Source organism: Myxocyprinus asiaticus, chromosome 42 (assembly GCF_019703515.2).
Source record: "Myxocyprinus asiaticus isolate MX2 ecotype Aquarium Trade chromosome 42, UBuf_Myxa_2, whole genome shotgun sequence".
Taxonomy (NCBI): Eukaryota; Metazoa; Chordata; class Actinopteri; order Cypriniformes; family Catostomidae; genus Myxocyprinus; species Myxocyprinus asiaticus.
Window position 1 is genome coordinate 32,102,501 of NC_059385.1, and position 240,033 is coordinate 32,342,533.

A 240,033-nucleotide genomic window follows, 5' to 3' on the forward strand; every position below is an offset into this window, starting at 1 on the left:
ACCATTCACTGGGTGTTTTATGGGGGTGAGACAGGCCAAATACAGGACTGAGAAAACATGCAAGTGCAGTAAAGGAGAGAAAGACAGAGACAAACTGGAAGAGTTTTTCGGATGTGAGGAACTCTTAAACAGAAAGAGGAAATAAATAAATAAAAGGATGTTACAGGAGTAACAGAAAAAGCCCTTACAGAACAATTATAGAAAAGAAAAATTAATAATGAGATCTCTAATATCTCAATTGTTTCTTCTAGACAGCAGTAAGTTTAAAGACCCAATGAAAAGGCTTGAGCAGTTTTCTTTCCTGTATTGGCTAGTTTCCTATTGAAACAGGAAGTTGGAGTGGGACATATTGCAGGGTTCTTGCAGTATTTTTACAATATTTGCAAATGGCAATAGGCAAGAGACAAGATTATGAATGCTGAACAAAATTATTCTGAATGTGTTACGACAGGCTATAAATGCCTCTCTATCTCAGAGCACTCACTGAAAGTACAGCTGTGTTTTAAAGCTCAAATGTTGTCAGTAACGTCACTGCATATCACAGCCATTTGCTAAAAAGTCCCATCAGTTTGAGAGCATGTCCAATTGTCATGGAGAAGCCTGAATTTTAGGTAGGCATGTGCCGGTATCAAATTTTCATATCATGCTAGTGGCTGAAGCGGTACAGTATACAGTGTTGTATACTGTACAGTATATGCCGTATTATGATGTTATTGTATTACATTACAAAACACTCTTGTTGTTCTTAATGACAAGTTTAATTACTTTAACCACAAATTAGTCTTGATCAAAAGAAAGTAACTTCTAAAGGACCTTGATTTTTAAGAAATGTCATGAATATTAATAGAAATAATACAAAAAAAAAAACTATTTTGAAAATATGAAATTCAGAATATTATATAATATTTATAAACTGTAGATTACAATTTACCATGCATACAGATTTCTTACCTGCCATGAAAATATTTTGCATTATTTGTATTAATTAAATTATGACAGCACAGGTGCGTCACTTTATCATCACTGTGTCGACTGAGATGAGTCAGTCTCCAACTCTCAGTGAAACGCACCTGACACAAAAACGTGAAGACACATATTTTTGTTGTGGCGGCTTAATGTGAGGAATATTCCACGTTTCGGCACATGGAGTTCTGGAGAAAAACAAAACTTTAGGCACCCTAGATAAACTATTGATGATACATTTTCCACTTAGGTAAATTGTTGAAAGACGTGCGAGCACGACAGATGTTGTCTTTAGAAGGTAGACAGGATGTCTTTCATTTGAAATGCTTGTGCCACTTACATCAGAGAGGGATATCAGTCTTACAATTCGACTTAAACCATCTACTTTGTTGCATTTCCTTAAATACCTTATGTTACAGGTCACTGGCAAGTAGAGTTTTATTTACTTGCCATAGCAAATAATTACTCATTTGGTGCTTGGCGATTGTTAATTTTGTTCCTTGACTCGTGGGTGGAAGCTACAGTGCATTCAGAAAAATCGTAATAATTTGGCTAATTAGTTTTCTAGATTTTTTTCATAGTATTTTTATGTATAATTGTGCATGTTAATTATCACACGTCTGCTTCCTGGCTCAATGTCCACTAAACACTCCAATGCAGATTCGACATTCAAGCAGCACCTAAAATGATGTATTTAGAGCGTCTTGTCCAATGAACATGGATCTTTGCTCCAGTGGTACAATTATCTGCAGTAGACTCACAGTGAAGCACTCGAGTCAGTGGAGCTCAACGAGCCGTGCAGCCACGCAATCAGCATCCTATATATTCATGTACATTAAAGATGTTTACGCATATACCTTTCAAAAGTTTGTGTTAACTTTTAGGAGTAACATATAAATTACCTCAAATCTAACGGTCATGGACTTGAAGCCAAAAACCATTTTGATTTCAGGGGATCTTGAAATGGAGAGCAAATAAAAGACTTTTGCTCAAGTCTCCGACTTCATATCAGTATGAACTAAAAATAATTTTCATCAAATTATTCCAAGAACAAAATATCTGAGCTCTGCCATCTACATTTCATAGCTCTATACTCTGAATGTCAACAATGGTCTCGGAGTCTATTTTTATTTGTCCTAGGAATTTTTTAGAAGAAACATCTTTGACAAAATGTATACAGAGATAAAACATAATTGAAAACTCTTGATCTATGAAAGAGCAACCTTGGAATAATAAAGCGTTCCTTTGGAAAGGCTCTTTCCAAATGCGGAGCAATCTGAATAGTTAATCATCAAAGACTAATATGCAAGGGGTTTAGGCCATAACAACTCCATGAGGCTTTCAGAGATTAAGAAAGGACATCTCAGCAAGGAGGAGAGCTTCCTGCTGAGCGTGCTGGGGAATGCAAGGTATTTCTCATCTTCAAGAATATGCAGGAATGCAAAGGAGCTGGCAACCCAAAGATAACATCAACCTTATATCTTCTTCATGGAGATGTGCGATTATAACCCTGTCAGTCTTGTAATCATCAAGCCAACACTCTTGAGTCCTTATTGGGTTGATGGATAGTAGTGACCTGTCTCTGGTTTTAGAACAACACGGAAAATAATTCGTATTCCAGACACACAGTGGCAAAAAATGAGAGGGAATGGAAAGAAAAGTCACCAAGAGTACTCTGTATGGATTGCAAAAGCAGTTGGAAGTGAGCCCCCTCCTCCATTGGTTCATCCCCCTTTCACACATGTCCCATAGTTATATATGTAGTACTGTATATATATATTCCGAAATCTGAACGTGATGTCTCCCAATGTGCACAGGCGATCTCTGATGGTGAGAGACGTCGTAGCAGGGGTGCCGCACTACTGGGGCTGTTGATCTATCTCTCTTGCCACAGAAAATGTATAATTTGTGTAGAGCAGAGCATAGTCTCCCATTTTAGTGGATATGCATGACTGGAAAACCAGGTATCCAGCTGTGTAAGTTTCTGCAGGTCTTTCAGGCAAGTATTTACCTGATGAACTATGGACGTAAATAACCAACCTCTGGTTTGCTCTTGAATGCAAGCTCAACGGGCCACCCAGGACTCTCTTTCCTCCATCCCACATTATTAGAGCTTTCACTGAACAGGTCTCCTAGTCAATATCCCTGGCTCTTCTCCAAACATCCAATAACATGTTCTACCCATCAAGTTTCCCTTGTCTCTGTTATTTACAGTTGTGCTCAAAAGTTTGCATACCCTTGGAGAATTGGTAATATGTACCATTTTTAAAGAAAACATGAGTGAGCAGGCAAAACACATTTATTTTATTTCTTACAGGATTCATATTCAACTGTAGGTTATAATCAGAATGGCACAATCATAAAACAAAACATGGCAACAAAGAAAAAAATGAAATGACCCCTGTTCAAAAGTCTGCATACCCTTAGTTCTTAATACTGTGTATTGCCCCCTTTAGCATCAATGACAGCGTGCAGTCTTTAGTAATAGTTGTCTATGAGGCCACAAATTCTTGCAGGTGGTATAGCTGCCCATTCATCTTGGCAAAATTCCTCCAGATCATGCAAAGTCTTTGGTCGTCTTGCATGAACCGCATATTTGAGATCTCCCGAGAGTGGCTCGATGATATTACGGTCAGGAGACTGTGATGGCCACTCCAGAACCTTCACTTTTTTCTGCTGTAACCACTGGAGGGTCAACTTGGCCTTGTGCTTAGGGTCACTGTCGTGCTGGAAAGTCCAAGAGCGTCCCATGCACAGCTTTCGTGCAGAAGAATGCGAATTGTCTGCCAGTATTTTCTGATAACATGCTGCATTCATCTTGCCATCAATTTTCACAAGATTCCCCGTGCCTTTAGAGCTCACACACCACCAAAACATCAGTGAGCCACCACCATGCTTCACAGTGGGGATGGTATTCCTTTCACTATATGCCTTGTTGACCCCTCTCCAAACAAAGCTCTATTTTGGACTCGTCATTCCAAATTACAGTGTGCCAGAAGCTGTGAAGCGTGTCAAGGTGTTGTCGGGCATATTGTAACCGGGCTTTTTTGTGGCATTGGCACAGTAAAGGCTTCTTTCCATGCAGCTCATTTTTGTTCAAGTATCGTCGTATTGTGCTCCTTGAAACAACCACACCATCTTTTTCTAGAGCAGCCTGTATTTCTACTGAGGTTACCTGTGGGTTTTTCTTTGTATCCCGAACAATTCTTCTGGCAGTTGTGGCTGAAATCTTTATTGGTCTACCTGACCTTGGTATCAAGAGATCCCCGAATTTTCCACTTCTTAAGTGATTGAACAGTACTGACTGGCATTTTCAAGGCTTTGGATTTCTTTTTATATCCTTTTCCTTCTTTATGAAGTTCCATTAACTTGTTACGCAGGTCTTTTGACAGTTCTTTTCTGCTCCCCATGGCTCAGTATCTAGCCTGCTCAGTGCATTCACGTGAGAGCTAACAAACTCTATGTATATGACTATTTATGCACAGACACTAATTGCAATTTAAAAAGCCACAGGTGTGGGAAATTAACCTTTAATTGCCATTTAAACCTGTGTGTGTCACCTTGTGTGTCTGTAACAGGGCCAAACATTCAAGGGTATGTAAACTTTTGATCAGGGCCATTTGGGTGATTTCTGTTATCATTATGATTTAAAAAGGAGCCAAAAAACTATGTGATAATAAATGGCTTCATATGATCACTATCCTTAAATAAGACACGATCAGTCATTGTGGCAGCGGGGGCGTGGTCAAGCATCTCTCCGGAGAGAGAGAAAGCGGTAAGGGCGCTTACACCTGAGCTAAATTATGTCTAACACCTGTCTCTAATTTCAGTGAGCACAGGGAGAGCAGCATAAATAGAGTCACACCACAAATAGAGGGGAGAGAGAGCTTGGGCACGACAGACCCGAACTAGAAGCAAAGAGTTTCTCATAAATAATGAGAGTTTATTTTGTGAAGTGGTGTGTGATAGTGGTTTAACTTAGTGCATAACACAAGACTGTAAGACTGTAATTGTGCTGCAGTCAGAGAAAATAAATCCTTACCTGAACCAGGAAAGCTGCTTCTCGTTTCCTCCTTACAGTCATATTTTCAAAATCAATGCCAAAATGTCACAATTTCTGCCAGGGTATGCAAACTTTTGAGCACAACTGTATGTATCAAATATGTAACTGAGCTATACTTCCACCAACATAATAGCCTTCATAACAGTAAAGAGGAGAAATACACCTGTTCTAAGACTTTGATAAGTGACCAAACTAAGTGAAACAACATAAACTTCACAAACTTTTCAAAGTCTTTACAGTGACAGACATATGAGAGCAGATTTGGAGCAATGCCTTACTTTTCGTTACAGTGGTTTTCAATAGTGCAGTCTCAACCTCAAATGTCTGATGTATACTGTATTGTGTACACAAATGGCAAAAGATGGGTGAAATCACAAGTTCCAATACGAAAGAGAGAGAGCGCATGAGGGCAATATATATACACAGGGATTAACAAGGCTAACAAGACACACCTGGGATAAATCAAGGGGAGAACAGAGACAAGACCAGGATCTAAAACAATTTCAAAAAAAGAGTCCATACAAAACTAAAGTCCAGAATGTATGTTGCAGCATGATTTGGGATCAGTTTAGCTAATTAAAAAGCACATATAATTGTCCGTGTAAGACATTGCTCATCGTTTATTTAAAAAAATTCAACCAAATCTGCCAAGCGTCTTGTAGCACATAAAGGTGAACGTAGTCATGTAACTATTGTCACGCAGTATTATTATTATTAGGGGGCTAAGCACTATACAAATAAAAAACACTTGACTTACAGAACCTCCTGACAAATCAAAAAGAACTATCAAAAGAATTTCGATATGTCGAATCATTCTGAAGATATTAACGATACAATTCCTTTGGTTTAACACGATTTGAGTAAATGATCAATATCTACTCAACGCAAACTCCAAACGTAACCAAACTCGGTATACATAGTCAACAGGACGTTTAGAAGATGTCAGGTCAATCATTTTGATTTGTATAGCGCTTTTCACAACACACATCGTTTCAAAGCAGCTTTACAGGAAATCATGCATTAACAAAAACAAAAAATGAAACTGTAATATCTATAAAGTCTTAGAGTGATCATTGTGTAGTTTGATTAAATATAATTGTAAACTGTGTATAGAAATTAAATAATTAAATAATAATTGTATTTAGAACCCCTGTGAGCAAGCTGTAGACGACTGTGGCAAGGAACACAAAACTCCATAAGATGTTGGTTAATGGAGAAAAATAACCTTGGGAGAAACCCGGCTCAATGTGGTGGCCAGTTCCCCCTCATAAATGATGGTATATGTATTCCATTTCAAGAGTGTAGTCCATCAGTAGACAAAGTTGATGCAGTCAGATATTAATGAGGTACATCGCAGTTCAACCTTCAGGTCATTTCGGCGAGGTTCGGTGGGATCCATCCCAAGTCCAAGGTTCAGGCAGTGGCATATGAAGTATCCTATGTCTTACAGTTGGAGTTGGCATCATTTAATCCTCTGAAGTCAAAAGACTGAAGTGATGTCTGGCTGGCACCGGCTGTAGTTTGTCGTCATCTCTCAGTGACACGTAGCAGTGGAGTCTGACACCAAGCAGGAACGGAGCTGGATGTGGCTGGCTCTGGTAACCTCGGGATATGTTGAGACATGGAAACAAATAGAATAATATTAGCGCAAATGCCATTCAATTTTATGCAGAGTTATAGATCACGATGGATGTTTCTTGTTCTGGCAGACCTAACTAAAGCAGCCTTATTGTGAGTTGAAGGATAAATTAGGTGTATGCCAGGCTAAATAGATGAGTATTTAGTCTAGACTTAAACTGAGTGACTGTGTCTGCGTCCCGAACAGTGTTAGGGAAACCATAGTTTAGGAGCCAAGTATGAAAATGTTCTACCTCCTTTGGTGGATTTTGATATTCTTGGAATTATTAACAAGCCAGAATTTTGCGAAGTACTGTGGAGCTAAACCATTCAAAGCTTTGTATGTAGTTAACTGAATTTTAAAATTAATATGAAATTTAACAGGTAGACAATGTAACGACGATAAAATTGGGCTAATATAATCATATTTCTTGGTTCTAGTAAGCACTCTGGCAGCTGCATTTTGAACCAATTGAAGTTTATTTATTGAACTTGCTGGACATCCTCCCAGTAATGCATTACAATAATCTAGTCTTGAGGTTATGAACGCATGAATTAGATTTTCGGCATCAGCAATATTTTAGCAATATTTCTCAGGTGGAAGAATGCTGTTCTACAAACATTGTAAATTTGATTTTCAAAGGACAGATTGGTGTCAAATATAACACCTACGTTTTTTGCCGTAGAAGACGATGTAACAGTACATCCACCGAGAGTCAAATTATATTTTAGCGGCTTTGTGGCATATGAAGTATCCTATGTCTTACAGTTGGAGTTGGCATCATTTCATCCTCTGAAGTCAAAAGACTGAAGTGATGTCTGGCTGGCATCGGCTGTAGTTTGTCGTCATCTGTTTTGTCGGAATTGAGTAGAAGGAAATTTATGGCCATCCAATCTTTGATTTTATTGATATACTCTGCTAATTTGGAGAATAGTGAATTTTCGTTGGGTTTTGAAGAAATATAAAGTTGGGTATCCTCGGCATAACAGTGGAAACTTATTCCATGAGTCCTGATGTCTCCCAGGGGAAGCATGTATAAATGTTTTAGGTCCTAAAACAGATCCCTGTGGCACTCTATACTTAACTTTTGTTTGATTTGACAGTTCCTCGTTTACACATACAAATGGTAGCGGTCTGCTAAATAGGACCTAAACCATGCTAATGCAAGTCCGCTTATGCCAACATAATTCTCCAGCCTATTCAGGAGAATGTCGTAATCTATTGTGCCGAAGGCAGCACAAAGATCTAAAAGCACTAGAAGAGAAATGCAGCAGCGATCAGATGATAAGAGCAAGTCATTTGTAACTCTGATTAGTGCAGTCTCTGTACTGTGATGGGGCCTACAGTAAATCCTGAATTAAATTCTTCATATATTCCATTTCTCTGTAGAAATGAACATAGTTGGGAGGACACTACCTTTTCTAGTACATTTGACATAAATGGTAGATTTTAAATTGGTCTGTAATTAGCCAATTCTCTAGGATCAAGCTGTGGCTTCTTAATAAGCCGTTTGATAACTGCCATTTTTAAAGTTTCTTGGGACCTGTCCTAAGGATAGCGAGGAGTTAATAATACTAAGAAGATGTTCTGAGATTACTGGGAATACCTCTTTTAAGAGCTTATTTGGTATTGGATCTAACGTGCATGTTGTGGCTTTTGATTTTTTTGATAAGTTTTGTTAGCTCTTCATGACCTATGATAGCAAAGGATTGAAGTTGCTCGTGAGCAAAATTATGAGACACTGTTTTCTGAGGTGCTGTGACAGTTGATTGCATAGTTCCAATTTTATTCCTGATTATTTCAATTTTATCAGTAAAGAAATTCATGAAGTCATTACTATTGTGCTGCGATGGAATATCTGGTTCAGTCGATGATTTATCCCTAACAAATTTAGCCACAGTACTGAATAAACACCAAGGATTTTTGAGGTTATTTTCTATGAGTTTGCTAAAATATGCTGACCTGGCAGCTTTTAGTGCCAGTCTGTAGCTTTTAGTGCTAGTCTGTAGACACTATCCTTCCATGCAACACAAAATACCTCTTATTTTGTATTCTTACACTTGCACTCAGTTTTCCAAGCTGCTCACTTGAGAGCATGAGTGTGATCATTGTACCATGGTTCGAGGCTTTTTTCTTTAATTTTCTTTAACCGAAGGGGGCGCTACTATCAAGAGTGCTAGAGAAGACTGTATTTATACTTTCTGTTATTACATCAAGTTCTTCTAGACTTTTTGGCTTACTGAGTATGTGAGACAATTCTTGAAGATTATTAGTGAAGCTACAGGTATCTTTAGTGGTCGAAATTATAATTCTACCTGTACGATAGCATGGTGTAGATTGAGTGACATTAGCTCAATCTACACCATGTGCATTAGACATCAAGTGCTAACGTATTCGTAAAAAATCGAGTCTACACATCAACAAATGTGGCCGCCAGCAGCCAATCAAATTTCAGCACCTAATAACTCATATTGGGAATAGCTGACGGTCATGAAACTTACTGTACACAAGCAGGGTGTCTACACAAAGCGGTATATAAAATGTTGTGACAATTGATCACATGGTGCCGCTATAATTAGCTAATTCATGTTTTTGTAAATATCTCCAGAATGGTATAGGCTAGAATAATAATGCTGTTCTATAGCTTTTCTGAGTCCATCAGTACCCCAAAATCATATGGTCACATCAATTTCCATTTCTGCAACAAACATTTTCTACCACTTTTGTCCGATTCACACAAAACTTGGTATATATCATCTACAGATCCTCCTGACAAAATGTTGATAAAAGTATTTTGATATGTCAAATTGTTCTGTAGATCTAAACGTGTTTTGGGGTGTGGCCTGTAATTACTAATTAGCCTGTATCTTGTGAGCAGAATTTTCAAACTTAACAAAACTTTGTACACATGGACAAGAGAACACTCTGAGTTAATATGCCAAGTTTCATTCATTTTTTATGCTAGGGAGCACTATAACTTAGGAAAATCCTATTTTTACAACTGTGCTCAAAGCAGTTGAAATGTCACACCAAAATAGCTGTGTCCACAGCATCCACAGGATCTTTTCTGTCAAATTTGATTAAATGTGCTTGACCCCCAATAATCGCCATATTATTATTATTATTATTATTTTCATTGGGCATGGGGTAGTGATGGCTAGTTCGTGAATGAATCGTTATTTTTAACCAGTTCTTTTTAGTGAACGAGTTGAACTAGTGAATCATTTGAAACAGTTCATGTCTCGAGTCAACACTGATCCACAAGTTACTCTATCTTAACCTGTTTCTCGGGTGTGCATGACACTCTGACTCGAAATGAGCCAATAAGGGGGAGTAATATGATCTTAGAACTGGTGATATCTGCTTTTCCTAACTCTTCTTTGCAATGAACCGCTTCAACTAGTTGAATTGGACTGAATGCTCTGGTCGCAACAGTTCTCGAGTCAACAGTACAATGAGTCGCTCGTAACAGTTCTCGAGTCAACAGTACAATGAGTCACTCATAACAGTTCTCAAGTAATCAGTACACTGAACTGAGAAATCTCAGGAGATCAGCAGTTACAGAAATACTCAAACCAGCCCATATGGCACCAACAATCATGCCATGGTCCAAATCACTGAGATAAAATTTTTTCCCCATTCTGATGGTTGATGTGAACATTAACTGAAGCTCCTGACCCATATCTGCGTGATTTAATGCACTGCACTGCTGCCACATGATTGGCTGATTAGATAATCGCATGGATGATTATTGGTTCCAGATGGGCTGGTTTGAGTTTTTCTGTAACTGCTGATTTCCTTGGAGTTTCATGCACAACAGTCTCTAGAATTTACTCCGAATGGTACCAAAAACAAAAAAACATCCAGTGAGTGGCAGTTCTGCAGATGGAAATGCCTTGCTGATGAGACAGGTCAACAGAGAATGTCCAGACTGGTTCGAACTGACAAAGTCTACGGTAACTCAGATAACTGCTCTGTACAATTGTGGTGCGAAGAATATCATCTCAGAATGCTATTCTAAGATGCGGGTTGGTGCTCTTTTGGAGGCACGAGGGGGACCTATACAATATTAGGCAGGTGGTTTTAATGTTGTGGTTGATTTGTGTATGTTTCTGGTTTATTTTGCTGAACAGCAGAAAGTATAACAAATAAAACATACTGGAAATATGTTTATGACTTGATTCTACCCATGTTTTTTCAATGTATGATGATAATCCAGTCGCAACAGTTCTTGAGTCAACAGTACACTGATCCGGGGACAGCAGCTCTCGCGCCAACAGTACATTGAGTCGATCACTGCAGTTCGCGAGTCACCAGAATACTTAACTGAGAATCGTCTCTTTCGGACATAATACTGAGAACTGTTGATCAGAGAGCTGCTGATGAGCATGCGTGAACCAAGGACTTGAATGAGTGGATGAAATTTTTCAATTGAGAGATGTAAATGAATTTGATATTGAGTATTGTGCATGCAGATTATATTTGAAGTTGTTATGAGCTGGATCATAGTTTCTGTAAAAAGTTAATTAAGGCTAGTTTAATCACTTTGCTTTAGACATCTAGAACATCCAAATTTGTATATCAGTGTCAGTATTGGGTGTTTTAGGTGCAAAACTTATTTAGGATGCATTGCAAGATCACTGAATGAAACACTGATGACAATAAACACCCTTATTGTTATAACTTAATGAAATAAAATGTAATAATCAGCAATATGAGCTTACATGGCTTTTTTGAATGTGTTTGAACATGTATTCTACGATGCCGGTGTATTAGCATCATGTATTAGCATTTTTTTTTCCCCACTCTTTTTTGTAAACTTTATAATGGGAATGCTTTGTGTCAAACAAACATCTGTATAACACATGTTGTGAGGTAAACAGCTTGTGATTTAACACAGAACACACCAGTTCCCAATCTAAACCTTTTAACATTCTTCTTCGGCTTGGCATTTAAGTGTACAGTATATAAAAGTTGAAGTGTTGCAGAGGCTGTTAAGTGAACCAATAAAGATTTATTGCGAACCAAGGCGTCATCTTAATGGACCTTAATTTGTAACGTTGAGGATGAGTTGTATAAAAACCAGGACAGTAAATGATTCACGTTGTTTTGATCAGACCTTGATTCCATGAGTGGACACAAAGGTATGTGTGCTTAATATCTGTTTGGAATTTGAATATATTGTGAAAGAGTTCTAAAGAGAAATTCAAAGTCAAACTGTCAAAAAGAATCCAGAACACATCAACATTTAACAAGTGAATAGTAAATGAGCTGTAGGAATAGGACAGTGTGAAAATTAAAGGGAATTATTGTTCATTAAATAATGTTTAAAATATTAGATTACGCATTTTAATCTTATGATGAGATATAATGTTCATATGTATATTTATTGTATGGGTCAATGACAGATAAGGATATCTGAATATGATGATAAGGAAACATTTCTTAAAAATCTAGTTTTAGGGGGCCGGGTAGCTCAGCAAGTATTGACGCTAACTACCACCCCTGGAGTCACGAGTTCGAATCCAGGGTGTGCTGAGTGACTCCAGCCAGGTCTCCTAAGCAACCAAATTGGCCCGGTTGCTAGGGAGGGTAGAGTCACATGCAGTAACCTCCTTGTGGTCACAATTAGTGGTTCTCGCTCTCAATAGGGTGCGTGGTAAGTTGTGCGTGGATCGCGGAGGGTAGCATGAGCCTTTCCGCGGTGTCACGCATGACAAGCCACGTGATAAGATGCGCGGATTTACGGTCTCAGAAGCGGAGGCAACTGAGACTTGTCCTCCGCCACCCGGATTGAGGTGAGTAACTGCGCCACCACGAGGACCTACTAAGTAGTGGGAATTGGGCATTCCAAATTGGGAGAAAAGGGGATAAAAAATTTATTTTAAAAAATTATATATATATATATATATATATATATATATGTATATATATTTAAATGCATGTACCAAGTTCTAAAAAATATAATATCTTTGGTTTTATAAATTATTTGTAAATAATGTTTATACCATTTAAAAAACAAACAAACCAAAAAATAAAACAAATTAATGGCTGAGTCAAATAGTTTAACCATAATTTAATACTTATTTTCCTTGAGTATTACAGTTGTAATAATTATTTTTGAAAGTTTTCAACATCATAAAAAGCTCAAAATATTATTGTCACGTCATTCTTTTGTTTTCCCCCAAGGACTCTTATTTTGAAAGTGTTTTGTAATCATTGTCATGTCTCTTTTCCTGGTTTCCCCCCTGATTCTATCCCAGGTGTTCCTCATCTTCTTGTTAGCCCATGTGTATATATACCCTCTTGTTCTTTGTTCTTGTGTCAGTTCTTGTTTGTATGTCATGCATGATTAGCCAGCATACTGCTGTAGAATTTTGTTACCTTCTTCGAATATTTTTCTTCATCGTTGTATCTTCTTTTGTTGACAATTAAAGTTCTGCATTTGGATCCTCACTCTCTCGCCTCTTCCCTTCACAAAACACTGACAGAAAATTGTTCCTGTTGGATCCAGCAGAACAGATTGAGGAACTTTTCCACGGGTCTACTCCTGTGGTGGAGTACTGCTTGATTTTATGGAAATTGGCTGCTCAATTGAACTGGCATGAGAGATCCCTCTGGACCATGTTTTGGATGGGACTTAATGACCCTGTGAGGGAGCTGGTCCCTTTAGACTGTGATCGTCTGCCTCTTAAGGATTTTATCGATAACATCATAAGGGCTGACCTTCTGCTCTCTACTCCAGTGATCCCTTCCTCGGTGGTCCCAACCACGATGGTCCCAACCTCGGTGGTCCCTACCTCTCCGTCCTCAGAGACCCCATCCTCTTCAGGTAAGCATATTACAGACCATGAACTTGTGTCTTCGTTGTCCTCATCTTTCAGGACTCTGCCCCTAGAGTTTTCCGTGGCCCGCCCTCCAAGTCTTCCATAGCTCCACCCTCTGAGTCTTCAATGGCTCCGCCCTCCGAGTCTTCCCAGGTATTCTGTGGCTCCGCCCTCCGTGGCTCTGCCCTCTGAGTCTTCCGTGGCTCCGCCCACTCTGCCTCCTGAGACTCCCGCAGCTCCACCCGCTCCGCCTCCTAAGAACCCTTACTGCAGCTCCGCCCACTTCTCCTACTGCCGCTCCGCCTACTGCAGCTCCACCCGCTCATTCTCCTGAGATGCCTGTGGCTCCGCCCGCTCCTTATCCTGAGACTCCTACTACAGCTCCACCCACTCCACCTCCTGATAATGCTGCGGTTCCATCCACTCCTCCTGAGACTCCATTCCCTGAGACTCCTGTGGCTCTGCCCACTCCTCCTCCTGAGCCTCCTGTTGCTCCACCTCTTGCAACTCCATTCCCTGAGACTCCTGTGGCTCTGCCCACTCCTCCTCCTGAGCCTCCTGTTGCTCCACCTCTTGCAACTCCATTCCCTGAGACTCCTGTGTCTCCATCTCCTGAGCCTCCTGTGGTTCTGCCTCCTGCAGCCCTGTCCCGAGCCTCCATCCCTGGCAGCTCTGACCACGGAGTCTCTATCTTCAGCGGCTCCACCCCCTGAGCCTCCGCCACCTGCGGCTCCGCCCCCTTAGCCCTTACTTCCTGAAGCTCCGTCTCTTGAGCCTCCATCCCTGGCAGCTCTGACCTCGGAGTTTCTATCTTCAGTGGCTCCTCCCCCTGAGCCTACACCTCCTGCGGCTCCACCCCCTGAGCCTTTGCCTGAGCCTTTTGAGCCCTTGCCTGAATCCTCGCCTTCTGAACCTTTGCCTCAGTGTTCATTTTCTGAGTCACTACCTGAGTCTTCACCTGCAGCGGCTTCACCCTTGAAATCTTGGCCTCTGGACTATGTCACGTCATTCTTATGTTTTCCCCCAAGGACTCTTATTTTGAAAGTGTTTTGTAGTCATTGTGATGTCTGTTTTCCTGGTTTCCCTCCCGATAGTATCCCAGGTGTTCCTTGTCTTCTTGTTAGCCATGTGTAGATATACCCTCTTGTTCTTTGTTCCTGTGTCGGTTCTTGTTTGTATGTAGTGCGTGATTAGCTATCATACTGCTGTAGAGTTTTGTTACCTTCTTCAAATTTTTTCCTTCATTGTTGTATCTTCTTTTGTTGATAATTAAAGTTCTGCATTTGGATCTAGGGCTGAAATGATTAGTCGACTGTGACGAGGAGGAGGGCATGGCTGGGCTGTGATGGAGCACGTCCGGCGCTGAATAAGCTGATCAGCGGGAGAGCGAGATAAGTGGCAGCCATAGACGCCGGTTTGAGAGAGAGAGATGCATGCAGCCGTGCTGCACGTTGTTTATATTGGTTTTAAGTTTACCATTAAACTTTATGTTTACTGTTCAGCCGATTCCTACCTCCTCCTTCCCCGTCCTTACCTTTTACAGTGGTGCCAAAACCTAGGAGGAAATAGGGAGGTGCTGTCACAGAGTCCTCGCTGCTGCCATCCACCAGGGGAGCAGCCATGGCCATCTGCCTGGGGACAGAGGGGTCGCTGCCAGTCACCAAGAGCCAGACAAACCGCGGCAGTCTGCCGAGAACGGGAGAAGTGGTTCCATCTGCCAGGAGCCGAGGACTCGCTGCCATCCGCCAGGGGAGAAGCAAGCTGGCATCCGCCAGAGGGCAGAGGAGCGGTTGAGGACCGGGCAACAGCACGTCCAGGAGCCGGCAAGCAAGTTTGTCTCTCTCTCTCTCTGTCTCCGCTCGCCCTTTCCCTCTCCCCACACCTCCTCTCGTCTCTCCCTCAGGTTCGCAGTAGGCGAGGTGGACCACTGGCTGACAGAATGGCCAGAAGGGCAGCGTCTCCCCCTCCCCAGAGATGGTTAGTCAGACCAGTGGTGTCCTGGCCTGAATCGGGCGGTGGAGGAGTGTGACGAGGAGGAGGGCATGGCCGGGCTGTGATGGAGCACGGCCGGCGCTGAATCAGCTGATCAGCAGGAGAGTGAGATAGGGGGCAGCTGGAGATGCTAGTTCGAGAGAGAGAGAGAGAGAGACGCACACAGCCGCGTTGCATGTGTTTGTTTATGTTTAAGTTCATTTATATCATTAAAGTTTATGTTGACTGTTCAGCTGGTTCCTGCCTCCTCCTTGCAAATACTTTATCTGTTACAACAACATTATCAACAGTGTCAACAATAGAACATTATTGACAAAAATCTTTGTCGAATAGTCGTTTGATCTCATTTAACATAACATGAGATCACATTAAACTCTAATGATGACGTGCGAGAGCAGCACTGCAGTTCGTGTCTGACTGAGGAGAGGAAGAATTACACACCTCACTGTCCAGATGCACTCTAAACACTGTAGCCATATCACCCTGTAGCTCAAGACTGGTTGCCCACTGAAGCTAAGCAGGGTTGAGCCTGGCCAGTACCTGGATGAAAACTAAGGTTGCTGCTGGAAGAGGTGTTAGGGAAGCCAGCAGGGGGTGCTCACCCTGCGGTCTGTGTGGGTCATAATGCCCCAGTATAGTGATGGGGACACTATACTGATAAAAAGCACCATCCTTCGGATGAGGCGTTAAACCGAGGTCCTGACACTCTGTGGTCATTAAAAATCCCAGGGCACTTCTCGTAAAGTGTAGGGGTGTAACCCCGGTGTCCTGGCCAAATTCCCCCCCATTGGCCCTTCTCAATCATGGCCTCCTAATAATCCCCATCCATTAATTGGCTCCATAACTCTACTCTCTCCTCTCTACCAATAGCTGGTGTGTGGTGAGCATACTGGAGCACTATGGCTGTCGTCGCATCATCCAGGTGGATGCTGCACACTGGTGGTGGTTGAGGAGAGTCCCCTGTTCACTGTGTAAAGCGCTTTGAGTGTAGTGTCAGAAAAAAGTGCTATATAAATGTAATATTCATAAACTTTTCAGACAGCTTCAGGTGATGTAGATCGCAAAGTATGAGGGAATTATAATGCAAAAAGAAAAAATAAGTAAATACAGAAGCACTCTCGTTGCGGAATAAGTAGAGCTGGAGCTGCCGCTCAAAATTTGCGTGTCGAGTGTCTTTAAAGGATATACCCCAGCGTTATATCTTTAATGCAGTTATATTTAATGCGTTATAGCTTTAATAAAGTGAATCAGCCGTGGCCAAGCCGTGAGGGTGCGTGGCCGGCGCTGAATCAGTTGATCAGCGGGAGAGCGAGATAAAGGGGAGCCGGAGGCACCAGTTCGAGAGAGAGAGAGACGCACGCAGACATGCTGCATGTGTGTCTGTGTTCGTTTGTGTTTTTTGTTGTTTTAAGTTCATTTATTTCATTAAAGTTTATGATGAGTGTTCAGCCGGTTCCTGCCTCCTCCTTGCCCACCTTTACCTGTTACATGCACTTATATACAAAATCTACTTATATTTATGATACATTCTTTTAAAACAAGTCTAAATATCTTATATGTTGCTTCTCAAGTAAATGTATCTTGTTTTAAGGATTTTTAGACCATTTTAAATGGAAAACAAGACAAAAACACCTGATAACAATAGGATTTTTTGCAGTGAATTTCTTTACTGAATTAAACTTAATAAAAAGTATTTTTGTCCCTTTAATTCAGTGAATGTCATTTTTTTTTTTTTTTTACATGCCCAATTCCCAATGCACTCTAGGTGGTGTAGTGACTCGCCTCAATCTGGGTGGCGGAGGACGAATCTCAGTTGCCTCCGCTTCTGAGACAGTCAATCCGTGCATTTTTTCATGTGGCTTGTTGAGCATGTTACTGCGGAGACCTAGCGCGTGTGGAGGCTCATGCTATTCTCCGCGGCATCCATGCACAACTCACCATGCACCCCACGAGAGCGAGAACCACATTATAGTGACCATGAGGAGGTTAACCCAACGTGACTCTACCCACCATAGCAACCGGGCCAATTGGTTGCTTAGGAAGCCTGACTGGAGTCACTCAGCATGCCCTGGATTCGAACTTGTGACACCAGGTGTGGTAGTCAGTGCTGAGCTACTTGCTGAGCTACCCAGGCCCCTAAAGTTATTTTTAAAATATGATTTTGTCCTCTTTATTGTTAGTAAGCACGTTTAATACAACCTTTTAAGTTGGGGCACAAGCTGAATAATCGGTTAAGAGCTAATGATTAATCATTGCAATAATTGCTGAATAGTCAAATAATTGTTCTAATAATATTTAGATTAATAGATTATCAGAATAATCATTAGCTGTAACCCTATTTGGATCCTCACTCTCTTGCCTCTTCCCTTCACAAAACCAGGACAGTCATAATAAGCTTACAATATCTGATAAAACTACCTTACTTAAGGTTGGCACAATCATGAATGGCTCTCTGAGGTACAATTTATGGTTTTACTGTTTATTTATTTATTTGTCTCATGTCAACAAAACATCTTCCTGCATGTTGGTTACACCACAAAAAATTTGATTTGGTAAAAAAAAACAAAAAAAAAAACATTTGAACTGTCAATTTAATGCGTTAATTTAGTGTGATTAATTAAAAATAATGTGTTAAAAAAAATAACGCAATAAATCATGCCCCCGATGCGTACATAAATTCCATAATAAAAGTATGGATTTTCCTACCATATGAGTACTTCAAGCTAGAAGTACATGTGTTTTTATGAGCCGTGTCAATAGGTGGTAACATGCCTCAACAAACCTCACAAGCAGCGCAGCCACAGAATAAGAACCGGTGGGGGAACACAACAGAATACAGGAATCTTTAGACGCAATTTTCAAAGTTTCCACTACTTTTAACTTGACACAGCATACTGAAAATACAGCGTTTATAAAGCTGAATACCAGTGAGACGCCCAAAACAAGTCCATCTGAGGCACGCACATGTGCATAGAGCGAAAATTAAAAATAGCCCAGACGGAACACAAGAACGCGTACTGTGAGAACTGGACACATTGACAAACTCAATGCAAAACTGATTGCTGTCAAGTGTTGGCTTGTTCAAAGTTCTTAAGCCACTTTTTGCATTGTTTAACCAACGATTTATATATAGTATAGTGCATATAGTGCTACAATAATGCAATTTATTTCAAACTGAATTTCAGTCCTTTTTATATATTTATTAAAGGCCCCTCATATTATATATATAAATATTTTAATTATTATGCTTTTTTTTTTTTATATGAATTTTCTTTATTTGGGGGCCTTTTGAATTTAAAATCAAATGTGCTCATATGTCGTAATGCGAAAATGCAGATGTTTAGGACCTGGTGGTATGTCTAAAGCCAACAAGTTCCTCTACTCTCTCTCCAGGATGGCTGAGACAGAGGTAGGTTGGGGGGGGGGGGGGTAATTGGTTCCTTATGTCAAACTACACCACAAATAAATAACAGGGATTTTTTGTTTCGAATAATGGATTTTCCATCTTTTTCCATTTGTGCCAGTAGAGGGTAAAGCAACAAACTCAGGAATGAACTGATCAGTAGTTCATGCTACTTGTCATTATTATTTTTTTTATCATTATTATTATGTATTTATTTATTTTTTGAGGTTATGTTTATTAAGGTCACTTCTACAATATACCAAGGTTTTTTTTCTTTTTTTTTACATTTTCAGAAGTGAGTGGTGCTTGCCTATGCAAAACTCCCTTCTTTGATGCTAGGGTGTTGTGGATGGGTGTCAGGGAATTGTTATATGGTTGCTAAGGTGTTGCTAAGCCATCACTAGGTGGTTGTTAGGATTTTCTGGGTGGTTATTGGACAAAGTAAAAAAAAAAAAAAAAAACTAAATTATCTATGATATCCTGGCATGTTGATATAGCTCAGGTCCCTTCTTCAATGAGAAGATTCCTTTCCATTAAGTAACTACTATATATTAACTAGTGACTAAGTAACTACTGTATAATAACAGGTTTACAATATTTTAAGTTAAGCCCCAGAGCAACCAGTAGCTCTACAAATGTTCAAAAAACAACACAAGAAATATGCTAGTTGCCAGAGTGTTGTTATGTGATTGCTAAGGTGTTCTTGGAGTTCTGAGTGGTTGCTAGGTAATTGCTAGTGTATTTTGAGTGGCTGCTAGATTGCTGCTCTCTCGCGCAAGCCAAAAGAGCCAACCCCCAAGTCTGGTCTCTAGATACGGCTCGGGTCCTTCCTTCAATATACAGTAAATGCTTCAAGTGAAATCGAAGAAAGAAAAAATCTTTTGAAATCTTGCCAAAAAGAAGGTGTTTTTGAGTTATTTGTGGTGGTTCGAAACAGCTTGCCACCGTGTACTTTCAGGAAAACTTTGTGCTGGCTGTTAAACGCGTTCTTACTAAAATTGATAATAAGTCATAAGAGAAAATTCAGTGGACATGGCCATGAAGTTGTGGTATTTTCGTGCAAGCATGCACTAAGTCTAGGCGCAAGTGGGTTTGGCAAAATTTTGTGTGCAAAGCGTTAATGGGCTGGGTAAGTGCAATTTAAATGGGAGGTTCTTCTCCGGTTATTGCAGCATCTAAATCCTTTTATATAGTCCATTCCCTCAAGCACCAGCAATATAAACAAAGACAGCACATTTATAAGAAGTTGGTAGTGTAAATGGACTATATGCAATGAATTAAAATAATAGAAATATGGACACGCTCCTTTTATACTTAAAAAATGTTATTCTTATCAGGATTTGGATGTGCGCTCCATTAAATTATAAGGAATGCAAGTATTATTAATAATTTTAATCTACTGACACACAAATCATGACTAGTATTAACAGTGTTTGTATCACCATGCACTTCACTTCTACCAGTCGAGTTTAATTTCGAAAAATAAAATTCATTTATTGAAACATGAAAAAAATTAAACTATAAAATATTTCTAAATTCAAATTACACTTCAAATGAAAAAAAAAAAAAAAAATATATATATATATATATATATATATATATATATATATATATATATATATATATATACATAATAAAGATAACAAAATGGTAAAAAAAATAATAAAAAAATCATACCAAATCCCAACATCCTCTCCAACTTGTTTCACTGGCACATTTTGCAGTGACTTAAAAATCACGCTTTGACAACAGGTTTAAAAATACCAATACAAATTATATAATAAATACAATTGTAAATCTAAACGTTATAATAACTTTTATAATTAAAAAAAAAAAAACATGACCTAAAGATAGTTTAACACAAATCTCATACATTTTGTTTCATAAGATGACTACAACTTTTATCATCAGGAACATAATTTGATGTTCCACTATATTTTCAGAGTTTGTACATGAACTTGCTGGTGGAATCTCCAAATTGCAAATACAGGAACTGAATTTAGACTTTGCGCTGAAAACAGATGTGCTTTTGAAACGACTAAGCACAATTACCTATTTCTCAGGTAAATAGCAAATTTCACTTTGCACCACTTCATTAACATACAATACACCCACAGTTTGCGCGCATACACCCACAGATAGCGCAATCACTCCCACCCACTTGCACTTTGCATTGGCATGAAAATTCACTTAGAATTAGCATTCCCAGGAAAATTGGATAAGACGTAGCGCACAGTCGTTACACATAGCATTGCGCACTCATGAAAATAGAGCCTGTAGTCTATTGTCAAGACAGCACGTGTAAATGCTCTTCTAAACACCAGCCACAGCAGCGTGGGTGATGTCCTGAATGTTCGCAAACAGCATACCATTGCTCAGCTGATTTAATCTTCTTTCTAGCTCTAAGCGAAGAAGAACTTTGCTGTATTGGTATTGGTGTCTTAAGAGATTTTAATATTATTTGAGATATAAAATACTTTATAAATTAATATACATAAGCTTGTGAATTGATTGGTTAATCACAACCATATAGATACTTGTGGTAATACTGACCAGACCTCGGATGTCTTTGAAGATCCTGTTTTATGTTCTTTCAACCAATTGTCTCTTCTTTGCCTGTTCCTCTGTGAAGAATGAGTAAGGTCATTTTGAAGAATCCCAGTTTATGCATGCCTGTATGGAAGATATTAACTCAGAAATTCCTTTGAATCTGTGAGTAAACTGACAAGTTCCAAGTTTCAGTTGGCTTCAAAAGGATTTGCCAATCCTTCCATGACCCCCAGAACACACCCATGGTGAGGTATCACTAACATACAGTGAATATATGATTACTGACCCCATAGACTCAATAACAAACATCTGTAGAGAGAGGGGCTTCATGACTCATCCAACGGCTCCGTATCACCCCTCATGTTGAGAAGATCACATCCGGACAGGAACGTTCAAGTGGAAAAAGGGGTCGCTATGTCAGACAGCTTTGAGTAACAAGCTACATTCCATCATCTGAAAAATGAGACCCAGACAAGTCAAGTCTAAGGAAACTTGCATGTTCAGATATTTTCCTGTTCAAAAGACCAACTTAGTTGGTCACCAATATATGTTGTGTTTTGGAGACCAAATCTGTTTAGTTGGCACTTTTTTGGCACTTGGCAGTTGGTCAGCATATGAGACCATTTTAAAACAGCTAAGACCAGCAAACCATTTTAGGCTGGCTTAAGATGTCTTGTTTCTTTTTTTTTTTCTATTTCTTTTTTCCAGCAGGGGTGGTCCCACCAAGCTTCTTAACTAGCTTAACAGGCAAGACTTTCCCAACCAGCATGGTTTTCTAGTGGAGCTGGTTGACCAGCTTTACCAGATAAGTTGGAATGAAAATGTTCTGGTTCACCTGCTAGACCAGCATAAATCAGCTTGGACCAGCACGGAAACTCAAACTACTCTATGCTGGTCTTTTCACAAGGGTATTCCAGAGAGAATGAAGCAATCAAGGCTTGCATCAAGACAAGAGCTGATGTGAATTTGAGAGCTGTGTTTGATAGGCTAACTATGTGTCTTAAGATGTTGTTGCTGGGTTGCTTCAATTTTTTTGTATTCTATACAATACTCATAATTCATCTTTTGAGTCAAATCTTTCAGGATCTAGTTCACAAAATCTCTGAAATGGCAGAAACAAGAACTGAAATGCAGCCTGGTTGCTACCAGTGTTGGGGAAATAGTCCAACTACAATCCAACTACAGTCAAGCTTCCCTTTTGAGAAAAGAGAGTTAGTTATACTCCAATGTACTAATAAAAAGTAGCTTACTGCATTGTAGCTGTATAAGAGGCCAATATTACATTTGTAATCAGAGCAGTATTAAAAAAATAAATAGAATAATAATGAATGTCTTGCCTAAGATGGCATTACACTTAAAGAGATCAATTTATACCAAATAATACTCATAAACTCATAGTAAATAGAGTAATAAACTAGTAAACACCCTTACAAAACATACATCCTGTCTACAGCAGACATGTCCTGTGAATAATCTGTTTCCAATTTTATTTTCAATGGATATCAGCAGGTACAGTATATACATGTACATAGTTATAATTATTATTGTAATCTTTTTGTTGCTAAAATTACATATGTGTGGTTTGTAACAGAGGTATAAAGCCTAAATGATTTGCATGTGCACAGAACTTTTTGTAAAAGTATAAATCAAGACTGATTTTACATTGTTAATCCATGGTGCTGTTCACGACACAGTCACTTGCTACCATATCTTTGATTGCAGGTTTGCAATGTTTATGCCATGTTTAGGCGCAAAAGCTAAAGAATACAGATCAAATTTACTCTGTGTTAATATGAAGTTACAGATTCACAACACATGAAATACACTTATGCAGAGCATTAAAGTATTGCTTTTTTTTTTTTTTTTTTAATGCTTGCAACTTGATTTACACTCTTACAAAATGTTCTATGTGCATGCACATTTTTTTACGCTTGCAATTTGATTTAAACTTTCACAAATCTTATCTGCACATGCAAATCTTTCTATCACACTTGTAACTTCATTTACGCTTATACAACGCTTATTCTACACATGCAAATCTTTTAGCCATTAATTTACCTTTATACAAAAGATTATTTAAATTAGTTGAGCTGAGACAAGAAACATCACGAGTTGGCTTTTGGAAGTTTTTTACATTTGTAATGAATAAAATTGGCAAAAAAAAAGATTCACATGTATGGTATTTGGTAAGCAAGATAATTTTATTTCAGACAGATAGGATAATAAAATGGCTGGAGTTGCTCTGCATAGCGTTAGCAATAGAACAGGACATCCGTTCACTGCAACATGACGCACCTCAATGGACGCTTCCAGTGTAGACAGGATAATTAATTAAAGTGGATTGATTTTTAAGCTGAAGTATATCACTTTTTCAGTGTTAATATACTTTCTTCTATCTCAGCTTAATATGCAGGAACAACTAGTAAGCCATTCATTGGTTAATTTTCTTTAAATTTTTTAAACAGTTTGAAAAAGTTTGTTTTGAAAGACCTGTCTCAAGAGAGACAATAATATTTACTCGACCAGTTGTGTGAGTTGGGGGCGGGACTATCTGTTTGTTTGATCAGCAGCAGAAGGGGGGCCTTTTCAGAAATTTGTTTTGAAAACAGTTTTTGCAATTTCATTTGGTGGTGCTAGTGGCACAGAAATTACATACTTTATTACATTGCATACCTTTAACAATGTAAAACTGCATACTTAATTACAATGCTTTAAAGAACTATTTGCTTTTTACACAATGCAATGTGCCGCTCAAGTCAAGTGTAGACAGGGCGATAGTCTTAAACATTTTGATGAATAGCAGAAGTCAACTAATTATTTTAAGGAGACATAAAGCTTTTAACTACTTCAGTGACCATCTGAACGAACTGATTCTTTGCAATCAATCAGACTTCCCAACACTACAGCCATGTCACAAATGGCGCACTTGATGTGGACTTGTGACTTGCACTGGCCATGGCGTACATGAGTCTGTGTAGTCCACGGGACCAAACGGTGTCCGATTTGTAGAAATGTCGTATTTTCTGTCAGCCATGATTTATTTATAACGCAAGTGAAAGCGTCCAATTACTATTCGTCTGGTCATATGATGACACATGGTGCTGCCAATGAATGTGTGCCCAGCAGCTTTTTCTTTAACACTAAAAGTATACTTCATTGTTACTTGTATACTAGCGTATGCGTACAGTCGAATGCTCTTGCCTTTCAAAGTAGAGTACTGACCTGTTTCATGTGACGTCACAGTCACATGAAAATGTGACCAATATTCCATATACGTTCATTGTGCTGCGCTGTGAGATGCGACAAAAACCTTCTTCAGGAGTTAAAAGCTCTTACATTCATACAGACGGGATCATCACAGACGTTTTTTTTTTTTTATTCTGTGACTAAGGGTGCTTTCACACTAGCACTTTTGATGCACACCTGAGTTTGAATGACGGTTTGGTTTCAAAGTTCGGTTTGTTTGGGTGGTGTGAACGCTGTTTTCCAAACTCACTTGAAAAGGTGTTCTGGGGTACGGTTCATGTGAACTCCGGTGCGGTTTGCTGCTAATATGAATGTAATCGTACCAAATCACGGAAGTGAACTTTTATTGATGATGTATAATTCGCGTCTTTGCAGGCTCCTGATTGCAATTATTATGGTTTAATGAATTTCTCATACCAGCTTGTGTCCAAATAAATCACCTTCAGAAAGCAGCTCACATTCTTAACTCTTGCAACACATTCGCTGGCTCACGGCAGACAAATGGTAATATTCTTCACATCATTGCACATTCAATGCATACGTGGCAGACAAACATAATTGTTGTTTTGTGCATGTAAAGTTTTGGTGGTCAGTCCAAAGAGATGAATACTTCAATAACACAGTGAAGCTAATGTCTTCTTGAGTTGTTGCCTAGTTATAGAAGTAAACAGCTGCCGCTTGTACTCACATTAATGACGTTATCGGTTTTCTAGTTCAGTTTTAATATTTGTGCTGTCTTCAGACCTGTATGAACTTTTTCTGGGACTTGGCATGGGTCAAAGAAATTTTTTATGTTTTTCTTTATATCGTTTTTCGGGTGTTTTTCCATTCACCGCCATTGTTTCCTCCCACTTATGGTCACAAATATGGTGGTTGCGGGGAAAAGTGACATCACTGAAACAGGTCAATACTCTTTTGACTGTGTGCGTAAACACAGACCAACCGTCTATGTCTGCGCACTATGACAGCTAAACAATGGTGGACTATTTCTCCTCAGGAGTTTAGACCCATACAGACGTCTTTATAGTCTTTCAGACTCGAGCTATACAAATGCAGGTAATTGCTGTCCTCCTCACAAACACACTCTTGACATGCACATCCACTGTTGTTGTTTCCTCACCCAACAGTGAGTGTTGCCACCTTGTGGACCCACTAATTAGTGCAAACATTTTCAGGCACATATGCAGATATGCGTACAGGGTATGCACTGTTAGAAAATTGGGCTGCACATGTGCAGTGCTTGCATACCCTAATGATGATGAAATTTACATCATGCACCCTCTAGTATACGCTAGCGTATGCATAAATACAAAAGTATACATGGGCTTAAGACTGATATGACTGAAGATTCATCTCATGTAAGTTTACATCACTTTAAACATGTTTTTTCAAAAATGATTCTAATTTCTTTCTGTTTAAAAGATTAGCAACTAGCTAAGTGCACCTTCCAGTTTGTAGTTGCTACTTTTAGTAAGTTACTTTCCAATTGCTTGGACAGAGAATGTTTTGAATATGAGTTGTTGTGTTTAGTTAGCAGAATGTTAGCATCACTTCTTGTAGCCTGTCAAACTCATTACAGCTTACTTAAGGGAGTCAACTCATTAGTCTTGCTTGACCCAGTTCTTTGCTAGTGTGAAATGAAAGATTGTCTTCAACTTTGTCCAATCAAAAGTTCCTCTGTGATCTGCTAGGACACCATAGCCCATCGACTCTATCTGAAGTTTTTTATACTTGCTCCGACAACAGTCCGGAAGGTCGCCAACCCCTCCACCATATGACCTCCTATTTCCTCTCACTTTCTCACCCTTATGTCCTGAACTCTTGTTCCAACTCTTCGGCCTGTACTGGCAGGAGCAAGAGACTCCAAGTCTCCTGTCAACACCCCGGGCCTCTCATCAATGCTCCAAAGACATGTCTAGAAATGTCCCTACTCTCACTAAAAATATGGAGTTATGACATGCCTTGAAAAAATGTGGTCATTATGGCTCTTGTTGATTATTCAATATTTTTGCCTTTTTTTTCCAGTAAAAAATATTAACATCCTTTAAAGACACATTTATTGTACTTAAGAATCACAATTGCATAAGACAGTAAGACTTTTTCTTACCCCACTGGCAATTTTCTTTTTCTTAAACATAATTTGGTTGGTATTGCATTGGCAAAAAAAAATTGTTAAGCATATTTTTTGTTTGTTTTAAGCATAAATCTAATAAAAAAAAAGTGAGTATCATGCTTAATAATTTACCAATAGCATAAAGTAAAAGAGATATATTCTTTGAAAAAGGTCTTAACATCTTGGCTCATTTTTGTGAGAAAAAAGGAGAGATTTGTAAATTCTTTTCACCCTGTCCTATATTGAAAGCACTCCAACACATTATTTGATGTGTGTATACACCGATCAGCCACAACATTATACCCACCTGCCTAATACTGTATAGGTTCCCCTTGTGCTGCAAAAACAGTGCCAAATCACATCTCAGAATATTCTGAGATGCTATTCTTCTCACCACAGTTGTACAGAGCATTTATCTGAGTTACTATAGACTCTGTCAGTTTGAACCAGTCTGGCCATTCTCTATTGACCTCTCTCATCAACAAGGCATTTCCATCCGCAGTACTGCCCCTTACTGGATGTTTTTTGTTTTTGGCACCATTCAGAGTAAATTCGAGAGACTGTTGTGTGTGAAAATCCCTGGAGATCAGCAGTTACAGAAATACTCAAACCAGCCCATTTGGCACCAACAAACATCCATGAGATTATCTAATCAGCCAATCATGTGGCAGCAGTGCAGTACATCAAATTATGCAGATATGGGTCAGGAGCTTTAGTTAATGTTCACATCAACCATCAGAATGGGGAAAAATGTGATCTCAATGATTTGCACCATGGCATGATTGTTGGCATAATATATATATATATATATATATATATATATATATATATATATATATATATATATATATATATCGAGGTGGTAATCGAGTGTCTACCACTATGTTACATCACCATTTATTCCAATAACACTTATTAAGCATTTGGGCACTGAAGACATAAGTTGTTAAGTTTAACAAGTGGAATTTTCCCCCATACATCCATGCAGGTCTTCAGGTGCACAATTATACAGGGCCTTCGTTGCCGTATTTTGCACTTCTTAATGCGCCACACATTCTCAATTTGATACAGGTCAGTACTGCAGGCTGGCCAATCTAGCACCCGCACTTTCTGCTTATGCAACCATGCACTTGTAATCTGGGCAGTAAGTGGTTTGGCGTTGTCCTACTGGAAAATGCAGGGACATCCCTGGAAAAGACAGCATCTGGATGGCAGTATATGTTGCTCCAAAATTTTTACATACTGTACCTTTCTGCATTACTGGTGCCCTCACAGATGTGCAAGTTACTCATGCCATGGGCACTGACACACCCTCATACCATGGCAGTCACTGGCTCTTGGACCTGATGCTGATAACAGCTTGGATGGTTCTTTTCCTCTTTGACCCAGAGAACACGATGGCTGTTTTTTTCCAAAAAGTGGACAGAAATGTGGACTCGTTGGACCACAAAACAGGATTCCACTGTTCTTTTTTCCATCTTAGATGACACCAAGCCCAGAGAAGTCAGTGGCGCATCTGGACAGTGTTGATGTATGGCTTCTACTTTGCATAGTAAAGCCTTAACTTGCACCTGTGGAAGCACCAGCGAATGGTTTAATGAAGTATTCCCGAGCCCATGTAGTGATATCATTACAGATGTGTGATGGTTTTAAAGACATTGACATCTTAGGGATCGGAGATCACATACATTCAGAAGTGGTTTTCGGCCTTGCCCTTTAAGCATTGAGATTTGAATCCTTGAATCTTAACTGTATTGTGCACTGTAGAGGGTGAAATGCCCAAAATCCTTCCAATTTTTCTTTGAGGAACATTGTTCTCAAAGCGCTGGATTATTTGCTGGTGCATCTGTTTGCAAATTGGCGAGCTTTGCCCCATCCTATCTCTTTAAGGACTAGGCTTTTTTTGGAGGCTCCTTATTTACTATAACACGATTGCCTCACCTGTTTCACATTACCTGTTTCATCACCTTGTTATTTCAACTCGTCAGTTTGTTATTAGTCCTAAATTGCCCCTCTGTCAACTTTTTTGGAATGTGTTGCAATCATCTGATTTAAAATAATAGTATATTTTTAAAGTAAAATAATAAAAAAAAAATCTTTCGTCTGTGTCTTTCTTCTGCTCTAACTTCTGTACTGCTCCAGCTCTGATTAAAATTTAGCAGAATGATACTGCGGATATTGTTGGCTTTTGTATGACAAATTGCTTATGTTGCTCATTTTGTATGTCACTTTGGATAAAAGTGTCTGCTAAATGACTAAATGTTCATGTAAAAAAATATAGGTAAAACATCAAATAATGTGTTGTTGCAGTTCTTTTAATATTGTACAGGGTGAATAGAATTTACAAATAACTCCTTTTAATTTCAACTAGCATTTTCCATACTGTCCCAACTTCTTTGAAATTGGGGTTGTATTTCTTATGTTTTAAATTATTTTTTGCAGTGATTGAACAGGTGAATTACTTATTTATCTATATAATGCTAATTATTTATGCTAGACAGCACAGGACAGATCATGCACCCCTTGACATTTCATGTTTATGATCACATGAACAGACAGTCTACGTGTTTACAGCATGAAGAAACATTGGTCCTCTTGGCTCAAAACTTGACAGTTTATGAAAAGACTGAAAGCTTGTTAAATGCAGCTGTAAGTCAGATGTTGTTTCTTGGTATGCTGTTTTGCAAACTTTAGAAGATATTTAACCTCAGCTTCAATCACACAACTGATTTCCCTGCTGAATTGATCCATTATTTCGAATAAGATTGTCATGGAATCATGTTGATACACAATTTGCTTTAATGTTTAACATAAAACATATATATATATATATATATATATATATATATATATATATATATATATATATATATATATATATATATGTATATATATATATATGTTTATTTCACTAAGAATAACAGTTGTGTGTTTTATTCAGTGTTTTAACAGTTGTCTTTTATTCATAGGTGTCATGTACAGGTGGGCTTCACGTATTCATGTCCTGACCACTTTTTGCTGTGACTGATTTTGTCCCCACTACTTTATGAAATAACTCAAGGTGAAGATATACCTAATGCAGAGGAAGTGTTTCCAGTTCTTGAGCAGGAGATTTCATTTCATTAGTGTGTTATGAGTGGCAATTGTAATAGTCAGAGTAGTCGTTGCGTTTGTTTTCAGTTGCGGAAAGCAACCACGTCCCCACTCCTGAAATATATCCACTAATGTACAGCTGCAAATTTGGTTTATTAAAATATAAAGTCATGGAAGGGTAGATTACAACCCAGGACACCTCACACTCAAAGTGAAAACCACTTATTTGAAGTAATTTCAGGTATTGTCCTCTAGTGTAATATTATAAAAATGTATCATATTTCAGGTGTTGGAGCAATTGCAGTGATGATCTTTAATAACCTTTAATTCAGTCGGACAGATTCATTTAGCAATGCGTTGTAAGGAAATACAGTTATACCCAGTAAAGAGACCTGTATGAACAATGATGACCAGGAGTCAGAGTTGAAGTTTCAATCAACAGTGAGAGAGTTAACTGAAGATAAATTTCTCCACATATCCAAAGGCAAAAGACAGAAAGAGAAAATTAGTTAAGGATCTAACCTCGAACTTAGATTACAGAAACAACAGTAATTATAGGCATAGGCAAATGAATTGACATCATGTCTTATGAGTACGGAGATCTGAAAGGTGAACAGTACAGACAATTCTAGAAATCTTACAAACATGACGTTCTGTTTAACTACATGAATGTAATCATTCAAAACATTATATTTTTAAAACAATAAGTCAAGTTGGTAAGCAGAAATGGGACAGAGGTGAGTCTTGTCTTTAGATACACTGGCGTCCAGTTCCTCTGACTTAGTCACATGATTCTCAAAACCACAAACAATCCCTCTAATGACATCATTAGACAGAACACAACATAGGTTATCTTTACTCTCAAGGCTGAGACACACTCACTGGGACTCAGGACTTATCCAGACGTATATTTGTTCTTCAGGAGCTGGGCTAAATGAGAAAGCACTGTTAACTGCATTCCTGACATGGGTCAGACCCTCAGTCACATCTCAGAGGTCAAATACACAAACTACTTATAACATTCATAATTATAATATAACCGGAATAAATTCACATGACTAAAAATGCTCTGATTTCCTTTTGATTATAACAATTGCTAGTAAATGTAATCAACTCATCAATAGGCTGAAGAAACAGAGGTAAATCCTTCAGCATTATACACCGATGCATGATAAATGGCTATAAATATTTCAATGAATAATATGAAACCGTATTTTGCATTATTTTCATTAAAAAATATGGTTTGTCCTCATGACAATAGGATTACTTAACTGTTTTAGCCTATATCTGTGATAAACTCGCATCACATGTAATGAGCCAAATATGAAACTGCACTACACATGAAGACACGTCGACCTGATATCATGTTGAACTCGTAATGGACACATTGTGATTTTATTTCGGATTTTCTGCGTCCTAGACACTTACATCATCCGCTTACTTTTTCAGCGAACATCAGAATGGCCTATCATTCTTACAATACGAATTTAACCTTTTGCTGCATTTCCCACAAAAAAAAAACCAAAAAAAAAGTTACCGGCCAAATGGCAAGTTGATCACTCAAACTACGGTATCTTTTCTCCCTTGATATAACACATTTACAGAAGCAGAATATTTGTATGAATTATCAAAGTCAGAGCTGTGTGGCTTTAAAATAGATTTGCGAGTGCATATGACACACGCGCTCTGTCACACATGCACTCTTTGAGCGAGAGCAGGGAGATTTCATAGAGCAGTGTATATTTGATAGTAAGAGTAGGCACAGCCAAATGGCCTTCAATCTAATTACTAGCATTCATTATAATGCAACCCAAATATGGTAAAAATGGTAAATGGTCTGCACTTACATAGCGCTTTTTATAACCTTAGTGGTTCCAAAGCGTTTTACACCGTGACACATTCACCTATTCACGCACACACTTACACACCAATGACAGCAGAGCTGCCATGCAAGGCGCTAGCCTGCCAGGTCTTATCTGATGGGTGTTTATTAAAAAAGGGGAAAAACAGCAGTCGATGGGGCCATATTATATATATAAAAAAAATAAAAGAATTACACCAAAAAAAATAAAAAAAATAAGGTACAACGAAATACAACAAATGAAATACAGTAGAGGCTAATGTCAAAAGAAAATACAAACAAGGCATTAGTCTACCCATATGCTTCAGCATACATCACCTTAATACATGCTTATATCATTCACAGCATTTTATGCATTTAACACATGCTTAAATAACTCAATGCATTTTATGCATTTTTACCCAAACTTTAAGTACATGTATTGCAGTTTAAAACAACAGAATTCTCATTGTATTACACTTATTCACTAAACTGGAAAACACTCTGGGCTATAAATCATTAAATAAGATATGATTAATACAAAATGTACATACCCAGTTCCTTGCATGTATGCCAAAACATGGTCAAACTCCACACATGCAATCCATGTGCATCCTTCAAAAATAACCAAAACACTCAATTTTAACATACAACTCTTCTGAACACATATTTGATGCAATTTATGAGCATTTTGTAAAATTTGATAGAACTAAAGAATTATCAAACGATGAACAAAACCGGGAGCTCTCCTGCACAACATATGCTCTCGTGTTCTAACCAGCACGCATGTGTGTAAAACAGCAGCCATGGCAAATTCCGGTCTTAAAGGGGCCAAGTCCAATTTATGACGAGTCAAACTACATGAAATTTTCCCACTTATATACACAACATATACACTACACATTGGCCCCAAAATGTATTTTGACAAATTTAATTGCATTAGATAAAACAATCTGTGAACAAACAATGCCTTTCTCGGAACAAACTTTGCTTTTCAAAGCCTTTTTTGGAATTACTCGAACCAACTGGTGTCAAGGAGATTTTAAGAGGATGTAAGAAGTCAAGTTCACACAGGTGTTGTAGCAGAGTAACCACAGTGTAGTTCATCATATTAACTATGGACATATTCCACTAACCTTTGACAAAAATATTTTTTATCTCCACCTCTTTTCAGCACTACTGTATATCTATCAGTTTAACCTCCTTCAAACTAACAAATGACTATTTTTTGTGAAATGCTTATCTTGAAAACTGGGTTTGTGCCATCTTTCTTTAATATAAATACCACTTGGTTTGATGTTTTGTTATGAAATGCAATGGCATTCATACATTTTAAGTGTGCCTTAAGTATTCCAGTACTTTTTTGTGACCACTGCATGTTTTGACAGCAAGCACCATGATTTCATACAAATACACATCTGAATACCAGACGAGTAGCTTAATGGACCCTTTCACACTTCCAGGTTTTGGAATGCAGAAGTAAAAGATTGCAGGGTAAACTTCGATAGCTTTTCCGTTTGCTCAAACATCAAAAGAAAAATGGCACTATCACATTTCCACAACTTTTCAAATGAAGAAAAAAATTTAGAGCGGTGGACTACGACAGTCAGATGAGAGAAGATAGCAAATTTATTTCACACTCTCAGCAGCTGTATTAGAAGCCTCATTGCATTTTTTTTTAACTCTTTTTACTTCGGTGTGCTGAGGTGCTGGCAGGCCTTGAAAAAAACCAAGGAGCTCTAAACTACCTGCAGGAGAGAGCTATGAGTTAGCATTCCCATTCATCTCTCTTGCGGTGCTCAGCCGGTGCAGGGTCCCCCCAACATCCCCTTAAGTAGGCGCCATTTTAGCACCAGTTGTCATGTGACTTGCTCTACAGCCGCAGAAAAATTATATCCTCACAACACAAAGTGTGTGCGTTAAAAATCAAACCATCAAAAAAATCAGACCCTGTAGAGTGGCGATTAGCAGAATTAAAAGCTGCACAAGTCAGCATGTCAGCTTTCAATGCAAAATAAAATACAGAAATCGTCCAATGCTGAGAATCACTTTCATGTTTATCCTAATTAACTTTTTCCCTTAGAGCCAACCCACTGTAATGATCATTCACAGCAGGCGTACTTTACTACAAATACTACTAATTCTATTTTCTCATCTATAGTATCTATAGATACTCAGGTGACATTTCACACCACGCTTCCTGTAGCACTTGCCATAGATGTGGCTGTCTTGTCGGGCACTTCTTACACACCTTACAGTCTAGCTGATCCACCAAAGCTCAATGGGTTTAAGATCCATAACACTCTTTTCCAATTATCTGTTGTCCAAAAGTGGCTTTTTCTTTGAAATTCTTCCCATAAGGCCTGCACCCCTGAGTCTTCTCTTTACTGTTGTGCATGAAACTGGTGTTGAGCAGGTAGAATTCAATGAAGCTGTCAGCTGAGGACATGTGAGGTGTCTATTTCTCAAACTAGGGACTCTGATGAACTTATCCTGTTGTTTAGTTGTACATCTGGTCTTCCACATCTCATTATGTCATTGTTAGAGCCAGTTGTCCTTTGTCTTTGAAGACTGTAGTGTACACCTTTGGATGAAATATTATGTTTTTTGTCAATTTTAAGCATTGTATAGCCTTCATTATTCAAACCAATGATTGACTGACGAATTTCTAGAGGAAGCAGTTTCTTTTTTGCCATTTTTGAACTAATATTGACCTTAAAACATGCCAGTCTATTGCATACTGTGGCAATTCAAAAACAAACACAAAGACAATGTTAAGCTTCATTTAACAAACCAAACAGCTTTCAGCAGTGTTTGATATAATGGCAAGTGATTTTCTAGTACCAAATTAGCAATTTAGCATGATTACTCAAGTATAAGGTGCTGGAGTGATGGCTGCTGGAAATGGGGCCTGTCTAGATTTGATCAAAAAAAAAAAAAAAAAATTCAAATAGTGATGGTGCTGTTACATCAGTAATGTCCTGACTATACATTGTGATCAGTTGAATGGCACTTTGGTGAATTAAAATACCAATTTCCTTCCAAAACAAAAAAATCTGTACATTATTCCAAACTTTTGGCCGACAGTGTGTGTGTGTGTGCGTGTGCATGTGTGTGTGTGTGTGTGTGTGTGTGTGTGTGTGTGTTTGTATATATATATTTATATATACACTACCGGTCAAATGTTTTGAAACACTTACTCTTTCTTTATTTTATTTTATTTCTTCACATTTTAGAATAATAGTAAAGTCATCAAAACTATGGAATTAACATAAATGGAACTATGGGAATTATGTTGTGATAAATATAAATCAAAACTGTGTTATATTTTAGCATCTTCAAAGTAGTCACCCTTTGCCTAGAATTTGCAGACATGTACTCTTGACATTTTCTCATCCAACTTCTTGAGGTATCACCCTGGGATGCTTTTTAAACAGTATTGAAGGAGTTCCTATCTATGTTGGGCACTTATTTGCTGCTTTACTTTATTATTTGGTCCAAGTCATCAATTTAAAAACGTTTTAATTTTTTATTATTAAATTTTAGTTTTATAATGAAATAAATTAATATGGTGGCACAATTATATTTTTGTCTACAAAACTAATTTCATACATTTAAGCATATGCCTTCAGATCAAAAGATTTTTAAGATCCTGAGAAACATTTCAGTCAAGTGTTTCAAAAGTTTTGACCGGTAGTGTATATATATTACCTCTGGGGACAGTTTTGCTCCCAAACTATTATAAACTCCACCCACCCAGCAACTACACTTTTACAAAGATGGTTCACTGGCTGTTTATAAAATTCACCTTTAATGCTGAGTGCGCTTACAATGTGTTTTCGATTATCCACACTCACCAGTGCGCCTACAGTGCCTGTGTTTGCATTTGTGCGTCTCTCTCTCTCTCTCTCTCTCTCTCTCTCTCTCTCTCTCTCTCTCTCTCTCTCTCTCTGACGTCACAACACACACACACACACACACACACACACACTTTGCTGTGTCTCGGTGCTGCAGTTCTTCAGAGTAACGGGACAGAGGTGAATTATTACAGTTCAAATGCCGTATCTGCGCGCAAATGCGAGGACATAAAATGAATATTCAACACATCCGTGGATTAAACAACGCAGAGAAAACACAACAGAGGCATCTTTGTTAGCCAAACGTTTGGGAGTTTTTGAAGCTTTTAGGAATTTGGGGAGTTACGATTCAGTTTTGGGATAAATTTGTTGGATTTCTGTGTCACAACCACAAGTAAGTACAAGGCTTTACTATATGAAAAATATAGGTGATATGTTTTTTTCACGATTATTTAAACTAGTATTTTTATTTATTTATTTATTTTTTACTTATATTCTTTTTGCTCCACCCAAAAAAACAAAACAAAACATGAAATCACATTTATACTGCCATACACTTTATGGTCATGATTAAAGTAGTGTCTACTCTATACTGATATTTAACACTATAATAAATATACATAGGCCTACCGATAGACGTAAGGCCACATTACCTGTTAATCATGCAACTTTCGTATCTCAGAGGCATTAACGCGTGGCAGTATTCGACGGAGGAGGCTGAGGAATTATATATATATATATATATATATATATATATATATATATATATATATATATATATATATATATATATATATATATAAACTCACTACTCTCAGCACCTAATTAGTTTAGCCACCCTCATATTAGATTAGAGATGCTTATATTTGAAGAAAGCCTGCAGATATGACCCTTTGAAGTTTTTTTGTAGGCTATGCATTTTGTTGCCAAAGGTGACAAAGTTCTGTGTTTGCACTAATTTACTAAAACCAACCCCACTCTTCCCACATAGACTATACACTCACAAGAAGATGATAACATGTACCTAACAACAGTGGACTTGTCCCATTCGGTTTTTATTTATTTATTTATTTTTTAAAGGCACTGTGCAACAACCAGATGTGGTCCTTTATAAATTCAGATTGTTAGCAGTCAAACATCCCTGGCCCTTCTGGCCAACTCCAAAAAACATGCCTTGGAATCTGTATGTATACCTATTCAGACATGATTCAGGTTAATTCAACACTAACCTTAATAAAGTGTTCTCTAGTTTTAAAGTCATTAAACATAATATCTTTGTTTACTGTAAGCATTATTTTTTCCATACAACAAAAGTAAATGGTTACTGGGACTGCCAAGCTGTAAAATAAATAATTAAACAAATGTATTGAATGTAGTCCTTCTGACTCATGTGCTATATTCCAAGTCTTCTGAAGTCATGTGATAGCTTTGTTTTAGCAATAGGCCCAAATTATTCAGTTATTCATTGATAATCCTGTCCTCTAAGACAACTGTCACATCCCACTTGAACTTGTCTTGAAAAATTGCACCTTTAGACTGCCAGGTTTGACCATATTTATGACAAACACCATGGGTTCTTGTGTGTCTTTGTATGGAGCCCCGCAGAGTACAGGGAGAGAATTTATTTTTTTAAATAGGTTTCTGTTCCCTCTATGGCAGCAACTAACGATTATTTTGATAATCGACTAATCTAACAATTATTAGAACGATTATTCGACTATTCAGGCGATTATTGCAACAATTAATTATTAGCTCTTAACCGACTATTCAGCTTGTGCCTCGACTTAAAAGGTTGTATTAAACGTGTGTAATGGTGGCCAGCTGATAGATAGCTGTGCAATATGTATAAACCTCACTCTCCTGACCTCAAGAGGTGCACTAGCGACTGACATTAGAGGCTGTAGCCTTTAGCCTCCTTGTTAGCGCACCCGCCTCCCATGCTGGAGACGCCGGTTCGAGTCCCATACAGAGCAGGTAGAACAGGAGCGTTACAATGGTGCCGTGACCCGGATGGGAGTGAGGTTTAGGGGAGTGAGTGTAACGGTGGCCAGTTGATAGATAGCTGTGCAATGTGTATAAACCTCACTCTCCTGACCTCAAGAGGTGCATTAGCGACTGATGCTAGAGGCTGTAGCCTTTAGCCTCCTTGTTAGCGCACCCGCCTCCCATGTAGGAGATGCCAGTCAAATCCAGTACAGAGCAGGTAGAACAGGAGCATCACGTGTGCTTACTAACAATAAAGAAGACAAAATCATCTTTTAAAAATACCTCTAAATGATATCCACTAAATTACAAGATTAAAATTTTTTTTTTGTTGTTATTAAGTGAATAAAATTCACTGCAAAAAATAAATAAAAATACTATTGTAATCAAGAGTTTTTGTCTTGTTTTCCATTTAAATTGTCTAAAAATTCTTAAAACAAGATACAGTTACTTGAGAAGCAACATATAAGATATTAAGACTTGCTTTCAGAGAATGTATCTTGAATTTAAGTGTATTTTGTATATAAGTGTAGTTTTTCACTTGTTCATACTTTTGCCAGTGCAGTAAAGAAAAAATATACTCATATACAAGATATGTTCTCTAAAAGCAAGTCTAAATATCTAATATGATGCTTCTCATGTAAATGTATCTTGTTATAACTAGGCTATTTTTAGATATTTTAAAATAATTAAATATTAAATATTGTATTCAACATTCTCCAATAAAATATTTTTTTTTTTCTGCAGTATAGCTCCTAAAGCTATGTTGTTTTAAAGGTGATTTAAATATTATTTTTGGAAAACAAGCCAAAAACGACTAATCAAAAATGCATTTCTTTGCATTGTATAATGGGCTAAGACTACACTCTCTCACCTTTATGTTCACTTCGATCCATCTTTAACTCACAAAAACAAATTCACTCTTCTAAATAGAGCTGCGTATCACCGATTTTCTTCACAATAAGATACACACCGTGACACATACAGTATATTGTGATTCAATACGTCGAAAGCCATCTCATATTATAATCTTGCTGCAGCAAACGCTCAGTGTGCATCAGCCGTGTTCAGTTTCAATCTCTCCCCCTTCACGCGACCCACAGAAGCGGCGCTGACCGCACAGAGAAATGCCATTTTCTGAGTTTGTTTATGACCCAATTCTTATTATTGAACTTTAATAAAGGATGCATTAATGATATAATGCCCGGTTGTTTGCCTTTTAGATGCTCTGACATGCATGTTTTACTTAAGCAGAATGCCAGATCTGGCTCTGCTTGATTTCACGATGACAGTGCTTCTGTATTTACTTATTTTGTATTTTTGCATTATAATTCCCTCATACTTTGCAATCTAAATAACCTGAAGCTGTTTGGAAAGTTTAGAGTGCATCTGTGCTGTGAGCTGTGTAATTCTTCCTCTCCTCTGTCAGGCTCAAGCTGCAGTGCTGCTCTCACGCTTCATCATTAAGAGTTTAATGTGATCTCATGTTAAGTTACATTAGATCAAACGACTATTCGACAACAAACATTTTTGTCAACAATTTTTTATTGTCGATGTTGTCTATAACATTGACTAAACGTTTCAGCCCTAGTTCCCTTGTAACGTTCCGCTTCATTAGCATAGCTACACAAGAATGAAGGTACTTATCTTTCCTACTGTGAATGAATGTTAAAACGTACAATGAAGAAGACCAGACATAAGCAGTATGAAAAACCCAAAGTGTTTTAAACATGTAAATACCAATAAACAAACAGTGATCACAACAATTACCAGTACCGTGCACAAAGTACGAGTGTGTGCGTGTGTGTGTGAGTGTGAAGCTTTTCAAAGTTCCAGTGCTCAATATATACAAGGTGAGATTGTTTCGGTCTCATCGTAATGACAGTTAATGTCCCGGGAGCGCGAAATCCAACCAGCGCGATGTTGAATGTTCCTCTCTGGTAAGTAATCCAATATGGTAGAAAACACCACAAAGAGACGAATAGAGTCCTCTATCCTCCAACTCGAATGCGCGAAACAGTAATCCTTAGAACGTACGTATATCCAATAACACTCATGAATGTAAAACACCACTTCCTTCTCGCCGTTTACCGGCTTCTTTTGTATCCTTGTTTACTTCCGCATACGGGGCTTAGTCCGTCACATGATTGCACATGACTGAAGTCTCACAGGAAGTAACACAGGAACCAAACACCATATTAGGGCAAACAGAAAATGACAGGAATAAAACAGCATAATTATCTTTACCACTTGTGGACACATTTATCTGTGGTTATACTGATTAATCCCCTTATGTGGCTTTGCTGCACCCTCACAAAAAGTGTTCTTTTGCAATAAGTTTTGCATTCCCTCGCAAAAGATTTGCGTTTCCCCGCAATAACTTTATACATCCTTTATGATAATTTTTAATACAATAACCATATTTTAACCATGACATTCATGGTAAAACTATACTTATAATGCAGGAAAACGGGAACTATGGTAATAAAAATCATAATCATTCTGCAAAATAGCATGATTAGTTTTAGTATAGTAACACCATGGTTAATCTGTGATACATGTACATGATTCTTACTGTACTTCAAAAAAGTAAGTAAATGGCTATATGGTTGCTGCAAGTTTACAATGATGAAATACCATGGACATGGTTAATTTTCATAAGGACATCTTTTTTTTACATTGAAACCATTGTTTACCAATCAAACTTCATACATAAAGTCATGGTAAATTGTCTGGTTATGGTCTTACTACAAATACCATAGTTGAACTACAGCTACTGTAGTAAAAACATGGTAAATGTTGTGGGTACTGTAGTTTTACTACAAATAGCATAGTTCAACGATGGTTACTATAGTAAAGCCATGGCTAATTTTTGTAAGGGATGAATAGAGGTGTTGCGAGGGAACCCAAAATTATCCAGAGGGAACACAAAATTTGTTGTTAGTGTAACCGCTCCTGCTTGACCTGCTCCGAGTGGGATTCGAACTGATGTCAACCGGCATGGTAGGCGGGCACGCTAACAAGAAGTCTAAAGGCTTCAGCCTCTACCGTCCGTCGCTAGTGTGCCTCTTGATGCCAGGGGAGTGAGGTTTACAAATACTGCACAGCTATCACGTACCAGCTGGCTCCTGTTACATAAGCAAAGGCAAAACTTTTTGTTAGGCATCACAGAACTATTTCAGAAAATAAATGATGTGGTATGTCTTGTTTAGAAACCAATATAAAGCTGTGTGGTTTACTTTTATGGTGTTTCTTTGTCATTTTTGGAGCTTGACAGCTCCAGTCTCCATTTAATTTCATTGTATGGAAAAGAGCAGCATCAACAGTCTGCTAACCTTCTTGTGTTTCATGGAAGAAAGAAAGTAATACGGGATTAAATTGCAGATAAGTGTGCATAAGCAAAAATATTTAAAATTCTGTATTTTCCTCCTTGAACTCGACTATTGTAGTTGTGTGAGATTAACTTGATGCAACACATTATGTAGAGAAAAGTGAATACATTCAACCAGCACAAGGCCACACCTTTCCACCTACTTCATTTCATTGTGCACTTTTCAAAAGTCTAGACCTAACATATTTTGTGCCAGTGGTTTAATCTGTCCAGTGATTGGTCTTCTGTGAGCTAGACAGGAAAACTTCCCCTTTACAAACAACACACATGGTTCTCCATCACCTCCGAGGTCAGGACTGGGTGCAGCTGGGTTGCAAGTATTGGTTACTGCCCTTCCTGCTCTATGTAAGAACTGCTGAAGGGAGATATCAAACTCTAAAATGTGTTCAGTGGCCTTCAATTAAGGGCAGTAGCTTTTTCTAAATAAATGGGCCCAGTGGGCATGGCTTGGAGGTCCCTTCACTTGGTGGAGTGTGCAAGGATATAACTTGCTATTTTCATATGTGTGGTTCTGTTTTTGATATGGGTTTTGGTTTGTTGCTTTGGGATGTGTGAGACATTGGGTTAGGGTAGGTTTGTAGTACTTTTTTTTTTTAAAACAATTCTTTTAGTTAAGCTATAAGATTCACTGATAAACATTGCATTATCCTCGTATGATAAGGTTTGTTGTGGAGTTGGTGTCAAACTGTTATCTTTATAGTTTTACATCCTTACTGAGTTTATGGTGCCTAATCTGGTGTACTTCAAAGTCTCAAAGTCATCTTTGTGTGATGACTTCTCTTGCTTTATTTTACTTAAAGTAGAGTGAATATCACAAAAACTCTCCCAGGCATCTCTGCCTGTCATATTTCACTCCAAAATGAAAAGATATTTTTTTTTTGTTTCAATATTAAGATATTATTTTCATAAACCTGCCTATTCTTATTAACATTTGTAATACTGTAATACATTAATTTATACAGAAAATTACTGCAATTTAGTAAATTTCCTATTCATACCAAGCCAGAATTTTCAGTATGAATGCTTCTTGCAAACAAGCTTTTAAACAGGAACAATAGATTTCTATGGCACTATTCACACCTGGGCAGACTGCGATGAAAACTGACTGATCAATGAGATAAGTGCTTTTAGTCATATGTCCCGAGCCGCTGCAGCAACAAAATCTAGCGTGTAGTGGGGTGCTAATGCAACCAATAAGTTACTGACCAAACAGACAAGAAACACCTAAAGAAGTTAAACTAGGAACCAGTGTTGAAGATGGAAATGGAGCAGCTCTTCTGTTTGGTATATGAGCACAAGGAATTATTTGATAAACACCACAGCAGCTACAAAAAAGCAGAGAGGGGGGAGTTATTATGTCAAGGAACTGCAGAAAAAATCCGAATGGTGAGTTTTTATTAAATGTATATTATTTTAAGTAATCTTGCAATTATGAAATTGTTATCAGGCTTTACCAATGTTTTCATTAATGTTTGTATGTTGTGCACCAGGTGTACTGGAATCAAATTGCATTTTCTATTGTTCGGGAGTGACTATGTACTATTCACATCTTAGGTTTGGTCCTGGTGTGAATAGACCAACCCAGTCTCATGAAAATTTTTACATATTTTAAGAGTTGGCTATTTTGTATGATTTTGTACGAGTTTGTTCATATAAATTTGTACAATTTCATCGCATGCAAATGTCCGGATGTCTAATACATAAGTAAACGTGAATTTCGCATACGAGGTGTTAAGGACCTGCTTATTAATATTATGCCCTTACCCAAACCCCTTATCTAAACCTAATCGATCAGTAGAGTGTGCAGACATGATGGAAAGCTGTTGTGTGTGACAGAAGCAAGTAATTGTCACGTATTAGATGGAAACAATGTCCAGCAAAGTCATTGGCTGTAGTGAAAGTTGTACGAATTCATACGAGTGCAGTCATAAGATATTATACGAATTAGCCAAATTAAGAAAAGTCGTATGAATCCTTACTATTTCGCCATGAGAGTGTGTAGAAATAGACCTTCAACGGCAGTTTGTCTCGCAAATTCATCTATTGTTCGTTTCGTATTTAGTGTGAATCAGTGGTGTAGTCAGGGCCATACGCACTTATATGCTGTATGCTTACTTTGTTCCCAGGGCTGTTTGCGTATAATGACTTATAAGGATCAATATTTGTGTATACCCTCAGTATACCTCTTGTTTTGCTGCTTCAGAAGTCCATAATCTACTGTCATGTTAGTTTCCCTTTAATTGTATTGGATGCTGCTTTGTGAAACTGGTGATATTTTGTTGTAATTGGTGCATTATCACTTGAATTCTGCCATTCTCCACCCCTGACATCCGTTGTCACCGCCATCATCTACTGAGGGAATTTGTGAGTGGAGAGAGAGAGAGAGAGAGAGAGAGAGAGAGAGAGAGAGAGAGAGTCACACTCACGCTGAAGCAGTATGAGGTATAATTAATTTAAAAAAATATGCCAAATGTCCTGTAAAATAAGGAATCGTCCCATAATTAAGGGGAAAAAATTGCATTCCGTAAGAAATCCATACGCAATGCCATATGTCCCATATTTTAGCATTACACACCTAAACTGCAGAGAATGTTTCACAAATCGAGAGAAATGGACCTGAAACACACACCTTTCGTGTGAGTTGTGTGAGATATCCGCTCTTGCTTTATACACTGCACTCTGGGGGAAAAGATCAGTGACAATCAGCGCACATCTTCTGTCATGTTTTCTGTCAGAAGCAAGATCATTTTGTCAAAATTATATAACAATAGAGTGCATGTTAATTGTTTCCCACCATTAGGTTTTTAAAACACCAGTAAGCGCACCTATTCATGACATGCCATTACATTTTATTGCATCTGTCAGAGCTCGTTCTGGAAGAGAGGTAGGTAAGAAAAACTGCAGCACTTTTGATACAAAATAAAAGTACAGTAGTACAGGTTTATTTAAAACACTTAACATGATTTTCTTACATTTCCCTTGTGATAAACACTATTTACTGCCAAAACAACGACACTAATCCAAGGAGAAATAAACTATTTTCATGTTATGCATTTTCTCTCCATTTCTCTCTTCTTCCTGGTCGTTGTATTAAAGCATTTTTCATTTCAAGTTTAGTAGGGAAAGTTCGCACTGAAAGTCGTTTGGATCCGTCTGCGCTGTTTTTCAATGTAAAGCAGCGTCTCGCACAGGAACGCCTGTAAATATGGGTCATTATTACAATTCTGTGACATTTAAGTCCCCATTACATGTGTGTGTGTGGTATTTATTAGGGGTGTAACGGTACATGAATTTGTCCCGAACCACCACGGTTCGGTGCATGCAGTCAGACGAAGAATACGTTTGAGTCAGTCACAGGCGAGCCACACTCCAATCCAGAAGGGGGCGTGCGTGGTAATGCAACACTGTTTGCTAACCACCACAACAGGAAAAGGAGCAGAAGAAGAAGAGACCATCTACGCACCAACCCAAAACAAGAATGGCTTCTATTAATACACAAGTTTTATTTTCATTATTCTATTTATTTTGTACTTTTATAACACAAGAGATGCTTTTCAGTTTTGTAGCTTTTTGTGACCAAATACCTTTTGTTTGTTTTTTTATCAACCCTTTAAAAACATATGGCTTATGCAAGAGTGCATTCTGTTTACTGCTTAGTGCTTAATACACTAAATGAGGCTGTACTGTACCAACTACCTCAAGGGGGACTAAATGCCGCTAGGTGGAACAAACGTCCTGGTTACTTTTGTAATCTCCGTTCCCTGATGGAGGGAACAAGACGTTGTGTTGATGTAGTGACACTAGGGGTCACTCTTGGGAGAAGATATGTGAGGTCGGTTGCCGAGCGCAGTTCCTACATCAATCCTGGGTCAGAACTACCCTCTTGCAGTTCTTTTAGCGCCTTGGCCTGGTGTACTTGCAGGAGAGCCATGGCGTACAGGGCGGCTTGTCCAGCGGCACCGCAGGCCACAGTCATCGGGGACGACGTAAACCTACAGGCCCTGGATGGGAGCTTCGAGCGCCCGTGCCAGGTGGCAGCTCTCTGCAGACACAAGTGCACCGCGAGCGCCTTATCCACCTGGGGGATCACCGGATACCCCCTGGCCGCTCCACCATCGAGGGTAGTGAGAGAGGGGTAGCTGAAAGACCGGGACTGGGCAGTAAAAGGTGCCTCCCATGATCTTGTCAGCTCCTCATGCACAATGGGGTGTGGCTGTGGGCGGCGCACTGAGCCCAGGAACCAATCGTCGAGCCGCGAGGGTTCAGGGGAGAGTGGAGGGTTCCACTCTAGCCTGACGCTCGCAGCCGCCCGGGAAAGCATGTCCATCATTTCCGCGTCGGCGTGAGACTGGGCGACCATTCCTAAAGGAGGAAGCCCAGCCGAAGCCTCTGCGTCAGACTGGACGAGCCCGCTCTCCAATGCTGCGCTCGATAACACATCGTCTTCCCAATTTCTGAACAAGAAGTCGAACTCGCACTGAGAGGAGCCAGCGGTCTCATGCGAGAGCACGATCGGGGCAAGCGAGCATGCTGGGGAATGGGAGGTTCATGGGGGTATACCTGGCGGAGGTGGTCCCATTGATGTCCCCAAATCGCCCTCAGTGCTAACCGACGCGGCCTCAAACCCATAGGTAGAAGGGCCGGTGCAGGGAGCCGCTGGGGTGGCTTGCTTTCTTACGAAGGCAAGCCGCGACCACAACGTTGCCATGGTCATGTTCTCACAATGAGGAACATGGTCATGTTCTTGCTGCTCTTTTTGTGAATGAAAATATACTCTTTTTGAATATACTCTGTTATTTTTGCTCTGCCGAAGTGCCCAGGGGTGTTTTCTGCACTCCATGGGTGCAGAGAGGGAGAAGCTGCTGAAATGCGCTGTAAATCCAGCAGTTTTGAGGTGCGTTTTTGGAGGGAGTTGAATTCAGTGCACTGAATTCAACTGCTCTGCTCCGAAGAGAAAATCTGAATGAGTGGTTGCATACCAGCTCCTTTTATACCCATATATCCGGGAAGTGGCATGCAAATTCCACTCGTCAATTCTCATTGGCCTTTTTTCAAAAAAGCAGAGATGTATGGGGCTCCCAAGAGTGACCCCTAGTGTCACTACATCGACACAACGTCGAGTGAGTGATAGATAGGGAACATAAAGATGCTCTCTTTGTTTGCAAACCAAAACTATGTTTTGTAGCTAAACATGGTTAGTTTGCTACAAGCTTAAAATATATGCAGTCCTCATTAACAGTGCCTGAGTTAAAACTTGACTGAAGAGTAGGCCTAAATTAGCAAAACTTAAACATATTCAGGCTTGAACTGTAGCATCTTCAGATACAAACATTAGAAAGTATTCTGTGTGCAAAATGCAACACCATGAACACTATACAGTATATACTGCTATGCTGTTCACCTTATTCAGCCCCACCCCTTTTCAGTGTTCCACTCTTCCAGATTTTGTCATCTAACTCACAGTTTGTATTGAAGCTACTGAGAAGAGTTTATTAAAAAGGAATACATGTAAGAGCACAGAAAGTATTTTAAAGTCAACACCACTTTATTATGTGAAAATGCTAGTGAGGTGTTTTGCTGTCAGTGTAAATGATCGTTTTTCCCAGAGAGATAAATTGGACCTGACAGATCACATTCGGACAGCTATAACACACTGCACTTCTTCATGATACAAGTGTTTCATTATTATACTGTACGTGGAATTCTGCTTAATTTGTAGGTTTCAACTTGTTAATAATTTGTGTTAAAATGTGTAGTTGACATGAAATTTCCAACAGTGTCAGCTCGTATTATTTCCCATGAAAGTTCATGACATTAAAGGATAATACTTTTGAACATTTTAATATTAAGTTGTCACCACACATTTTTAAAAGGCTTAAATGTAATTAAAATATTTGTAAACTGAATATAAATTAAAACATCCACTTTCACACACACATGTGTATGTATGTGTTGTGTGTGTGGTTTTACCCCTTCCTCTGTCCCGGTTTAACACTCAAAAAATCTGCTCACCTTCACTATAAGATGAGGCCAGAGGTGTCATTCAGTGATATTTTTAATGATTTTCTGTTTTCTCTTGGAGTTTCATAAGCTCAGAGGCATTACAGTACGTCCACAGTATAAAGGTAGGATCTTTTTGGATTTATGAATGAAGTTCTCTTGTATTAAAATCTCCCCATCTACTTCCAGTTTTTATGACATCCCCTAAACACTATAAAATACTCATGATAACTTTGGCAACTCCACAACCTGTAAATCCACTTCGCTAGCTAATAACACTTTGATACCAACACCAAAGTTTCAAGACAACATTTTAAAGATGGCTGTGCACTAGTTTCACTGGCACATAAGGTGAATATGTCAATTTTATATGCCATATTGTTAACACATATGTGTTCTCTCATTTAGAAGGATAAAACAAATTTAGATATTATATTAGAAATGGGAAAACAGGTTTATCATGGGGGATGCTTTTTTTTTTATAATCTTAACAGTTGATGTTCACATTTGGCTTTTATAGCAGATGGCTTCTCACACCCACCCCCGCTACATACTTGGCTATATTAGCATGAACTGCTGTGATATAACTTTTGGCCTACATAAGCCAGTTTAAATGGGTTAAATTGAACAGTTCCATTCATATTTCCATTTACACGTGTTCCTGTTTAATGGCTTAATTCTGATTGACGACTGATGAAGCCTCCACCAATTTGCTTATGATTCAGTTTCACTTCAGTTTGACATCAGTGTTTCTACCCTATAGTATAGCCTTGTGGCTTTTGTCCTGAAAATTGTAAAGCACTTTGGTCCAAGCAGTTATCATCACATTTTGCACTTTTTATATTTTTACAAATTCATAACGTGGTAAAATGTGTCACCAAGTGGCATGATTGCAGGATTAAAAACAGATCTGTTTTCTTAAACAGATGCTTTAATAAAATACTGTTGTCGTATTTTTATCAGGTAATCATAATTTCTAAGCCTAAATGTTTCCATTTTTAAAAAAAGGAGGCATCACTTTTGAAGGTTTCATTCAAATGTGCATTTGACTGATTTCATTTCCAGGGAAACTAAAAAAGAAAAGCATTTTGTCAAAGATTGTGAAACTAGTGACATTTTGGTATTGACACACACATGCTAATGTTTTTGATATGGTATCTTCAGTACTGTGCAAAAGTCTTAGGCACATAAGATGTCTCACAAAAGCATTTGTCTTAAGATGGTTATTTATATCTTCAGCTTTAGTATGTCAAAAGGAAATATAAATGTTAGACTTCCAAACATTTGCAAATAGAAAAGATTAGAATAGAAGAACAGGGAGCCCTGCAACAGATGTCATGGCCCCCACAAAGCCCCCAACTCAACATTGTGTCAGTCCGAGATTACATAAAGAGACAGAAGCAGTTGAAACAGCCTAAATAGATAGAAGAACTGTGGCAAATTCTCCAAGAAGCTTGAAACATCCTATCTGCCAACAACCAAGAAAAACTGTGTCCAGGTGTACCTAGGAGAATTGGCGCCGTTTTAAAGGCAAAGGTGGTCACACCGAATATTGATTTAGTACGGGACACTTGAGCATTTTGAGCACTTCAATACAGGGGTAGTCCCCCTTCGAGCATTTCACCGTCCATTTTGCCATATTGAACAATGTCTTCAATACCAGACATTTCATAATCTGACCGTGGGGTGGGGTTTGGGTCCCCCTTGAAGCTAAAATACGGGACAGTGGGCATCCCATTCGGGACATCTTCATTTCTGCTAAAATATGGGACGTCCAGGCTAATATGGGACAGTGGTCGAGCGTGAATTGAACGTTTCTTTTCTTCTTTTTTTTTTTTTTTTTACTCCACTAAGTTAGGTTTAGGGTTGGCATTTGGGGGTACAGTTAATAAATTATGCATTCCACTTTTGGTGCCCCTCTGTGGACATTTCACCTGAAAACTATAGTTCACACGTGCTCATGCATTCAACAACAATTCTCTCTTTGGCCACTGGGGACAGTGAATAGAATTTCAGAAAGCACAGATCGATGTCAGCTGAAGAACTTTCAACCTATTGTCAGCAAATTTACAGTGAAATCAGTCCCCCCCCCCGTTTCAAATCACCCCACAGCATCTCAATAGGATAAAAATCCGGGCTTTGACTTGGCCATTCCAGAACTCGCCATTTCTTTCTTTTGAGCCATTCCTTGGTGGATTTACTGGAATGTTTTGGGTCATTGTCATGTTGCATAGTCCACATCCGCTTCAGCTTCAATTTTTGGACAGATGGTCTTACATTTTCCTCAAGCACCCTCTGATACAATGAAGAATTCATAGTGGATTCTATGATAGTGAGCTGGCCAGGCCCTGCTGCAGAAAAGCAGCCACAAACCATGACATTTCCACCTCCATGCTTCACAGTTGATATGAGATTCTTGTGCTCAAATGATGTCTTTGCTTTGCGCCACACATGTCTTCTGTTACTGTGCCCAAATAATTCAACTTTGGATTCATCTGTCCAAAGCACATTTTTTCAGAAGTCCTGGTCTTTGTCTAGGTGCTCTCTGGCAAACTTTAGTCTTGCCCTGATGTTTTTTTTTTTTTGTTTTGTTTGTTTTTTTTTGACAGCAAGGGTTTCCTCCTTGCACACATCTCATGCAAATCAAATTTGTGCAGTCTCTTTCTTATGGTAGATGCATGTACTTTGACATCAGCTGTGGCAAGAGCTACCTGTAGGTCCCGAAATGACATTTTAGGATTGTTGGAGACTTCTTTAAACGTCCTGCGGTCTGCTTTTGGGCTGAACTTGCTAGGACGGCCTGACCTGGGCATGTTGGCAGTTGTTTTAAATGTTCTCCACTTGTAAATTATTTTTCGGACAGTGCAAAGGCTCCTCCACAATCCTCTCTAATGATGTTCTAATTTTTTGCACCTGATGTGGCGCACCTGATTCTAATTTTATGCATTTTAAGTAGTAAATAAATGTGGGGGTGTCCTATCTTTTCCCTCACCAAAAATTGCATTTCTATTAAGTACATTTTACAAATAATTTTAAAAAGACATTTCTTCAGTTGTTTTAATTTATTTATATTACCTCCATCTCTCAATATTGTTAAAATGAAGATCTAATGTCCATATGTTGAAAAAGACAAAGGTTTTCATAGGGTGTCCTATCTTTTTCACATGACTGTATGGCCATGCCAGAGCCTTAGGGTGCCAGAGGAAGCAAGGGAAAGTTACTATTACAGCCTCTGCAACTGGGTGCAAGTTTGGGTGGAACAACTTTTGGCAGGAGTATGCCAAACAAGTATTTAAGACACTGATTACAAGATCTGCATGAGGGGACCAAGTGAAGGACTGAAACAAATAACTGTCCCCAAACTAAGCTGTCTTTGTGGGGTCTGGATGATGTTCTTGAATAGTTGTTCTAGGATGAAGAATACTGGATGCGGGTTCCGGGAAAGTGCTTTGTTTGTCGTGAGTTCTCAGTTTCAAAAACTTTACACCAGTATTGACATTATCACTTGTAATATGTCTTTTGTAGAGCACAATTACTTTTGAAACATGAAAATCCACTGCTTTACTGGATCGTTAAGAGTTTGCAGATGTATGCCTTATTATGGGCATAAATTAGCAGCATTTTGATGTTTCCAACGCGAACATCTTATTCTTTGTAACAATTTGGTTTCATTGCTTTTTTACAGGATGAGTGCAGAACAATGCCTGCATTGTGCTCTCAGACAGGCAGGGGACCAATACTGAAATGGAGCTAGGCTGGTGCTGTTGCTCATTCCCCAACCTGATTCTCACAAAGTTTTCCTGCACAATATTTTATTATAAAGTAATGTTTGATTTTGGTGCCATTTTAAAGTAATGATTAGAAACATTAACTTTTACAGTTGTAATAAAAATGCAGGAGTCATAGATAATAGAGTCACCCTAATAGATTTAATATGAATCAGTTCTGTTATAATACCAACAAGTGTTACTACAGGAAAAAAAAAACATGATACATTTGAGTAGTCTAAGGGTGATGATGTGTAGATTGTTGTTTCCCCCTTTTCCTCGTCAGTGCTGTTTATAATGTCGAGGCTGTATAGCCGTTTAAGATATTTGACTTCCTTCAAAGAGCTGTAATGTAAAACAACCTGTGTAAAATTTCTAATGGGTTGCATAAGTTTTGTGATCTGCGGCGCAATATCGATGGAGTCTGGTTGAATCTAGCATGTGATTACCCTGAGAAGATCTGCGCAATCCTGTCCTGGAGCACGCATAATGATAAAGTGTGGATAATGGGGGAAGCCAGGTTAATGCGCACTTCAGAGATAGAACAGTGCAGAGCGGTTCACTTGCGTGAGTGGGTCTGTGATAGAGAAAATCAGGCTTCAATCCCGTCACACAAAAGATGGGCCTGCATTTCAGACAAAAATAATATTTACACCTTATAAAGCACTGAATTCAATTTAATTTGCTTCAGCAGCATGACATTCACTGAATTTTTTATGCAGGAAAAATCCTGAAAATGTCACGCTCTAAAATGGTTAGTGAAAGTGATGGAGTTAACTGCCCCTGCCGAGTTCTACCCGCATTTGGCGGATGTTATTATTAAGCCCTGTATATACTGTAAAAAAAAAAAATGGACACTTTGTGGTTGTCAAACATAAGTGGTGAAATAAAGTTCATGTGATGAACTACACTTGTGGTTACTGCTATGGCACCTGTGTGAACAGGACATTTTCTAATCATATGGGGGCCCTAAGCGAACCCCCCCCCACCGGATTCAGGCCCAACTAAGAATGACACCACAATACAGTCTTCAACAAATTTGAATATTGTAACTTAAAATTGGAATATATTAACTACACACACACACACACACACACAAAGAATTACAATAAATAAATAAAAATGAACAATAAATAATTATGTAAATGAACAAATAATTACTATTAATAACAATACAAAACTATATACAATGGGACACGACTGCAAAATGTTAGCAAACTAATTGTTGCAATATAATACATGACAATGAATAAACACCATCTTGCCATGTAGCTGGCTTACATTAATTTCTTATCAGTGGTCTGGCTGTGTTTCTCCTCCTCTTCCTTTTTCTTTATTCCACTCCTGACTTGTAGGTGCGCTTCATGATGATGAAAAACTCTTTTAGCTTGTGCACATCTAGCTATAGCTTTCTTCTTGCAGTTACATTCTCCCTTCCCTCCCGGGCCACAAGTGGGACCCCTATAACTGCCTAACTGAGCCATAACAGCTGCCTGAGTGTTTTCAGACCTGTAGGTCATTTAAATTGTTCCGAAACAGTGGCAAAATTTTTACAATGTTGCATTTTCTTCTTAGTTTGGTTCACTTTCACAAGGCAAAATTTCAAATAGATTAGAGACCACCTCATTCAGGAGGATCGATTGTTTTGGTGCAGATCCGAGTGCTATTGCTGTGTTCATATATGCTTAAATTAACCGAAACAAGGGAGAAAACGCACCAGGTTCCGAATCAAACGTTCCAAACGAGCCAGGTGTAAAAACACCCTTACTCGCGGATTTCACTTATATATATATATATATATATATATATATATATATATATATATATATAAATGACCTTGCTTTGCGGGGCCCCCTGGTGGCTCGGGGGCCACTTATATAATGCTTATAGTTAGAAACATCCCTGTGTGTGAACTTGATGGGGAACTAATGTCTTACTGTACGTAGAACAAAATAAAATATATTTATTCTATACTAGATGCTATGCTTTCAGTCAAAAGTGCAAAGTCAGTGGGCATGGCCATGAAGTTTTGGTATTTTCATGCAAGCATGCACTAAGTCTAGGCGCAAGTGGGTTTGGCGAAATTTCGCATACAAAGTGTTAATGGGCTGAGTCAAGTGCAAATTAATTCTGAGGTTCTTCTCCAGTTATTCCAGTGCCTGCGTCCTATTATATAATCAATTTCATGTCAAACCCCAGCAATATAAGCACATTCATAAGCACATTCATAAGAAGTTGGTAGTGTAAATGGTTTTATAAGCATAGAAAATGTGATTCCCTATCTGTCACTCACTCGATGTTGTGTCGATGTAGTGACACTAGGGGTCACTCTTGGGAGCCCAAGACACCTCTGGTCTTTGATAAAAGGCCAATGAAAATTGGCGAGTGGTATTTACCTGCCACTCCCCCGGACATACGGGTATAAAAGGAGCTGGAATGCAACCACTCATTCAGATTTTCTCTTCGGAGCCGAACGGTCACGCTCACTGAGCTGAATTCCCACGACTGTTCATTCACCTCTGCTGGATCTGATGGCGCATTTCAGCGGCTTCTCCCCCCTCTGCACTGGTGCACAGCAGAGAATGCCCCTGGGTGCTTTGGCAGAAATAAGAGTATATTTCTCTAAAAGAGTATATTTCTCTAAAAGAGCGGCACACATGGAACATCTTTTTAAAGACGCGTCTTTTTTTCCTGGTTGCGCTCATTATCTCTCGCCTTCTGACGGTCATGATCACAGTCTTTCGTGTCTGGGCACTGCTCACGCGGAGACAGCATTCGTGGATGGTCATGTTCTCATTGCAAGGACATGTCCATGGCAACGATGCGGTCGCGGCTCGCCTTCGTAAGAAAGCAAGCCACCCCAGAGGCTCCCCACCTCGGTCCTTTTACCCACGGGTATGAGGCCAGCGCGGCTAGCACTGGGGACGATTTGGGGACCCCAATGGGACTGCCTCCACTGGGTATCCCCCTGCGGACCTCCCATTCCCCAGCACGCTCGTCTGCCCCAATCGGGCTTCCGGATGAGTCCTTCGGCTCGTCTCACAGCGAGTTCGACCTCTTATTCGGATCCCACGAAAGTGATGAGCTCTCGAGCGCAGCATCGGAGAGTGGGCTCGTCCAGTTGGACGCGGAAGCCTCAGCTGGGCTCCTCCCTTCGGGGACGATTGCCCATTTACAGGCTGACGTGGAGATGACGACATACTTTCCCGGGCAGCCGCGAGCGTCAGCTAAAGTGGAACCCTCCGCTCTTCCCTGAACCCTTGCAGCTCGATGATTGGTTCCTGGGCTCGCGGCGCCGCTCAAAGCCATGCCCTGCCCCCGTTCCTTTCTTCCCGGAAGTGCATGAAGAGCTGACAAGGTCGTGGGTGGCACTTTTTTACTTTTCCTCACTACCCTCGATGGTGGGGCGGCCAAGGGCTATTCGGCAATCCCCCGGTGGATAAAGGTTCTCGCGGTGCACCTATGCCCGCAGAGCGCCACCACCTGGCGCGGGTGCCCAAAGCCCCCATCCAAGGCCTGTAGGTTTACATCGTCTCTGACAGCCAAGGCCTACGGTGCCGCCGGACAAGCCGCCTCCGCCCTGCACGGCATGGCTCTCCTGCAAGTCCTCCAAGGCGCTAAAGGAACTGTACGAGGGTAGTTCCGCCCTGGGATTGATGCAGGAACTGTGTTCGGTGACTGACCTCGCTCTCCGAGCGACGGAGGTCACAGCACGGTCTTTCGGGCGGACGATGTCCACATTAGTGGTCCAGGAGCACCAACTTTGGCTCAACCTGGTTGAGATGGGTGAAGCCGAGAGGACACGATTCCTTGCTGCCCCCATCTCCCAGGCTGGCCTATTCGGCGACACTGTCAAGGACTTTGCCCAGCAATTCTCGACGGTGGAGCAGCAGACGGAGGCTATCCGGCATATCCTGCCCCGGCGCGGCTCAGGATCCCGCACCCTGTCTACTTGTCGCCAAGGGCGTCCCCCTGCGGTGACTGCACCGGCTCCGCCGCAGCCCGCCCCTTTGGCCCGGCCCCCGGCGTGGAGCCCACCGCAGGAAGCAAACGGCACCCATCTCGCGGCCGCCCAGAACCCGTGAAAGGCTTCAAAGCGCCCTTGAGATGGGCGACCCAGGGACGATGAAACCCGCTGCTCTGGAGCTAGTAAGCAGACCTCTCCATCTTTTGGTTACCTTTGCATTTAATTGCGCTGCATGCCAAAGTGGCTGCAGTACTCAAGAGTTCAGCAAGAGTGGTTTCCTTGTTCCATGGGTCACGTATCCGGTGTGCATGGCCGTCATCACGACCACCGTCCACCACTCTGTTTGGCAGGTTTGGCGCTCCAGCGGTGGTCTCCCGCCCCTGCGCGCCCAGCTGTGGCACAAATCCACCCCCGATGTGAGGACAGGCCTCTTCCTCCCCCATCCCAAGCTGTTCCTGGGGTGGTCACAAGGAGCCAGGTAAGTGCTTCGATGTCCATAGATTCAGCACGGCAACGACGTGGTGTGGCACCTCGAGCTCTGCCCTGCCGCGAGGCCCCACCTGCCGGTACGTCCGACGACGTTGTCCCTTTGGCCCGTGGCTGCGTGCCCGTTGCAAACAGCACCCTAGCCCATTTTGGAGGCGTCTGTCATGACCACAACATGCCTAGAGACCTGCTCTAGGGGAACACCTGCCCATAGAAACGAGAGGTCGGTCCAAGGGCTGAAGAGACGGTGACAGACCGGTGTGATGGCCACGCGATGTGTCCCGCGGCACTATGCCCATCTCGGGACTCGAGTCTGAAGCCAGTGCTGAAGCGGTCTCATATGCATCAACCCAAGGGGGGTGGCCACCGCCGAAGATGCCATATGCCCCAGGAGCCTCTGAAAGAGTTTCAGTGGAACTGCTGTTTTCTGTTTGAACGCCTTCAAACAGGTTAGCACCGACTGTGCACGCTCGTTTGTGAGGCGCGCTCTCAATGAGACCAACTCCAAACCGATAAAAGAGATGCTCTTAACCGGGAGGAGCTTGCTCTTTTCCCAGTTGACCTGAAGCCCTAGTCAGCTGAGGTGTGAGAGCACCAAGTCCATGTGTGCACACAACATGTCCCGAGAGTGAGCTAGGATTAGCCAATTGTTGAGATAGTTGGTGAACTGAATCGCGTAGCCGAGTCGGATGGTCCAGACCAGCTATCACGATGGATTGGAAAGCGCAAGCCACGCATCAAGTTCCGCGCGAGGGGGACCAAAGGGACAATGTCATCGGACGTACCAGCAGGTGGGGCCTCGCGGCGGGGCAGAGCTCGAGGTGCCACACCATGTCGTGGCTGTGCTGAGTCTAGGGACATCGAAGCATTTCCTGGCTCCTTGTGACCACCTCTGGAACAGCCTGGGATGGGGGAGGAAGAGGCCTGTCCTCGCAACCCGTGGAGACTGTCACATTGGGGGCGGATGTGTGCCACAGCTGGGCGCGCAGGGACGGGGAGACCGCCGCTGGAGCGCCAATCCTGCAAGGGAAAAAAGATGGACGGTGGTCGTGATGACGACCGTGCACACCGGGTATGTGACCCAGGGTAGGAGGAAACTGCTCTTTTGCTGAACTGTTGGGTACTGCAGCCACTTGGGCATGTGGCGAAATCAAATGAAAAGGCAAGCGCAGTTCCTGCATCAGATCTGGGGTGGAACTACCCTCGTGCAGTTCTTTTAACGCCTTGGCTTGGTGAACCTGCAGGAGAGCCATGGCGTGCAGGGCAGAGGCGGCTTGTCTAGCAGCGCTGTAGGCCTTGGCCGTCAGGGATGACGTGAACCTACAGGGCTTGGATGGGAGCTTTGGGCATCCACGCCAGGTGGCGGCGCTCTGTGGGCATAGGTGCACCGCGAGCACCTTATCCACCAGGGTAATCACCGTATAGCCCCTGGCCGCCCCGCCATCGAGGGTAGTGAGGGCGGGGGAACTGAGAAATCGGGACCGGGCAGTAAAAGGTGCCTCCCACAATTTTGTCAGCTCCTCGTGCACTCCAGGAAGAAAGGCACTGGAGCGGGGCGCGGCTGCTTTGAGGGGCGCCACAAGCTCAGTAACCAATCATCGAGCCGCCAAGGTTCATGGGAGAGCGGAGGGTTCCACTCTAGCCCGACGCTCGCGGCCGCCCGGGAAAGCATGTCCGTCATCTCTGCATCAGCCTGTGACTGGGCAATCGTCCCCAAAGGGGGGAGCCCAGCTGAGGCTTCTGCATCGGACTGGACAAGCCCGCTCTCCGATGCTGCGCTCGAGAGCTCATCAGCTTCGCGGGCTCCGAACAAGAGGTCGAACTCGCCGTGAGACGAGCCGGCGGACTCATACGAGCGTGCTGGGGAATGGGAGTTCTGCGGGGGGGTAACCGGCGGAGGCGGTCCCATTAGGGTTCCCAAATTGCCCCCAGTGCTAGCCGCGCTTGCTTCAAACCCGTAGGTAGAAGGATTGAGGCGGGGAGCCACTGGGGTGAAAAGCAAGCCGCGACCGCAACATTGCCATGGTCATGTTCTCGCAGTGAGAACATGAGCCATCCATGAACACTGCCTCCATGTGGGTCGCGCCCAGACATGAAAGACAGCGATTGTGACCGTCTGAAGTTGAGAGGTAACGACCGCAACCAGGAATAACATACAATCGGAAAGGCATCTTTAAAAAGACTCGTCTTTAAAAAGACGTTCCGTGTGTGCCACTATTTTAGAGAAATATACTCTTTCAGGAAAATATACTTTCTTTTTTCTGCCGAAGCGCCCAGGGGCGTTCTCTGCAGTGCACCAATGCAGAGGAGGGAGAAGCCGCTGAAATGCGCTGTCAGATCCAGCAGAGGTGAATGAACAGTGAATTCAACTCAGTGAGCATGACCGTTCGGCTCCGAAGTGAAAATCTGAATGAGTGGTTGCATACCAGCTCCTTTTATACCCGTATGTCCGGGGGAGTGGCATGCCAATACCACTCGCCAATTTTCATTGGCCTTTTATCAAAGACCAGAGGTGTCTCGGGCTCCCAAGAGTGACCCCTAGTGTCACTACATCGACACAACGTCGAGTGAGTGACAGATAGGGAACCAGACTTTTAAATATTACATTTTGTAAATGCAACAACTGGAATTGTTCGGTTGAAGGGGGTACCAAACTGTGAATCCTAAACAAAACAGTTTGGTGAATACATGTTTACACTTTAGCTTCCACTGAGCTGACAACAAAGTAGCTACGTGATTAGCTAGTTAGCTATAAGCTCGTTGTCACGGAGAGCAAAAAATGGACTTTATTTACTTTCCAGCATTGTGTCTCACCAAATACGTAATAACACAACCTGAAATCAACACTCACCACACACAATCCACCACCGCACTGTTGTCTACTGAGCTGCAAAAAGATGCTCTGATGTTTACCTTTCAATCTGCTACATTACTGACTGCACTGACAAACTATACAGTAGCTGGCTAACACAGCAAACAGATGTGATAAACAGGAGTGACATGGTTGTCAGGCACAGGGTTAACATTATATTAGTTATATAAAATGATGGAGTCATTGTTTATTAACTTAACAGTATGTATTTCACAAACTAGTTAGCAGCTTACCTTGAAAACACCGCTCAACTCACTCCACCCTGTATGCAGAACCACCATCAGTTCAGAGTCAGCTCTGTAAACAATGGAGTCGGAGCGCGCTCTGCTGGACAAACTACGTAATGACACCAATTCTAAAGCATCGTTTTCTGCATTATATGTTCTGAAAAAAGTTTTCATATTGGCGCATATTGGTAAACATATACGCTGATACGATATATCGGTGAAAGGCTAATATACCGTTATATTGGTCGGGCACTAGTATGAACTATATATTCTATCCCCTAACCCTACCCCTAAACCTAACTCTCACAAAACAAAATTACATTTTCAAAAAAACATAGTTTAGTATGTTTTTTAAGAGATTTGAATTATGGGGACACTAGAAATGTCCTCATAAACCACATTTATGGCATAATACACTTGTAATTACCAGTTTGTAACCTAAAAAAAAAAAAATGTCCTCGTAAACCTCCCAAACCTGCCCACACACACATACAGGTTTGTTTCACTATATTAGTGAGGACATCTCATAGACTTCCATTGATTTCATAGCGGGCTGAAGATATATTCTATCCTCTAACCCTACCTCAAAACCTAACCCTCGCAGAAACCTGTGCATATATGTAGATTTAAAGCTAAACTTTAAGATTTATGAGCCTTTTTTACTACTGAGGACCACCTAAAATGTCTTCACTAGTGGGTTTTCAACCAGTTTCACTATATTAGTGAGGACATTATATAGTATTATATAGGACATTGTTTAGCCAAACATGTACACGCACACACACAAAGAGAGAGAGAGAGAGAGAGAGAGAGAGAGATTTTTTTTTATTTTTCAAAATTCTTTATTTAACAAAAAAATATTTATATAAAATCAATACAAAAATATTTTTAAATCCATTATATAAAAGTGCAAAGTGAAGTTCATTTTCAATAACAGAACACAAAATTCCTTTATGACACCATATTCCTTCAAAAACTGTTAGAGAGTCCATAGCTTTGTAAAAATGAAAATCAATTGAAAGTCTTGATTTAATCAAAGTTGCGAATACCTTTTCAACATTATATTCTCTGTTTTGCTCAATTTGATCTTTTCTACTAATGTGGCTACATTTTGGCTTTACCCAGAATACAATTTAACAACTGACACTCATATTTTCATTTTTGAACATATTTAAACCCCAAAATAAAAGTTTGTACAGAAAACTCTTCATTAAAACATTTAAAAAAGATTTTGCAAAACATCAAATAAAGGCTTCAGCCTTAAACAGTGCATAAAAGTGTGAAAAACAGTCTCTCATTGAAAACAAAAAGGACAGTCTTGACCAACACTTGGATTTAAAACAGAAATAAAAGCATTAACCACAATAATACCATGTAGAATTCGTCATTGTAAGTCTCCAGCTCTTTTAATTAATGGTGGCTTGTAAAGTGCTCTCCACTCTGGACTAACATTGTTACTCATCTTAAAAACATCATGCCATGGTGTATCAGCTCTTCCATTTAAACCTTTTTTGTTAAAAGATTTTACACAAGCTTTATAAAAAATGTTACCACTACTTTCATGCAAATCCATATCTGTCAACTTTTCAAATTCCAAACAAAATCCTGTGTATTCACCTAAATTTGGTGAAAGAAGCAGATTTGGAAAACTGTCTTTTTCCATTAGGGATGAACTCTCCTTTACAGTAACCTTGAAGCAATTTGTTTTCTTCTTCTGTAATACCAGACTGTAGTTTCTGTAGTACATGCGCAACAACTCGAATGGATTTAACCCTTAAAAAATCACCTACATCATTGACTTTTCCAAAACTTGGCCCAGCCAATTATATTAAACATCCAAGTGTTGTGATCTTGGATTTGATGAATGCTGTAGTCACTGTCCCACATGCGCCTAGAATGTCCAAAGGTTCAGGTAGATCAAAGGTTCTTTCAATAACCAGAATAAAGAAAGTGTAGAATCAGTCCTTTTCACTTGAAAGAGGGCCCATACTTTAAAAAGATTCCTATAAAACTCCAGCATCCTGGACGTGTTTATTTTTTGGGGATCTAAAAAGAACAATGATTTATCCAGACAAAGTCCTTCAGCAGTCTTTAAAATCATACTGGCCACTGGTCTCCAGCTTAAGTTCTCTGGCCCAATGAGAAATCACTGTATGAATTGTAGTCGAAAAGCTGCAGTCCTACTTTGCAAATGTACAAGTCCTTGCCCTCCTTCTTCTTTAGGTAAATACAGTACATTATATGGTATCTAATGCATTTTCTCCCAAAAAAATCTATTAAAAGAGACTGAACTTTTGCAAGTAACCATGCAGGTGGACCAATACAAGCCAGTCTGTGCCATAAAGAAGAGGCCACCAAATTATTAATAATCAGAGTGCGTCCTCTATATGATAAATTCTTAACAATCCATGTCCATTTCGTAAGACGACCTTTAAGTTTTTCAATTATTCCCTCCCAGTTTTTTTTTAACAATTCTGTCATCTCCTAAAAACACTCCTAAATATCTTAAACCATCTTTTTTCCAACTTAACCCATTTGGGAGTATTGGTATTGCTCTTTCCCACTTTCCTACTAACACTGCTTTGCTTTTACCCCAGTTAATTCTTGCTGAAGAAATAGTTTCAATGTCTCTCAATGTTTTTAATAATAAGTCCACATCATTTTGTTTATTAAGTATTATGATAACGTTATCAGCGTATGATGATAAACAGAAAGTGCTTGTACAGGCTTGTAAAGATACCCCTTCTAAAACTCTTCTCAATTTATTCAAAAGTGGTTCTATTGCCAATGTGTAAAGTATCCCTGACAGAGGACACCCCTGTCTTACCCCACGACATACTTTAAAAGGAGCACATAAGCCACCTTTAATTTTCAGTAAACTCTCAATGTCATTGTATAAAATTTTAATATAACCTATAAAATCAGAACTAAAACCAAATGCTTGTAAAGTTTTCCACAGACAGTCATGTTCTACACAATCAAACACTTTCTCCTGATCTAAGGAAATCAAACCTTTATCTATACCCATCATTTTAGAAACATCAAATAAATCTCTTATCAAATGGCTATTATCACAAATTTATCTTCCAGTTACACAGTAGGACTGACCAGAGTGAATTACTTCCTCCAAAACCCTTCCTAGTCTGGTATTCTCAGTCTCCAACACTTTTGAGAGCAATTTATAGTCACAGCACAATAAAGATATAGGTCACCAGTTCTTTATGTCTCTCACATCACCTTTTTGGCAAAAAGGTAAGGACCGCTCTTCTACAGCTCAGAGGCAGAAGTCCTCCGACTAGACTGTCATTGAGAATTGCCCGCAGATCCTCCCCTGTCACAGGCCAAAAGGCTTTATAGAACTCAACTGGGATTCCATCTATCCCAGGAGCCTTGCCATTCTCCATACTTCATGCAGTTCTCCCAGGCCTATGGCTTTCTTGAGTGCTGCATTAGAGTCTTCAGAGATCTTTGGCAGCTCTCCAAAAAAAAAAAAAAAACAAAAAAAAAAACTGTTCAACAACCTGATCTTCCTTGTGCTCACAACTATAAAGATTTTCATAAAACATGATTGCTCTTTTCCGAATTTCAATAGGATCTGATACAAGATAACTGGTCTCAGAAAATAAAGAATGTATAAAGCGTTTCTGACTGTTCTTTTTTTCTAGACTAAAGAAGAAATTTGACGGCACATCCATCTGGTCTATATCTTTAAACCGTGATCGAACTAGCGCCCCTTGTGCTTTCACCCTTTGTATGTCAGACAAAACAGATTTAAAAAAAAAAAAAAAGGGATTCAATATGTGTTTGATTTCCATTAGACTGTGCCACTTCTTGGAATTTGAGAATTTCATGTACTAAAACTTTTAAATATTTAATCGTATCTTTTGTGACATTGTGAGAATACCGTTGACATAATTGCTTAATTTGTGTTTTACCAAACTCCCACAATTTTTGCAAAGACTGAAACTGAGATTTTTCATTCCTAAAATTTTCTAAATTTTTTTTAGATGTATCTCTAAAATGTACGTCACCTAGTAAATTTGTATTAAAATGCCAATAAGCACTTTTTGGCTTCACAGAGTTTAAAGTTACTGTACATATGACAAGACTGTGATCTGAGAACCCAACTGGGGTTATGAAACATTTCTTAAAAAAAAAAACTAAGATGATGTTCAAAACTATAAAATCTACCTTGTCTTGCTAATGACAGTATGCTGTCATGGGCATATGCCCATGTGTACTGCCTTAAGTTCCCATTTAAACTCCTCCATACATCACATAAATCATTTGTTTCGATCAACTGAATGAGTCGTTTTCGAGAAAGCAAATGTGGTTCTACATGATTTCTGTCCATATTATTTTCAACACAATTAAAGTCTCCACCCAGAAATAAATGCTCTTCACCATTACATTTATCCAAAGTTACACACAGAGTACCTAAAACACCATTCTTTCTGCTGGTAGGGTTGGGGCATACACACAAATAAAAACAATGATATGGTTCACAAACTGGGCTCGAATCTTTAGCAGTCTACCTTTCACAACCTCTTCCATCTCACAAGAGATAGGAATAAAACTATTTGCAAATAAAATGGCAACACCTCCACCAAGTGAGGTTTTATGACTTAAAAAAGAGAGACCTTTAAATTCCAACCGAACTCCATGGATTAAAGGCTCCTCTAGTAACCAGTGAAGAGAACAATAAAAAGACTCCAAACTTTAAGGCGGTTCCGATAAAACACTGGCATACCAGAAGTGTCCAGTTTAAGAGGGTCCATCAGAAAAATTGATTTTTCTAGTCCCAGTCCTCCAAGGCTTTGTAATATGACACACTCAACAGCTCGCCAATTAAGATCAGATGTTCTAGCTAGAAGTCTCTGCACAAAACTCAAATGAAAAGATGCCGTTATGCTTTGCAGATGTATCAGACCATGGCCGCCCTCTTCTTTAGACAGATACAGAACACACTGTGGGACTCAGGGTAATTTATCCAAGAAGAAGTCTACTAAGACGGCCTGAATTTTTGTCAGCAGGTGTGGAGGAGGATCTACACAGGCAAGAATGTGCCACAGAGAAGATGCCACTAAATTATTTACAACCAGTGTGTGGCCTCTATATGTTATGTTTGGAATTAACCACTTCCATTTTTCCAGGTGCCCTTTGACTTTTTCAACAGCTCCTTCCGAATTTCTTTGTACAGTCATTTCATCACCCAAAAACACTCCTAGATACTTAAAACCTTCTTTTCCCCCTGGAGTTCGCTAGTTCGCTAGTTCGAATCCCAGGGCGTGCTGAGTGACTCCAGCCAGGTCTCCTAAGCAACCAAATTGGCCCGGTTGCTAGGGAGGGTAGAGTCACATGGGGTAACCTCCACATGGTCGCTATAATGTGGTTTGTTCTCGGTGGGGCGCATGGTGAATTGAGCGTGGTTGCCGCGGTGGATGGCATGAAGCCTCCACACGCGCTATGTCTCCGTTGCAACGCGCTCAACAAGCCACGTGATAAGATGCGTGGGTTGACTGTCTCAGACGCGGAGGCAACTGGGATTCGTCCTCCACCACCCGGACTGAGGCGAATCACTATGCGACCACGAGGACTTAGAGCGCATTGGGAATTGGGGATTCCAAATTGGGAGAAAAAGGGGAAAAATCCCCCTCCCCCCCAAAAAAAACCTTCTTTTTCCCAAAATAAACCATCAGGAAGTTTTGGTTTCCCATTTGACCACTTTTCAAGCAGCAGTGTTTCACTTTTATTCCAGTTTACCTTTGCAGAAATACAAACTAATTTTAATAAAGTCTGTACATCACTTTGCTTACTAATCATAACTACTACGTCATCAGCATAAGCTGACAAAAGAAAACTACTTTTACAATTTGGCAAACATATACCATCAAGTTTGATTCTTATTTGTTGCAATAATGGTACTATCGCCAAAGAATAAAGCATTCCAGACAAAGAACACCACTGTCTAACACCTCTTTGAGCACTAGAAGGAGCACATAAACAACCGTTCACCTTGAGTATACTCTCAACTTCACTAAAGAGGACCCTTACCTGATTTATAAAATCTAAAAGCCGCTAAAACTCTTCATAAATAAGGATGCTCAACACGGTCAAAAGCCTTTTCTTGATCTAGCGAAATTAAACTAGAATCTAAATTTAACAGCTTGGAGACATCTAAAACGTCCTGAATCAGGGAAATATTATCAAAAATGCACCTACTCACTTTCACAATTTTACTCTGATCTGAGTTCACTTTTTTTAATACATTTTCATAAAAACAAACTGCTCTCCTACAAATGTCGGGTCTGCTAGTAGCACTCTAGACACACAGTAGGTCTGATCGGGATGGATGACTTGGTCCAGCACTCCAGCCAGCCTATTAGCTAAAACCTTAGAAAGCAGTTTGTAGTTTGTAGCAAAGGACTACAGGACAAAGGGCGCCAACTCTTAATGTCTGTAAGGTCGCCTTTTTTAGGCAAGAGAGTAAGGACTGCTCTACGGAAACTCAATGGCAGCCGCCCTCCAGCCAAGCTGCCATTTAGTACCTGCAGCATATCCTCTCCTACCTCTGACCAGAATGACTTGTAAAAGTCAACTGGAAGACCATCGATTCCTGGTGCCCTTCCAGACTCCATACCTTGGAGGGCCTTGTACAATTCTCTCACACTAAAAACACCTGCGAGTTTCACATTGGCTTTCTCTGACACCTGGGGTAAATTGTCAAAGAAGTCACTTTCACCCTTTTACTCTGATCTGAGTTCACTTTTTTTAATACATTTTCATGAAAACAAACTGCTCTCCTACGAATGTCAGGTCTGCTAGTAGCACTCCAGACTCAGAGCTTAAAGCATGAATTACACTGTTCTGCCCAATGGTTTTCTCCAGATTAAATTAAAATATGGACAGTGCATCCATCTGATCCATGCTATGAAACCGTGACCAGACCAGAGCTCCCTGTGTTTTAACCCCCAATAAGTCAGCCAACTGAGTCTTTTTATTTAGAAGAGATTCCATATAACCTTGATCTCCAGTAGACTCAGCCAACTCCTGTAATTTTATAATATCAGTCTCCAAGGCTTTCATAGACTGGGTTAACTCTTTAGTGACATTTTGAGTATGTTGTTGAGAAATGTTTTATCTGAGCCTTCCCAAAATCCCACCACTGTTGTAACGATTTAAAAGATGTCTTTGTGGTTCTAAAATCATCCCAAAAAAGTTTTGAAAGTGTCTCTAAAATACTTGTCACTTAGTAAAGTGCTGTTAAAATGCCAATATGCACTCTTCGGCTTAATAGAACTTAAAAAGACAGAACACTGCACCATGCTATGACCTGAAAGGCTTGATGGGGTAATAAAACATATTCTAACAGTACTAAAATGGTGTTTAAAAACATAAAACCTATCTAGTCTTGCTAGAGAAATCACACTATCACGAACATTAACCCAAGTATATTGCTTTTGTCTCCCATTGAATTGTCTCCATACATCACTTAGCTCACGTGTCTTAATGAGTTATATGTTTGCGGGAAGGCAAATGAGGTTCAATGTGATTCCTATCCAAACTCGATTTTGTGCAATTAAAATCACCACCCAAAAATAAGTATTCTTCAGTATAGCAATTTTGCACACACAGATATAAAAAAATTCAAAAACAGCTTTTACTTTCAGAAGTCTACATTTTATGATTTCTTCAACCTGGTACGAACATGGGCTAAAACTTTTAGCAAACAGAATGGCAACTCCCCCACTAAGTGAAGTGTTGTGACTTAAAACAGAAATTCCATCCCATTCCCTTGCCCAATCAATAGCATTTAAGTTATTGTGTGTCTCTTGTAACAAAACAATGTCCAACTTTTTCTGTTGAATCACTTCAAACAACTCTGCCCTTTTTCGCAATTCTCTTGCACCATTCAAATTCAAGGATGCTATATTCACTTCACTCAAACTTGAAAATATTGATAATAATAAGCACACTCCCCAAAAAACTGCCACTCCATTAAAGTTCATGCACTTAAGCTTTCTCACTGCCATCATTGATTAATTCAGAATTAAGTTTTCTCACTATCTTCTTCAGACAATACACTTCTTTATTTGTGAAACATCCCTCCATCATCAGACACCTAGTTTTCTCAACAAACTGTTTTATACCTGGAAAATATTCACTAACACACACCGCTCTTTTATTTTTGGTTGATCTGAGAAAAAGCTTAATATCATCCACATCATAACTACAACTAGAAACGTCGCTCTGAAAGAAACTAACGCTGGAATCAGATAACTCGCTGTCACTTTCTGTTTCATCCTGATCAATAAACTCTTCCACGTCTGCCTTCTTTGCTTGTCTAACATCCTGAGTTGTAATGTTTCTTCCGTTTCAATGGAACTTTAAACACAATCTGCTCCGTCTCCATTTCAATGCCATCATCATTTCATAAAGTCCTTGAAACCATCTGTGTTTCATTTTCTGAACCATTGTCTGTTTGCTTTTCTCAGTAATGGGTTCTTGCGCACAAATTTTTGACACTTCTGCAGAAGCAGATTTGTTTTCCGTAACTGTGTTTTTAGAGTCAGTTATCTTAATCTCCACACTTTCACCTGCAATCAGATCCTCGTCGGTTTTCCCCTCTGCTGCACCTGACTCCGTCACAGCCGGACCGGCTTTAGAAAGTCCTGCTTCAGATGACTCGGCTCTATTTACATTTGTATGACTTTAGTCATTAACTTCACAACTATCAACCTGTAAGTTGTTTAGGATTTCTTTGTTTTTATCAGGAAAAATGCAGACAAAAAGCCCCGCTTTCCCACAACCAAAACACATCATTTTGTCCGTTGTTACAAAAATGACATAATCAAACTCATCAACGCGAAAATGCAAATCCAGATCTAACTTATTATCACCTTTATTGATCATATAAACAAATTGCCTAAAAGAAACATGTTTTAGTGATGGGCATTCACTGCCAATAGGTATTTTTTTTGATGGGCGAGACCAGTTTGCCATAGCAAGAAAGAGTTTTCACCAGTACTTCATCGCTTATGAACGGCGGGCCATTAGACAAAGTGACTTTCTTTGATGGCATTGAAAGTAGAAGAACAGGAGTAAAGAGATTGTCAATGACTATTCCATGCTCAACCAAATAATTTGCTTTTTCAATGGTGTTGAGAAAGATGACAGTAGCATTATTCATTCTGGAGGCAGACATGATACATGCATGCCTTACAACCTTGCCTGCAGGCAGGCAACACTCCTCCACGCTCACCACGGATGTCACCTTCACTCCATGGTGCCGCGTGAGACTACTCAAACACCACACCCCAGGGGCCGTCATGCTTCCCCAATAAAACAGGTAGCATGCGGCCCAAACAAAAATACAAACCAAGAAAAGAACTATATAACTATAATCACAGAAAAGAGAAAAAGAAAATTAATGAAAAATAATCACTCACAGAGTTTCAACTCACAATCACACTCAAAACGCTCCTCCCACTCGCTCCCAGCATGCACTCAGACAGAGAGAGAGAGAGAGAGAGAGAGAATGTTAAGCACATACTATATCACAAGGTAATTTTTATTTGGTATTTTGCTATTTTACAGGCTTTTCATATATGCGCAGTATCACTTTCCATTGTGTTGGTCTTTTGAAAAATCCATTTAAATAATAAAAGACAGTTCCCTAATGACATCATCATCCAGGAAGTGAAATCATTTTGGTGGGGAAACAAACCTACAATCATCAGTAAGTATTAACAATGAATTTTGTGATGTTATGTGGTTTTTGTGTTTTCTCACTTTAAAACACTCTAAAAATCTAAATAAACTTTAAATTGACATCGTCATATAAGCTATCTGTCAATCCCTCACTGAGCAATGGCTAAAGCTCTTTATTTGCATAGTGTTAATGTTCTTGCCATTCTGTAAATAACCATGTTATAATTAAGAAAAGAAGTGCCTGTTCTTGATCAGTGCATGTTTCTAAAAGTCTTCCTTAAATTACAACACAAGCATATTCATTTAAGTTAATTAAGTCACATTATTTAAGTTAAATATGATGGCAAATCCAAGCTGAAAACTGAATATGTTGAGAAATTAAATCATATGCTGTTTAAAAATATGAATTACCTAACAAATGCAATTTCTTTAAATAAGTAAAAAAAAAAAAAAAAAAAAAAAAAAAACAGATTTGTGGCTAATGCAGAGATACTCTTCTTAAAACTTAAAATAGTGACCCCTGTTGAACTTCACGGGGAACCATACACAAAAGGGTTAAAGTCGGCATGAAACGGAAGTTGGGACCGACTTCTGTATTGTGACGTATTTTTGAGTGAAACAGCTTATCAAACAAGAAAAAAAAAAAAATGTATGACGGGGATTTGAGTTTATCCATTGGTTGTTGATTGGCTTGTGAAAATATGGGCATTGCATAGCGGAACGGAGGAAGATGTGAATGTGAGTTTGCACTGGACACACACACCCCTGCCACCATGCCGCTCAAGTCATAGCCAGTTATCGATGAAATTGAGCAGCGCTCGCAACACATTTATGATCAAAATGACAACATAAACGCACAAGCACAAAATAAGTCTTTGCTTACAAAGAGGCTGCAGCCGTTGAAAAATGAGTGAGTAAAAGATATAGACAAATTTTAACGTTTTGAATCACAATACACTAAATATAAAGGGGAAAATAAACACTCATGCTGTGCATCCCAAGATAACTGCATTCAAAAATATAAATAAACTCCAGAGACATCCGAAGCATTGTATTCATTAGTGATTACTTCAGCAATTCAGCCGTGAAATGTCTGGAACACAACTGTGAATTTGCCATTATTCCTCATCATTCGAAGTGTAAATTCAAGCCAGCTGACCCGTAACCAAGGAAGTTTTGGTTAAGGAATGATAGTTTTGAAGGAAAACAGATGAAAATACACCTTGCCATCTTCAACAACATGCGACTGAAACTTTGTTGAACTCTACGCAAGGTTATACTCTACGATTTTTTTTACCTCGTAATCTTTAATCAAAATTAAAGATTACGAGGTAAAAAAAAAAGAATAAAATAAAACATATGCATGGATGAATCATTCACAATAAGATCAATAACATGCATTAAGAAAATAGGGAGAATTTCCATTTCATGCCGACTTTAAATTACAGAAAAACATTCAGGCTCCTGCAGGACCCAGATGTGGCATGTTTCCTGCGCTTGGTGTTTGGGGAGTGACAATTGGCCAATTAAGTGCTGCATTGCAAGTGTTTAATAGTTTGCTTTGAGAGTGTGTGTTTATGCACGCTGCAAGCATTTGCTTGATTGGTTTTCCCAGGTCTGGTTATGAGGTAAGACGCTACTAAAACAATGGAAATTTCATGCTAAAATGTCAAGGTTTTAAGCTTGTGAAGCAGCAAAGTAAAGACCTATTTCTGAGTTCAATGATATTGCTTGTTGTTGTTTATAATGCACATGTTGTTGAGGAGCCTATTAACAGTTTATAAGGAAAAATGGTTTACTGTGGATTTAAAGTGCTCTTGTTTATTGTCAGAGGGACAGAACACTTTTATTTCAGAATAAAGACTGCATCATTGTGCCTGTGGCTCTGTGTAAATCAATTGGCCTAAATGCACGAAGGTGGCAAGTCTACTGTGTATGCAACAAATGTCAAATTACATGCTATAAATTATGCAAAAACTTAAAGATATGTATGACCTTTATAATTTGTAATGCTATCAGTTGAATGTGATGACTACACTGCAAAAAAATAAAATAAATAAATAAAATGTCTTTATCAGTATTTTTGTATATTTTCCAGTAAAAAATATCTAAATTAAATATTTAAGATTCTTAACCCAATGTATTAACTAGAGAAGCAAAATTATAAGATTATATGACATTATGACTTGATTACTGAGAATATTTATTGGATGTTTATTTTTATTACCCCACTGGCAAACTGTCTTAAGCGTAAACCTCATTAAATTTAGTTGTATGCTTAAGCCATAACTATTTTCCATATATATATATATATATATATATATATATGGAAAATAGTGCATTTAGAGTGGAAATATGTCACATGGTCTTACCGAGTCTTGTCGGAAGTATGTCATGTGTATGTCATGTGGAGAAGTCCCATGGTGGGTCCTACCCGAGAGGGGAGGAACTCTACAAACATGGTGACTGGGTGACTGGAAGTCATGGGAACCTTGTGCACATAGCCCGGTCAGGGTCTCAGGATCACGTGAGAGTAGCCCAGACAGAACTCCAGGCACATTTCACTGACAGAGAATGCCTGCAGGTCCCCTACCCTCTTGATGGAAGTGAGCGCAGTCAGGAGGGCAGTCTTCAAAGAGAGTGCCTTAAGCTCAACTGACTCCAGGGGCTCGAAGTGAGCTCCCCGTAGACCCCGAAGGACTACAGAGAGGTCCCACGAGGGGATGAGGTGCGGTCTGGAGGGATTCAACCTCCTAGCGCCTCTCAGGAACCTGATGATCAAGTCGTGCTTCCCCAAATACTTACCATCTACTGCATCGTGATGTGCTGAAATGGCGGCTACATACACCTTCAAGGTGGAGGGGGACAGCCGGCCCTCCAGCCTCTCCTGCAGGAAGGAAAGCACTGATCTGACTGCGCACACCACTTAGCGAACAGACGCCACTTCAAGGCATACAGGCACCTTGTAGAGGGAGCCCTAGCCTAAGTAATCATGTCAACCACCGCAGGTCACTTAGGTCTTCTGAGTCCCGTCCAAGGGCCAGATGTGGAGATTCCAGAGGTCTGGTCAGGGGTGCCAGATGGTGCCCCATCCCTAAGAAAGAAGGTCCTTCCTCAGGGGAATGCGCCGGGAGGGGGGTGGGGGCTGTCACGAGGAGCCTGAGGTCCGAGAACCACATCTGGGTGGGCCAGTAGGGTGCTACTAGGATGACCTGCTTCTCGTCCTCCCTGAACTTGCACAGGGTCTGTGCAAGTAGGCTCACTGGGGGAAATGCATATTTGTGTAGTCCCGGGGGCCAGCTGTGTGCCAGCGCATCTATATTGAGGGGTGCCTCGGTCAGGGCATACCAAAGCTGACAGTGGGAGGATTCCCGGGAAGCAAAAAGGTCTACCTGCGCTCGACCGAATCGACTCCAAATCAGCTGGACCACCTGGGGGTGGAGTCTCCACTCTCCCCTGAGCATAACCTGTCATAACCTGTCAGTGTTGAGGTCGCCTGGGATGTGAGTGGCTCGCAGCGACTTGAGGCGCTGACTCCAGAGGGGGAGACGGTGGGCGAGTTGTGACATGCAGTGGAAGCGTAGGCTGCCTTGGCAGTTGATGTACGCTACTGTCACTGTGTTGTCCGTCTGGACCAACACATACTTGCCCTGGATCAATGGCTGGAGCCTCCGCAGGGCGAGCAGTACTGTCAACAACTCAAGGCAGTTGATGTGCCAACGCAGCCGCGGGCCAGTCCAAGAGCGGGCAGATGCGTGCTTGTTGCATACGGTGCCCCAGCCCGTCTTGGAGGCATCCATTGTAACCACGACGCACCTGGAGACCTGCTCTAGGGGAACCCCTGCCCGTAGAAATGCTAGGTCGGTCCAAGGGCTGAAGAGGCGGTGACAGATCGGCATGATGACCACGCGATGTGTCCCGCGGCACCATGCCCATCTCGGGACTTGAGTCTGAAGCTAATGCTGAAGCGGTCTCATATGCATCAACCCAAGTGGTGTGTCCACTGCTGAGGATGCCATATGCCCCAGGAGCCTCTGAAAAAGTTTTAGTAGAACCGCTGGCCTCCATCTGAATGCCTTCAGACAGTTCAGCACCGACTGTGCACACTCGTTCGTGAGGCACGCCGACACTGAGTCCAACTCCAAGCCGAGAAAAGAGATGCTCTGAACCGGGGAGAGCTTGGTCTTTTCCCAGTTGACCTGATGCCCCAGCTGGCTGAAGTGCATGAGCACCAGGTCCCTGTGTGCACACAACACATCCCGAGAGTGAGCTAGGATTAGCCAGTCATCGAGATAGTTGAGGATGCGGACACCCACTTCCCTTAGCGGGACAAGGGCTGCCTCTGCGTCCTTCGTAAAGATGCGAGGGGACAAGGACAGGCTGAAGGGGTGGACCTTGTACTGGTACGCCCGGCCCTCGAAAGCAAACCACAGGAAGGGTCTGTGTCGAGGTAAAACCGAGACGTGGAAGTACACGTCCTTCAGGTCTACCGCCGCGAACCAATCTTGATGCTTGCTAGAATGCATTTTTGTGTCAGAATCTTGAACGGGAGTCTGTGCAAAGCCCGGTTCAGTACTCGCAGGTCCAAGATTGGCTGCAACCCACTGCTTTTCTTTGGTACGATGAAGTAGGGGCTGTAAAACCCTTTCTTCATCTTTGCCAGAGGGACAGGCTTTATCACACCCTTCTGCAGAAGGGTATCGATCTCCACACGCAGGGTAGCGGCGTTCTCGCCTTTCACCAAAGTGAAGCAGATGCCGTTGAACCTGGGTGGGTGGGTGGGGCATCGCGATGGGGCGGAGCCTGAGGCACCACATCAAGGGGGCTGAGCCCTGACTTCGTGACCGTGCTGAGTCTGGGAACCAGCTCCGGCTCCGGATACCCACCATAGGGCCAGTCAGGGTGGGGGGAGGAGGAAAGTCATCCCCGCAGTCCATCAGAACCGGCCTGGCGTGGGCGTGTTTGTGCCACAGCTGGGTGCGCAGGGGCCGCCCCTGGAGCGCCATACTTGCCATAAAGGAACGGTGGCTGGTGGTCGTGATAACGACAGCCGTGAGCACCAGATATGTGACCCAGGGAATGAGCAAACTGCTCCTTTTCAAAGAACAGGCAAAGGATTCTCCTCCCGGCCCTCCACCGGGGGATGGAGTGGTCTGCTTACCATCTCTTGGGCTGCAGCAGGTCTCCACGTGCCTGGGTTGCCCGTCTCAGGGGTGCTTCGAAGCCTTCCTCGGGTTCTTGGTGGCTGGCCATGAGACGGGTGGAGTCTGCTTCCTGCGGGTGGCTCCACACCGGGGCCAGGAGGAGGACGCCCTTGGTGACGAGCAGACGAGGTGCGAGGTCTTGAAATGCGCCGATGCAGGATGTGCTGAATAGCCTCTGTCTGCTGTTTCACCGCCGAGAACTGCTGGGCGAAGTCCTCGATGGTGTCGCCAAACAGGCTGACTTGGGAGATGGGGGTGTCAAGGAACTGTACCTTGTCAGCTTCCCACATCTCGACCAAGTTGAGCCATAGGTGGCGCTCCTGGACCACCAGGGTGGACATCACCTGCCCGAGAATCCGCGCCGTGACCTTCATCGCCCAGAGAGTGAGGTTGGTCGCTGAGCACAGCTCCTGCATCAGTCCCGGGTCAGAACTACCCTTGTGCAGTTCTCTTAGCACCTTGGCTTAGTGCACTTGCAGGAGAGCCATGGCGTGCAGGGCGGAGGCGGACTGTCCAGCGGCACTGCAGGCCTTAGTTGCCAGAGACGACGTAACCCTACAGGTGCCAGGTGGCAGCGTTTTGCGGTCACAGGTGCACCGCAACTGCCTTATCCACCTGGCGAATTGCCAAGCACCCCCTGGAAGCCCCACCATCGAGGGTAGTGAGAGCGGAGGAACTCAGAGACCGGGTCTGGGCAATGAAAGGTGCCCACCACGACATCGTGAGCTCCTCATGCACCTCCGGGAAGAAAGGGACCGGGGCGGGGCATGGCCGTGAGCGGCGCTCCGGGCCCAGGGACCAATCGTCAGGCTGCAAGGGTTTGGGGGGGTGGAGGGTTTCACTCCAGCCCGACACACGCAGTCGCCCGGGCAAGCATCGCTGCCAGCTGCGCATCAGGCTGCGACTGGGCGACCGCACCCAAAGTCGAGTTGATGAGTCCTCAGCGTCAGACTGGACAGCCCGCTCTCCGATGCTGCAATCGAGAGCTCATCCACTTCGCGAGTGCCGAAACGAGATTGCAAACTTGCCCTGAGACGAGCCAGCGGTCTCATCCCAGCAGGGCAAACGAGCATACTTGGGAATGGGAGGTCTGTGGGGAGTTACCCAATGGAGTAGCTCCCATTAGGGTTCCCAGTGCTAACCGACGCGGCCTCAAACCATAGGTAGAAGGACCGAGGCGGGGAGCCGCTGGGGTGGTCTTTCCCTCTAACGAAGGAAAAACCACGACCGCAATGTTGCCCTGGTCACGCTCTCACAGTGAGAACATGACCCGTCCACAAACGCTGTCTCCGAGTGGGCAGCGCCCAAGCACGTAAGACCGCGAGGCCATCGGAAGCAGAGAGGTAATGACCGCAACCAGGAAATACACAGAAACAGAGAGGCATCTTTAAAAAGATGCTCTCCGTTAATGCCATTTTTTTAGAAGGGAAAATATACTCTTTCAGTAGGAAGAATATACTCTTATAGCTGCTGATGCACCCAGGGGCGTTCTCTACACTTCACCAGTGCAAGAGGGGGAGAAGCCACTGTAATGCGCTGTAAATCCAACAGCTTTTCGAGGTGAATGGATTGGCAGAGTAATTCAGCTCACTGAACACAACCGCTCGGCTCCGAAGAGAAAATCTGAATGAGTGGTTGCGAGCCAGCTCTTTTTATACCCGTGTGTTTTGGGGAGTGGCATGCAAATTCCACTCGCCAATTCCCAATGGCCTTTTTTCAAAATCAGAGGCTTTTGGGGCTCCCAAGAGTGACCCCTAGTGTCACTACATCGACACAATGTCGAGTGAGTGACAGATAGGGAATCAAAGACAAACTGCACCCCTAAGTGTCACTGCAATAGCATAGCGTGTACAAATTATTTGGATGTGCTTTTATCAAGTGGACATCCTGGGTTTGATTTCCCACTTTTCCCCACTCTGTTTTCTTTTCTCCACTCTTAATATTTATTTCAATACTACTTATAATACTGAATTAAACAGACAGCCCTACCTCATTAAAAAAGTTTCACTCCTAAATAAATTAAAAATTTTAAACACATGTAAAATCATGACCACTCATGAAGTCAAAATCATGAGGTAAGGACTCAAGTCATATCGGTAACCTTATAAAAGATGTTTTATTCAACACGGAGAGGGTTCCATCATGGGGGCTGCCATGTTGGAATCACATGACCAGCTGAAATCCACTTGGATTAAATTAATCATGGCTGACTGTGAATAGTGAATTTCTAAAATGGCATCTGTAACTGAAAACTATTGCGTTTGAATGATGCTGCATCCATGCCGCTAGGTGTCACTGTAAGACCATAATGACACAAACAAAAAAGTTACTGAGTGCACCTTTAATATTGAATGCAATTTTGCTTCCCTAGTAAACTGATCTTGTTTTAAGAATGGTAAGGTATTTCTACTGGATAATAACACAAAACTGGGCCCAAATCACTGCTAAAGAAATAATTTTTGTGCAGTTTAAATCTAAACTTTTATCTGACACCTTTTTTTTTTTAATCTTTTGCAGAAACATAACCTTTCAGGATGGGTGATGGACAATGCTACTACAATGAAACCATAGCCTTTTTTTACAATCGTAGTCAGAAGTATCTGGTGACAGAATGGAATACTGTAAGCAAGCTAGTGATGGGACTGGGGATTACAGTATGTATTTTTATAATGCTTGCTAACTTGCTCGTAATGGTGGCCATCTACATCAACCGCCGATTTCATTTCCCAATCTACTATCTAATGGCTAACCTAGCAGCTGCAGACTTTTTTGCGGGACTTGCCTATTTCTACTTGATGTTTAACACAGGACCCAATACAAGAAGGCTAACGGTTAGCACATGGTTGTTGCGGCAGGGCCTTATCGATACGAGCCTGACGGCCTCAGTTGCTAACTTGCTAGCTATTGCCATTGAGCGCCACATCACGGTGTTCCGCATGCAGCTCCACACACGCATGAGTAATCGGCGAGTAGTTGTGGTTATTGTCATCATTTGGACCATGTCTATTGTCATGGGAGCAATTCCTAGTGTGGGCTGGAACTGTATCTGTGCTATTGAGACCTGCTCCAATATGGCACCCCTCTACAGCAATTCTTACCTGGGCTTCTGGGCGATCTTCAACCTGGTCACCTTTGTGGTGATGGTTGTTCTTTATGCCCACATATTCATGTATGTACGACAACGAACCATGAGGATGTCCCGGCACAGCTCGGGTCAACGGCGGAACAGGGACACTATGATGAGCTTGCTGAAGACGGTCGTCATTGTATTGGGTAAGTGCTGCTTTTTGTTGTCAATTAAAAAAAAATTCACTCAAACATTTTCTCATCACTTTCTCACTCTTATGCCATCCCAGATGTGTTTTTATTTGATTTTATTTTTGAGTGAACTATTTCTTTAAACTCTACACCGTTAATGATTTGTGAGTGACATTAGCTATGTTATCATCCAAGTTGTGAAATTATTTTTTGCGAATAATATCACAAAAAACTATTTGCAAATAAAGCGGTGTTTCCATCTCATGTGTACAAGAGAATAAAATAATTGTTTCTGGGAAAATAGGTGCAAAAAATAAATAAATAATAATCATTATTAATAATAATAATAATAATAATAATAACAATAATAGAAATGGTAGCTGGAGCTACTTGGATAGCCACTGTGGCTCTTTTATTAAATGTAATATTTATTTGATTAATTTCAGTTTAGATCCCTGACAAACTGCAAGAGATGCCTTATGTCTAGGAGTGACAGTTGTTGATCATATACAGTACTTATTATCAACAACTTTAAATCAATAGTTTTATATTTTTCCATCGTTTTTAATTCAATACAAATTCATGTTTGTCTTTTCAGCAGAGATTAACCTCGCATTGTTCAGTGTGGGTCGATTCTCACACATTCAGATTAGGGATGTCCCGATACCGATACAGAAAAGTTTGGAGCAATGTCTTACATGGCCAGTTTTATGTACTTTTTAATTATGAACCTATCCAAAATCATGCGTTATTAATAGGAATGTGCATGGTATTCAAATACCAAAATCACTATTCGGTTATTATGCATGTGTTTAGAGGTCTTCAACCCGATCTGAGTCCGACGGTACCCGACAAACCTACAGGTTTTGGGCTAGGTTCTGGTCAGTTTTTCAGGTAGGCTATAGGGCGAGTTATGGGTTGTTCACACGTGTGTCGAGGCCATGTAAACGCACTCTGCATGGACATCTTTGATCGTTGTGCCACAACTCACTGTAAAGTTTAAAAGAAATGTCATATTTATAAACGCATCTCAAGACACCTGCATTCTGTTTTAAAATTGGTTGTGCTGGACCATCGCATTTTTTAGACACTAAGTTTAAAAGACCTTCAGTAACTATAAATGCATCTCAAGACACCTGTGTTCTGTTTCACCATTTGTTGCGCTGCATCAAGCTTTTTCAGCGCTGGTGTCACAAATCGACATTCTCATAAAGTTCAGTTTGCAAAGAGGACTTAATGTGACTGTTACACATGATTCTAGAGTGTTTTTCACCTGGCAAAGTTTCAGCGCTTGATAAATGGTAAGCGGGAAGCCAACTGGTATTGGTATCGGCGAGTACTGAAAAGAAAGTATCGGTACTCATACTTTTTCTTCAAAAAATGGTATTGGGACATCCCTAATTCAGATGCTATATTATGCTTTATTACAATGGTGCAGTCACAAGCAGATGGCCTAAAGCCACAGTGACTTAGTCAACAAACAAACTGTCCCAGCTAATACTTACTTTTATTTTAAGATGCTGGGAAATTTCATAAAGGTCAGTTCTCTTGACTACCATATAATTGCTGAAATCACATGGAACAATAATTAATACATCCTTTTTTGGTGCACCACAATGGTTTGCCTTAAATAACAAACGCAAATAACATCAGCATCACAGAGCCAAATTGCATATGTTCTGTGAGAATTTCTCCTTTAATGATGTCATAATGACATAAAAACTTGCTCTGGGGATACATTTATTCATTTAGATTGCTGTTCACACTCGTCGCATGTTGGCGAAATTCCATGTGTTCACTTCCTGTCAAGGGAGATCCTTCAACGATAGTACAACATTTATGCACAATAGTTCATCCACATGCTTCGGTTAAGGCACAGTTATGGTTCAGAAAGAGCAACACACCATAAACTTCTAAATAGCTTTGTACCCACACTACCAATCAAAAACATTTGACATGCTTGACTGAATTGATGTTTTATATGATCTTAAAAACCTTTTGATATAAAGACTTATGCTCTTCACTGACACTTTTGTCAACATGGTTAACAAGTACACTAACTTTTGAAAAATTTATAGAATGTATTATTGAATTGGTTTATGTTTAGGTCACTCTTTGTTTAGATTATCATAGTTTTAAACATAATAATTAGTATATTTACACTGGATTTTCATAGTTTTATATTGAAAGTCTGAAAGTCATAAAAGGCATTTAAAAAGTACCAACAATAAATGAGGAAGGCATGGTAAAAATGTTCCAATTCCATTTTAATGAGACCTTATTTCAAAAAAACATTTTACAAAAAGCAAAATATCTGTTTGTTTTATATATATATATATATATACACTGGCAGCCAAAAGTTTGGAATAATGTACAGATTTTGCTGTTTCGGAAGAAAATTGGTACTTTAATTCACAAAAGTGACATTCAACTGATCACAAAGTATAGTCAGGACATTACTGATGTAAAAAAAAAAACAGTACCATCACTATTTCAAAAAAGTAATTTTTGATCAAATCTAGACAGGCCCCATTTCCAGCAGCCATCACTCCAGCATCTTATCTTTGAGTAATCATACTAAATTGCTAATCTGGTACTAGAAAATCACTTGCCATTATATCAAACACTGCTGAAAGCTATTTGGTTCATTAAATGAAGCTTAACATTGTTTTTGTGTTTGTTATTGAGTTGCCACAGTAAGCAATAGACTGGCATGTCTTAAGGTAATATTAGGTCAAAAATGGCAACAACAACAACAACAACAAAAAAAAAAAAGTTAAGAAAAAAAGAAACAGCTTTCTCTAGAAACTCATCAGTCAATCATTGTTTTGATGAATGAAGGCTATACAATGCTTGAAATTGCCAAACAAACTGAATATTTCATACAAAGGTGTACACTACAGTTTTCAAAGACATAGGACAACTGGCTCTAACAAGGACAGAAAGAGATGTGGAAGGCCAGATGTACAACTAAACAAGAGGATAAGTACATCAGAGACTCAAGTTTGAGAAATAGAAGTCTCACATGTCCTCTACCCTTTCAACACCAGTTTCATGTACAACAGTAAAGAGAAGACTCAGGGGTGCAGGCCTTATGGGAAGAATTGCAAAGACAAAGCCACTTCTGAAACAGAAAAACAAAAAAGAAAAGGTTAGAGTGGGCAAAGAAACACAGACATTGGACAGCAAATATTTGGAAAAGAGTGTTATGGATCTTAACCCCATTGAGCTTTTATGGGATCAGCTAGACTGTAAGGTGCCTGAGAAGTCCCCGACAAGACAGCCACATCTATGGCAGGTTCTACAGGAAGCGTGGGGTGAAATGTCACCTACGTATCTGGACAAACTGACAGCTAGCATGCCAAGGATCTGCAAAGCTGTCATTGCTCCATGTGGAGGATATTTTTGATGAGAACTCTTTGAAGTAGTTTAATTTTTTTTATTATTTTTTTTATTTTTTATTGTAATAGTAATTTTTCATGTTATTAATGTCCTGTCTATGCATTGTGATCAGTTGAATGCCACTTCGGTGAATAAAAGTACCAAAGAGCAAAATCTGTACATTATTCCAAACATTTGGCCGCCAGTGTGTGTGTGTGTGTGTGTGTGTGTGTGTGTGTGTGTGTGTATATACATACACACAGGGTTGGGGAGTAATGGAATACGTGTAACGGGATTACGTATTTAAAATACAAAATATAAGTAACTGTATTCCACTACAGTTACAATTTAAATCATTGATAAGTAGAATACAGTTACATTCAAAAAGTATTTTGATTACTGATGAGATTATTTTGCATTTTATTGTCATTTGTTTCATTTAATATTTAGTCCTTTCAGATGGAAAACATTTATACATATAAATGATGTGATCCAAAGTGCATTTGAACAGCGGTGAAACACTTTCTTATGATGTGTTACATTCATACGAGCAGTTTCATTGTCTTTACTCTAAGCTAAAATGCTATTTCTATCCATTTTACATGCACGTTACCAGGCATGATCATATTTTTTTATCAAGAAAATTCACATTTGGATCATAATTTCTTTTTTCTAGTAAGACCTTTGATAATAGGGCAAAAATCGTATTCTTGATAATAATTGTTGTATTGTTTTCCTGTAAAAATATCTAAAAATCCTTAAAACAAGATCAATTAGATTTATCTTGTTTTAAAACACTGCATAAGATATTTAGGTTTTTCAGAGAATTTATTTTTAACATGTGTATTTTGTCTTACTGTACTGGCAGAGTTTTTATAGTCAAACAAGTGAAAAAATCTACCAGTGCAGAAGAAATAATCCAAAGTATTTAGAATACGATACTGACCTTGAGTAATCTAACAGAATACGTTACACATTACATTTTACAGCATGTATTCTGTAATCTGTAGTGGAATACATTTCAAAAGTAACCCTCCCAACACTGTATATAGTATATATGTATGTATATGTAAAGTTTTTTAGATATACATTTTTAAGGTTGATGGCTGGTAGGTTGTTACAAAACTTGCCACAGTTCTATGTATTTAGTTCTATGTCTTAATTTCTTCTGTCTCATCATGTAATCCCAGACTCAATGACATTGTGAGTCAGGCTCTACCATCTGAGGGCCTTGCCATCTGTCATAGAACTCTGTGTTCTATTCTATTCTATTTTCAAAAGGAATGTTTGGAAATCTAAAATGTATATTTCTTATTGACACAATAAAGCAAAGATAAAAAAAATAAGACATATGTTTTTATGTAGCATCTAATATGCCTAAGACTTTTGTATACTGTATACATGCAGTATGTCAATCATACACGTAAACTCCTTCAATACAGTTTAAAAGGATCCCAGGAAAGATAGTTTTCATTTGAATAATTTTTTTGTTCATTGCATAATTCTAATACTTCTATTTGTGTTATTTCTTACTTTGATGACTTTACTATTGTTCTAAAAGTAGAATAGTAGAAACAAAGAATCAGTACGTGTGTCCAAACTTTTGACTGGCAGTGTAAATGCTTCATAATACGTTACCCTTTACACTATTGTGCCAAGTTGATAAACAATGTAGCCCTTGGGTGTTGTACAGCTCAGTGCCGTCATAGTGGTCTTGCATTCAGTTCCAGCAGTTGCCTTGCACTGCATCAGCATCATGCCTCACCGACATCCCCAGTAAAGCCCAGCCCAGAAAAAAGGAACCCAGTCACAGTTCAGCATCCCGTTACGCTTGAGCTGTGCAGGAAACAGTACAGTTGTTGTTTGGATCGATCAGAGCTTCTATTGAAGCTCTGGGGAGGATGGAGAGCAGGGATCTGGATGAAAGTATGGTTTGTAGACATGGTTTATAGTTTGTGATCTCACCCTAGAGATAAGAAAGGTGTAAATGAAAGTATGTTATTTTCTTAAAAAATTATTTTTTAATCTTCAAAAGTAATAAAACTGAGACATGAAATAGAATTACATTTTCACACTAAACTTTCTGAAGAAAACATGATTGGTTCTTGCCCATGCAATGCTAGGGTATTCTGGGTGGTTGCCTACTGGCTCAAGTGAAAAGAACCCACCCCCAAGTCTCTTTGTTATTCTGGTCTCTAGGTATGGGGTCCCTCCTTTAGTGTAATTACTGTTTTATTGTCTAGTCATATGTGAACATATTTTTATGGCTACAAACATGTAAAACCCCACAAAGTGTCGAATATTGCACCTTTAAGATAAAAATTCTCTTTAGAAGGATGTAGTAAAAGTAGTTTTTTATTTAATTTTTTATTTATTTTTTTACTTACAACAAAACTTCAGACTGGCTGTTCAACTATGAAGGTAAATCTTTTGGAAAACTCGAGAGCATGTAGATTTGAATTTGAAACTTGTACAATATATTTTGGTATTCATAAGTTACAATTTACAATCACAGCAACAATGTGAATACTTGTAAAATAAAAATCTGAAGTTGAATGTTGCAATCTGCACTCACAGACAATAATCAAAAACCTGTGTTTTGAATTCAAAGTTGCAAATATAGTCACAAATGTATAAAATGACATTCATATAAATACAACGACAGACACAAACTTGTATTACATATTTACTTTTGTACTTTAATTCACTTGCAGTACAACCACAAATCGGCACTTACAACCTCTCATAGCTGGCACTGCAACTTTGAATCTTCACGCTGTCATGAATCCCGCCTTTGTTGTTCCTTCCGCTCACCACCAGAGGGCTCCATCACCTGGGGATTGACTTTAACTCTCTGGACTCCATTTCCCATAATCCCCGTACCTGTCACTGATTACCTGCTCAGCTGTTCCTCATTTACTTAGCTATTTAAGTCTCACTCTCACTCTCTATCATTGCAAAGTCTTGTTTTGCCCAAGCTGACATTTCTGAGCATTTTTTGAGTTTGTTGCATTTCCTGTGTATTACCCTGGACTGTTTACCTTGTTTTTGATCCGTTGCTGCCTGCCTACTATTACTGCCTTGTTTATCTGGATTTAACCTGTGATTGTCTGCTGCCTGCCCTGACCTCTTGCCTGGTTATTGAATATCCCTCTGGACTGCCTTTGATATTACTGCTGCTGGTGATTTACCTCTGCCTGTCTGTATTACTACGTTTATTGTTATTAAAAGCTGCACATTGATCTCAACTCCATTGACTCATCATTACAGAAGACTTCACCACAAACCGATCTAGCAGCTTTTTCCAACCAACTACAGAGGTCTCAGCTCCTTCATCAAACCCAGCAGCACACCCGGCCTCAGCTAGATTAATTCACCACACCATGGATCTAGCAGCATTCTTCGTTCAATTAAGCCAGGCATACTTATCAATAAGGAAGTTCTCCCATTTCTTTTCCACTGTTGCTGCCCACATTGGTTTTGATGATGCCGCTCTGAAATCTATATACAGAATCTGACATACAACACACCAGTGGAGTGAATTGCCGTAGACCGGAGATTACACTTGGGAGGAATATGTGAGGCTAGTACTCGACCCACTCGCCACAGAGGATCCTCCTCTCACAATCCCGGTTCCAGCTTCTGAGTCAATCAAACCTCAACCTGCTCCATGCCATGTCACAGCAACGCCTCAGCCTGCTCCATACCATATCACTGTCAAACCTCAGCCTGCTCCATGCCATGTCACAGCCACACCTGAATCTGCTCCATGCCATGTCACAGCCACGCCTCAGCCTGCTCATGACATGTCATAGCAACGCCTCAGCCTGCTCCATACCATGTCACAGCCAAACGTCAGCCTGCCAAATTGTTAGTGTCCTTGCCTGCCACGGCCAACGAGCTGGAAGTTTCGTCCATCCCAGAGCCTGCGTTGCCAGCCTCGTCCGTCCCAGAGCCTGCGTTGCCAGCCTCATCCACTTTAATAATCATGATTAAAGCAAGTCATTGTGATCAGGCAATTATATATCTTAAGTTCTTAATTATATTAATTATTCTTAAGGTGTCAAGGTGTACCTTCTTACTTGATTCTAAGGATTGATCAGCATGGATGGGCTGATCAGACAGTTTAAACAGACCTTTAACTAGAACAAAAAATATAATTACTGTCATGTAAAAGGCATTTAAAAATTACCCGAGTTTATTCTGAATGGATAAATAACAACGAGTCTCATTTCAAACAAGAATGCACACTGAGTACGATATTATCTTTATTTAACAAATTTCTTACGAAATTTATGAATACAAATATTTATTGTTCTCAGATTAAAATCTACAAGCTCTCGAGTTTTGCAACAGATTAACCTTCATATTCAACACATTTTGTTCTGCCATTGGTCCACGTGATTGGTGGGTGTGACCTGGTGAACACCTGCTTTGATCAATATCTTTTTCAGGTTTTTTCTTCACTCATTCGAGATTAGTCGAGTTGCTACCCTTTTAAACATTTTTCATGATCTTATGTGGATTGTTTTCACAAAATACCTCAAACTACAATAAGAGAGGGAAAGTGGTGTATATTACGACCATTTATGTTAGTATTAGCGCCACGAATGCAGGATGTAAACATGACAAATTACACATTATCTGCTGCATATTTATTGCTTAAAATCATCAAAGACTGGTTAAAACAGCTTCTGTTATGGATCTAATTTGGATTTAATTCACATTGGCTAATGTTTTACGTGTAATCAGTTGACAGAACAGTGTTTGTTTCATATTTAAATGCTCCTCTAAATGCCAGCCCCAGTGGCATGGTGTCTGAATGTTTGCAAACCAATACCAATTCCGTTGGTTGACTGTTTCGACTTTCTTTCTAGCTCTGAGCGAAGATTGAATTTAGTACAGAAAATGTAGTACATGTCCATTGTCAAGTCACTGTGTAATGCACTAAAACCATCACTGTCATGTTTTCATGCATGTCTTCCCACACTATGTTACAAATAACTTCCACAACGTAAAATATATAATTTTTGTGTTTTGTCAAAGACATAACTCATTGTTGAGGGTTCCTCAAGGGCGTTAAAAGTATGGTTGAATAACAGTTACAGGACATCAGGACTCATGCGATGTAAAATGGCTGGGTGTTCATTTTGAATACAATTTTGGCAGTCATGACTTTTTACTGGAAGTTGTTCACTAATCAGCATTATTGGATGTATCACATGATGACTAACACAGTTATGCTTACATGGTATAAAGAAAAATAGGAAAAAGCATGAATTAAAATAAATGTTTCTGTTTTGAAGGCAGTGACCTCACAGAGTGTCCAGCTCTGAAATAAAAACATAGATATGATAAGATGACCATTACATTTCCAATCTGTGGTCATCTTTCATATAAATATGTTTTGCTGACTTTACCAGCATCATGCTTGTAAATTCCAGAAACTTTCATGTCATTTCATGAGAATTATAAAGACTTCAAAGAAGCAGTTTCGAGGAAAGCAGTTCTTTCAAGAAAATGTATGAAGACTTATGGAGGTAGATTCTGCATATATTTTAATCAGCCATCTGTTAAAATGAAGCTAAATCAGATTTCTTTGTATCTATCTGACAAAAACAACATAGCGATGACAAGGACTTTAATTCAACCACATCTATGTCATAACAACTGATTTGATGATGCAGGTGATTTTGGCTTGAACACCATCTCTTTATTCACTACATTAAAGGTTGATTTAGAGTCTCTTTGAAAACCACTGTCTAACAAGACAGCACTATCTCTCTTGAATGCAACTTATATAGATGTTAGGCATTATCTATTAATAATGTAAGCAGTCTCATCATTTGTCCTTTATTGCACTCATACTCACAAAATATTAGCTACTTGTGTCATCTAATATTGATTAACTGAAAATGAAAAGTATAATGTTCCTTTAAATAGCATAATCATTTAAATTATCTTAAAAGACAAAAATCAGCAACAAAAAAGGAATATTTTTAATAAATTATTTGTTGATATTTCTGACCAAAAAGAAAGTAAAATAAAATAAAAAAGTAGCATAGTTTATTTGAAGAACTGACTCAAAAGAATGATTTACTGATGAATTGGAAATCATAACAGCCAGCTCTGCAAAAGAGCAATTTCTAGCACATGAATTATTTTAGAAAAGAGAAAAACGGAGGAAAAAAATATTTAGCTCATTGATTGACATGAGAAGGTACTTCTAATAACATTTTGTATGTACAGTATGTCATTTAATATTAAATAAATGCCTTGTCAATTAATTTTTCACAATTTCAGATTTTAAAAAAGCAAGGTCTGTAAAGCACTTCAGCAAATTTACGTTTTTATGGAAGATTTCATTAGGAGGTTTCTCACAGTCGTCTATGCCTAAATATCTTTTAGCAATCAGCTCTGGACTAAATGTGCCGAGGTCAGAGAAAGTTTGTATGAAACGCTGTCTGAACTGGGAGGGCTGAAAAAAATGACCCTCTGTTTGCCAAATTCTCCAGTTCTAAATGTGCTGTTAACAATGTGAAGCATGCACTAAGCACTTCCACAGGTGTAAGCAACTGTGTTCCCATCACCCCCTGCTAATGCTGCATATTCATCTCACCACAAACATTTGACCATGTGTGTGTTTTGCTGGTGGGCGGTTAATGTTGATAGACGCAAAATAGCATTGAATCTTAACGTTAAATACGACGTGATGTTTGTCATGTGTCAATGAATCTCATTTATTCCAGTATACTGTAATCAGAAGAATGAGATTAGCTGTAAAATTAGTAGTTACAAACAGCATTTCAGTGGTGTTTTAGTAGAACCAGGGATAATATGGTAAATGTAAGATCTATTTTATTTTCAAGTTGTCTTTTCAATATAGTTTTGTTTTTGTTCAAAGTTTAGTTTCTCAGATTGTATTTGAAAATGTTTAAAGCTGCAAAAGTTATTGTATTAACTGATAACATTTAAAGGGATAGTTCACCCAAAAATAGAAATTTTCTCTTCATTTACTCACCCTCATGTAGGGCTGGGCGGTTTTTCCGATTTTTCAGTTTTGACACAATTAGTTATTTTTTTTAAATCGAGAAATTAACCAAAAAAAAAAAAAAAAAAAAAAAAAAGCCAAACGCTATAGTTAGATACGTTGTAAATCCACCAAAGGCTAAATAAGGAAGAGAACAAGAATTCATAGTGCTTGTCTTAATGCCGCTCCCAATCTGATCAGCAGCACGTGTGTGGCATGCTCCAAATGAACGTGACAGGTTAACAAGATCTCCTTTCTTTTCTTTTTATCCATAAAAAAGCATTAGTTATGTGACAGTTATGGGCACTACATTTCAAATCATGGAGAGGCTATATATGGGAGATCAATCATCCACCGCTCCTTTTGCCATGATGATTTAGATAGATCCCTTATTATTGCTTTGTTCTGTAACGTGTTTCAAGTGTACTGCATCTATAGCCAGCATTTGGCAAGCGATCATTTTGACAAACTTTGGTAGCTGAATTGTAATGATAAATTACTTCATACTGCTGCCCTGCTTAGCGTGAACTGCTAGAGGGTTCGTCTCTATCTGCAAGGGTTTATGAATGTACACACAAGTTGTTTGATATACAATGAGTACTTTCTAGATAAACTTGATATTTAAAGATATTGATTTCTAGATAACTTTCTAGATAGACTTGGTTTAGATAAAATGAATACCTACACTGGATAAGAATTATTTTGCAGTTTTCTTATTCTATTATTTCTGAACATCAGTTTTTATTAGATTCTTACATTTACACTCTGTTCACAACTTCCCCCTGAGGTGCATTTGGTGCATTAGTACATTTTTCTTGCACACATTTGTTTCCTATAATGAAAAGAACTTTCATTATAAGGATTTCTCTAACCAGGTTGACTTGCATTCTAATAAAGAACATACAATTTAAATCATGTTGGAGTACATTTAAAAGTTGAAAAATATAGAATCGTGAATCGTCCATATTTTTTTGCCATATCACCCAGCCCTACCCTTATGCCATCCCGGATGTGTATGACTTTCTTTCTTCTGCAGAACACAAATGAATATTTTGAGAGGAATATCTCAGCTCTGTTGGTCCTCAGAATACAAGTGAAAGGTAGCCAGAACTCAGAAGGTCCAAAAAGTACATAAAGGCAGCATAAAAGTAATTCATAAGGCTCCAGTGGTTTAATCCATATCTTGATATGATAGGTGTGGGTGAGAAACAGAGCAATATTTTATATATACAGTACTGTGCAAAAGTTTTAGGCACTTGTGAAAAATGTTGCATAGTGAGGATGTCTTCAAAAATTATGAAATAAATAGTTTTCATTTATCACTTAATGTCATACAAAGTCCAGTAAACATAAAAAAGCTAAATCAATGTTTGGTGTGACCACCTTTGCCTTTAAAACAGTACCAATTCTCCTAGGTACACCTGGACACAGTTTTTCTTCACAGAAGAAAGAAAGTCATACACATCTGTGATGGCATAAAGGTGTTAATAATGAGAGAATTTTCATTTTTGGGTGAACTATCCCTTCAAATGATTAACACTGTAAAATTTTTAGGGCTGTCTTTTGTTCTTGCTGTTTAGCAGCATTTTCATGTTTAATTTTTTAAAGGTTTAAAAACCTACACTACTGTGTATCTAAAACTAAATTTAATTTGTGGTCATTTTTAAATATTGTAGTCATTTTTGGAGTTATGAATTAATTCCAGTTATTGAACCAAGAAATTATGTTCTAACAATTTTTCTAGTTTAACCACTGACTCAAACCTAAGCCTAAAGTCTAACCCCTTAACCAACCCCTAAACCTAACAATGATTTTAATAGGAAAATCACTTGCGCACCACACAAGAAAGAAAATGTGGTTTGGAATGAGACAAGGTAAACATAATACAGGTTATTAAAATACATCTGTCTGTACATATATATATATATATATGTATGTAATAAATAACCACAGTTATTCACAGGCATTTCCTTTCTTAAAATGAAGTGTCTGATAGGAGTCTAGGTAAAATTTGATGCCTGTATTGTACCGATTTAAAATTCTGTTTGTGGATTGGTAGGTTTAAAAGCCGCACCTTCATATGAGCCAAGTCGTATGATATCTTGCTATTTCTCCATCTCATACAAATTTGTATGAGTTGTCATGAGACTGTGCTGGCAGTACAGTTAGTTTTTTTAGATTGTCAGACATATTTCCAATACATGCAATATCAAAAAACACCTATTCATTTATATGTGGCATATTTCTTGCATGTGTCAAAGAAAGACGTAAATACTACCTCGAAAGACCCAACATTAACTCTTGCAGTGTTCGTCTGAACACCCCAGTCTTTGAGCCTGATGGTGTTAATAAGCCTGCATGGAAGTCATTGATTGAAATCCCGCTCTAAGATGAAGCAAAATAGCAGCTGCCAATTTAAATGCTTACTCAGCTTGAAAGAGGAGTAGAACTTTAATGTGGAGTGGAGGGTGTCTTTACAGACTTGTTTGTGCCTAACCATATCCTAATGCAGATATGCCTTGTTTTACAGAATGTAGGCTACAGTATCAGCATCACTGAATAAATGATCAATATAGTGTGTAGTCTTTGCCTTATTTCTCTTTAGCTTTCTTTGCATGTCTGAGGAATATTGAAAGGACGGATTACCCCAAACGCATAATTCACAGAGAAGAGTTGTCCAACTAATTGCTGTTATATGAGACACAAATTCAGGATATTGTTCATCCAATTCTTATATCTAGCTGTAAGCTGATATATGTGATGAGGGATCATGTCTGGATAATGCCACTTGCAGAATCCAACATTAACTCAATTTAAACAGACTTGTTTTCTTTAAATTACATCATAAACTAGATAAATTGAATTAGAAAAATATTAGTATAAAAAAACTGGTAAAAATGCTTCCGGCTCAGAACATAAAATTAGCATGCTACATAGACAGCAGGCTAGCAGATGTACAGTATCCTATTGATGTGACGCTTGCTAGTCCAAGTAAAGATTTCTTAGGGCACATCTCAAATAACTTGCAACTGTATTTGTTCTCTTCTTTCAATCTGCATTAAATATTTTAAACTTTCATTCTAGAACGGTAATGATATCTGCACTAGGTTTTTAAAATGCTGTAGTGTTCTTGTGTTGATACTCCAGTCTGAATCCTTGCACTTGAAATTTAGCCTTGGTATTTCACTTATATTTCAGCTGCCTGCTTGGGTATTTGTAACATATACAATACAGTAAATGCCACTTTCATAAATAAACCATTCAGTCATTGTACATCGTGCAGTCATTGTGACATGCAGTGCTGAACTTCTTGTCAATGTTGATGCAAAGAATTGTCAAATGATCGTAAATGTAAGGGGTTCAAATTAGGGGGTCGTGTACTGTATGGGTAAATTTTATTAGATTATGTCACCAGTAAACTTATTCTAATGTTTTTAAAATTATTTCATAATAATTTATGTTTTTGTATTTTTTATTATAGAAGTGTATTTATCAAACACTAACATGTCGTATAGCTCACCTCGTAGGGCATGATGCTATCAAAACTGCAAAAATATAACGTTTTTTTTAAATTATTATTATTATTTTCCAGTAAAAATATCTACACATCCTTAAAACAAGAAAAAAATTACTTGAGAAGCAGAATGACATAAGATAAGTAATGTTTTTCTGTCAAATTGTATTTAGTTTCTTCTCAGGAAAGAAAACAAAACAATATGTAACAATAATGTGTTATTAATATCTTCCAAAAAAAAAAAAAAAAAGAAAGATGGCACTAAAATAGGACTAATTCAGGTAACATTAAATGTTTCCCTAAGTGGGTCTAAGGTGACTAATTGAAAGAACTAGTCCATTGATTGGGTATTCATTGCAGTGCACATTAAATGTCTTAAACCCTCATCCTCCGTAACCGGCAAGCTGTAACTATCCACTTTACTACGCTACTGAACTTCACTTTTCATTGTTGAAGTTTGAACTTCACAATGAAAAGCACCTAGAGAATGGCAAACCACCCATACTACTTTGTATGGCAGAAATTGTAAGTGTAGGCTATTATGTAACAACGTCCAACGTATTTAGCACTGGCACTGTCCACATAATGATACTTCATCCAAATTGTTCTGTAATTATTGGCTGACACTTCGAAAGCTCAGCGGCAAAGGGGCGAAGTTGCAATAGTTTGAACTTTGAGTGGGGAATCTTTGATGCTTCACTCCAGCAATTTGTGTTAATGCAGCTAGTCTAATGTCAAATTTGAAAGCTTTACATGGTGTCTTGTTTTATCTTTAATCTTAATAAAATTTAGTGGGGTTTATGCTTAAAACAATGGGGTAAGGAAAAAAAAATCTGTTTAAATAAAGTTTGTTTTTAACCCACTGACAATTTATTTATTTATATATTTATTTATTTATTTTAACTTGGCAAAAGGTTTTTCTTGTTATAAGCATAAATGTTACAAAATTGTCTTTTTTCTGCAAACAAGACAAACATATCTTATGTAATTTTGCTTCTCAAGTAAATGTATTTCTTTTAAAGGGATAGTTCACCCAAAAATTCTCTCATCATTTACTCACTCTCATGCCATCCCATATGTGTATGACTTTCTTTTTCTTCAGATCACAAATAAGGATTTTTAGAAAAATATTTCAGCTCTGTAGGTCCTCACAATGTAAGTGAATGGTGACCAGACCTTTGAAGCTGCAAAAAGCACATAAAGTTAGCATAAAAGTAACTGTCACAAAGTTCGTTAGTGGGGAAAAGAGGAAGCCGGAGACGGCAAATCCAACTCAAAGGTAATTTTTATTTTCTTTCACTCAAAAGCTTCAAACTCAAACGTTTGCTGCACTGACACGCACACACACACACACACACACACACACACACACACACACACACACACACACGCGCACACACACACACACACACACACACACACACAGACACACACGTGCAGATTCGGCTCTCTCTCTCTCAATCTAGGGACTGGGCACCTTTTATTTCCCCTCGTCTCTCACTGCGAATGTAGAAACAGCAATTGCCAGCAATTCATCTTAGGTGAAAACCCTTACCGCTTCCTCTCTGCCCAGATGAACGCTCGACCACGCCCTCGTCTCCACAGCAATCCATAAGACTCCAGTGGTTAAATCCATGTCTACACAAGTCATGAGATAGGTGTGGGTGAAAACAAAACAATATTTAAGTCCCTTTTTACTATAAATTTTGAAAGTGAAAATAAAGATTTATGGTCAAAAAGGACTTAAATTTTGATCTGTTTCTCACCCACACCTATTAAATCTCTTCTGAAGACATGGATTAAACCACTGGAGTATTATGGATTACTTTTATCCTGACTTCATGTGCTTTTTGGAGCTTCAAATGTCTGATCACCATTCACTTGCATTGTATAGACCTACAGAGCTGAGATATTATTCTAAAAATCTTCATTTGTGTTTAGCAGACGAAAGAATGCCATAAACATTGGGTGAACTATTCCTTTTTTACTGGAAAACAAGAAAAAAGAAAATTATTTTGCAATGAATGCCAAGGTTATGGGTTCTGTTCCCAAGGTCAAATGTAATGCACTGTAAGTCGCTTTGGACAACAAAATGTTTGCCAAATGCATAATGTGAATGTGTGATTTTAAACAATGATCCTTTCTCAGAGTTCCTCATTATTAATTTGATATGTTCTCCACTTACAACTTTTTCTTTCCTTTTTTTATTTTTATTTTTTTTATACTAGCTTTTTGAGCTGTTTGTGTAAAAGAAGCTTTTCTGACCTTCTTCTGAATCCAAAACAAAGTGCCTAACAAAGACAGACAAATAATCTTCTCTATTTATTTATAGATGCATTGTTCTATGGTGAACAGTTAATCTACAGTGGCATCAGGTTTTAGAGTAAAACAAACTGGCTTTGGGTGCAGGGCCCTTAGTGGAGGAAATCAAATCTTTGATGCACAAAAGTATCACAATCTCTCACTTCAAATGCAGGCTTGAGCACCATCGGTCTCCAGTGAGTTTGTTCAGAGAGAGCAAAACATGTGGCAAAGTCATGCTGGAAACCGCTTGCTGGAGTTTATCAAACTCCTGAGAGTGTGCACATAACTTTCTTGTGATGTAAACCAGTCAAGAGCAGCTGTGTTTCACAAAAAGAAGAGCAGGACTCGAAAATGTATTGCTGTCTTATAAAATAACATCTGTAGCCAAAACTGTACTTTTCAGTACTTTTGTTTTTCAAAGTAATTTTGGGTAAGATTTTTATTTGTTTGTTAGTCATGTTCGGTTAGATTAAAAAATAAATAAAATAAAAAAATATGTAAAAGGAGATTTTTGGCACCAGAAAAATGTACAGGGTTGGGTAGTTACAGATTATATGTAATCTGGATTGCGTAATCAGATTACAAACTCAAATCAAGCTTTTGTAATTGGATTACATTACATTTTAAAATGTGCATAATTATACTACCTTTACTTTATAATTGATTGCATGAATACATTTTTTATTTCATTGCCAATCAGCCAATGGCGATAAGTAGTGCATAATTTACTGATTATGCATCTGAGCCAGAGACTGAAATATGTGTGATAAACTGAACCAGATAGCACTACATACTGTACATTAAAGACAGTGCGGTCCTGTTCCTCATTTGCCCACATACAGAAGAAATTTTCTTTCAAAGTGACACGGGGGGAAAAAATAACTCTGCAATGCAATCTTTGCCATTTTTATCCATTCAAAAAGACTCCACATCTTAATGCGCTTTTGCGTCTGTAAAAGTTAATTTATGGTTTTAATGTTGTACTCAAAGTACAAGTCTGTGTTTTAAACGAACCTACAGTACATCCATCTTTACATAATTACACTCATACAAAAATGTATGTATCGGTCAAATTCAAATTTGTTCTTTTGCTACATGCAACTGAATTTTGGACCATGCTTCAGGATGGCAGAAAAAAAAACACCTGTCATAGGTAAAGGCCACACCTTCTCATGAATAATTATAATGAGGTATAATTTGTGCATCTCAGCAACTGGAGACATTCTCTCATTAATGATTTTATAGCAGGGTAAAAATACAAGCATGTTCTCATTGTCCTCCATTTTGGTTAACAGTGTTAGTTTTTCTCTTTTGTTTTACCTTATCAAGTACCTTTTATTCTACTCAGTGATTGACATATAGCAAGTTGGTCTTTGATTTTATGTTTACTTATGTGCAATTAACCCTTGTGTTGTGTTCATTTGGTGCTAACACATTTTGTGTTCCCGGTCAAAAATGACTGTCAAAAATGACCGTCCCGTTAAAATTGGTTGTAAATCTCTCCTATTGCATATATTATCACAAGATATTGCATTAGGTATTTTTTATCAACTTATTTTTAGTAATGATTCTTTTTTTTTTTTTTTTTTTTTACATATTTAAAAAATTAAATATATATATATATTATTGATAGAGTGATTAATTGAACTCCCTGGGCACTCCCTGTGGAAAACAACAACAATAATACTACTACTACTACTAATAATAATAATAATAATTACGTAAGAAATTAATAACCACTTGCTTGATCTGATCTGCCATTTTAAAGCCTAGAAAATAATGCTGTTTTTAAATTTGCTGACAAATTAGTACTGTTTCTTTCTCATCATTTGCAAATTTGTTATCACTACAGTTATGTTCAGAGTTGGTAAAACTATAAAAAAAAATATGAGAGAGTGCTGTATTATATATCGTTGAAAAGGTCTCAATTCGTCAAATGCAATGAGCAAATTTGTTTCACTCAGAGACCAAACTGCAGTGAGTATTAGTATATGAAATTCCCACAGACACACATAAATATAATAAACATAAGTGTGTTTTTGTTACGTTTTCCCTTGTTACTTCCCGAAACATACATATAACATAGACAATGTCATATCGTAATTTACAGCAGACTATCCCAATTCAAACGAGCCCAAATGCAACGTAATATGATAAGAAGACCTTGAAATATTCCTCAAAGAGTGTACATGGAAAGACAATGCACAGAAGAGTGCTCAACACAAGATGTGTGTGTGCATTTGTGTTTGTGTGTGAGTGTGTGCACACATTATGTGTGCAAACACACATCCACATATGTGCTCATCTAATTGGGATGCTCCTGAACACTTTGTATTTCTGTATTTTGTATTCTAATCCATTCATTTCCAATGACCGGTCAGTTTTGACTGGGAATACAACAAGTGTAACAAAGTGAAATAAAACCAAAAAAATAAAGAAAATGTTAAAAAAAAAAATGTTGTGTGTATTTTCAGATACCATCTGTGAACAAAGTCAAGGAATTGTATTCCAATTGGATTAAGTAAAAAAAAAAAAAACATGCAATAAGTAATCCAAAATTAATCAGATTAGATTACTTAAAATATTACATTAAAGAGTAGAATTTTACTTTTACAGAGTGTAATTTTTAATAATTACTGAATTACATTTCAGAAGTATGCTACCCAACACTGAAAATGTACTATAAGGAAGGGGTACAGTAAGTCGGTTTTTATCTAAAAAAAAAACAAAAAAACTGATTAGGACCCTGACGCAAAGCACAGCTACCAACCAAATAAATAAACCAAATAATTAAATACAACAAACATTAAATATTGATTTGTGTTGAAATTGTAATTATGTGAGAAGTAATAAATCACTGAACAACTGAAATCCACCTCTGGTTTCTGATGGTGTTTATTTTGTGAAAATGACGACAGCTTATGAATCTTATTAAAAGAATACTTGCCAAATAAATAAATGTACATGAAACACTGATTTGAGTTAAAATGATCTTATTAGCTTACATGTTGAGATTGCACAGTGATCCGAGAAGCAGGAAAAATGACTTGAAATTCCCGGATGAGTGGGCTGATATGTGGATGTGCGGTTGTTACACAGAGATATCAGACCACTAGATGGTGCCACTGACCACTCAGAATCGAGTATTTCAGAGTACCGTGTAATGAGTTTTAAGCACTGGGATGCATACCTGCCCTTCTGTTAGTACAGGACAATACTTGCATCCAAAGGTCTCCAATATTCACAAACTGCCTTCATTTTTTATCATTTCTTTAGGTGCTTTCATTGTGTGCTGGACACCTGGTTTGGTGCTTCTCTTGTTGGACGTGGTCTGCGCTGAATGCAGTGTCCTGACCTACGAGAAATTCTTCCTGCTTTTAGCGGAATTTAACTCGGCCATGAACCCGATAATATACTCCTACCGGGACAAGGAGATGAGCATCACATTCAAACAGATCCTGTGCTGCCAGCGACAGGAGAATGTGAACGGTACTGCAGAGGGTTCGGACCGGTCCGCGTCCTCCATCAACCACACTGTCCTGAGTGGAGCCCACCATAACGACCATTCGGTGGTCTGAGGTTCAACAGATGGTGGATCTTCTTAGTATAAGCGATCCATGACTGTGAAAGGCATTTTCTTCAGCAAAAGACTTATTTTAGTGGTTATGAAGTTTTCTGTGCTGGTTTTTGTTTATTTTTAATGTTTTGACACAAATTTTGACTATTTAAAGGTCAATCCAAGTTTAACAAATCTTATTTGTTCTCATAATGCCTTAAAGTGCTCACACTAATTTACTCACACTCATGTTGTTCCAAACCCACATGACTTTTGTGTTTTACTATGGAACACAAAAGAAGTTTAGCGGCTGTTCTGAGCTGCTCTCTTCCATACAGTAAAAGTGAATGGGGACTGGGGCTATCAAGCTCCAAAAAAGACAAGAAAGCACCATAAAAGTTGTCCATAGAACTTGTATGTAATATTCTTATGTATGAAGCCATACAATAAATTCATGGGAAGAACAGACTGAAATTAAAGTCATTATTCTCTGAAAATCTTGTTTGACGGACATGTTCACCATTCCCTTTCACTATATGGAAGAGCAGCTTGGACATTCGGCTATGTATAACTCCTTTTGTGTTCCATGGAAGAAAGAGTGTCATACAGAACTGATGACAGAATTTTCTGTTTGGGGAGATAATTTGTCTAGTTGTAATTTTTGGCTAAATTGTTGTAAATCAAGGCATTGCATGAATTTTCAGTGTTCTACAGCAAATGCTGAAGTAAAAGAGCTAGTGAAGTATCCAGTGAAACTGTCCGATAGTTTGCACTAAAAACAAAGAGTGCACCTGAGGGACCACTGGGAAATAATTTAGGTGAACTATGCAAAATACTTGATTGTTTCTTTATTTTAATTTTATTTTGTTTTATTTTTTGCATAGTTTATTTTGCACTGCAGGTTCATCCTATAACACCATGCTTGAAAGCAAACACAATATGTGTATGTGTACAATATGTGTAGTAAAGCCTTTCTAAGATTGACTAAATGAAAGACAAAACTAGTGATAATTAAAACATGGCAGGGTGTAAAAATTCAAATCCCTATCAAAATTGTTACCCTCTTGAATACCAAGACATAGCCCTTTGTAACATATGATCAAAAAACCTGTTGTGTTATCCTATTATAGCTGATTATGTAAAAACAGTAGGCTACTTCAAAATGGAAATACATGTAGTAAGACATATTATATAAAATAAAGTCAAGGTGTTCTGATTTATTTCACCATAATGACCGGCTGACTGTACATTATCCCACTTATTACACTACTTGCCAAATAAATAAATAGATAAATAAATATTAAATATTGATTTAAGTTTAAATTATTTTATTACATGTGGAAAATAGGGAGTGTGGAGTAATTCTAAAATATTTGAGACTAGCAATCAGAATCAAGTATTCCAGAGAGCTATGTAATATAATTTATAGGGTTATTCCATGTGAAATCAACCAAATTTAAAATAAGTAAATAAATAAAAACACTTTTGTGTTGTTTTTCCAAAGTTGGAGTGCCTATAACTCCAGAGGTATTAGAAATAGCTTAAAATCCTTTTAGATTCTGGTTCAGAAAAGCTTTTTTTTTAATCTTCACTTTTAAGACCCTATAATATGGTTAAATCCCAGAGATATGGGGCTCTCAATGTGGCTCTGTTTAAATTGTTACATTTTACCAATTTTCAATGATCAAAAAACATTGAAAAAATTTGGGTCACATATTATGAAGCTAGTTTTTCTTGTCCAACAAAACAAAGGTTGTACAAATAATGTTGAAACTAAAAATGTACCTTTATTTATTCACGTAAAAACAATAATTTCATAATCTTGATTTTCAAGAGTCCAAAAGTACACCATTATTAAAAATAAGCAATACAATACAATTTGGTGCAATGCCTTTTTTCTGGTTTTTGAATTTCAGAAATGTACATATAATGCAACAAGTTGTGCTGACATCAGCTGATTTTAGCAATAGAAAATGTGTAAAATAATTATAACAATAATGATGCAGGCCACCTTTATAATAATTTTACATGTAGTTTTGGTCTAAAATTCAAGGCGAAAATTGTCTTTTTGACCTCCCTCTACAAAATAAAGGATTACTCAGTAAATATTGATCCATGGCATTTAATAATCTGGCTTTCATCATCATTTATGTTTATCTTTCACCAGAAAAAAAAAATTAAAAAAAATGAAAGAAAACAAAAAGATCAAAAACAAAACTTGGGGACCTCTGGTTGAGCTGGGGACCTCTGGTTGAGTTGACACAGAATGACCCTAGATTTAATATAGTTTGTCTGGATATAACAATTCAACATCAGTGGAGTTTTTTTGTATTATAACAAATTGGGTTTTATGATATCTCACACTGACTGCACAGAATTGTTCAAACTATGATTATGTCTAGTGAATTGCATATGGTATGCTACTGTAGCTTAGTTGGCTAATACATTAGTAAGCTAATTAAAAACATAAAGAAAGAGAAATATATAAATTAACCATTTGTAGTTTTGGTTATATCGTGATATAATAGAAAATATATTCATTGACATATTTTGATGGTTGATACTACATGCACAGACAAGCTATAGTTGAGGATTTCTTTTTTATGGAAATCTAATAGAATTCCTCAAAAATTTCTTTCAGGCAATGGAATCATTTAGTGGGTTTATAGGGGGATTAAGTGGTTACAATTTAGAAGGGGTTTGAATTTCACACAACAAGGACCCTAAATATTTGTGCCAGCTGGTTAGACCTACACTTCAGTAACTTGACTCTTGACAAACTTGACTCAACACAACTTTATCTAACACAAGACATGCTCTTAATATCATTCCCATTAATTTGCAACAGGGAACAACAACTGGGCCTTAAACATACAATGTGACATTGTTTTTAGCAACTGCCTCATTACATTAATTGGTCCCGATGTACAGTTTTATTTTTTGAATGTGTTTTCAGCCATTCTGAGTGAAGGATTCCGTTTGCATTGAAGACTACATGCCACTATGCTAAACACAGGACAATAGTACACATGAAGTCGTTAAACTGAGAGTAGACAACAGATTGTTTTTATGGATGTCCAATAAAATGTCCATTTTGTCCATTCTGGTCTCACCGAAAAGCACTACGAAATTATGTGCTTACTTCAGCTATTGCGTTTTTTTATTCATCTCACATTCGCTTTTATGACACTATCGGAAAAGTTAGATGTATGATTTAGGGAATCGATTATATATATATATATATATATATATATATATATATATATATATATATATATATATATATATATAAAGAAAAAGCTGTGGTATTTAAAGTGAATGCTCTATCCTCTCACATTTGCTTTTTAAGACACTATTGGTTTGGGCTCGGTTAAAGATTGCTGTTAGGGATGTCGGTCCTGTTCATTTAAAACTCCATAGAGCATTAACCTTAAAAACATCATAGTTTTTGGGAGAACATTTAACTTGCTTTTAGCGTCCCCCAGTGGACATTTCCCCTCGAAACTGCAGCGATACACATAATAAACCACGTAATTTCATTTTGCCAAATGTTGCCACAGTCACATAATTTTGGAAGTGACACAACATCCCTTGTGTCATGACCATAATAAGAATGTAATCATGTTGTAATATTTTAACATAGCATATGGTTAAACATGACAGAAATTAAATTATCAAGGAGACTCAGTGTGTACTTCATATACCAATGTATGTGCGTTTGTATATAATACATGTATATTTTCAAATATGTTAGTCAAAAAGGGAATGCTTATTGTGTAAAGTTAAACATTTGAACCAAAGGTATAGCTATTTTAGACCTTTTGTTTTAATACTTTTTTCTTAAAATTTTATTAAAACAAAACATTCAAAAATCTTTGTTCTGGAAGGACCAATGCCTGTAATCATAGTGTCACATGCACCAGCCCCAATAGTTTTTGAAACTTAAGGCTCACCTAAAATGAATAAATTTCATTGCATTGCATAACAAAATATCAAGCCAAGTGGCATTTATATTAAAGATAGCACAACCACACTTTTCAAGCAAAACATTAAGCTAAAAGTTTATTATATGTCAGATATTTATAAAAATATACTGTGTGATCTTAAGGGGAACTGACTTCATACATCCACAAAAAAAAAAAAAGTAAATAGTTGCAACTGGCTCAGAGAAAAGCTCTATCATCATTTGTTTGTAGATACCCCTTTTGATATACATATTTTTAACATTGGATTTGATATGTATATTTTTTTAATGTAATTCAATGAAATTCCTACATTTTAATGTGGCTATGTGTCAAAAAGCTTTTTGAGGCCACTGTAGAAATTAAGTTTGTGAGAAAAAAGAAAGAAAGAAAGAAAGAAAGAAAGAAAGAAAGAAAAGATCACAACAACCTTGAAATGCTAAAATTTTTGTGAAAGAAAGACATACTGTACATGGTCTATAGTTCATAAGAGGGAAAGATTCTCAGGAAATGATCTCATGTTTAAAATTCAGAAATTATTGACAGTATTTAAGACTTGCACTCTGAGACGATATATATATATATATATATATATATATATATATATATATATATATATATATATATATATATATATATATATATATATGTATATATCTTTTTTTTTTTTTTTTTTTTTTGGCTGAGATGCTGTTTTTTATATAGTATTACAGATTGTCATAAAACAATAAATACTAACATTTCATACATATTACAATGAAAATTTTAAGTGTCAGTCTCTTGAGGATTGTGTGTGTTCTTTGTCTTACCAAAAAAAAAAAAAAAAGAAAGAAATCTCTTTATTTTTTGTTAACTAAGCAGCAAATGTAAGTCTTATTGTGTTGTGAAAGTAAGTTTGAAGCAGTGGAGCAAATCACAGCCATCCAGAAAAGACAGCTATGCTTGACAGGTCATGGGCCTTAGGTTCATTCTAGGTTGGCAGTGTAAAAACAGCAGTGTACTTCCTGTTAATTTGAAGAAATGTGACCACATTTAAACATGTTCTCTGCTTTCAATTCTGTATTCAGAAATTTTGTATGGTAACTTTCACTTAATGTCATTTAATTAGTGATACCTCTTAAAATAAATCTGTATGACATCAGTCAAATACTCATCTGATATGCATCTTTGAAATATTATATCTAACGTGTAAAGTTGTTCATTTCAAATTATTATATAAACTTTGCAATTCGATCATGAACTTACCTCAAAAGGGTACAAATTAAGGCCTTTTGGCAACCTTGTTATCAAAATTTGGGACATCTCTAAATTCAAGTTTTAGACCCTGATTTATGTGTTTTATTTATTTATTTATTTATTATTTCTTACCAATAAACTAAAATCTAACAACTTTTTTTTGACAAAATGTATATATATATATATATATATATATATATATATATATATATATATATATATATATATATATACTTGGTAAGACTTTACAATAAGTTTCTATTTTGTTAACATTAGTTAATTCATTAGGTATCATGAACAAAGATTTTTCACAAAATTTGGTTATTGTGTAATATTAGAACTATTCTATTGATGTGTTTGCTCATGTTAGTTCATAATGCATTAATATTAACATATACAACTTTTAGTTTTAAAAATATATTAGTATATGTTGAAACAAACAGAAAATAAAATTAATAGATGCTTTAAAAGTATTGTTCATTGTTAGTTCATGTTAATTAATTTAGTTAACTGATGTTAACAAGCACAAAAAGTGTTACCACCATTTACTTTCCACCGTGATGTAGAAATGGTCTCAAATGATGTTTCTTCATATCTCAGTTTTAAAGAATGTTACATTTAACAAATAATGTTAATAATTAAAAATAAATTTTACTAAAATGAACTGAATACCAATTGAACAGATTGTCAAATTTATGAAATTAAGAGAAATCGAGAAGGTTCACCTCTGAGGTTGGACAGGCCAAAATGATGACATTCTAAAGGGGGACTGGTGGGATGTTGACATGTGATGTTTAAAATGAGATACGTTTCATGCTAGGTTAAGTTTCTACACATTTAATAGTTCTCAGGTCAACAAAAAATAAAATACAATAAAAAAAGCAACCCCACCAAAGAATGTACATGTTGACATTTGAGTTCATGTTTTCATCGTCTTTGTCCTTTTATAAAGGAAAAATCATGTGAATTATGTCATGGCAAATTTATTTTATTATTAATTTATTAATTTATTTACAAAACTTGAATAACAAATCAAGTTTTCCACATTTCCTGCAAACAAGTAGGAAATCCTTGTGTCCAGAGAAAGTTGAGTGAGAGGGATTTTACGGCATCATTGCTGATGTCACTTCTTTAAGCAGATCTACATGCCTTATATCTGTAAAACAATCGTGGAAAATGCCAGGTATGTGAAACATATGGCCAAATGGATTCCACAGGACAACTGGACAACAGTTTTGCTTTGAGATAGCCAAGACTATAAACTAGAGTACCTGGGATTGGAATTCCTCTGTGTTTACGATACTCTTTAGTAATTTGTGATATTGGACATGGAGTTTTTCAAGCAACTGTGGAGCTGTGATGGAGAACAGTGTAGGCTTTATGTTATCAGCATTATGAAGACCAAATGTTACTTCTGAGTAATGTGAGATGTTTGGATTGTAAAGCTCAATAGACTTTTGTCTCAAATGAGAAAGGTTTTAGATCTCTATACATTTGTTGGTATTAAAATAAAAGCTTTTTTGGATTTTGTATACCCTCCTTTAGCTTTTTCTATGTAATTTTTTTCAAAATCATAAAACCTTAAAGGCCCCAGACCTTTGGACTCTACTGTAATTAATTATTTCATAGTATGTGTAAGAAGGGAAAATAAAGGACACTGACAGTATTGTTGGCCAAAATATCTGAAGCTAAAGCTAAAGTTGGACAAAAGAATAGGCATGCATGCACGAGTCGACGTGGTGTCCATTTATAAATTCAATAAACTTTTAATACAAAATTCAAGTAGGTATCAGCTATACTGAGCTGTGCGCTCAAGTCCAAAATAAACTAAGCAAATTGGGAACAGTACACCTACTGTCCACTTTCCAAGCTCATAACACTCCACCCTCTCACTCAAAGACCCTGTGTCAGACCATGAGAAAACACCAAAGACCTGTTTGTGGGGATAGCTCAGACAGAAATCTAAAAGTAAAAACAATAAAACTTGGATGGAAGGGTGGGCTTAAGTAAACAAAAATATTAAAGAGCAAAATGGTCTCAATTTACCATTATATAAATAAGCAGTTTTCAGTATTTAAGTGGGGATACAATTTGACAGCATAAAGATTTTATGTGAAATTGAAAAAGTGTCATAGGGTTAATCAAGATATTCAGTTCAGTTTAACCCTCATGTTCTGTTTGGGGTCTGAGAGAGCCATTGACCCCACGTTTACTCCACATGCCTTTTAATATCTAGATAAATAAATAAATTCTTTGCTTTAAATTTTTCAAAATCGGTTCTGCATATTTTTAGGTTTAAATTTGATTGGTAACACTTAACATTAATATTCCCCTACAGGTTCAATACAAGTTAAGCTCAATCGACAGCATTTGTGGCATAATGTTGATAACCACAAAAATGTATTTTCTTAAAAAAAACCTAAAGGTTCGATGTTACAGTGAGGCACTTACAATGGAGGTGAATGCGACCAATTTTTGGAGGGTTTGAAGGCAGAAATGTGAAGCTTATAATTATATAAAGGCACTTACATACATTTTTCTATTAAAACTCATGTATTATTTGAGCTGTAAAGTTGTTTCAATAGTTTTTTTTACAGTCATTCTAGGGTTTTAGTGTTTGTTGCCTACATCGTCTTTTGGCTATAACTTTACACAGAAAAGGTTAGTACGTGATTTTATCACACTAAAATCATGATTACATGAATATTGTTTATGTCTTGTGGCTAAACTTGTGAAAAAGAGAGCATTTTAATATTCAAAAATTTGCCACCATTCACTTCCGTTGTGAGTGCCTCACTGGAACCCATATATTTGCTTTTTTTGTTGTTTTTTTTTTAAAGAAATGGAGGGGCAAGTCAAAATTATGTTTTGTGTTGATCAATATAATGCCACAAATGAAGTCTTGAACTTAGCATTGTATTGAACCCGGAATATTCCTTTAAGGGTTTGTAATAGAGTTTATTAATGACTTTTAATTAATTTACAAATGCATTATAAATCATTATGAGTTATGAATTAAAAGGGTAACTTTCCTAAAATACTTGCCAAATAGTGAGCATTGTAACTTACATGTTTTATGTAATCAAAAACTTAAAATGCCCTAATTTATGATTTATGTCACAATGCAGCAAAAACAGAAGCAAAAGTTTATAGTTAAATGACTATTTACTGTATAAATTATTACCCTACATGATTAATAGGCTACATGCAAATAGTATGTTGTTTGTTTATATTCATTGTAAGTGTAATAAGTCAATATACACTATAAGCATACATATTTGGCAACCTTACAGCTAGTTTGTGAGCCACTTCCACTTGTTGGTCAGCTGTTGATGTATTCACTGATGGCCAAGACTATATATTGTGCCTCTTTGTAATGGGGAATTGTACCCTAATGAAGGCTTTCTTAGCGAAATGTGTTGGCCATTTTAGATGTTGTAGCCCGGTTAAATAAAGGCTTTTTAAGTAAGACCACGTGAGTGCCTTGAATATTTGTTACCCCTTTTTCCAGTGAGCACCAGTGGCTATACTTTTTTGATACCTTTGTAGCACACCTAGTATTTATTTATTTTTATTTATTTTTTTGTCTCTTTTTTACTTATACAGTATAAGCAGTTTAATATTTGCTTTCCATCCTTAGTAAACAACTTGTTACCATACTAAACTGATGTATTTTAGTTGATGCAACGAATAACATACTATTTGCTTGTAGCCTATTAATGTATTAATAACACAGGACCAGTAATTGATGTATGATCAATTAACTATAAACTAATGTTTAACACATATTTTATACTGAATAGTTATTATAAAGTGTTACCCAAGGAGGGATTTTTTCATTTTGCTATACAGTCAGCTTTGTGTTTTTATTAATCACTGTAATATCTTGACTCAATTGTGTTGTCACTTTCCTTGTCACGTTGATGTCAAAAGAGTGGTCCTGTTTCAAGTGCTGTCTCAATTTACCAAATCAGTTACCTAGAGTCCTCTGCAAAACAATTAATCAGGTTTTCATGCTCATTCACAGCATGACATGACATGACTATTAAACCATACTGAACTTTATGTACAGGTTTCTAATGTTGGCATCTCCTTAATAAATGCATCATATGTATCCACTTTCCATTAAGATATGTTTTCATTGGTTACTCATTGGTTCATTGGTTATTCAACTAAAGTTGAATAAGTGCCATCCCCCCCACCCCCCTTTTTTTCTCTCCAATTTGGAATGCCCAATTCCCAATGTGCTCTAAGTCCTCATGGTTGTGTAATGACTCACCTCAATCCGGGTGGCGGAGGACGAATCTCAGTTACCTCCGCGTCTGAGACCATCAATCCGCGCATCTTATCACGTGGCTTGTTGAGCGCATTACCGCGGAGACATAGCGCATGTGGAGGCTTCACGCTATTCTCCACAGCATCCAGGCACAACTCACCACGCGCCCCACCGAGAGCGAGAACCACATTATAACAACCACGAGGAGGTTACCTCATGTAACGCTACCCGCCCTAGCAACCGGGCCAATTTTGTTGCTTAGGAGACCTGGCTGGAGTCACTCAGCACACCCTGAAATCGACTCCAGGGGTGGCAGCCAGCATCTTTACTCGCTGAGCTACCCAGGCCCCCGAATAAGTATTATTAACCATTTATAATATGAGGTAAAATGGCTCACTATTTACCAGTTATCACTATTTACCCATATTAATGATTTATAATGCATCTGTAAATGAATTATTAGTCATAAATGAACCCCTTTATAAATACTTAAATATGTACACCCAAAAATTAAAATGCTCTCATCATTTACTCACCCTCATGCCATCGCAGATGTGTATAAATTTCTTTCTTCAGCAGAACACAAATGAAGATTTTTAGAAGAATATCTCAGGTCTGTAGGTCCATACAATGCAAGCGAATGATGATCAACACTTTTAAAGCTCCAGAAAGCACAGACAGTCGTAGTAAAAGTAATGCATTCAACTCCATTTGTTAAATTAATGTCTTCTAAAGCAATACGATCGCTTAGGGTAATACACAGATCAATATTTATGTCCTTTTCACTACAATTGTTTATTTCCGGTTGCTCTCCAATGCGCGACCATGAGGGGAATCAGTTCATGCTGCCTCTCGTGTGACGCAAGTGCACTGGCATGTTCACGCAAGAACTGACACGATACAAATTAAGTGCAGTTCGATTTGTTTACAAGTGAATGCTGTTCACAAGCTTCATTGGTTTTGCTTTCATTTGAACAAGTCAGCGTGTTTACGTCACACGAGAGGTTGCATCAGAGTCTTTCTAGCAAGTCAGTCCACTGTCAGCCATCTTTGGAACACTCTCGGGAGGCTATTTCCAGTCATGCCAGTGCAGCTCCTATCTATTTGAATGGAGAAAGACCAAAATCTCAAAAACAGTTGGTCATGATTACGATCAAAGAACATATTTCAAATCAACAATAAAATCTGACAATACTGGTCTCATAAATTGTGATTTTTCTTTACCTCACATTACGATAAAAAACGCAATTTTCCTGGCTGCTAATGCGCATGCACGTTCTAAAGTTGATTGACAGGTGATGTCTGTATCTACAAGGTGTTTGGCTCTTTTAACTGTATGGCGGGACTTCCTTTCTATGTCCGTTGACCGTTGGGTGCTCAGAGCTCCTTGGTTGAGCATTCCAATTTACCCCATTAATTTTAATAGAAGTGGCTCATCTCTGCTAAATAATCTCTGGCTGCATGAACTGGATTTCCTCATTAACTCGCACTGGAGAGTGACTGGAAGTAAACAATGTATATCAAATGGATTGCTTTTACTACAAATGACACTGCTTTTGAAGCTTTAAAGTGTTGATCATCATCCACTTGCATTTTTTTGGACCTACAGAGCTGAGATATTCTTCAAAAAATCTTTGTTTTTGTCTGCTGAAGAAAGAAAGTCATACACATCTGGGATGTCATGAGGGTGAGTAAATGATGAGACAATTGTTATTTTTGGGAGACCTATTCCTTTAATAAAGGAAACATAACTGACAAGGGTTACCATTGGACATTAAATCCCAGATTTTCAATGTGGTGTCCCTACAGTACACCATTGGGCTCTCTGGAACCCCAAACATAATGTCCATTTTAACAGAACATGAGGGTTAACCAACCTTTTATTTAATAACCTTTCCACTAAAAAAAACAAAGTCTGTTACTTGGGGAGTGAAACTTTTGATGCCTAAAGACAATAATGAAAATGATTCTCTTTTACCCTTATTCAAAGTGCTGAATATGTCAGAGTAATTTTTCAATAGGAAGTTTCTTCTGTACTGTTGTTGTGAAAGGAACAGCGTGGGCTTTTTTTTTTTCTTCAAGTGTCTTGTGAGGTGATCAGGAATACAGAGTTTTGCACAAACATACTTCACAAGGGTCAGGGAGAGTGTACGGTTTGAACAGAAGTCACTGAGGCCCAAATTCACTTGCTCAGTTGTGTTATGGCCTCGCCGTCTTCCAAAAGTTCTAGCAGGAGCCATAACTTGTGAACCCAGTCAATACTTGTTTTTCCTGGCCTATCCATTGGACGTCTGTGGGTTGACTTGCTTACTCCTTGCTGTTTCTATAGCAGTAAAAAAAAAAAAAAAAAACTCTGGCAAACACAGTGTATTTCTAGGATGTTCTGATTTTGACCCAACATTCTCAAATGATAAATTAAATGTTGGAAAACAAGAATTAGTCCTCAACTGTCCCACACATGTTGAAAGTAAATCCTTCATCATCCAATTTCATTAAATGCCAGTGCGATTTAATACTGTCTAAGTAAGTTCCTGTTTTGAATGCTTAGAAAATTTGGCTCAAAAGCAAAGAAAGGTAGTCCAATAAATCACTGTTCCATGAGCTCATCTATTTTATTTCTTGTGATGTAATACTGCCCCCTGCCTGCGATGGTATAAATGTCTTGCTTTCTTAATAATCTCACCACATTATGAGATTTGATCATATTTTAATTTTCTAACAAATTTTGAAATTTGATGTCTGGATTGGGTATATTCATTTATATACAGTGGGGTTCAAAAGTCTGAGACCACTATGAAAAATTGGGATTCAAAATATCATTGAAACCTATTTATCTATCTGTTTGTAGGTTAATTAAAAAGGAAATTTGTGACATTGACCATGTCCACTCCTTTGTACAGAAGGTCAGATTTCATGTTATTTTTCAATTCAACTTTTCAATCAAATTGTTATGCTGATAATACTTTTTTCAATAAAAACAAGTAGTATTTTTAGTAGTGGTCTCAAGACTTTTGTACCCCACTTTATTTTACACATTGTTTTCAAGACAACGGCAACAGAAATATAATAAATAGTTTTATTTCAAACAAAGATTCATATGCATCACTCATTTATATAGCTAATGTTATCAGTGTTTTAACAGAGCTGATTATAAACCATGTAATAACAACACAATAACACTAAAATGTTATGCCATATACAGTGGTTGCCAAAAATATTGGCACCATTGGTAAATATGAGCAAATATGGCTGTGAAAAAAAATCTGCATTGTTTATCCTTTTTATCTTTCATTCAAAAATTTACAAAAATCTAACCTTTAATTGAAGTAAAACAATTGAAACAGGGGAAATATCTCATTATTAAATAAATATTTTTCTCCAAAACACATTGGCCACAATTATTGGCACCCCTGGAAATTCTTATGAGTAAAATATATCTGAAGTATATTCCCATTCATATTTTAAATGTTTTAGTGCACCTGGGTGACTAGGAAAATGAAATTGTTCAGCCATGACTTCCTGTTTCACAGTGGTATAAATATGAGGTAACACACAGGCCAAATTCCCTTAATCATCAATCACAGTGGGTTAGACTAAAGAATATAGTTCTGATGTGCAGCAAAAGGATGTTGAGCTTCACAAAATGGGTAATGGCTATAAAACAAAATAGCCAAAGCATTGAAAATGCCCATTTCCACCATCAGGGCAACAATTAACAAGTTCCAATCAACTGGAGATATTAAGAACCAGCCTGGAAAAGGACATGTGTCTATTGTGTCTTCACGCACAGTGAGGAGGATGGTTCAAGTGGCCAAAGAATCTCCAAGGATCACAGCTGGAAAATTGCAGAAATTAGTTGAGTCTTGGGGTCTTTTTTTTTTTTTTTTTTTACAGCCTTCTTTGCTCATATTTACCAAGGCTGCCAATATTTTTGGCCACAACTGTATATGTACAGTAAAATGTCCTAAAGCTTTTTTTTTTTTTTTTTTTAATGCCAGTTACATTTTATAATTGGCTGTTAATAGGTATTTGGGCCAAACACCTAATTAATTTATACATTTAATTCAGGTCTCTTTGTTTCTGTTTTTGACAATAATTAGAATTCATAATTTTATATTAATATACATATTAAATGTTATTATGAAATCTTTTTCTGATACATTGTTTTACTCCAAATTTACAGCAAATACAAATGAAAGAAAAAAAAATGCCCAAACTTGGAATAGCAGTTAGTGAAAAATTTATGAAACTATTCAGTTACAACATAAATAACATAAAACAATAAAGTGATAGTGTGCCAATTTGGAATATGCTATTCTACTTAAATGTTAAAAATATCAACATGGGTCCTGGGTAGCTCAGCAAGTAAAGACGCTGACTACCACACCTGGAGTTGCAAGTTTAAATCCAGGGCGTGCTGAGTGACTCCAGTCAGGCTTCCTAAGCAACCAATTGGCCCAGTTGCTAGGGTGGGTAGTCACGTTGGGTTAACCTCCTCGTGGTCGCCATAATGTGGTTCTCACTCTTGGTAGAGCATGTGGTGAGTTGTGTGTGGATGCCACGGAGAATAGCGTGAAGCCTCCACACATGCTACATCTCCGTGGTAACGTGCTCAACAAGCCACATGATAAGATGCGCGGATTGACTGTCTCAGACATGGCGGCAACTGAGATTCGTCCTCTGCCACCCGGACTGAGGCGAGTCATTTCACCACCACGGGGACCTTGAGCGCATTGGGAATTGGGCATGCCAAATTGGGGAGAAAAGGGGAGAATATATATATTATTATTATTATTATTATAATTTTTTTTTTTTTTTTTTAAATGTCAACAATATTCTGCTTTTCATGTTCGAACACTTTACATGAATTTTCCCTTTGTTAAGGGTTTCTAAACATTATTAATCATTGATATGTCGTTATAACAACATGAAAGAAAAAACAAATCATGCAATAATTGCCAAATTGTCAGCCATTAGTCAGTCACCACACATGTTGAAAATGAAAACATATTAATGAAACTTCATATGAAATGAAAACACATATGAAAATGTACCTCAGTGTAAAGTGGACAAATATGAAGAATTTAGAGTTGCCATCATTAGAAACCTGTACCTAAAAGTGCAGTATGGTTTAATAGTCAGTATGGTTTATCATATGATATATGCTGTGAATGAGCATGAAGACCTGAAAAGTGTTTTTTGCAGAGGACTTTAGGTAACTACTGTAGGACTAGGTAAGTTGTGACAGCACTCGGAGTAGCACCATTTAGTTTTTTTTTTTTTTTTTTTTTTTTTACATAAAAAAAAAAACTCCCTTTCTACTCTCCGCGGGAGTTTTCCTTGTTTTTTCTGGTGAGTGTGTATATCGCGCCAAATGCGTGTTTGGCTGATCAAATCACAGACACAGAACAACAATACCCGGACTCAGTTATTATTATTCTTGGGGATTTTAACAAAGCAAATCTCACACGTGAACCTCCCAAATACAAACAGCACATCACATGCCCCACCAGAGACAGGAACATACTGGATCACTGCTATACAACAATAAAGGATGCATATCGCTCTGTCCCTAGAGCAGCTTTGGGACTTTCTGATCACTGTCTGGTTCATCTTCTTCCAACCTACAGGCAGAAATTAAAATCAACCAAGCCAGTAGTAAGGACTGAAAATGGACCAATGAAGCAGAGCGGGAACTACAATCCTGCTTTGACTGCACTGATTGGAGTGTTTTTAAGCTCACAGATACTGTTACATCATATATCAGTTTCTGTGAGGATATGTGCATTCCTACTAGGACTTATTTAAAGTTCAACAATGACAAACCGTGGTTTACAGCAGAGCTCAGGCAGCTTCGTCAGGCCAAAGAGGATGCTTACAGGGGTGGGGATAAAGTCTTGTACAATCAGGCCAGGAACACACTGAACAAGGTAATCAGAGTGGCTAAAAGAAGATACTCTGAGAAGACTGAGAAGCTGAAAAACAAGTTTTCAGCTAATGACCCTGCATCAGTGTGGAGTGGCATGAAACAACTCACAAATTGCAGGACTCCTACCCCCAACCCTGTAGGGAACCAACATCTGGCTGACGACCTGAATGTGTTCTACTGCAGATTTGAAAGGCCCAATCTCACACCCCACACCCACTCTGACCTTCACTTCACACAAACACCAACACCTCCTGCAACCCCCCTCCTCCCCCTCCTGCTACTCAACCTGCACTTAAGAGCTGTGAAGTTGATGTGAGCCGGTCTTTCGGAAACAAAAGACGAGGAAATCTTCAGGCCCAAATGACATCTCACTAGCGTGTCTTCGATCCTGTGCTAACCAGCTGGCCCCCATCTTCACACAGATCTTCAATAGATCACTGGAGCAGTGTGAAGTCCCATGCTGCTTCAAATGCTCAATCATTATTCCTGTCCCAAAGAAACCAAAAATCACAGGACTTAATGACTACAGATCTGTCGCCCTGATGTCTGTGGTCATGAAATCATTTGAGAAACTGGTGTTGGCTCACCTGAAGAACATCACTGGACCCTTTCTAGATCCACTTAAATTTGCGTATCGAGCAAACAGGTCTGTGGATGATGCAGTCAACATGGGATTGCATTATATCCTGCAACATCTGGACAGACGAGGGACATATGCAAGGATCCTTTTTGTGGACTTCAGTTCGGCTTTCAACACCATCATCCCAGCTATACTCCAGAATAAATTACACCAACTCTCTGTTCCCATGTCTATCTGTCAGTGGATTACCAGCTTTCTGACAGACAGGCAGCAGCTTGTGAGACAGGGGAAACTCACTTCTAGCACCTGTACAATCAGCACTGGTGCTCCCAGGGATGTGTGTTCTCCCCACTACTCTTCTCCCTCTACACCAATGACTGCATCGCCAAGGACCCCTCTGTCAAGCTCCTGAAGTTTGCAGACGACACCACTGTCATCGGCCTCATCCAAGATGACGATGAGTCTGCATACAGAAGGGAGGTTGAACAGCTGGCTGTCTGGTGCAGTCAAAATAACCTTGATCTGAACGCGCTCAAAACGGTGGAGATTATTGTGGAGGAACACCCCAACACTGACCCCCCTCACCACTCTAAACAGCACTATGGCAGCAGTGGAGTCATTCAGGTTCTTGGGCACTACCATCTCACAGGACCTGAAGTGGGAGACACACATTGACTCCATTGTGAAAAAGGCCCAGCAGAGGTTGTACTTCCTTCGCTAGTTGAGGAAGTTCAACCTGCCATAGGTGCTGCTGATAGAGTTTTACTCAGCAGTCATTGAGTCTGTCTTCTGTACTTCAGTAACTGTCTGGTTTGGTTCAGCTATGAAATCAGACATCAGAAGACTACAAAGGACAGTTCGTACTGCTGAGAGGATTATTGGTTGCCCCCTGCTCCCCCTTCAAGAACTATACACTTCCAGAGTGAGGAAAAAGGCTGGAAAAATCACTCTGGACCCCACTCACCCTGCCCATTACTTTTTTGAACTGTTGCCTTCTGGCCGACGCTTCAGAGCTCTGAGCACCAGAACCGTCAGGCACAGGAACAGTTTTTTCCCTCAGGCTATCCATCTCATGAACAGTTAAACTGACCCATTGAGCAATAACTATGTGCAATACACAGTTTAGTCTTTTTTATATGTATCCAACACATCCAACCTCTTCTGCCATTTCATTCCTCTGAAAAAAAAAAAAAAAAAAAAAAAACATTTGCACTGTACATAACAGATTTGTATTTGCACTGTACATAACAGATAACAGATTGTATTAGATTTGCACTACCTATGTGTATGTGTGTATGTATGTATATGTGTATCTGTACATATGTGTATAATTATTTTTTTATTTTTTATTATTATCTATGTCTTGCTGCTGTTTTTGTATTGTTGTACACTGGAAGATCCTGTCACCAAGACAAATTCCTTGTATGTGTAAGCATACTTGGCAATAAAGCTGATTCTGATTCTGATTCAATGTGACACTGTAAAAGACTACACAAATGAGTCAAGACATTAAAGTAATGAATATAAGCACAAAGCAGACTGTATTAAAATGACATTATCCCTCCATAATCTCACCATAGTTATCTATTTTCTGCATTGTGACATAAATCATGAATTAGGAATTTTTTTTTATTTTTTATTATTAGAAGTATGAATAAGTGTATTTATTAAGCATTTATAATATGTGAGGTGTTGATCAAATGGCTCACTATTAGGCAAGTATTTGGCCCTTTTTATTTATTTTGTTACAAACGTATATCAATGATTTATAAAGCATTTGTAAATGAATTGGTCATTAAAGGTGCAGTATGTAAGATTCAGAAACCCTTGTTATTAATGACACCTGTGGCCGTTAAGTGAACTGCAGCCAGCTACCTGTTGCTCGTCCTCACGCTCGTGCACACACTCCATAGGGATGCGAGCGAGCATCGGCCAAAACAATGACATTACGTACAAAGAACCTGAACGTGATCTACCGGCATCATGCTGACAGATGAGGTAGCATAATTAAAATTACACAGTTATGATTGTTTTACTACAAACTTTGAGACTAAACTAGAACTGCTTATCAGCTAATATAGCATACTGATACACAAATACAGCTACATACTACCGAACTATACCAGACAGTTTACTGTTGCACTGCACTGTTATGTTGCACTATTGTATGTTTTGTATGTCATATGTTGTACTACGATCAAGAAACCAGCGTATTTGCTTAAATTTATCCTGTATACCTGACTTTTAGTATAAATAGAAGATCGTTGAAATTATTTGAAAGATACGAAGCTTGTGATTTGTCAGCATTAGCAGGCAAGATCAAGCTAAAATAACACAGATCAATCCTTATGGCACTATATTTCACATGCTTTGCAGTTATGTAAGCTTACCTGTCCAATAAAAAGAACGCACAATTCAGTCCCCAAAACTGAACGAAGGGCCCTCCAAGAATCAAATGCTCTGCCGATGTTCACTTTAGTTTTCGCTCGACCACGATCACGTTCCAGCTTAGCCAGATTCAGTAGATAAATGTTTTTTTTTTATTTATTTTTTTATTTTGGCTTACTCGAGTTTGTGTAGGAGTCGGTGTTGTGCTGGGAGCTGGACGTTTGCTGGATTCCATCTCTAAGATAATGTTACCTAGTGTTGCAGACTGTCTGTTGTCGCTGTTGAATAGCGGAAGAGAAGCACTGAGGCAAGGCTCTCGGGAGCACGCATAAACGTCACATCCTTTGTATTTTTCTGGCAAAACTGATCCGAAGTTTTAATGATCCCCTTTATTAGCCCTTATCAAAGTGAACACTAATGTAGAGTTACCAATGTTCTTGTATGAACACTTTTGAACTTAAAGGGATAGTTCACCCAAAAAATGAAAATGTTCTCATCATTTACTCACTCTCATGCCATCCCAGATGTGTATGACTTGCTTTCTTCTGCAAAACACAAATGAATATTTTTTAAAAAAAATATTTCAACTCTGTTGGTCCTCACAATGCAAGTGAATGGTGACCAGAACACAAATGGTCCAAAAAGGACATAAAGGCAGCATAAAAGTCATCCATATGAACCCGATTAGTATTTGAGTCAGAATGCTGAATTGAAAGTGTAGATTTACAGAAAAAAGGGGACTTAAATATTGATCTGTTTCTCACCCACACCTGTCATATCGCCTCTGAAGATGTGGATTTAACCACCGGAGTCTTATGGAATACTTTTGTGCTCCCTTTATGTGCTTTTTGGACCTTCAAAGTTCTGGTCACCATTCTCTTGCATTGTGAGAACCTACAGAGCTGAGATATTCTTCTTAATATCTTTGTTTGTGTTCTGGAAAAGAAAGTCATAAACATCTGGGATGCATGAGGGTGAGTAAATGATGAGAGAATTTTCATTTTTGGGTGAACTATCCCTTTAACACCAGGCATACATTATACTTTATATCTCTGCTTGCAGAGATTCCTGGTCTAGGTTCCTGTAAGGTTCTTGCAATGACTGCACTACGTCCACCTTAATACTAAATGAGGACCTTTTCACTGAAGATCCTGCTAATATGAAACACCTCATACCATGTCTATGCCACATTTGATGTCTACCATATGTCTACTTTATTGTAAGAAAACAATAACTGAGATCCCACGAGCAGGCATGAAGCAGTCATCTTCAAAGAGTTTGAGGCATCAGTATTCCTTAAGGTGTATGAGCATTTCAAATTGTTTTAACTTCTTTCATATTCCTAAAGATTCCTCTGCATTCTTGAGCATTTGTGGACTTTTCAAGGTTTGGTACACACTTCTTAATCTCTTCTCTGGGTTATTTGGAGCTCCCATGGATTCCTCAAAATGTTTTATCCTTCTTCAAGATCCCTCAAGGTTCTTTTGGGTTCAAATGAGTTTCTTAATGCTGGGATGCGTTAAGCTTTATCATTCTTTAAACTACATTTTTAGAGTTCCTTATGAGAGGCCACATATGAACATCTGGTCGAGCATTTTCTGCAGGATGCGGTGAATACTTGCAAAACTGGGTCGGTCAGTTGGATGGCTACTCCAGCAAAGACGCATGAGGTTATACAGCTCCTGTGGGCATGCACGCACGTAGCAGATGACCTCTTCGTGGGCCATGCCGTAGTAGGGTTGCATACCATATGAGAAAATCTCCCATAGTACCACTCCGTAAGCCCACACATCAGACTCGCTGGTGTAGCAGTTGTAAAAGATGGACTCGGGTGGCATCCATCGGATGGGGATGGCGTCATTCTCACCGGCTTTATAGTAATCAGCCATGTAGATGTTGCGTTAGAAACCAAAATTTGCAAGGTAGCTAGGTCACGGTGCACGAACTTGCGCTCAGACAGGTATGCCATGCCTGCCGCCACCTGCTTGGAAATGAAGAGCTGTTCAAGGCAGCTAAGGGGTGGGTAACGCTCTGGTTCAGACATGAAACTATTGCACGTCAGGCTACCCCGACTCAAACTGAGCTGCTGGAATGGGGAGCGCTGTCGCAGGTATTCGTTTAAGTCCCCATAGATCATGTATTCAAACATCAAACACATGGGCTTCCCCACCGCACATATTCCTACAGGGCAGGCACACAAACGACAGGCTTACTTGCACTTCCAATAGTTGATACCCAACCAAATATACACTTCTGAAGCATTACATTTGGTTCCGGAATGCCACCTAGGGGATTGAACTAGGGTTACACCCAGCGTCAGCTCTGAAATTAATGACTCATGTTATTTTAAGGCTTTTTCAATAGTAGCAACCCTGAGGAAAGGACACACATGTAATAGGAAGCAGATGTGATTAGTATAAGGAAAGTCCTCAAAGCAGATGTACAGTAAACTAAAAAAGCAAGCCTTTAAATGCAGACAGATACAGTGCATCCGGAAAGGATTCACAGCGCTTCACTTTTTCCACATTTTGTTATGTTACAGTCTTATTCCAAAATGGATTAAATTAATTATTTTCCTCAAAATTCTACAAACAATACCCCATAATGACAACGTGAAAGAAGTTTGTTTGAAATCTTTGCAAATTTATTAAAAATAAAAAAGGAAAAAAAAAATCACATGTACATAAGTATTAACAGCCTTTGCCATGACACTCAAAATTGAGCCCAGGTGCATCCTGTTTCCACTGATCATCCTTGAGATGTTTCTACAACTTGATTGGAGACCACCTGTGGTAAATTAATTTGATTGGACATGATTTGGAAAGGCACACACCTGTCTATATAAGGTCCCACAGTTAACAGTGCATGTCAGAGCACAAACCAAGCCATGAAATCCAAGGAATTGTCTGTAGACCTCCGAGACAGGATTGTATCGAGGCACAGATCTGGGGAAGGGTACAGAAACATTTCTGCAGCATTGAAGGTCCCAGTGAGCACAGTGGCCTCCATCATCCATAAATAGAAGAAGTTTGGAACCACCAGGAATCTTCCTAGAGCTGGCTGCCCAGCCAAACTGAGCAATCGGGGGAGAAGGGCCTTAGTCAGGGAGGTGACCAAGAACCCGATGGTCACTCTGACAGAGCTCCAGCATTTCTCTGTGGAGAGAGGAGAAACTTCCAGAAGAACAGTCATCTCTGCAGCACTCCACCAATCAGGCCTGTATGGTAGAGTGGCCAGATGGAAGCCACTCCTCAGTAAAAGGCACATGACAGCCTGCCTGGAGTTTGCCAAAAGGCACCTGAAGGACTCTCAGACCATGAGAAACAAAGATTGAACTCTTTGGCCTGAATGGCAAGCGTCATGTCTGGAGGAAACCAGGCACCGCTCATCACCTGGCCAATACCATCCCTACAGTGAAGCATGGTGGTGGCAGCATCATGCTGTGGGGATGTTTTCAGTGGCAGGAACTGGGAGACTAGTCAGGAACGAGGGAAAGATGAATGCAGCAATGTACAGAGCCATCCTTGATGAAAACCTGCTCCAGAGCGCTCTGGACCTCAGACTGGGGCGAAGGTTCATCTTCCAACAGGACAACGACCCTAAGCACACAGCCAAGATAACAAAGGAGTGGCTACGGGACAACTCTGTGAATGTCCTTGAGTGGCCCAGCCAGAGCCCAGACTTGAACCCGATTGAACATCTCTGGAGAGATCTGAAAATGGCTGTGCACCGACGCTCCCTATCCAACCTGATGGAGCTTGAGAGGTCCTGCAAAGAAGAATGGGAGAAACTGCCCAAAAATAGGTGTGCCAAGCTTGTAGCATCATACTCAAAAAGACTTGAGGCTGTGATTGGTGCCAAAGGTGCTTCAACAAAGTATTGAGCAAAGGCTGTGAATACTTATGTACATGTGATTTTTTTTTCTTTTCGTTTTTTATTTTTAATACATTTGCAAAGATTTCAAACAAACGTCTTTCACATTGTCATTATGGGGTATTGTTTGTAGAATTTTGAGGAAAATAATGAATTTAATCCATTTTGGAATAAGGCTGTAACATAACAAAATGTGGGAAAAGTGAAGTGCTGTGAATACTTTCCGGATGCACTGTATAACATATACAGGGGTTAAATTTGGATTTTGGAAATGGAGGAACCCTAAGGTCAGGATGGTGTCACAAGCATTTGTGCACTTGCGTTCTAAATATGCATACCCTGAATGCCCCATTGTGAATGCCCGCTATACAAAAATGCTATGATAAACGTATCCTCAAACAATTTCTCTCTTACTGTAGTGTAAGTATGGTTAGATAAATCCAGTGTTAGGCAGTAGCTAACTACAAGTAGCGACACTACTAACTTAACTAAATTTTTCAGTAGCTTGACAGTAGCTCAGCTGCTTTTAAATTAGTGTAGCTTTCCAGTAGCAAACTACATTTTTCAGCAAGTACCAGTGTAGCACGACCAAACACTACATCACATTTTGTTTAGAGTATACCTAATAGCTGTCTTTGTGTAGAAGCTTGAAATTCTACTAGCAAAACTTCTGCCAAACTAGCAGCGTTGGCTGCCGCTCAGAATCAGGCAGCGCCTTTCTTCTTCTTGTTGTGTAACGGCATATCACAAACTCAAATAGTGCATTATTGCCATCTACTGGCAGCTTATTATGGCTCACTCAAATAAGAAGAGACTGTCTGATGGATGTTAAAAGTGACCAACCACAGTTTGTTTACTTTTACATGATGTATAGGGGTGGGTAAATCTGAAAGTGATAAAAAGAACACCATTCTATACTATGAAACAAAGAATGCATCAGACACTTTCTTGTTAATAGACACAACAGCATATTTACCTTTACTTTTTTTTTTTTTTTTAATAATTCAATTTATTATTGGTTTTTGAGAGATTTATTTTCTGTTCTGAATAATTTTTTTTTCTTTCGCTTCTCATTATCTATGCGTAATAGAGCTGTTCAGGTTGTAGTCCAAAAACCCGGAAGAGAATTTGCTATGGGTTCCCTTTGGATTTTCCTATGGGTTTATATAATGGCAGTTTTGGATTTATAAGTAAAATAAAGGCTGTTTCTTAATGTGCGTTCTTTTGTATTCTTACATTCTCGTGGACTCGTTCTATGTTATCATCCACTGCCGAAGTTCGATTCCAATCCTCAAGAATGTAAGTACAGAGGACGCAGGAAATTACCCGGATGTGTCCTTGACTGTGAGGATGCATCGGATGGTGACTTGTGGGCAAGAACTCGGTACTATGGAGACAGACGAAGGACACTGATCATTTTGTTTCTTTCCTCAAGAGTTTCCATCTGTAAGCTCGCGAAAGTTTGATGGCTGGTGAGATTCGTTATACTCCGGCAACATTTTTTTGGCCATCATTTTAATATAGTAATAAACACATGGAGAAAATGGGTGCTTACAGACTTTATTCTTTTAATGTGTCATTAGTGCTGCAAAACTGTACTGATTTGATGATATTAATGCTGTCACTGGTTTGATAATGCCAGTAGTTCTCTATCTGGATTCAAATGTGCTGTGACAGTTCATTGCGCAACAGGAAGATCGCAGCACATCTTAAAGCTTGCAATAGATGCGTTCTGCGTCCTCCTACCCTTCCGAGTTCATTCTTCCAAGGCAGCTTGGCAAGACTGGTCTTCATAAGAACGCAAGTCCGTTCTCTGTGCACTTAGAATTGAGAAGCACCCAAGGTCTATGGTAAACATTACTCGAAGATACATGGACGTTTTGTCCTACAACATAAATCACACACTTTTATACCTCAAATGTGAATGTTGAGGCTGTATTGAATTACAAACTTAAAAAAAAAAAAAAATCACATTTGAGGTATGAAAGTGTGTAATTTATGTTGCAGAACAAAATGTCCGGTCCATGTATCGTCAGGAAAAGTTTACCACAGACCTTATTTTACTCCGTTAAAAAAAAAAAAAAAACATTCTAAAAACCCATAGAAAAATCCAGAGGAAACCCATGGCGAATTAGACTTCCAGGTTTGCAAATTGACGTCACGGCTGAACAGCTCAATTGGGAGCAGCGAGAGAAATAATTCCTTTCATGCAACTATTTGATAACACATTTTCTCAATTTCTTAGCATTTATATAACTATAATTTCATGTTCAAATTAATACAATTACTGATTAAAGAAATATTTTATTAAAGCATGCATTATAATGCGACTATCCTCAAATAAAAGTAATGATCGGAAGTATCAATATTTCAAGTTTGACACCCATCCTTCTTATCCATGATGGAACAAGTGATGGCGGGCAGAATCAGAAGAAACCAATTATCGGAGAAACCAATTACCCATGGCCTTATTTGTCCAAGTTTCTGTCTCTTAAAGAATCGAACAATAAAGGTTAAACCTTTGTACATAATCTATGCAAACCAAAGATTAAAATGTTGTCTGTGTCGAAGACTTCAAGCACAAATTTAAGGACACACATACAGGTAAGTAATGCTAGTCATCATTTTAAATTGATTAACTAGCCTGCTATATTGCACAGAATGCACACGATATCAAATGTCTATTTCTGTTTTAATTCAAATGATGATGATTAATTTTGTTATTAATTTAATTGGTGTGATAGTAACATTGTAAAAAAATATATTGCCTCATTAATTAGCTTCACCGTAGGTTGCTACGTTTTGATAGTAACTTGTAGTGAAGCTAACTAACTAAAGGTAGCTTGACTGTAGTTTAACAACTTTAAATTATGAGTAGCTTGTAGCTTGTCAAGGTACAGTTTCAAAGTAGCTTCCCCAACACTGGATAAAACCATAGTTAATGTTTGCTACATAAAATAAACATGTTGAATCATCATGTTGTTGACTGTTTGAGCAGTTTGTGTGTACTGTGAATATACTTTAATGACAAGCGAATAGCCAGGGAGTGTTCCATTCAGAATTGATCATCACGATTTCCTATTCCCTTCGAAGACTTTATAATGCTTTGTGAGAGCTTTAGGGGACTAAAAGGTGTTTGGCTCAAAAATAAGTGTCATTCGAAACTCACCTTTTAGTTAATTTTTATTGGAAATTCAGAAATTATCTTACAGGATGACTATCAAGATTCAAAGTGCCCTGCAGAGGGTGATTTATCCCGTTTGGAATGCAGGGCCAGAGTCTCTCTCTGTGCTGGTGTGAAAGCAAATTTGAATCTTTTTGAATCTCTTTTTAAAAAACAAAACAAAACGTATATTCCAGAAAATACGTTAAAAATTGTACATACCCAGAAGCCGGACGATGTTGGGGTGATCAAACTCAGCCATGAGGGCAGCTTCTCTCTGAAAATCATTCTGCATGTCGGCTGAAGCTTCCATCAACATCTTCACTGCCACCATGGTGAACGTCTCCATCGGCAGAAGACCAGGAGCTCTACAAGACAGCAGACACACTGGGAGATTAATTCATCTTTATTTTTATTGGAACTATTTTAGTCTTTGTGCAGCTACAGATCACATCACATTGCAGAAATTTTCCTTGAACTTTGCTCATCCTCCCAAGGGATTAGCTGCAATACAAAGGAACTGGATATGGAACAAGCATAACGTAGCTTTTGAAATAATGTGTTTAGACAGAGCAGTCTGACTTGCCTGACTGCAAAATTGGTAAACAGCCTCACAGCGATGTGTAAGTTGCTCACAATAATCAGCAGTCACAGGTTGCATTTTTTGCAATATGGTCTCATAAAAGCATGTTAATACTAATGTAACTACAATGTGTTTTACGTCTGGTGAAATAAACATTAGAGATGATACAACATAAATTACTTTTATTAACTTTAACACAAATCACAAGTAAAATGCCTGAATCTCAGTTCATAAACACTTGCTTTCCATTCCTTTCCTCGCACAATGCTATCCTATGACACTTTAACTATAGCGCATGACTTGTAAGGTGATACATTTTAATGTTTGCATTAAATAACTATGTTTGCATTGCAACTACATTTACCAGCTTATTCAAGTACCAAGTTAAGTTGCATGGTGGCTCAACAGATAGATCGTTGTACTTGCAATGAGACGGACACACAGTAGGAAGGAGTGTAGCAAAGCATGCCTCAACACGTGAGCTAAAAGTGATAGAAGCACCACAAAATAACACGGTTGTTTCAGTAATTGCATTTTTCAACTCACATTTTCTTTAATGACACTATCGGTTAGGTGTAGGTTTAAGGTTTAGGGTAGTGACGTCGGTTTTGTTGATTTAAAACTCGATAGAGCATTAACCTTAAAAACCTCTTTTTTGGGAGAACATTTAACTCATTTTGCCCTGGAACTGCAACAACACGTGTATAATGAACCACGAAATTTCATCTTGCAAACATGTTGCCACAGTCACGCAATTTTCATACAATGAGATTAAGGGGGTGCTTCTTTCCAAAATACAGGTTTCCTAGATGTTGACCCATATAGCACAACAAAGTTCTACCTACCACTAATAATAATAGTTATAATTATAATTTAATAGTTACTAATAATAATGGTCTCATCTGATCTTCACTATTGATAGTTCAGTTATTATTGCTCTATTAATATTCAATTAATGTTACGTTTACAGCTTGTTTTACTGTCACAAAAATACCAGCTTTGGCAAGAATGAATGCACTATAGTCATGCCATGATGCCAATAAAGCTCTTTGAAATTAATTACTAAAAGTTGCCAAATATCCTCATCTACTGTTCAAGGTGCACTCTACAAAATTTCATTATTAATCACCATAGTTTGTTCCCTTTTTCACCCCTCCAATACACCAGTAATGCTAAAATGTTCACTTCTCTCCATTTACATAGTTATTTGTGCACAAGACAGATTATGAATTGATAATGAAATGAATTGGCCAGCTGCATATGTGAAAGATATTCATTATTAATTATACAAAAATATTAATTGGAAAGACATTTTCTTTGAAGCACAATGCAGTTCAGCCTTTGTTTAATGTCCCATAGAACCACAAAAAAAAAAAACAAAAAAAAAAACAGCATATGAGAACACGGAAACTCAAGATGCTGCTACCAGATGTTCCGGTACCCTGACATCAGCCCCATTCTGCTAAGTTACTGAAAAGCATAATCTCCCATTAGACATTTTTGCATCAGTTTAAATGTGTTTACTTTTTCTTGTGGTTCGATTGATGGCGTGTTCCGTCAGCAGCATCACAGACCTAGGTTCTCGTCCTGTGTTAAAACCAGGAGATAACTGAGTTTGCATAATCAAAGACAAGCATGAATCGGAGGTTGCATTTTTGCAGTTTACATTTTTACTCCGCTAATGGCTAGGTTTAGGGTTGGAGTTCAGGGGTAGAGTTAAAAAAAATAAGTTATGTTTAACAACACTTCCCACTTTGGCCACTGGTGGCAGTGCTTTACATTTTTGTACACAGACTGAGTATAGCTGACAAACTTTCCCCCTCCTTTCGCCAAATTCACAGTAAGATCAGCTTATTTAAGCTTTTTTTTTTTTTTTTTGGTCAGGCAAGATGTTTATTTTGGGCTTGTTTTGAAGAACAGGTCGCTTGATTTTCTTGAGAGATCTGGCAACACTGTTCACTGATGTCAAAAAAGCCTCCACTGTGCATATCCTCAAACATTTTCAAAAAGGTCATAAAAAGCTTTCTAAATAGTTTGAAATGTGATGCCAAACTGCAGAAACAGAGCCATATTTGCAGCCACTTAGGAACTGACTTTAGAATGCCATTTAGATTGCACTTCCTGTGTTGAAGGCTCCTTTGTGTTCCTGAAGTAGTAAACACTTTTCTAATAAGCATCCTATAAACAACCTCCTCACTCTGTCAGTAGTGTCTATAGGGAAATTTCACATTGAAACACATCACATGTCTGCTAGACCTGTCCCAGGTTATCATCTACTGGTGTAGTTCCCAGAAGTCTCTATCTTTTGATATCAGATGAAGAACATAGTTGTGAAGATTGAGCTGCATGATTCAGACCTTTGCATGCTGATTCATGGTTTGTGTAAGTTGACAATGGTTCTCGACACATAAAAATAAGTCTGTTATTATAGGGTTATGAAGAGCAGGGAACAAAAACATTGCTTAACAATGCCTCCTTGATACTTTCACCATCCAGCCATAGGGTTTTTGGTCTCCCTTGATAGTTTTTCAGCATAAGAAGTTTCTGGGAGTCCAAGGAAAATCTTAAACATGGCCATGTTGGGTCACCACTTTATTTCCAATTTAAAATTTAAATTGCTACCACAACAAAATAACAAATGAAAACAAAGTCATTGGTTAAAGTAAATCGGTTAAGAACGTCAAAATAATGTCTAAAATATCCTACATTTATTTCAGTTTTGGTTAAAAAGAGCCCTCGCGCTCCCTTGTCTCTCCTGCACTTACACATGCTCACACACACACACACACACACACGCACACACACACACGCACACACACACGCGTTCACGCACACACACACGCACGCTCACACACACGCTCCCACACACAACCACTCCTATGCCGAAAAGCAGAGCATCCTCCGTTGCTAGTTCTAACGTGACATTTTCGAATTAGCAACAAAGTCTTGAGCTGTATCAAAGCTACTGTAGATACACTTGATCAATACAACAGTTTCTATATTATCTGAAATATCTGCGTGAAAAACCCTTGCGCTCCCCCTCTCTCACACATACACTCCCACACTCTTGGACACACAGCCATTATACGCGTAATGCACACACTTAAGGACCAAACATACTCATGAGAGAAAAACAGAGTCGTCATGTCAGCGCACTCCTGCATTTCAGTGGGGATGAAAAAGTTATTAAGGTTTACAACGGGAATATGGCAACATGCATCTTGGTGATTTTGAAGCGATGTTACTTCTGACCAGAGCTGCAACAAAACAAAGGTAATTCCAGAAGCGAGATCTCATTTTCTGAGTTTCTGTCTCTCCATTCCTCAAATACAAACTCACACACACATGCACAAACGCACTACCTTATTACTACAGTTAGTCTTCGAGTAAAGCAGCGCAAGCTTCGCAATCTTCTGTTTCTAGTTCTGAAGTGACGTTTTCGAATTAGCAACAAAGGCTCAGACTGTATTAAAGCAAGACCCTTTAGGTGTAACGGTCACTCCGCTGCAGGTCGTGACCGCATTACCACCTCAGATGTGCATTATTTTTAAACAATTCAAAGGTGTTCTGTCAGCTGTCCTACTTCATCAGATTATCCTATCATAGCGTAAACCGACAGTTCTCTCTACTGATCAGTGCTGCCTTGACGAAAAATACTACCATATGGAGCCTTTGCCGTTTTTTTATTGAGAGAAATCAGTAGTCATTATGGCATAATTTAGTGGCAGTTAATGGTATAATAACGCATTGTATTATCATTTAATGGTTAAATTAAACCTTGTCAAAACATCCTACCTGCAGTGTAGGCTTGAGTAGCACAATTTGATAGGCCAAAACAACTTGTTAAAACATCCTACCTGCAGGATACTATTGGATAGCACAATGTGGCAGGACAAAATACTTTGTCAAAACATTCTACCTGCAGTATAGTATTGGGTAGTACAATGGGGCAGGCCAAAATACCTTGTCAAAACATTCTGCCTGCAGTATATGCTTGGGTAGCATAATTTGATAGGCCAAAACACCTTGTCAAAACATCCTACCTGCAGTGTAGGCTTGGGTAGCACAATATGATTGGCCAAATGACATTGTCTAAACATCCATCCTGCAGTATATGCTTGGGTAGCACAATTTGATAGGCCAAAATACCTTGTCAAAACATCCTGCTTGCAGTATAGTATTGGGTAGCACAATTTGATAGGCCAAAATACCTTGTCAAAACATCCTACCTCCAGTATAGACTTGGGTAGCACAATTTGATAGGCCAAAATACCTTGTCAAAACATCCTACCTGCAGTGCAGGTTTGGGTAGCACAATTTGATAAGCAGAACAACCAAGCTTTGAATTCTGTCACATGTATTATTTAGCATATTTTTTAATGTAATAAACAATCTTAAAATAATATTTAGCCTGTTCCGATGGTCTTGTTTCCTATTAGAAAGTGTTCGAACTTTGTTACACAAGTGATTTACCCACCTTTCTTAATGTAACTCCAGGTTTGTTCTTGTTATAGGCATATCCTTTCTTAGATGCATGTTTGATCAAATAACAGAACAGCATAGTTACATGAAAAACTTTATTCAAACACATACATAAAGAACTTTAACAGTGTGTAATTTAAATACATTTTGAACAAGTGTATGTTGCCTGGTTGTCATAACTGACACATTCAAAATGTGCCCATCTGCTGCAAATGTCACATTGTACCTGAAAAAATAAAGTTAACCATTTTTAGTAACCTGAGCCAGTACTGTATGTTTTCAGAATGATCTTACTTGATATCAGGATTGTAGATTACCGAAACTTTTCACGTAAATTGGAATGATTTGGCTATACTTGAATAAAAATGAAAATACATAAAATAAATGAAATATAAACTATTATTGCTAGTCTGTTATCCTTGTGAAGTGCATACAACCCCAAATCCCCAACATTGAAAGGTATACTGAACAGAAATCCTTGTTTATCTGAGATAGACTGATGCAAAGTGTGCTGTGGTCTGTCAGGAATCTCAGATGCAGTCAAACTTACTCGCATTTGTAGCAATTGAGTTTTTGTAGAAGTTCCTGAAGTATTTGAGGTTATACTTTGTACAGAAGAATGTCTGTTTTTAACCCTCTGGGGTCGACGGACACGTCCTGCTGGATTTTTTCCTCATAACAGCGGAAACAACTTAAAATACTCCATCATTTTTGGGCATACAGATAAGTGTAAGACATCATTAGAGACTATAAAGGGTCTACTTTTTTTTGTGTACACTCACAATAACAACAAAACCTTGTGCTTTTGTAAAATAAAGAAAATAAACAGTGTGCGCTTTCAGCCGTCTTGGTCTCCGCGAGCATCTTTCTGAAACACGTCACAAAAATGAACTGAAACTCCGCAAATATTTATCACACAAACATGAAACTTATGTCTAAAGAAAGCTTAAAATGTCTATTTTAAATAAAATAATTCAAATTTAAAACAAATATTCTCCTGCAATGTAATCTGTATGAAACAAAGCGATGTACAGTTTCTCCTGGCTCAGCTAATTATCCCTAATGTGATCCCACCCACCAGCAGAGCACGCTATTCATACGGTAATGTACTAAGACGATCAGTGCAAATAATGCCTTAAAAAGCATCAAGTTCATCATCAGATTCATTCACTTTTCTGCGCGTTTGGAAGATGGCACGCTACACAGGTGAGGAAGCACCTGGATAGTGATGAAGAGTTCACATTTTCCTCAGAAGAAGAGCGGAAATCCGACGATGAACATTTGAAGAGCGACTTGTCATTTAGTTTTACTTACATATTAGTTGACATGCTATTTTATATAAACATGTACATATTTTACTAGTTGGACTATTTCCAGACTAGCCAGCCAGGATTCAGAGTATTGAAATTTGAAATATGTCCTAATAGGCAAGTTTTAGTTACATTTAAATGTTGTTTTGGCTAAAGCAGGTATTTAAATTGTATGCTGTATGATATAAATATGATATGTAATATGATATAAAAATAATATGCATGTTTAGATTATATTTTAACTAGTGTTTATGCTGCCTCATTATCATCATCGAAGCTTGTGCTCGCAAATATCTGTTCGTGTGTAAATGTGTAAAATGTGCTGTAAATATGCCCATATTAGAAAATCAGCATATTAGAATGATTTCTGAAGGATCATGTGACACTGAAGACTGCAGTAATGATGCTGAAAATTCAGCTTTGATCACAGGAATAAATTGCATTTTACAATATATTCAAATAGAAAACAGTTATTTTAAATTGTAAAAAATATTTCACAATATCACTGTTTTTGCTGTATTTTGGATCAAATAAATGCACCCTTGGTGAGCAGAAGAGACTTCTTTTAAAAACATTAAAAAATCTTACAGATCTAAAAACTTTTAAATGGTAGTGTAGATCTGAAGTTTTTAAGTAAAGTCTTAATGTAAAGAAAATGTATAGTCAGATTACTTTTAACTTAAACTTGATTTTGTGAATAAGCTACAAACAATACATTCAATCATTAAGTCTCCTCACATTTATTCTCTCTCAGGGGAGGGGTCTTTTTCTCCTCAGGTGTGAATGACATCAACATTCATGATCATCCACGCCTCCTCGCAAATGGCCTTTCTAACATTAAAAGTGTCTTACAAAAGTTAAATGACTATATTGTTTTGTATGAATGAGTGATCAGGATGGTTTTCACATCATTTTTGTAACAAAAACTCTAGGCTACAAGATCCAGTTCTCAAAAGTCTTGTGAACAAATGTTTAGTATGTGATATATGGTCTTATTTCAGTGACTTAACATTTTTGTTTTTTTCAAAAACCACGCATAAACATTATTTTCTCAAAAATAAAAATATGTACATACATGTTGTTCACATATTATTGTAGCCCAGTTTGTGCTGAATACAGTGTTATCAGACTTTAGCCATTAATATGTTTTTAAGCAACTGAAAAAAGCACAAATGTCAAGGCATGTCAAAACACCCTCAGACCCCAGAGGGTTAAGGCAGTAGTGTCATCTCAGTGCTTTAAGATCAGAGATTCAATATAGCTTTTTGGCATTACCTCAGACACAAGATTGAGATAATCCAGAAAAATCTCTTAAGAATATGTGCTGTAGATAGTGAAATCCCTAAATTCCTTGAAATCACGCATTTAGAAAACTTGCTCTTACACTGTCATATTTGCTCATGCAGTATTATGCAAAGGTGAACCTCAAATCATTTTTGCTCTTAAAGAACCAGGGGTTCCGGTTTTCAATGCCATTTATAATCAAACATGTAAGCATCACCTGAGACCAATCTCAAGATTCTCAGGTTTACATTGTCCCCTCCCAACTTCTTCAGCTTTGTGTTGCAGGCATCAAAATAAAAATTGTGCACATATATAAAAAAATATATTAACACAAATACTGTGCAAGTGGAACAGTTGTTACCATTTCTTACCATTTGAGTCATGGTTTTCTCGGGATCAACTTCTACCATTGAACACTCTTTGTTTGAACTCAACAAATACAATTAAATATATCTGCCGTTATAATACCTCGATGCGCCAGAAGTTTGCAAGCTATGTCCATCCGGGCAGTGCTCTCAGCTGCTGGAGTCATCTTCACATCGATGATCCTTCCCCTCATGAGGTAATGTTCAGAAAACTAAAGAAATAGTTACAAAAATGAATCTTAATTCCAGTTAACTCGTTAGGCCAATAGATAATAAGGTAGAATGCAAATAATAGAAAACATACCTCTAATACCAATACCCCACAACTGCTGGAATGCATCTGAATGCTGTGTTGCAGGGTTTGCAACTGCCAATGCGCTCCTACTGCATCCCACTGTCTCATCTTTAGGAAATGCCTGGTTACTGTAGAGACTTCGGTAAGGCCTTTTAATTGGAAATATGTTTCATTCTTATAAAGAACTAAATTGGTATTACCTCCAGTTCCGCAGAATCTTTCGTTCATAAGAACATTCATTTCCGAAAGGGTCAATGACTACCAAGGTCTTTGTGGACATACAGACAATCTAAAATATAAGCCCACAAAGCACATGTCACGAACTGAACATTCATCAATAACTCACTACTAGGCAGATTTGTTAAAACATGTAATCTTGCTTTGGTCAAGAACTACACTATACATGTTATACTCATCTTGATACTCCATTTTTCATATATTTATAGTAGTTTGTCATAGACTATACCGAAATCTGCCTTAAAAAAAATATTTACCAATTATTTTATAAATAAGCAATATCCCTGCTGCTACGCAATTTCAAAACACATACCACAACAATCCAATGTGCTCCAAAGTTCACAGGGCACAGCCAAATGTCCTCAACTGGAAACGTCATCTGTAGAAAGGATACAAGTTAATGCTACGTCAAGCCATTCTAGTAATTTGATAACCTTCTGGATAGTCAGTTCACCTTACTGAGACATCGGAACTGTCCAGAGAACAAGGACGTTCCAACAACTGCACTTAGTTGGTGAACTGGTTTCTGTGAACAAAATATTTACAGTTTAAGTATACAAACTGAAGTTTAGAAAAATAATCTCTGTGTTTAATTATTACTTTCCTGATGTTCTTCTCATAGTAGGTGAAGGTATGCATCTATGACCTAAAAAAAAAAAAAAAAAAAGCTAATAAATGAATTGAGTTTTTATTTATTTATACATTGTAGTTTTTGTTTCTTACTTCATCAGACAGCCACTCTGTCTCTTGCAGGGTACGAAAAGAAGAATCATACAGCTTGTATGGCCCAACCAGTGATTCCACCCACCCTTGGTCCTTTGCAGCCCAGATCATCCGCACTGAATATAAAGTATATAAAAATTAGTGTTACTTTAAGAACTCTCTTGTTAAACATCTTGACAAGGCCAATGGGCCAAAACAAAATGAACTGAGAAGGCCAACGGGCCAAAATAAAATAAACAGCATTCAGTATTAAGGCCTAAATTCACATGCAAAGAAAGAACAAGAACATTACAAGGGGTGGACATAACCACTATCTTAGCTAATGTTACCATTATGCAGGAACAGTGCTCCTCCACAAGTTGCATCTGAGCTATAAATAGTTCTATATTTTTCTATTTATTTTACCATTATGCAGGAAAAGTGGTCCTCCACAAGTTGCATCTGAGCTAAAAATAGTTCTATATTTTTCTATTATCATAATTTAATACTAGTAACCAAATCTTTTGATTCCCACAAGACAACCATCCAGAGCATAAGGTATCCATCATGCTTATGCACTAGCACTGTACCCTGTGGGTAAAGACATACTTTGGCTTTCACAAAAAAGTATATGAATAAAGGGTTAAGGAAACAACTACTTTGTGTTTTGGGTGATTTTTGTCCACTCCCAGTAGCTCAGCCATTCAAATAGTGACCAACTGGTCAAAATGGCCAACGGGCCAGCATGAAAGGAACAGTGCCTTATAGCCAAACCATGCTCATGCAAAAAATTAACTCTTGGGGTAGGCCAAACTAGCAACATATGACCAACGGGTCAAAACCAGTGAACTCGGCGCTCTTTATCTACTGTATGACACCTTCTTCTTGTGTGGTTTGCTTCACATTTGATGGGATCTCCATTGCAGTCTTTTTAGGTGTTGTAGTGGCTTTTACCTCTTTTAGGCTGTCACATCTTGAGTCAGCTGTTGCGGGGGCAAAATGAATGACTGAGGGCCTTTGCAAAGTTGCTTCTTGTTGAAAAGTTCCAGGGACACTTTCATCATGGAGAGAGTGCAGAGGGCTAAGGTCAAGCATAACGGTGTGAGGAGCCAAATCCAAAGATGTCTTGCTTTTGGCTGGCTGACAGGGAACAGTGCTTCTCAAACTGTCAACAGGCTTGCTTTCAGTTTGGCCTCTTCTGTAGGGTTTTAAGTGACTAATATTGTATTTGTTTTTCAAAGTTGCTCCATCTGAGTTTCTTAGGGTCACACGTTTGCCACATACATCTTCAATAATGTAATGTCCAGAGAAATCGGGCTCTATTCTTCCTCCCTTCCATCCACGCTTCCTCATATTTAGTAGAAGGACCTCATCGCCAACACTGTAGACAACATTTTGGTACTTATTCTGGACCCTTTTGGCATAGGCTTCCTTCTGTTTTTCCTGGGATTTCTGTATGTTCTCTTCAGCTGCTTTTTTCACGCTCTCAGAAGTTTTACTCCTGGACTCAGTCCAGGAGTAAAACTCAGTGTTCAGACTCAGACTCAGTGTTCAGACTCAGTGTTCAGGCAAAATGATGGTGGAAAGCTAAAAGTGAAGTGGTCATTCATTACATACAGTCGTAGGAATTGTTAACCATTTTGTACAACAGAAATGTTCACAAAAAAGAATAACTCATTGTTTATGCTAATATTCAAAGAATATTCTTTCTTTTGTATTAGATACACAAATTAAGCAAAACCCTGAGATGTGGACATTATGGGTACCCTAACTCGTAGTTTATGTACATTGTATTCACTTACAATTGTCCTGAGAAATTTTGTTAACCTTCCTGTTGTTTTCCCAGTCAAATCTGGCCGATATACAAGTTTACTCTCTGAAAAATGTAGTTCATTTACAGTTGTGCTCAAAAGTTTGCATACCCTGGCAGAAATTGTGAAATTGTGGCATTGATTTTGAAAATATGACTGATCATGCAAAAAAACTGTCTTTAATTTAAGGATAGTGATCATATGAAGCCATTTATTATCACATAGTTGTTTGGCTCCTTTTTAAATCATAATGATAACAGAAATCACCCAAATGGCCCTGATCAAAAGTTTACAATTAAAGGTTAATTTTCCACACCTGTGGCTTTTTAAATTGCAATTAGTGTCTGTGTATAAATAGTCAATGAGTTTGTTAGCTCTCTCTGGATGCACTGAGCAGGCTAGATACTGAGCCATGGGGATTAGAAAAGAACTGTCAAAAGACCTGCGTAACAAGGTAATGGGACTTTATAAAGATGGAAAAGGATATAAAAAGATATCCAAAGCCTTGAAAATGCCAGTCAGTACTGTTCAATCACTTATTAAGAAGTGGAAAATTCAGGGATCTCTTGATACCAAGCCAAGGTCAGGTAGACCAAGAAAGATTTCAGCCACAACTGCCAGAAGAATTGCTCGGAGGCTGCTCTGGAAAAAGACGATGTGGCTGTTTCAAAGGAGCACAATACGACGATACTTGAACAAAAATGAGCTGCATGGTCGAGTTGCCAGAAAGAAGCCAATACCACAAAAAAGCCCGGTTACAATATGCCCAACAATACCTTGACATGCCTCACAGCTTCTGGCACACTGTAATTTGGAGTGATGAGACCAAAATAGAGCTTTATGGTCACAACCATAAGCGCTATGTTTGGAGAGGGGTCAACAAGTATTGTGCTCCTTGAAACAACCACACCGTCTTTTTTCCAGGAAAGGCCTCAACCCACTTTGAAAAATAGTCTGTTGCTGTGAGAATGTACTGAAAGCCGTCTGCAGTTTTGGGGAGTGGTCCAGTTAAGTCAATCCCAATCAGCTCTCAGACAGCAAACACCTGCAAAAAAGAATCCACCTGTTAAAGTTAATTTCATATGTACTTGTAATTGCACTGCTCAATATTGAAATGCTACTGCACTCTTTTACCTTAATGCACTATAATGCATCCATAGCAGTCAATGGTTTTCCAACCTTTTGGCACTTGTCACATTCCAACACCTTTTAGAAAATAATCTGTCAATAGCTATACTGTAAAACAGATATTTAGAAAAAATAAGCTAACTATGAAAACACATACCCAATTGTCAATGTCAACTGACATGCCATGCCAGTAAAATCTGGAAGAAATGGCAGATCTGGTTTTGATTATGCCTGTGTGCCCAACAATCTGAGTTGAATGAAACTCATTAAAGAGTTTCCTGGCCTCCTCTATACTCTTGATAGCCCTCCTGGTTCCAAACAGGAGTTCTCCATCTAAGTGTAAAGTGAAATCCCTTAGGTCAGATGTGCATTAATAGGACTTGCTAAAAACTTGTATAACTGAAGATCAAATCTTCTAGTCTCTTGATTTTGAATTTGGTGGCTTATCTTCTGAGGTTCTACCTCTGGGCTTTATCATATCCATCAGTGTATGATTCCACAGACAGCAAAGCATAAACCTCATCCCACTTCTTTTCCATAACTATTGCAATTATTAAAAATAAAATGCATATAAATCAAACCTGCCAAAAACAACTATATTTTACATCAAATAATAAAACATTTATTAAGGTATCCAAGCAAGATCAATCCATGTAGACTACCTGAAACGAATGGCCAATTTGACACTGGACACATTTCCTGAGGGTAGACTAATACACAGAAATAGATGCAATATTTTTGTTGAAATGTAATACACACAAGTGTAAATGTAGTGAAATTGTCCAATTGAGTGTCTTATAGTGTTAAATTTAAATTTAAAAAATGGTACAAATGATAAAATATTAAGGACAATGTGTGGTGTAGCCATCAGTAAGGCGCAACACATGTATAGACTAATGAAGCCAATGTTACACATTTAGACTATAATGATAGAAACGTCACCCATCAGTGAAAATAGTTTGTAAATCTGCCTCGTTTAACAATGTCAGAAGGGACAAATCAATTCAGTCATAGACATTACTGCAGCAAGTTATCAGTGTTTATATAGACCTATCGCTAGTGCCTAGCAATAACGGTATAACTAAGACCTAAACGTGTACTGGTATGAACAAAGTTTGGCTACATGGACAACCCAAACCAAAACAACTAAATAACAATGGCATAAGTTCAATATCATGCTTTTGCAATTATAAATATATGCTTTAAAAATTAAGTTTAAATATAGTAACCGTTTAGCAAAAACAAATGCATGTAATACCTACCTCACATCAAACCAATGCAGTCCAGGTAGCATGGATTTATGGGCGTTCTCCAAAATCCTAACAAAAATGATGCAAAGACCATGTATGCATGTGCATTAGCATTAAGTAGGACAACTTGACAGGTAGGATGTTTCGACTGAACACAATTATTCCTTAAAGTCTGATACTAAACAGTACTGATGTTTATTTAACTATTTGTTTTATTTTTATTTATTCTTTATTTTAATGGTCAGCATTTGACTGATACTAAACATACCGTACTGATGTTTATTTAGATATTTATTGTATTTTTATTTATTCTTTATTTAAATGGTCAGCAATTGACATACTAAACATACAGTACTGATGTTTATTAAGCTATTTATTGTATTTTTGTTTATTATTTTTATCAGTGTTCATTTCTAGAATTTGTTGACAATGTATAATAATAATGTCAAATATTCTTTGATAAAAAATATTTGTTTAAGAAAAAATTCACATAGAAAAGGTCTGTTTTGATTCCAGCTCAAAAATTAAATATATCGGCCAGCATATCTGTAATCGGTGAGTTTTCCCTCTCTAAAATCAGTATCAGTCTCAAAAATCCCATATCGGTCGGGCTCTAATATACACTGAACAAAAATATAAACGCAACATGTAAAGTGTTGGTCCCATGTTTCATGAGCTGAAATAAAAGATCCCAGAAATTTTCCATACGCATTGATTAGATTAGATTAGGGCCTAATGAATTAATTTCAATTGATTGATTTCCTTAAATGAACTGTAACTCTGTAACTTTGAAATTGTTGCATGTTGCATTTATATTTTTGTTCAGTATATATATATATATATATATATATATATATATATATATATATATATATATATATATATATATATATATATATATGTGTGTGTGTGTGTGTGTGTGTGTGTGTGTGTGTGTGTGTGTGTACAGTACTGTGCAAAACTTTTAGGCACAGAAGATGCTTCACAAAAACATTTGTCTTGAGATGGTTATTTATATTTTCAGCTTTAGTGTGTCAATAGGAAATACACATTTTTATATATATATATACACACTAAAAGCTGGGAGTAAGACTCAGGCAGTTGTTATGGCTTAATTAGACAGTTATAGGGGGCCCCCTTGTGGCCCAAAAGAGGGAAGGGAGAATGTACTGATCCCAGGGGGATGGGCCCTGCTATACAGTATGTGACAAGAATACAAAATCAGATATACACTTACTTGTAACTTGGTCTTTCTTGATATCTGGATAAAATAAAAGTTATGTTTGGCTTTCAGTGGACCTTGACTTATGAAACATTAGCCAGTTTGTTTTCTGTAATGCAGGTTTATAAAGAATGCACACATCACAATATCACATTTGACTCATATTTGATGGTTGTTTCCTACATCTGAATACTGGTGATTTGTGAGTAAGATAAAGCTTACAAACACGCCATGGAAACTTTTAACTGGGAAACATTTACTCAGCTGTCTTTCCTCCCCTACTGAACCTTCCTAACACCCTTTGACCATAAACCACCCTAATCTCATCTATCTACAAGTTCAGTGTCATAACATTCCTTATGAGGCATTTCACAAAAACAAACAAAATAAATCCTACAGCATTGTCCTTCTGAGGACCATATGCTACGGTTTCCACTAACACCCATTGTTTTCATGGTACAGATGCTTTATGAACATGATTGACAAATTGTCCCGAAATATCGCAGGATTATCAAAACTAAACAAACATTGAGCTGTATGGCACCACACAGGAAGATTAAGTTAGGAAGTTTATGTCTAATTTAGAACAGCATACTAACATACAACTCTTACTAATTTTGCAGTATGAAGGATGCATACTGATCACAGTATGTACATTTTATGTATCCATACTGTAGAGTACCTGGATGATCTACTACATTTGCCAAAATGTGCAGTATACAACAAAGTGCACTGCATGTAATACTGTACCCAACAATACAATGGGCTCGACTTGACCTTTCAGTTCCAGTGCGATTAATGAATTGAAAAGTAATAGCAATAGCAATTTTAACATCTTGTTTTTGACTTGACTTCTTGAATTAAGATATTTTTTATGGAAGCTGGATCTTACCACAGAATAAAACCAAAAAGAGGTAATTCTGACTTTATAACTCGCATTTTGCGTGATATAAACTCGCAATTGCAAAACAAAAATAAAATCGAATTTGCGACTTTTATCACACACTTGCGACTTTATGTTTTGGAGTTATGACTTTATTTCTTAGATAAGAAGATATATGACTTGTGAAATAATAAGTCAGAATTGTGAGATATAAAGTCAAAATTACCTTTATTTTTTTTTTATTCCATGGCATGAAAAAGGCAGAATAGAAACGTTAAGTCTGAATTTGTCAATATGAAACCAGCTGTGCCAACTTAATCTCAGCAATTGAGAGAAAAAAACTAGCAATTGCAAGTAAAGCTCTTATCTTGCATTTACATAAAATAAAGTCGCAATTGCAAGATGACGAGAGATCTTTGGATGGCACTTATAAGCAATGTAATGAGGTCATGTGACAACAATGCTGCATACTGTACTACTGATTAAATTGTTTATTGTGTTGTTGCCAGGTCAATTGTAATAGTGGCATGAGTTATCCAGAGAGGATACTTTCAATGTTTTTCTTTCTTTAAAAAAAAAAAAAAAAAAAAAAAAAAAAATATATATATATATATATATATATATATATATATATATATATATATATATATATATATTTAAATAAATATTGAGAAAAGCATGTTCAGGATTAAAATGTCAGCCCTCATTCCCAAATGAACACATAACATCTGCAACGAGACCAGGTAAATTAAAGCCAATAACTGAATGTTAATTAATTTATGTATTGTTTTAAGTCACAGTAAAAGTGATAGAAAATAAACAGTTCACAGTGTGAGACTGGCACAAAATTGTCTGCATCACTTCCGGGAAAGTTAAGAACTTGTGAGATAACATCGTCATAAAACTCACACACAAAAGGGACAGCTGCATCGAAATAATACCCTCTGAGGAAAAACTCACGCACCCCAAATCTCATTTCCATCTGGTTTTCCTCCCTCTCCTTCTCCCCCTCACCTCAGGCCATCTAAAAACTAAAGTTAACTTAATATGTACTGTAATGTAAAAAGGTTTTTGATCATACATGTTTGGTAACATTCAAGGTCTCTGTGTAAAAAGTGCATCTTGTAAAATGGTCTCATTCCCTTTCAGCAAAGTCAAATCACAAGATTTAAGAACTTAGTAAAATACTGTATTCTATCTGGGACTTGCCTCTCCCAAGTCTCTCACAGGGACCAGATGCTGTATGCAGATTAGGTGCATTCTTTGTAAACATCAAACGACCTACTCAATCACAAGTTTTAAAGGTCTACCTTCAAACCCCTAAATTGTAAACCAAATCCTGAATAACATCAAACACACACATCTGAAATAACAATAGAATCGTTTGGTATTTAAGGAGAGATGATAAAGGAATCAGAGTCTCTGCAGCCAGAAGACCGACACAGAAAACATTGTGTGTCATTTTTAATCTACCAGGTATGAAATATGAATTTCTTACATTTGGTAAATGTTTGAATGGAATGCAACTTTATATTATTATGCTTGGTTCACTGATAGCTTTGAGTTTGATTTATTATTTTAATTGGATTGTTTGAATGTATTACTATTACCTGGTAATATAAATTGTTATTATGATTCATTCTGAATGACTGTTTTCTAGTATATTTCTTATTAACTACAAATCTATGGTCAGAGTTGGCTTAATTAAGCTACTTCAGAAGTAACCCATTAGTTAAATATGTACTAAAAGGCTAAACGGTGAACCGAAAATCTATAATAGAACTTAGCCAAGTAGAATTAAACAGGAATCCTAAGAGTAGGACTGAGAATCTGTAAAACAGAACTTAATTGACTGGGGCTAAATGGTGAGTCGAGAATCTACTGAACTTAGCCAGATAAGACTAAATGTATAAAGCCAAGAACCTATAAGGACTTAGTCTAAAACGTACTAATATCTGAAACTGATGAATTTGTAGTTAAAGGACCTGTGTCCGGCCGGCACAGGACCCAAATAACATTGAAATAACAAATGCAGTCTAGAAGAGAGAATTACTAAAAATAATAAGATACAAAACTTAAATTCAGAGCTAGATACATCAACGAGGTTTTTCATAATTGGAGTCAGATGAAATAAAGAAAATAATTAATGATAAGATTAATAAAACATGGAACTCAAATCAAATAATCAAAGTATTATTTACAGCGTATAAAAAGACAGTGATGCGCAGGTACCTTCAGCCACGCTACTGGATGCCACCATTGGACCAATAGGTGGACCTTACAACAGGATCAAAACGAGGGTGTTATGAAACATTCTAAACAGCTCTGTTCACTTACACTAATGTTATTTGATGTATAATCACTATTAAATTAAGTGTTTCTCTTTTCAAGTGACTGTAATAATCGTTTGCCTTGATTTTGATTCACAGTCTGTACAGTTTGCAATCAAATTAATGTGTAATTTAACTATTTCTTTTACAAAAAATATGCATTACAATGTCACTCCATTCCAGCCCACATAAAAAATAATATCCATTCCATTTATGATAATATTTAGCCAAAAACAGTGTCGTTCATGGCAATCTCCCATTCATTCCAATGGGGAGTTCTGCAGAGCATGTCAGAGCGAGCAACCGTAACTAAGAGGGATGGAGCTTAGCGAAGGGTCAATTTACGCTGTACATTTACTTTACTGCTAGCCCGCTAAACATAAAAATATTTGTGCATTTAAATACAATTCATGCAATTAAACTTTGTGAAAATACTGTGTGCCCACATGCTGGACCAATTAATATCAAATTAACTCATATTATCGTATTTATATCAAATGCCATTTTTTTCTGACTATTACTGCAGTCAGTGGTGCCTTTTTTCTCATGATATTTCAATGTGTATTTCTAAGTTGGAGTTCTAAGTTCTAAGTAAAAAAAAAAAATCACAGTATGCCCACCTCTTCGGTCACTACTACACCACTGTCTTACCAACAAATGGAACAGCTGTACATGAGGACGGGTCTGTTTGCTGGCTGGGTAGAAAGGTGCATTCTGGGAGAGTGATGCTCAGGTTGTGTGGGAACCCTCAATTAAATCTTTCCTCTGCAGAACGCCACTCTTTGTAACAGTACAGCTCCTTCACTGCCAGACAGTGCTCCCTGTGAAACAACAGACCAGTGTGTATTTAAATCAACCTGGTCGCATAGTTAAAACGTTAAAATAACATGCCATGTTCTACCTGCAGTTTTCTGGTGAAATAAACACTAGAGGCGCTACAACAATACATTTATTTACTTTCACACAAATCATGAGTACAGGTCAGATTCTCTTTCTAAACAGTTCCCTTTCATAGGAACACGAGCTGCATAATCGCATTGGGACACACCCTGAGTGTCACGTGGTCTGAAGCCCTTGTACAGTCACGCCAATTTATTGGCTGGTTGTGCTTATGTGACGCCCCTAGGGAGCTACATCACGGGCTTCATAAAAGCGATGTTTTGGCACCATCGAGTCAGATTTTCTGTTCTTAAGTGCACGATTTTGTCTAAGCCCATGTTTGTTCCAATGACTCAAATCGAAGTGAGGAATATTAGTTTGGAGTGTGAACGGACATCGGGTTCTTCCTCATGTTTGTCGCCCTCCCCCTGAGCAAAAGCGCAAGCCTCGGACATGCTCTGAGGCCTAGCTTGGCGGCCATTTTCTGACGAACAATGCTTGCGAAAAAGTTACCATGCGCATCTTGAGCCGTCGCCATCTCTCGTACAGCGTTAAAAAATGCTGTATGAGAGAATTTGTTGTTGGAAGGTAAGGAACAAATTGGCCCCTTTGTCCCTATTATATTTTTCTGTGTTGTTCTGTGAGAATGCACATGAATAAGGCAATGGAGGAGCGGCCTCAGACTTTCTCTCTCTCCCTTTCCCGTTTGAAGCAAACTGCTCTTGGTAGAGGGGTTAATACATAGGCCCATCCGCAGATCGATGAGGCTGGAATAAGAGAATATTCCCCAATGGAGTGATGGCGTGTCAACGCAAGGAGTGCTTCATTGGTGCCATTATTCTGTCGGGATTCTATCAGGAGAGGCAAGGTATTTTAACTTGTTTCTTTTATGTTTCGCTCGTTCGTGGACCACGCGGGCATTCTGGCAAGACAAGAGATGCGCACTGCTATCTCCGCTCGATTATTCAGTGGCAGCATGGATGTCGCTCTTTTCGTCCGCTGTTGGATATACACACAATGGTTTTGCAGTCCAACCAAGTGCATCGTGGTAAGGAATGACTTTGAGCTAATATCAGCTCTGTTTGGAATTTCCCTCGTGTTTTCCCCCTATGGCTGGCGATGGGAAACGAGTTGGTCAAGGCGATGATTTTGTTCGTGAGGGTGTTCCGTGCTATCCGGGTACTACACGTTGTTCCCCCATTATATGCTGAGATCGGTTTAGTGTCTATCCCGTTTTTCGGTACACAAATTTAGCTCAGTTTCCCACGTAATTTACGCTGGTGAACAAGCATTGAATATTTTCAGCTTGAGTTTGGCCTCTGCCTCCATGACCAAGGGTCTTGTGGCACACGTAATATAACTCAATGTACGATATAAATAGGTCTACACTTGAGCCTATGTGCTTGCTGTATAACAAAGGATGAGCCCCCATTCAGTGAATGAAATTGGACCATGTAAACGTATCCGTTTCTCTCCTGTTTTGCCCTTCGGTCAGTATCGGAATGATTTTGCCATTGTACATTCCTCAATGTCCGACAACCAGAATATGGTTCTGTTTTCCCCCACAACTTGCTGGGGAGTGAACATAAAAAATAAAAATAGCCTCTGTCTCCATGACCAAGGGTCTCGAGATATGCATAACAGAATTCTATGTTCATTGAGCACAAGTGTACACAAAACACACAGTGAAAATAAACACCACATGTTGTCCCCCCATAAGAATGCTGGGGCCATTGTGGTGAGCCTGCTTGCTATCAATTCCCCTTCATTTTTGCACATTCTTCCCCATTTTGTGCTAGATAAGATGGTTTATCTGGCATCCAACTGCTGTAAATACATTCAGAGTGACTTTTTTATAATTGTCTGATCGAATTCGGCCTCTGTCTCCATGGCCAAAGGTTTTGAGACATGCATAACAGAATTCAATGTTCATCAGGCAAAAGTGTACACAAAAACACACAGTGAACATAAGCACCACATGTCATCCCCCCATAAAGAATGCTGGGGCTGTTGTGGCAAACTAGTTTTCTTAAATAAACATTCCCTTCAATGTTCATACACTTTTCCCATTCAAATATCAGGGAAAAGGTTTATTCTGTCACAGCCCTAATGTAGATATATTTCAAGGTGGCCATCGTTTATGCCTCAATACAATAAAGGCAAAAACAGTATCAAGTTCCCTTCAACCAGCCACAGTATTGGAGGAGCGAAGGCTTCCCTTTGCTGTGTGGCTGGTTCTGGGGCAGTCGCCAAAAGTAAGCCAAGCGCACCATCTAGTGGTTACAGGTCAAGCTGCAGGCAAGAACCATGCATTAATGTAGGTGTCTACCTATCTGTCAGCATGGCAGCAGCTGTAGGGCATTTCGAACTGGGTTCCTATGAATGATAAAGCATTGTTATGTAATTCAATTCAGGTGGGCTCCGCAGGTGTTCAATGGAGTTGTTCCAAATGTTTTCTGTTCAGGAAGCCCCATTTTTGATGCAGGAAAATCACTCTCTCTTAGATAAATGGGCAATAGAGGAGATTCCCCCTTCTCAGAGCGAATGTGGCTTGTACAGCCATTATTTTCTGGTCCCAAAAAAAGACAGCGGCTTGCGTCCCATTCTGGATTTTGAGACATTTGAATTTCGCTCTAATGAAATGTCAGTTCAGAATGCTGACTCAGAAATAATGTTACAAGTGCAGCCAGGGGACTGGTTTGTGCCAGCAGATTTGAAGGACGTTTATTTCCATATTCAGATTGCGCCGAAACACAGGCGCTTTCTCCGATTTGCTTTTTGGGGCAAGTGTATCAATTTTGCGTCCTTCCATTTGGACTTGCACTGGCACCACGCACTTTCACAAAATGCATGGATGCTGCTTTGACACCCTTGAGGCTTCAAGGCATACGTGTTTTGAATTATCTCAATGATTGTTTGGTGTTTATCCACTCAGAGACTTTGGCTACCCAACATCGAGATGTCATTCTCAGCCATTTGATCTAGAGATATGTGTAACCTAGACAAGAGTGTCTTGTTGCCAGTGCAACAGACTCTGTTTCTAGAGGTGGAGCTGGATTCATGAGCAATGCAGGGTCGCCTGTCTCCAGTTCGCGTTGTGTCATTTCGCCAGTGTCTAGCAATGTTCAGAGTGGGACGCGTTCTGCCTGCGAGAACATTTCATGGGCTTTTGGGGCTCATGATCGCTGATTCCGCTGTCATTAATGCTGCTGGCATTAAAGATTTTCCTCCCGTAGATTCAGGGCAGCCATGTCCTCATCTGGTCGGACAACAGGACAGTAGTGTCCTACATCAATCACCAGGGAGGAGCCTCATGCCATGCTGAGACTGGTACGTCACATTATTCTGTGGGCACGGGACAATGTGCCATCTCTACGAGCTGTGCATGTCCCGGGCCGGTTGGATTTGGGGGCAGATCTCCTATCCAGACAGGGCTTGATGCCCAGAGAGTGGACATTACATCCTCAGATTATGGAACAAATCTGGAGAAGGTTCAGCAGAGCATAAGTGGACCTGTTCGCTTCGAGTAAGACGTCACACTGTCCCCTCTGGTTTTCTCTCTCACCCCCGGCACCACTGGGCACTGATGCATTGTCGCATCAGTGGCCATTAATGCATCTTTATGCATTCCCACCGATCAGTCTGCTGCACTCAGTTCTGCAGAGAGTTCAGGAGGATCGGGTTTGCTTCTGTTAGTGGCGCCGTTTTGGCCATTTCAAGTATGGTTTTCGACTCTGGTCTTTCGCCTGGAGGAAATGCCTTGGGAGATTCCAGTCAGAACAGACATGTTGTCACAAGCTTGGGCAGCATTTGGCATCCCCGGCCTGACTTGTGGAAGTTATGGGCGGAACACAGGCTTAGACCTTTTTGTCCTGTCCGCTTTCCCTTATGGGATTTATCTGTTGTTGTAGAGGTGCTCTCGGGTGCTCTGTTTGAGCCCTTGGCAAAAGTTGCTGATATATTTCTGACTCTTAAAACAAACCTGCTAGTAGCATTGGCATCGTTTAAAAAGGGTTGATGATTTGCATGCCCTGTCGATCAAACCCTTAAGTATGGATTTTTGCACCAGGGTGTTTAAGACTGGTGTTAAGACCTCTATTCGGGCTATTATTTTTAAGGTCGTTTCTAAATCATTTTGCTTGCAGACTATTAATTATCAGGCTTTCTATCCTCCCCCATTTGAGTCGGAGGAGCATGAAAGATTGCATATGATTAGCCCAGTTCGGGTGCTGCGAATTTATGTTGACCGTACTAGCCAGTGGTGTAAGTCAGAGCAGTTGTTTGTGTGCTTTGGTGGCTGCAACAGAGGTGTTTCAGTGTCCAAGCAAAGGCTGTCTCATTGGCTTACTGATGCAATTTCATGTGCTTACGGAGCATGCAGTTTACCGTCGCCTTCAGGTATTCGAGCCCATTCTATGAGGAGCATGGCATCCTCATGGGCTTTGGCTAGAGGTGCGTTCTTGGAGGACATTTGTATGGCGGCAGGGTGGTCCTCTCCACATACATTTGTTCAATTTCATAATCTGGATGAGGGTGTACATTTAGACGCTTGCATAAAATAAAAAACTGCATATATACAAAATCTTTATCCGTCACTCTGACGGACTGAATTGTAAAATTTCCATCATGGTCTATATTTATCCATCAAAAAAGATTTCATTTCAGAAGTAGAAGGGCTACATTTAGGGGTGTAGCATCCATAATGGTGTAAAAAAAAAATGTCTTATGCTTTTTGTGCTGTATAAGGTTTGATACAACATTTTCCTTTGAAATACAAACAGATGTGGTTAAAAGAGACTCATATTAGGATCAGGTGCTCTAGATCAAAATTATTTTCTTGTTTCTTTTTTATCTGTCAAAATGACGGACAGCATTTGAAATTATTCGTCAATGTTTTGAAAAAAAATCATAAATTAAGGAGAATTTTCATTAAGGCAACCCATGTAGAGTGTTGGACTATGACCGCGGAAGACCAGGGTTTGAGATCAGCAAAACATGTGAGTCCACACTTAACCCAAAATGTCATAAAAGTGTCATAAAAGCACCACGAAATGACATGGCTGCTTCAGCTACTGTGTTTTCACCTCAAATCTGCTTTAATTACACTATCAGTTAGGTTTAGATTATTTTCTGTCTTCTGTGGAACACAAAGAGAGGTATTTTGCAGAATGTCCTGGCTGCACACGACAAATGTTGATGATGTTTTATGCTGCCAATATGATAAAAAAAGTTGCATAAAAGTTTAGAGATGTGACACAGAAGGTAATGCACTTGCACCATTTAAGACCTGTTAGCTCATGGAAACCCTGGTTTGAATCTGCCCTAGGTCATGTCCTGATCACGTTCAACGCCCACACTATCCCATTTGCCTCTATTGTATTCTAAAATAAAGGTGAACTGCCCACAATAAAAAAGTAACATGAAAGAAATCCACTGTACTTTTATGTACTATATTAGGTATGTCAGGGTTGTACACTTACTTTTTTAGGTGTTAGCAATAGTGCCAGAGAAGTAAAATTTATTAGCACAGAGAAGTGCGATCAAAATTGTTTTACTGTTATTTATTTTTATTTTGTATTACTATTTTTTATTATTTACTACTATAATTTACTACTACTACTACATTAAAAAAAAAAAAAAACATATTTTAATGATTTCATATAATGATATATTTGTATTACTGTACAGTTAAAATTCATTAACCTTGTGCGGCCCCGCGTCCTCATGCACGTACATAAAATTATGCATAGTGTATAGCGAAGACAAAACATTATTTCATTTAAACAGACTAATCTTAGTTCAGGACACTCTGGACTGTCATTAAAGGGTTAAACTTTTGACGCACCGAGTAATGTGACAAAACAGCATGGCATCGATCACAGTAGAGTTTGTCTTTAGGAGAAACGCCAACAAAAATGCATCTGGTAAGTATGCATCTGGTATTTATTTTTTTTACTTTGAAACCTGTTTGAGTCAAAAGACTAGAGTCTCTAGTTTCATCCAAAATACCATTTTGAAAATGTCATTGATTTATTGCAAAACGGCACACTGTTAAACACAATGACCAATAGGGCTGAGGACAACAGGGCTATTTTTTCCTTCGAAATCCTATATTCACTGTGCATTATCACATTGAGAATCAATGGGTGCATCCAACAGATGGAAAATTTTGCTTTTAGAGGCTGTTAGGATAAAAATAAGGTGAGACCAGTGCAGACAGACAGCATACTGGAGGTTAAGTCATTCACTAAATAGGGAGCAAGGAAGCATCCTATAGCTTTCCTATGCAGCTAAGTGCATTCACTCCTAACATCTGTGTCAGGCTGCAGATGATGTTTGGACCTCTTAACAAATTTGGCAGACATGGGACAATGGTAATCAGTACATTGATTAAGAATTTATGATGCTACATTTTATTTCAACATGGTTGGCAGTGATTGGACAATGCTGGCCATTACATAATTAATTATGCTCATTTCTGATTGATAAAATGCTTCAGCACTGGCTGTCACTTGTTTGTTTGACTGTGCAAAGAGAGAACATTGAGATTTTGTTGCCAAAGTAGCATAAAACATTGTAACATAAGACAAATCAAGTAAAATAATTGTTATTTGCACAGCTTTACAGAAAATCAGCTGTAATGTCCGTAACGTTTTAAAAACATGAATAGCCAACACTCCTGGAAACAAACAATTTGATTTTTTTTTTTTTAAACTGACTTTCTATAACTTGGTATTATTTAAAATTTCGTAACATAGACCCACATATGAGGACACAAACATTTTTAGGAAAACTATTTGCTCTAGAATTTATTTATTTGTTTGTTTATTTTGCATGTTTGTGCTAATAGTTACAAGTCAAAAAGGGAAATAGAAAATGCACACAGCAGTCACGCTCGGGTCGCATTAAAGATAAATCACGGTGCTGCAACACCCTCATAATTTCATTGAATGACCATTTGCCCCCATCACCAGCACAGAATGTATTTCCTTATTTCTTGAAATGTAATAAAAATATATATATATTTTAATAATGAATTTTAATCATTTTATGAAAATATTAATTGTAATGGTTTAATAATAGACCACTGGAAACTTATATCCATTGAGCATTAACCTAAATAGACTTTAACAGGCCTTATGATAGCCTTTTAAGACCAGAATAAAAACAACTTGGTTGGTATTCATAACATCATGTCTCCAGTACCTGCAGACAGGTTTAGGTGCAGGTCCTAGTCCAGAAGGTTTACAGTCCTGGAAGCTTGCATTGCAGAGCAGCGATCTCACAGCAGGCCTGCAGAATGAACTCACCCCTACCAGCTACCCCCACATGCATTGAGCCACATTCTTCTACGCATCCTCTGGGTTCGGCAGAGAGTAGTTCAAGAAGACGAGAGCATCTTGCTGGAGGAGACCCCAACACACGTCACCTCTGTACATGCTGCAGTAAGCAACATTGCATTTGTACATTCTACATAAATAACACACATGCCACACTAATCACAACACAACAATGACACATAAAACAAGTAACAGCAAAATTGGTCATGTAACAACAACAATCCATAATACAATTTTGTGCATAATTCAAGAAATTATTTCTGTATACCAAGAGCTACTACTACAAAATATTTGTATGACATACACTGGCGGCCAAAAAATTTGAATAATGTAAAGATTTTGCTCTTATGGAAAGAAATTGGTACTTTTATTCACCAAAGTGGTATTCAGCTGATCACAATGTATAGTCAGGACATTAATAATGTGAAAAATTACTATTACAATTTGAAAAAAAATGTTCAGAACTTCTTAATCTACTTCAAAGAGTTCTCATCAAAAAAATCCTCCACGTGCAGCAATAACAGCTTTGCAGATCCTTGGCATTCTAGCTGTCAGTTTGTCCAGATACTCAGGTGACATTTTACCCCACGCTTCATGTTGCCATAGATGTGGCTGTCTTGTCGGGCATTTCTCACGCACCTTACAGTCTAGCTGATCCCACAAAAGCTCTGTTGGGCCTCATAATAGGAGACAAAGGCAGGCCTACATTCAGTCATAAAGCCTGACTGCAGCCTGTAGGAACACTCAAAACCTGATAACATAGATATTAAAAAAAAAAATATATATATATATATATATATATATATATATATATATATATATATATAATATATATATATATATATATATATATATATATATATATATATATATATATATAGATAGATAGATAGATAGATAGATAGATAGATAGATATATCTTCGATTTATTTCGTTTACTATTTATTAAGATTTATTGTTTCTTTATCTTCTTTACGTATACATCTGTGTTGGTTTATATGTATTTTTATGTTTTTTTTTTTTATTTACTTTATTTTAATTATTTTTTCCCTTCACCTGTACTTCTTTTTTTATGACTCAGTGATTGTATTCATACATTGTTGGATCTGTGTAATCTCATACATCTTATTGAACATTTATATTGAGCCTTCTGTTTTTCAATAAACATTTTTTTAGTTTTAGCACAATGTATGAACTTTTCAGACAACCCCTTACCCACCATGTGAAAAATTACCAACTTATATCAATGTTAAATTAACGATCTGGAACGATTTCGCCTTGATGCTATCTGACCAGCTAATGAGACAAATGGTGTCCTGTATTTTATGGAGTTCTAATACATTCTCAGGAGCAAAGTGTGGAGGCAGAAAATCGTGAGTTTATCAGGAGGAATTGTAAATCAGGAGTACAGCGGGAGGGGTTGAAAAATGGGAGAAACCTGGTAAAATCGGGAGTGTTGGCAGGTATGATTAAATATGACACGCACTGTCCTGTCAACAGACTACATCTAAAACATTAACTACTGTCATGTTAAAATGTGTTATCAATGACTACATGCCTCATTCTGTAGAATCCACATGAGATCAGTTAAATATGCTGTTTTAACCACACTATGGTGATGTAAATTAATATATGCAGTAGATAAAGTGTAATTTTTCGTGTTTACATTCTGCATTCATAGCGCTAATGCCACCGCTAGCATGCTATACATGCTCATAATAAAAGGCAATGGTTACCCTCTGTTATTGTATTTTATGATTAATTTAAATAGCAAACCTCATATAATATCAGATAACATCATTCTTATAGCACAAACTGCAGGACAATTTACAGTGTATGAAGTCATATGAAGATGTCCCTTCTGGGCATCCACACTATAACTACATATCATGATGTCTGGCTGATTCATGCATAGAGTGCACACTAGACAAGAATGAAGTGCAGTTCTCACAATTAGTTGACATTCTATTTAACTTTGCTCTAATAGCATCCAGATGCTGAATCTAAACTGTCGGATAATTACTTAGATTATTTAAGTTTAAGTGTAACCTAATCCATATGGCGGGTCTTGCTCTTGTGGCAGAAGTGTTCTGCATTACCAAACACATGTGTGTGGGTTTACATTTCTCATCTTAATCAACAGAGGCATTTTGATTCAATTTGTGCCGCTCTTTCCAGAGAAAGATCTTCCCCCTAGTGTAAACGCAAGACTATGAAAAACTTCGGAACAAATAGCCAATTGGAGTCATGCACTCAAATGTTGAAATCTGTTTTTCATTTGTTTAATGACGTACACACTTCTTATCAATTGTATTTTTGTTACATTGAATCCAAAGGTGATGTCATAATGAATGACTATGCATATTATTGTAACATGACTCACTAGCAACATTAACTCAGAGTTGGGAAAATCGAAAATGAATCACTGTTTTGCATTGTGACATTACTTTCAAGAAAATGAAGCACATTACCCCCCCAATTTCTCATTGCTAAAATGTTACCCAGGTAGCCAAAACGGTTTGGCCCTATAATGGCCCAGATCCGGCAGGCCAGAAGAAATAACACGGCCCACTTGCGGTTGCCGGACTCTTGTGAAACACGGCAATGAATCGGCCCAAGTACACTGTCCCATGTCCGGGTGCTAAAATTGAGCCGACACTGCTGGCATAGGGCCACAATCACGGCAAAAAAAATGTTACACTTAGGCGGTACTGGCCCGAGTCTGGGTACCAAAGGGAAATGTATATGAAATACAAAACTGAGCTGACACTGCCGGCATAGGACCACAATCACGGCAACAAAAATTGTACACTTAGCCGGGACTGGCCCGAGTCTGGGTACCAAAGAGAAATATATATGAAATACAAAACTACATCTACATCTACATATATTCTAAGAACAACAAAAGACATTTTGCCAAAGCAATATTAGCTTGTTTGCTAAATTAAGTATATACTTGCACTTAATCTACAACAGAATTGAAAACATTTTGTGTTCAGTATAACACATAACATATGTTATGTAATGAATTTGTTACCAAAAACTACTAAAATGTATGTTGTTTAATAAAGACTCCTTCCAGTTTTTATATAAAAACAGAGCTTTGAATAATTTTTCTCTGATGTTTTTCCACATTCATTTTAAAATCCTTAAGATGGCATCTACTACCACCTTTTACAGTGTCCTTAATGTACTTAATGTAGTATTAACAGTAAATTATGCATAATTACATGCAACTAACCCTAAACCAAACCATATTCCTAACCCTAACCCTATAGTAAGTACATGTTGTTAATTAATATAACTCAGTACTAAAATGTATAATTACACTGTAACAATGACACCTTAAAATAAAGTGTAACCAAACTTAATATGCAAATATTTTTCATTTCAAAAGTTGAACTGCAAAATGGAAGCTTTTTTCAATGTAAAATCCATTCTCAGGCTTTGGAGGCTTTAAATGTGGAGGCTTTAAGTTTCACGCTGGTGTACTGTAGGTGTTATGCGCTCAGAGCCTTCTGGCAACACTGAACATACGTCATTACATCAGCTTAAACATCTATATGAAGAAACAATAAGCAAAACAAACTGGAGTGGAGGGGGACTATAAGCTTAAACAAATTAGTTTATATTGGCCTTAAGAATTTTGAAAATATGTCAAGTTTACAAGGATTGAGGGTTTCATGGCATCCCCACATACTACACCATGTATTACCCCATGCGTACCCCATAACATCCATATGTGCTCCTTTTCCCCCAAGTAAAAATGACACCATGAAAATATGAGAAATATGAGAATTTATTTGAACCCTAACATTAACATATAGCTTTATATGAACTAGCAAAAAGTGGCATGAACAAATGCAAAACAAAAAAAACTAGAAAACTTCAGGACCCTCCTCAAGTAAGTGTACCCTAAAAGAGAGACAAATTGACAGAAAGAGAGAGATAAGAGTGGGCACAGACAATGACACATATGGTTAGTTAGTCAGATAGATCTCAGAAATCTCAGACTAAAGACATGAATGGTAACTGGTAAATGGTAACAACATTTGGAACATACCTTAGAAAGAATTTGCTTGCTTTAGGGCCCGCTCTCTTCTTCACCCATCTCTGTCAGATGCAAGCTGCAGCCATCTTTTTATGAACTTTTCAATGGCTGGTTCTGTCTGATGCACTGGCAGTACTTGCGTTTCTTCGCACAGATTCTTAAAAAAAAAAAAAAAGAAAGAAAAATAATTGATCAATCAGGTGAATATGGCACAAGTTTTCCTGTTCAAACATGAAGCTGGTTATTCTAACTTAGCATAAAGACTGGAAAAGATGAGAAAAAACTAGCACTTTCCGGGGTTATATAGTCGTTTGAGAAAATATTCAGACCCCTTCACTTTTTGCAGACTTTATTGTGTTGTAGATTTTATTTTAAATAAATACAATTGACATATTTTATAGTTTCAAAATGACAAAAAAGAAAAAGGCCCATAACAAACGTTTGGGTACCCTGCATGGTCAGTACTTTGACAAGAATCACAGCCTGTAAATGGGTACAGCTTACAGCTATTTTAGTAATCAAGTTTTCTTCCGATTATTATATTGATTAACAGAGTATTCTGATAAGAAATACTTTTACTTTATTAAAGAGCTGTGTATATTGTTAGAATTTTATCTTTATTTTATTGATATGCCTTATACGGTTATTTTTCATTACTAAATTGTTTTTATTATTATTTAAAAATGTATTATTATTTTACGCTGCACTAAGTTCCATCTCCTGGTTCCAGCTTCATATCTAGCATATAGACATGAGAGTGTTACCAGCCTTCTCATCTAACTCTCGGCAAGAAAGCGTAAATGTGTTTCCTATAACGATGAAAATGAATTAACACTATGATACACAAATAAAACTTACTGATGACAACATCTTTAATGGCAAGTGGTTTGAACTTCAAAGCCATACTTCCCATTCACTCCGCGCCAGTTAATTTGCTTCGCCAGTTGGTTCGTCATTAGTTTTGGCATTATTCTCCAGACAGTTTCTTTTAAAATCAGACCCCCTGCCAGTCCAAAATAGGTGACCTGAAAGACAATATTGTCTGTTACAAATGGTACAGTGCCTATAAATTATAAAGTATTCATCTTCCTAAGAAGTCTTCATGTCTTACAGCACAGAATCAAAGTAGATTAAATGAGGTTTTTATGACAATAATTAACAGAAAAATCCCTTAATATCAAAGTGAAAACAGATGTCTACAAAGTTATCTAAATTAATTACATATATAAAATACTAAATCAGGGCTCCAGACTGACTTGGATCTTTGAATCTCGTTAAGCAAAATGAAGGAATGTTTATTTTAATAATTTCGTTCATTTGAACAGAATTCAATTAGAATGTTTTTAATAGCCGAATTCCCCTGATACATCTAGATAGGAGATACCAACCGGCTCTCCCTTTGGAGAAAGCGTAACGGTCAAACTGGATGATGTCATGTAAACCAATCATATAATGGCACCAATGTCAGTGGACGGCCTTCAGAGTTTTAATTTGATCAAAAACATCGACTTTTTACATTTTCTTTACACAATATACAAAATATATTATTAAATTGTAATGCTACACATTTGTTGATATAGGCTGGTGGTAATTTCAAAAATGAGTCCTACCTATTGCAACATTCTCTTCACCACCTTGTCTTATTAAACAGCATTTTTATCGTAGCAAACTCTACATATAGTTCACTACAAAGGTATACTGTTTAGTGTAAAAAATGTTGAAGATTAGCAGACAGGCTGTCAATTCATTAAGTGAAATTAATTAACAAATTTAGTTACATTTAATGGATTAATTAAAGAAACAAACAACCTCCATGATGAAATCACCAAAGTTGAGAAGAAAAAGAGAGAATGTGGGGAAAAAAGCTAAAAAATAAATGAATAATAGGAATTGAAATAATAATGAAATACAAAAAATAACAAAGTTGACAGGGAAAGGGCTTTACAACTGATCTTCCAAAGTATATTTTTTTAAAAGATAAATCATTTGCAATTTAGCCTAGTTAATTATGTGTGTGTGTGTGTGTGTGTGTGTGTGTGTGTGTGTGTGTGTGTGTGTGTGTGTGTGTGTGTGAGAGTGTGTGTGTGTGTGTGCGTGTGTGTGTGTGTGTGTGTGTGTGTGTGTGTGTGTGTGTGTGTGTGTGTTATGTTAAAAGATATTACGTTTAAGTTTAGGGGTCACTGCTACATAATTTTATGACAAAGTCAGACCAATTTGCAACATTGTTAAAAGGTGACCCACCTTGAAAAGGCATCTCTACCCTACCCCGTGGCCCAGTCCCTAATCTGTCCACCCCCAGCACTCAACCTAAACTGGTCCAGGTCTGTATGGCCATATCTCACCCAAAATGAGGCCAGCACTTATGATCCATAGTCGGGCCGAATGTGGCTAAATGTGCTGTGTCTCAGCCCAAATCGGGCAACCATTACTAGGCCAGATCTGACTCACTTTTGGTGAGCCGCTGCCAGAACACAGCCGAGTGAGCCAACACTCAGCCACAATTTGCCCGATTGCTCTGGCTACCTGTTACTTTTGAGTTTTTGTAATTCCCATTATTCTCAAATGGTGATTCTAATTACTGTTACAGTTTTGTAATTGTTATTGTTGTGAAAATAATGTCATAATGCAAGCAATTTAAAAAAAGTCTTAAAAACAGGCATAAATTTCAATAAGCAAAAAAAAAAAAAAAAAAAAAAAAAATATATATATATATATTTTTTTTTTATGGTCAAATATGCCCCAGACATGGTCATCACAGGTTTCGAGAGATTCACCCAGTTAGAACTCTATACTGCAGGAAACCACAGGCACAAGGTTGTTCTGTATGTGAAAGTATCACTTCACAGGACAAAAATAAATTCTTACCTCCATTCTATGGGAATGTTACAGGATCCAGAGACTGCCACAAGGAACAGACCCCAGAACAGAGAAGTCATGCACACAAATGTTGAAATCTGTTTTTCATTTGTTTAATGACGTACACACTTCTTATCAGTTGCATTTTTGTTGCATTGAATCCAAATGTGATGTCATAATGAATGACTATGCATATTATTGTAACATGATTCACTAGCAACATTAACTCAGAGTTGGGAAAATTGAAAATGAATCACTGTTTTGCATTGTGACATTATTTTCAAGAAAATGAAGCACATTTTCCCCCCAATTTCTCATTGCTAAAATGTGTCCGAATGTTACTTTTGAGTTTTTGTAATTCCCATTATTCTCAAATGGTGATTCTAATTACTGTTACACTTTTTTAATTGTTATTGTTGTGAAAATAATGTCATAATGCAAGCAATTTAACAAAATAAACATGTCTTAAAAACAGGCATCATTTTCTATAAGCAAAATATAATTTCATATTTTTTTTCTTTTGATTTTATGGTGAAATATGCCCCAGACATGGTCATCACAGGTTTCGAGAGATTCACCCAGTTAGGACTCTATACTGCAGGAAACCACAGACACAATGTTGTTCTGTATTTGAAAGTATCACTTCACAGGACAAAAATAAATTCTTACCTCCATTCTATGGGAACATTACAGGATCCAGAGACTGCCACAAGGAACAAACCGCAGAACAGAGAAGAGAACAAACAATATCTGCTTAATAATGAGTAACTCATCCACTCTGTTGGCCTGACCATACTTCTGTGATGTTGTGCTTGGCTGAATGTGTGTGATTGTGACAAAAACAGAGCATGGGGGGTCTTGAGATACAGCAGGTGTGAAATTTAATGGACCCTCCTAAAAAGGTTCCAGAACCTACTACAACAATAAATAGACAAAATATAATAATAATTTAATAATAGGTTTACAGAGAAAAATGCATAGACACGTTATAATGCAACATATGGAGTATTTCTAGAAGCATTAGATGATATTAATAATCAATGTTTGAAATCAACACGCTGTAATTAAATCAATATTTCATTATATTTAATAAAGTAAATAAATCATGATCAGTCTGCTTTCATTTTATAGACCATGGTGGAAGAACACTCCATTTCCCAGAATGCTCTTATTTGCTGTATATCATATAATCAATAGATAAAAATGTCCATATTTATTTTTGTAACACTTTGCGTTAATGATCCCTTTTTTGAGGGATTATAAATGGATTTATAAAAAACTATTAGTTAATTTACAAATTCATTATAAATCATTGATAAATGGTCATAACAACATGCATTCAAAAGGAAACTTTCATGCAGTTCTTGCCAAATAATGAGCTATTTTACCTGAAGTGTTGTAAATGCTTAAAATGACTCTTATTCAATATTAGTAACCTATAAAAATGTACGTTAATCTGAAGTCGATACATATGAAGCATTTATTAAATAGGTGCCAACATTAAAAACCTGTACATAAAGTTAACCATGGTTTAATGGTCATTAGTTCCCTATCTGTCACTCACTCGAAGTTGTGTCGATGTAGTGACACTAGGGGTCACTCTTGGGATCCCTAAACACCTCTGATCTTTGAAAAAAGGCCAATGGGAATTGGCCGGGGAAATGGCATGCAAATTCCACTCCCATTGGCCTTTTTTCAACAGACCCCAGTTCTCCGCACTCCACAGGTGCAGAGGGGGAGAAGCCGCTGATGTGCCGTAAAATCCAGCAGATGAGGTGAATGAACTCGCGGATGAATTCAGCTTCAATGAATAGAACCGCTTGGCTCCGAAGAGAAAATCTGAATGAGTGGTTGCATACCAGCTCCTTTTATACAACCACTCATTCAGATTTTCTCTTTGGAGCCGAGCGGTTCTATTCATTGAAGCTGAATTCATCCGCGAGTTCATTCACCTCATCTGCTGGATTTTACGGCACATCAGCGGCTTCTCCCCCTCTGCACCTGTGGAGTGCAGAGAACGCCCCTGGGTGCTTCGGCAGAATAACAAAAAGAGTATATTCTAAAAAGAGTATATTTTCATTCTAAAAGAGCAGCACACACGGAACATCTTTTTAAAGATGCCTTTCTGTTTGTGTGTTATTCCTGGTTGTGGTCGTTATCTCTTCACTTCTGACGGCCACGATCGCTGTCTTACATGTCTGCTCTTCGGCCTGTCCTTGTCCCCTCGCGTCTTCACGAAGGTCGCAGAGGCAGCCCTTGCCCCACTAAGGGAAGTGGGAATCCGCATACTCAACTACCTCGACAACTGGCTGATCCTAGCTCACTCTCGAGAGTTACTGTGCGCACACAGGGACCTGGTGCTCAGGCACCTCATCCGTCTAGGGCTTTGGTTCAACTGGGAAAAGAGCAAGCTCTCCCCGGTTCAGAGCATCTCTTTTCTTGGCTTGGAGTTGGACTCAGTCTCGAAGACGGCGCGCCTCATGAACGAGCGCGCACAGTCGGTGCTGCAGTGAAAATTTTTACTGCATCCTCTGCGGTTGCCACACTGTTTGGGTTGATGCATATGAGGCCGCTTCAGCACTGGCTTCAGACTCAAGTCCGAGATGGGCATGGCGCCGTGGGACACATCGCGTGGTCGTCACTCCGATCTGTCGCCGCCTCTTCAGCCCTTGGAACGACCTAGCATTTCTACAGGCAGGGGTTCCCCTAGAGCAGGTCTCCAGGTGCGTCGGATTATGACAGATGTCTCCAAGATGGGCTGGGGTGCCGTATGCTATGGGCACACAGCCGCCGGCTCCTGGACTGGCCCGCGGCTGCGTTGGCACATCAACTGCCTCGAGCTGTTGGCAGTACTGCTCGCCCTGCGGAAGTTCCGGCCGTTTATCCAGGGCAAGCATATGTTGGTCCGGACGGATAACATGGCAACGGTAGCGTACATCAACCGTCAAGGCAGTCTACGCTCCCGTTGCATGTCACGACTCGTCCGCCGTCTCCTCCTCTGGAGACAGCAGCGCCTCAAGTTGCTACGAGCCACTCACATCCTGGGCGACCTCAACACCACAGCGGATGCGCTGTCACGACAGGTTACACTCAGGGGAGAGTGGAGACTCCACCCCCAGGTGGTCCAGCTGATCTGGAGTGGATTCGGTCGAGCACAGGTAGACCTGTTTGCTTCCTGGGAATCCTCCCACTGCCCGCTTTGGTACGCCCTGACCGAGGCACCCCTCAGTATAGATGTGCTGGCACACAGCTGGCCCCCTGGACTACGCAAATACACGTTTCCCCCAGTGAGCCTACTTGCACAGACCCTGTGCAAGGTCAGGGAGGACAAGGAGCAGGTCATTCTAGTAGCACCCTACTGGCCCACCCAGACGTGGTTCTCGGACCTCACACTCCTCTTTGTCTGCTTTGGTGGACAGCAGAAAGGAAGCGCTGTCTCCAAACAGAGGATCTCCCACTGGGTCATTGATGCCATCATGATGGCATATCATGCTCAGGACGTGCCACCCCCCGTGGCGCTACGAGCCCACTCTTCCAGGAGTGTAGCGGCCTCCTGGGCCCTGACCAGTGGCACCTCTTTGGCAGACATCTGCAGAGCAGCAGGCTGGGTGACACCCAACACCTTTGTGAGGTTCTATAGTCTCTGGGTTGAGCCGGTTTCATCCCGTGTGTTGTCAGGTCTGAACAGGTAAGTTCCGGGACAGCTGGCCGGGTGTACCGCTTGCGTATAGCGACTTTCCCCTCCCACAAGGTGAAGACGTGCGCCTTTGACTCCCAGTCATGTTCACAAGTTGTGATCCCTGGATGATTTTCCTCCTTAGCCCTGTGGCAGATGAGTTTGCGGAGAAACTCGCTGCTGGCCCAGTACATGTGCTAACTAAGCCCTGAACTAGGGTAGGTGCTCCACATGCGCTGGTTTCCCATAGGTGACCCCATGTGATATATCTTCCAATAAATCGTTTCCCTGTCGGTAAACTGTGTCTTTCTTGGGCAGAGGCCCCTCTGCCCCCGGTCACCATGCTTGTTGAAACTCCTCCCCCCTTGGGTAGGACCTACCAGGCGACTTCTCCACATGACATACTTCCAACAAGACTCGGTAAGACCATGTGACGTATTTCCACTAGAAATAACCCCCCCCCCCCCCTTCTCTGGGTGGGGTGTAGTCTCCGCGGTGTCTTCCCCTTGGGAGTGACACCCCCCCCAACATAAAAATTTATGGCCCCCAGTCAGTTAACAAATTCCACTCTTTTTGGGGAGAAAAAAAGAGGAAGAGAGGCCATGGCTGGGCTAGCCTGTCCCTATTTGTTGGGCAGTCGACTTGTTCCCAAAGGACCGTTCGACGCTCATAAGAACGTTGGGGGAGGTTACATGACGGTGTGGTGTGCTGGCTACGAGGCACACAGAGGTCTGCCCGTCTCGCACTGCTAGTCCACGTAACACAGTTCAGTAGTCGTGGCATTTTGTATAGGGACCCCTAGTGTCACTACATCGACACAATGTCGAGTGAGTGACAGATAGGGAACGTCCTGTTTACTTTCGTAACCTCTGTTCCCTGATTGAGGGAACGAGACATTGTGTCTAATATTTATTATATGATATACAGTATGTTGTAAATGAGCATAAAGACCTGAAAAGTGTTTTAGCAGAGGACTATTTGTGACAGCACTTGGAGTAACACCATTAAATTTACAACAACGTGAAAAGAAAAGTGACAACACAAGTCAAGACCTTACAGAAATTAATATGAACACAAAGCGGACTCTAGCAAAAATGATTAAATCCCTCCTTTTAATCTCATTATAATAATCTATTATTGCTGCATTGTGACAAAACATGAATTAGGTCATTTTATGTTTTTTTGATTGAATTAAAGAATAGTTCACCCAAAAATGAAAATTTGCTGATAATTTACTCACCCTCAGGCCATCCAAGATGTATCTGAGTTTCTTTCTTCATCAAAACAGAATTTAAGACTTTTAGGATTTTATTTCAGTCCTCCTCCTCTAAACAATGCAAGTGAATATCCTCCATTTTTTGACAGTCCAAAATGCATATTTAGGGTGCATCAAAATAATCCACACAACTCCAGTCGACAAATAAAGGTCTTCTGAATGCAAACGATTGATTATTATGAGAAACAAAACAACACTTCATGTGGATTATTTTGATGCACCCTAAATATGCATTTTGGACCGTCAAAAAATGGAGGATATTCACTAAGGGTGAGTAAATTATCAGCAAATTTTCCTTTTTGGGTGAACTATTCCTTTAAGTATGAACAAGTATTTTAATTAAGCATTTCTAACATGCAAGTTAAAATGCTCACTATTTGTCAAGTATTGAATGAAAGTTGCCTTTGTTTATGCAAGTTGCAATATCAGCATTTAGAGATTTTATACTGCATTTGTAAATGAATTTAGTCATTAATTAACCCCTTTATAAATGCTTAACAAAGGTAACATTCATTTAAAATGTTGCCTTTATTTTTATAAGGTTATCTGAAAATAATGTGGTAGAGATTTTGTGGTGCTGTATGGCAAAACTGAAATCTGTTTTAATATCTGTTTTTGATTGTTCTGACAGTATTTCACTTTCTCTTTAATTTTGAGAAATACCATATCAAATAAATTGAAAAAAATTATTCTACCTTTCATTCCAGTTCAAATTCCTATTCAACATCCTGTGGGATGTGGCCAGTTTAATTATTTTTACCCAATCCTGTTACTGTATTTAAAAAAAAAAAAAAAACTTGTACATAAAATGCAGCATATTTCTGAGGATATCTGATAGACTCAAGCACATATGATTATAATTCAGTGTTGTATTGAGTTATTATTAACAGTATTGAGTACACAGTCTATATGGCTAAAGTACCACAAATCGACATGTGGGGTATGTTTGCCCAGGGATGCGTTTCAGGACTTTGAACAGACAAAATAACAGCTATATCAACACAAGAGAATACTGAAATACTGGCACCACAAGCACAGCTGCTGAAACAAACAGAGCATTTTCACAAAGCAGCTAGACAAGCATATGGGTAAAACAGTAGGTCACAACCAGTGTTTGTTTACAAAGGCTGGTTTCATGGGCCTTTATTAATAGTAGCATTTCAAATTGTGTTCTGCTAAGATATTAATGACTGGTGACATCGCAAAAGCATTGCACATCTCTTGATGGTAAAATTACCTTTTATTTATTAAAGGCATACTGGGGCTAGTCCATAAATGGGGAAGTTTTCACAAGGGCTACATCTCTGTAGCTAGGATTTCAAGTGAAAAGTGTTTGTTGAAAACACTGGTACATTCCCCAGCAGTGTTTTTTTTTTTGGGGGGGGGCGGGGGGGGGGATTTGTGAATTTTGCCCTTCAACTACAATGCCAATCATCATTTTCTTGTAATAGCTGTTGGGTAAATGCTGTAAACACAATATAGCCACAATGGCTAATATTAGTTCACCCAAAAAATGAAAATTCTCTCATCATTTACTTACCATCATGCCATTCCAGATGTGTATGACTTTCTTTCTTCTGCTGAACACAAAGATTTTTAGAAGAATATCTCAGCTCTGTAGGTCCATACAATGCAAATGAATGGTGGCCAGAACTCTGAAGGTCCAAATATCACATAAAGGAAGCAGAAAAGTAATGTATACGACTCCAGTGGTTTAATCAATGTATTTTGAAGTCTAATTGGTTTTGGGTGAGAACAGATCAAAATGTAATTCCTTTTTCACTATAAATCTTGACAGCAGTCTTCTTGGCGATCATGATTTCAAGCTCGATTACACTTCCTATGGCACCATCTAGTGCTCTGAGCATGCATCAAGCACTAGGAAGTGTAATCCAGCTTGAAATCATGATCTTGCCTACAGACTGCAATGGGAAGATGTACAGTGAAAATGTTATATTTAGGTTTGTTCTCACCCAAAACCAATTGGATTGGTTCATAAGACATTGATTAAACCACTGGAGTCCTATACAGCTGAAATATTCTTCCACAAATCTTCATTAGATTTGCATGTTCTGCATTAGAAAGAAAGACATACACATCTGGGATGACATTAGTGTAAGTAAATTATGAACGAATTTTAATTTTTGGGTGATCTATCCCTTTAAGACAAGGATAAAACTATACTGTATGATGAATGCAGAATTTAACTGAAAAGTCATTGATAACAGTTTACATTAATGTTTCCTTGATAAGGGTTTATGAAGGGGTTAATTAATCACAAAGTCATTTCCAAAGGAATTTGAGAATTGTTTTCAATTAATTGTGGATGTTTCCTGTGTCACTATTATTCATGCATGTTATGCTGTAATGCTTCATACAGTAAGTGTCACTTTACATTATGATACATGGACATAGGTCATTAATGTTGAATAAGTGTTATAACGGATTTAAAACATGAGGGAAAATGGCTTACTATTTGGCAGGTATCGCATGAAAGTCACCCTTTTTATGCATGTTGTTATAACCACAATACTATGCATTTGTAAATGACTTATTGTTTATTAATGAATCCCTTTGTAAGCCCTTAACAAAGGGAACATTAATGTACAGTTTTACCCTTAATTATTTACATTTTGAAAATCTGAAATGCATTAAGCCTATAATACACTATAATTGCAAGTATGTTGTGAAAGATGGCCATTTTTATTGTAGACTGTATTTTATTTCTTCCAAAAACAAGATATTCTTTTCTGTTCGGTGTCAATAAACAGCAATTCACCTACTCTAGAAAGATACAATTACTTGCTAGCAGATAACAGGCATCTGGCAGTATAACAACAAGAGTTGACTCGTTGTCATCATTGACATTTCTTATTAGAGGCATGATACAGATACTGTATGTCACCTTTACATGGTGTGTTCAGGTTTCAACTTGCTGATAATATATGACAGCAATAACTCAGAGTGTAAACTCATCTAAGACAGTTATTTTTGCTGTGGCTTCGATGGTGTTGGCTCCTCCGCTGTGCTAGTTAGTAGCCTGACAGGTGTAGAGAGCAGGTTTATGCACCACCACACAGAGAACAGACACTATGACCTCAACCAACAGTGTCTCCTCCCCTGACGCTCCTGAAATCTACAAATAATCAATAAATACAGACTGAAAACAAAAACAAAAAAAGTCCCTTAACCTTTGTAAAATCACTGTAATGCACAGCCTCAGTGTAAGATTGTTATTATTAATAAATGTAATCAAAATTTAAAAAGAAAATCTTCCACCAAGTAATATAGTCCAGTTGCCTACTATAGGCCATTTATGGTTGCCAAGAAGAATAGAATAGAATAGAATAAAAAAATAAAATAAAATAAAATAGAACAGAATAGAAAAGAGAAACAGAAAATGTCTGTGGCTTATACAGTATGCAAGTCATAGGATTGTTTCAGCAATTAAAATAAATCCCAGTGTTTTTTCTGTGGAAGTGTAAAGACTGCTGCTATTGTGCTAATGTGATTTGTTGAGTTTATGAGAACATTATGAGAGCCTGCAGGAATGTCAAACTCATACTGCAATCACAGCCCTATATTTGACAAAGTGCTCATGCAGCTGATTTTAGACAACATTTCATCCGGCAAAAGAAAACTAATGAGCCGAAAGTCCTGCCAGAATGGCACAGGGTAATTTTAATCAACGGTTTAATAACATCTCTTGCATTTCAAAGATGCTAAATTAAGACTAAGTTAATCTCTTAGTCATGATGATGAATGGTAATATTAAACCACGACAGTTTAAACTGTAACTGTAAATTGTACCTTAATGTAAGGTGGACACTGTGAAGCATTTAAGGAGTTGCCAACATTAGAAACCAATTTACATAAAGTTAAGTATGGTTTAATAGTCATCAGGTTTTTTTTATTTATGATATAATTAGTGCTGTCAGTGTTAACGCATGCAATTAATTAAAAATGTTTAAACACGTTAATTTTTCTTAATCGTGATTAAGGCATGTTCCGAATTGACATTAGATTCTGGCATTTTATTCAGCTCTATGTGAGTTGTAAACACTGTTGGAGGGCGAGACATTTGCGATGTGTTTAGTGGGGACGTTACACTAAAAACTCACACAACAGCGAGTCCGTGCCAATGATCAAGTGCTGGAGAAAGAACCTCTTATAAAACTAATGCTGAAGGGACTTCATGTGTCTTTTGCAAGTCAGCATTTTACCACATAAGCATGTAAATTCTTACAAGCCCACTGTGCAGCTAGTTCTTCTCCCTGTTGACGCTCAGCTCAAATTTCATATAATTTCAACTTTGTACCCGTTGCCGCTGAGCTTTTGAAGTGCCAGCTAATGATCACTGGACAGATCCGATTAATTATCTTCATATGTGCCGGCGCTAAAAGCAGAACAAGACACGCTTTTCATATGGAGTTCAATGCAGCATTTGATGCCCTGACACGAATCATGTGCATTTCATATCTAAAGTGAAAATACTGACGACTGATTAATATTAAATGAGGGTTTAATGTGCATTGCAATGAATACTAGTTCTTTCAATCAGTCAACAACCCACTTAGACTTTGGGAAATGTTACAAGACATTAATTTAACAGCTTGTGCCATATGGATGAAGTTTATGCTGACTCTCTGAATTTTGGATCTTCAAAAGAGAAATCGCCATTCACTTGCATTTTAAGGACCAATTGAGGTAAGAAATGTTTCTATTTTTCTTCAAATGTGTACTGGTGAAGAAGGAAGGTCATACACACCTCTCCCTCAACGTCAGTAAGACAAAGGAGCTTGTGGTGGACTTCAGAAGAAAAGACAGAGAACACAGTCCCATCACCATCAATGGAGCACCAGTGGAGAGAGTCAGCAGCTTCAAGTTCCTGGGTGTCCACATCACTGAGGAACTCACATGGTCTGTCCACACTGAAGTCGTTGTGAAGAAGGCTCATCAGCACCTCTTCTTCCTGAGACGGCTGAGGAAGTTTGGAATGAACCGCCACATCCTCACACGGTTCTACACCTGCACTGTGGAGAGCATCCTGACTGGCTGCATCTCCGCCTGGTACGGCAATAGCACCGCCCACAACCTCAAAGCACTGCAAAGGGTGGTGCGAACTGCCAGACACATCATCGGAGGTGAGCTTCCCTCCCTCCAGGAAATATATACAAGGCGGTGTGTGAAAAAAGCTCAGAGGATCATCAGAGACTCCAGCCACCCGAGCCATGGGCTGTTCTCACTGCTACCATCAGGCAGGCGGTATCGCAGCATCAGGACCCGCACCAGCCGACTCCATGATAGCTTCTTCCCCCAAGCAATCAGACTTCTGAACTCTTGATCTCCCACGATCAAATACATCAGCACTGCACTTTATTACCCTTACTCTTATATCTCACACCGGACTGTCATAAATTATATTATTATTATATTATATTCTCTCTTTGACTATCAACCGACAGCCTGAATGTCAATACAGTACAAAACTGTACATTCTACATATATATATATATACTTTTTTTTATATATTTTTATATTTTTATTTTTTATTTTTATTGAATAATGTGTATCTATATAGTGCGTATTGTATACTGTACAGTGTATGTTATTATTTGTATATTGTTGAGTGTAATTATGTGTATAACAGATGTTTAATTGTGCTGTGTTAATTTGATGTTATTGTAAATTGGTATATGTCTCACCTATGTCTCATCACTGTCACGCCTGCTATGTTGATCGGAACTGCACCCAAGAATTTCACACACCATTGCACTTATGTATATGGCTGTGTGACAATAAAGTGATTTGATTTGATTTGATATCATGAGGGTGAGTAAATAATGAGAGAATTTTCATTTTTGGGGGAACTATCCCTTTAATGTAGCTCAAATTGGAGCTATTTTAGTGAATTTCTCTCTTTATACTGTGGAGTTTGGAAAATGTTAATAAAGCATTTTGGATACTGTATTGTTTTGTTCTTTCCAAAGAGCAAATAAATGCATTATGACAGGAAATAAGTATATATAGTCAAATTTACGACTATTAAAATCTGAGATTAACCACGATTAACTACAGTATGAAAAATGAGATTAATCGCTTATTAGTCATTAATGAACCCTTCTATAAACCCTAAACAAACCTCAGGTCGTCAGGAACTAGTTGTTAGAAAAATTAGGGAAAGCACTTCAGCCAATAAGGATGTTTTCCATGCACAAATTAGGTTTTGAGCTAGTTTATTCTTTAACACATACTTTAAAAAACTTGCTTTGCCACTCACTTTTGTCACCCCCCTGTGGACATTTCACTGAAAAATGTCTTGGTTACATACATAACCTTGGTTCCCTGAGGGGAACGAGATGCTGTGTATGAATGCTATGGGACATCATCCGAGTGTCAGGTGGTCTGAAGCCCTTATACAATCACACCAGTTTATTGACTGATGGCACTTAAGCGACGCCCCCTAGGAAGCTACATCACAGGCTCTATAAAGGCGCTCGCTTTTGTGCCATCTAGTCAGATTTTCTGCAAATGGCATGAGTCTATGCAGCTGCTAGAGAGTATGGCCAGCTACGCAGTGTCTCGTTCCCCTCAGGACACCAAGGTTACGTACTATACGTAACCGAGACGTTCTCTTTCATGGAACTCAAGCTGCATATGAATGCTATGGGAACGATATACATTCACACCATGTGAACAGTAGCTGCCAACTATCTAAGCCTGTATGGCAAGCACATAGTGGACCACAAGCGAGCAAAAGCATCTGAATAAATGGAATTATGAATTTAATCCTGTTCCAACAGAGAACCTGGGAAGCAGGAGTCAAACCCTCGTCCAGATTATAAAATCTAACAAATGCGGAGAGGACCACCCTGCCACCATACAAATGTCCTCCAAGGATGCACCTCTAGCCAAAGTCCATGAGGATGCCATGCTCCTCGTAGAATGGTCTCGAATACCCGAAGGCGAAAGATAAACTGCGCACTTCGTAAGCACTCGAAATTGCATCAATAAGCCAATGAGACAGTCTTTGCTTGGACACCGAAACACCTCTGTTGTGGCCACCAAAGCACACAAACAACTGCTCTGACATACGCCAATGGCTAGTACGGTCAACATAAACTCGCAGCGCCCGAACTGAGCAAAGCATATGTTCCACCATTTTGTGAAAGTGCGTGGTGCCAGTGCAAGTCCGAACGGAATAACGCAAATTTGGTATGCTTTGCCACCAAATGTGAATCTGTGAAAACGCCTGTGCCTCGGCACAATCTGAATATGGAAATAAGTGTCCTTCAAATCTATGGTCACAAACCAGTCCTCCGGCTGTACCTGTGACATTATTTGTTTCTGCGTCAGCATTCTGAATTGACATTTCATTAGGGTGAAATTCAAATGTCTCAAATCCAGAATGGGATGCAAGCTGTCTTCTTTTATGGGAACCAGAAAATAACGGATGTAAATGTCACATTCTCTCTGAGAGAGAGTGAATTTCCCGAAATGTCTGTCAGAACAATCCCACTGAATACTGCCGGAGCCCGCCCGAATTGAATGACATAACCAAACTTCATTGTTCAAAGTACCCAGTTAGAAATGCCCTGCAACTGCTGCCAAGCCACTAGACGGGCAGAGAGAGGAATTAATGCATGGCTCTCGCCTGTAGCGTGACATGTAACCACTAGATGCCACGCTTAGCTTACTTTTGGCAACTGCCCCAGAACCAGAGCCACAGTGGAGGGAGGCCTTTGCACCTCTACTACTGTGGCTTGTTGAATGGGATTTAATAATGTTTCTGCCTTTATTGTATTCAGGCTTAAATGATGAGTGCCCTGAAATGCATTTACAGCAGGGATGCTGACAGAATAAACCTTTTCCCTGGTATTTTGAACAAGGAAGAGCATGTGAACATTGGGGGGAATGTTTATTTGAGAAAACTGGTTCGCCACAATAGCCCCAGCATTCTTTATGGGGGACAACGTGTGGTGCTTATGTTCATTGTGTGTTTTATGTACACTTGTGCTTGATGAACATCGAATTCTGTTATGCATGTTTCGAGACCCTTGGTTATAGAGACAGAGGCTGAATTCAGGAAGCGTTTTTTAATGTTCACTCCCCAGCGCAAGCTGCAGGGGGAACTTGAACCATATTCTGGTTGTCGAGCGTTCGAGGAGTGTACAACGGCAAATTCATCCCAATACTGTCCTGTATGAGTATGAGTACTATACTGATACTATATCCGTGAGCGTAAGCCACAGTTGGCATACTGCCACCACGAGGCCTGCCATGTCAAGCCGAACAATGACATTGAGCAATGTGTTTGGTAGCTCTCAGCAGCAAATCAGAAGCCCTGTGTAGTTCCATGACAGCCTCAGCATTCAGTCTCCCTCATGTAAATCCCTCATAAAATGGGCTTGGAAGGTTGCAAAACTGTCAGTGTGTGCAAAGCTGAAACCGCTTGACCTGAAGCCAGGTAGGCCTTGTTCAACAAGGATGAAGTCATCCTGCAGAGATCGTGCAGTGAAGAATAGAAAATCTGACTCTATGGCGCAAAAGCAAGACAATGGACACAATGACATAGCTCCCGGGGGGCATCGCTTAAGCGCCATTAGCCAATAAATTGCCGTGGTTGTATAAGGGCTTCAGATCACATGACACTTGGACGGTGTCCCATAGCGTTCATGCGCAACTTGAGTTTCACGAAAGGGAACTGGAACTCACACGTGTCAATAGCATCAAAAACACTACCTGCTGCGGCCACTGGGGGCAGTGGTTTGAATTTTGATAAGCACAGACCGAGTTTAGCTGAAGAAATTACCACCTACTGTTGCTGAATTTACATTGTGATCAGTCTGAAAAAAGTGTCTGCATTTAATTGGTTTTCAGTCAGAATAGTTAATCAGCACTTTAGCACAGAAATCTTAACTTCTACTAATGCAAACAAGAGACATTTGTATATGGGTTCTCAACTATGTTACGAATGGTAGCTTATTGAAATATTATTTGTCTACATTGTATTTATTTTCTGATTTATTCTCTTCTTATTACACAATTATATATTAATCCCACAAATATCAACAAGGGTATTTTATACAATTGTTCAATAATATAGATGAATGAATAATTCTAATTGCACATGGTCAAAACTACATAAAACTGCAATTCGTTGCAACTGTACTGCACTATCCATACATTAAAAAGACATGATTGCAATGTAAATTCTTTAATCCATGCCTTAAAAACCCTGTGAAATCCAAATTGTAGGTTTGTGGTTTTCAGTCCATCTCTGTTAGCTTTCAGGTCATCGATATGCAAGTTTAATCCCACAAATAAACAAAATAATCTTAACTTTCATCTGCCACTTTCAACAGCCTCAATTGAAGAGGTTATTCTCTACTTCAGTATAAATGCTACAGCCCACACTGTTGTTACATCATGCAAAAAAAGAGCAGCTTCAACCACAGCGGGTTAGTAAACCCAATATTTATCTACGTATATCTTGAAAAAGATTGCATAAAAAATATGATTACGGGTATCCAAATGAAACAAATGCAGCACAGCTTGTTCAGATTTAATCTTTATCCCTGATTGGCATGGATTTATGATTTATGTGCTTGTTTTCAGACAATATCTTCACACGACTGGTAAACCGTTTTCGGGTCACTTTGTTTCTGTATACCAAAATCAACATCCAAAAATGATCCTGAGTAATGATAACAGTGCATAGGGGTTTTGAATTTGTCTCTTGATCTCAGTGTGGCTTATGTTGTATTGCTGCTGTGAGGAATGATTGAATCCTGTTAATAGTGGCACAGACCAAAGCACTCACAGAATGCAGGTCCCCATCATTGTTGATGGCAATGCATTTGAGATATGCAGCCTGACATTTAAGGGTGTGGGACATCAATAGGCACTTACACATCCCAGGGGGTTGTTTTTATTAAAACTAAAATAACTTTTTTTCTCATTGTTAAATGGTCACATTATATCCATGCATTTATTATTTACTTTTTACCTTTGCCCCAGACCCAAGTTTAAATCTTAAAATAAAAAATGTGATTATTATTATTATTAATAATATTTTTATTATAATTACAAGCCTATTATTATTACTAGCCTATTATTATTATTTAATTTCTAAAAATGGTAACACTTTACAAGTGTAAGGTTCCATTTGTTAACATGAACTAACAATAAATAACACTTTTTAGCATTTATTAATCTTAGTTAAAGTTAATTTCAACAGATAGTAATACATTTTTTAAATCAAAAGTAGTATTTGTTAACATTAGTTAATGCACTATGAAATAACATGAACTAACAATGAACAATTGTATTTTTATTATCTAACATTAGCAAAGATTAATAAATTTTGTAAAAATATATAGCTGCAAGCAGCAATTATCAGGGCCCAGCACAGGAATGGCAAGAATGAGTGAAAATTGCATTTTTGTGAAGATTTTAGGCAAACTACTCTAAAAGCAATGAATAGCATCTACACTGTAGGAACAGTATGTGTGTTAGGAATTAAACTGAACTGTCCTCATTCTACATCATTATGTAGGAAGTTTATAATGGAATTAGTCACGTTCGACAACCATTATAAGAAAGATAAATGACAAATAATTAGATTATTTGACCATTAAAATTGGAATACAATGTCGCAATTCTGTTCACAATTTCTATTGTAAGGAATTAGCTTTAATAAGGGAATTATGATTAATTCACTTATTGGAGTAATATTAGTCTCATGGCTTATTGAAAATAATATCACAATATTTTAGGTATAGCTTTGAAGCAAGGTCTTTTAAAATCAAGTGACGAGATTATTTAACAAAATATACCACACTCAAGTTATCTTTGGAGACAAACAAACTTTATTGCTATTCTAAACATAAAAACTAATGAGTAAAGTGACAGAATGTGGAAGAAATGATCACTACAGAGAAAATGAACTTCACAGAATCTGTAGACAATGCCTTAAGAACCATTTATCCTTCTCTGAGACCAAATCGATTTGCAATTGGATTACCCAAAGTATTTAAATAATACACCAGCACTTTCAGCAAAAGTCTGGACATGTACTTGCGTGTCGTTGCATTTCCTTGCATTGCTTGATTCTTTGGCGTTTGAAGTTCGTTCCGTCGATGTTTTGGACTCCCGTTGGGTGTGTAAACCATAGAGCAGAGAGTGTGAGGCTTCCTCGGGACTTTGTGTCCCAGGTTTCCTTGGACTCTACATGGCACGGAGGCTGCAAGCCACAAGGGCAAGAGCATGGAGGAGCTGCAGATGAAGTGAAGAGCAAGCGAGCCGAAGAAGAGAGGAGACCGAGCACCAACTTCTTTGGAAACGTTTGAGCTGAAATTGGCCACACCCCAAAGGTGTCCTGAGCCAATCAGACAGGGTTTTTCAGAGTCACATGGTCAACTGGTCTGTCCTTTTCACAGTTGATTTACAATCCTTTGTGTGGAGGATTCTTACAAACTTCCTGCTCCTAATAGCACATGTTTAATCATGAACTTTTATATCTTGAAAATGGTGCAAGAGATATGACATTCATTGTCATCAACATTCTCTATGTAAACAAGCAAGCATTTACATACTAAATATGACATACTTTCATGAATATTCCATGTGTAAGTAACAAAACATGAAAATCCCTCATTACAAATCATACTGGTTAATTAATTGGTTTTACAATATGGATAATACATTACACGTTATGAGAAACCTGATTGTCAGGGTATATTATCAGGTTAGGCCTTGAATAGTTACCATTCTTAGTAGAATGAGATCAATAATACAAGATTAAAGATTATACTTATCAATTTGTCAGTTATAAGTGATTACAAATCACTACACATATTTTAAAAGGTACATCAGGCTATAATCATTAATTTGTCAGTTATAAAAGTGATCACAGGTCAAAGTCATTTTCAGAATTATCTAGCAAGGCTAGGTATTGTGTACATTTTGGGTCCAAATGCATTCTGTACATTTTAGAGGGTTAAATCACAAGTACTGGGACTTTGTGTGAAATGTTCATGGATTCCTTTTTAGCTGCTGTTTTCAGAATAATGATCACGATGTCTCGTGATCTGATGAGTCTAATTTAAGTGTAGCAAATTGGTTTATATCGAAGGACAAAAACAGAGTGTGTTTTAAGCCTTTCCCGGGGTTTCCAGGGTGTGTGTTCTCTGTCTTTTATTGCCCATAAGCTCTGCCCTTAGGGTCTCTTTGCAGAGATGGTTTTGATGGCAGTGTCTGGTGATGACCATTAAATGTGGGGGTATTTCCTCAGAAGCATGAAGTTTTCAAGTCATGTGCTATCTGGACAAGTCCCTTTAGTTCGTTTTATTGGCCAGATGTGAGCTTCAGCTAGACTTCTTGGTGCCTAGTCAAGCAGAATCTTTTAATTTATGATGTTGAGGAATTCCAAGATTAAAAGGTTGGGTTTTCTAGATTCAAGTCATATCGCAGCAATTGTTCACTCTTCTGCACCCAATATCCTACAATACACTTAGGCTGAAGTCATTAAAACTAATTTTTTAACCACCTCACAGATTTCATATTAGCAAACTATAGTTTTGGCAAGTCGTTTAGGACATCTACTTTGTGCATGACACAAGTAATTTTTCCAACAATTATTTTCAGACAGTGGGTCAGAAGTTTACATACACTAAGTTAACTGTGCTTATAAGCAGCTTGGAAAATTCCAGAAAATTATGTCAAGCCTTTAGGCAATTAGCTTCTGATAGGCTAATTGGAGTCAATTGGAGGTGTACCTGTGGATGTATTTTAAGACCTACCTTCAAACTCAGTGTCTCTTTGCTTGACATCATGGGAAAATCTAAAGAAATCAGCGAAGACCTCAGAAAAAAATTGTGGACCTCCACAAGTCTGGTTCATACTTGGGACCAATTTCCAAATGCCTGAAGGTACCACGTTCATCTGTACAAACAATAGTATGCAAGTATAAACACCTTGGGACCACGCAGCCATCATACCACTCAGGAAAGAGACGCATTCTGTCTCCTAGAGATTAACGTAGTTTAGTGCGAAAAGTGCAAATCAATCCCAGAACATCAGCAATGGACCTTGTGAAGATGCTGGAGGAAACAGGCAGACAAGTATCTACAGTATATCCACAGTAAAAATGAGTTCTATATCGACATAACCTGAAAGACTACTCAGCAAGGAAGAAGCCACTGCTCCAAAACTGCCATAAAAAAGCCAGACTACAGTTTGCAAGTGCAAATGGGGACAAAGATCTTACTTTTTGGAGAAATGTCCTCTGGTCTGATGAAACAAAAATGTAACTGTTTGGTCATAATGACCATCATTATGTTTGGAGTAAAAGGGTGAGGCTTGCAAGCCGAAGAACACCATCCCAACCGTGAATCATGGGGTGACAGCATCAGGTTGTGGGGTGCTTTACTGCAGGAGGGACTGGTGCACTTCACAAAATAGATGGCATCATGAGGAAGGAAAATTATGTGGATATATTAAAGCAACATCTCTAGACATCAGCCAGGAAGTTAAAGCTTGGTCACAAATCGGTCTTCCAAATGGACAATGAACCCAAGAATACCTCCAAAGTTGTCGCAAAATGGCTTAAGGACAACAAAGTCAAGGTATTGGAGTGGCCATCACAGTACTTTTGAATCAGTTCCACGCAGTTTTGAGGAGTAATAAACGCCAAACCGGCAGGAGCGCATATTCTGTTGGACTCACAGCAGCTATTAGGGATGGCATGAGAACTTGAGTACTCAGACGTGGCAGCAGTGATCGATCATGAAAACGATGATCGATGGTGATCATGCATGATGTGACTTTTCACTTAATTCAAAATCCAGTGACAATTACCTGACAACTAAGCACAAGCATGTCAAAGAGGGAGCTTATTTTTAATTTCGAGATTGATTACGTTGTGGTTTTGAGGGGTACATTGATTGTCAGAGACTTCTCATAGAAACCAAACTGATACGATGCTACTATCATTATGATAAAACAAAGAGAGTGTAATTAACTGTGTTTTGAACACCTGTCTCTGCAAAACATTTGCTAAACACGTTTTATTATCATTTATGTTAGAACTTTGACTCGTTAATGGATATTATTCAATAAAAGTGAATGTGTCACTGACTGTAAACCTCCCAGCCCTAAGTGACGTAACACACACCTGCATCTCGTCGAAATGGGAGTTGAAGATTTCCTCACCAGTTTCCAAGTTAGAAGTCTGACATAGTGTCATTCCCTTGCACTTTCCCCAGTTAAAATTTTGAAATTCAGACTCTCCGAGTTGAATGGACCACTTCATGAATCATTACAGCAACAACAATACGGAGCATCGCGGCTTTCCCACAGGAGTGAACACTTGGACACACACACACACACACACACACCAAGTGCATGTGGCAGTGGACTCAACACATATACAGCAGGTGAGTGTTTCAAACAGCTAGAGAGAGCACAGCTAATTGGAACAGAATGTAGCATCTTTAAAACTGAAAGCGATTTGAAAATAGATGGTTCAGACAGTCATGAAAAAAACTTGTGCACGCTTACCAAGATTACTACGGTAACCTGAAGGAAGAACAGACAATTAACTAACTAAATCACACAAATTTGCTGGGAATAAAATGCCCAAATATGTAATGCCCTGTTTGGACCACTGGAAAGTGCCCGGCTGAAAAGCCGTTACTGGGCAGTACGCTGTCAAAAACAAAGCTTCAGATTTAGACCAATTGACTCTGTATTCTGAGAACTTAGAAAAGGAATTAATAATTCTGTGAAGGCAAGGCATAGATCTAGTAGAGTCGGAGACGAATAATAAAATATAATCTGCATAAAGCAAAAGCTTATGCGCCATACCTCCAGTAGCGGACTGGCCATTGGGAGAACCAAATCCTGGGCCGAATTTTCTTCCCAGTCTGCCCTTGCATACCTCCCACCATCACCCCTGGAAAATCATCTATAGTCCCTCCCAGATGGGTTTAAAAGTCTCCAAATATCTGTAAGACCAAGATTTTTACAAATCCTGTGGATCGTCAATGTTGCTCTTGGGGGCTTACACACTTTTGCTTCACTATGATCAAGGACTGTGTCCATCAAAAGAATAAAGTCTCCTCCCAATATTACATCATGAGGGGTGTCATCGGCTTGCAACATCCCTTCAAGATCAATAAAAAAGCCCTGATCATCAGCGGTAGGTGTGAGAATATTAGCCAAAATCAATCTTTGCCCCTGAATTTCTGCTATAACAATAATGACTCTTCCTAATTTATCTTTAATCTGTTTGAGACATTTGAATTGTAGATGCTTACTTATCAATGTAATGACTCCCTTGCTCTTACTTGAGCCAGCACTAAAGAAAACATGTCCACCCCATATCTTCCCAAATTTTTCAGCTTCCTGTGGGGGAAGATGCGTTTCTTGAAGAAACACTATCAAATTTCTTACGTTTAAGGAATGTAACCTTCCTTCTATTTATGGGGTGCCCCAACCCATTCACATTACATGTGGGGAGAGGTAATCCACTCATATTAACATATGACATTTTGACATATCAGAATGTCATATTAGTGTGTCAAAAATAAAATTATAAAGACCACATTCCAACATTAGTGCAACAGTCAAACCCCGAACATCCCCCAGAACAAAAAAAAAACAGATTAAAGAAAAATGTGCGCATTAACCCCACGCACGACAGCGCCAACTGGCGTCCATCCCTCTAAACTCAAACAGTCCATGTATGCCTACGAGAGTCCCCACGACAACTTTGCCGTCGGATTGCTCAAGTCTGGTGTTTCTATACAAATTCTGCGAGACAGAATTACATAACAGAAAATAATCTATAAAACAAACTCCGGCCAATAGGTAGAATAAACACAAAGAACGTGAAGGTTTATTCACAAAACTGTATCGAAGGTGTGTTCCTCCACAAAACAAACTCCAGCCACTAGCGGAACCAATACACAAAAAAATTTAAATAAAAAATTCCATTCAGTTTCCTCAGCTGTTTCATAAGTGCAGCAGATGAAGTAATCCTTCCAGTGTCCTGCAAAAAATACTCCACAAAACAAACTCCAGCCATTAGGAGGTATAAGCACAAAGAACGTGCAGATTCATCCACAACTGTCCTGAAGGAGTGTTATTCCACAAAACAAACTCCAGCCGCCAGGCGGAACCAACACAAAAAGAAACATAACAGGCGCCCAGTTTCCTCGGACGGTCAAGTGTATGTTCAGTTAGTCAGTTAACTTGGAGGCAATGTGAGACACACTATGACTTCCTCAGTCCATCGATTTTATGAAAAACATTGCTTGTTGTGGGCATGTAAATATTTTGCGGCCATCCTTAGTATCTATTCTCAATTTGGCCAGACACATCAGTGCAAAAGCGATCCTTCATCGATGCAAGAGATTCTTGAAGGAGTGTTACTACACAAAACATGCTCCAGCTGCTAGGCGGAACCAACACAAAAAGAAACAAAATGGCGCCCAGCTTCCTCAGACAGGGGGCCACATGAAAATCACCAAATGAATTACTCACCCCATTGCCTCTATGAAAGACAATGCTTGCTGTGGGCATGTAAATATTTTGCGGCCCTCCTTAGTATCTATTCTCAGTTTGGCTGGAAACATCAGTGCAAAATCGATCTTCCATTGATGTAAGAGTTTCTTGCATTCCTTGAATCGATCACGTTTCTCTCTTGTCTAATTTGCAAAGTCTGGGAACAAGAAAATGCTGTGATTCTTCCAAGAAAGCTTTCCTTTGCTCCTCGCCAAGCTCAACACAAGATCTTTATTGGATGATCTCAGAAATTTGGCCAGAATTGATCGGGGCCTGTCTCCCTCAGCTCGCTCAATTTCCAGCTTATAGCCTGTTATATCGTGCAGACTCGGGAAGAGCTCATCTAGGAATTTCACCATAACTCTGCCTTTCTCATGCTCAGGAATTCCAACAATTTGGACGTTGTTTCACCGGCTACGATTCTCTAAAATCCTCCAGTTTTTCCAAAACGCGTTCCAAGTCTATCTTGGTCGCTAGCGGATTAGCAGCTAATTCCCTCTCCGATGACTCCAGATAACTGCTCCGTCTCTCGATGTCCATGATTCTTGAAACCAACTCAGAGAATTTAGTTTCCATCACAGTAATCGATCGACATATTACAGCAAGATCCTCTAAGGATCAGCAACAAATTTCGTCAGCATCACAGACATGCTCACCAGTTGCCGCTGATTCCTCTGGTCAATGGCTGTACAAAATGAGTTAAAAGTTAATGTCACAAATTTGCTTATTTGATTACTGATCACGAAATTGTGTGGAATCTTAAATATTTCTTATATTATATGTCATTGTAATCATGTAATCTCTAGCATGCAAGCAACAGCGAGAAAGGAGCAGGCTATTTTTATTTCTATGACGTTTTTCACACCTGCATTCCAGTCTACATCTTGATGAAGTCCTTCCTCATGAGCAGGCAGCATGTTTTCATCAGCTGAATCAGTTTCCAGCTGAAATGTCCACAGAGGGGCACCAAAAGCATGTTGTTTTTGGTTGTAAATGATATAATAAAGTCAACAGGAGTGTATTTGATTAGCACTACACCAAAAATGCAAGACTGAGACCTAAACCCATGTCTCTGAGGGTGCTCTAATGGGAGATGCCACTTGTAAGTCACTCGGCAGAATAGGGTCGATGTCATGGTACTGGACCATTCACTAGCAACATGTCGACTTCCCTTGTGATCATGTTCCCAAGTCTGAGGCTATACGATAGCTTTGTGTGAAGAACGGAATGAATATTAAGTCATTATTCACAAAGAATATTCCTTAAGTATGTTCAAATATTGTACATTGCGGTTATGAGACACATGAGAACCAATGATGTTTGGTATCATTCACATCAAACCTGGTGAGACATGTTTTGACATCCCATATTTGAATATGCATGAAAGGTTTTGAGTGCTACAGCAGAGTAGAAGATTAACAGTGAATAACAATGTACATTTCTGTCTGTTCCTCACACAAAGCAATATTGTATGGCTTCATAAGGCTTGGAATATGGCTCACAAGTCATACAGACTATGTTTATGGGGCTTTGGTCATTTTGAAGCTTGACTGCATTTTTTTATCATTAATATTATTATTAAGTGAACAATGTCTTTAAGTCATACTTGAAAATGTATGAATGTCAGAATTAGATAACATAATATTAAACAAAGTGCTTTGTTTGGCTTGAAATGATAAGACAACAGACATGCTAAATGAAGACAAAAGGCATTTGTGACTCATTCTGGTTGTCAAATATTAATGGAACATGTCCATAGTTAATATGATAAACTACACCTGTGGTGACTCTGCTAGGACACCTGTGTGAATTTGAGCAAAACTGACTTCCTAGATCCACTAAAATCCACTAAAAAGTTGGTTACAGCTTTCCTCAGAAAAGTAAAATTAGTTCTGAAGAAAATATCTAGCACCATTTATTTGCAGATGCCACTTGGCTTGATATTTTGTTATATATCACATTCAGACATTTTTTGTATGAAATAGTTTTCAGCCCAACTATATTTAAAATATTGAATACTTAATCAGCAAAATAGTGCATAAACGATGATGAAATCTATTTTTCCATATACCTTGTACCTCGATGGTAACTGGCTTGGAGAAAGCGATCCTAAAACTATTTCTGGCCACACAACGATACTGTCTGGCATCCTCTTTCTTGATGTTATTATTTTTTAGGGTGCCAAATTCTAAAACTTATATATGATTATTAACCTGAAAAACCCATGAAAATGGAAATATAGCACATTCAGAAAATACACAGATTTTATTGATATAATTTGAACAATATTGTGATCACACGAAATAAAGGGAAATGAACATAGTACAGCAAGACATTTAATTTACCTTTATCAAATCATCATCTTTAATCGAGGATATATCTGGTTTGGGATAATCTAACTTTACACATGGCAGCACAGCCTTTGACTCCAGAAGCAATGTCATATATGTCTTTTGATTTGAGGATCTGAAAATGATAGCACAGGTTTCTGAGATTGAACAAAATGTAAACTGTAAGACATTAAACACATCGATTTTCCAAAGAGCATGGTATAAACAGTATTTAGGGATGAAAACAATGTTCAAAATCACACCACAAAGAACTACTGTACTGAAGCATTCAACCTTTCATAAGCAATGTAAATTACTAATAAAACAAGCCTTGTATGAATCACCAAAATTTTAAAATACAATTTTATTTAAAAAAAAATGTGATCACATCTTTATGCCTTAAAAAAAAATTAAGAGTCAAATGGAATCAGTTGACAAGGTGCCTGGCCAGAAACCAAGCTTTCAAATATCACTAAATCAAGCTTAATTTACATTGCTAATAATAGTTATGGTGCATCATGATAGCTGTCATGTGCTAGAACATACTCATCTTCAGTTGTAAAGCTCCACAGCTCTTCGCTGCTTCTCCAACCCCATTATCAGCAACGCAGCAATATTCTCCATTATCTGAATCCTTCACATTGTGAATGATCAGCATTTGGCCACTTTCTCTTATAACGTATCTGGAATCGTAATATCTGCAATTCCCAAATAGTAAATGTTTAATGTACATCACAAAATATTGGTAACCTGACATTTATTAATCATAATAAGGTGACCTGTACACAAGGCTAAAGTATAATCACATATTCAACATTGGGGGAAGTAATATAAAAAATGCAAAGTCAGCCATTGAAAAATTCAGTCGACTTCAAATGTAAATATGGCGGGGGGGGGGGGTCTCTCTTAATATCTGATGGTTACAGCCCTGTTTGTACATGTCACAGAGGACAATTTTATTGCACAGAGGTTGCTCTGTCATAGCTCTGTAAACTTAATTCCATTTTCAGTGTTGGGCCTCATGTATTCAGATAGAAGACAAAGGCAGGCCTAACACAGTCGTAAAAACATAACTCAAGCCCCCACCTTCTAAGTCGTAAATTTTACTATAAAAATCGCACCAAAATCAAACAAAGGGAGTCCAAAACAGACTACAGATCCATGAAGCCTTGCTCACTAAAGGATCGAGCTCTCAACTTCTATTGGATGAGGCACACAACAGAACGTCCCTCAAACATGACATCATCAGGAGTTGAAATAATTCTGAAATGCGTCCAGAATTTGCTTCCAGCGACTTTGCTTGCAGTGTGTGGATGCAGTTCAATGCTGCTCTCACGTGCAACCTCGTGGCACAAGGAAGTAATGTCCGACTTGAAACTGTAGCCATACAATCTCCATCTCACTGGACGAGTTGAGATTACTCTGTGTTCAACCAAACACTCTAACGGATCCGAAGGAGACCGCCGAGCAATTCGCATCTTCATCCGTTTGCCTACAGAAGTGAAGAGATTAAAGATTTCTCTTCCATCTTCAATCAAGTCGACATTTCTGAGTTCTCCGCCAGCCCGCCGAGAATCAACAGCCGTACCGCCCGCTGACAGAGCAAGGAAACGACCTCCCGTCATCACCCGAGCCTCAAGGAACCGGGTCAGAGTTAAAGGACGGAGGAAAACACATTCTACCTGTATCCTCATGCGATACAAGTAAGAGGTTTACGTCTGGGCAGAGATAGAATTTTATAGCGTGTTATTCTTGTGTTTCAAGGTTTTTGCTTGTACAGTTTACGGATCGCCATGTCTGCTCATTATTAATACTCAGGGTATTAATTATCACAAATTTGTTTTGCTGTATTGTGGTTCAACGAAATTGGATTTTTGTGCAATTTCGCCATCGCAGGTGAGACAGAAACTGAGTTCATCCATTAGAGTCAAATTACGCAGGACTTTGACGAGCCCCGATCGTAAAACCGTGTCTCTGAGTGATGAACACAGCTGCTTTCTCTCCCACTATCGCGAAATCAGCTTTAGTGCTGTCACTTAATAATCTCTCTCTCTCTCTCTCTCTCTCTCTCTCTCTCTCTTACTAATCACACACACACACTGTCACACACACACACCTTATGTGTTATAGGATTATTTTTATTTCCATATCTAATCATATCACTGTTTAGTTTGTAGTTGTAAGTCGGAAGTTTATTGACTGCATTGTATTAATTATTAATTGATATTACTGCATAAATAAACTTTGTTTAAATTACAAAGAGAAGTGTTTTGGTTTGTTTTGCATACACCTGTGTCATGCTGACGGGATGTCAGTGCTCGGATTCAAACCTTCATTCATTGTTTTTTCCCGAAAATCTATATTCTTCGGATGTTGATTTTCCTAAGGAAACAATCTAATATTGAGACTGTTTTACTATTTGGTTATTAGTCCCTAACTCCAGGGTGGTGCCCCGTCAGTGTTAATCCTTATTAATATTCTATTAATTTTTGATAATTGATAATTATCTTTGATGATTGAATTTGAACGATCAAAAAGCTAGTGTTAATTTTAATTAATGTTTCATCGATGTTAACAATGAATTATTACCTTTGATAATTGTTGATTTAAAGGATTAAAAAAACTAACATTGATTCTCATCAATATTCTATTGATTTTAATAATTAATAATTATCTTTGATAATTATTAATTATTGCTAATAACCAAACTTGCTCCTAAACGTAGCACACTACATTTACTGGAGTCCCATATGAGGTTTTAATGAGTTAGATCCAATTAATTAATTTAAATATTAATAATAACTACAGAAATAATTATTAATTATTTCTGATAGTAACACTGATCTAAACCACCAGTAAAGCCCTACATAATAATTGGTGCCCTGTGTGAGGCATCCTACGTGCCAGTTCTGTCACAGTGTGTATGCATAGGAATCCAAAGTAACAACTTGAATCCTTACTTCAAAGTTTGGTTCTGTTTGACAATTTACTTTTCAAAACTTGCCAAACATAAGCCAGTGTGGTGTGAAAGTGCTCCTAAGAGTGAATTAGGGGTTGGTAAATTTATTATAGTCTGCTTAAAACCTGCAGTTGTTGTTATTTAACTCCTAACGCTTTCATCTAAATGTTACAGAGAGGTGCCAAGTCACTTCATTGACGTCCACCAAAGAGAGAATGCAGTGAAATTTGCACATCATAACAGTAGCCCGTAATCCACAGGTCGAAGCCTCTCAACTGTGCTTTCGTGTTAACATTATATCAACTGTAAAACAACAAGCTGTCAGAGCCACTACCACAATAATTTTTACGGCCCCAGTAAAATGAGTCACCAATCGCCCTGCGTGACTGGAGCTGAAGTTCCACAGAGGTTAGTCGACCCAGCACTGCAAGATGTAGTTGCTGCTGTCCTTCGTCTCTCCATAGAGGAGAGAGATAACCTTAACGGCTACAATATTAGTCGTTGTGATGAAGCATTGCAGGAACTAGTTGATTATGTCAACAACCCGGTCGGGAAGCCAATGCGCAAAATCCTGGACCTAGTGGGCCAAATGTTCCTTCTTCATCACCGCAAAACCCAACTGCAAACCGCCGAGCACCAGGCCCAGCTCTCCCAGCTGCAGAGCAGCTATCAAGCGGTGCAGAGGGAAAATCTCAGCCTGCACCAAGAAATTAGGTGCACCCAAGCTGAGAAAGTCCAGGCACAGGAAGATAATGCCCGGATGCAGGAGGAAAACGAAGCCCTGCGCAGGCAGCTTCTAGCTGCCCAGCTAAAAGTAGAGTCAGATCAGGTAAGTGCAGCTGAAACACACAGCACAACATCTGACATAGAAGAGGGCCCCCTTTTTAGCGCTATGCGTAGAAATGTGCCCCTGAGAAACCCAGGAACACACGCTAGGAGCCAAGCTGCCCCTAGTGGTACAGTCTCTGACTTCGTCCTCCAAGACACCTTTCAAAATCCTCCAGCGGCCCACTGGTTGGATGCAGGTGCCCCTCCTTATAGTTGCCCTCCTCAGTCAGTTTTCAGTCACGCCACCGTTTGTTTCAAACCAACTGATTCCACACCATGGAGGGGGGACAATTATTTTCAAGCCCAGAGTGGTGTAAGCGGCTCGAATATCCCATTAGCCAGGGAGCTGTACGCAACCCGGGGTCCACCCCATGCGTCGACTGGACTCCTTCCCCACCATGAAGGGGAGGAAGTCGTCCTCATCGCTATAGCGATCCGAGTGACTATGATGTTTCGGATGACTCGGATGACCCGTGGTCATACCGACACCAACGCTTGCGAATCCGACAACTCGAGTCCCTCACAGGGGACATAGAATGCTTTGACCCAAGTAATCGAGATTCAAACATCGACAGTTATCTTAGGGAAAATGAGCACTGCCTGACTGATTTGCCTTACGCTTCGTCGCGTGAAAAATTCAAGCTTACATGGAAGACCACAGTAAGGAGTGTCCATGCATTCATGGAAATGCTACCGACTGGTACACGAAACCGCTACTCAGCTCTGTGTAAAGCCCTACGCGAGGAGTATTCATTGTATATCGACGAAGCCTCCGCTACCATAGCTGCTTTCACCATCACCCAGAAGAGGCACGAGCCTCCGCGTGAGTATTACAGATGCCTGAGAACCACGTACTTCCAAGGAAGTAACGAACCAGGCCTGGAGGAGGAACGAACTTTCAAGTCTCTTTTCCTTCACAACCTCCACGAGTGCGTGCGATATGACGTCACGATGCACTGCAGAATGGGCAACCCCACCATGCAGGAAATCAGAAAGTACGCGCAACTGGCATGGGAGACACGCGTGCGCCCTGCCCAAGGGCATGAAGGTGACGCCAGAGCCCTGGGGATCCAAGCCTCATATGCAGACCTAGCGCTTGAAGGCAACGAAATGCCTCGCGTTAAGGTGAATGCTAGAACAGGACCCCAAAGGTGGCGATCACCCCGCCAGCAGGGTAGGCAACAGAACCAGGGGGGTGGTAACCAGACACACCCCCAGGGTCACGGCAGGCCTAAACAACAAAACGTTCACCGGCCGAAAAGAAATGCGCGTTTTGAAAGAAAACCCAAACAAGAAGGTGAGTGGGTAGAAAAGGTTCCAAATCCCCTCAGAGAACAAGATTTGAGAGAGGAAATGGAGGATATTAGGAGATGCTTGACTGAGTTGTTAACTAAGCTTGATGTGCTCCGTTGTTCACCAGGTCCGTCAAACTCCTCAAAGGAAAACGGCGCTGAAACCTCATCAGTATGACTAGACGATGTACCCCCTCCTGTTAGCGCCAAAGTTTACTATGTAGGTCGGGAAAAGGGTAACAGTGTCCAAGTTGCTCCTCAAAACTGTCACTCCTAACATGCCACACCCTCCTTTTTTTTAACCTTCTTGGGCGATCTGTACCGTAAGGGCAACGCCTGACACATGGGTCATTCAACTCCCACGCACTACTCAACACCGGTTCCGAAATAGTCTAATGGGTTCCAACACCTTCACAGAGGTGACTAGAGCAAAGCTCTCCCTTGGCAAACCGTTATAGATAGAGACCTACAATGTAAGCATCTCAAGCTACACGCAAGATAGGTCGTCTATCACAAAATGGGCCTGGATTGACACCTTTCAAGGGATGATGCTAATAGACCCTGTTTACATATGTCCCATAATGCGGAACCACTGTTAGTTGGCCAGGACCTACTGAACCGATTGGCTCCGCTCATTGACTGCCGTCGTGGACACATGTGGACTCAGGTTGACATACCGAGACCACTTAGTCCAGAAAACAGTTCACCACCTTCAGATGCACACGTCGCCAACATCCAAAAATCCAGCAGAGACGACGACTCCAATAAGAACAATTACAGGGCCTGGGTAAAACCCTTCAGGGTACTATAGTCACTGTAAATTTGCAATCCGTTCTTATCAATAACACTTTGCATGCTTTAGGGACATTGTCAGAGAAAACAACTTATGCGTGTATCGTTAGAGATCTAATGCAGGACCTCCTCAGGGAAGTTAGCTCCTCAGTCAACATTCTGAGTGGTGGAAGGATTCCAGCTTACCTGGTATCCCTAGACCTTGTCGAACAAATCCTTAGATCTGCTACTATCTCCATTGTGCAACCTTCACAGATACACATGGCATATAGTTTTGGCATTGCAATTCCAATCCATGTAAATCCTCAGAACCTCAAAATAGGATTTATCCTCAATCTACCATCATAGGCAGAATATATATAGACTAAAATCTGTATTTAATGTTGGTTTTCAGAGAGGTAATGCACACATTCACCTCAAAACACCACCAACACTCGCCTACCATGATGAGGACCCCTCGCTCTACCTTATCTCTAACCTAAACGTGTACCAAGACAAAGTACATTCATTGAGTTTGTCAAACGCAACCCCTTTGTTAGGGAGGTGACTAACTACCTCCCTGAACAAGTGTCATGGTAGCATGTCCATCAAAGATGAAGGAACAGAGACAAAGGTAGAGCGAGCAGGCAGTCGCTGGCTCGTTAACACACCAGCCACCGAAGTCATACGACTGCCATGATACAGCCATTAAACTAAGGCCACTAAACTAAGGCTACCAAACCAAACGGTGTTCTTAATGGTTCCCCAAGGAGCCATCGTGCACACTGACGATATTGTCCTCCATCATCTCAACGTCAACAAAAATGACGCAGAAATTGAGATCATGGACGCATTTAGAGGTCACAGCCTCACCGTTGATGACACCCTTCAACAGCAGCTTCAGGCTGTAGGGATGGAATTAATGAAGTTCAATCTCAAACCAACTGGCTTGACCACTGTATTTCATAGTCACATAAGCAGATCGTCATCTTACCGAGAACACCCTATCAGTTTGGTTGCCCTCTGGCTCCTCCTTAGTGGTTGGATTATCATCACAATTATTGCACACGCCATGTACAGGTACATTCAACACCTACAGGCCAGACTGGACTCACTTCTCATACAGCTGCGTTTTACACACCAGTCTGAGCCCATCCCACAGGTTGACCCCAATCATTTCCAAGGATAAGCCTTTTAACCTTTAACCCTCCTTTCCTCTAACATTTTGTTCCTAGTAACCAATGTCAGGTTCTACTTTGATTTTGTGTTATGACCAAAGAACAACAAAGGATTGTGTTATGGTTAATGCTGTGCATTCCAATAACTTGAAATGTTTATGTGTGATGAATGTAGTTTTAGAATTAGCTAGAAGTTCTATGCCCAGATGTGCCTCAATCTCTGTCCAGACGATAAAGCCTCTGTGAACTCTAATGAACTGTATGGACTGTGCAACCATTTTTTCTTTCCTATCAGGAATACATGGATGGCGTAACTCACAGGTTACTGTGAACCGACAAGAACTGTTCGGCCCTTCAGTTGCTCTAAAGATGTTGGACAACAACCAACTCTTCAGAACAAAGGGGGGAATGTTGGGCCTCATGTATTCAGATAGAAGACAAAGGCAGGCCTAACACAGTCGTAAAAACATAACTCAAGCCCCCACCTTCTAAGTCGTAAATTTTACTGATAAAAATCGCGCCAAAATCAAACAAAGGGAGTCCAAAACAGACTACAGATCCATGAAGCCTTGCTCACTAAAGGATCGAGCTCTCAACTCCTATTGGATGAGGCACACGACAGAACGTCCCTCAAACATGACATCATCAGGAGTTGAAATAATTCTGAAATGCGTCCAGAATTTGCTTCCAGCGACTTTGCTTGCAGTGTGTGGACGCAGTTCAACGCTGCTCTCACGTGCAACCTCGTGGCACAAGGAAGTAATGTCCGACTTGAAACTGTAGCCATACAATCTCCATCTCGCTGGACGAGTTGAGATTACTCTGTGTTCAACCAAACACTCTAACGGATCCGAAGGAGACCGCCGAGCAATTCACATCTTCATCCGTTTGCCTACAGAAGTGAAGAGATTAAAGATTTCTCTTCCATCTTCAATCAAGTCGACATTTCTGAGTTCTCTGCCAGCCCGCCGAGAATCAACAGCCGTACCGCCCGCCGACAGAGCGAGGAAACGGCCTCCCGCCATCACCCGAGCCTCAAGGAACCGGGTCAGAGTTAAAGGATAGAGGAAAACACATTCTACTTGTGTCCTCATGCAATACAAGTAAAAGGTTTACGTCTGGGCAGAGATAGAATATTATAGCGTGTTATTCTTGTGTTTCAAGGTTTTTGCTTGTACAGTTTACGGATCGCCATGTCCGCTCATTATTAATACTCAGGGTATTAATTATCACAAATTTGTTTTGCTGTATTGTGGTCCAACGAAATTGGATTGTTGTGCAATTTCGCCATCGCGGGTGAGACAGAAACTGAGTTCATCCATTAGAGTCAAATAACGCAGGACTTTGACGAGCCCCGATCGTAAAACCACGTCTCTGAGTGATGAACACAGCTGCTTTCTCTCCCACTATCGCGAAATCAGCTTTAGTGCTGTCACTTAATAATCTCTCTCTCTCTCTCTCTCTCATCACACACACACACTGTCACACACACACACCTTATGTGTTATAGGATTATTTTGATTTCCATATCTAATCATATCACTGTTTAGTTTGTAGTTGTAAGTCGGAAGTTTATTGACTGCATTGTATTAATTATTAATTGATATTACTGCATTAATAAACTTTGTTTATATTACAAAGAGAAGTGTTTTGGTTTGTTTTGCATACACCTGTGTCATGCTGACGGGATGTCAGTGCTCGGATTCAAACCTTCATTCATTGATTTTTTTCCCGAAAATCGATATTCTTTGGATGTCAATTTTCCTAAGGAAACAATCTAATATTGAGACTGTTTTACTATTTGGTTATTAGTCCCTAACTCCAGGGTGGTGCCCCGTCAATGTTAATCCTTATTAATATTCTATTGATTTTTGATAATTGATAATTATCTTTGATGATTGAATTTGAACGATTAATAAGCTAGTGTTAATTTTAATTAATGTTTCATCGATGTTAACAATTAACGATTATCTTTGATAATTGTTGATTTAAAGGATTAAAAAAAACTAACATTGATTCTCATCAATGTTCTATTGATTTTAATAATTAATAATTATCTTTGATAATTATTGCTAATAACCAAACTTGCTCCTAAACGTAGCACACTACATTTATTGGAGTCCCATATGAGGTTTTAATGAGTTAGATCCAATTAATTAATTTAAATATTAATTAATAACTACAGAAATAATTATTAATTATGATGCCTGTACTGAACTGTAATGGGCAACATAGCTCCTATGATGAGAAGAACCAGGTATGCTTGAGGTCAGTATTAGGCAAATTACTTTCTGTTTTTGGTCCGTTTAGACGTCTTTGGTCCATGTTGCGTTCATATATCAATCGAATCACACCAGAGTTCGTTTGGAAGCGGACCGAGACCCACTATTCAGGTGGTCTCGGTCTGCTTGTTTGGTGCGTACCAGGGTTCAGGTGGCAGGGGTCACACTTGTTCAAATGAACCGCACTAACAGAACATTCACACCAGAGTTCGTTTTAATCTAACCAAACCTGCCAGGTGTGAACACACCCTAAGTTACCCAGAACCTGAGGCAAAAGGAAATAAAAACCTTGCCTGCACTGCTTCGTTGCCTCCTGTCTCCTCTGTTGCCCAAAAGAACTTGTAACAGTAAGTTCCTCTGGAGAAAACAAAAAACAGACACAGCATAGAGCTATAAAGTGAATGTGGATATCATAGATCAGATAATTTGGTGTTGGAAAAATTAATTGGGAAATGTTCATAATTTGATCATTGACTATTGATTGCAGAATTGGGACTGTAGTTTGTGACATTGTTGATCTCTTCTGAAATTAAAGAGGAGATAACGACCCCCAGTGGAATTACTGGGGTGTTTTGCTCAGGTGGAAAACCTGGAAAGCAGGAGACTAAAGCAAAAATGGCCATTTGCACTCAATTTTATCTCATTGTAGAGTAACAATTAAGATGTTAAAGAGATGTCATTTGTAATGGATAGTGTTTATTATTATTATTATTATATATTATTTAAATATGTTTTATATATTTAGTTATTATACTGTGTGTATATATACATATATATATATATATATATTCACCTCTATATATGTACAGTATATACAGTACATACACGTATTATATATATTAAAAATTAATAGAAAATTCTTACCTTATTTGGTAATTATTTCGTGTCCATGTAATATCAGCTTGAGGGTATGAATCAACTTCACAGATAAAAGCAGCATTATGATCTAGAGGTGTGTCCACTGTCTCAAGCAATTTTATGATTCTGGGTGCTGAAATAGAGATATGAAATGTATACTGTATTTTTATCAACAAACCTTAATGAAAGGTCTGAATGGATAAACTACTGTTTACAAGGATTTTTTTTAAATTATTCTACATTGTTTAATATAGTTCAGTTAGGACAACTCTTGGAAATAGATAAAACATTTTTATTGATGGTAATGACAGTGGAGTAGGCTTGGCCTTGACAGACTAGATCTGCTGCTGCTGCTTTGCATTAGTCAATATGCTGCTGCTGCTAGCACATGATGCTGCCGAGACAGAGCAGGGGAGACATGCTGCTGCTGCTACTGTACCAACATTAAGATAATGCCCCCATAAAGCAGATCTAGGCAGGTGGTGCTTGGGAAGTGGAGGGAGAAAACTGAGTACCAGTTTTATATATATTGACATGAGGGAAAAGATTCTGATTGAGTGCATAGGAGAGAGGTGAGTTTGTTCAAACTATCAGCCCACGCCATATAGAGTTTCCTAACTGAACTTGATTGTCATTTTCACCAAATATCAATACTTTTAAAAATGAGTATGTGTTTATTGGCATAAAGTTTAAATCACACATAGTGGTTCTAAAATGGATACTCAACCCAAAAATGAGGATCAAGTTTGTTCTGATAGTTGCAGACAGCAATGAAAATAATAATATTTTAAAAGGGTAGGGTGAAATGTTTATTTTGTTTATTTTGATGTCAAAAGCTGTGCTTTAAATTAAACCATACAGTATTTAAATACAAATTCATCTTTCACTTGGTAGAAGCTAGAAAAGTTGGGTAGATCTACCCATGATGTGAACATTGATACATATTCACTTGCAGCAGCAATTAGCATGGTTTGTGCTGACCACAATGTGTTTTGTGTGGTGAGATTCTGGCTTGAAATCAAAATTCAAGAGACATAATTCATGTTAATATTTTAGCATATTGTTGGGCCTAAGCAGTTCATGGTCAAATTAATGGTGAAACATTGTAAAATATATTTTAATGTTTGTTTTTAAGGACATACATGCTTACTTTTGAACAATAAAAAATGTTTGCTATGGGACGGAATGGCTCTGAGGCAAGTGAGATGAGAACTACTGGTATAACAGATGTGCAGTATTTAAATAAGTCATTTAGACAATGGATGATTCACCCTTTATTTATAAAGCTAAAACAAGGACGGACTTACAAAAAGTAATTCGTTTTGTTTTTTTACCCTAAAATAACTATGAATCATTTGCTGTAACTGTTGTGAAACTACCTTTTCACAACAAAATTGTTTACATTCTGAATACAGCTCACCACACCACAGACAGAAAACATGTTTCTAATGCGGGGGAACAGTGTGGAAACAGTGCTGCAAACCATGCCTGATGTTTTTTAAAGAATAAATCCAACTGATAAGAAACACATCGTTCTGACTGGGGAGTGCATTCTAGGTCTTATAAATCTAACATAAAAGTAACATGATAACTCTATGGTTTTCTGGAAATGGTACCATGGTAATACAATGGTATTCTTAAGTAACTTGTAAATACCATGGTATTTGAAGGAGATCATTCATGTGATATATAAACATGATCATGAAATCATTCAGTACCATGATATGTAGCAAAGTACCTCAGTATTACCATGATTTTTTAAATATGTACCATGGTAATTCAATGGTATTCTTTGAAATACCTTGTAAAAACCATTGTATTTCATTATGATCATTAATCTGATATGTATTGTAATCGTATGGACTCCAGTCCACATTCAATGCAATTGCATGGAAAAGAGCACTCAGTACATTCTTTAGAATGTCTTCTTAGGTGTTCAATGGAAGAAAGTAAAATTACATTGAATGACATGTCAGTAAACTACAGTATGACAGAATTTTCAGACACTGACCCAGTTAAAGCCATTCTGAACAAACTTTTTGTCTATTCATCTGGAAAAGGCAGTTAGTTGTCCTGAAGTGTTTGCACATAATGTTGCATAATGTTTGTGCTCAGAGTCATTAAAACAGCATAGTGCGTGCACCATAAAATTCAAAGTCAGCTTGTTGTACTTCCCCTTAAGCAGGAATGTCTTCTGTGTAATAAATGTGTTAACTGGAGTTTGATTGTTTAGTCTGGCACTGTCGTGTCTAGATACATCCACTCCGGGAAGTTCTCCTATTTTCAGAAATGAAAAGCCCTCAACCACACTTGTATTTTTGTAATGATCATTTAGTAGTTATTTCTTTAAAGATAAGATTCTTCAAAGGGAAATGAGACAAGATAAATATAGCACAAGCTTTGCAAAATTACCAAGAAAAAGCTGTATAACTTTGCAAATCTCCCCTTTCATGATCATAAGCTCCTTTCATTTTCAGATTAAACTGGACCAAAAATGGATGCACTATTCACCTCATTCAGCCCTGCACCTTTTCCGCGCTCCGCTCTTCCGAATTTTGTCATCTAACTTCCTGTTTGTATTGAAGCTTCTGAGAAGAGTCGATCAAAATGGATTACGTATGGAAGCACAGTGTTTTTCACCAGGAGTTGATGGTGTGAGTTTATAGCACCACTTTACTATGTGAAAATGCTAGTGAGGTGTTTTTTCTGTCAAATACATTATTTATATGTTAAAAGTGTATTTATTTTAATTTTTTCGATTATTTGTCTTTATCTTATTTATGTATACATTTTGGATGGTTTATACATATTTTATTTTATTTATTTTTTTCCTTCACCTATACTTGTCTTTATGATTGTATTCATACATTGTTTGATTTTATTGAACATTTATCAAGAAAAAACTCCACAGTTTTACCACCATTTGTGGACTTTTCAGACGGTCCCTTACTCACCGTAGGCAAATTTTCCAACTTGTATCAATGTTAAATTGCTAATCTGGAACGATTTCACCATGACGCCATCTGACCATCTTAAATACGGGACAAATCTCGTCCCGTACTGATTCAATACAGGACGCATCATTTTATCTTTAAATATGGGTCAATCCTGTATTTTACTGAATGGGTGGCAACCCCAGGTAAATTGGACCTGACAGATTACATTTGGACAGCTGATAAGCTGCACTTTTTCATAATACAAGCGTTTAATTGTTATACGTTTAATTTTGCTTAATTTTATGTTTCAACTTGTTAATAATTTTAGTTAAAATGTGTAATTGACATGAAATTTCCAACAGTGACAGCTCGTATTATTATACTTGCAAGTTCAACATTCAAAATTACAATTGTACTTTAAGATTAATTTGTCACCCTACATTTTTTAGAGGCTTAAATGTGATTAAAATTCTTGTAAATGGAAAATAAAATAAAACACTTTCACATGTGTATGTATGCGTGTGTATATAGTTGTATTCCTCCCTCTGTCCCAGTTTAACGCTCAAAAAATTACATGATAAGATGGTCAGAGGTGTCGCACGAGATATTTTTAATGACTTTGCGTTATCTCTTGAGTTTCATGAGCACAGAGGCATATCTGTACGTCCACAGTGTGAAGGTAGGATCATTATTTATGAATGAAGTACTCTTGTTTTAAAATATCCCTGTTCTGCTTTCTGTTATGACATCCCCTGAACACTTTAAAATACTCATAACTTTTGATAACACTGTAACCTGTAAATCCACTTCGCTAGCTAATTATACTTTGACATCAACACCATAGATATCTATAAAGTGACTGCAAGAACAGAAGTTCAGAGAAAACATTTTCAAGAAGCTGCGTGCTAGTTTCTCTGGTACATAAGGTGAATACTTTGCTCCCTCAGTACCGCCGCTCCCTATATGCGTATTACGCAGTCTGCGTAGGGCACCAAGTCCCTAGGGGGGCACCATGTTACCCTAGGGGGGCACCAGAAACTCCACCGGCTGCCCTTACTCGCAAGTTATACGCAGGGTTGGGGAGCAACGAAATACATGTAACAGGAATATGTATTTAAAATACAAAATATAAGTAACTGTATTCCACTACAGTTACAATTTAAATCATTGGTATTTAGAATACAGTTACATTCAAAAAGTATTTTGATTACTGAAGAGATTACTTTGCATTTTATTGTCAATCGTTTCATTTAATATTTAGTCCTTTCAGATGGAAAACCTTTATATATATATATATAAATGATGCGATCCAAAGTGCATTTGAACAGTGGTGAAACACTTTCTTATGATGTGTCACATTCATACGAGCACACAGAGAAGTTTGAATTAAGTTTGGAGCAGAAGAAATAGAAATAAACCTTGTGTAAATTGTCATCTTTAAGCTAAGCTAAAATGCTATTTCTAGCCATTTTACATGCATGTTACCAGGCATGATCATATTTTTTTATCAAGAAAATTCACGTTGGATCATAATTTTTTTCTTCTAGTAAGACCTTTGATATTAGGGCAAAAATCGTATTCTTGAAAATTTTTGTATTGTTTTCCTGTACAAATATCTAAAAATCCTTAAAACAAGATCAATCTGATTTAACTTGTTTTAGAAACAATACTGCATAAGACATTTAGGTTTTTCAGAGAATGTATTTTTAACATGTGTATTTTGTCTCTCTGTACTGGCAGAGTTTTTATAGTCAAAACAAGTGAAAAAGTCATCATGGTTACTTGTGTAACCTCCGTTCCCTGATGGAGGGAATGAGACGTTGTGTCGATGTAGTGACACTAGGGGTCACTCTTGGGAGCCCAAGACACCTCTGGTCTTTGATAAAAGGCCAATAAAATTGGCGAGTGGTATTTGCATGCCACTCCCCCGGACATATGGGTATAAAAGGAGCTGGTATGCAACCACTCATTCAGGTTTTATGCTGAGGAGCCGATATAAGGTCCGGCCATTTCAGCAGGTAGTTCAGCGTTGTGGCAGGAGGGACACAACATCTCATTCCCTCCATCAGGGAATGGAGGTTACACAAGTAACCATGACATTCCCTATCTGTCACTCACTTGACGTTGTGTCGATGTAGTGACACTAGGGGTCCCATTACGAAACGCCACAACTGGCTGAACTGTGTTACGTGAACTGGCGATGTGTGGTGGCCAGACTACTGTGTGCCTCATAGCCAGCACACCAGGTCGACACGTAACCTCCCCCAGCATAGTTATGAGTGTCGGACAGCCCTTTTTGGGGACAAGTCGACTACCCAAAAGATAGAGACAGTCTTAACCCAGTCGTGGCCTCTTTTCCCCTTCTTTTTTTCCACTCCCTAAAAAAGAAGGGGGATTATCCGACTGGGCCGCCAGGTCTAGTCGGGGGGTGTCCCTCCCAAGGGGAAGACACAGCGGAGACCACATCTCTCCCAAAGAGAGGGGGGGATATTTAAGTGGAAGAATACGTCACGTGGTCTTTCCATCCATGTGGAGAGTCTTCAAGGTAGATCCTGACCAATGGGGGAGGAGATACTACAAACATGGAGACTGGGGCAGAGGGGTTCTGCCCAAGGAAGACGCAGTTTGCCAACAGGGAAACGAACTAGTAGAAGATATATATCGCATGGGGTTAGCCTTACAGGGAACCACCACATGCGGAGCACCTACCCCAGAACAGGACTCTTAATTAGCACGTGTACTGGGCCAGCAGCTAGTCTCTCCGAAAACTCGACTGCCACAGGGCTCGGAGGAAGTCAACCAGGGAACAAAGTTTGTGAACACTACTGGGAATTAATGGCGCACATCTTCAGCTCCAAAGGAGGTGGAAGGCGCTATGTGCAAGCGATACACCCGGCCAGCTATCCCAGGCTTATCCGCTTGTGTTGCGTGCCACTACCTGGGACGAAACCGGTTCCACCCGGGGGTTGTAGAACCTTGCAAAGGTGTTGGGTGTTGCCCAGCCCGCTGCTCTGCAAATGTCTGTTAGAGAGGCACCTCTGGCCAGGGCCCAGGAAGCCGCTACACCTCTGGTAGAATGGGCTCGTAGCCTTACCGGGGGTGGCATGTTCTGGGCGAGATATGCCATAGTTATGGCAACAATGAGCCAGTGGGTGATTCTCTGCTTGGAGACAGCGCTTCATTTCTGCTGTGCACCAAAGCAGATAAAGAGCTGCTCAGAGATTCTAAAGCTCTGCGTGCGATCCAAATAGATGCGTAAAGCGCGCACCGGACAAAGCAATGACAGGGCTGGGTCTGCCTCCTCCTGGGGCAGCGCTTGCAGGTTCACCACCTGGTCCCTAAAAGGGGTGGTGGGAACCTTGGGCACATAGCCCGGTCAGGGTCTCAGAATCATGTGCGAGTAACCCGGACCGAACTCCAGGCACGTTTCGCTGACAGAGAACGCTTGCAGGTCACCTACCCTCTTGATGGAAGTGAGCGCAGTCAGGAGGGCAGTCTTCAAGGAGAGTGCCTTAAGCTCGGCTGACTGCAAAGGCTCAAAGGGGGCTCTCTGTAGACCCTGAAGAACTATGGAGAGATCCCATGAGGAAACGAGGCGCTGTCTGGAGGGATTCAGCCTCCTGGTGCCTCTTAGGAACCTGATGATCAGGTCGTGCTTCCCTAAGGACTTACCGTCAACTGCGTCGTGGTGTGCTGCTATGGTGGCAACATACACTTTCAAGGTGGAAGGGGACAGCCTCCCTTCCAGCCTCTCCTGCAGGAAGGAAAGCACTGATCCGACTGTGCATCTCTGGGGGTCTTCGCATCAGGAAGAACACCACTTAGCGAACAGATGCCACTTAAAGGCATACAGGCACCTCGTAGAGGGGGCCCTAGCCTGAGTGATTGTGTCCACCACTGCAGGTGGTAGACCGCTTAGGTCTTCCACATCCCGTCCAGACATGGAGATTCCAGAGGTCTGGGCGCGGGTGCCAGAGGGTGCCTCGTCCCTGAGAAAGAAGGTCCTTCCTCAGGGGAATTCACCAGGGGGGAGCTGTCACGAGGAGCGTGAGGTCCGAGAACCATGTCTGGGTGGGCCAGTAGGGTGCTACCAGGACGACCTGCTCCTCGTCCTCCCTGACCTTGCACAGGGTCTGTGCAAGCAGGCTCACTGGGGGAAATGCATATTTGCATAGGCCAGGGGGCCATCTGTGTGCCAGCACGTCTATGCCGAGGGGAGCCTCAGTGAGGGCATACCAGAGCGGGCAGTGGGAGGATTCTTGGGAGGCGAACAGGTCCACCTGTGCCTGACCGAATCGACTCCAAATCAGCTGGAACACCTGAGGGTGGAGTCTCTACTCTCCCCTGAGGGTAACCTGCCATGACAGCGTGTCCGCTGTAGTGTTGAGGTTGCCCAGGATGTGAGTGGCCAGAAAATCCAAAATGGTTGGCCAAGATCACGATCAAGCATATTCCAAATCAGCCATAAAATCTGACAGCAATGGTACTGTATCACAAACTGTGCAATACTATAATGGACTGTGTCAAGCTCAGCAAAAAAAAAAAAAAAAAAATCATCCACAATAGTGGAAGCAAGAGAAATTGTTAAATAAATGAAATATAATTCATGTAATCCTGAAAAGTAGCCATTAAAATAGATTAATTTAATTAAAAATATTTTACTCAACATTTAAAGGATAGTGTTAATCTAGTCAATTAAATTACTGACAACATTTGTTTATTTCATTAACAATAATGAAAACGAGACTAAAAATACTCTTTCTTGATTTTAATAAAAACATAATGTTGACAAAAATATGACCAATGCAAAATATTACCAATGCACTAACAATGTTTTAGAAGGAGAAAAACCTTGTTGAATAAAACCTTATTTAAATGATAGTATTTTCGGGATTTCTCTTCTGGAGCTGCATGAGCTGAAAGAACTGAACACCGGTAAACTGTGCTTCACTAGCAGGTTATTTATTACCTTACTCAAGATTAATTAGCTACATCAACAACCTAAATGTTACCATTTACGTCTGCAAAGACAATGAAGCGAATGCACAACTGAACTTCTACTACGTTACATGCTAGTCAGCATGAGTATCTCGCGTTGTGAATAGACCATTGCAGTAACAACGTAACAACACGCAGCGCAAAATCCCAAACAGTCTCTAAAACAGAAAATTAATAAAAGCCTGAGGAATCCACAACATAGAAACAAAAGAGTCGCCAATGCTTCAGTACATTCATTTTATCCACTGTTGTTATTTTCAGTGATTAAAATATTGACTAAATTTAAAGGACATGTTTGTCAAAAGACTAAAATTATGATTAAACATAAGGCTATGTAAAAGTCCACTCATGTTAATGCCAGACTCTATTGAAATCAATTGTGAGTCAAGTCTCCTGTGCTCTTTTTGTGAAGAGTGCTATTTGTATGGCAAGTTGCTGCCCATGTTCTAAATTAGTTGCAGAGGAGGTTGCATTTCAGTTAGGATGTTGCCTTGGAAGACAGCTTCTTATGTAGGCAGCACGGCAGCTCACCAGGTTTTGGAGCAGCACCATAGTCATTCCCCCAAACATTAAAGCAGGAGTCTTAATAATTTACACTATGACTCTGCAAACATCGTTTGATGTCTGTTGCATTTTCACACAGGGATGCAGTAGCACTCTGCTGCAACATAACCTGCCAGTTTCTGACATGTGAATCTGCGGATATATCACCTGTTCACCAACATCATCCTGCCCTGTTAACAATAGCTCATGTAAAGATGCTGCCTAAGCCTTTGCGCAACATGCAAACTATCTTTACCACCTTTGCAGCAAACAAATAACTTAATTTACATTGCATTGTGCAGTCTCATATTCAACAACATTTTGAACATGTAAGAGAAAAGCTCTGTGGCATGAAGTGTGGCTGAAGTGTCCGAATCATTTTGGGGGTTACTAGTTACCTTGTGTACTGCTTGAGTTCTAAAGGTTCCTTGAGCTATATACAGTACATTAGTCTTTTGGTTTTGCTGCATGTGGTCTTTTGAATGCAAACTGTGAATAGTAATTTACATTAGCATTGTCCCGTTTCACTGATAGTTTACAGTGTGAATGGCATTTGATGTGGTACCAGGAAGGATGTACAGTACTGTGTGCTAAAGGTGAGAAGGAATATTAATTTTCATTCCTCTGCTCATGTTGAAAGCCAGGTCATGCCAGCTGAATAAAATAAGGCAAAAATAAACATTTCACACAGTGTATAGTGAGAGATATGATTGATTCAAACATTGAAAGTGGTTGTTCTATATTGTCATGAATCCCACCTTTGTTGTTCCTCCCACTCACCACCAGAGGGCTCCATCACCTGGGGATTGACTTTAACTCCCTGGACTCCATTTCCCATAATCCCCGAACCTGTCACTGATTACCTGCTCAGCTGTTTCTTATTTACTCAGCTATTTAAGTCTCACTCTCACTCTCTATCATTGCGAAGTCTTGTTTTGCCCTGGCTGATATATCTGAGCGTTCTCTGAGTTTTCTGAATCACCTGTGTATGATCCTGGACTGTTTACCCTGTTTTGACCCATTGCTGCCTGTCTACTATTACTGTCTTGTTTACCTGGAGATAACCTGTGATTGTCTGCCACCTGCCCTGAACTCTTGCCTGTTTATTGACTACCCCTCTGGATTGCCTTTGATATTACTGTTGGTGGTGATTGACCCTGCCTGTCTGTGTTACTACGTTTACTGTTATTAAAGCTGCACATGGATCTCAACTCTGTTAACTCATCATTACAGAAGACTTTGCCACAAACTGATCCAGCGGCTTTTTCCAACTAACCACTGAGGTCTTAGCTCCATCAAACCCAGCGGCACATCCGGCCTCATCTAGAACAATTCACCGCACCATGGGGCTAACAGCATTCTTTGTTCAATTAAGCCAAGCGGACTTATCAATAAGGGAGTACTCCCATTTCTTTTCCACCGTTGCTGCCCACACTGGTTTTGATGATGCTGCTCTGAAATCCATATACCGGATCGTACTCGCAGCACGGCAGTGGAGGGAATTGCCAGACTCCGGAGACTACATGTGGGTGGTATATGTGAGGCTAGTACTCGACACACTCACCGCAGAGGATCCTCCTCTCACAACCCTGGTTCCAACTTCCGAGTCAGCCACGCCTCATCTTGCTCCATACCATGTCACAGCCACGTCCGAGTCTGCTCCGCGTCATGTCACAGCCATTGGCATTGTATTTAAAAAGTTTGTTTTAGACATATAGTAGCAAGTAAACAAGATATCCCCACATACATGTCAATCTATATTGCGTTAATGTTTGACACAGTTAAAACATTGCCTACCTTAAAAACAAGTGAAGTTTGGTCAGTGGTTAAACATGTTCAGATGGTTCCCTCGTACCTGAATGAACATCTCCACTCCAGAATAAAATGAAATATGCAGGGCAGAAAGTCTTGGAGAAGCTAAAGAAGAGAGGACACCGGCAGCAGTTTATGCAAGCTGCTGTGCTCATAATGCTGTGCCCTGTGGGCTTCTGTCATGCCACGCACAGCGTGTTTTAGTTAATAAACAGATTTAGTGCTTATAACTTGCCGATTTCTTCTTACCAAAAATTCAGAAATATTATGGGGTTTTTTTGGGGGGGGGGGGGGGGGTTACTTTGTAATTGTGGTGAACTATAATTGTAGCAAGTTGAATAAAAGTACTATTATTTATTTATACTTTAAAAAGTAGAAAAATGCTGTACTGTGAGGAGAGTAGTTGTAATTAGTTACTTTCCACCTCTGCTTAAGGGGTAATATCAGGAAACATTTAATTATTTTTCACTGTCATATTGATCATAATCATATTTCCTTCAGACTTGATAAAATTTCTAAATTCTACAAGTTGGCTGATTGTATTAATGAAATCAAATGCTAAATAATCAATTATTTCCTTCTACTACATTCCAGAGGAAATAATTATTGGTCCAAAAACCTCTAAAGATACTGTAAGATGTCTTTCGATGGAAAATACACAAGCTACCATATGGAGCTCCTTGAAAGCTTGTGCAAGCTCCAAAAAACCATCATAAACATTTCCAGTTGGAAGATATTGAGGTTGAAAGCTATGCTTTAAGGTTCTCCAAGAGCCATATGTCATGAGTTATACAGTAGTTCAAGTGATCTCACACTTTAAATCATATGGATGAATTAAAACCCATCTGTCAACAATTCTGATACATTGTAAAAAGACACATTGTAAATTATTTTACAATTTTGATCTATTATGTAATTGCTGTTCTCATGTGGTCAGGAAACCCAGACATATGAATGAGTAACACTTTACAATAACATTCCCTTTGTTAAGGGAAGCACCATTCACTACAATAACTATAAACCTCCTTTTAATCTCAAAATATGTTTTTGCTGCATTGTGACATAAATGATGAATTAGGGCATCTTTGTTTTGATTCATACAAGTATGAATAAGTATTCATTAAGCTTATATAGCATGCAAGTTAAAATGCTCACTATTTGGCATGTATTGCATAAGTCACTCTTTTATGTTATAACTGCACATCAGTGATTTATAATGCATTTTTAATGGTGTAATAGTCATTAAATAACCCTTTTTAAATGATAAATTGGTTTTGCCAATTAATTGGCACTAATAACAGATTCCTGGAACTATCGGTTATCTGCAAAAATCCACACTGATAGTTTTTCCCTGTTGCATCCGGTGCTGGAGCAGCTGGGAAGGGTCTGCTGTTGTTATACAGTATGAGAGCAGCCTCAGAGTCTAAATAGAAACTATCACTTCACTGATGCCTTTTGGTGTTTGTTTTGACATGTGAGACTACACTCTGCATGGAGCGGAACACTTCAGATGTGGATTTAAAACAAACAACGAAAAGGTATGTATACAGTACACTGCAGTACACATTTTCATATCATTATAAAGTAATTAATTTGTTGACTAGATGCTGCATTAGTAGAGAACACACAAGTCCTACCCAAATGTTTAAATGTTACGATTGTTACCATGTATTACCATCTATTTGCATTAGTTTATATCCAGCTGGTCATGTTTATGCATTCGTTAGCCAGCTAAGTTGCATATTTAAAGCTAGTAAAGTAAGAAAGCAAATTAATATCTTTATGCAGCCGAGAGAAACATATAAACAAATCAGAAACGCATCTGATTTCAATTCACATTTTTTATCCTCACTGTAATATGACGACTTCGGATCGATCACATTCTTGCGTTAAAAAAGGCTAGACACAGCGCAACAAACACAGTTTAACAGAAAGCAGGTGTCCCAATATGCTTTTAAAGCTCTTTTTAATTAGACACATCATCTAAAAAACAGCGTTCCTGCACGAGACGCTGAATAAACAAAAACAAAGGCGTTCATCTGGCACGCATTTACATAGAAAAACAAATGGATGGTTGCAAAAGCGTTCGGTGTGAACAGCCCCTTAGAGTTGGTGGAGGTCTTAAGCCGTTGTAACTTGCTCTCTTATAAGCGTTTTTCAGATTAAGCAATGATTTGTTTAAATGCTTTGTCAGATATGATGTTCATTGTTAATGTTGGAAATGTGTGTCTCGATATCCTCGTGTTTGGTTCCAGTCTGCTGTGTTCCATCTGTTTGAACAGCCCCTGGTCTGGGCTCATAGTCTGAGCTGCTTCACCACAGAGTTCAGCCGAATACCACCGCTATCTGTGAATATTTCTACTCTACATACAACTGTATTGAATAAAAACAAAGTGGTATTTTGCAGTTATTATGAAGCTTGAGTCTGCAGTAGGAATCAGTGCAAGTGTAACACTATGTGAACTGTCAATTGAAGCGTCCCCCCACCAGCTGGCTTTAAAAAATACAAATATTATTATATATGAACTAATATTTATATAGTTATTTCATTTTAAAAAGTACAATACATTTTCATGGTTCAGTCAGTACTGTTTTGTAATAAAGTTCAGCGCTATTTTACTTTGAGTTTTATTTTTACATTCAGTACCAATTTGAAAAACTATCGGCTGATTAATCGTTATCGGCAGGTACTGCCCAGCTTAGTTATCGGTAAAATCCACTATCGGCCGACCTCTAATATAAAGTAGCAATTGCCTTGATCCCACTACAGAATAAAATAAAATAAAAAAGGTAATTCTAATTTCTCTCACAATTGTGACTTTAGACTTGCCAATTCTGAAAAATAAAGTTATAACTGCATTATATAGAGAATTAATGTATATTATAACTGTGATATAAAGTCAAAATTGCAAGATATAAAGTCACAATTGTGAGATTAAAAAGTCAGAATTGCAGTAGCCTTTTTTAATTCCGTAGTGGGATCAGGGCACCACTGACATTCACTAAAAATAAGTCTTAATATATTTTTCAGTTTTGCTTCTCATGCAAACTGATCTTGTTTTAAAGAGATTTAGATATTTTTACTTGAAAACAAGACAAAGATACTGATTAAGAAAATTAATTTTTGCAATGCAGTGTATATGTTAGTATCACTTGTAGCATTTCATTTGAAACTTCTAAATACTTAATTATGAATAACTGAGTAAATCATTGTAGAGGTTTATTTTTTATTTATTTATTTATTAATTGGACAGATCGCCATTAGTTGTATTTGCAAATTCCTTTTAGATTCTGAATCATGATTTTAACAGTCTCATATCATTGTATAGTGTTTTTCTATAAAACTTTTTAACTCAACTGTGAAAATTATATAGTTTTAATTTTTTCTTTGCTGAAATGCAGATGAAGTTACATGTTCCTCTGTGTGACTTGGACAGCATAAAAAAAAAAAAGAAAAATACATAAACTCAGCAGCTCTGCTTCACTTATAGCAATGGCACGAGAGGCATAGCCTTTGCAGCTAAGTCACGTTTGTATGGAAGGACCCACCTGTTGCTTACTGGCCTGTATACACTGATTTATTTTAAGCTGGAGAGTGACATTTCCCAAAGTGATTTTTTTATGCCCCCATCCGCTGAGCTTTTGCCTTTTACGGTAAACTCCTGCAAAACATCTTAGGCATGTTTCATGCAGTATGCATAAGCAATGGATATTTATTTTGCTGGCCATATTAACAGCCTACATGTAGCGCCCCCTAGACCACTTTGAGCGAGCTACCCTCAGTTCATTTATCTATAGTCTTTGATTTAGATTTTAGGATTACAAGGAAACACTCAATTACTATGTAAATTATCCATGCAAATTAACCTCTCTTAAACACTTAATCACGTCTCAAAGAAATAAACTCTTGAATATCACTTAGTAATTTTAAACACTTGAATGAATTGTAAATCACACAATAATCAAACTTAAGTATACTCAAATGCTATTTATTTATATTCCAAAATGCAAAGAAAAGAAAAAGCAATTTATCAAATGCAAAACATTAATTTCAAGTAGGAATTAGGCATAAATTAGACAAAGAAAATATATACAATATATTCCACATGACAAATATGAAACCTGATTAGACTGAAAACACAGGTTAAAGTGCACTAGATTGACTGTTAAATTCTGAGTAAATAACTTAAATCCAGCAAACAGACCAACTGATATAATACCCAGTTCACCGTTGCAGGCCTGAATGAAGCTTGGGTGCATTATAGCCTTAAATATGGCTACTTCGCTCCTAAGAGCAATAAGGGGTGGGGGGGGGGGACTCACTGTGTCCTGGATTGATGTTGGGGGGGGGGGGGGCGGACTCACTGTGTCCTGGATTGATGTTGAGCGTGGGGGCACCCTGCACAACACAGTTGGTTAAGAGTCCAAATGATAGTTAAGAGAGTTCAGGGGCGATCACGGCCTACGAGGAAATCCAGCGGTGCCAGAGGAGATTTGAGCATACCTGGAAGCCCAAACCGCTATCTGGTAAGATGTCAATGCCACTCACAATCAGTACTTGCTGTTTTTTCCATTTAAATGAAGAGTTTTAATCACTTGCCGTGTAGGCAAACGTGAAGAGTCCCTCCACAAATGGATTCTAGCATCAGTCTCGTTAACATTATGCTAAGCACAATAATCCATGCTACACACAGATTGCAGTTGCATGTTTAAACTTTTTGTCAAAGCCCAAACAAGCTGACTCAAATTCACCATCTTAGAGAATGGAGGTTAATCACCTTGAGAACTAACAGGATGTTTCTGTCAAATAGGTTAATCACATATGTTCACTACTTCTCTCCTCTGCTTCCCCATGCTCCACCCACAAAACTATGACCTCATCACATGACTCTCACTCTCCTTCAATTGGATGTGACATTAACAGGTGAGTAAATGAAATAAACAGTAATAAAAAATAAATATTTGTAATCAAAAATTTCATGTATGAACTCTTGTAAATAAACAAATTAAATAAATATTGAATTATAATATTTATAATTCAGTTTTCACTAGTTAAAATACTATTTCTTGATATCAGCAATTTAATTACTACCAGTGAAAATGCGTATTTTTTTATATCAGTAATTAGGTTTGCTGTAGTAAACATATTAACATATTAATTCTTGATATCAAAAATGTCATTATTAATTGCAGAAATACCCCTTCTTGATATCAAAAATAGAAATTAAATTATTATAAGCTGTAATTTTTTTAATTTTTTTTTATTTATTTTTTTTTTATCTGTAACTGCATTTTCACTGGTAGAATTTCACAATGATCTGTCAGTCACTCCTGTTCAAAATGAAATTATAGATAACTAAAATTTCTTAAAATTCCATACACATGTCAACTATGTGCTTCGTACTGGTAAAAACACTATTTCTACATCAATAAGTATATTTTTACTAGTGCAAATGTCCATTATTCATATTAACAATTGAATTGATTTAAAAAAGTAACATTTTTCTAGTTTTAATTAAGTTGTTGATATCAGGAATAGATATTTGTACAGTAGTAGTTAAAATGTAATTACTTTTCGTAATTGTAATGTAATTTTTTTTTTATTAGCAAGAAGTACATACAGTAGCTGATATGTGAAATTGGAATTTCAGCTGGTAAGAAATTATTCATATCTAGGCTAATTGCGTTTTGAACAGTGTGACGAACAGATAATTGTTCAACTCTACTAGTGAAAATGCAGTTACAGATATCAAAAATTATATTTTATACTACTTCAAATTCCATTTTGATTTTAAAAACTGGCTTTATTCTGAGTATACATGATAAAGAATGTTTAGAAAACATAGCTAATGATCACTTCTAAAGGATAGTTTTTGTTGACAGCCTTTTAAACATGTTGAAGTTTAAGCTTAATGTCTTGGAAGTAAATGTATTATAAGCCCATTTTATTAGAAGAAAATAAACGATCATTGAAAATGTCAGCATTTAACAGTGGACCTCAACTCAACAATAAGTTCTGCAAAAATCAAAGCTATGCACAAAATGGTCTGCTTGGCTCCTTTGTGTTGAGATCACAGATCTGCACACTGGTTATTTTCTCAACCATCTTCATGAGCTGCAACATGGTAGGTATTTTAAACAGAATGAAAAAGTTATGTACAGTATGCTGGACACCTGCTGGCTGCTTTCCTTCACTATCCGCTCCAACTAATAAATAAATAAATAAATTCAGCCCCTATGCAAGATGTACTGCAGAATTTGTCCACCTGATTGTACATGAGTCCTGCTCTGGATGTTCAAGATATTAAGTTGATGTTAATGTCCAAGATATTGTCACAGGAGGGTTTGCAATACTGAAGACAGATGAGATTGCAATGTTCCAACCAAACAAACACCTTGGTAATAGAAATGACAAGAGTGTCACCAGAATATTGGCAGACAATGAGCCATTACAGCCTCTAATGAACATTCTGCAATACAATATGAGTGAAACACAGTGTCTCCCAGGCTACAAAGAAGTCAGCTGACACACGAGGTGGAAGAGTTTTTTTTTTGTTTTTTTTTGTAATACATGTCCATTTGCATGACCTAAAGCAAATGACAATCTATCTATCATCTATTTCAGTTGTAAATGATAGGCTGAATACATGAAGTAAATTCAGGAAAACAGATACTCCCATAAAGAGTCAGTGCCTTTTAGAGTGTTCATTGTACATCTAGTTCAATTATACTGCCATCTCTTGTGTAGTTAGTGAACTGCCTCAACACTATGAAGCAGGAATTTCAGTAATGGCTCAATCCAGTTTAGCAACTCCAGAGATTTCAAAAAATGTCTTGATCTACAATGTGGACTAGCATGAAGTACAACCAGTCCTTTGGGTTTAAGTCTTGAAAGAACAATTTCTGACTTTCACTTTGACTTGACACATTTTGAACATCTGCAACATGTACACATATATGATATATGGTATACATAGATATGATAAAGATAATACAATTGAAATGGAATGTAATGGAATAACATTTTAATGTAATGTTGTCGATTTGCCAGTGCATTCAGAGTTTGCAATATACCATGTTTTGAAATCTTTCTTAATGAAAACAATTATGGCAGTGTGCATTAAGAAAGATTTCAAACATGGTATATTGCAAACTCTGAATGCTCTGGCATATCGACAACACATTTGAAATAGTGGGGGTCTGAGTCTTGAAAAAGCTGGACAAAGGTTGAGGGTCAAAGTGCATTAGTGTTTTGACATTCTTTGTGAATATTCAGTGGTGTCCCTGTGAATTATGTGTCTATGGAGATGGGGGCGTGGCCGAGGGATGTCTGTGGAGAGCGAGGCCGGGAGAGGTAGAGAGGTAGGATTAACACCTGTGGGAAATTATCTCTAACAGCTGTTTTTTGTTTCAGTGATAGCTGGAGAGGGATATAAGGGCAGTCCAGACTATCGGAGGGGAGAGAGAGAGACCCAGACCTGTTTGTGTGTGTATTTATGTTGTCTGGCAAAGATCGCTGAAAAGCGAGAAAATAAAATAAATATCCGCTGTGTGTGGTTTTTTTTACGTTGTTTCCCACTTCCTTATTACTGTGCTACCAGGGAATTGTTACAGTGTCTAACAGAATTTAACTGCGAACAAAGTATACCAGCTTTTAAATGACTTGTAGGGGAGGTTACATTGCAACTTACACAAATAGAGAACAGGAAATTCAAGGTCAAGTTTCCTTTTAAGGTCCAATGAAATGTACGCTGTAGAGGGGTTCAAGTAAGAAGGACATGGGAGCCGGTTTCAAAGTCCATGTGAGTCAACTTTTAATGCAGTTGCTTTCAGCTTCACAACAAAGTATTTTATAGAACACACATAGCGTTTCTGGTCTCCCTTTCAGTCTGTCACTCCGGCGGCATTTTAAAGCCCATCTCCATCATCACTACAACGAGACACAGGTGTTTAATGTTAACAATCACCAGGTGATGGCCCATACTGCTTCCTCTCTCCCTAGTGACAGACACACAACCACGTCCCGCTCCACAAACCCCCACCACCTGACTCAGGCCTGGGCCCCGTCCGGCCTGCTAACATCCACCCCCCCCCCACCCCCCCCTTCCTGGAGAGAAAATCAGCCGCAACCGTCTGTGTCCCCGGCCTGTGGACCACCTTAAATTTGAAGGGCTGAAGTGCCAGGTACCAATGAGTGATCCACGTGTTGGTATCCTTCATGTGGTGGAGCCACTGAAGTGGGCTGTTATCCGAGCAGAGGATGAAGGCCCGCCTCAGCAGGTAATAGCGGAGGGTTATGACTGCTCACTTGATGGCAATGCACTCTTTCTCAATCATGCTGTACTTAGTCTCCATCAAAGAGAGCTTGCGACTTATGTACAGCATGGGCCGCTCCACCCCCTCCACCTCCTGTGAGAGCACAGCCCCCAACCCCTTCTCTGATGCATCCGGCTGCAAAATGAAGGGGAGAGAGAAGTTAGGAGCATGTAGAAGCAGTCCGCCACAGAGTGCAGATTTCACTCTCGTAAAAGCCTGCTGGTATGCCTCCGTCAAATGGACCTGATCTGGCACCCCCTTTTAGTGATATCAGTCAAGGGGCTGGTGACATCAGAGAAACTAGGCACAAACCTTCGGTAGTAGCCTGCCAGCCCCATAAACTGTCTCACCTCCTTTTTGGTCTTGGGACGTGGGCAGGCCGCTATCGCCACGGACTTATTCATTTGAATGCGTAAAGCATGCACCGGACACAGCAACGACAGGGCTGGGTCTGCCTCCTCCTGGGGCAGCACTTGCAGGTTCACCACCTGGTCCCTAAAAGGAGTGGTGGGAACCTTGGGCACATAGCCCGGTCGGGGTCTCAGGATCATGTGAGAATAGCCTGGACCGAACTCCAGGCACGTTTCGCTGACAGAACGTTTGCAGGTCACCTACCCTCTTGATGGAAGTGAGCGCAGTCAGGAGGGCAGTCTTCAAGGAGAGTGCCTTAAGCTCGGCTGACTGCAAAGCTCAAAGAGGGCTCTCTGTAGACCCTGAAAAACTACAGAGGTCCGATGAGGGAACGAGGTGAGGCCTGGAGGGATTCAGTCTCCTGGCGCCTCTTAGGAACCTGATGATCAGATCATGCTTCCCTAAGGACTTACCGTCGACTGTGTCGTGGTGTGCTGCTATGGCAGCAATGTACACCTTCAAGGTGGAAGGGGACAGCCTCCCTTCCAACCTCTCTTGCAGGAAGGAAAGCACTGATCTGACTGCGCATCTCTGGGGGTCTTCCCAACGGGAAGAACACCACTTAGCGAACAGACGCCACTTAAAGGCATACAGGCGCCTCGTAGAGGGAGCCCTAGCCTGAGTGTACGTGTCTACCATCGCAGGTGGGAGACAGCTTAGGTCTTCAGTGTCCCGTCCAGGGGCCAGACATGGAGATTCCAGAGGTCTGGGTGTGGGTGCCGGATGGTGCTCCTTCCCTGAGAAAGAAGGTCCTTCCTCAGGGGAATTTGCCCGGGGGGAGCTGTCGCAAGGAGCGTGAGGTCCGAGCACCACGTCTGGGCGGGCCAGTAGGGTGCTTACCAGGATGACATTCTCCACGTCCTCCCTGACCTTGCACAGGGTCTGTGCAAGCAGGCTCACTGGGGGAAAACGCATATTTGCGAATGCCAGGGGACCAGCTGTGTGCCAGCGCGTTTATGCCAAGGAAGGCCTCGGTCAGGGCTTACCAGAGTGGGCAGTGGGGAGGATTCTTGGGAGGCGAACAGGTGCACCTGTGCCTGTCGAATCGACTCCAAATCAGCTGGACCACCTGAAGGTGGAGTCTCCACTCTCCTTTGAGGGTAACCTGTTGTGACGGCGTGTCCGCCGAAGTGTTGAGGTTGCCCGGGATTTGAGTGGCTTGCAGCGACTTGAGGTGCTGCTGACTCCGTTGGAGGAGACGGCGGGCGAGTTGTGACATACACCACCTTGGCGGTTGACATATGCTACCGCTGCCGTGCTGTCTGTCTGAACTAGCACGTGCTTGCCCTGGATCAACGGCCGGAACCTCTGCAGGGTGAGCAGAATTGCCAGTAACTCGAGGCAGTTGATGTGCCAACGCAGCCGTGGACCCGTCCAGAGGTCGGCGGCTGCGTGCCCATTGCCAACAGCGCCCCAGCCCGTTTTGGAGGCATCTGTCGTGACCACGACATGCCTAGAGACCAGTTCTAGGGGAACACCTGCTCGTAGAAACGAGAGGTCGGTCCAAGGGCTGAAAAGACGGTGACAGACCAACGTAGTGGCCACGCGGTGTGTCCCGTGGCGCCATGCCCGTCTCGGGACTCGAGTCTGGAGCCAGTGCTGAAGCGGCCTCATATGCATCAACCCGAGCGGGGTGACCACCGCCGAGGATGCCATATGCCCCAGGAGCCTCTGAAAAAGTTTCAGTGGAACCGCTGTTTTCTGTTTGAACACCTTCAAACAGGCCAGCACCGACTGGGCGCACTCGTTCGTAAGGTGCGCCATCAAGGAGACTGAGTCCAACTCCAAACCGAGAAAAGAGATGCTCTGAACCGGGAGGAGCTTGCTCTTTTCCCAGCTGACCCGAAGCCCTAGTCGGCTGAGGTGTGAGAGCACCAGGTCCCTGTGTGCACATAACACATCTCGAGAGTGAGCTAAGATTAGCCAGTTGTCGAGATAGTTGAGAATGCGAATGCCCACCTCCCTTAACGGGGCAAGGGCAGCCTCTGCGATCTTCGTAAAGATGCGAGGAGACAGGGACAGGCCGAAAGGGAGGACTTGTACTGATATGCCTGACCCTCGAACCAATCTTGATGCCGGACGCTCGCTAGAATGCGTCTTTGCGTCAGCATCTTGAACGGGAGTCTGTGTTAAGCCCGGTTCAGTACTTGGCCGCAGGTCCAAGATTGGCCGCAACCCACCGCCTTTTTTCGGTTCAATGAAGTAGGGGCTGTAAAAACCTTTCTTCATCTCAGCTGGAGGGACAGGTTCTATCGCGTCCTTCCGTAGGAGGGTAGCGATCTCCGCGCAAGGTAGCAGCGTTTTCGTCTTTCACCAAGGTGAAGTGGACACCGCTGAACCTGGACGGATGCCCGGCGAAGTGAATCGCGCAGCCGAGTCGGACGGTATGGACCAGCCCTCGTGACGGACTGGAAGGCGCAAGCCATGCGTCCAAGTTCCATGCAAGTGGGACCAAAGGGACAATGTCATTGGATGTACCGGCAGGTGGGGCCTCGCGGCGGGGCGGAGCTCGAGGTGCCACACCACGTCGTGGCCGTGCTGAGTCCGAGGACATCGAAGCACTTTCCTGGCTCCTTGTGACCACCCCCGGAACAGCCTGGGATGGGAAGGAAGAGGCCTGTCCTCGTGACCCGTGGAGACTGTCACATCGGGAGCGGATTTGTGCCACAGCTGGGCGCTCAGGGCGGGAGACCGCCGCTGGAGCGCCAACCTGTCAAATGGAGTGGTGGACGGTGGTCGTGATGCCAGCCGTACACACTGGATACGTGACCCAGGGAACAAGGAAACCACTCTTGCTGAGCTCTTGAGTACTGCAGCCACTTGGGCATGCAGCGCAATTAAATGCAAAAGGTAACAAAAAGATGAAGATCTGCTTACCTGCTCCAGAGCAGCGGGTTTCGTTGTCCCTGGGTCGCCCGTCTCAAGGGCGCTTTGAAGCCTTTTATGGGTTCTGGGCAGCCGCGAGACGGGTGGCGTCTGCTTCCTGCGGTGGGCTCCACGCCGGGGCCAGGCAAAAGGGGCGTGCTGCGGCGGAGCCGGTGCAGTCACCGCAGGGGGATGCCCTTGGCGATGAGTAGATGGGGTGCGGGATCTTGAGCCGCGCCGGGGCAGGATATACCGGCTAGCATCCATCTACTGCTCTACCATCGAGAACTGCTGGGCAAAGTCCTCGATGGTGTCGCCGAATAGGCCCGCCTTGGAAATGGGAGCAGCAAGGAATCGTGTCTTCTCGGCCTCACCCATCTCGACCAGGTTGAGCCAAAGGTGGCACTCCTGGACCACTAGTGTGGTCAACGTCCGCCCGAGAGACCGCGCCGTGACCTCCGTCGCTCGGAGAGCGAGGTCGGTCGCCGAGCGCAGTTCCTGCATCAATCCCGGGGTGGAACTACCCTCGTGCAATTCCTTAAGCGCCTTGGCGGACTTGCAGGAGAGCCATGGCGTGCAGGGCGGAGGCGGCTTGTCCAGCGGCACCGTAGGCCTTGGCCGTCAGAGACGACGTAAACCTACAGGCCTTGGACGGGGGCTTTGGGCACCCGTGCCAGGTAGCGGCACTCTGCGGGCATAGGTGCACCGCGAGTGCCTTTATCCACTGGGGGATTGCCGAATAACCCTTGGCCGCCCCACCATCGAGGGTAGTGAGAGCGGGGAAGCTGAAAAGATCGGGACCAGGCAGTAAAAGTGCCTCCCATGAACTTGTCAGCTCTTCATGCACTTTCGGGAAGAAAGGAACGGGGCGGGGCGTGGCTTTGAGCGGCGCCGCGAGCCCAGGAACCAATCACCGAGCCGCGAGGGTTCAGGGAAGAGCGGTGAAATCCACTCTAACCGACGCTCGTGGCTGCCCGGGAAAGCATGTCATCATCTCCGCGTCAGCCTGTGACTGGGCGATCGACCCCGAAGGGAGGAGCCCAGCTGAGGCATCCGACTGGACGAGCCCGCTCTCCGATGCTGCGCTCGAGAGCTCATCACTTCCGCGGACCTCCCATTCCCCAGCACGCTCGTCTGCCCCGATCGGGCTTCCGGGTGAGTCCGCCGGCTCGTCTCATGGCAAGTAAGACAAGAGATAAGAGATCGAACTCGCCGTGAGACGAGCCTGCGGACTCACCCGGAAGCCCGATCGGGGCAGACGAGCGTGCTGGGGAATGGGAGGTCCGTGGGGGGATTCCTGGCGGAGGCATTCCCATTGGGGTCCCCAAATCGCCCCCAGTGCTAGCCGCGCTGGCCTCAAACCCGTGGGTAAAAGGACCGAGGCTGGAGCCTCTGGGGTGGCTCGCTTTCTTACGAAGGCGAGCCGCGACCGCAACGTTGCCATGGACATATTCTCACAATGAGAACATGACCATCCAAGAACGCTGTCTCCGCGTGAGCAGTGCCCAGACACGAAAGACAGTGATCGTGACCGTTAGAAGGCGAGAGATAACGAGCACAACCAGGAATAACACACAATCGGAAAAGCATCTTTAAAAAGACGCGTCTTTAAAAAGACGTTCCGTGTGTGCGCTCTTTTAGAGAAATATATACTCTTTTAGAGGGGAAAAATTCTCTTTCAGAAAATATACTCTCTAGTTTTTCTGCCGAAGCGCCCAGGGGCATTCTCTGCAGTGCACCAGTGCAGAGGAGGGAGAAGCCACTGAAATGCGCCTTCAGATCCAGCAGAGGTGACTGAACAGTAGTATTCAGCTCAGTGAGCATGACCGTTCGGCTCCGAAGAGAAAATCTGAATGAGTGGTTGCATACCAGCTCCTTTTATACTCGTATGTTCGGGGGAGTGGCATGCAAATACCACTCGCCAATTTTCATTGGCCTTTTATTAAAGACCAGAGGTGTCTCGGGCTCCCAAGAGTGACCCCTAGTGTCACTACATCGACACCAACGTCGAGTGAGTGACATATAGGGAACTGCCAATACCCCTTTGTTAAATCCAGTGTCGAATAAAATTGAGCCGCACCCAACCGATCGAGCAGATCGTCAATTCAGGACATTGGGTATGTGTCAAATTTAGACTTTCCAGTAATCTACACAGAACCAGACTGACCTATCACTCTTAAGTACAAGAACAACCAGGCTGGTCCAATTGCTGTGTGATTCTTCTATTACCCCTATCTCGAGCATTGCCTCTAATTCGTATTGAATCACTTTTTCCTTATGTTCGGGCAAGCAGTATGGCCGACTATGCACTACCACTCCCTGATGTTGCCCTCACATATCCATCTTTTTTAATTATTAGGGACCGGTTGTATCGAGTGACGCAGGACACTAAAACCCATCTCCGTCGTCACTGCAACGAGACACAGGTGTTTAATGTTAACAATCACCAGGTGATGGCCCTTACCGCTTCTTCTCTCCCCAGTGACATACACACGACCACGTCCCGCTCCACACATGCATAGAAGTTTTTTTGGAATGAAAGATACCATTGTGTTGGTTTGTCACTCTAAGAGTTACTTAAAGTTCTGTTTGTTATAAAAATCTAGCACATATCTATTGAGGTGAACACCATGCAAATTATTTGAGTAGTTTTATTTTAATTTTGATTACTTTTGTCATTTTAATTTCTAAATGTTTACTTGAATCCTTGATACTGCTGAGAGATACCTGAAAATAATGAGGGAACAAGATGCTGCATCAGAAGCTGACTCTATGGGAGCACCCCCCAGGGGGCGTTGACTTTGAAACTCTATTACAGGGTTGCTCATTACGTCGATCGTGGTCGACAACCACTGGTCGATCTTGTTAACAGGTCAAATGGTAAAGGGAGTAGCGAGGAACTACTCAAATAACGAAATTCTTAAAGATCACTTTTTATTTCCTAATTTCTGCTCCAATGCAGGTGGATTTACAAAATGTAGGATGGCAGGAGAAGACTCATTCATATTTATGAGGAAAGCTTTACCTTATTGGTTATGGACACAATTAGGGGTAGGGCTATTGTTTCTCCAATCAGGTAGCGCTTTCCTGATAAAATTACTGAATCGTTCAATCAGGTATCAATTTCCTCATGATTGTAAATGACTTTTCCCCTGCCATCCTACCTTTCGGAAACTCGGATGCTGTCATGCTGATAATATAGTTTGTAATAAAAATGTTGTATGAATTAAAAAAAAAAAAAAAAACAAAGAAATCTAAATAGAAGGATTTTTAGTGTGGCCTCAGACCTTGACCACACTGTATACCTTGTCACTGTACACCACACAATACATGCAAATTATTATTTTTCATTCAATTTCCTGATGTTTGTGTGTGTGTGTGTGTGTGTGTGTGTGTGTGTGTGTGTGTGTGTGTGTGTGTGTGTTAGAAATATAAAGTTTCTCTTAAAACAAGACAAAATATCTTGTCATTTTGCTTCGCAAACATATTTTTTAGATATTTTTCACGATATTTTTTTACTGGAAATCAAGACAAAAATAGTGAAAAAATGTTTGTTTTTTCAGAGCATAGACTATATGTAGCTTTGTGAGTTATTTTGAATGCTGTAGTTGTTTTTTTAAAGCATAGAATGTCAAAACAATCAATGTACAATAGGTGTTCATATAGACAGCACTTCATTAGATACATTTCTAATAAACCTTAAACCTTGAACAAAAATATCTTCACATCATTTAGGGAATTCAACAATTCAATGCTGACGTCTAAGCATTTTAAATTTTATTTGCGTCATTTACCTATCATAAAAAAAATCCTTCCTCTTCTGATGAGACATTTGAGCCGAGAGATTCATACCTATGGGTGTGTTTATGCATTGATTGCATTGCTAAGTATTCCCAGAATGCACTGTGCAGAGGTGAGTTGGATCAAATTACAGCACAACAGTGTCACAAGTACCAGGAAAACACCTGACAGGGATGCATCCTCTTCATTATGTCCCTATTATCTGACCAGACACTGCTGTAGTTGCAGCTCGGGAAGAGATATGTGATCCATTCCTGTGTAAGTCCTTTGACATTGGATCTACACAGGCAGCAGGTTAGTGAAGCATGGTGTGACAGTGTTTATGTGTTATAATGTGTAAAGACTCTCATTAAGTTTGTCTTTGAGCAATATGCTTTTATATTTATGTTACTGGTAGATACTTTCATACAACAGTGACTTACAAGAAAGTACATATTATGTAATTACATGAGCACATAGCTAAGGAAGTAACAACTTCGAATGTGAACACACTGGTCATAGTCAAAGATGTGTGTTTTATCTAAAACGTGTTTGTGTGTGTGTTTGTATGTGTGTGTGTGTGTGTGTGTGTATGTGTCCTTATAAATTGAGAAGAAAGTGCATTTGTTGAATTCACTCTGTGTAATTACTGTATTTCCAAAGTGAATTCATTTACGGCATTGTTTTATATATATTTTTAGGTTGATTGTATTGGGCCATGTATTTGGTATGGCACTGAAAACCATGCTGTTGACAGACGTATTTACATACAGATGCATATCATTTGTCAGTCAAAATACTTTAAAAGTTGTATTTGCTGCAGAGCTCGATTTGTATATGGTTTTCAGAGAGCATGCACTGACTTGAATAACCACACCAACATTTTCCAGTTGTCAGGGGGCAATGTGAAAGTAGAATTCAAACAGCCCTATACACACAAGACCATAAGTGACTTTTGCTTTATTTTGAATGACAGCATAGTGTCTAAAAGGGTATGTTTACTACTCACACATTAGTATGGACCATTTGAGTAGCCCTTACACAAATACCAGAGATTCTATTAATGCGGACTAAAACGTGTTTAGATAATGTTGGAACACATTTAAATGATTATCCCGACACAGAAACAACAGGCTTGACTTGAATATATTCATTTATCAAACATGTTTTTATGGTAAAAAGGGATTTTGGGAATTAAAAATCTGCTTTCTTTGTAGATTGGGTTGGTTTTTTGAAATGAATGCAGGCCAGTCCACATGTGTTGTTGAAATTGGTGAGGGAAAGTCCTGTTCCAGGTCAGTAGTAATTATTGTATAACTAATTATTATTTCCTGACTATATCTGATATCATATGGCAGACAAGATATATAGTATATTGTATAATATACAGTGGTGTTGAAAACTCTGAGACCACTTTAAATATCTGGGGTTTTAAATCTAATTTAAATCTGTAAATAAACCGAAAACTTGGTCATTTGTAAATTCTGTATTTTCAAACCAACGCAGCAATTCAAGCTTGAGCTACCACCTTTGCTATTCGCAGTCAGCATGGGGGCAGTCAGCTCCAGCTGTACAGGCAATAAACAACACTTACCAAGAGCAGAAGCACTAAATTAGCAATAGTGCAACAGAATTCGTTCTTGCATTCAAATACAGCTGGATGGAGCAGCTGGATGGATCGAGAAGCATTTTTCAAAGTTTTAAACTTTATCCTATCTTAACTTGTCCTAAAAATGCAATCAAATTTTAAATTAAACCTTTCACTAACATTTTGATGCTGTCATGCTGATAATATAGTTTGTAATAAAAATGTTGTTTGAATTAAAAAAAAAAAAAATCTAAATAGAAGGATTTTTAGTGTGGCCTCAGACCTTGACCACACTGTATACCTTGTCACTGTACACCACACAATACATGCAAATTATTATTTTTCATTCAATTTCCTGATAAGTCTTTTTCTTTCTAACTCAATTCATCATCCTGTCAAAGGGCTGAATTTTCCTCTTTATTGAACACCTACAACTGCTTTCTTAATGACAAAACACACCTAAAGCTCAATGTCTGTGAGGTAAGAAATCATTCTTATATCTTTTACGCTTTATTGTGTATTCATTTCATGAATAGAGCTATATTTATACATATCAAATGTATTTTTGAAAATTCAAATGTATAGTTGTGTGCTCAAGTAAGTAATGTGTGTTTCTGCACCCTTCTCTGGACCTTGGTCACTGGACAACCTTGGCCCACCTATTCTATAACTGACCAAAAAAAAAAAAAAAAAGAAAGAAAAAAGAAAAAAAAAGAAAAAGCTATTTGCTGCCCTCTGCTGGCAGAGAAGAGTTTAGCAAGACAGTAAAGCATATTTTCTTTTTTGCTATTGCAGAATGCAGGTCAGGTGACATTTGAAGGCATCCTGGTCATTTCCTGGGGAGTAAAGAGACCCATTCGGCTAAAAATACAAGATGAGAAACAGATTTTTCCAAATGAGTCTCCAGTCAAGTCACCAGATCCCATCAGTCCACTTGGAAGCAAGAGGTTAATACTGTGTTTCTAATTTAAATAGTTTACATGTAGAAGTGTTAAGTTGTACAGTATGCAGACAACTCAGAGAATATACCTTCAAGTTTTTACTACAAAAATAATAAATATTTTCACCATTATTCCCAAGGAAAATATATGTTGTCACACTGTATTTAGTAAGTTGTCACAATGGGAATCTGCCATTAAACAACCTATTACTGTATAGGCTTTTGAAATAGTAAAACAATTATGAAGCAAAAAATTGTAAAAGGTAACATACAAAAATATCAAACCATTGTATTGGAATTTTAACAGAAATTGTAATGAATTCATTATATAAAAGTATAATTTATATGTAAAACACATGCAACAACTTGCACATAATAGACATTTATGACATAAAATCTACACTTGACACCTGAGAGCACAATTCAGCCATTCATTATAGTTGACTCTTAAAATATGCCAGAGTGGTTTTATTGTGATCATTTGATTAATCAAGAGCTATTACAAAAAATATGATATGATGATATAAGAATTTTATTTTGAAATACAGAATTCACAAAAATAAATAAATAAATGAGTAAATAAATAAATACATATAATTAAAATGTTTTGAACAAAGTGCTTTGTAACTAAAAGGTGATTCATTAATTATTATAATGAATTGTCTGTCATTATCATTGGTTAAGATTAATGAGAAACAAGGGTACAAAAATTAAGATTCAGACAGTTGTACAATAAGAAAAGGAAAAAATGATTTTGCAAGCTTTATGCAAAATCATTTTTTTTTTTTTTTTAGATTTAGGAGAAATGTAGCTCTATTCATGAAATGCCTTCTTAGAGACTTTGGTTGTGATATGATAAAATGTCCCATCACTGACAGGGGTATGACACGCTGGGGAGAATTTGATGATCTTCATCATATTGATGAACTGGAAGAAGTTATTCAGGATGGATCAAAGAAACCTGACAATCCCACTGAAGGTTTTATTTCTTTTACATCAGATGCTCTTGCTACATTTATTGATGTAGTCAGTATTTAATGACACTGGAACTAGTGCTTTGGCGACCGACAGTAGTTGACATTGAAAACTTCTGGGTAGTTGACATGTCCTGCAGTGTGACAAATGCTCCATCAAATACTATTTAAACAGAATAATGCAAATTTTTTATGCATGCAGTTTTTTTTTTTTTTTTTTGGCTATATTAATCTGGAGTCTACTTTGAACAATGTAGGCCTATTAATTTGTCACATTGCAGTACCATAAAAACCTGTGAAAAACATGCAGTGATAAAATTGCTATACTCTCACGAAACCTGTCAAGAAAATTCCCTGGTCGTATTTGACTCCAAAATAAAAAGAAACAAATGAGAATTTATATTTTGTATATAGAAAATGAAGCCTATTTTAGGGCAATTAAGATTTTGTACATATTTTCATGACAATTTAAATTACGACACATTTTACCCCCCAATTCTCATTACCGCAATGCTAAAAAGATGGTCATTATGATATTTCATAATAAAGTATTTAAAGGGATCGTTCACCCAAAAATGAAAATTCTTTCATCATTTACTCACCCTCATGATATCCCAGGTGTGTATGACTTTCTTTCTTCACCACAACACATTTGAAGAAAAACTGAAAAATATCTCAGTTCAGTAGGTCCTTACAATGCAAGCAAATTGAGATTTCTCTTTTGAAGCTCCAAAAATCAAAGACAGTCAGCATAAATATCATCGATATGACTCCAGCAGTTAAATTAATGTCTTCTAAAGTGACACGATCACTTTTGGTGTGAACAAAGATCAATATTTAAGTACTTTTTAACTATAAACCATCGCTTCCGGTAAGCTTCATGAGAACGTAGAGTCTCTCATGCGACATATTCGTGTTGCTATGTTACGGACGTAATCTCATGTTCTCCACTCGGTTGAGACATCCAGGATAAGCACACAAACGCACCATTGTGAGTAAAGAAACAGATAAATACAGATCTAAACCAAAACCAAACAAGCTACTATACAATGTTCCTCCTACTCACTTGTAAATACTGCTGCTCTTCCATGTGTGTTGCAGTTCTTACGTGTTTCAAATGCCAATACGATTACGTCACACGCGTGTACTGCTGCTGACAGGAAGCATGATTTAGAGTTAAAAAAAGTACTTAAATATTGATCTTTTTCACACCAAAAGCAGTCGTATCACTTTAGAAGACATTAATTCAACTGCTGGAGTCATATAGATGACTTTTATGCTGACTGTCTGCGATTTTTGGACCTTCAAAAGAGAAATCGCCATTCACTTGTATTTAAATCTCTTAACTGGCAGACCCACCTGAGAGATGGAGTGGACACAGCTATTATAGGGTTAACCCTGAACTGTATAACCATGGTTAACCCTTTATATTTCAGGGTTAACCCTATAATAGCTGTATCCACTCCATCCTTCAGGTGGGTCTGCCAGTTAAGAGGTTAAGGACCTACTGAGCTAAGAAATTCTTCTATTTTTATTCAAATGTGTTCTGTTGAAGAAAGAAAGTCATTCACACCTGGGTTATCATGAGGGTGAGTAAATAATGAGAGAATTTTTGGGTGAACTATTCCTTTAAATTGTAAAGTATTTATACACCATTGTAGTACAGCTTTGGTACTGACTTTAAGTTTTGCAGTAAAAATGAATGTGTTTTGGTAATGAGAATCACTACTGAAAACATTGGAAATAGTAAAATGAAAATGTCTGGTCAGGTTACGGTAAGCATATGGTACAAAGGTGCTAAAGGTACCCCTTAAGGAAATTGTGCTTTTTTTTCTGGTCACAAAATGTATCAAGGTCAAAAAAATATTGATGGAGCAATATAATTTGTGTGAAAATAAATTATAAAGGAAGGTTGTTTCAATTAAAATTCAGTTTTAAAAAAAGGTGATGAGGGAGCCTTTTACTCCACACAAAGTCTTCCTCACTTGGGGTAAAAGGCCCCAAGGGGGTTTATAGCAATATTGTGTAAATGTAGGGTCAATAGTTATAGTGCAAAATTTGTCAACTAATGCAAATAATTTTGAGACACCAAGATGCTTTTTGAGTAACAAATTAAGATGATTTTTACTCAAAATAACTACTTCAGAAAAAGGCAACCATTTCCTGTTCATTTCAAACACATTTGGCATTTTATTACATCTCAAGTATTATATATACATCTCTATTATGATTGGATGAGTCAATGTGAGCCCACTTTTAAACAATTTGCCTAATACCCCCATTTAAGAAAATCAATGTGTTTTATAGGGGCCTTTAGACTCTGCAACAGGGGGGCTAAATCCATGTCTTAAGGTGTCCAATCTGTTTTGGTTGGGAACAGACCAAAATAAAACTCCTTCAAAGTATGTTGTTGTGCGTTCGTGTTGAGTGCAGTTTTGTTAAACGCACAAAAATAAAGGACAGAATGTTTTTAATTTAGCATGTAGATTATGCTCCTTAGAGCTAAGATCAATCATTATCGGGAAACAAGGCCCACGATTTCCTTGACAGGTTTCGTTAGAATCACCCATATACAGTTTGCATTCAAATAAAAAATTTTAAAAATCTTGATTAAAAGATTTAAAAGATCATGGACAACTTGTCCATTAACTATCCATATATCTGTGAATATACTTAAATGTTTAAGTCTTGCGTCTTAGAGATTATAATCTCAAATCTAAGAAAATACATTAAAATAAACAATTATACCCCAAGAAAACATTGTACGTCTTAAAATATTGCAGTCATAACTTTTACTGTTATAGTGTGAAATCATTAGAAATTTTACCGACTGTAACTTTAAGTAACTTTAAGTATCATAAATCTCTCCATAGAATACACTGAATATGAGAGCAAGACTTTAAGACTTCCTCGTCCAAAGTCAATCAGTGGCGAAAGTTCAAATCTGTTCCGAACCATGAGTGATGCCTCGCTGGTGAAGATGAGAGTGAAGAGCAAGAAGACGGTAGAACGACAGAAGAACAGAAACCATCGCTTCTCCATCAACGGACACTTCTACAACCACATGGTCTGTAGTTGAATGCCATGAACCACATATCAAGCTGAAAGCAAGTAATGTACATTATCAATATTATTACAGTGCTCGTAAGGCAGCACTGTACTGATATTCCTGGTAGGGGTTTGACCCAAACCGCTTATCATACAGACCGAATTTAAATTTGTAAATAATATCAGCCTTTGTTTTCATATATGTTATAATTTTTAAGAAATTAATCATTTACGTTTTGAAAATCCCCTACTGACTTAATGAACGTTCTGCGTTTAAACTGTAACTGTCAGCAATGACATCATTGTAATATTTTTATACTAAATTCAGATTGGTTTACATTGTTATATATTTTTGCATATTGAATTGTGATTGGTCTTTTCTCTTGAAGTGTTTAACCACATAGCCGCCTTTAAACTGCAAAGACAGTGTCAGTTGATTACGTTGATTCTCGTGCACAGCTGACAGAAAACAAGATGCATGCTGAGTGTCATGACAAGGGCACAGCAGTTCTGATATAGTATTTCATTTATCAAACCCTAAAACATAAACTTAAAAGACTAAAAAAACACCTAAAAAACAAACAAAACCGACCTCAAATATACACTGCCATTCAAAAGTTTGGGGTCACTTGACTGAAATGTTCTCATGATCTTAAAAACCTTTTGATTTGAAGGCATATGCTTAAATGTTTGAAATTAGTTTTGTAGCCAAAAATATAATTGTGCCAATATATTAATTAATTTAATTAATTAAAAGTTTTTGAAATGGATGACTTGGACCGAATAATTAAGAAAAGCAGCTAATATGTGCCCAGTATTGATGCGAACTCCTTCAATACTGTTTAAAAAGCATTCCGAGGTGATACCTCAAGAAGATGGTTGTGAAAATGTCAAGAGTACATTTCTGCAAATTCTAGGCAAAGGCTGGCTACTTTGAAGATGCTAAAATATAACATAGTTTTCACAACACAATTCCTTTAGTTCCATTTCTGTTCTTCCATAGTTTTGATGACTTTACTATTATCCTTAAATGTGAAAAATAATAATAATAAAGAATGAGTAAGTGACCCTAAACTTTTGACCGGTAGTGTAGCTGCAATCGGCAATCATTGAGGTCTGAGCACATGGGATGAGAACATGACAAAATAGCCACATTTGACTGAATAGATCTTGTGAATGCAGTGGAAATGTTGTGTGAACAATAAGAAATAAAATAAAATAAAACCTTCCCTCCCCCAGCATCAGAAATTGATAAGATTTATCATGTAACTTCAGAATGTCCTGTTGTCCATGTTTAGTTTTGTGAAGTTTGGACATTGCACTGACAAGATACAGGCCAATTAGTCATTATGGGGCACAACCAGAACAATACTGGCTTATATCTTCCGAATGACTTAACAAATCAAAATTCTTTTGAAAACTTTTTGTCAGGAAACATCTCTTGTTGATACGTACTAAATTGCATTCAAATCAGACAAACGGCCACAATGAGATAAAAGTACATTTTTCAAAGTAATCAACATGATCGAATTTCTTTCTTGCAGCAATGGAAATCCACATGATCAAGGGGCACTGAAGGAGTCAGAGGAAATAAAAAGTTGTATTCTAGTCAATATAGTTCTGGAGTTATTTGCAGAAAGTGAATCAGCCTATTATAGCGCCATGTTGCGGTCAATTCTAACATATTTTGCATACAGCTTCTTGTAGACGCTCTGCTTGTGTATTCAAAGTTTCATGACCATCGACCTTTGCCATTTAAGTTACAATGTGCTGAAATTAATTGGCTGCTTGTGGCCATTTTTGTTGATTTGTCGAATTTATATTTTAAGGATTTGTTAGCACTTGAACTAAATAAGATGCATTCCAATTTCCAACTTCATTGATGAAATGGTTGTGGTGTTTTGATTTTATTTTAGTTATAGAGCTATAGGTAAAATAGGACCAAATTTGGCAATTATCATCAAAATGTTTACTTGTCTTAAGTTTAGCCAGTTTCGTTAAGTTTGGACTTTGTGTTTAAACGATATAGGTCAAAAAGTGAATATGGGCCATGGCTGAACATTTAACTGGCTTTTAACTTCGAATTGCTTTGATGAATCAAAATACTTTTGATAACTTTTTGTCAGGAGGGTCTTTAGATTGTGTATACCAAATTTTGTGCGAACTGGAAAAAATGAAAAAAAAAAGGAGTTTGAAAAAGTAGGTTTTTCAGAAAATTCACAATGGTGGAAAATTCTTAATTTCTTCTTCTTGGGGGCCTGGGTAGCTCAGTGGTAAAGACGCTGGCTACCACCCCTGGAGTTTGCTAGTTCAAATCCCAGGGCATGCTGAGTGACTCCAGCCAGGTCTCCTAAGCAATCAAATTGGCCGGTTGCTAGGGAGGGTAGAGTCACATGGGGTAACCTCCTTGTGGTCGCTATAATGTGGTTTGTTCTCGGTGGGGTGCGTGGTGAGTTGAGCTATGTCTCCGTGGCAATGCGCTCAACAAGCCACATGATAAGATGTGTGGGTTGACGGTCTCAGATGCAGAGGCAGCTGGGATTTGTCCTCCGCCACCTGGATTGAGGCGAATCACTACACGACCACAAGGACTTAAAAGCGCATTGGGAATTGGGCATTCCAAATTGGGTGAAAAAGGGGAAAAATCCAAAAAAATATGAATTCTTAATTCTTAATAATTGGAGATAGACAATTTGTTTGGCTTGAATCAAGGAATCAGAGGATTTTAATTCTACACTCACGAGGTGCATTGTGGGACTGACAGCAGTGTGAAGAAAGCGTTGAGTGTGGTCGAGCATGTCAAAAAGTTTAGATTTCTAGGCTTTATTCAAATTAGGAATGAAAACTGCAGGCGGAAGCAAATAACTGTGAGCTGAAAGCTGGGACGTCTGCCATAAGCGCTTAAAATATGCCTTAAATGCTGGAGTTTCTGCTAGATTCAGTGCTTTAATCACATCATCAAGTATATTTCTGACTTCAAACAGACTTCCAATGATGATTGCACGCATTCATTGTGGCAGCACTGAGCATGGGCATTTGCAAATGAAGCTGGCATCTTTCCAACTGTAATCGTGCATATATAAAATGATATTATTGCTTTTATACTGAAAACAATGATAGACCATACACACTGGCTTTGCACATTACAAACACGGCCCAAAGCGGCAGCTCTCTGGCGTGGTGAGCGGTGTTCAGCGGTTATTTTCCACACCAGTGAAAACATTCTGTTAAAAAGCTAAAATAACTCAAACTAAAGTCTTTTGCTGCTTTGTAAACACTGTAAACAGTTTTGACAGGAAATGCAATCTAGTTATTATTACAACAGACATAATTGTAGTTCAGTTAATTAGACAGCAGAGGCTGTGGCACTAGGCAAAGTAGTCTGAAATACAAGTCAACAAAGTGGTCATGTCATGATACAGATTTATTAACTCTTCACATTCGCATTTTGTGTTAGTTTGGATTATTTTCCCAGTTGTCAGCTTTATATAGCATTATTTTATCACCAAATCTTGTATGCCTAATAATGTAAGTACTAGAGAGCAACAGTGGGCTAATTGTTATTTCAGTCTGAACAACTGTAGTAGTTTGATTGCGTGCTTCACATAAATTTGGACATAAAGCATTCAGTCCAGTCAGTCCTTGATAAGCTATAAGCGGATTTAGTAAATCGCTTGCATGTTTTCATTCTTGGAAAAAACAGTTCCAGGAGTGTAATGGCAAGGGGTGTTTGTTGCAAAGAAGTCTTAAAGGGGAAGTACACAGAAACCGACCCTACATCTCGATTGGCCTACTTATACTATGCCCTTAAAGTATCTATTTTATTTATTTATTTTTTTTGTTATGGAAAAGTGCACACTTTTGAGTGGGTAGCTGGAGATTGTGAAAGTATTGAAACATACTATCACGTCATAAAATTGCGTCTTGAAACCTCAGACCACTTGGTCGCAGTGTCATGTGCATCCTGCGACTACACCAACCTGTCAATCATCCTCTTACAGTTGTCATGCCATACACATTCCTCATTTCGTTTTTACTATCATTGATTCATTGTTTCATTTAATTTATACTACCCCACAGTGATTCCTACTGTATTGGAGAGAAGAAGCAGCGTGGCATTGAAGATCGCATAAATTGCAGAAATCCAGTGATGTTTACAGTACATAATGTATGATGCACATGTAGTAATGTGTATTTAATGTAAGCCAAAATTACAGATTTCGCTATCATTATCTCCACTGAATGTGTGAAGTTCACGTGTTGCAGATTAAATCTAATAAGTAAAACATGAAATAAACTTGTTCAAACTATTTTTGAACAAGTTAATGTGATCTTATTTGTAATCAACTAAAGTAAGAAATTTAGTTTTATCTATCATATCTTGAATGTCATAAATAATTCAGAAAGACAGAACAATTGCATGACACTGCTGGATCACTTTATTTATTGTTTTTGTCTTTTGAAGCGTCACATACGGTTACATCATTCAACAGTCCATTGAAAGGGGATCTGATCTCCGCTCTTATAGTGTGATACAATAAATGGCAAAACATAAATTGAGAAAGTACAATTGTGTTAATTTGATTGTTTCTGTTTAAGTTTTTCCATTTTTAATCCACATAGTGCTGACACTTTTACTTAACGATTATTTTCAAGAAAGAAAGCTCTTAAAAACACAATGTGTATCCATAAGCAATACAAATACAGTAGATGGACATATCCATAAGCAATACAAACAATAAAAAAAGCTTGCAGGTAAGATTAAATGATTTTGAATCACTTAAACCCTTTTAGATCGTGTAAATGGAAGCAACTGATCATTTGCAATTTAACGATGAGCATCTTCATCCTACAGTGTCAATGAAGTTTCTTTTCACAGCATTTAACCATTAAACTTACCTGAAGCTTAATATGTGAAAACATTTAAGAACTGGTGAAGCGCCGTCATCACCACCATTTTTGTAGTTTTTCACGTTTCACAGTTGTAGTTCTGAAGCGAACCATCAAACTCCTCTTCCGTCAAGCAAGAGATTGTGGCCAATATTAGCTGAAAAAGCGTGCACGGATCCACACTTCGCAAATCTTCCGGAAATAGTAGACCATCCGGGCTACTTTGGAACCCTTTCCTAAACATACTACCATTTGAGACATACTAATTATTATCTCATATACTATTTAGGGTGGATAGAATGCACAGACACAGCACAGGTGTTTCAGACAGAGGGCAAGAGGGTGGAAAAGGGTATGCAATACTACATTATGACTTTAAGTAGAAACTTTACTACCATTATAAGTGAATCTCAAGGAAACTAACAGAATTTAAAAAATGCTTGACATGACCCCTTTAATTACTGACTTTGGTAAAAGCAAACAAATGAAAAAGTCCAAAAAATATCCACTGAAAGGAAGATAATGTTGGTCAGTTTAGTTCTGGGTTGTTCTGAGTTATCTGAATGTATATTATTTTCTGAGTTATTATATTCAGTTTTCTGAGTCATGTTGTCTATGCAGACATCCATTTTCACACCATCATATGGAGCAACCACAAATGTCCACATCAACAGCAAGATGACAACACACAAAGTTATTACACAGCTGCTTCACAAATTTAAAGTAGGTATTCAAAGAATCAGCAATTTATTAATTGATAGTTGATAATACAATACAAGTGGTCGATTATGTATTATTCTTCTCAGGTTTAATTTTGATGTACTTGACTGATTCACCACGGATTGTTTGCGCAGTGAAATGAACATTTAAATAATCAAATTATCATCTTTAACTTTTTTTAAATGCAGATAGAAAACAGTCCAAATGAATTTGCCCTCTACTGTATTCATCAAAGCGGAGGTATGTAGAATTATGTTTTTAACCTTACATACAGTATTTGACAGAAAATCCATGGACAAGTAAAGCATTGAAACTACATTTAGAGTTGTTGCCTTGGTTGATTTATTTATTTATTGCATCAGTTATCAGTTTCTCATTTAAAGCAGTTTGAGACATAATAGAAAAAGTAGTTCCCCTTCTGTCACTCACTCGACGTTGTGTCGATGTAGTGACACTAGGGGTCGCCCTTGGGAGCCGCAAACACCTCTGATCTTTGAGAAAAGGAGAATGGGAATTGGCGAGTGGAATTTGCATGCCACTCCCCCAGACAGATGGGTATAAAAGGAGCTGGCTTGCAACCACTCATCCAGATTTTTTCTTCGGAGCTGAGCGGTTGTGTTCAGCAAGCTGAATTACTCTGCAGATCCATTCACCTCTATATCGAGTGAAGCTGTTGGATTTACGGCGCATTACAGCGGTTTCTCCCCCTCTTGCACCGGCTTTGTGCAGAGAATGCCCCTGGGCGCTTCAGCAGCTAAAAGAGTATATTCTGTCCTCATAAAGAGTATATTTTCTACTAAAAGAGTGGCACTTACGAAAGCGTCTTTTTCAAGATGCCCACCTCTTCCTGGAGGTGCATGATGAGCTCACGTGATCATGGCGGGCACCTTTTACTGCCCGGACCCGGTCTGTGGGCTCCTCAGCTCTCACTAACCTTGACGGTGGTGCGGCCAAGGGATATTCGGCGATTCCCCAGGTAGATCAGGCCGTTGCAGTGCACTTGTGCCACACGGTGCTGCTGGACAGGCCGCCTCCGCCCTGCATGCCATGGCTCTCCTGCAGGTGCGCCAAGGCACTCAAAGAACTGCACGAGGGTAGTCCTGACCCGGGATTGATGCAGGATCTGTGCTCAGCGACCAATCTTGCCCTCCAGGCGACGAAGGTCACGGCGCGGTCTCTCGGGCAGGTGATGTCCACCCTGGTGGTCCAGGAGCGCCACCTTTGGCTCAACCTGGCCAAGTCAAGGGAGGCTGACAAGGTGCGATTCCTTGACGCCCCCATCACCTGGGTTGGCCTATTCGGCAACACCGTCGGAGACTTTGCCCGGCAGTTTTTCGACGGTAAGGAAGTAGACGGAGGCCATCCAGCATATCCTGCCCCGGCACGGCTCAAGATCCCGCACCCCATCTGCTCGTCGCCAAGAGCATCCCCCTGTGGCAACAACACAAGTTCCGCCACAGCCTGCCCCAGCAGGCCGGCCCCGGCGTGGAGACCCCCGCAGGAAGCAGACGCCACCCATCTCATAGCCCGCTGCCAAGAACCCAAGAAAGTCTTCGAAGTGCCCCTGAGATGGGCAGCCCAGGAATTCAGAGACACGCTACACAGGAGCTGGTAAGAGAACCACTCCATCCCCCGGTGGAGAGCAGGGCGGAGAATCATTGTTTACCTTTTCTTTTTATTTTGCCACATGCTAAAGGGCTGTGGTACCCACATTTTCAAGAAAAGAGTGGTTTCCTCACTTCCTGGGTCACAGTCGGTGTCCACGGCCATCGTAATCATGACCGCCGGGCACCGTTTCTTTTTGGCAGGTACAGTGCCTCGGAGGCGGGCCTCCCACCCTCGACACGACAGTCACAACAGGTGAGGCGCAGTGCTGAACTGTCTGAGAGTGTTCAGGCGGAAAACGGCGGTCCCACTGAAATTATTTCAGAGGCTCCTGGGGCATATGGCGTCCTCAGCGGTGGTCATGCCACTCGGGTTGATGCATATGAGACCACTTCAGCACTGGCTTCAGACTCGAGTCCTGAGATGGGCATGGTGCCATGACACATGCCATGTGTTCATCACACCGGTCTGCTGCCATCTGTTCAGCCCTTGGACCAACCTGCCAATTCTGCAGGCAGGGATTCCCCTAGTGCAGGTCTCCAGGCACGTCATGGTTATGACAGATGCCTCCAAGCATGGCTGGGGCACCGTGTGCAACGGGCACGCAGCCGCTGGTCCTTGGACTGGTCCGCGACCAGTAGTTGGCAGTATTGCTCGCCCTGCGGAGTCTTTTGCCATTGATCCAGGGCAAGCACATGTTGGTCCGGAACGACAACATGGCAACGGTACCATACATCAACTGCCAAGGCGGTGTGTGCTCTCGTCGCATGTCGCAACTCGCCTGCCATCTTCTCCTCTGGAGTCAGCAGCGACTCAAGTCATTGTGAGCCACTCACATTCCAGGCAACCTCAACAGCACAGCGGACACGCTGTCGTGGCAGGTCACACTCAGGGAAGAGTGGAGACTCCACCCCCAGGAGGTCCAGCTGATTTGGAGTTGATTCAGCCAAGCATAGGTGGACCTGTTTGCTTCCCGGGAATCCTCCCACTGCCTGCTCTGGTATGCCCTGACCGAGGCTCCCCTCGGCACAGACGTGCTGGCACCCAGCTGGCCCCTGGGGCTACGCAAGTATGCGTTCCCCCCAGTGAGCCTACTTGCACAGACGTTTGTACAAGGTCAGGGAGGACAAGGAGCAGGTCGTCCTAGTAGCACCTTACTGGCCCACCCAGACTTGGTTCTCAGACCTCACGCTCCTCACGACAGCCCCCCCTGTGAATTCCCCTGAGGAAGGACCTTCTTTCTAACGGACGGAGCACCATCTGGCACCCATGACCAGACCTCTGGAACCTCCATGTCTGGCCCTTGGACGAGACGTGGAAGACCTAAGTGGCCTACCACCTGCAGTGGTAGACACAATCACTCAGACCAGGGCTCTCTCTGCGAGGCACCTGTATGCCCTGAAGTGGCATCTATTCGCTAAGTGGTGTTCTTCCCGACACGAAGACCCCCAGAGATGCGCAGCTGGATCAGTGTTTTCCTTCCTGCAGGAGAGGCTGGAGGGGCGGCTGTCCCCCTCCACCTTGAAGGTGTATGTAGCCGCTATATCATCACATCACGATGCAGTAGACGGTAAGTATTTAGGGAAGTACAACTTGATCATCAGGTTCCTGAGAGGTGTTGGGAGGTTAAACCCCCCAGATTGCGTCTCATCCTCTCGTGGGACCTCTCCGTGGTCCTTCGGGGCCTACGGGGAGCTCCATTTGAGCCCCTAGAGTCAGCTGAGCTAAAGGCACTCTCTTTGACGACTGCCCTCCTGACGGTGCTTACCTCCATCAAGAGGGTAGGGGACCTGCAGGCGTTCTCTGTCAGCGAAACATGCCTGGAGTTCGGTCCGGGTGACTCTCACGTAATCCTGAGACCCTGACCGGGCTATGTGCCCAAGGTTCCCACGACCCCGTTAAGGGATCAGGAGGAGGCAGACCCAGCCTTGGCGTTGCTTTGTCCAGTGCGTGCTTTGCGCATCTATTTGGATCGCACGCAGAGCTTTAGGAGCTCCGAGCAGCTCTTTGTCTGCTTTGGTGGACAGCGGAAAGTGAGTGCTGTCTCCAAACAGAGGATCGCCCACTGGGTCACTGACGCCATCGCTATGGCATAACACGCCCAGGATGTGCCGCCCCCCTTGTGTCACTACATCGACACAACGTTGAGTGAGTGACAGAAGGGGAACGTCTTGGTTACTGTTGTAACTTCCGTTCCCTGATGGAGAGAATGAGACATTGTGTCCCTCCTGCCACAACACTGAACTACCCGCTGAAATGGCCGGGACCTTGTCTCGGCTCCTCAGCACAAAACCTGAATGAGTGGTTGCAAGCCAGCTCCTTTTATACCCATATGTCCAGGGGAGTGGCATGCAAATTCCACTCGCCAATTCCCATTGGCCTTTTCTCAAAGATCAGAGGTGTATGGGGCTCCCAAGGGTGACCCCTAGTGTCACTACATCGACACAACATCTCATTCCCTCCATCAGGGAACGGAGGTTACGATAGTAACCGAGACAGGGTTTTTTTCCTGAAGAAAATGTGAGTGGTGCTTGCCTGTGAAAAACTCGCCATGACAAGGCAAAAGTGTTGTTGATGTTAGTCAGGGTGTTGCTAAGGTGCTCTCTTTGTTGCAATGTGGTTGCTTACTTGTTAAATTGAAAAAGAACCCACTCAAGTCTCTATGATATTTTGGTCCATATATGGCCTGGGTCCTCCCTCCTTGTCAGTATATGCACTTTTTCACCCATTTTATGGTCCGCTATGTGAAAATAATACACAATATATGGCCAAAAGTATGTAGACACCCAAATCTCAACCCATCTGCTCTTGCTGAAGCAATTAATTAATTTCAAAACCATTGGCAACAATAGGGAGTTGGTTCTCCCTAACAAATTCCTCTCTTCTAGGAAGAATTTCACTAGCTGTTGGAACAGGGGATGGAGGGATTTGTTTGTGTTGTCACAGTTCTAATCATGATATTCCTTGCTCATAGAGAAAAAAAGGCTGAGTAGTTCAGATCTGCCATTGTGGGAGCGTCTTCTTCAGGGACCATCAAACAGAATTATGAAAATGTTCCTCATGGATGCAGATGAACAGGAAATTAGTCTTGATGTAAGTCTGGGTCTCCATTAACCGACAATCTATTTTGATAAAATTATACTAACCTCTTGTTTCTACTGGTTTAATAGGTGGCTCAATACCTCAATTTAGAGCTTCCCATTTTGAGGGTAATTCTGCAGAAGCTGGAAGAGCAAGAGAACCAAGAACTACAAAGAATAATATCAAAGTGAGTATATTTCAAGAAGAAACTGAATCTACTATTTGTTTGACTATTATTGCATTTTAAATTAATCATAGGATAAGTTCCTACTACTGTATTTGATGATTACACTAACAGTCAAAAATTTAGACACTTCCACTCATTCGTTACTATTTCTAATTTCCACATTTTAGAATAATTGTACCGGTATCAAAACTAAATGAAATAACACAATGGAAGTATGGGAATTATGTACAGCAGAGATGAAAAAAGGTTAAATCAAATCAAATCTTGTATTTGAACTTCTTTGAAGTAGACACATTTAAGCCTTTAGATCAAGGGGAGGAAAAATTCATTCAAGTATGTCCAAACATTTAACTAGTGGTTTATGTGACTTGAAGAGCTTTAACATATTTGTTCATTGCAGGTACGAACATCAACGCAATCTCTTATTGCAATGCTTAAATAAAAAGTTTATTAAGACTGAGACTACAGTATAAATGAAGACTTAAGAGAGATTGTAGCAACTTGAGACTTGTTTTCCACTTGGCGTCATCCACAGAATAAAAGAGAAAAATCACTGGAATGATTTCAGGACTTACAAGAGGAATCATTTTGAGATGTTGAGAAGCACATGTAGGAAAACACTGTTTTACTGTTATAGTTGTGCTTATAATGTAAATAATGTAAAATAGTTTCCACATCAGTGTAATTACAATATTTATCATGTGTCAAACCAAATAAAATACTGCTATTTGAGTTGCTGTTTGAGAATTAACTATTGCTAAAAAATAAGATTTGAACTGTGGTTGGCTTTCAATCTCTCATTTTTGAAAATGTTTAAAATATTCACCGGAAAAAATCTTTAGATTGAAAAATAAATAAGGACACTGTTGCTAAGGGAGTGTTGCTTTGCAAATGTGGGATCAGCCTGTAAATGACCAGACAGTATTTGGCAAAAATCTTCGCCATCTGTTAATAAGGGTCTCTAAATATTCATAGCGCAAACAACTGATAAAATTCTCACCTTTATATATATATATATATATATATATGTAGTATATGCATATATATATATATATATATAAGAAACTCAAGTATTGAAGTTGTTTGCATATTCAATTTACTCGTGCTTTGACAAAACAGATTTGATATCTTATACAAAATGTAAAGTTCTTAATTATTAACTGGTAAAAACATTCATGTCATTTCAAAGGGAGATTGCCTGTATTTATCTATGTTTAAAATTTTTTCAAAAAGTCTCCAGCCTACAAGTGATATATCAGTCTAAAAAATTTTACTTCAACAAAATGAATGTGTGGTCCACTACCCACATTCCAAAACCTGTAATTGTTCCAGCATGTCTTATGATGAAGCTACTGTGTTCACTTGAAACTACTGTGTTCACTTGAAACTACTGTGTTCACTTGGAACTACTGTGTTCACTTGAAACTACTGTGTTCACTTGAAACTACTGTGTTCACTTGGAACTCAAGAGGATTTTTTGCAGGACATGTCCATCACTTCATATTGATCTTCCCTTGGGTCAAGCGTCACCTCAAACTTGCATGCAAGTTGCTAAAAAAAGACACTCTTTTGTGTTGTAACTTTCCTTGTCATGTTGATTTCTTTCCCGGGGGGAGGGGGGGGGTGTCTCCAGTTCCTTCCCTCTAAGCCCCAATTATTCGCACCATGAACCCCTTTATAATCCCTTAAATGTGCAGTAATGAGATGGAGGGAAGATTTAGTGAGGGGAGGGCATAGAAATTTGAAGTGGAATGCAGCCTAAAGTAAGATTTTAGCTGGTTCTTACTCGTCTCATCGGTCCCAGGCTACTTGTGGTTTTGAACTTTATACTGATATTTATACTGGAAGTTTATTTAGTAAGTGTTGCTGCTTTACACCAAATATGTTTTTTTATCTTCTGTTTTGTTACTTTTAGTCTGTGTTTTTATCTGTCTCATAATACACACATCCCTATAATGGACATTATAGTATTCGATCCAAACAAACTGTTGCATGTTGGACTCACAAGCTCTCTTACCAGCTGAGAACCCACCATGTGCTTGTGCTTACCATTTGATGTTGTGTGTTTATCCATGATTTGCGCAGTGGCATATCCAGGACATTTTTACTGGGGTGGCCAAGATGCAGCACAGACCTAGTGTGAGGTGGCAATACCGGGAGAACCTTTATGAATGGCACATGATCAAAATGTGTAAATATCGCATTGCTTTGCTTCAACATCTACACATGTAGAATAAATGAATTCTTAAACTCATGTTAGCATTCACTGAATTGTTTGTATTCAATATCAGACTGTTGTTTTGACATTTGACAGTTTTCTATTCCTGTTCTATTTCAACCTATTACAGTTTCTGGGAATCTCTGGTTATTTTAACATAACATCCATTTTTAAATCAGTAATTGTTTAGGAAAAGTCAGTTACACATTTTTAAGAGCTATTCTCATTGTAGAGAATTAATCTGCGTATAACATCAGGTATAGTGTATAATCATAAAAAGATACAAGTACAGGTGATAACTGATTGAGGCGCAATTCAATCAATCATTCAATCAATTATTCATTCATTTATTAGCTATAACTGCACTGTCCAGCAGAAATATTGTTAAATTGGGTACAAATCAATGTGTGAAATTGGCTACGAGGGCTTATAGGTGTCTGTCTGGAAACCCCAAAATTGCAGATTGAGCTCTGAATACAGTAAAAAACAAAACTCTATTTACAGTGTCTACTCAGGTTTATTTTCCACATGTTCTGATAGCTTCAATTACTTTGAATATTACCAAATAAAATAGTTAGTCAAATCATTTGCGGCATTTAAGTGCAATTTGCCCTGCCTCTGCATATTTAAAATGTCAAATAAGGTATAAAAACTTTGAAGATTTTATTGGTCTGACTGACCAATAATACACATAAAGAGCTCATAAATAACTCCTGTAAAGATTTAAAGTACAGTCACAGCACAAACCCTTCCATTTCACACACAGGTTAGCCATATATATATATATATATATATATATATATATATATAACTTTAGCCATTGAACATATACATCTGTAAAACTCTTTACACACCTCCATCATTAAATCAGAAAACATGGCATTTCATATTTCATGTCAATATAAAGATAACATGTTGAATGTGGTGTAGGGTCTAGCTTACTCTTTAACCTAGCTACTGTAACAATGTAAAAATGTTTTCACATTCACATGGAAATTCTGGATAAATTAAACGTTAGATTAGATGAACATACCTCTCAAATAACAGCTTTCTTTTTGACCACAAATCGACGTCGTCAACTCATTGGAAGTTGGAGGTAGACGCTAGCTTGTGTCAGTTTCGTGCTTCTGACCGACCATTATACTCCAGACCTGGCGCCCGCTGCCCGCGACCTGCGGCACCTGCCTGGCCACCCGCGGCCTGCCCCTCCCGCCACTGATCAAAGATCAGCTCACACAGCTTCAGTCCCACCACTACTATAATGGTCAGAAATATAAAACTGACCCTGGGTCAGTGTGGCTTTAAATCAACAAATTACCTGAGATGTCATCTTTGATTGACAGGTGTTTCTATTGGTTCTTCATTCTTGTGTTGATGAACACGATGAACTACCAATCAGTTCTGGGGTGGCCACAGAGTGGCCAATGAGATTTCAGGGGTGGCCCAGGCCACCACAAGCCACCCCCTAAAATCGCCACTGGATTTGCGTGGTGAGAGCTGCAGGTCATAGCGGATTTTTCCGTGATTCCAGCAGGGACCTCTTGTTTGGACATTTTATCTTTCCATTCGCACTTATTTTGTTCAGACTGTCAGGTGGATCACACTCCTGTTTTTCAATACCATGCCATCACTCTGGATGGTTGACTTGGGATTCGTTGTTGTTTGTAGTACAGTATATTGTGTTTGTGAAACCCCTTTACTATGTGAAAAAGCTAGTGACTTGAGTTTTTTTCTGTCACAGTAAGTTTTCTGACACCCATGAAAGTAAATTGAACCAGGATTACAAGATCACATTTGGACAGCTATGACAAACTGCACTATTTTCATCATGCAAGCATTTAATTGTTATACGTGGAATTAGTTTTTAGTTTTTGGTTCTAACCTGTTAATAATTTGTGTTAAAATGTGTAGCTGACATATTTGTCACAGTCCTGTCACTGTGTCTGTCTGGGTTTTTGTCTGACAGGACCTTGGCATCATCGTCCCATGTCTGTCTTGTGTTTCGTTGTTTGTCTTTGTGTGAGCACACGGTTTCGGTTGTATTCCCTGCCGTGTGCTCTTGTTTCATGTCTGGAGCATGAGTGTCTGGATCCTGATTTCCTGTCTGGTTTGGTTTCAGTCTGTGTCGGGATCCAGACACTCATGCTCCATGTCTGTCTGTTATTTACGTGGGTGCATCGCACTTATGTCATCTTGACAGCATGCACTTGCATCAACAGTTTATGTCTCTCTCTCGCGAACACAGGTGCGCCTCGCGTTGCACTCGCGTTGCGCGCCTGGGTCGTGAGCTGTCTTGTTTTTGTCACCTGTTGCGTGCATCTTTTGGCGTTTGCCTCGAGATGTACGCTCAGGTTTCGTTTAGTGTGAGAATGCGTGGCATCGCTTTGTTTGGTGTTGCTACGTATTCTCTCCTCTTGTTTGTCGGTTGGCATATTGCCTTATTTTCTTGGTGATGTGTGCTCATGCCATTCGGGTGATTTGTTGTCTTGTGAGAGCACGTGCCTTTGTTTTGTTTTTGTATCGCCACGTGTCTCTCTGTCTTACATCATACCCCGCCTCCTTGTTTGCCCATTATTAGTTTATTAGTCACACCTGCTCTGTCTTATTAACCTGTTGATTTCTCTTCCTATTTTAGTCTCCAGGTGTGTGCTGTCCAGTGCAAGTCGGTCTTGTTTGTTGTTCACTGTCAGTTTTGGATTACCTTCCCATCCCTGGTCGGTCCTGTTCCCCATTTTCCTCTGCCCCAACCTGGATATCTGTTTTCCCCTATGGGATTGTTTGTGTTTGTTTTTTTCCCCCTTGTGGGAGTTTTATGTTGGATTCTGTGTTTTATTTTTGTATTGAATAAACCATTATTTTTTTGACTCTGCCTTTGTGTCCTGAGCCTCTCTGAACGTGACTGTATTTAAACAATGACAGCTTTCATTGTTTAAATATGTCAGCTATACATTTGAACACAGATGAGAGTAAAGAATGAAACCAAACTTCAAAATAAAAGACAAAACCTTAATTTAAAATAAAAAGCAGACCACAGAACCAAGAACAACATGAAATACAAAAGCACAAAAAATAACAGAGTACCTCACATTGTTTCAATGATCAAATCAAATTATGGGGGTGGGGTGTTGAGAACTGTACCTGTGTGTGAGCAGATGTAATATTTAGAAGTTTAAAGTATTTCTTTGCTTTGGACTTCATGTTAAATGTCTCTACAGCTTTCTCAGCAGCATCTTGAACATCTTCGCTCTAAGGACTGACTTCAGCCCAACCACCCAGAAGCTGGACATTTTCTGTTAGCGCACAAATAAAAATAAAATATATAAACTGTATCTTTACACAAATATTATTTTGTGTCAGACAGCATTGAGACTTGAAGAAATGTTATTGAAATTAAAAGTACATAGAAAATATGGGCTAATGAGAAAACGTTCATTTTACTAACATGGTGTTACTGTTTTTTTCTTTTTTTTTTTTTTTTTTGGAAATTTACCATAGTAATACTAGGGTGATGTAACCTGAATTGCCCTGCACATATATAGTAAATGACATAATGAGTTAAACTTTTTTTAAAGCAACATCAAGTTTGTGAGTTAAGATGAAGCAAAATGTTTTTATGGGCTGTGACTGCTCACTTTCTTTAAAAATGCTTTAGTGTTTTTATCACCATTTTGCCTTTCAATTGTATGTAAATATCTATAAGAAAATATAAGGTCATAAAAGCTGCCTGAAAAAATATTTATTAAATAATTACAAAATGCTGTTTATAATAGTAGTTGTATTGTAGTGGACTCAAGATGGCGCCGAGTATGGCTGCTGCGTTGCGAGCTCCGACACAACATGGTAGTGTTTTGTTTGTTTTGTTTACAATTCTTATGTTTTTTTGTCTTGGATGTTGTCTGCCTTATTGTCTACGACAGACAAACACTTTTGGACATTGGTTCAGCAATCACACACCGTAAACCGGACTTCAAATTCCTCAATGCCGACCCGCTGTTTACAAACACGCAAGCGGAGCCCTTTGTCTGTGCTGCACGGCCACGGAAACGCAGGAGGAAAAGGGGAAACAGAGCCGGCGTTCTCATCAGAGTAAGACGCTGCGCAAATCGACCCCCGCTACCCAGTATTCTACTGGCAAATATTCAGTCTCTGGATAACAAGCTCTGCGAGCTGAAAGCGTGGATCTCTTTCCAACAAGAGATGAGGGACTGCTGCATTATCTGCCTTACGGAAACTTGGATGTCTGCGGAGATTCCAGACTCAGCCATTGAACCCGCGGGGTTCTCCATGCACCGAGCGGACAGAGCGAAACACCTCTCAGGTAAAAGCAGAGGTGGTGGTGTATGTTTAACGAGCAACAAATCCTGGTGTGATCAGAGGAACGTACATTCTATCAAGTCTTTCTGCTCTCCTGATCTGGAATTTCTTATGCTTCTGTGTCAACCATTCTGGCTACCGAGGGAATTCACAGTGGTCATTATCACTGCTTTGTACATCCCGCCACAAGCCGACACAGACCGGGCACTCAAGGAACTGAATGGGATTATAAGCAAGCAGGAAACCGCGCACCCTGAGGCCGCATTCATTGTGACCGGGGACTTTAATAAAGCCAGTTTCAAATCAGTCGCACCAAAATACCACCAGCACATTAGTTTCAACACACGAGGGGACCGGGTTTTGGACCATTGCTACTCTCCCTTCCGGGATGCTACAAATCCCTCCCCCGCCCACCATTTGGCAAATCGGACCACTCTTCCATTCTGCTTCTGCCCGCTTACTGGCAGAAACTGAAACAGGAAGCACCCGCTCTCAGAACGATCCAGTGCTGGTCAGACCAATCAGATTCTACGCTACAGGACTGTTTTGATCACGCGGACTGGGAGATGTTCCGGTCCGCCTCTGATGACGACATTGAGGTCTGTGCTGATACCGTAACGTGTTTCATCAAGAAGTGCATAGATGATGTAGTGCCGACCAAAACTATCTGGATCTACCCTAACCAGAAACCGTGGATTAATTAGCGATGTTCGTGCAGTACTTAATGCGCAGACCTCCGCTTTTAATTCCAGGAATGCGGAGGAGCATAAACAAGCCAGTTATGCCCTCCGCAAAACTATCAGAGCAGCCAAACGCCAGTACAGGGACAAGATTGAAGGACAGTTCAACACCGACTCTAGAAGCATGTGGCAGGGAATTCATATCATCACGGACTTTAAAGGGAATAAAAACTCTGCTGTGAACACTGCTGCCTTTCTCCCGGATGAGCTTAATACTTTTTATGCTCGTTTTGAGGGAAATAACACTGCCCTCGTGGAGAGAGCTCTCGCGGCCGAAGCTACAGAGGTTAGTTCACTCTCCGTCTCTGTAGCGGACGTAACCCGATCCTTCTGACAGTTGAATATCCGTAAAGCTGTGGGTCCAGACGGCATTCCGGGCTGCATCATCAGTGCATGCGCTAACCAACTTGTCTGGTGTTTTTACGGACATTTACAACATTTCCCTGTACCAAAGCAATCCAAAATTACTTGCTTAAATGACTGGCATCCTGTTGCTCTGACCCCCATCATCAGCAAATGCTTTGAGAGGCTAATCAGAGATTACATCTGCTCTGTGCTGCCTGCCCCACTGGACTCACTGCAGTTTGCTTACCACAACAACCACTTCACTGATGATGCCATTGCATCTACACTACACACTGCTCTCTCCCACCTGGAAAAAAGGAACACATATGTGAGAATGCTGTTTGTAGACTACAGCTCAGCATTCAACACTATAGTGCCCTCCAAGCTTGATGTGAAACTCCGGGCTCTGGGCTTAAACAGCTCGCTGTGCAGCTGGATCCTGGACTTCCTGTCAAGCAGACGCCAGGTGGTTAGAATGAGCAGCATCATATCCTCATCACTGACCCTCAACACTGGATCCCAGCAGGGCTGTGTTCTCAACCCACTCCTGTATTCCCTGTATACACATGACTGTGTGGCAACACACAGCTCCAATGCCATCATCAAGTTTGCTGATGATATGACGGTGGTTGGTCTGATCACTGACAATTATGAAACAGCCTACAGAGAGGAGGTGCAATCACACTCTGACATGCTGGTGCCAGGAGCACAACCTCTCCCTCAACGTCAGTAAGACCAAGGTGCTTGTGGTGGACTTCTGGGCAAAAAGACAGAGAACACAGCCCCATCACCATTAATGGAGCACCGGTGGAGAGAGTCAGCAGCTTCAAGTTCCTCGGTGTCCACATCACTGAGGAACTCACATGGTCCGTTCACACTGAGGTCATTGTGAAGAAGGCTCACCAGTGCCTCTTCTTCCTGAGACGGCTGAGGAAGTTTGGAATGAACCACCACATCCTCACACGGTTCTACACCTGCACTGTAGAGAGCATCCTGACTGGCTGCATCACTGCCTGGTACAGCAACAGCACCGCCCACAACCGCAAAGCCTTGCAAAGGGTGGTGCGAGCTG

The 240,033-nt window shown here is 39.2% G+C and overlaps 2 protein-coding genes, 1 long non-coding RNA gene and 1 pseudogene across 11 annotated transcripts; 2 read left to right on the plus strand and 2 right to left on the minus strand.

Annotated features, from left to right (window-relative positions):
* The first annotated feature begins 35,713 nt into the window (after positions 1–35,713).
* LOC127432643 (lysophosphatidic acid receptor 1-A) lies at positions 35,714–99,432 on the plus strand. 2 transcript variants are annotated; one of them, XM_051683961.1, is made up of 4 exons: positions 35,714–35,959; positions 67,856–67,997; positions 75,691–76,446; positions 95,937–99,432. In XM_051683961.1, exons 3-4 carry the CDS (start codon positions 75,708–75,710, stop codon positions 96,236–96,238), a joined length of 1,041 nt encoding a protein of 346 aa, XP_051539921.1. In that variant the 5' UTR covers positions 35,714–35,959; positions 67,856–67,997; positions 75,691–75,707; the 3' UTR covers positions 96,239–99,432. The 2 variants fall into 2 exon arrangements, with proteins under 2 accessions (XP_051539921.1, XP_051539920.1); XM_051683960.1 differs by lacking the exon at positions 67,856–67,997.
* A 16,714-nt stretch (positions 99,433–116,146) lies between these two features.
* On the minus strand, positions 116,147–189,574 carry LOC127432695 (muscle, skeletal receptor tyrosine-protein kinase-like; annotated as a pseudogene).
* Positions 151,507–153,629, minus strand: LOC127432678 (uncharacterized). Its single transcript, XR_007895780.1, has 3 exons — positions 152,634–153,629; positions 151,788–151,932; positions 151,507–151,639 (listed from the first exon to the last, which is right to left on the minus strand). It is a non-coding gene; the product is annotated as an uncharacterized LOC127432678 (long non-coding RNA).
* A 10,813-nt stretch (positions 189,575–200,387) lies between the features above and the next one.
* On the plus strand, positions 200,388–236,382 carry LOC127432363 (ras association domain-containing protein 6-like). 8 transcript variants are annotated; one of them, XM_051683344.1, is made up of 12 exons: positions 200,388–200,477; positions 214,543–214,626; positions 215,529–215,606; positions 216,301–216,379; positions 216,695–216,846; positions 217,718–217,818; positions 220,687–220,880; positions 226,373–226,474; positions 226,660–226,711; positions 231,051–231,169; positions 231,247–231,344; positions 231,745–232,076. In XM_051683344.1, exons 3-12 carry the CDS (start codon positions 215,548–215,550, stop codon positions 231,815–231,817), a joined length of 1,029 nt encoding a protein of 342 aa, XP_051539304.1. In that variant the 5' UTR covers positions 200,388–200,477; positions 214,543–214,626; positions 215,529–215,547; the 3' UTR covers positions 231,818–232,076. The 8 variants fall into 8 exon arrangements, with proteins under 8 accessions (XP_051539304.1, XP_051539300.1, XP_051539299.1 ...); XM_051683339.1 differs by lacking the exon at positions 214,543–214,626 and adding an exon at positions 203,751–203,863 and having other exon boundaries at positions 200,419–200,477; XM_051683342.1 differs by lacking the exons at positions 200,388–200,477; positions 214,543–214,626; positions 231,745–232,076 and adding exons at positions 203,335–203,863; positions 233,430–233,535; positions 236,198–236,382.
* Positions 236,383–240,033: the final 3,651 nt, after the last annotated feature.

Bases quoted from the DNA above. Each gene is read 5' to 3' on its own strand.
- LOC127432643 (XM_051683961.1), top strand. From the start codon at position 75,708: ATGGGTGATGGACAATGCTACTACAATGAAACCATAGCCTTTTTTTAC. The intron at 76,447-95,936 runs GTAAGTGCTGCT...TCATTTCTTTAG, and splicing joins GACGGTCGTCATTGTATTGG to GTGCTTTCATTGTGTGCTGG.
- LOC127432363 (XM_051683339.1), top strand. From the start codon at position 203,811: ATGACCTCATCACATGACTCTCACTCTCCTTCAATTGGATGTGACATT. The intron at 215,607-216,300 runs GTCAGTAGTAAT...ATCCTGTCAAAG, and splicing joins GAGGGAAAGTCCTGTTCCAG to GGCTGAATTTTCCTCTTTAT. The intron at 226,475-226,659 runs GTAGGTATTCAA...TTTTAAATGCAG, and splicing joins AGCTGCTTCACAAATTTAAA to ATAGAAAACAGTCCAAATGA.